Raw genomic sequence first — 288,358 nt, forward strand, 5'->3', positions numbered from 1 at the left:
GAGAAAAAACTGGGAGGTGGCAAGCCGGGATGCGGCAACTCTTGTGCCCCTATATCCCGGGCCGCACTTTACGCTCTCTGGACCAAGAACTAGCAGTAGCCCCTCGTTTCAAACTTAGCCGGGCGGGGGGTCGCTCCTTTAGGGTGCGGGCAGCCTCACTCTGGAACGCTCTCCCCTTGAAAATCCGGACTCTTGGCGACTTGCTCTCCTTTCGCAAGGCCGTCAAAACTTTTCTGTTTTCCCAGTTATGTTAAATTTAATACTCCTCTTAATATTTTCTGTCCCCTGTTATGTTGTGCTCGCCACCTTGTCGGTGCGCCGGGACGCTCCTTCGCTGTAGCAGCCGTGCGCAATACAAATCTCACTAACATAACATAACATAACATGAATATCGCACGGCAATAAGAACATCTAAAAACGCCACTCGCAGTGCTAAGATGCAATTCTTTGAAGAAAGGATAAAAAGTGCCTCTAATTCTTCGAGAGAGACCTTTGCAGTGGTAAAGGAACTCCTCAAAATTCCGGAGCCCCCACCATCTCAGGATAATCCTGCTGAGAAGTGTAGAGAGCTAGCAGAATTTTTTCATCTAAAAATTGAGAACATCATAGCTGCCCTGCCACAGGTCGCACAGGTTGTACAGATAGGCAATCAGATAGCAGGAGAAGGCCCCCGCCTGGATACCTTCGGTCCAATCTCTGTAGCTGAAGTCGCAAAGGAGCTGGGATCCATGAAGAGTGGCTCTCCAGAGGACCCAGCCCCAATGAGATTTTTGAAACAAGCTACATCTGTGGTTGCAGCTCCTATAGCGAACTTGATTAACACTTCACTCACTCAGGGTGTGGTGCCGCCAAGCTGGAAAAGAGCGGTCGTAAAGGCTCTTCTGAAGAAACCCAATCTAGATTCGTCAGATTTGGCCAACTTCAGGCCTATCTCTCTGTTGCCGGGTCTTGGTAAGATCGCTGAAAGACTGGTTAATCGACAACTATCCGTCTTTCTGGAATCCAATGGCTTGCTGAGAGATTCTCAAACTGGCTTCCGGCCAGGGCAGGGCACAGACACCTCCCTCTTGGCAGTCGTTGAGGAAGCAAGGAGCATTTTGGATTCAGGAGGGTCAGTGGCAGTGATCCTCCTGGACCTCAGTGCTGCCTTTGACACTGTAAACCACCAAGTGTTGATCCAACGGCTGTCCAATGTGGGGGTCACAGGAGTTGCGTTGCAAGGGCTCAGGTCGTTTCTGCATGGCCGTACCTATCAGGTCTGGGAAGGCAGCGAGAAGTCTCCATCTATCCCCCTCCAGTGCGGTGTGCCACAGGGCTCTTCGTTGAGCCCTACGTTATTTAACGTCTATATGGCCCCCCCGGAGGATGTGGTGGCCCCTTTTGGGATAAAAATTGTAAGCTATGCTGACGACACCCAGCTGGTGGTCGCTTTATCCCAACTGGAGAAGAAGCCAGACGTGCTGCGCCTATGCCTGACTAATGTACATACTTGGATGAGTGAAACGTCACTTAAACTAAACGGTTCTAAGACGGAGATTATGCTGTTAGGGCACAAGACTCCCTCTCTCCCCTTGTCCCTCTGGCCTAGCTGCCTGGGGGAGCTCCCCAGCCCCAAGCAGGAGATCAAGAGCTTGGGAGTCTGGCTGGAGCAGGCTCTCTCTTTTAAAACTCAGGCCAAGAAAACGGCGGGGGTTTGCTTCGGGCTTCTTCGCTCAGCCCGTAAAATCTTGCCCCTCCTCCCCTTGTCATCGAGGAGGTTACTCATCCAGGGGTTAATTATCTCCAGGCTTGATTACTGCAATGCTATCTTCCTTGGTGCTCCGGAAGCCACACTCAGTAAGCTGCAGCAGGTGCAAAATGCTGCGGCCAGGTTGCTGACTAATACATCAAGGCAACAATCAGCTAAGCCCGCCTTAAAAGCTTTGCATTGGCTCCCGGTGAGAGAGAGGGTCAAGTTTAAGGCTCTCTGTACAGCCCATAAGATTCTTCAAGGGAAAGGACCCCCCTCTTTAAGGAAGCTAGTGGTGCCATATAAACCCAACAGAGCTCTTCGCTCTGATCAAAAACTTTTGTTACAGGTCCCCAGAGTTCATAAGGCTCGCACTGGAGGTAGAAGATTCTCGGTGCATACAGCCACCCTTTGGAATTTGCTCCCTTTGCAGCTGCGTCGTGAGACTTGCTTTCTTCGTTTTCGGAAGCTTCTGAAAACATATCTTTTCCCATCTTAAACACGCTGAATAGCTTTGCATTGGTCTGACGGACTTCTTGACAAGCGCTGGGATGCCCAAGGGTAACCATGCGCTATATAAGACTCAAATAAATAAATAAAGCAAAGTTACACTGCAAGGGATTAAACTGATGGCAAAACAGCAACTGCCTGCTATAGCAATCGATACCTTGAAACTTCTCACAAGGGAGGGGTAAAGGGTAACTGGGAAGAGCTGGTGTTGGACCCGGCCTCGTGGCGTGGTTCGCCTCTGTCCCTCCACACCCTGTGAGCGTAGTCCTGTACCCCGAGTCCCCTGCGCAGCCTCCCTGTTAGCGTAGCCGGCACCCCGAGCCTGGTTGCCCTACTCCAGTTAAGCCTAGATCCCCCTAGCACCTCATCCAGGCCTGCCCTTCCCGTCCCACGACCGGCTCCGAGCGCCTAACCTTGCATGCCCCACAAGGCCCGGACGCCATCTTCCCTTCCCGACATCCCTGGCTCCCCGGGCCTAGCGTGACCCCGGCCCCAGCGAAACCCAGACTCCAAAGGCGCGCCAGTCCCGGCTGGGGGGTAAGCGCTCCCCGAGTGAGATAAGCCAGGGAGTTTCGATGGCACCTCCGGCCTCCCCTGAGAGACTGGTATCTGTCACACCTTTGGCCCTCCTCTATGGACCCGTTTCGATCACACCTCTGGCCTCCCCGAGTGCTGGCTCCAGACCCGCTGGGCGTCTGGGAATTCCCGGACCCCTCTTTTCAAAGGATCAAAGAGCCGACCGCCCGACCTCGCCCACGACCAGCCCCCAGGGCTTGCAACCTCCGTCTGCGAGGGTCCGGACATCAAAGGGCTAATGGACTATATCTGGGCCCGTCTGACAACTAGCGGGCAGTTGTATCTTGGACCTGAAGCCTGCTGATCTGATCGCGGCTGACCCTAAGAAGAACTCATCTTGAACCTCTGAGCCCTGCTGACGCTGTCGCGGCTCCCTCTTCGCAACAAGGAACTGAACCACCTGAGCCCTGCTGACGCTGTCGCGGCTCGAGCTGAACTTGTAACAATCGGAGCCCTGCTGACGCTGTCGCGGCTCGACCTCTAAGACCACCGGAGCCCTGCTGACGCTGTCGCGGCTCAAGCTTGAACCTGCAACCATCCGAGCCCTGCTGACGCTGTTGCGGCTCCCCACGAACTTCTCCGGATCGAGCCCTGCTGACCTCGTCGCGGCTCGAGGAGTACTCTGGTCCGGCTGGACCATCGAGGCCACCATCACGACCGAGCCGACTCGACGGAGGTGAAGCAGCCAGTACGACCATCATCGTCCGTACCCCCCGGCTCGAGGATTGAGAGCTGTGCGTAGGGTACGCCCCATACTGCCCCAGAGACTAAAAGACTGTCCCGCTTCTCCCTTCCTGAACCCGCAACGACTTTGTGATCCTTCGATCACTGTGTACATAAAAGTGCTTCCTTCTTTTATTCCGTATATAAAGAACTTGTTACTAAGAACCCAACGGTGTGGTGTCTGTTCGAAGTGTGGTGTGAGCTCAGTGTGTACGATCCTAGACTCGAAGTCCTCCCCGGTGAGGACCTCACGATAAGACTCGGCAAGATCTGTGGTAGAGGTGGGTCTTGGGGTGACCGGGTGAGCATAACCTGGCCCTCTGAGATTACCCCTTCCAACATTGGTGGCAGCGTCGCGATAAGAACCTACGTCTAGGGATCGTATAGTACTGACACACTACCCGAACAAAGAAGAACAACCATGAGCATCATGGAAGACGAGACTACCTGAAGGACTATACGCACCGACAAATGAAGCAATTCTGCAAAGATCTCCACATCCCGACAACGGGATTAAACACCAAAGAAGACTTTCATCAAGCCCTAACCGCCTGGGTGGAGGCCGGAGCACAACCACCAGCACCGACAGAAGCCGATGGAGGGGGAGCACCCCTGACCGAAACCCACGCCCCAGAGCAAGAAAGAGCAGAGTCCCCGACGCGGACTCACAGCACAGAGAGAGTTCTGTCTCGAGAAGAGATGACCGACCGAGAACGCAACCGAACCCACGAGCTAGAACTAGCCCGTCTGAAGATGGAAGGAGAACTCAAGCTGGCCGAGAAGAAGCTAGCCATCGAGCAGCTGCGGCTGCAGGGAGAACTGGAGGAGAAGAAACTCCAGAGAGAACTGGAGGAGAAAAAACTCCAGAGAGAACACGAAGGGAAAAGACTCCAGCTGGAGCACGAGCTCAGCATGAAGGAGATCGAACTAAAGGCCAGGACCGAAGACCACAGAACATCGGCGACCCGAGAGTCCGTTCCCCACGGTGAAACCCAAGGTCCACATCCCCAAGGATGTGGTCAAAGAATATTATAAAAACAATGATATCCAACAATGGTTCAGGGCCTACGAGGTCGCCATGACCTCCCGCCGAGTTACGTAGAAAGATTGGGGAGCCGGGCTGTGGGGGCGATTCCTGACTGAGGGGAGAGACACCCTACTCGACCTACCGTCGGCCGAACAGACCTCCTACAGCCACATGAAAGAGGCCCTCCTCACAAGGTACGGACTCACCCCTGAAATGTACCGCCAACGCTTCCGAGAATGTAAGAAAATCCCCGGCACCACATGGGTGGAATATGTCAACTTCTACAGCCGGGCCCTGGAAGGGTGGATCAAGGGCAGCAAAGTATCCACCTTCGAGGGGCTCATTGACCTCATTGCCTACGAACATTTGTCTCTGAACTGCTTTGTGGAACTCCGACAGCAGCTCCTGGACAGCAAGTTGGCTGACCCCCGGAAGCTGGCCGTCGAGGCCGATCGCTGGGTGAGCACCAGAGTACCCCGGGGGCCCGGGGGAGACTCTGGCCGAAACAAACAAGGACCATCCCACCCGAGGGGAGGAGGGGGTCAGAATAGACAGAGGGGATCCCAGATAGGGTCCCCGCGCAGTCCCCCCAGAAACCAGCCCGGCACTTCGCCTCCCACAGCGCGCGCAGGGTTCCCCCCAGCCAAGCCAGGGCCCCGAGTCAGCCAAACCTGCTTCCATTGCCAGCAACCAGGGCACTATGCCAATGACCCCCGCTGCCCTTTATTCAAGAAGCCTGCCGCTGCAGGGCCCCCCGTGCGCCACATCACCTCGGTAGCCCTAGAAGAGGAGGGGGAAGAGGAGTTCGAGGGAGCTGACCCCGCAGCCATGATGTTAGTCTCCCTGGGTGATAGGGAGATGGTCCCAGGAGCCCCCCTGCCCGACAACACTGAGAAGTACCGACAGCAGGTGACTGTCAATGGCCACCACATAGAGGCGCTCCGGGACACCGGGGCCAGTATCACCGCAGTCAAATGGCACCTAGTCACTGAACGATTCAGAAAAGGGGGGTGGTGATGAACAGAGTGTCTGAATTAAGCAGACCACTCTTACCCAGTCCAAAGATCAGGGCTTGATCCATCACCGTTATTTAGCTCACTGACCCATCCCAGCTCAGAACCTGGCTATATGCAAATTAGTCTGTCCCTGGCCCAGTGCATCATGGGAACAGGGCAGACCAAACTACCAAGCCAATTCTTCACCAGAAAGGATACAAGCTACCGGGGACCGGTTTCTGGCATTTCAGCCTCGTCGGCCCGGCTTGCTTGAATCCTGATGGAGCTGTGAGCAAGGGACTCATGTCTGAGTATACCCTGCCACACCTATAGTGGCCAAAAACGATTCAGAAAAGGGGGTGGTGATGAACAGAGTGTCTGAATTAAGCAGACCACTCTTACCCAGTCCAAAGATCAGGGCTTGATCCATCACCGTTATTTAGCTCACTGCCCCATCCCAGCTCAGAACCTGGCTATATGCAAATTAGTCTGTCCCTGGCCCAGTGCATCATGGGAACAGGGCAGACCAAACTACCAAGCCAATTCTTCACCAGAAAGGATACAAGCTACCGGGGACCGGTTTCTGGCATTTCAGCCTCGTCGGCCCGGCTTGCTTGAATCCTGATGGAGCAGTGAGCAAGGGACTCATGTCTGAGTATACCCTGCCACACCTATAGTGGCCAAAAACCTAGTCACTGAAGCCCAGATTGTTCCCCACATCTCCTGCAGGGTGATCGCAGCTGATAACTCAGTCCGCACCTGCCGGATAGCTCAAGTCCCGTTCGAATGGGGGGGCGTCTCCGGAGAGTTACGAGTGGTGGTCCGCTCCGACATGCCCGTGGACTGCCTGCTCGGCAACGATCTAGAGAGCTCCCCATGGCAGCGGGTTGACAAAAGGACCCACTTGGAGATGGTGGGCCTGCCCGAATGGGCCTGTGTGAACACCCGGTCGATGGCCGCCCGAGGGGCAACTCCAGAGGCAGCACCGGCTACCCCCGAGGACCCCGAGGTCCCTGCATCCTCTGAGACCCCTGAGCTGTTCCCCGGGGAAAGCTTCCCCCCCGACGCAGGCCCCCTCGGCCCTGGCGTCGAACCGACCCCGAGCTTGGACGACCTTCCTGAGCTGGCCCAGTGGCGCCAGGAAGGAGGACCGTCCCGAGAAGAATTCTGCCTAGAACAGACCCCCTGTCCATCCTAGGTTGGGCCGCGGCAGCAGGCCGCCGCCCAGGCCGCCGTTGACCAGTCCGGCTCCCACTTTGTCTATTGGGAGAACGGCCTCTTGTACAGCGAACAAAAGTCTGCCGAGCTAGGGTCAGCCCGAGTGCTGGTGGTACCCCTACGCTTCCGCGGCTTTCTCCTGAACCTGGCCCACGACGTGCCCCTGGCGGGACACTTGGGGCAAGACAAAACGTATCACCGCCTAGTCACCCACTTCTACTGGCCGGGCATGCGCTCCGATGTGGAGGCCCACTGTAAGTCCTGCCCCACGTGTCAGTCCAGCGGAAAGAGCGGAGGGAAGCGCAAGGCCCCCCTCCAACCCTTACCCGTGGTCAGTACCCCCTTTGAAAGGGTGGGAATCGACATCGTGGGCCCCCTCGACCCCCGGACCTCCCTGGGTCACCGCTTTATCCTTGTCCTGGTGGACCATGCCACCTGCTACCCCAAAGACATTCCCCTCCGAACGGTGACGGCCCCGGTAGTGGGGCGGGCCCTCATGGCCATCTTCTCTCGGGTGGGATTCCCCCGAGAAGTCGTCAGCGACCGAGGGACCAACTTCATCTCGAAATACATGAAGTCCCTCTGGCAACAATGTGGGGTGACGTGCAAATTCACCACCCCATATCACCCCCAGAGTAACGGTCTGGTGGGACGATTCAACTGGACCCTCAAGGGAATGATCATGGGTCTCGAAGAGCCTCTGAGGCGTAAGTAGGACGTCCTCCTTCCCTGTCTCCTCTTCGCGTACCGCGAAGTCCCCCAGAAGTCCCTGGGGTTCAGCCCCTTCGAGCTCCTCTACGGGCACCCCGTCAGGGGACCCCTCAGCCTGGTTAAGGAAGGGTGGGAGACGGCGGCCCTAGAGCCCCCTCCCGATGTGTTTCGATACATTCTGGCCCTCCGGAACCAGACTAGGAAGTTCCGAGAACTGGCCGAGGCCAACCTCGAGGCTAGTCAAGAAGAAATGAAACGGTGGTATGACCAGAATGCCACTCTGGTCGAGTTTCAGCACGGACAGCAGGTCTGGGTGATGGCCCCCGTGGAGCCCTGTGCCCTACAAGACACGTGGACAGGACCCTTTAAGGTGGTGGAACGTAAGAGCCAGGTGACATATCTCATTGATGTGCAGTCCCCCAGGAACCCCTTGAGGGTCCTCCACGTGAACCGCCTCAAGCCCCACTTCGCCCGGCCCGAGTTGAGCTTGCTCCTCGCCACGGACGATGGAGAAGAAGAGGAAACGGAGCCTCTCCCCGACCTCCTGTGCGTGAAGGAAAAAGATGGCTCCGTAGAGGGTGTGAGTCTCTCCTCCTCCCTCTCTCCCGAGCAGCGGGAGGACTGTCGCCAGTTACTGGGACAGTTCCCGGACCTCTTCTCCCTCACCCCCGGCGTCACCAGCTGGTGCGTCCATGACGTGGACACCGGGGATAGCCCACCAGTACGGCACAGAGCCTACCGCGTCCCTGACCGAGTCCGGGCCTGCATCAAGGCCGAGGTAACAAATATGCTAGCTCTTGGGGTGGTCGAAGCCTCTGACAGCCCATGGGCTAGCCCCGTGGTCCTGGTTCCGAAGGCAGCCGCCCCTGGGGCTGTTCCCGAGCTGAGGTTCTGCGTTGACTACCGCGGGCTCAACGTAGTCACCAGAACCGATGCGCATCCCATCCCCCGAGCAAACGAGCTTATTGATCGCCTCGGGGCTGCTCGCTTCCTTAGCACGTTCGACCTGACCTGCGGATACTGGCAGATCGCCCTCACCGAGGGAGCTAGGGAAAGATCCGCGTTTTCCACCCCGGATGGTCACTACCATTTCCGGGTGATGCCCTTCGGGATGAAAAATGCCCCCGCCACCTTCCAAAGGCTGGTAAACCAGGTACTGGCTGGGTTGGAAGAGTTCAGCGCTGCGTATCTGGACGATATCGCAGTTTACAGTTCCCACTGGCCCGAGCACCTCCAGCACCTCTGGGCGGTGCCGACGGCCCTGAGAAGGGCCGGTCTCACCATTAAGCAAGCAAGTGCCAGATCGGACAAGGGTCCGTAGTCTACCTCGGGCACCAGGTCGGAAGCGGCCTCGTAGCCCCCCTCCAGCCCAAGATCGATGCAATCGTGGCCTGGGAGGCCCCCACGACGAAGTGCGGGCGTTCCTAGGGCTCACGGGGTACTACCGAAGGTTCATCAAAGGGTACGGCAGCATCGTAGCCCCCCTCGCGGAGTTAACCTCCAAGAACCAGCCGAAGAAAGTCAGCTGGACACCCACCTGCCAAGAGGCGTTCGAAACTTTGAAAGACGCCATGTGCACTGCCCCCGTCCTACAGGCCCCCGACTACTCCAGAGAATTTGTAGTTCAGACGGACGCGTCCGAGCATGGCATCGGAGCAGTTCTGTCCCAGGTGAACGAGAGCGGCCTAGACCAACCAGTAGCATTCCTTAGCCGGAGGCTCCTCCCTCGAGAACAAAGGTGGAGCACCATCGAGCGGGAGGCCTTCGCGGTGGTTTGGGCCCTGAAGAAGCTGAGGCCCTACCTGTTCGGTTCCGGGTCCAGACCGACCACCGACCCCTCCGGTGGCTAATGCAGATGAGAGGGGAGAACCCCAAATTGCTGCGCTGGTCCATCTCCCTCCAGGGGATGGACTTCACGGTGAGCACCGGCCTGGTGCTGACCACGCCAACGCAGACGGCCTGTCCCGATTCTTCCGCCTCAGCGAAGAGAACCCCCAAGAGGATGGGTAGTTCTCCCCGCCTTCAGCTGGGGGGGACGCGTGTTGGACCCGGCCTCGTGGCGTGGTTCGCCTCTGTCCCTCCACACCCTGTGAGCGTAGTCCTGTACCCCGAGTCCCCTGCGCAGCCTCCCTGTTAGCGTAGCCTGCACCCTGAGCCTGGTCGCCCTACTCCAGTTAAGCGTAGATCCCCCTAGCACCTCGACCAGGCCTGCCCTTCCCGTCCCACGACCGGCTCCGAGCGCCTAACCTTGCATGCCCCACAAGGCCCGGACGCCATCTTCCCTTCCCGACATCCCTGGCTCCCCGGGCCTAGCGTAACCCCGGCCCCAGCGAAACCCAGACTCCAAAGGCGCGCCAGTCCCGGCTGGGGGGTAAGCGCTCCCCGAGTGAGATAAGCCAGGGAGTTTCGATGGCACCTCCGGCCTCCCGGTATCTGTCACACCTTTGGCCCTCCTCTATGGACCCGTTTCAATCACACCTCTGGCCTCCCCGAGTGCTGGCTCCTGACCCGCTGGGCATCTGGGAATTCCCGGACCCCTCTTTTCAAAGGATCAAAGAGCCGACCGCCGGACCTCGCCCACGAATAGCCCCCAGGGCTTACAACCTCCGCCTGCGAGGGTCCGGACATCAAAGGGCTAATGGACTATATCTGGGCCCGCCTGACAACTAGCGGGCAGTTGTATCTTGGACCTGAAGCCTGCTGATCTGATCGCGGCTGACCCTAAGAAGACCTCATCTTGAACCTCTGAGCCCTGCTGACGCTGCCGCGGCTCCCTCTTCGCAACAAGGAACTGAACCCCCTGAGCCCTGCTGACGCTGTCGCGGATCGAGCTGAACTTGTAACCATCGGAGCCCTGCTGACGCTGTCGCGGCTCGACCTCTAAGACCACCGGAGCCCTGCTGACGCTGTCGCGGCTCAAGCTTCAACCTGCAACCATCCGAGCCCTGCTGACGCTGTCGCGGCTCCCCACGAACTTCTCCGGATCGAGCCCTGCTGACCTCGTCGCGGCTCGAGGAGTACTCTGGTCCGGCTGGACCATCGAGGCCACCATCACGACCGAGCCGACTCGACGGAGGTGAAGCAGCCAGTACGACCATCATCGTCCGTACCCCCCGGCTCGAGGATTGAGAGCTGTGCGTAGGGTACACCCCGTACTGCCCCAGAGACTAAAAGACTGTCCCGCTTCCCCCTTCCTGAACCCGCAACGACTTTGTGATCCTTCGATCACTGTGTACATAAAAGTGCTTCCTTCTTTTATTCCGTATATAAAGAACTTGTTACTAAGAACCCAACGGTGTGGTGTCTGTTCGTAAGTGTGATGTGAGCTCAGTGTGTACGATCCTAGACTCGAAGTCCTCCCCGGTGAGGACCTCACGATAAGACTCGGCAAGATCTGTGGGAGAGGTGGGTCTTGGGGTGACCGGGTGAGCATAACCTGGCCCTCTGAGATTGCCCCTTCCAACAGCTGGTTACACATTCATATGCCAGAGGACGCCGCTCCAACCCGTCCTGCCCAGGATTTCCAAACAAAGGCTACAATTAGGAAAGCTTTGGGGGCTTCTTAAATATTTGGACATAAGCTGGCAATTCCACTTTAAAAATGAGAGGTAGTAGGTGAAACTCAAGTTGCAGTGCTACTCTCACAGTCTATGTCCCCACAAGGGACAGTGTGTTGGTGTCATTTGTTGCTCGCTCTCGATGACTTTGTGTTGCGGTGTAGAGGGTTAAAGCGTGCTCTGACACCGAAGTCTGGCCGGAGCATACAATACTAAAAGATAAGGTGGCCATAAAGCGTGCAACGTAAGCAAACAGTAACATCAGCTGGGTCCATGGAACCAATGAAAACAGGAACAAGCACCAGAAAATGTCTACTGTCTGAGGCGGCATTGGCTTAGTCGGAAGTTAATTGCTCCTTGAATAATTCACATCAGATGCTTCCGAAGTTAAGAATAGGAAGCTAACGAGGAGGGAGGAGGAGAAGGGAGGGGGGAGGGAGGTGGAGATGGGAGGGGGTAGTGAGAGCAGACAGCAAGGGGGTGGAGGAGGGTTAATGAGCCATGACAGAGGCAGATGGCAGCTGCGCGCGTGCGCGCTCATGTGCACGCAAGCTTTAGGCCACCAAAAGCCTCTGGTGAAACTTTTAAAAGCCACTTACTAAATGTCTCAAAGAGACAGCATGCGCTGTCTCAGGCGAGACCTAAAGAGGACTTTGGGGAAGTTGTCGTCTTGCTTTGATTAGTAAAAAAGCTCCGCCTAGCAGATTTGATATTCTGATGATATCGAGACAGCACTTGTTTGTACTGATCCTTGTCTTGAGACTCTTTCCTAATACGCCAGAATCTCTCTATGATCTTGCATTTAGTTTTTTCTAGTTTTAGTTCTGGCGTGAACCACAGGTCTGATGGTCAGTGATGTGTGAGACCGTGATTTTTAAAGGGAACTGTTTCGTCCAGTGCCTCTGTAAGGGCAGAGTTGAAGGAATTCAGCTCTTCAGAGACCTCAGGGTTGTGATTTGGTGACTTGAGGTGAAAAGCATCACTAATGGTTTCAGGACTAAGATTGTGCCAAGGTCTATGAGCATTGCATCGCGGCCTGCTGTTTGTAGGGGAGTGAGGGGGCTGAACCTCAAACGTAATTAGAAAATGTACAGTCCGTGTAAGGGGAGAGGTGTCTTGCAGTCCAGCTGTTCTATGTTGGAAAAAATTAGATCTAGTGTGTGACCAGCAGTATGCGTCGGGCCATTGACTCTTTGGGAGAGTCCTTATGTTTCTAGGTCTATTAGAAGTTTCCTAACTTCCGGGTTGGTATGTTCTTCCCCATGGAAATGAAAGTCACCTAGTAGGAAAAATGTGTTTGAAGCTAGAACATGCATGGCTATCTGTTCTATCAATAGGTGACTGAAATTGGTTTCTGGACCGGGGCCCCGGGGTGGTAAATCAGTGCTCCATTCCACATTTCCATTGTGGACACTCTTATCTCAAAAATACCTAACTCAATCGAGTCAGTGCAGGTGATTGGGACCCATGTCACATTAACTGTGTTTGTAAAAACTATGACAATGCCTCCGCTTGTTTTTTTCCCCTCTATCGAAAAGGATTAGTTTATAGTTATTAGGGATAGCTAGTGCGATGGTTGGATGGTTGGAGGGGTTTAGCCATGTCTCTGCAAATATCTGATGACTGGGAGGAAATCAAATCCCATATCTCGGTTGAGTGCTTGGCCAGTGACCTAACATTACAAAGAAGACTATTTAGGCCATATTTGGTTGGAGAGGGTCTGGGTAATTTCCCTGGTGGTATCCCAGTTTCTTGGTCACTTTGGAACTGACAATTATAACAGGCCACCGGACCTTCTAGTGTGTGTGGATACCGGTTGATGCAGAAAAGCTGTAGTGGTGTGCTAGCCTTGTTCTGTGCTCTCAGCAGGCGATTGCCTGATCTGATTGTTTACCTCAATAGGTCCAGTGTTCCTGGCTGCTGGCAACGACCAGGCGCGGACGGGCGTAGACGGGCTTGCCTTTTGCATGCCAGCGGTGCGTTCGCTGTGCGTCTGTCCCGGCATGAGCTTTTATGGCGTGTATGCCGCAACCACTGGAGTGCTAACCGCACTTCCGCCGGAAGTGATGTCAGAGGCTTTCTCCGCTCAACTAGCACAAGCTGTAGCGGACCAGAAAGCAAAAGGCTACAGGATCCCAGTGCAGTGGAGACAAGGTGCACAAAGGCGTTTGATCGTGATTTTAAGTAAGCAACATTAAAAACAGTGTGCTAAAAAATATGCCAACCTACCCTTTTCTAAAGCATATGCTGCACGTTATGCGCGTTATGCACAGGGGAATCAGTGTTTAAAAATACAGAAATATAAAGCTGTTTCCAAAGCAAACAAATCCTGCCTGGATCTGACTATGAATGCCACCAAGTCCCAACCACAGCAGGGAAACAGCACTCATGCACCCACCTATGCTATACACATGATCATAGACAGAAGCCAAGAGCAGGGCCTTAATCCTATTGGACCTCTCGGTGGTGTTTCACATGGTATCACACCTCCTCCTCATGGACACCTTCACGAGATGGGACTCAAGGACCTTCATATGATAGATCTGCTCCTTCCTGACAAAAAGAAGAACTCAAACAGTCAACCTGATGTCATAGTCCTTGGAAACCGGAAATCTCATCTGTGGAGCACCTCAAGTTTCATCTCTCAGCCGGACCCTCTTCAAAACTTACATTACCCCACTGGCCAACGTCATCCATACCAACTACATCACCATCCTCTTCTACACCGACGACATGCAACTAATACTGTCCCTCTCTGAATAAAACCCACAACACAAGAAACACGTTTACCGTCTGCAGGACACAGATGAAATCCAACTGTCCCAAACTCAACTGACAAGACAGATGTGTTGATCTTTGGAAACAACACCTGCCCACAGGACTCCACCTGATGGCCAGCCACCGTAAGACCTACTACCACCCCAGGCTTGCACACCAGTGACCTAGGGATCATTATCAACAAACGCCTGGACATGTCTGCCCAGGCCAACGTCGTCACTGCTTTCACACACTGAAAACGATACCAAAGGAGATGATGGACGGAGCGTTTGAGCAAATCAAACACTCACCCCCAGTCAACTGATCTGGGTTTAATTCATCACCATTCTTTAGCTCACTCAACCACCCCAGTTCAGACAAGGCCATATGCAAATCGGTCTGACCCTGTGCCTCATGGGAATAGACCAGCCCGAACTGCCAAGCCATATCTTCCCTGGACCGGATACAAACATCCTGGGACCGGTTTCGGATTCATAATCCTCATCAGCCAAGCTATCTTGAATCCAGTGGTAGAGTGAGCAAGGGACCCACATCTGGGCATACCCTGCCAACTTAGGGGGAACAAAGCGATAACATAGGGGATGATGTACGGAGCGTTTGAGCAAATCAAACACTCACCCCCAGTCAACTGACCTGGGTTTAATCCACCACCATTCTTTAGCTCACTCCACCACCCCAGTTCAGACAAGGCCATATGCAAATCAGTCTGACCCTGTGCCTCATGGGAATAGTCCAGCCGGAACTGCCAAGCCATGTCTTCCCTGGACCGGAAACAAGCATCCTGGGACCGGTTTCGGATTCATAATCCTCATCAGCCAGGCTATGTTGAATCCAGTGGTAGAGTGAGCAAGGGACCCACATCTGGGCATACCCTGCCAACTTAGGGCGAACCAAGCGATACCAAAGGTGGTGATGGACGGAGCGTTTGAGCAAATCAAACACTCACCCTCAATCAACTGATCTGGGTTTAATCCATCACGATTCTTTAGCTCACTCCACCACCCCAGTTCAGACATGGCCATATGCAAATCAGTCTGACCATGTGCCTCATGGGAACAGTTCAGCCTTAACTGCCAAGCCATGTCTTCCCTGGACTGGAAAGAAGCATCCTGGGACCGGTTTCGGATTCATAATCCTCATCAGCCAGGTTATCTTGAATCCAGTGGTAGAGTGAGCAAGGGACCCACGTCTGGGCATTCCCTGCCAACTTAGGGTGAACAAAGCGACCCATGAGGCACAGGGTCAGACTGATTTGCATATGGCTATGTCTGAACTGGGGTGGTGGAGTGAGTTAAAGAATGGTGATGGATTAAACCCTGATCAGTTGACTGAGGGTGAGTGTTTGATTTGCTCAAATGCTCCGTCCATCATCCCCTTTGGTATCGCTTTGTTCACACACTGAAAAGGCTGAAAAAAATCTTCAAATGACTCCCATGCAACACAAGAAGCCCGTCATCCAAGCACTCATCAACAGTAGTCTGGACAACGGGAACTCTCTCTATGCAGAAATCATCAAACAGCTCACCACAAAGCTGCAAACCACCCAGAATGCATCTGCCAGAGACATCCTCAACCGCTCACTCAGAATGTCCATAATTATGAATGTCACTAATTTTGTTCACAGTTGTGTCACTGTGTTGGCGGAATTCCCTCCACATAGCCTTTTACTGATGGGCATGAGGGACCTATACCCATGTTAACACCTAATTAAGGTAAGGGTAATATTATATTAGACTGGGACAGGAAGACGTCCTGAAGAAGACCTAGGTGACCCAGTATTTAAGGGCAAAAAGAGGTCGAAACATGTTGACTACAGCAATAAAGGAGGGGCGCTAGGGGGTCCTAATACCCTACCCTAGCACTACCATCCATTTATTTTTAATCCTGACCTTGGAACCTACTAATAACGTTTAAATGTGGTATCCAGGAGCCAGTTTTAACCATTCCCTACTGCAATTTTTTGTCTATCACTGTACTCAGTCTTGAGTTGTTGGTCTTTGTTTGTGAACACTGTTGTCACTTACAGTTTTGTGTTACACGTTGTCCTTGTATATTTTTTGTTCCCCCTCCCTATGCTCCGCCCGGGGTGTGGCTACGCCCGGACGTTGTAGCAGACCCGATGATGAAGATTGTCACACACATTGTGTGTGAGTGAGGGCAGTTTTTCATCACTCATGAGTGTGCCATTGCTTGTATACTCTTGATTAATGTATGTGTTTTGTTTTCTCCACCCCTCTTATGTGTATATCATGTTGCCAAGAATACCATATCTAGTAACTGTGTCATCCAGGGTCACTTGCAGTATGCAAGTATTGTTTCCTAAAACCAAGACAGCCGGGAGTCGCCACTTTGGCCTTGACTGAACATCTCTTCTATACGAATTGATACTTTAAGCAGAATAAAAGCCATTCTTTTGCAAAAAACTGTGCCACTGACATCGGACAAAGAAACCTATGATCTCCAAGTCGCAAGGACTTCTGCAGAGTTACATGCCCTCTTAACTACAAATTGCCCTATACATTTCTCAGAAATGTTAAGTCGTATCTTAAACATGTCTGATACGAGTGGTATTGTACATGTATTTAAGATCGTATTTTCTGGACTGTAGCACCTTTTGAAGCAGTCCTAGTATTATTTCCAAACTTTGTGCACTCAGTGTTTGGCGGATTGCCTCTCATTTTGGGACTCGCTGCAGGAATACTATTTTTGCTCCTATTGCTGCGATATGGCAAGTCATTTCACAAACGACACCTAGTTCTCCATGGAGACAACTCTACTGGCGATGAAGTGTCGTGAGCGCAACGTCCAAATTTTGGGACTACCTCGTCTAAGAGAATTAAATACCACATGGTTTCTGTCATTCAGACCAATTTGGCAAGATTGCATCCTACCTGTTCTACGCTGCCTGCTATGCTGAGAAGAATGCGTGTTAGACACATGTCTCACACTCCCATCAGTCATGCCAATGGATGTTGATACTTTGCTTGAACCAGTAACGGCCCATGCACTGTGTTGTCCCCAGCGGCTACCAATTCTGATGACAGCATTCATTGAGATCTCACAGACGCAAAATGCTACTGCTGTAATTCATGAATTTTTATCTTGTGTTCTGATTAACTTGGACATATTATATTTGTCAATCTGTAACTTGGAAGATGTTTTTCTTTTAGAAAACCGAATAAAGTTTCTTGATAATATTCACTAGGGGATTCATTTACAGGGTAGCATGGTATCCCTCACAATAACTCCAGGAGTCACAGTCCACACTCCCATCAGTCATGCCAACGGATGTTGATACTTTGCTTGAACCAGTAATGGCCCATGCATGGGTTGTCCCCAGCGGCTACCGATTCTGATGACGGCATTCATTGAGATCTCACAGACGCAAAATGCTACTGCTGTAATTCATGAATTTTTATCTTGTGTTCTGATTAACTTGGACATATTATATTTGTCAATCTGTAACTTGGAAGATGTTTTTTTTTTATAAAACCGAATAAAGTTTGTTGATATTAATCACTAGGGGATTCATTTACAGGGTAGCATGGTATCCCTCACACTAACTCCAGGAGTCACAGTCCACACAATGGACATGCTTTGTTCCCCCTACTTCCAACCTTACATGTACCCCTAATCACCTGCCCAAACCTCTCCCTGCTGATGCCAATGTGGTCCTCCGTCATCCCGCAGACCATATTTTTGGCCCCTTTGAAAGTGCCCATACATTAAGAATACTGCAGTTGTAAATACATATCAACTACCATTTGTTGTGTTTGAAACATTTTATTGAATAATAAAACCTAATAAACATAAGCTGTTTATTAAAACAAAAAAAAACATCAGTTGCCATACACATAAGAGACAAAAGTAGTACATAAAAATGAACATACTGTAACACAACAAAGTTACGTATAGCACAATTCCTAATTTCGGGCAATCTTTAAAGTTCAACAATAGAAACGTTCATAAAGAACAGGAAAGGAAACAAAGAAGGTAGGATACAGTGATTTCATTAATGTAATGCTTCCTACATATAGAAAAACAAATACAAATTATTTTGCTTAAGCAATAAAGTCCTCACATTAAAATACTAAGAGAAATATATTGAACAATGAACATTTCATATGTAATTAGAATTCAATTTGAATATTTTAACCTCCTCAGCATTATTTGACTCATGATTACAACCTGAATGCTTCCTGGAAAGGAACCACCTCATGGGGTTCAAAATCACATCTTTTCCAACAATAGGATTCAAATGATAAACTTGAATTTCAATTCAATTTATTGATTTAGGCCATTTTGGAGATCAACAATTTGAAATATATACAAAATCCATACACTTTTGTAAAATTGTCTCCTAAACTTGAATTCCATCCACTTTTTGATTAAACACTTCCCATTCCAGCAAGCATCACAAGACCACTTGTTGTTATCCTCCCAATTAGTGATAATGTTTTGGCTGGCAACAACAATAAATATGTTTAGAATTTTAGCTCCAAAAGCAAAAACATGCCATTTCTGAATCATGGTGCACAATAAAATGTAGGAACAGAAGGGCATCTTTTGGTGTAGCATTCATTAAGGTTTGACAAGGCTTGAAACTAGAATTCCTGATTTTTTGGACATTTAAATGTCATATTTTTGAAAGAGTTCTAATAGACCCAGCACGAGGTCCGCAAAAAATAGAAGATGACTGAATTGTACTTAGAGATTGATGTATAATACAGTGGTCAGGCAATGCTTGTGGATCTAATCTATTCAGATTTTAACTCCATAGTTTGTTCAATAAATTGACTGAGCATAATACTTGAAGGTCCATCTCTCAGATCAGTTCTATTACAGTTTTAGTTGCGATAACACTAATAGAGATCATTGATAAATAGATTTTAAAAGCCATGGGTGGAATTGATCCTTGGTCTAAATCTAGATTATTGTCTGCAATAGAAACCAGTACAAACAGATCAAATCTCAAATCATTGAATATGTTTATTTTAGTGGTTTAGAGTAAACCCAGAAGACACACATTGTTCCGGAAACTCAGAAAATGTATCTAAAGATTATGATTACGTCCTATTTTATGTCCAGAGACTGCTTTAGCTGCTTTCCTGTATAAGTGACAACATTTGCAAATATATTTAACAAAACATTAACGCTGGATGTCAGAAATTCTGTCTTTAAGTATTGTGTAAGAGTTATGTGTGATGGTTTTTATTTGATCTGAAGCAACACTTACACTAAATAGGTACATGCACCGGTTATTATTCAACTAACATTATTAGCAAACTTAATTTGGAGGGAATTGAGAAAAATGGCCTCATGTTTATTGTTAAAAAAATCTAAGGGTTCAGTACTTCACAGAGTTTGCAAATGCTAAACCCCTTTTTGAAATGTACTAAGCCCATTTAACAATTCAGAATTTGGAAGGGGAATGTTAATAGTTTCCCTTCTGAATATTTAATACATTGTTAAGGTATGTATTGAGCTTTGAAACCATATGTCGGCTGAAAAACCATAACAGGAGGTAGTAACCCAAGGGCACATTTGTGAATCTGAAAGTAAAATGTGGTGCATTAAAAATGCCTTTATTTAAAAGCTATCACAGACAAAGTAGTGTGCTGACTCTACAAGCAACCACTCTTTACCAAATGGATTATTAGAACATGAACCTCAGTATTTCCTATATTGCTGAAATTTAATCTCTAATATTTTTGTAATGTCGTGTAAATATTTGTTCCTGTTAGTTCCCCTTTCAATATTGTCAAAAAATGTACCTATTCTTTTAGTCAAACATATTGAAATATCTTTATCACAATTTTGAGGCATTCTCAAAAGTGTTTTCACTCTCTAACTTGAAGCTTCCTAAGAAACATACTGAAGCCAGTGCTTTCTCACTAAAACAAGCACAATATTGATTTGAGAGCGGTGGTTATTGTAGTCATACGCACTGGGGTTAGTTTAGAAAAGACCAATTCCTTAATCTTTAGAAATAATACTTGGAAAAGTTTATGTTCAATAATTTCAGATAATTTACTGATAAAGATATCAGATAAAGATCCCCTAATTTCTTATATCTTGTGGTACCAAAAATATGCTAGAAAAAACAGACTTCTCTTCTAGATAGATCTAGGTATGAGAAGTTATTAAATGCGATTATCAACTGTCTGTTATTTTAACACATTTTGTCAGTGCACTGAGTATTTTCCCTACATAGATCACAACATTTCATGCAATGGTCTGTGCTTGAACGTACAAAGAAGGGGTAAAAATGCATTTCTACCACAATCAAGAAACCCGTGGGTCTCTGAGGATTACTGTTGCAAATGAAGACCTAGCTAAGATGAAATATCCCTTTAAAAGGACGATTTCCCTCACCCACCATAGTTGGCATGCTTCCTTATTGGGAATCTCCTTGTACTATGAAACAACCCCCTTACTGAGAGGGAGGAGTTCAGGCATGTTTTGTTATAGAGAAAGGTATACTAAATACCACAATAATGAGCTCAGGGTAGTGGGGGCAGCAGAGTGAAAGTTGAAACATGCTAAAGGGTATGTGGTTTCCATTATTTGTACGCCCTTGTGCCAGGATTAAAAACAAGACACTGTGGGACAAATATATATGCACTGTTAGAGTCAATAAGAGGTCAACATGTTTCAGCCTATTAACCCTCCAAAGAGGTGTTTGCGGCATTCTTCAGGACTTAATCAAAAGTTCTGCCGCTCAATGTACTCAATCAATAACAAGCATTGTCATAGCCAATAGTTCTCGCCTTTGGGACCTCATAAGTGTTTAGCCATGCATATTCAGTAAAAATTTGAAATAATTTCTATTATAAAAAAGAAGACTATAAACTAACTAAGCTAGACGTGACTTTATAACTGGTTAATCAAACATTTCTGGAGGTTTAGTATATATAAACAACTCGTTTTTTCTATGGTGTGTCATATACAATTGATGCTCTAAATTTTGGTAAGAGTACACAAAGCCAAAAAATTCAATACTGCTTTTATATCAATTTACCTTTGAAAGCTTGAAGTGAAAGACAATTCTAAGTGGCATTTGGTTATGAAGAGGCTCTAGTGACTATTTTCGGATGACAATGTAATTAGCATTTTTTATATAAGATGTGTTAAAAGTATGGGTAGGGAAAATGGCTATTTTGGCCAAAGGCTCCCCTTTCTTTATTCATGCTAGTTTTAATTTGTAAACAGAATCACAATTTGTTATGTGGTACACTGTAATGTTAGATGAATTTGTTTTACCCTTCTGATAAGCAAGGGATGACGATGAATCGTTTTTTCATCCCTGGTTTTAAATGGATTCAGGTTGGAACAGACAAGGTTTTGGTTGACTTTACCTCAGAAAATGGTTGTTTCCCGCATGCTGCTTTCATGCAACTTAAATCCCTTCAGTTGAAGAGGCGGCTGCATGCCTGCATATATGGCCACATCAGTACTTGGCTGTTTCGGTTCTCCAGTGGCGCTAGAATAAAAGCTGTTAAGGGCAGGGGCTCAGCTTTCCATTGGTGCAGCAGGTGCAGTGGCACCAGGTCCCAGAAGCCTTAAAGGCCCACTGAAACCTGATAACTGCTGTTTGTCACAGTTCAAACAGAGGCCTAAAGGGCCCACAGAACAATGATTATTGCTGTTTTCCACAGTCCAAATAAACGGCAGAGGTCACATTTCCTTTCTTGCCTTGGGGCCCAGGGCATACTGGCTAGGCCACTGGTTAAGGATGCATTGAGGAAGAGGTGGCGAGACAGGTGGATTATCTAAACAGCTCGACGATGACTTCATGCCTGGGTATTAAAGTACTCATTACAATTAAAGACTTAAGCAGGAATAGATATCATAATATAGGAAGGCCTATGTACAAATGCAGCTCGATTAGCGGCTGCCTTTAACTTCTCACTTATCACTTCTCCTAATTTACAGTTTTATATTAGATGCAGACATAAATCGTGACCTATGAATATGTTTATCTACCTTTAGGTTCAAATGACCCATCTTTTCCATATGCAAGTATCAGACAGGTCGGGAACGCCTAATGGCGTTGAGCTTGATAAAGCCACATTAATCACTGGTCTTGAAATACAAATGGCAGCATTAGGCATGCAGAGGTGTAATCTACATAATCTCATTATGTTCAGGGTACGGGGGAGTATTTAGGGCATAAAGCACTTTGACAAAAACATTTCTGCCACCATAGAAATTCAATCTTCCTTGTCCTACCCTAGTATACAAGTAGTACCACATTCTTTGTATACCTGAACTAAATAGGCACACAAAATAGTACCGTATTTAAAGGCCCAGTTCAGAATTACATGGAAGGTGCACTGTCCCAGACTACACAACGGTGCAGTTTTCAGTGGGTGCTATCATCCCACACAGGGGGGAGCACACCAGATTATGCTGGAAAAAACATGTGGTGCCCCAACGTAGGCGCAGTTGTAAACCACCAGTCTGCTTACATAGTAAAGCGTCTAGCCGCTATTAAGTTAGGTGGCACGTTTCCCCTGCAGGTGGTTGGGGTCTGTCACCATCCTGTCAGGTGGGGGGGTATACAATCAGTGTACCTCCTGACTGCTTGTTTGCCTTTTCGCCCGTGTCAATAATACAGTGCAGTCCTTGGAGGAGTAGTCAATTTGTATTCATGAAAGACACTTGTGTTTCTCGGATGTGTAATCCCCAGATGATGCCTGAACTGTTCCCCAATGGGCTATTTGTACATCGTATTGAATTGGATGGTCTTATGAGCACTATTAATAATAAAAAAGAAAGATTTAGTGAGTGTTTATTGCCCTCTATGTCACTCTACTTCTAAGCACCTAATACAGCGTGTACAGTGCTTACTGTCATCTGCTCACTTACATTATGCTTATTATGCTTAATATAAATAGTGCACAATTTAGGCGTTTGTGTCTGCCTACAACGTGGACCTGATACAAATAGCAGTACCTACAAGGTGGATGTTACAATTCAACAAGAGTTTAGGATACGCCAGCACAGATGACTTTGCATCAACATTACGGGGCATCAGTCTTGATGGCAAGCCAACTTAAAACGTATCAGTATTGTATACATTATTATCAGAGACTATACTTGCCTCTTGGATACAACTTTATAACAGAATTTTATTAATTTGTGTACAGTTGTGTGTATACAATAAAACAACCTCCCCACCATAATTGATCTGTCTATTCATCTTTTTGGGATCTGGAGTAGCATGCTACTCGCCGAAAAGCACTTCAACACTTCATCAGGGGTAGCAAGCGTTATATAAATGCAAAACCTTCCCTCTTCTATCTCCCCACAATCTTTTTTAACCCAACTAACAGACCAACATGTCCAGCGCTCATATACATTTTATATTTCCCTATACTAATTCACCACAAATCATTTTTGGATCCTAGAGTAGTGTGCTACTTGCCGAAAAAGCGCTTCAAAGTTCGTATGGGGTAGTAAGTGTTATGTAAATCTAAATACATTACAATTACTGTTTACATCGGGATGCACTAACACGAGGATAGAAGGAGAGTGGGGATTAGAGTTTATCTGCCCAGAACAAAGCATACTACAGAAAGTGTGTGAACAGTCTATATGTTGTGCACCTGGCAGAGAAAAACACAGCAGAGGTGGGAAGAAGGTAGGTAATCTGATGGTCAGACCTATGTGGAAAGAGGCTATCACTTTGGGCAGAAAAGAGGGCTTACACGGAGGACTACTTTGTTTGGATGGACAGCAAGAAAGGGAGGTCTGGAAGATAAGCCTGAAGCTCACTCATCCTGCAAGCAGAGGTGATGGCAAGCAAAAAAGCAGTCTTCAAAGGAGGCGAAGAGGACAATTATGTAGGCGCTCAAAGGGAGCACACATAAGATAAGTGAGGTCAACTCCCACTAGGGCATTACGAAAGGAGAAGGAGGAAAGAGATGAGTAATGCACTTCAGAAATCTGTTAACAATAGGATCGATGGCCATGCTCAAGAACTCGGGGTACCAGACTTGGGACTGATCGTGTTTGATCTTCTTCAGCAATCTTGGCAGAAGTGGTACAGGAGGCCGCAACTCCACTCGCAATGAAAAGGGTCGCCGAGCGAGAGCCGCTTTGGAAACTCTAACACGCAGAACTGCTGACATTGAGCATTCTCTTCGGTGGCGAATAGATCTAACCAAGGCTCTCCCCACTACTGAAAGAGACCTAGCACGACCTTCGAGTGAAGATGCCATTTGTGATCCATCATGCACTGGCGGCTGAGTTTGTCCGTCCTGGCGTTCAGTGAACCTGTTAAGTGTTGAACCACCAGAGATATGCCCTGATGTTCCAGCCATGTCCAAAGGGGAAGAGCCTCTTGACATATGGTCCACGACCCCACCCTGCCCTGTTTGTTGCAGTACCACATGGCGGTGGTGTTGTCCGTGAACACCTGCACCACTCTTCCTTTGACAGAAAGAAGGAATGCCTTCAGTGCAAGATGAATCGCCCGGAGCTCCAGAAGGTTGATGTGGTGCCTGGACTTCGCCGGAGACCAGAGGTCTTTGATCTCCACCATTCCCATATGGCCGCCCCAACCAAGGAGTGACGCATCCATCACTACTGTGAACTCAGGTTGGGGGAGGATAGAGCCAAAACTGTGCTGTGTCCAGAACCGCTCCGATGAAAAGGAGCTTATCGGATGGAATCAGGTGCGACTTCAGCACGTTAACTGAGAACCTCAGCAAATGCAGGAAGTCCGTCGTAGTCTGGAGGTGGGAGCCTTCAACAGCCAGTCGTCAAGATAGGGGAAGACTGGAACCCCTGATCTGCGCAGATGAGCTGCGACCACCGCCATCACTTTCGTGAACACCCGGGGGGGGGCTGGTAAGGTCAAAGGGGAGCGTGATAAACTGAAAATGCGTGTGGCCTACCGTGAACCGTAGGTAATGCCGGTGGGCAGGCAAGACGGGGATGTGAAAGTAAGTGTCCTGCAAGTCCAACGCTACCATCAAATCTCCAGGGTCGAAGGCAGACAAGACCTGAGCCAAGGTTAACATCTTGAACTTCTTCTTTAGGAGGAAGCGGTTGATGTCCCTGAGGACTAAGCTAGGATGCAGGCCTTTGTCCTTCTTGGGTACCAAGAAGTAGTGGGAGTAGCAACCCCGACCTACTTCTGGCACAGGGACGCGTTTGACAAAGAGATCCACAACTTCCTGGAAGAGAAGGGCCAAATGATCCTCCGACATGGGATGAAATCACCACAAACTGCATGACCCTTACGCACTCCGCTGCTTGCGGAACTCCGCGTAGACCGCCAGAGTTTTTTTGTCACTTTGCGGAGTTTCTCACTGAGGAACTCCGCATAGGCTTAATCTTATCATGAAAAAATAGATATCAGTCATATGTTAAGAAACAAGGGTGAGTAGAAACCTTTTGGGTGGAGTAAAATTTAAGACATTATTATTGTGATTTTTTGGGCAATTAGTTGATTTTTGCAAGCACTAACACTTCTCTGTGTAAAGTAAAGACCTTGAGAGTTTTGTAACTTTCAGACATTCAAATTGTGGATTCTGTTGCCATTAAAAATATTTCCAGGCCTGAAATTTCTTTGGAGGTTGCATGCGGGCAGCCTAAGTTATCCTGCAAGAGTTTCTTGACGAATTCTATTGCAACTACAATATGTGCTCTCTCATGTAAAGTCAGGTTGTTAGAAGCTTTTCTGCAACTCAAGCTACGCCTTACTTTTCACCTGGTGTGGATGCATTTCTCATGTTTAGTGATATCTCCTTTCTGAGTATAACGTTTCTGGCTTTCCCCTCCTGTATATGGCTTTAGTCCAGTGTGAATTCTCTCATGTGAAATGACATTGTATTCGAGACTAAACCTTATCTGACATTCAGAACACACATAAGGCTTTTTCCCCCGTGCGAGTTCGCTCATGTCAAGTGAGAAGTAATTTGTAACCAAAACTTTGCTTGCATTTCGAGCACTCCTAAGGTTTTTTCCCAGAGTGGGATCTCTCATGAAGCATAACACTGTCTTTCAGATTCAACCTTTTATGGCATAAGGATTTTCTCTAGTGTGGAGTTTCTCATCGTGAAATAGCGTTTTTCTCTGCAGCTTTTCTGGCATTCAGAGCACTCATAAGGTTTTTCATCAGTATGGAGTCGCTTATGGTTAGTGAGGCTGTGCCTATCAAATAGGAATTTCTAGCATTCACAGCATTGGTAGTGTTTTTCCCCTGTATGCGTCTGCTCATGTAGAGTGAGATTGAGTTTAAAATGTATGCTTTTCTGGCATTCGGAGAACTGATTATTCTGATGGTGTGTTTTCTTATGGCGCTAGTAACCATCTCTACCTCTGAATCTTTTCTGACATTTAGAGCACTGATAATTTTTTTTCTCCAGTGTGGATTCTCACATGTTCAGTGAGATGAGATTGTTGTCTGAAACATTTTTGGCATTCGGAGCACTGATAAGGTTTTTCCCCAGTGTGGATTCTTATATGCTTAGTGAGACGGCTTTTTACACTGAAACATACCTGGCATTCGGAGCACTGATAAGGTTTTTCCCCAGTGTGGATTCTTATATGCTCAGTGAGACTGCTTTTTTGACTGAAACATATCTGGCATTCAGGGCACTGATAAGGTTTTACCCCAGTGTGGGTTCTTATATGCTGAGTGAGATGGCTTTTTTGACTGAAACATATCTGGCATTCAGGGCACTGATAAGGTTTTTCCCCAGTGTGGGTTCTTATATGCTGAGTGAGATGTCTTTTTTCATTGAAACATTTGTCGCATTCAGTGCACCGATAACGTTTTACCCAAGCGTGTGTCCGTGTATGTTTAGTGAGTCTCATTTTGTCACTGAAACATCTCTGGCATTCAGAGCACTGATAAGGTTTTTCCCCAGTGTGGAATCTCACATGTGCAGTTAGAAGTGATTTAAGTTTGAAATGTTTTGGGCATTCAGAGCACTGGTAAGGTTTTTCCCCAGAGTGGATTCTCATATGTTCAGTGAGATGAGATTTTTGGTTGAAACTTTTTGGGCATTCAGCGCACTGGTAATGTTTTTCCCCAGAGTGGGTTAATTCATGTCGATATAGACTCAGTTTGATACTAAACCTTTTCTGACATTCAGAGCACTGAAAAGGTTTTTCCCCAGTGTGGATTCTCATATGCTCAGTGAGATAAGATTTACGCCTGAAACTTTTTTGGCATACTTTGCACCGAGAGTGGTTTTCCCCTGTGTGCATTCTGTCAAATTCGGTGGGATAAGATTTATGGCTGTATCTTGGTAACTTTTTTCCCTAACTTCGGTTATTTTGCCTCGATTTTAGAGTCGGGCTTGTTTAGATAATGTTCAGCACTTATCTCTAAAAGAAATTGTGTGTAATCTTCTCAACACTTGAATTGAGCAACAAATGTCGGGAAGCAGTCCTGTAACACCTGTTGAAATTGTTCTAGCAGATGATAGTCTTTAAGTAATAGCCTCTCCGGCAGCAACTTAATTTGTGACTGAAGTTTTTCTCAAATCTATTTGTATAGGTTCTTAGCAATGCAGTAATAAGGTGTTAGTCTGATATTTAATGATTAAACTGATAAGTACCTTTTTGCACTGGTATAATTGCAGTAACTGAGGGCGTTAGAGCGTGCAGAGTACTATTGTGGATGATTAGTCGCAGAACATCAGTTCCTTCTACCCTTTCTATGTTTGGGGTAAGGTTAAGGTTTGTAGTTCTGAGGATGAGTATTTATTTACATTAGATATAGCGCAACGGTGCTCCTTTAATCCATTTTTATATTTAACAGTTTTACATATCATTCCTGCACAACAGATAATGTTGAGGCGATTTACATAGAATTACAGAACAGTACACAATAAAAAGGAAACAATCTGGGATGGTCATTAACACAATAAAGTGGTGAATTCTTAAGGTTTTCGCCAGAGTGAGCAGAGTGGGTCGAGGTCCCGAGGCAGATAGTCTCAAACTTGCGTAACTGGTTAAAAACGGTTGTTGAACAAAGGTGTTTTTCCAATCTTTTGGTTGTTAACGTGTCAGCTTCGGAGTCTTCTTTCAGCGTCTTTTATTTGATGGTATCCAGAAGAAACCTTTAGTTGTAACTTTCTTTTATGTAGTGTGTGCTTCCTCTCTAGAATTACATGATGCTTTAGATAACCGTTATTCTGTCATGCTGAGGCAATTTGTCTTTCTGATAATATTTCAGATGAGGATGCTGAAGCGGTCTTTCTACATTATTTCTGATGCTGTGTTCACAGATATGACTTTGCTCTGGGTTAATGAAATGCTAAATTAGAGACTTCACTTACAGGTATAGTACTTTCCTCGCCACACTTACATTTTTGGAAATTGTTTAAACGTAGAATGCTGGATGTCCTTCAGTTTTTCAAAATAATCCTTCTTATGGCACTGACATTCAGTTGCTTAGTGCTAAATCTTGCTTTCTTCGTCCGTAATTTCAATCACCTATAGTATTAAAATTAAATAGTTAATACATGTACATTTCCAAAAATATAATTTACAAGCCAAATCAATGCAGAATTTTGAAAGTGTAGAGCTGTTTTTCAGACAGAGCAGAGTGTAGAATGGTAGCATGAGAGTACTTGGATGTTGGAGTGAGGTTTTGTAGAATTTTCAACATTTTATTAAGCTCACAAAGGATACATGTACCCTATGGAGTTGCAACATCGAATCCCAAAGGCAGATATGAAAGTCATATGGACTGGCACCAAACAGATATTAAAAACATATACACTAATAATTAATTTGTAATGCAGATTTCTGGGAAGGGAATGACTCCTCCACGGGCAACAGGCGTTTTCCCCTGCCTTGAGTTACCACCTACTTGTATCTGGTTTCCTGACTTTTGAGTTTTGGCCTCTGCCTCAAGCAAATCTATTGGGCGTTGTGAGGATTATGCCTAGACCTATCCCTCAACTATGGCCCAGAGTGTGAATCAAGGGCAATGAAATTAAGGCGTACTTTCATGTGTTCATTTTAATCCACCTGATCATTAGTTGTTAGGTTTTTCTGCACCTGGATTTACTGGGTGCAGAAAACCAGGACACAATCTTTTTCCAGACAGAAACCTTAGACTGAAAAGACGCATAAGACTCTGGGTGCAGCAGAAGCAGCCAAGACATATGCTGGTTTTTTTCACTAACTGGGGGAAACACACAATTCTTCCCTCTGTTGGTGTTCACAGTTGTTGTCGGCCTGTGATTCGGTGTTGAGTGCAGAGCGTATCGATTAGAGCCGAGGAGGATTTGAAGAGCAAGCGGATCGGAGTCTGGGACGACTGCCAGGGTTTGTTTTGTGACCGGTTCCCGCTTCACCCGTGTCTTGTTATACGGGCGCTTTAAGTTCTACGGATCTGCGATGGAGGCAGGAACGGCCGCTGCCGGCACCGTGGTGCTAAGGCGCTGCTAGTGCTGCTCGTGCGGCGGCTGCTGCAGAGCACAGAGGAGCCTTGGCCTGCCACCTGATATATGTCAAAAATGTGTTGATTATTTTTTTTTTTCCACAGTCCACAGGCAAAAATTACATCATCACTTGGTCCCATGCAGGGGATCAGAAAGCCTCAACAGAATTATAACAGGTGGACAAAGTGCATTGATCAATGTAAATCAGCTCCTCCTCTTATTAGATAAGCCAAATGAAAGATACAGCTTCTAAGTGCCCCAGAGCTTAGAGAGAGAGAGATAAAAAAGAAAAAAAAGAAGATGATGCAACTTTGCTAAGCCAGCAGATAGGTCTAAAGAAAACTCAACGGCCTTCTGTAACGGTAATTTCTCCAGGTTGCTCCACCAAGGTGTTGTATGCGGAATAGCCAAAAAGCGTGGACAAACTCATCCTAATTTGGGATAAGTAATTATGAATCTAACAAGGAACAAAGAAAAAAAACTAATAAAAAACCACTTCCCGGCGTGGCTACCGGCCGAGAAAGATAGCCGCGTTCTAGCATAGCTCTGTGACTGCAGGGCACCTTCCCCGACAATCCGCACAATAATCCTGACTTCAGCAGGCGCTGCTACGGCTGTATAAAAACGGGAGATCTTCTGGTTACCGGTGAAGCAATCCGCTACTCCAGACTCCTAAAACTCAAGCGGCTACGAGACAGTGCAACCAGGGCCTAACAGCACTACGGAAGCCGGGGACTAAAGTTTCACGGCGGCCCGGCATACAGATGACCCGACAAGAACTGCTCCTGGACACAGAATAAAGGCGGCGAAAACCAAAACGGACGCGGCTGCGCGCACAGGACATCCTCGGACTACAAGGTACTGGTGACTGCTGGAGGAGGCAGAGAGGGGGCTCTGAGTGAAAACCCGACGTTACCGGGCAGGGACTGTGGACTGGGGACGCCGCAGTACGGCAGCACATCAATAAATGGGGGAAATGTCTGACCACATTTGCCTGTCGTATTGGCCTAGAATAGCAAGAGAATTAGCCGCCCGGAAAGTAGTTGCCGCCATGGTGGAAAACTTCTTTCCAATGGAATCAAGGTGTCTGCCATCTTGATCAGGAGGAGCCGATAATGGAGACGAGGGATTCCTGGCACGACGTTGTGCTGCCTGGGAGATAACCAAATCTGGCTTTGGTTGATCAATAAGACAGACTGGGAATCATCCGGGGCCTTGTACTTCATATCCAGGCGTAGCAGGACTGCAGGAATGGAAGCAGGGTTTTCATGACCTTCAAACCGTCCTGCCAGATTAAGTCAATGATCGGGATAGCCCAAACCTGTTTCCGTGGCTGGTCTTTGGAATCATACAAGAAACAGTCGTATTCCTTGGTGACTCTAGGAAGTTGGAATCTCTTGGACTCCCTGTCCATTAACATGAAACCCACCTATGTCAGCTGACGGAGAGTCAACAGGAATTGGAGTGGTAGGTGACTGAGTCTGAATTTGATAATTGTCCCACTCAGTAAGGAGGGATCTATCATCCAACTCCCCATTTTATCTGTCATCACCGGAGGTGGCGGCTCGATGATCAATGAAGGCAGAGGAAGATGCGTCTGTAGGACAGATCAGGCCGACTCCGAGGGAGGAAATCAGCGGTAGTAGTCATCAAGCATATGTTGCAAATTAGAGATGAGAGACATGGGCATCTGCACTGTTGGATTCTCAAGTGGTGGTTGAGTATTAGGCTTAGGGTAATAATCATATCCTTGGTCATCATCAATATCTTGGCATTTGATAAGAAGCTCCAAAGGAGTACGAGCAGCACGGAACCTGTCATCCTCTTCCGAATCCTCCTTATCAGCCCCATAGTCAAAAAGCTCCACAGGAAGATTTGGAGATGGTTGAATTGGCAATAGATCCAAAGAAGAATTCCTACGTTGAAGTAGGGAAACATCCGTCGTTCCTGTAGGCGGCAAAAGTGTTGCTGAAGAGTTCAAGGGGATTAGAGACATCAAAGCTGAAGGTGGAACCAAGGATGCCGCTGACAACTCAGCGGTCGACGACGAAGTAACGTAAGGGAAGGCTTCTATGCTGTCATTGAGGCAACCGTCGACGAGGCATCTGTTGACGAAGCAGGTAGAGCCTTGAGAGCCATCGACCGTCTCGTCGGCGAGGAGGCATCCGTCGGCGACTTACTGGAGACATACCTCTTTTTCGTCGACAACGAAGTGAGGGAGGTGGCAGACGGGCGAGGCTTCACCGACACCATGACAAACATCAACTGAGAGGACGCCGACAGCATAATCATTGTAGGTTGAGGAGAAGAGAAGGTAGAAGTCGTTGTCGTAGCAGTGGCAACGGAAGTCTTCATCGACGACGAGAGACCCATTTTTTTTAGGCAAATGTGTCTCAGGAAGAGACTTAGATGCCTGAGTTCTCTTCCAGGGGTTATCTTCTAGGGGTATCCTGATCAAAGTCATAAGCAATGAATATTCCCGCCCACGTGCGGGGACCCTGGAAATAATATAAAAATATATATGTAAATCCCATATAACTAGCTCCTCATATATGTATGCACATATATCATTTTTTCTCACACCAATGCAGCCCCAAAACTGAGGCTAAACAATGTAATTACTCATACATGTACTGAATTAGCAAGGAAATAAAAAACACATTAGGTCAAATGGCCCTTGAACTCTGTGGTTTAATGAGCAAAATACTCATACATCATGAAAATTGCTAATAAATAGACATTGTTAGCCCATAGGCTGCATTGTAAAGCAAAAGCATAGAAAATTAAACCATTTTCAACAAATAAAACTGGCACCGTCCCTTTAAGGCAGCCATGACCCCTGGCTTCCTATCATGCCTCAGGGGTGACAGTGAGGTCAGTTGTTCTTTGCATAACCCTGAAGACAGGGCTCAACAATGAATTAGAAACACATAGTCATATCTCATTTGCCTGGGGAGGCGGCTGGGTTGCTTATGACTTTGATGAGGATACCCCTGGAAGAGAACTAGGATTACAGGGAAGTAACTTATCCTTCTCTTCCAGGGGATCCTCATCAATAGTCATAAGCACTGACTAGAATAGCAAGCCCAACCAACCACCAGCAGGCAAATGAGAAGAAACATGACCCAACCAAAACAATTGTAACAGCCAAGCTAGCTGTTAAACAGATTCCGCAAGGCCTACTTGGGTACCTGCTCTAGCGTCTGAATCTAGACAATAATGCCTGGTAAATGTATGGACGGACCTTCAGGTGGAGAAGTGTGGCTCAATGGTTAGAGCAGGCAGACCTCGATGCAGAGCTTTGGCCAGGTACCAGGGTTCGATTCCTGCCTCGGCGGGTCTCGGGCTCATTAATTCCCCTGACCGGATATTCTCGCCTCAGTGCCTATTCTGATCATGGGTCCCAGGCTGCAACTCTGGGCAATAGCTTGCTTAGTCTCCACAACGGCCCCACAACGCAAGGGATGCCTGGTCTGCAACATGGGGGTGCCCAGGAGTGGACACTTCACAGGGAAAGCCAGGCAGGGTTCCCTTGCGGTATTCGTACAAGCGCCGGGAAACCCACAGCGGGTAGCTGTGCACTATACAAGCACAAAAACATTTACATTTACATATACATTTCAGGTCGCTGCCTTACAAATCTCAGACATAGGCAAATTATTAAGAAAAGCCGCAGTAGCCGCTTTCCCTCTGGTAGAATGCGCCTTGGGAGAAAAACACCCAGGGTCTTCTCCGCCAACTGATAAGCCAGCTTAATACAAGAAACTATCCACCTTGAGATAGAACGTTTCGAGGCTGCATAACCTGGTCTGATCGATCCATAGTTGACAAATAACTAATCAGACTTACGTATAGTTTTGGACTTATCAAGGTCAAATTTCAGAACTCTTTTCAGGTCCAAAGAATGAAATGCCCTCTCAGCTGGTGTGGAGGGATTGGGAAAAAAGGTGGGTAGAGAGATGGTCTGGTTTACCTGAACATTTTACACCACCTTAGGTAGAAAAGAAGGATGTGTTCTCAACACTAGCCTATTCAGACGGAACACTGTGTAAGGCTCTTTGGCACAGAGAGCTTGAATTTCGCTCACCCTGCGAGCCGACGTGATTGCTACCAAAAAAGCAGCCTTCCACGAAATATGCTGCAAAGTTGCTTTATAAATGGGTTCAAAAGGTGGACCCAACAATTTTGATAGCACCAGGTTCACCTCCCTGGGGGGTGACGGAGGTTGCACTGGGGGATAAACCTTTTCGAACTCCTGCAGAAAATCCTTCACAGCTTGCAACTGGAAGAAAAGAAGGTTGGGAAGGTGATCGCCTATAAGCTGTTATCGCAGCCAAATGCACTTTAATAGAATTAAACTTCAACCCAGCTTTAGCCAGATACAATAAGTCGTTCTGCATACACCACATATAGAAGCGCTTCCACTTGCATGCATAAGAATGTCTTGTGGAAGGACGCCGTGCCTCTTTTAATATGGACATGCAGGTTTGCGGAAGTCCTAGGTGGCCGTATTGTATGACCTCAAGAGCCATGCTGCCAAGCTCAGTGACGGAAGGTTGGGATGATGAATCCTCCCATTCATCTTGGATAGCAGGTCCGGCCTGCATGGCAGCTTCCTTTGCGGGCTCACTGACAGATGGAGAAAGTCCGTGTACCACCATTGTCTCGGCCAATCGGGGGCGATGAGGCTCATCGCTGTGTACGAGTTCGTCAGCTTGCTCCCCACCTTCGGGATCAGCGGAAGGAGTGGAAAGACGTACACAAATTCACCTGAACAGTTTATCAAAAGGGCATTCCCTTTCGACCCTGGGCGGTAGAATCTTGAGGTGAAGTCTCGGCATTTGGTGTTTTCGTCGTCCGCGAAGCGATCTATGGTGGGACGACCCCAAGACTGGAAGATGTCTTCGACAACCTTGTCGTTAAGAACCCAGTCTTCTCTGTCTTCGAAATGCCGGCTTAGAGCGTTTGCAGTCACATTCTGTTCTCCTGGGAGGTGGACTGCTGTGATTGATAGATTGCGAGCCAGGAGCCAATGCCAAATGTTTTGGGCCTCCAGCTAAAGAGCCCGTGAGCGTGTACCTCCCTGCTTGTTCAGGTAGTACATTGTGATGGTGGGGTCCGTCTGTACTAACACGGACGAGTCCTGAATCGAGGGAAGGAACGCTTTGAGGGCGAAGTGGACTGCCCTTAACTCCAGCATGTTGATGTGGTAAGTACGCTCTTTGAGGGACCACAGACCTTGCATTTGGAGATGACCCATGTGTGCTCCCCATCCTTGCAAAGATGCATCTGTGATTAACGTCTGGGCAGGAGGAGTTTGATGGAACAGAATTCCGACCTGCATATTTTTCTTCTTTGCCCACCAAGGAATGGATGCCCGCGCTGCGTCTGACAGTGTGATTTTGTCATCCCAGCATGCTGACTGTTGGTCCCACTTGTCCTCCAGATCCTGCTGAAGAGGACGTATTCGTAGTCTGGCATTCGGGACCAGGAAAATGCAGGATGCCATCGACCCTAGCAGGGAGGCGATCCTTCGCACCTTTAGGTCCTTGCTGCGAAGCACCAGTTGACACTTCTGAACTATGGAACACTGTCTCTTCTCCGAAGGAAACACTTTTCCTACCTCGGAGTCTAGCAGAGCTCCTAGGAATTGTATCTTCTGAGTAGGCTGTGAGATTGGCTTGTTGAAGTTCACATGCAGAGCCAACCGGTGGCAGAGGTCGATGCAGCTCAGAAATTGATTTCTTACACTGTCTGGGGAAGGACCTTTCAACGGCCAGTCATCCAGGTATGGGTACACGAAGACACCCCTGCGGCGTAGAGCGGCCTCTACCACTGCGACACACTTCGTGAACACTCGAGGTGCTGACTTCAACCCGAACGGGATGACTTTGAACTGGAAGTGAGAGGTCCCCAACCGGAACCGAAGCAATCTTCTGTGATTGTGAGCGATCGGCACATGAAAATATGCATCTTGTAGGTCCAGTGAACACATCCAATCTCCTCTCGTGAGATGCGAAATATATTTGATGAAGCGCCAACATGCAAAACCTCTCTTTCTTGACATACAGATTGAGTGTTCTCAAGTCCAGAATGGGTCTGTATTCTGCTTTCTGGCCCTTTTTCCTGACTAGAAAATATCAAGAATACACTCCTTTCCCCCTTTGAGAGATTGGCACCCTCTCGATGGCCGACTTTTCGAGAAGGATAGCCACTTCTTTTTTCAGAAGTTTCAGCTGATGACTTGATGTTGGCATTGGAGGAACGGGTGTAGGCAGTTGTTGGAAATTAAGACAGTATCCATTCTGAAGTGTAGCTAACACCCAGCGATCTTTTGCAATGGTATGCCACTATTCCATATGATGCGCGATGCTTCCCCTCACTGGAGTGGTTAACGGCGCTGGGGGAAGGAAGGACTAATGGCTTGGATTGGGCTTTGTTGGAATTGTTGCCCTGGCGCTGATTTCCACCACCTCTGGAATTACGCCTGCCTCTATATTGAGACTTCTGCTGCCCCTGTTGGTCCTGACCCTTCTGCCACTGAGGGGTTTGAACCCTCTGCTTGGAAGAGATTTTACTGTAGGGGCGAAACCTCCTCTGAAACTCTTTTTTCTTTTCAAGCCCCACGGCTTTAAGAGTGTCTAATTCTGCTTTCATACGCTGCATCTCTTCATTGGTACTTGCCCCAAACAACGATGTTCCTGAAAAATACAAGGTCAAGATCTGGGATTGAGCTTCTGGTTTCAATGCAGTAAAACATAGCCAGGAAGACCTTCTTGCACACACTCCGTGAGCATAGCCATGCGCTGAGAGGGTCGCACCGTCCGCTGCAGCGCTGATGATTTGGTTGGAAACTTGGCTGCCCTCCAAGAGAAGCTCCTCAAAGTCCTTTCGATCCTCTTGCGGAAGTTTCTCGATGAACCGCTGCAGAGAATCTCATAGGGACCTATCATAGCGGCCCAAAAGTGCTTCCACATTGGATACTTTCAGGAGTGAGGCTGAGGTGTTGCAGACTCTTCTTCCCCATGAATCCTGCGACTTGCTCTCCTTATCATGAGGTACAGTGGAGTGGAGTTCTGGACTTTTTGGTTCTGTCCAGAGGTGTCAGGGATAACACCCGAAGACCCCGCCTGTCTCGGTGCACAAACAAACAGAAACACGGGCTTCTCGATGGTGGCGTCAAAGACCAAAGGTTTATTACTGCAGGGACACAGAAGTCACAGAAACTGCACAGGGGCAGTGTCTAGGAGCCTGTTCAATTTGTACAAAGAGGGTTACTCCTTAAATACTAAATATTCTGCTCGGGGCAAATTCTTTACATGTTACCACAGTTCTAAACATTCGTGTCTTGAACAATAAATATTTGGCGTTGCACAGGAATCGTCAACAGTATCTGATGTCAAAACATTACGAATGAGGGGTTCCCACTATTCCATCATAATCCCCTGTCAATTTCTCATTCAAGACCCGGACCGCCTCATCGTAAATTTCGTTACCTCCCCCTAATAAAGGCCCAGAAGGAAAGGAGCAGAGCCAGGTGCAGAAGATAGAAAGACAGGATAAGAGATGTTTGTGGGTCGTAAATGGGCACGGTTACCAGCTTCGGCCGCCTAATCATGATCAGGCCAACGAACACAAGAACCAGTATAGCAGGACTGGCCTCAGGCTGGGGAGGCAGCTCTTGCCGAGTCATGCTGCCACAGCGTTGCTGGCCTAAGGTGCACGTGTCCCTCGCAAGGTGAACCGCCGGCTAAAGCCTACGTGTCCTTAAATGAAAAGAGGTCATTGCGCGTCCATTGACTATGTGAGGGCAAGGAATACAAAATGGCTTCCGTGTTCTAAGATGGATGCCATGGGTAGAACAGAAATGTGTTTGTAACTGGAGTGCTCTTGCTCGTAGCATAGCGAAAACACCAGGATATACTAAATGGATCATTTGCGGTTCACTGATACCAAAATTATGCATTTGCGACAATGTTACAAACACGAGTAAAATCGTCACGGAACCTCAGCCCTCCTTTTGCCCTTACATAGGCAATTACTCAGTCTATGTCAGAGTCAGAGTCTAATTCTATGCTCATTAGGTCAGTGACATGTTGTTGCACCATCATCTTGTCTCGTACCTTTTCTCCAAATGCAGGTGGTTTTCTGAAACAGGTTGCAGCACAGAGACTACACAAAGCGGGACCACATTGGATAATAAGGCAGCACGAGAACAGAAATACTAGGATGGCACCAATGACCATCAGAACCTTCCATCCCCACGCTGATACCAGAGTCCAAAACCACTCCATGAAGGACCAGTTTCCCTTATCTACGTGTATAGAGTCGGAAATCTTGTGTAGCTTAGAGATCGCTTCATAGACTGTTGGAGCATTATTTGGAATAAAGACACAGCAGCTCGATTGGATCATTCTGCATACCCCACCTCGATCTGCAAGTATTACGTCTAGAACCATTCGGTTCTGCAACGTCATGAGACGATCCGCCTGAAGCTCAGCTGTTAAGTTACTAAGGGCACCAACAGTTTCTGTAATAGTAGATTCAACTACCCGTGTTAGTTGACGTAGATTTCTACTATTGGCCATAGGCCCCCAAAACGGAAGGAAACCTTTGAAGAAGTCTCCAGCTTCCTGACCAGCGGTATCTTCCTTGCTGAAGACACCTCTTGCTACTCTGGTCTTGTGATAATCTGAAGAAGCAGTGTATGTCGGAGGTAACAATCGAGCAATATAACATGAACCTGAGAAGTCAGCAGGCAGCCATGTATACGCTCTGTCTTGACAGATGAAGTAAGTACCCCTAGCAGTAAGGAAGGCAGGGGAGGAGTTAGACGGAAATACGTAAGTCTCAACGCACTCACTCCTCCCTAGCTGAGCTCTCAGATTTCTCCCATTTCCTTGCAAACAGACCTGACCTCGGTGAGGCACGACCCAAACTGAAGTGGAGCTTTTACGCTTGCTTTCTCCCAAACTAAGGCGATACTCTGTAGAGTTCCAACTCAAATACACCCGTAATTCATCTCTAGGGTAAGATGGAGTATTGTTGACGTCTTTAATCATGTCAATAATTCCCTGGACTAAAGCTTTGTTGGCTGAGTTGTATTTAGTGGACCGTGGTGGACGCGGAGGATAGGTCTCAAGGGCATATGAAAAAATGGTCTGAAAGGCCTGAAATGATCCATTGTAGCTAAAAGGCAAGACTAGATAGGGAATGGCTTTATCCATAGTGTGAGGTATCAAGCCGCACACCCAGCAGTCTGTAGTATTAACTACCAGTTGGTGTTGATGCAAGAGCTGTACAAATGTATTGTTAATAAATTCTGAGCGTCGAGCTTGTTCGTGTTCAGGAAATGAGTGAAAAGAATGCATAGAAGAAACCGTAGAAGTAGTAGGATCAAGGGGAGGTACTGTAGTTACCGGCATGAAAATCAAATGCACACCAAAGATGATTCCACCCACCAACGTTATCAAAACGATTAAAAACGTAACTGCACATTGCATTAGAAAGCATTTGCTGTGAAGTATTCGGTACAGTCTATTTCTGCGAACATAAATTACATTCTTTCTTTGCAGCTCAGGAAGCTCCATCTTCTACGACCGTTCGCGACCACTGATGATGTGTACGTAGATGAAAATGCCTCTATCAGCCCTGGGAGTTCCCAGAACTAACAGAAAGATCGACCTTGTGTCTGACCCCCGCAGATTCAACTAGGTACACAGCCACGACCCTACGGCTACCCAGACGGCAAGGCAAAATTTTGAAACAACAAAAATAATAGTAAACTTCCTGGCTGGAGGCAATGTATCAGAAAATTCAAATGTGAAAATTGGCAGTTGCCTGCTTTATTTGTCCATATTGCGAGGTCGCAAGTTGTATCTCAGTTTTGCAGGAACTGTCTGATCTGGAAACAATGTATTTTCAGCTGACGTTACAATGTTCACGTTCGCAGATGGCAAATGTTCAGGGTTCAAAAGAGCAGTTTCAGGAGGAGAGTCAGAGTTTGATGTATCTGTGATCAGTTCTGCATCACTGAAAGGTATGAACCTGGGGACTTGTTCTGTTTCAGAGGCACCGATTCCTTTCTTTACCCAGTTGTCGTAAGGAAGTGGCAGAGGCACACGTTTGACGTGTGTCGTATGGATCCAGTTCTTCCTTCCGGCCACACGAATAGCAGTTCTCGTTGCTAGTAAGACTTGAAAAGGGCCAATGAATCTGGGCTGAAGATTTTTCGTTCTTGCAAAATTTCTAATGACCACCTGGTCACCCGGTTTCAGCTGATGGCCTGGACTCTCCGGTGGCTTTGGCAATGCATCGAAAACCTGTTGGTGAATAAGACTCAATTTAGCAGTCAAGTCGAAAAGGTAATCAATTAACATTGGGTATTCCAGCTGCTTGAATTCTTTTGGTCTAGGTACCCCCCAAACATTTGCAGGACGACCAAAAACTATTTCATATGGACTAAGCCCTACTCTAGAATGTACAGTTGCTCTTGTTGATAGCAAAGCCAAAGGCAATGCGTCTGGCCAGGACAAACCCGTGGATGCTTGTATCTTAGCAAGTTTCAGTTTAAGGGTGCCATTGTAACCTTCGACTAAACCCGCGGACTGGGGATGATTCGCACTATGAAACTTCTGTCTAATCCCTAGGCCGGCACACACACTCTGCATAACTTTCCCTACGAACTCACTTCCGTTATCTGACCATACAATCCGTGGCATTCCGTATCTGGGGAAGTATTCTTTAAGAAGAATTTTGGCAGTGGATAAGGCAGTATTGTCTTTTAGCGGGTATGCTTCGATCCATCTGGAGAAAGCACAAACTACCACTAGGACGTATTTCAGATTATTACAACGATCCATGTGAATGAAGTCTAGCTGGATCACTTCGAAGGGGCAGGAGGGAGGAGCGAAATGACCTGCAGGTGTGGGGATTCCCTTGCCAGGATTATGCATCAAGCATACCATACAATTCCTCACCACTCTCTCTGCGCACTTACTAATCCCATCATTCTTCCAAACTGGAGCCAACATCTTACAAATCCCTTTAGAACTGATGTGCGCTGCTCCATGTGCCATCGTCACTACTGCAAGCACATACGCATCAGGCAACATCCAACGCTGTTGTTCCGACAAGTCAATCCAACACCCACTCGAGTCCAATTTACCCGTGCTCTCTTTCCATGCAAGCTTTTCCTCCTCAGTCGCCTCTTTCTGAATTTCTTTCACGCTTTCCACTGTGTCTTCACACATTCCAGACTCAGAAATCCATCTTGCAGACGTTGCAACATACATTCTACTCATCATATTTCTAGCTGTCTGTTTTGCAGTCTCATCGGCAAAAGCATTCCCACGACCAACATCATCCGTGATTGCTTTATGAGCACTGCATTTCACAATCGCAACTTCAGTCGGCAAGGTTAGAGATTCCAACAAGTCATTAACTAGCTGGCCATGTTGAATCTTAGTCCCATGGGACGTAATGAAACCTCTCTCTTTCCACAAGCGGCCAAAACTATGGGCCACGCCGAACGCGTATTGACTATCTGTGAACACATTTACTCTCTTTCCCTTAGCTAAAACGCACGCTCTTGTTAGCGCGATCAATTCTGCAGCCTGGGCAGAATTCTGACTCACTCTTGCAGTCTCCACAATCGTACTCAAAGTCGTTACTGCATAAGCAGCAGTCACATCACCATTCTCTAATTTGAAGCAAGACCCATCAACATACAACGTTCCATCTGGATCTGATAACGGAGTGTCTTTTAGATCAATTCGTCCTTTTGTTTCTTCCTCAGTTTTGAAACAACAGTCGTGTGGTTCGGAATCACTCGACTCTTGGCTAGTCGGCAACAATGTTGCTGGATTCAATACATTGCATCTTTTGATCTGAATATGGCTCGCTAACAGTGTCAGTTCATAACCTGATAATCTAGCACTGGTAAGGTGCTGCGTCTTGGTTCGGTTCATGAGTGTATCTACAGCATGAGGAACCATAACTACTAGCATGTTGTTCATTACTAAACCAGCAGATTGTCGAATGGAGGCTGCAGCTGCGGCTGTAGCTCTCAAGCAACTAGGCAACGCTCTAGCTACTGGATCTAATGTTGATGAAAAATACGCACAAGGGCGTTGTTTATCACCAAATTTCTGTGTCAACACACTCAACGCGCAACCTTCTCTCTCATGGACATAGAGCGTGAAAGGCTTACTGTAATCGGGTGTACCCAATACAGGAGCTGAACACAGTGCATTTCGTAACTCAGAAAAACTCTGCTGACATTCAGCAGACCATGGTACCGGACTCGGAACACCTTTCCCAGTCAAGGCTACCAATGGTTTTGCCAAAAGAGAAAAATTTGGGATCCATTGCCTACAATATGAGGTAATACCTAAAAAGGCACGTACTTCTCTCTGCGTGCTAGGAACATTCATCTGTGTAATTGCCTTTATTCTCTCTGGGGTCAACTTCCTTCCCTCCTTTGACAAGAGATGACCTAGGTAGGTCACTTCTTGGCAGCAGTATTGCATTTTTGAAGGTGACACCTTGTGATTCAAATTTGACAAATGATGCAATAAAGAAATCGTAGCTGTTTTGCAAGTTTCCTTGTCATCAGCAGCCACTAGAAGATCATCAACATATTGTATTAAAGCAGAACCAGGAGGAAGTACGAAGGAATCTAACTGGCTTTTTAATGCTTGACTGTAAATGGATGGGCTTTCACAATAGCCTTGTGGAGCGCGTTTAAACCTGAAGCTTCGTCCTCCTAGAGAGAAACCGAAGATATCTCTGCTTTCTTCGGCTATCGGAATGCTGAAAAAGGCATTTTTCAAGTCGACAACCGAAAACCATGCTGCTGTAGCAGGAATCAACGTTAACAATGCAGTAATGTCTGGAACCACAGGAAACTGTGGAATCACAATTTTATTAACCTCTCTAAGATCAATTACAAACCTATATACTGGAGGTTTTGTTGGGTCAGTTCGTTTCAAAATAGGCAGTACAGGACTATTACAGACATTACCTCTAGTTTCTTCTATAACGTCTTTCTCAATCAGATCATGCACTATCAGTAGGAGCGCACGCTCACCTTCACTAGAGATTCTGTATTGTGGAATTCGTGGAAGTTTGACATTTGCTTTCAAAGTTACTATATAGGGTGGAATTTCCAATAGACCTACATCATTAGGACCAGTCGCCCAAAGAGTATCAGGGAGTGAACGCAGCTCTGGTGGGAGCGCATCCATCGACAAGTACATCGGAGAGATTATTCTTTTACCCAACGTAAGCTGTACTCCTTCTGGAGAACAGTATAATGTCGCATATAGGCGTTTTAACAAGTCAAAACCAAGCAGATTTTCGTTACAACCTGTCGTCAAAATCAGGGGTGCTTTTAATTGACAGGGTCCAACAGAAATAGACAAAGGACCAGAAACAGGGTTATGAACAGGGGCGCCCGAAAAACCTACTGAAACGTTTGTTGAGCCAGACAAAGGTGCGCCAGGGAGTTTCGCATGTATGATAGAACTTTTTGCTGCACCAGTATCCAACAGAAACGGTTCGACTATACCTGATGTTGCTACTGCGACATAAGGCCCACTCTGATCTACTGGAACTGATACTACTCCCTCTCTTTGTCCATGGCTGTCCTAGTACTCACTTTGCTGACCTTCCTCACTAGCTTCATAATAGTCTTCAACATGATACTGTGGAGACCTATTCTGTTGGGCAGATTGTCCATTTCGCTGGTCGAAATAATTAGAAGGGCGATCACTCGTCTGCGGAGGCATAGCACCTCTTCCTCGACCTCTAGAATTTTGCATATAACCACCACGACCTCTCTGAGCAGCCGCAGTATTATTTTGCGTTCGAACAGGACACTCATTTTTGTAATGACCTTCCATTTTGCAATAAGCACATTGATTCCATTGGTATTGTGGCCTTTGAAAATTATAATCCGTTCTTTGATATGGCCCTTGCTGTATATTAGTCTGATTCGTGCGAGGCGGATAAGCTTGTTGTAAAAGTACTTTAGTTTTTAAATCTTTCGTCTTTTTATCTGTTTTTTCCTTCTCTTCTTTATCCCTATTTTCATAGTACTGGGCAGTCGCAAGTATTTGCGCAGTCGTAGAGACAGCCCACGCACTTTCAGAATTCTTTAATTTACCACTAAGTTCTGGCAACAGATTGTGCACAAATTTATCAACAAATAATCTCTGGCCTCCTTCTGTGCTCATATCCTGACCACTATGATCCACGAAAGTCTCCTCGAATCTTGTGAAAAAGTCGGAGACGCTTTCGTCTTTCTTCTGTTTGCACGCGGACAATTTGTCCCAGTTAACGCGCAGTGCTGGCATCAAGGTTTTCATTAAATCGATTATTCTACCGGGCAAATTAGCAATTAAGGGTTCAGGTTTAGAACCACCGACTTGTTGACCATCCGCTGCAATTATAGCTGCCCAATCACCACCTAGGGCAACTGGATGATTCTCTTTACGAATTTTAGCCCAAATTGGTTGTGGTACTACATTACCAAATAACAGATCTATGTCAGCAAGATTCAATACACAAGCGTCAACTGTTTGAGCCAACTCTTTGTAGTACCCTGCAGGATTTTTACGCGGATCTGGCAAGGCCTGTTTCACTGCTAATACTTCAGCTCGCTTCCATGGAATATGTATCCATACTCTCTGGAATTGGGCCGGAGCGGCTGCGATACCAAGCGGTGCATTAGCTTGCACAGCTTCACGCCAAATTGGTGGAACCTCTCTCATTGGGTATTGACGATTTTGTTTCGTACTACGTTTCCCTAACTCTCTTGGTGAACGAAGGGATGAGTCGGTCCTATAACTTAGAACCAGTTCCATCGCTTCTTTTATATTTTGACCGACTATCATACCTGCAGCAAACTCTTTCTGAACATTAATTAATTCCCCTAGATTTGATTCAGGGTCATCCTCTTCCAATTCCTCACGTAGAAGGAAACACATTTCATCGAACACATATCGTTGTGTCGGTTCATTCCATTGCATAAATGTATCTAATACATCTTGTACATTATATCTTCCAACTTTTGAAACCCATCTAAGAGCAGTGGAATCTAATATTCCTCTTTCTTCAGTACTGGGAAGCTGGCTACGCCTCTGCACAGAGTCAGAGGTAGGAGTCTTAATCAGAGTTTTATAGAAGGGAGATAGAATATTAGAGACAGAATCAGTGATTCTCCGACGAACAGAAAGTGGAGTCATAATGTTAGCAGAGGCAGTAAATAGAGTAGCAGTTGGAACAGATAGATTAGGAACAGTAGGAGTAGCAGGCAAAATAGCTTGTGAACTAGCAGGTGTGAGCGATACAGGCATAGGTAAAGAAGTCGGCAACCCTGAAAGAGGGGGTGCCAAAGGAACATGAATATTGACCACAGGAGGTACAGGAACTTGATTCAGAGGAGCGGGAACACCAGGTTGTCCAGCAACCGGTAATTGAACATTCGGTATAAGTGGAGCCGTAGCACCCTGTGCATACGGTGGGGGTGATCGTAACAAGTAAGACAACAGGGGATCCTTTTCAGGGTCCTCTACTGTCTTAGCTGTACTCGATGGCAAAGCAGGATAGCACTTGTCTATCGCTAAATTACGCTCTCTATTGGCCACCTCCATCGCTTTTTCAGACTCGTTGAGTTGCAGCTGCTTAGCAGACTGTTCTAAAGTCAACTCTTGCTCTTTCTGTTCTTTCTTCAACTTTTTAATTTCTCTCTGTTTAGATTCTTTTCGCCAATAACGGAAAGAATCAAACATTGCCGGCCGGGCTTTCTTCTTAAACAACCTTCTTTCTAGATTATCGAGAACTTCAGGTTCAAAACTACCATGTAGTGGCCAACTAAGGACACCATCTTTCTCTGTATAGTGGATCCATACCTCGTTATAAGAGATAGGGCCCACACCAAATTTGCAATATAGATCATAAAGAGGAGTTCCAATCGGAGGAACCAAACACGAGTCCTCTAACTGGGAATCACTGTTGCAACTAAAACAAGACAACATACAATTTTTCCGACTTACCATTTTATAATCCGGAACACAGAACAGACAAAATACAAACAAAAGGGTGCGCACTTGAACCAAGAACTTAGGCCTACCAGAACTGATAAATGTATCGATACCTGAACTGAACCGAATGATTATCGTAACCAGAATAACCAGTGATAATCTTACAGAACTGAACTGAACTGAGAACTAAAAGGATTATCCAAACAGGAGCAACCCTCACAAAATACTTAACTGAGGCACTGAAGACGTCACCAAGGAGAAACCCGTCACGTCTCGCCGTACTGAGGACTGCACCTCGGGTCCAAGACAGGGCGACGGTCAAGGCAACGGACCACTGCAGCCGTCTGAACGGGAACCCTCGTGGAAGAGAACGTCGGGCCACTTTTGCGATATGCCGGGATCGATGAAGTGGGGCGCCTCCCTCTGAAATCTTCACACGAAGCTCCTCGAACTCTTCAGGCTTTTGGACCGGTACCGAATGACGTCGCCCCACGTTGGGCGCCAATTGGAGTTCTGGACTTTTTGGTTCTGTCCAGAGGTGTCAGGGATAACACCCGAAGACCCCGGAGTTCTACCTGTCTCGGTGCACAAACAAACAGAAACACGGGCTTCTCAATGGTGGCGTCAAAGACCAAAGGTTTATTACTGCAGGGACACAGAAGTCACAGAAACTGCACAGGGGCAGTGTCTAGGAGCCTGTTCAATTTGTACAAAGAGGGTTACTCCTTAAATACTAAATATTCTGCTCGGGGCAAATTCTTTACATGTTACCACAGTTCTAAACATTCGTGTCTTGAACAATAAATATTTGGCGTTGCACAGGAATCGTCAACAGTATCTGATGTCAAAACATTACGAATGAGGGGTTCCCACTATTCCATCATAATCCCCTGTCAATTTCTCATTCAAGACCCGGACCGCCTCATCGTAAATTTCGTTACCTCCCCCTAATAAAGGCCCAGAAGGAAAGGAGCAGAGCCAGGTGCAGAAGATAGAAAGACAGGATAAGAGATGTTTGTGGGTCGTAAATGGGCACGGTTACCAGCTTCGGCCGCCTAATCATGATCAGGCCAACGAACACAAGAACCAGTATAGCAGGACTGGCCTCAGGCTGGGGAGGCAGCTCTTGCCGAGTCATGCTGCCACAGCGTTGCTGGCCTAAGGTGCACGTGTCCCTCGCAAGGTGAACCGCCGGCTAAAGCCTACGTGTCCTTAAATGAAAAGAGGTCATTGCGCGTCCATTGACTATGTGAGGGCAAGGAATACAAAATGGCTTCCGTGTTCTAAGATGGATGCCATGGGTAGAACAGAAATGTGTTTGTAACTGGAGTGCTCTTGCTCGTAGCATAGCGAAAACACCAGGATATACTAAATGGATCATTTGCGGTTCACTGATACCAAAATTATGCATTTGCGACAATGTTACAAACACGAGTAAAATCGTCACGGAACCTCAGGAGGAGGAAGCTACAGCATGGGATTTTCTCGCCGCTGCGATGATGACCGAGTCTGGTGGCGGATCGGCTCTGAGGAAGAGTGGATCCTCCTCTGGTGAGTGATATTTCTTGAGAATCCTCGCTGGAGTGGCCTTTATTGTCGCTGGGGTGAGGAACACCTCCATAACCAGTTCTATAATCCCCGGAACCAAGGGTAGCAGAGGTTTGGGCGCAGACCTGTGATGCAAAGTCTCGAAAATAACTGAGGTTTTGGTCTGGTTCGTTGTCATGGGAACTCCCAGCTTAAGAGCCCCTCACCGAAGGTGTCTTGAAAGGTAAAGATGTCATCCATGGGAGATATTCTGGATGGAGGACTATCCGTCAAGGTCAGAGAATAATCCCCATGAGATCGAGTAGGGGAAGAGGATAAAGTGGGAGATATGCTTTCCCTTCTTCTGCTCCTAGACCTGGACCTCCGTCTGCTGGAGCACACCGGGGTGCGCGATCGTTCTCTGGGCCTAGACACTGGTTTGTCTCGATCTGCTGCTAGCCTGGCCACTGTTTCCTTGTCTGGCGCCCAGTGATGAAGAGGCCTGGACCCCTCTTCCTTTTAGCAAGAAGACTCCTGCTCCCAGGTGTAGAGAAGTCGACATACGACTCGACGTCGAGAGTCGATGCTTTGACGCCGACGGAGGATGCTTCGACATCAAGCACCGGTGGAGTGGCGTCGACGGAGACTGCTTCGACGTCGAGTGCCGGTGATGATGCGTCGACGGAGTGTGTCTCGACGTTGAGCACTTGTGGCGAGGCGACGACGGAGTGTGTCTCGACGTGGAGCGCCGGTGGTGAGGCGACGACTGAGTGTGTCTCGACATCAAGCGCTGGTGGTGGGACGTCGGCGTGTGCCTCGACGTCGAACGCTTATGACTAGGCGTCGACGGAGGAAGCTTCGCCGTCGAAGGCCTGTGATGAATGTTGGATTTATAGAGCACGTGGTTACCCTGGAGCGTCCCAGCGCTGTACCACTGGGGAACCCGTCCCGGCTTTCCCTGTGTTATGGTCCCTTTACTGGGCATCCCCAAGGTGCAGCCAGGCATCCCCGGCGGTGATGGGGCCGGAGTAGAGATTAAGAAAGCTATTGCCCAGAGTTGCAGCGTGGGACCCCATGGTTAGAGTGGCACTGAGGTGAGATTTATCGGGCCCGCTGACATTGGTCCTGCACCCGGCCGCGTCGGGAATTGAACCCTGGTCCCGGGCCGACCTCTGCCTCCGGGTCTGCCGACCCTAACCGTTGAGCCACACTTCTCCACTGATGCTGCGTCAACGACAGCTTTCTCTACATTGAGCTCCTATGAGTCAACGGAGACCTCTCCCTCGATGCCGAACATCGCCCGGTTGCTGTCAGCGGAGGTACCTTGGATCTCGACGCTGAAGTCTTCATCGTCGAAGGAAGCTGACTCGTCTTCGACGTCATCTTCGTCGCCGCTGGAAGCGTCGACGCCGATCCCGACGCCGAACGTGAACACGTCGGGGCTTCTCTCGACATCGATCGCATCCTTCGTTTTTTCTGTCTCTTAGGAGACCTACCTCTTTCAGAGAGGCCATAGATCCTTATCCTCTCTCTATCCTTGAGGGTTCTCCTAGAAAGATTCTTGCAGTGTTCACAAGTGTCTGCAGAGTGTGTCTCAGGGAGACAGAGGATACACACAGGGTGTGTATCAGTCCTGGCCTTCTTCTTCCCACAGGAAGGGCAGGTGTCAAAATGAGAAGGCATTTTGACAAAAATATTCCTTTTTTGAAAGTCAAAAAAGGCAGCACTAACACTCTAAGCGTAAAAGATGTCGAGTGAAAGTAAAAATTGAGGAAAATCACAAGTATTTTTTGACAGAAAGTCAAAAAAGGGAGGAGCTGTTAAACCAGGGTCCTGACTGAAGGAGCCGGAAAGAACAACTGTCCTAACTGTCACCCTTGAGGCATGATGGGAAGCCAGGGGTCATGCCTGCCTAAAAAGCACGGTGCCAGTTTTATTTGTTGAAAATGGTTTCATTTTCTATGCTTTTGCTTTACAATGCAGCCTATGGGCTAACAATGACTATTTATTAGCAATTTTCATGATTTACGAGTATTCTGCTCATTAAAACACAGAGTTGAAGGTCCATTTGACTTAATGTGTTTTTTATTTCCTTGCTAATTCAGTACATGACTGAGTAATTACATTGTTTAGCCTCAGTTTTGGGGCTGCATTGGTGTGAGAAAAAATGATATATGTGCATACATACATGTGGAGCTAGTTATATGTGATTTACATATATATTTCTATATTATTTACGGGGTCCCCGCACGTGGGCGGGAATATTCAGTGATTATGACTATTGATGACGATCCCCTGGAAGAGAACTTGGGTTGTAAGGGTTGAACCTGGCCTCTACTCACAAGGTGACCCAAGTATGCAAACTTTTCCTGCCCTATCTGGCACTTTCATGTCTTGATAATGAGGCCTGCACTTCTCAGAGCCTCCAGTACTTTCCTAAGGTGGATCAGGTGATCCTGCCAGGTGGAGCTAAAGACAGCAATATTGTGTAGATATGCTGCACTCAACGATTCCAATCCAGCAAGGGTTAGTTCACCAACCTTTGAAAAGTGACAGGTGCATTTTTCAAACCAAAGGGCATTACAGTGAACTGATAATACCCATCTGGGGTTGAAAATGCAGATATTTCTTTTGCTCCTGGAGTCAGACCTATATGCCAGTACTCTGATGTGAGATCAAACATAATTCAAATACTTGGCTGCTCCCAACTTGTCAATAAGTTCATCTGCCCATGGAATTTGGTAAGCATCGCTTTTGGTCACAGCATTCACGCCCCAATAGTCCACACAAAACCTCATTTCTTTCTTACCATCCTGGCTATGAGGCTTGGGGATTAAGACAACTGGGCAGGTCCAGGGGCTCTCAGAAGGCTTTAGAACTCCTAATTAAAGCATCATGCTTGCTTCAGCTTTGATGTTCTCTTTCACATGTTCAGTCTGCCTGTATATTTTATTCTCGACAGGTAGGCTTTCATCAGCATCTACATCATGGATACACCAGCTAGTCTGGCGGGAGGTCAAAAAGAAGAGCTCAGCAAACTGATTTAGGACTTGTCTGCAATCAGCCTCCTGATGTGCAGGTAGGGTGTCTGACAAGACCACACCTTCCCCTGACCCACCTTTTGGATTGTTGGACAGGCCAGGGACAGGTCAGGGACAGGTTCACTCTTTGCTTCCTGATCCTCATCTGTAACAATGAGCATGGTCAGATCTGCCATGTCATAGTAGGGTGTGAGGCAGTTGACATGGATGACCCTCTTATGACTCCTGTCAGAGCCAGGGTCTACCAGGTAGGTGACCGCCCCTTTTCTTTCTAGGATAGGGTAGGGTCCACTTTACTTACCTTGCAGAGCCCTAGGAGCCAAAGGCCCAAAAACCCACACCATCTGCCCAGGTTGGAACTCAACCATTGCAGCCTTTTGGCCTTACCAGAGCTTCTGCAGCTAGGCTGTCCTCAATGTTTTTGCTTGCTTTTTCCACGTACTCATACATACTGGAGCAAACGCCAAGCACATAGTCCACTATATCTGCTAAGGTTCAACAAGAGGTTTCTCCCATCCCTCCTTCACAAGGCACAGTGGTCCCGACAGGAAACCCAAACAGAAGCTAAAATAAGGAGGACCCCACTCCTATTTGTTGCCCTTCCCAATAGGCAAAAAGCAGGCATGGATGTAAGACATCCCATCTTCTTTTGAGTTTTTCAGGAAGTCCACCAATCATGCCCTTCATGGTCTTGTTAAATCTTTCAACAAGGCCATTACACATAGTAGAGTGGCTTTGGCCACACTGACCAGGACGTATGCAGCGGGGGGTTGGAGGTCCCACATTTCGACCCCTAATATTATGCCGTTCGATTGCAACATGCAGCTCGATCGCTCAACACAGTCCCTAGTTGGGAAATGCGGCTCTCGGCAGGAATGGTGGAAGCTGGTTGTCTTCCAGAGCTGTTAATGGAGGAATCAGGTACACCGAGAGATACTCCATATATTGTGCGACAAACGGCCAGAGTATGGCATTGGTTTGTAGTGAGAGTACTTAAACGCGCACCATTCCATAGGGAGCTCCCAATCTGGATATTAAAACCAATCAGCCAGATGGCACTCAGTATGTCCTTCCAGGCATGGAGGAAGGGGGCTGCGAGCAATAGGGTGAATTGTACCCAGATGAGACTTATCGCCTTAAACATGCCCGCAAAGAGTTTGGTCTAAGCCATTTTTACAACATGCGAGCTTGCCTGACGAAACTAAGCACACCTGGCCATGCTATTCGACAGCTCCGCCGCATACTCAAACACTTGTGATACTGCTAACCTATGGAGCGTGTAGACACCTAATTATGCATCTTTACAAAACAATGCGATAATAATAATAATAATAATAATAAAGGAATCTTATTGTGCGCAAACTTAGATCAGATACAGTAGGCACTACACACGGGCCCGAGAGTCCTGGAATTTAGACTTTGACATTCCAATGGAAGATCAAGACTGGCAGCGGGCCTGTGAACTAACATGCATAATTTCTAGTAATGCCCATTTTCGACTGATACATCATAATTTTCTGCGAAGAACCTACTTAACGCCACAAGAACTTAATCGAATGGTCGGGTCTTGCCCAGATATATGCCTGTGCTGCAACACTGTGGGGGCCGATTTCTTACATTAACCATGGTCCTGCGATGCAATACACTCCTTCTGGCAACTAGCTGTCGAAGAAATGGTGCATGCCACACAACTAAGTATTGAGCTGACACCCAAATGCTGCTTATTAGGCCTGTTTAGATGTCAGAAGGGCGCAAGATAACCTACACATTTGGTCAGTTTCTATGGTACTGGCATGGCGTAGAATTGCAATCACATGGCTGCCCCAGCATGCACCACCGATTGCGCTCTGGCATAGAGCTGGGACTCTTCTACGGCGGCCGCTTCTAACTCGTCTTGGTCAGATTCTTCCCCAAAGATATCCAGAGTTTGTTGAATGCTTTGACGCTGCCTCTCTCGTCATCGAGCCTGATGATCGGGTAGAGTCCTCTTGGACCGGAACGACTTACAAGCGTCGCAGTCTTCCTCCTTGTGCCCCGGTGAGAGGCACAAATTACAAACTTGATGTAGGTCGGCGCAAGGGTACTTGGCGTGGCACCCAGGACAGAAACAGAATGGAGTCCGTTCCATTTGCAGATGGCTGGCCCTACGCAGCAAGGCCGTACTGTTGCCCACGAGGTTTTCTATCGAAAATGGAAAGTTTATCGATCGATTGGAAAAGAGGAAAACAGGGAAACGCGTACTGAAACAATACTGTTGAGGGTAGAGTGGACTGCGCACTGAGGGGAACCCGAAGAGCGGTTTCAGAGTGCAGATATACATATCCGAACCCGTTTGGGGTAAAACAACAATCTGAGAATGGAGTTGATGCCCATGCGCACTATCACCGAAAGGAGGAGTCACCTTACCTCGTGGCTGGAAAGACTTCTTCAAAGAAAAACAACTTGCAAACATCCAGACCCAACACAAAATGGCAGGAGTATGCAAAGCAGGTGCATCTACAGGGTACATGCCTCGAACAGAGGCTTAATGGCCCCCAAATCCCTGCTGTGGTATCTTGTCATGTTGTGGCTGAGTGTGCCTTGTGATGTGGCAGGATATAGTGCTTGGTGTGATTTGGTCATTTTTGATAAGGTAGAGTGCTGAATGGTTAGGCAATTTTTGATTTTCTTTGTTTTTGGGATCGTGTGATATGGTGCGGTACCTACCGTATGATGTAAGCAAATAAATTACATTGCTATTATACGGTAAGGATGTGGGGGTGAGTGTATTTAGGGCAGAAGCCTTGCCGATTATATGCAGAATAACAGGTCCGGGAAGTCGCTGCTGACTAGGGCAGGTTAGCCGCTGCACAGGCCTAGGGCATTGATCCTTTTGAGGATAATATGTGAAGGGCCACTGGTGACTGGAGCTGGCTAGCAACAACGCTGGCCTCTGGTATTCAATACAGGCAGGGTAACAATGCATGTCAATATTGACTGGAACTGGTTGGCAGTAGAGTTAACCTCTGGTTTTGAATATTTGCAGGATTTAAGGTACAGGGGTCACCACTGACTGGAGTTACTTAGCAGGATAATTGATCTCAGGGGGCCAATACTGACTGAAGCTGGTTAGTATGATCACTAGTCCCAAGGTGCTACTAATGACTCAAGTTGGCTAGAATGATAACAGGTCCCAGGGGCCAGTACTAACAGGAGCTGGCTAGTATGCTTATATACAGGCCCAAGGGGCCACTACTGACTGGAGCTGGCTAAAAGAATAACAGGTGCAAGGGTGGTGGGGTGCGAGTGGCACCAGTGACCAGAGTTGGCTAGAAGCATTGACGACCTTTGGTATTGATTAAGTGCAGGATTATAGGTAACAGGTGGCACTGCTGAATACAGCTGGATAGCAGCAGTGGTGGCCTCTAGGAAGAAGGAATTCAGAAAGCATAACTGGATATACTGGTTTCTTTAATACCGATAAGTGTTTACACATGAATGCCACAATGTGTAATAATATACTACATTACCAAATTACAATATACTTATTTTAATTTGATGTGTTTGTTAGCCTTAATATGCCTGCAAAGTAACATGATTCTATTAGGGCCCAGAACCATTTAATTTAGTGATGTGCATCTGCACACTTTCCTACATCTTGTAGTAAATTGAATATTGAAACAAGCATTTACAATGCAATAGGTCTCGCAGCATTAAAGTTTGAGTTATTGGCGTTGTGTATGACAATGCGTTGCATAACATTTTTAGCAAACTTTGAATTGGTGAGCAGTGAGAGTGTGTGCAAGAGTATGCTGTTGCTCACAGCTGTTATTATTCACACAGCTCTGATGATGCACCTCACGCACGGGGCTGACGCAGTAATTATTCACACAGCTCTGATGATGCACCTCAGGCACGGGCTCACAGCTGTTATTATTCACACAGCTCTGATGATGCACCTCACGCACGGGGCTGACGCAGTAATTATTCACACAGCTCTGATGATGCACCTCAGGCACGGGCTCACAGCTGTTATTATTCACACAGCTCTGATGATGCACCTCAGCACGGGGCTGACGCAGTAATTATTCACACAGCTCTGATGATGCACCTCAGGCCGGGCTCACAGCTGTTATTATTCACACAGCTCTGATAATGCACCTCACGCACGGGGCTGACGCAGTTATTATTCACACAGCTCTGATGATGCACCTCAGGCACGGGCTCACAGCTGTTATTATTCACACAGCTCTGATGATGCACCTCAGCACGGGGTTGACGCAGTTATTATTCACACAGCTCAGATGATGCACCTCAGCACGGGGCTGACGCAGTTATTATTCACACAGCTCTGATGATGCACCTCAGCACGGGGCTGCCGGCAGTTATTATTCACACAGCTCTGATGATGCACCTCAGGCACGGGACTCACAGCTGTTATTATTCACACAGCTCTGATGATGCACCTCAGCACGGGGCTGCCGGCCGTTATTATTCACACAGCTCTGATGATGCACCTCACGCACGGGGCTGACGCCTCATGAAAGTGCCTGTATTTCTGAGCCTCCCTTGAAACTTGAAAGAGAGGCAAATAAGTTCCCTAAATATTATAGGAGAGGATAAATTACTATTCTACCATTATTCCTTGTTTGCTTCAACAAAGTGTTTGTGGGAGAGGCGCTAGGGGGCGCACAGCGGAATGGATGGCTACCTTCGCAGCTCCACCTGACAGCCATTAGCGCTACGGGATTTCACCAACTAAATGTCCATCAACTGATCTTTGGAACATGAAATATCAAATGGGAATGTGTTGAGGGCTCGGCGCGCTGCCTTTCCTCTGCCGAGCCTACCGACATCGCGAGTTTGCAGCGGACTGCCCCTGCCGGAGGCCGCCAGTCTCCTAAGATGATTCAGAAAAGGGGGTGGTGATGAACAGAGTGCCTGAATTAAGCAGACCACTCTTACCCAGTCCAAAGATCAGGGCTTGATCCATCACCGTTTTTTAACTCACTGCACCATCCCAGCTCAGAACTTGGCTATATGCAAATTAGTCTGTTCCTGTCCCAGTGCATGATGGGAACAGGGCAAACCAAACTACCAAGCCAATTCTTGTACTGGGAAGGAAACAAGCTTCCGGGGACCGGTTTCTGCCATTTCAGGCGTCGTCGGCCCGGCTTGCTTGAATCCTGATGGTGCAATGAGCAAGGGACTCACATCTGAGTATACCCTTCCACGCTTATGGTGGACAAAATGATTCAGAAAAGGGGGTGGTGATGAACAGAGTGCCTGAATTAAGCAGACCACTCTTACCCAGTCCAAAGATCAGGGCTTGATCCATCACCGTTTTTTAGCTCACTGCACCATCCCAGCTCAGAACTTGGCTATATGCAAATTAGTCTGTTCCTGTCCCAGTGCATGATGGGAACAGGGCAAACCAAACTACCAAGCCAATTCTTGTACTGGGAAGGAAACAAGCTTCCGGGGACCGGTTTCTGCCATTTCAGGCGTCGTCGGCCCGGCTTGCTTGAATCCTGATGGTGCAATGAGCAAGGGACTCACATCTGAGTATACCCTTCCACGCTTATGGTGGACAAAATGATTCAGAAAAGGGGGTGTTGATGAACAGAGTGCCTGAATTAAGCAGACCACTCTTACCCAGTCCAAAGATCAGGGCTTGATCCATCACCGTTTTTTAGCTCACTGCACCATCCCAGCTCAGAACTTGGCTATATGCAAATTAGTCTGTTCCTGTCCCAGTGCATGATGGGAACAGGGCAAACCAAACTACCAAGCCAATTCTTGTACTGGGAAGGAAACAAGCTTCCGGGGACCGGTTTCTGCCATTTAAGGCGTCGTCGGCCCGGCTTGCTTGAATCCTGATGGTGCAATGAGCAAGGGACTCACATCTGAGTATACCCTTCCACGCTTATGGTGGACAAAATGATTCAGAAAAGGGGGTGGTGATGAACAGAGTGCCTGAATTAAGCAGACCACTCTTACCCAGTCCAAAGATCAGGGCTTGATCCATCACCGTTTTTTAGGCTTGGTAGTTTGGTCTGCCCTGTTCCCATGATGCACTGGGCCAGGGACAGACTAATTTGCATATAGCCAGGTTCTGAGCTGGGATGGGGCAGTGAGATAAATAACGGTGATGGATCAAGCCCTGATCTTTGGACTGGGTAAGAGTGGTCTGCTTAATTCAGACACTCTGTTCATCACCACCCCCCTTTTCACCCCCTTTTCTGTATTGTGGTATATAAATAAATAATACCGGATCTATTTTTGAATGAATGAATGAATAACAGATAGCTCAATAAAATAAGAGTCAAGATTCGAGGTAGTGGGAGTTTTGCAGGTTTATTACAGCATAAAGGACAGGGACAGGACAACCTGCATAGGAACAGAATGGCAAGGACTAGCATGGCCCGGCAGCTGCCGGGGACAGGATCTGGAATGGCTAGCTCTAACATTTAATAACATTACATGAGCATATATACATAACGCAAACACATAGCATTACATTGCAATGGGCGTAGCAGTGGGTGGAGCAGTAGGTGTGACGCGTAGCAGTCGCGAAAGATAAGGGATAAAGAAGGCGTAACTCAGACATGTGATGCGAACGTAACAGAATATGTCTTGAATGGGCGGAAAACATAGAAGGGGGCTACCTAAGGAGCCGGGACCTCTAACCTGGTGGTGCGCGCAAACTGGCAATGACGTGTTACGAGGAGAAGCTGGGGGCTATGAACTCTGTGCTAGGAGCAGAGACTAAAGTCTGGAGGGTCGGAGCGACATGTACCTAACCCCTATCTGGTATCTAATGTTTAGGGAACATGTTGATACAAACTAGAAGTCATGAGGGGAAAAGCTAACTGACTCTAAGACTGGAGCATGAATTTATTCTACATGTAGTGCGTGATGAAGAATATTAAATGACCATTAAATACAGTATTTCTCTTAACATGGAGCCGCATAGGCTAGACAATGACGGAAACTATTGATGCAGTTCAGTAGCTTAGGAATGCAGAGAAGGAGGACTGAACTGATAGCTGGAATCACAACATAGTCTTGGCAGACTCAGAGGCAGAGCCAAGCTGCACCGGGCACTGCGAGGCAGGAAGTAAGTGAAAGGTTGAGGATACAGGTGGGGGCTGTATCGCTCCTCAGCGAGGCTTCAGGAGACAGGAGCTGAATCTGATGTCCGGGCCCTTTTGAGGCCTGGAAACGGGGACTTTATAATGAAATAACGTGCACACTGAGAAACGTGGCAACATTACTTTACATAGGCCTGATACTCATATTACTCATGGGGACTGGGAAATGACATACCAGAGGTGGACACAACTATAATTGCGTCTTGAATCGGACATAGGGAATAACATATGCATATTGATCATGCACACATAACATATGATGGATGACACGTAGGGACACAGAACATGGCAAAATTTACTTTTCCACATTCCCTCCTTGTCACTACGTTTCCATCAGGAAACATCAATATTCATGATACCATCTATCATTTCATACAGTACCATTTGTTCATCTCGAATTGTCTTGGAACGAGATTTAGAACGGGGCTTGGGACTAGGAATACAAGAGGTAGCACACATGCCGCAAATCGCAGGGCCACATTGTATACAGAGGCAGCAGCTGAATATGATCGCTACTGCGATACCTAGGAAGGACAAGATTTTCCATCCCCATGCGGAAATTATATTCCAGAACCAACCGGACCATGTCCAGGTGCCTGGATCTTGGTGTAACAGATGGGCAATTTTATGGAGTCTGGTTATAGCTGAATAAACAGACGGCGCGTTATTTGGAATGAAAATGCAACAACTGGATCCGATGACTCTACAGGCCCCGCCCCTATCGGCCAGTATGACGTCAAGGACGAGACGATTCTGGAGCACAACAATTCTCATAAAGGATTGCTCTTCGGTTAAGTTACCTAGAGCGGAGGCAGTCTCATCTACTACAGCTTCAAGGGTTCTTGTTAACCTACGGATTAGCTTACTGTTTACAACTGTGCCTAAATAAGGGAAAACACCTTTATCAATATCAATGAATTGCTCTGCAGCAGTTTCAGTATAATCGACAATCGGTAGGTTTCTTTTGTGTCTAGTATGTCTCCTAAGATGGCGGTGACCTAACGGTTGCACGGACCACTGCTGTGTCGGGGAGCGTACGGTGAGAGCGCCTGCATGATCGGACTATGACGCCCTGATCGCACTGAACCCACGGCTATCAGCTCGGCACTACGCCTTTAATAAATGCAGAGGTCCGATCATAAACGCAACATAACGGCGAGCCTAGACGCTCTCCGAGATAGTCTTACAAGATGGCGGCGCCCTGACTGCCGATAACGCGGACGTGTAAACAAACACCGATGTTGATCCCGCAGTCTGAGACTAACACATGCAACATTGCTCTTTCTTGCTCCTGCACATGTGTCTGATGCTGCGCTTTTACTGATGACCTGCGCGACTTCCAGTGCCGCCGAGCCCACACTACAACGCAAGGTTCTGCAGAGTGGCGCAGCCTTAGCATGCAGTGTTCTCTGATGAAGGCTGGACGAGAGACGGTCTGCTGACCTGCCGCTGCTCTCCGACACACGGCGCCAAAGTTCACTACCATCGATTAGCCTCAATACTCCAAACCAGAGTTAGTGTGTCGCTGACAGGTTGGGAGTGGCGCATCACCGCACAACAACACGGGGACCACGCCACACCTGACCTACTACCACATGCAGTTCCCCTGCAGGCGCTACCACTGGGGTGAGTAGTGGCGGCACTTCAGCGTAGCAGATTGCCAGAGCTGCACAGAGTGGACACTTAGATCCATCATTCACTGTAACTGCACCAGCCGCGCCATCTTTCAGGACTTTGCCAGGTTGCGGTGAAGTACCATCCTTTGGCAAAATACTTACGGTAAAAAGTCACCAAATATCTGCAATACCAGTGCCAATACCGCACTTGCCAGATCTGTGTCAGACATCTTGGCAACAATGGTACGCCCGGACAGGCAACAGCAGAAACTAACTTTTGAAAACAAAAAAGCGCCCAAAAACGCAGACGAAATGGCGGCTGCTTCCACCGTCACTGAGCAACCACCGGGCAACAATATGGAAAAGATACTACTAGCGATCCAATCGAATTTGCAAGACATTAATGGAAAGTTGGACCACCTGACGTGTCGCATGGATAACATGGCGGCTAAGCTCGAGAAACATGGCGAACGATTGGAAGAAGCCGAGACGCGCATTTCCGCAGTCGAGGACGAGTCCCACACTACCACAAGCAGATGTGCGGGCATGGAACGAGTACTGGATGTCATAAAGGCCAAGGCGGAGGAGTTAGAAGCGCGCTCCAGGCGCAATAACGTACGCATCGCGGGATTACCGGAAACAACAAATACTGGCCGCATGGAATTGTACGTAGAGCAATTGTGCAAAGAAATATTTGGAGCAGAGGCACTGTCGCCTATATTCGTCGTAGAACGAGCTCATCGCTCACTTGCACGTCCGCCAATAGGCGCCCCGCCACGACCCATAATCGCCAGGCTATTGAATTATCGTGACCGTGATACTCTACTGCACCTGGCACGTGAAAAAGGCACGATCAATCATCAAGAAAACAACCTTGAGTTCTACCCGGACCACACTGTAGCCGTCCAGCAAGCGCGAAGGGAATTTTCGACGGTGAAGGGGAAACTTCGCGACCTACACATAACTTACTCCATGCTATACCCAGCCAGGCTCCGGGTGATGTGGGAGGGGAAGGCGGTCATACTGCCGAACCCAAAAGCAGCGCAAGAGTTCGTTAAAAAAGTGGGGAAGCAAAATAAAGAAACGGCGCGCAGAGAAGAACAACAAGACTCTGAATAAACATGAGAAGTTGATCTAGCGATGTTATCGTCTTAACAGCGGTAAGGCCTTCCCTTCTTTTATATCTGTATCCTGCTCGGATTAGTTGCTGAAGCGTAACACTATCCCAGTTTGAGGACGCTCTGACTATCCGCACCATGACACACAGGTTGATGAACGTTTTTCTTTAACGGCAGAGTGTATAATTTTGTCACGTCGTCGCTTGTCAGCACCGGACAGAAGTGCGATATACCGAAGCAGAGACTCATTCCCGAACTTGATGTATGTCATTGGCATGCTTGTGCTGTATAGCCATAAACTATGTTATGGGAGCCGGTGAACACAATATGTCCCCACCATGTTCTACACAATTATACCTGTTCCTATATTGCTGGTATAAAACGAGTTCGTTCTGTAGCGAGCATGCAGCACATAATGCCACCGTTAGTTACGATACATCAGTCGTTACCTTAAAAAGTTACTAGTTGATCTCATAATCTGCTCGACCCTATGTGCCGCCTTTAAGTATATCTTCATTGACGCTTGATAATGCTAATTGCAGTCTGGGTAGCATGTTTCAGAGACAGTTCAACACGAGTATTGAGATAGTATGTGAATGTTGGTTATCCCTGCGAAACACGATCAGAGCTGTCCACATCCATTCAGTTGGATGGTGAGATGTGCCCCAGGCGGTCCTCCACAGGGTGATCCCCAAACTCGTTATGTTTTTGAAAGTTGTTCTGATGGGTAATAGGCTTCGGCAAGATTGGGTTGCTGAAGTGGGTGGGAATGGGAGGGGGCAAGGGAATGTTCAAATTCAAAGGCCAAGTTCATTTAATTATGTGATCCAACTGCCAAATGTAACTGAAACTGTACTGATATCACATGTGACAGAATGCTGTGACAAGTCCTGTAGTTTTGTTCCTGACTGCTACACACTAGTGTTTTTATACATCTATCCTTTCCACAACACAAATGACATGCAAAACCGATAGATCTCATATAAACCTCCTCACATGGAATGTTAGAGGCTTCACGCAACCTAACAAGATTAGACAGGTGTTTGCCTACCTGAATAGGTGGGACCTAGACATAGTATTTCTACAAGAAATGCACATTGCTCCTGGCACACATCAAATGGTAGGCAGGCGCTGGGCGGAATCTACATACGCCGCCAACTACTCCTCTTATTCAAGAGGAGTGATGACGCTGATCCGTAAGGGCACGAATTTCACATCGCATCAGGTAACAGTGAACCCCACTGGGAGATACGTTATAGTGACTGGCATACTACGCGGCCGGAAAATAACGCTGTACAAAAGGGGGTGGTGATGGACGGAGCATCTGAACCAATCAAACACTCACACCCAGTCAAAAGATCTGGGTTTAAAAATAACGCTGGCTAAAGTTTACGGTCCCAATATGGACGCCCCAGAATTTTTTCAGGAAATATGGGAACACATGCACACATTGGTAGGCACACAGATCATATGGGGAGGTGACTGGAACGTAACACTAGAAGATAAGAAAGACCGCTCCTCAAATTCCGCTGAACCGCACAGAAAAGCTAGGTCTAAACTCACGCACATATTGACTGCTGTATCCCTGACAGATCTGTGGTGACATAAACATCCCGATGTACCGGGTGCGAAACATATTAACGTCACGCACAACAGTTGATCACGTATTGATTACTGGTTAGGCACAAACAACATTGCACTATGGCTATCTGACATGAGTGTTCTTCCCAGGACACTCTCGGACCACAACCCGGTCCTGTTGAAGCTCAGGATTCCGAATTACACACCACCCCCTTTTCACTGGAGATTCAACTCGGGTGCACTAACAGAAGCAACCTATGCGGACACTATTCTTAAAGCGATCAGGGAATACTTTCAGATCAATGCATCAGGGACGGATGACCCATGCATTCTGTGGGAAGCATTCAAAGCCACGATCTGGGGAGTGTGCATGAGCACCACAATAGGTGTCTTGAGGGACATTAGACAGCAAATAAAGAAACGCGAAAAACGCATGCAGGATCTAGAGGCAGCCTTTGCACTCACTCAGGATGTTTCAATACTGGGCGACTTAAGACAAATACATACAGAATATCAAACCTTTGTAGAGGATGAGATAAAATACCGTAACAAACCTCACGTGGCCAGATCTTTTGGGGAGGGTGGCAGGCCAAAATATGCGAGGGTAAAAGCCAGACAGCCATCCTACGAGTTAAATCGGGAAATGGCACACTACATACACTGACGCATACAGCGCCTTATATAGATCGCAAGAGATGGCTACGACGGAAGAGACTTTTTCCTACCTAGATGATGTGGCGATCGCATGGTTGTCGGATGGACAGAGGGAAAACCTAGCCTCCCCTATTACGGTAGAGGAAGTCACCGATGTGATAAAAAACCCTACCCAACGGTAAAGCACCCGGCCCAGAAAGATACACCAACAAATTTTATAAACAATATGTAGACGTTCTAGCCCCTTATCTAGTCGCAATGTATGGCGCAGCGTTTGAACAGGAAGAGCTACCCCCGACGCTTAGGGAAGTAGTGATAATAGCCCTCTTAAAACCCTCCAAGGACCCAGAAGCGTGCGACTCATATAGACCACTATCACTTATCAATGTAGATTCCAAAATCCTAGCAAAAATACTAGCGATAAGACTGAACCCATTAATGACAAATCTAGTGCTCCCCGATCAGGCAGGCTTTATCCCAACACGATACACATCACACAACACTAGGACCCTATTTGCCCTATCCCATTATCTCACACCCACAACGAAGGCTGTGGCGGTGATGTTGGACGCCTCTAAGGCGTTCAATTCTATAGAATGGCGATACTTAATTACTATACTGCATAGGATGGGCATTCCCAAGCGCTTTGTACAGCGGGTCTCCTTGATCTAAACTAATAAACGTGCCAGAGTCAGAATCAATGGGTACGTCTCGCACGCTTTCAGCATTGAACGGGGTACCAGACAAGGATGCCCACTGTCGCCCCTGTTATTCGCTTTTGCCTTGGAACCACTAGCATGTTGGATCCAACAGAAGTACAAATCATCCGCACTACAGTTCCCATCACGACCTCTTCACATCTCCTCATATGCAGATGATATGTTATTGTATGTTAGGGACCCTGCTGAACACCTGAAACCATTGCTGAGAGAATATATTAAATTTGGAGGGCACTCTGGCCTCACCATAAACTGGTCTAAATCATCCATCCTTCCTCTTACCGACTCGACTACCCCACATGACACTGACTATCCCTTAGAGTGGCAAACGGATCCTGTACGCTATCTGGGAGTCTGGTATCACAGGGACCCGGAAGTAGTGCTCCGGTCAAATTATGGATGCACGATCTCTAAATTAGAGGACAAAGTGAAGCGCTGGACGACGCAACTGCCATTGTCACTTGCGGATCGCATAGCGATAGTCAAAATGAACATCTTACCTAAATTTCTTTATCTCTTTAACAACATACCTATTCATCCTCCTGGGCCGTCTTCAATCGCATCAAATCATTGGTGCTACAGCTCATATGGGCAGGTAAACGGGCACGCATAGACCTCAGAACACTAACTCTCCCATATGACAGAGGGGGCTACGCAGTGCCAGACTTCCTATTATATTATCTATGCGCCCAGGCACAATACGCAGCCTATTGGTACCATAAGATACCGTACCTAACCCACGCTGCTGTAGAAGAAGGGGATGCGAGCCCTATCCCACTGTGGGCCATTTTAACATATGTAAGACAACCACTACATGCGCAGGACATAAACACGATAGACACCAAAGCGAAAGCAAGGCGCAAGTAAGGACAATTGGCAAATAAACTGCCGCTATACGCACCAGAAATGCCGCAGCACCATCATCAAGCGTTATCGGTCACAAGCGAAAATGTAGGAATGTCGCTACTGCGCAGTATAGGCATGGCAAGAATGGGGGACCTATTTCACGACGGGAAATTCAGGGACGTCCAGGATTTAGAATATATACAGAACAAGACACAACTATTTCACTTTACTTATTATAGGCTGAAGCGGGCCTTGAAGGAACTCTTTCCCACATTCCCCAACTAACCAGACTGTCTAAATACGCTACAACTCATAATCAAAACCCAAGATTTATCTCATTTAGTGTCAAGGATGTATGCTACGGCGCAAGCAGATATACCATTCACCACAGACAAGGCTAAGACACGATGGGACACGGCACTAACACATGTGCTTATAAGTGCATTAGAATGTATGATCTAGAAATGAAAACCGCTCTCAAAACGCCACACAGCTGGTGGGCTGCTTCACTAGACATCATACTCAGTTTAACGACCTTGCAGCTGAGACCTATTGAATACTGTCCTATTAGACTCTGCTGTGATAATAAAAGGCTTTGTTTCCACCAAAATAAGTATATGGTTTGACAAAGCATTTATTGTGGTTGTTGTTTGAAAGTTGAGTTCTGAGATCTTGCCCCCGACCCCAACATCATCATCCAGACAAAACAGTTGACCACTGAAAGCTGCTACCCCAAGAGTCAATTGCAGAAAGGGTGTTTATGGACCAGTTTGGAGCCATAGCAGAACAAACCCCAGGACACAAGTTGAAAATGACCTCAACCACCAGAGTTGGGGCCCAGTAGCCTGTCTGCCCTGCAGCCCCCAAATGTACCCTACACTCTGAACAACAGCTCCTAGTCCTTGACTCATCATCACCGTTAGGTACAAAGTAAAACCAGTATGAGAAGTCTGGCAACAAATATTGAAGCTGAAATTACCACGAACATGGTCTTGGCTTTACACTAATAACGAAATAGGTTTTCCAACATCTGTTGGAGACGTGCTGCTGGGCATTCTCTTAAGAACTGTTTGGACACAGTTACACAAATCGGAAAAGGAAATTTGAGGGGGAAAAGATAATCCTCAGTTAACATTACAATAAGTAAAAATGCTAGTAAGAAAAGCAGAGCATTGGGCGAATCTTAAATGTAGACCTCCAAGGATGTCATAGCAAAAACAAATTATTCTTACAAGTCCAAAACAAAGTTAAAACAACACAAGCATTCAACTTGTGCGCACATTTAGCTGTAGCAAAAAAAACAAGCAAACTCACCGCCGCAGCCCGGCTTCAACAGGAAGCCAGGCAACCTTTGTTGGGACGGGGGAGGGGCCGGACAAATACAGAAAGCAGACGGGAGTCTACCCCGCGCTCCTCTGCCCGCTGGAAGATTTGCGTCTCAGCTAGCGGGGCTCCCGTGCTCGTGGAGAGCCCCGCGCCTGTTGCCCAGAATGACCCGCTGGCTGCCGAGGGACACGCAAGAAGAACCTGGTGAGTGGGGTGTGAGGGGGATGTGTGCGCGCGTGTGTATGTGTGCGATGGCGGGGGTGGGAGGGGTTCTCTGTATGTATGTATGTGACCGTCGCTCCCCACGCAGCTCCCAGCACTGTAGTGGTATCGTAGAGCTTTACATTGCCAGACTGCCCTAGCCGCATTGACATTGTTAACTGCTTGCCATTAATTATTGCAGCACAGCGCTTTATTTGTCAAACGCGCATTTGTGCCTGCCTGCTGCTCTCTGTCTAAATATTAATCGTAGCGCTATATTTCTAAAGCGCGCTTCCATCAACATTGTTTTGTGACTGTCTGCCTCAAGCTGAATAATTTTCTTTAAGAATAACGTTAACAGTAGGTTGAATTGTGATTTGTGCATAGCGTTTATTTTAGCTGCTGCCCCAATCCAGTTTCGCTTTTGGTCTGCAGCCATTTTGTTGTTGTTGTTGTGCTTCCCTGCCCGGACCTCCACCCCGCTACCGCCTCCCAGCTGCTCCTCCCTCGCCCCTCCCCCTCCCACAATCCACATATGACAGATGCCTTTCCGCGCAGCGTTCACGCACAGCGGTCGCACCCCATGCGTGCCGAAGGTGCACCAAAGTTAAGCCCGTCTACGCCCGTCCGTGCCTGGACCGCGCCCAGCGCCAGACCCCCTGTTCCTCTCAACACCCTCATAGCCATCCCGGATGCTTACAAGATCATCCGAAAAGACCGCACCAACCAAACAGGAGGAGGCATCGCCATCGTCCATAAGAACACCATCCGAATCACGACCAGCTCCGACGATAACCTCGCTACCGCGGAACACCTTCACTTCCAGATCCTCACCGACCACAGGACCACACTTAGAGGCACCCTCATCTACAGACCACCAGGAACCCACACACAATTCAACGAAGACATCACTGACTTCATCAGCCCACATGCCCTCACCTCCGAGAACTACATTCAACTGGGAGACCTCAACTTCCACCTGGAAAAGAAAAACGACAGCAACACCACCACCCTTCTGGACAACCTGGCCAATCTCGGACTAAAACAACTTGTTGACACCCCCACCCACCTTGCCGGACACACGCTCGAACCTATCTTCACCTCCAGCAAACACATCTCCTTCGATCACACCACAGCACTCCATTGGACGGACCACAGCTGCGTTCACTTCAGCTACAAAAAGACCTCGAGTCACAACCCCCCACAAAACAAAATCACTACTGACCAACTCTTCACATCGCTTAACCAAAACCCTCCTGCCATATCATCGGACCCAAACCAAGCCGCCACCAAACTCACACAATGGATCACCCACAGCGCTAACGAATTAGCACCCTTGAAAAACCACCAGATCAAACAAGGCAGCAAAAAGGCCCCCTGGTTCAATGATGACCTTAAGAAATCCAAGAAGTTCTGTCGTACTCTCGAGAAAACCTGGAGAAAAAACCCAACCACTGACAACCTGACCACCTTCAAGGACGCCACCCGCAAACACCACCAAGTGATCCGATCCACCAAGAAATCAGCGTTCAAGGATCGACTCGACAACAACGCCCACAACAGCAAGGAACTATTCAACATCTTCAAAGAATTTACCAACCCCACCGCCGGCACAAACGACATCACTCCCTCCCAAAACCTCTGCGACTCTTTATCCTCTTTCTTCCACAACAAAATCGCCAACATACATAACAGCTTTGAAAACCAGTCCGAAGAACAGTCCACTCCACCCACCTCCGAACCAAAACAGCACTCTCACAATCTTTGCGCCTGGAACCCAATCACTACTGAAGACACTATCCGCCTGATGAACTCCATCCACTCAGGATCGCCAACCGACCCATGTCCCCACCACATTTTCAACAAAGCAGACTCCATCATCGCACCCCACCTCCGCGATGTCATCAACTGTTCCTTCAACTCCGCTACCTTCCCAGAAAGCTGGAAACATGCCGAACGCAGCGCCCTTCTGAAGAAACCCACAGCAGATCCCTCTGAACTTAAGAACTACCGCCCCATCTCACTCCTCCCATTCCCTGCCAAAGTCATTGAGAAAGCCGTTAATAGTCAGCTCGCCGCCTTCCTTGAATCCAACAATTCCCTCGACCCCTCACAGTCCGGCTTCCGAGCCAAACACAGCACCGAAACCGCAGCTACAGACAACATCCGAACGCTACTGGACAATGTAGAAACAGCTGCCCTCATCCTACTTGACCTCTCCGCCGCCTTCGACACAGTCTGTCATAGCACCCTCATACAACGCCTCAGCAACGTCGGAATACAAGGAAAAGCTTTGGACTGGATCATCTCGTTCCTCACCGGGAGAACCCAGAGAGTCCGCCTCCCCCATTTAAATCAGAGGCCACGGAAGTCATTTGCGGCATACCACAAGGATCATCACTCAGTCCCACCCTCTTCAACGTTTACATGAGTTCCCTCGCATCCATCGCGCGACAACACAACCTCAACATCATCTCCTACGCAGACGACACCCAGCTGATCCTCTCCCTCACCAAAGACCCAAACACCGCCAAAACCAATCTACACGAAGGAATGAAAGAAGTAGCCGAATGGATGAAAAACAGCTGTTTAAAACTAAACTCGGACAAAACGGAAGTCCTCATCTTAGGATCATCCCCCTCTGCCTGGGACGACTCATGGTGGTCACCGGCCCTAGGTACAGCACCCATACCTACAGATCACGCACGTAACCTGGGCTTCATCCTAGACTCCTCCCTCTCGATGACCAGACAAGTCAACGCCGTCTCATCTTTATGCTTCAACGTCCTTCGCATGCTCAAAAAAATCTTCCGTTGGATCCCCACCGAAACAAGAAAGACAGTCACCCACGTACTGGTCACTAGCCGACTGGATTATGGAAATGCCCTCTATGCCGGAACCACAGCCAAACTACAGAAAAAACTCCAAAGCATCCAAAACGCCTCAGCCAGACTCATATTGGACATCCCCCGTCAAGCTCATATCTCCGGTCACCTGAAAGACCTCCACTGGCTCCCCGTCAACAAGAGAATAACGTTCCGTCTCCTCACCCACGCACACAAGGCCCTCTACGACCTAGGCCCCGAATGCCTCAACACACGATTGTCCTTCTACACACCCAGCCGCCAACTACGATCATCCAATCAAGCCCTCGCCGCAATTCCGCGCATCTATAGATCCACCATGGGAGGAAGATCCTTCTCCTACTTAGCAGCCAAAACCTGGAATTCTCTCCCCTCTCACCTCCGCCTTACACAGAACCACCTCTCCTTCAGAAAGCAGCTAAAAACCTGGCTATTCGATAAGTAATGCACACACCCTCCCTCAAGCGCCTTGAGACCCTCTGGGTGAGTAGTGCGCTATACAAATTCCTGAACTTGAACTATGTATGCGTGCGTGCATGGGCGCTCGTGTGTGTGTCTCTGTGTATGCGCATGCGTGTGTGGTGTGTGGTGTTGGAGCTTCCCAGGAGACAGCAGCTGGCCACAGCGTTTGCGTGCATGTGGCTCGCTCCGATCGCCTTCTCGGAGAGGAATTGCGCGCGGCCAGGTGCTGTCTCCTGGAAAGCAGAGTCGCTCACAATAGGTCTCTGGCGAGACAGCGCTTCGCGCTGTAATCACCACGAGACCTAAAACGGAAGTGTTATTTCCAGAAACAGTGAATTCTGAAGCTTGTGTATCTTTTATCTGCACCTCACGGACTCCTCACATTCCTCTCGAGAGAAGATTCTGCCTCCTACTCATGAGTGTCGTTTCCGTAACTGTTTCTGTCACGTGTTCATATTTCTTGTATTAGGAGAAAAGTGTATAAAAATACTTTGTGTAGCATTAGCATTATATACTCCAACTTTCTTTAAGGTTGATGCTCTCGTCCATTGCAAAGACAATTGTCACTTGTTAGTTTACTTGGCCTTTTGCTATTTTTGCATTAAATGTATGATAGATGTGTTGGCCTCCCGGTGTGTTGTGTTTTATTTTACATATCACAAGAGATGACAAGGAAAATGACAGTCCAGTATACACATTCTTCATATAAATCAACTAACAGTATACTGTTCTGGAGGTTCAGTCCCACAGACATTATCTCTACCTGAACGCAGACACCCTAGGAAGCATGTGCTTTTTAAACCAGTTGCCCTCTGATGGGCGTCCTCGCTATTGGATAAGTCAGTATCTCCTGAATTTTAGGAGGGTTACCGTATCTAGTGCACTCTGTTAGGGAGCGCTCACTTGTGGTAGTAATATGGTAATAGGCACCTTATCACCTATGCACGGTGCAGGGCTTTAAGTTACAGAGCTCCTCACGCTGTGGAGAAGATTAGGTCACATTTACACATTTTCCCATATTTGGTACTGATGAAATGCCAACAGATTGCTCCATGACTACACAAGGCATGAAAAAAGTTGACCTGAAGTATAGACCCCAGCTTACCAGCAGATCCATAGGTCATCGACACTTTCACGGAGTGATAGGGGCCATTACTTCCTCAATTTCTCTGCCGCTGTTTTTAATCTCAACATGGACCAGGAAGATCACATGAACTATATTGCGGCAACTGGTCGATAGTTGATCTTATATTCAGACTTCACCAATCTCACATCTTATGACACAACATCTTCTGTCCTACTATGCTCATCCGGCGTACTTATTAAAAGATCTCCAACAAAGTGCCCTCTTGTGGTACCCACCAGCCATTGTAGCGCCGGCCTGGTGAGAAGTATAGCCCAATGGTGAAGCATGTCACCTTCAGGTGAGTGAATGCAACTTGTCTTAAAAGCACATGCTTCCTAGGGTGTCTGCGTTCAGTTACAGATAATGTCGCTGGGACTGAACCCCCGGAACAGTATACTGTGATTTGATGGTTTTGTTTTAACAAATGTACATAGCAGATATTGGCCCTTCCTTGTTTCACAAAAATGATCGGATACCTGCCTCAGAGCGCACTTCTTACAGACGAGTATGGGGTTATCATGTTGCTGCTACAAGCTCCTTACCTGTGCGAGTGATCGGGAACAATGCAGGGGCAGACCCAAACCAGCCACACGTGGAGATCAATGACAAATACTGAAGATTAACAGAGCTTCCAAGCTAGTGACCATTACTTAATTGACCTTGAAAATAAAAGACACGTTTTTAGTATTCTGGCGACTCATGACCATAAAAAACAAAGGTTCTAAATTCAATATTGTGTCAAATACTTAAAATATGGAACTGGATGTGCTGAATTGGATGTTGTCCCAGGTCATGTGTGACACCTTCCACCACTATTGCTTATGGGACTTGTAGTTTTGTTTTTCTCATTAAAAGGATGGGCTCTAAAGTCCCAGTGTTCTAAGCGATCTTGGTTAAAATCAGAGGCCTGACGGAGGGTGAAGCATGACACTGCTCTGCTTAGCAGTGAGATGAATGACAGTTCCTCAGCCCTTCCATTCTTTGACCTACAGAGGCTCGTTGGCCATTCATATTTTTTTGCAATGATAAAGAAACTTTTATTGTAGCTTCTGTCAACTGAAGAGATAAAACACCTGGGTGTGTTTCATTAACTACTGGCAAACATGAACAATCAAGAACATGAGTTTCTGGAAAACTATCAAGCACCCAATCAGAATCAGCCGCCATTCACATCCAGGAATTCCTGAGGCTTTGGAGAGGATGAATTGCACGTTGTATAAGAGGAACACTACATTGACTCAAAGCTCACTTCTCAGGGATGTACTGAAATGCCAGCCTCATAACACACTTAGCGAGCTCTTCACCTCCTCCTCCTCAAACTGTTGACCAGCTATCAGGGCAAATGAGCCTGCAGCAAAGCCTCGCTGGCTTGGTTCCACACCGGACCAGGCAAGGTGGTCAACTCCATACTCCTCCAAGTCAGCAAGCACTCTGATCGAGCCAGTCCTAACCCCACATGAATGTTCCCCATCACAACTATTTTAATGGTACTAAGTTATGTTTCTGCCAAATGATTGAGTCAAAAATTGAAAGGTTTTACTATGAAGTGCTGAAAGAGAAATCATGAAGTTTTTCAATATTTCAGAGTCTGCCACAGTACACAGGAGCATTATTTCTTTACAGCAGCAAATCATGTATGTGCCCTGTAGAAAGCATGTTTGAATGAAACATGGAATGCATTGCAGCCAACAATCTATGCAACATCGTAGCAGAGTGAAAGATAACTTGTGTTATTTTTCCAGCAGAACGAAATGCCATTCCTAATGTGTATGTCATTTTAAAGACAAACCCAGAAAAATGTGTGGTCAGTGTTGTTCTTCTGCCTGTTAAACGACAATCTCCATTAATGTGTCAGGAAATAAAATATGATGAGAAATCCTACTCTATGGCAGGGGGCTGCCTGCCACTATATTGCAGGTTGCTTCCAACATAATCTGATTTATACATACATACTCCAGGGTGCTGCCAGCTATCGGGTCTGCACACAGCAGACTGGAGCAACTCTGAAAGGAGGTAAGCTCTACATTTCATCTTAAGCCCTTAGGTTACATTCACAGCCTGATAGGTCTGAAGAACTTTATCCCCGCTCTAATTGCGCTGAGCAGATGGACTTAGCCCAACATAGGCTGTGTTGTAGGCTGGGTGATGCCTGGCATCTTATTATCTTTGTCGGGAGGATGAAGCTCTGATAGGAGCTGCTACAAGAAGAGCAGAGAAACAGGACCACAGATCGCCACAGAGCGACAACTGTCCAGAAGCTGAAGAAAGAACTCTTGAACAGCAAACCTCCTACACCCTGGAGATTCTCCAGGGTAAGCTAATGATCGTAATGAAATGCAAACTGCAGCATTAAGGTCACACACTACAACATCTTTCCCTTTAAACCGAAGATAACAGCATACAATAAAAAACTAACTAAAAAGCAACAAAACTAGAAAATGCATTTCCAAATGCTGCAAAAGAGAATCAGTTAATACAAATTAACGATATTAAACTTTTTTGGTACCTTAGTAATGTGCTTACTTCTTGGCTTCACTCCAACTGCAGCAATAACGCTCTGAAAGGAGAAATTACTGCTGTGAGTCTCAGAGTCTTCAGTGTTACAGGTCTCAGTCACGAAGACTGCGGTGTCAGAAGATAACTTTCTCCTATTTGGCTTTATTGTTCCACCAGTCACGCCATCGCTTTTAGCAGACACGCTACTGTCGGCAGCATCATAACTTCAGGCAGATCAGCAAAGCGGATATCACCACTCACATTGGGTGAACTGACTCGTCTCTGCTACATACATCCACTCTGTTCTCAAATTTGCTTGGAGCTGCCAAAATGCAAAGAGCTGCAATATATTCGCCACACTTTCCTGACTACCTTGTTTTTAAAAGTTGTGACATTCAAGCGTGATTCTTGGTTCATTTGCAAGCTTAATTTTTTTAGAGGTTCTATTGCCACACAATTCTCGTCCCATATTCCAATTTGTCCACAGGGTGCTTCAACCCTGGTAGGTTATCAACTGCCTGTTTTGCAGATAATTTCAGATCGTTTCTGTAAGAAACTGAATTATTATTTGCGGTAGATGAGGAACAATCACAACCGTTGTCAGAGTGAACTTTCAAAGCCATTCAATGAACCTAGTATCAACCCCCTGGTACCTAAGCACCGAACAGGCAGGCTTAACTTAAGGTAATATGTAAAATATTTATGCAGAAACCAAACAAGTAAAAGTCAAAATGCAAAACAATACAAAAACCAAACCAAAGTAGAAAAATAATAAAGTAAAATGTATTAAACAAAATGACACTAAAATGACAAAATCCAATAAGGGGAATGAGATATGAACTGTAACACTGTAAGAATCACAAAGTGCCAATGGATGAGGGACCCGGGCTTGGAGTAGTCTCTCTGGAGCTGACTGACAAGTCAGAGGAAACCGGAGGCCATGGCCTGCAAGCACATAGTGCAGGAATTAGCCGCAGTGGTCCAAGAAGACATCTAGTGCTCCAGGCTCAGATAGGGCTGCTGGCCTACAGGGGGATTCATGGCAGGTTCGGGCGCAAAGTGCTTAGAGTATTGAGACCAAGCAGCAGATGCCCAGCAGGGCAATAGCAGACGGTCGAAGGCAGCAAGGCCCGGACGAGACTGAAAGGGAGCGACACCTTTGGCCCTGTCCATCATGCAATAGCGTAGTGGAGCTCAGCAGGAGGACAACCCAGTGACAGCCACCCACTGGGGCTGGGACCCCACGACAAGGCAGGCCGGTCTGGTGATGTGGTAAGAGATATAGCAGCCATGTCCTCAGCGACAAGCAAGAAGGATCAGAATCTAAAAAAGATGCTGACCAAGCTCCCGATGACCGGCAGCGGAGAAGGGGAGCTCTCCCCAACGACACAAATCAGCCAAGATGCGGACACCTCTGAAGCCCCATTTACCCACGCCTATTGAGAGTCGTTATTCGGTGCATTACGAGGCGACTTGCTGACGCTGAAAAGGGAAATAGCGGGGGAGATGAAGGAGATAACCGATGGAGGCCACACGTTCCCAAACTGCATCAACGTCCCGCCTTATGATAAGGCGGGTCGTTGATGCCGTTGGGGACCATGTTGCCTCCGTCGAGGATCAGCAGCAAGCCCGGGAAGATTCCAGACTTTCAACTAAAAGAGTGTATACTATGTGCTGCCAGGGACAAGCAACCACTATAGCCTTATAGCCCGCCGTAGAGGGCTATACCGGCTATTAAAGTCCCTCTCCAGCGTTAAAGGCCCCGAGCCGAAGGCGAGTGCCTTTAACAAGGAAGAGGGACTTTAATAGCCAGTATAGCCCATCTACAAAGGGCTATAAGGCTATTAGAACATTCTGTCACTAGATGACAGAATGTTCTAACAAAAAAAACAAAGACTTTTGGGAGCGTGAGGGGATTGGAATCCCCTCAGGCTCCCTGAAGCCTTTGTTCACAGCCAGAGCTGTGAACAAAGAAGCATTGGAATGTTGGAGCTCCAGGCTGATACCAGCCATTATAAGCCCAGTGCAATCCATTGTTTTCAATGGAGCTCCCAACATTCCAATGTTCTAATAAGATATCAGGTTGTCACTCTCACTCTGCTGTCACTCATGCTGTCACTCTCACTCTGCAGTCATTCTGACTCTGCAGTCATTCACACTCTGCAGTCACTCATGCTGTCACTCTCACTCTGCAGTCACTCTCACTCTGCAGTCACTCTCACTCTGCAGTCACTCTCACTCTGCAGTCACTCTCACTCTGCAGTCACTCTCACTCTGCAGTCACTCTCACTCTGCAGTCACTCTCACTCTGCAGTCACTCATGCTGTCACTCTCAGTCTGCAGTCACTCATGCTGTCACTCTCAGTCTGTTGCCACTCATGCTGTCACTCTCACTCTGCTGTCACTCATGCTGTCACGCTCACTCTGCAGTCATGCTCACTCTGCAGTCACGCTCACTCTGCAGTCACGCTCACTCTGCAGTCACGCTCACTCTGCAGTCACGCTCACTCTGCAGTCACGCTCACTCTGCAGTCACGCTCACTCTGCAGTCACGCTCACGCTGCCGTCACTCTCACGCTGCTGTCACTCTCACGCTGCTGTCACTCATGCGGTCACTCTCACTCTGCAGTCCCTCTCACTCTTCTGTCACTCATGCTGTCACTCTCACTCTGCTGCCACTCTCACTCTGCTGTCACTCTCACTCTGTTGTCCCTCATGCTGTCACTCTCACTCTGATATCACTCATGCTGTCACTCTCACTCTGCTGTCACTCTCACTCAGCTGTCACTCTCACTCTGCTGTCCCTCATGCTGTCACTCTCACTTTGCTGTCACTCTCACTCTGCTGTCACTCATGCTGTCACTCAGGCTGTCACTCTCACTGTCACTCTGCTGTCCCTCTCACTCTGCTGTCACTCTCACTCTGCTGTCCCTCAGGTTGTCACTCTCACTCTGCTGTCACTCATGCTGTCACTCTCACTCTGCTGTCACTCTCACTCTGCTGTCACTCATGCTGTCACTCTCACTCTGCTGTCATTCTCACTCTGCTGTCACACTCACTCATGCTGTCATTCTCACTCATGCTGTCTCTCACTCTGCAGTCATTCTCACTCTGCCGTCTCTCACTCTGCAGTCACTCTCCATCTACTGTCACTCTCAATCTGCTGTTACTCTCACTCTGCTGTCACTCATGCAGTCACGCTCACTCTGCCGTCACTCTCACGCTGCTGTCACTCTCACGCTGCTGTCACTCATGCGGTCACTCTCACTCTGCAGTCCCTCTCACTCTGCTGTCACTCATGCTGTCACTCTCACTCTGCTGCCACTCTCACTCTGCTGTCACTCTCACTCTGTTGTCCCTCATGCTGTCACTCTCACTCTGATATCACTCATGCTGTCACTCTCACTCTGCTGTCACTCTCACTCAGCTGTCACTCTCACTCTGCTGTCCCTCATGCTGTCACTCTCACTTTGCTGTCACTCTCACTCTGCTGTCACTCATGCTGTCACTCAGGCTGTCACTCTCACTGTCACTCTGCTGTCCCTCTCACTCTGCTGTCACTCTCACTCTGCTGTCCCTCAGGTTGTCACTCTCACTCTGCTGTCACTCATGCTGTCACTCTCACTCTGCTGTCACTCTCACTCTGCTGTCACTCATGCTGTCACTCTCACTCTGCTGTCATTCTCACTCTGCTGTCACACTCACTCATGCTGTCATTCTCACTCATGCTGTCTCTCACTCTGCAGTCATTCTCACTCTGCCGTCTCTCACTCTGCAGTCACTCTCCATCTACTGTCACTCTCAATCTGCTGTTACTCTCACTCTGCTGTCACTCATGCAGTCACGCTCACTCTGCCGTCACTCTCACGCTGCTGTCACTCTCACGCTGCTGTCACTCATGCGGTCACTCTCACTCTGCAGTCCCTCTCACTCTGCTGTCACTCATGCTGTCACTCTCACTCTGCTGCCACTCTCACTCTGCTGTCACTCTCACTCTGTTGTCCCTCATGCTGTCACTCTCACTCTGATATCACTCATGCTGTCACTCTCACTCTGCTGTCACTCTCACTCAGCTGTCACTCTCACTCTGCTGTCCCTCATGCTGTCACTCTCACTTTGCTGTCACTCTCACTCTGCTGTCACTCATGCTGTCACTCAGGCTGTCACTCTCACTGTCACTCTGCTGTCCCTCTCACTCTGCTGTCACTCTCACTCTGCTGTCCCTCAGGTTGTCACTCTCACTCTGCTGTCACTCATGCTGTCACTCTCACTCTGCTGTCACTCTCACTCTGCTGTCACTCATGCTGTCACTCTCACTCTGCTGTCATTCTCACTCTGCTGTCACACTCACTCATGCTGTCATTCTCACTCATGCTGTCATTCTCACTCTGCAGTCATTCTCACTCTGCCGTCTCTCAGTCTGCAGTCACTCTCCATCTACTGTCACTCTCAATCTGCTGTTACTCTCACTCTGCTGTCACTCATGCTGTCACTCTCACTCTGCTGTCACTCATGCTGTCACTCTCACTCTGCAGTCATTCTCACTCTGCAGTCACTCTCACTCTGCAGTCACTCTCACTCTGCAGTCACTCTCACTCTGCAGTCACTCATGCAGTCACTCTCACTCTGCAGTCACTCTCACTCTGCAGTCACTCTCACTCTGCAGTCACTCTCACTCTGCAGTCACTCTCACTCTGCAGTCACTCATGCTGTCACTCTCACTCTGCAGTCACTCTCACTCTGCTGTCACTCTCACTCTGCTGTCATTGAGCGGGCTAATAACAACTCCAAAGAAATCTTCGCAATTGTGCAGAGCTTCCTGTCCCCCAGCGCCCAGGTGGCGGCTGCTCCTGCCACGGAGGCCTGGTGTAACACGCTAGCGTCATTCTTCAGGGATAAAATAATTAGCATCCAGGAGACTTTTCTGTCCTCTCCCAGAAACAGCGACCTTGTGTTGCCGCTGCATCTGCCTAGTGCTGATCCGGTCTCCCCTTTCTCAGAATTCTGTCCTATTGACCTCGCCTGTTCTCTCCGAATTCTTAAAGCCCTTAAGTCCGGCTCGCCCAATGACCCCTGTGTGGCCCGTGTACTATCGGATGTGGCTGAAACCATTAATTCGGAGGTGAATTTTATGGTCAACAAATCATTGCGGGAAGCTTGTGTGCCGACAGCCTGGAAACATGCCCTGATCCTTCCTTTATTCAAAAAACCGTCACTCGATCCACTGGTCCCAGAAAACTATCATCCTATCTCACTTTGAGAGAAAGTTTCACATTCCAACTTACCAACTTTGTTGAGAGGGCTGGCTTGCTTCATCCGGTGCAGTCTGGCTTCCGTGCCTCTTATAGCACGAAATCCGCTCTGCTAGAGGTCACTGAATCGATTCGGGAGTGTCTTGATGCCGGCGGGAGAGCAGCATTGGTTATGCTTGATCTCTCTGCGGCGTTCGACACGGTGCCTCATGCCATGCTCCTAGATCGCCTATCTGAAATAGGAATCTCTGGGTCGGCTTTACAATGGATCAATTCTTTTTTGGAGGGAAGATCGCAGCAGGTTTGGCTCCCTCCGTGTGCCTCTGTGCCCATGAGGGTTTCCACTGGGGTTCCGCAGGGGTCATCACTTAGCCCGCTGTTATTTAACATCTACGTGACCCCGCTGATTTCCTTGGCGGAGTCACTGGGGGCTAAGGTGATGGCCTACGCTGATGATACTCAGCTGCTGTTTACCTGGAGCAAGGAGGAGGACTCGTTGAAGAGACCCCATCAGTGCTTGTCATCGGTCTTTCAATGGCTGGCCAATGCGCAGCTTAAATGTAATGAGGGAAAGTCTGAAGTTCTGCTGTTCGGTTCTTTTGCTCCGGATTTCAGAGGGAGATTCTGGCCTCCTGGTTTTCCCTGCCCGCCTGAGACTAAGGGTGCCACCAAAAACCTTGGCGTTTGGTTCGATGAGAATCTGAATTTTGTGACGCAATGTAAAAAAATGCCTGGCACCTGCTTTGGTGTGTTGAAAAGTTTGAGAAAGTTTCTGTCCTTCTTGCCGAGCTCGACCAGAGAGACGGTTGTTCGGGCACTGATTCTTTCTCGCTTGGATTATGCCAACGCCCGCCCATGTTTCCTTGTGAAGAAACTACAAGTGGTTCAAAACTCGGCTGCCAGACTCCTGGGGGGGTGGGGGGGGGGTGGGTTCCAGGCACAGTGCCCCGGCTCTTCTACGGTCATTACACTGGCTTCCTGTCAAAATTCGCCTGAAATTTAAAATGCTCTCAATTGTGCAATGGGCCCTTTACGGTCTTTTTACACACCAGTGAGACTGCTGCGTTCGTCTTCACAGCTGCTGATGCAGACTCCGAAGTTTAAGCGCCAGCGACTGGGGAGTAACTCCTTTGTCCGCAAAGCTTGTCTGGCCTGGAATGCGCTGCCCTTGGCCTTGAGAGCCATTCAGGATCCTCTTCTGTTTAGGAAAGCCTTAAAAACCCTTCTGTGTTAATTGGTAATTGTGCATCTTCTGCCTTTTTGCTGTTAGCGCCGGGACACTTCCGAGTAGCTGCGCGCTGTATAAATTAAAATAACATAACATAATATGCTGTCACTCTCACTCTGCTGTCACTCATGCTGTCACTCTGACTCATGCTGTCACTCATGCTGTCACTCATTCTGTCGCTCTCACTCTGCTGTCACTCATGCGGTCAGTCTCACTCATGCTGTCACTCTCACTCTGCAGTCACTCTCACTCTCACTCTGCAGTCACTCTCACTCTCACTCTGCTGTGCAGTCACTCTCACTCTGCTGTGCAGTCACTCTCACTCTGCTGTGCAGTCACTTTCACTCTGCTGTCACTCTCACTCTGTCACTCTCACTCTGCTGTCACTCATGCGGTCACTCTCACTCTGCTGTCACTCATGCAGTCACTCTCACTCATGCAGTCACTCTCACTCATGCAGTCACTTTCACTCTGCAGGAGGGTGGTTTCCAGAGGTGCAGCACCATATTGGGAGCTGCAGAGGGGATTGTGCTGTGGTAGAAGGGCGCCCCTCCCCGCTCTCCTGAGCTCATAATGTCCACGGACTCGATAATTCTCGCCTCGGTGCCTACTAGAATCGTGGGTTCAACTCTGGGCAATAGCTTGCTTAATCTCCACTACGGCCCCACCGCGATGGGATGCCTGGTCTTCACCTTGGGGATGCCCAGTAGGGGTAATCTCGCAGGGAAAGACCAGGACGGGTTCCCAAAGCAAGCGCCTTGAGACCTCACGGTGATAAGGCGCTATACAAGAACGTATGATTACGATTACCCTGTCCCAGTGTTACAGTATGTGCTTGGGGCACTGTCCCCAGTAAAATGGTGCACCACTTGTTAGGAAATGTGGTCCAGAATCTCCAGTCTTGGTGTGATTTGCAGTGGAGGTGCCACTGCCCCACCCCCTCACACCGCAGAGTGGATTGGATCTTGGGGAACCTTCAGGTAGCACATGCAGAGCCCCCCCCCCCCACCGCTCCACTGGGCACACGCATGGACCCCTATTCTCAAGAGTGCAAGCTTATGTCCTCAAAACGGAAATGGGGTTTCTACTCCAGCCGCAATGTCCCAGATGGAGCTCTCACATCAATTACTCTCTCACTGTCCCCAGTAGAGCTCTCCCATGTACCGCTCTGACATCTAGTTCTCACTGTCCCAAAAAAGAACTCACTCTCCTCTTCGCTCTCAGCCACGTTAGACCCCTGACATCTTATCTTCACTCACTGCCCGCACTGCTTTCCTCCTCCTCACTCCTCGTCACAGATAGAGCCCTGGCATCTGCTCCTCACTCCAAGCTCCCAAAGAGAACTCACTCTCCTAGTCAGTCGCTGTGGAGCAGCTCTGCCTACACCTCACTCACTATCCAAGAAGAAAACGTGGGCTACTACTCCTCAGTCACCGCCCCAGCAATGAACACAAGCTCGTATATCTATCCCACTGCCCCGAAAGAGAACTCTGGCTCCTGACCTCACTCACTCACTGCTTCAGAGCTCTGTTAAGGCGCCTACCTTTTTACCTACTAATGTAGAGCCGAGTTCAGCACCTACCTTCACTTACTGTCCAGTGGCAGAACTCGGCTCTTATTCCTTACTTACTTCCCAAGAGCTGGGCTGAGGCTCCTACACCCTGCTCACAGCTCTGTAGTAGAGCCTAGGCACCTACGTCTCATTCACTGCCCTGGAGCAGAGTTCAAGCACCTCCTCGCTCACCCCCTTTGCGCAGCGCAGAATTCATGCCTCTGTTGCTCACTCACAGTCCCAGAAGATCACTACAGCTCCTATGCTTTAATCACTGCCACTGCTATAATTAGGGCAGTGGCTGCTCACTCCCTGTGTGTGCTGGAAGACAAGTCCCACTACTATTCCTCAATCACTGCCCAGATTAGAAACCTGGCTCCTGATCTTTACTCTGTGCCCCTGAGCAGAGTTCAGACTCCGTTCCTCGCTCGTTATTTCAGTCAGACCGCGGGCTGCTACTTCTTACTTGCTGTAGGCTTGTCTTAAGGGTCCAGGTAAAAAAGAATCTGTGGGGCCCACTTCATACGTTTATGTCTGGTGGCACGAGCACCTGACTCCAAGTATGAAGAAACGAGAAATGAAAGCAATCAAAAGTGATCGCAAACTACAAAAAAAATAAAAGCCAGAGAGTGGTGCATGCGCGCGCGCCACTGCGAGCATATGTTTTGTTGAATTATCGTGGCTGTCAAGCCGCGATAATTCAAAACATATGGCCTCTGGTGCGCGTAACAGACACCAATAGGCCATAGGCGGAGCTACGCACCCGCCTATGGCCTATTGCGTGTTCTGTTGAAAAGCAGCATGCACCGAAGGCCAATGAAAATGGACCTTGGAACTGCACACGCACGAGCTATGTGGAATTTCAAGATCCACTTTCAAAACGCCCGGAATAGGACTCTCGCTGAGCGACACTGCATGTGCAGTGTTAGCAGAGCCCGAGCCGTAAAAAGGAACTGGACCTGCACTACACCCCCCAACATGTTCCAAGAGTGGAATGTGGCTCCATCAGGTGATTATCAGAAGTTTGATAACAAGAAGAATAGTGCACAGAGTGAGTCAAAAGGGAAGAGACAAAAAAAAGAGAAAGAAAGAAACAGGGGAAAAGGAAACAGAGTTATAGGAATCCTTACCTGACAATTATTTTATTTTTTCCCCCAAGAGTGGCAGCCATGCTGCACTGCCTGTCATCCCAGAATACCTTGAAAGGTATTAAAGAAATAATTTTGCATCAGACGACAAACACACTTCATCACATTTTACAAATAACCGTCCTGGATTTACAAAACAACCGAGCACAGGGAGAACCAGGGGCTGACTTCAGCCTCCTTTAACAGCTATTGCTGTGAATGTTCCACAATTAACCACCGTGGTCCCGCATGCGGTTGTTAACTGTTCAAGTTTCCCAGCAACAGCTTTGAAACAAAGGTTTCAGAGTACCGGAGGTGTTTCAACCCCCTCTGTCTCTGGGACACCGTTATAATAATTTAACACATTCTGCCCTCATGGGGCGAACAGTGTAATAACCTTATAGTCAGCCATAGCAGGCAGTACAGCCCCTTAAAGGACCGCTCCCTTGGTAAAGGCCCTTGCCTTTGGAGCTACAACAAGCTACAAAGCTATATTAAAGGTTTCAAATCATTACTGAAGACATAAACATGGTTACTCAGTCCGAGAAATAATTATCATGATATTTGCAGGAGGATCACATAAAGTGAACCTCTAAAGTATATGAAAAGCCAGAATCAGAAACAACTCTAGCTGTAGAGTCAATAGACAGACCACCACAACAAATGTGTGCTAAGAAATAAGAAAATATTTTTCTATAATATCAAATAGCAAACTGACATAGAATCTGCTTAGTTAAAAATCAAGGAAAAGTTCTTAAGTACAAAATTAGTAAGAGGACTGACATGTAGTCTGCCTTTGGGAAAAGTGTAAAATAAAACAATTCCAGCAAATATCCCAAAACAGTAAACGTTTTCAGACTTCATGATGAGGTAAAAATGACAGCAATCAATGAATGTTCATGACAACATGGCACCACAAAATGTAATTTAACAAACCACACCTACAAAATGAATAATGAATTGTGACTCTTCACCTAAAAGCCACAAGTCATTTTTACAAGGTTATTCCCTAACATAATAACTGGATCTTAATCACAGTTTAAGTTTGTGGCCCTTCATATGTGGCCATCCAATTTGTACCGGAACATTTGCTGGCAGCTTATTAGTTGGGATGGGTTGGGAGCTGCCGTCAGTCTGACTGTGGAACGGGTATCACATTTATTGATTAAAAGTGATGCTGGATATCCATTTACTTCTTCTACAAAAGGGCTACTCTGGGTGACCTCTAGGACTGCACCAAGCATGCAACCTTTCTACCGTCTCAGGCACCGACATTGTGTCTCATTCACTCCAGTAGAAACTCCTAGTGTAGATGCAGGTTGTGGGAAATTCTTGTTAATAATTGAAGGATTTTGTTGAAATCCTGAATTTGTTGAAAATTTGACATTCTATTCTGTATTGGGCTGTGGCACCATCGGTACCGAAGGCATGTTCCAATTTGACTGCCTTTGATTCTGCATTCTCGGCACAGATGCCAGTTGGGCTGGGACCATTGGCTGTGACATCCCATTCTGTGCCATCTGATTCATGTTCCCGTTTACCAGTTTGCCGCAAGCATGGCAAGGAGCGTGCCTTATGCTGTACCATCTGGACCTGCCTCCCCTCCTCTGTACCCCTGGACAGGCCTCACCTCCTTTGCACCCCTTGGACAGGCCTCACCTCTTCTGCACCCCACTGGACAGGCCTCACCTCCTCTGTACCCCTGGACAGGCCTCACCTCCTTTGCACCCCTTGGACAGGCCTCACCTCTTCTGCACCCCACTGGACAGGCCTCACCTCCAATGCACTCCTGGACAGGCCTCTCCTCCTCTGCCCCTCCCCTGGACAGGCCTCTTGGTGAAGGATTCTCATTAAGGACAGAGGGGCCCAGAGTTCATTCCACCCCATACAGAGCCTCTGACTCCGCCCTGAGCCTCGGGCGCTATGCACAGGCCCCGAAGAGAGACACTGCTCACCTGGACCTGCCCAGAGGCACCCACCGGGGGCAGGACTGTGGCTCGGACCGAGGCGCTTTAATACCACACACCAGACACGAGGCGCTACACACGAGGCACGTGTTCATCCCTCAGAATAAGGGGAATGAGGGAAATGTCCTGATCCATTTCCATCTTTCAGCCCCGGGACCTGGTTCCGGTGATGCTGCTGCCCCCCATCCCCCTCAATGATCCATCTCCAAAAAGTGCCCTTTAACCCACAAGTGTCCTCTCTGGAGGGGGAAGATCTCCTGGGGTATTTCTGACTTGTGGTGATGATCGTGTCTTGTGCAGCTGACACTGCACCCCGCTGTACCCCACTACTGATGTCTGTCCCTCTGGGGGTGTTATACTGTGTGTATCTCTTCTTGTGCACAACTTGTGATAATAAATGTTTAATCCGAGGCGCCTTGATTCCCCCCGGCCTCGTTCACGCTTTAAAAACATCCTAAAATAAATACAGAATAAACCCCTTCCAGGGGGACTGCTGCTGCCTCCCCATGGGGACCCCTGTAGTAGGTTAGGAGGGGCCCCTCTGCTTCTGGGAGGGCCCCTCTGCTGCCCCTTGTGGGAGGGGCCCATCTCTTTCTCCATGTGTGAGGGCCCCCCTGCTTCTCCCTTTGGTGGTAGAGGCTAGATGTATGGATGCAGGGCACGAGTCCTAAAAAAAGAAGTGGGGGGACGCTGTCAGCGGAAGTGACGTCACGACAGGAAGTGACGTCACGAAAGGTGGCTTGAACCATCAGGCTCATTGTCTGGGGGAGAAGTGTGAGTGCATGATAACATCAGGAACGATCTCCTCAATGATCAAAGCCTATACTCCAGCCCCCTCAGCAAAACACCCATTGAATCAAAAAACAATGCTACTTGGTCGTCCTTTGACACCTACATAGAAGAAACGATAGGCAAGATGCTCAATACCCTGAAACCCTCTAATCACCTCACGGACCCCCTACCTGCAAACGCTGTAAAGGACTTCACCCCACTGCTTCTCCCGCTTTGGATCAAAATTATTAACAGCTCACTTCAACAAGGACTCATCCCCGACTCCCTCAAAGTGGGACAAGTTTCGCTCATACTTAAGAAACCCACAGCAGAACCTACCGACCTAAAGAACTACCGTCCTATTTCCAATATTCCTACCTTGGCCAAATTGCTGGAAAAATGTGTACACCTCCAACTGACAAAACACATCGATCACTCCTCTGGTTTCTTTTAACCGCCTCGGCCGGTAAACATCCTTTACAGCGCAACTTTTACCACGCAGTGCTGTTACAACGCAGGTTTTACTACGCATACCTTTACAACGCATTACACTGGGGGCGCTCTAGGATAGGGAATACATTTAATTTACTATCCAACACCTTCCCTAGTGTCCACGGGGACTGGAGTTGGAATAGTAAATTAAACTTCACTATCGAGCACCCCAAAGTGTAATGCGTTGTAAAGGTATGCGTAGTAAAACCTGCGTTGTAACAGCATGCGTGGTAAAAGCATGCGTTGTAACGTCATACATCCCCTCGGCCTGGCCCGCTGAACTGCTGGTTTATTTAAAGTGTGGTTAGTCCCAAGAAACAAGCTTTGTGTTCTTATGCGTTGGCCTGTTTTATCGCACACGTAACACAAAGATATAAAGAGTGCACGTGTGGCTGTCTTTCTCACACTCTTGGCGACACTAAGGGCACCCTGTCCCAACCCCTCAATATGTCTCATAGAGGGTCCTGGGTGCTACGAGGGGTGCCAGCGGCTCTTTACAACCAACCTGACGATACAGATATGGGGGGGGGAGGGTAGGTGGGAGGGGCAGCCTTCTGCCTGGCTCCTGCCCTCGGCCTTACGTTTTAGTTATCGATCCAACATTAATCGATAACTACAAAGAAAAGAAGCATACTCATCTGGGATGCTGTGCCAGCATGGCTAAAGCATCAGCAACGCGAATAAGTCCCTAAGGCGATACCTATTGGCTTTGCCAATGCTTGTTACTTCCTAGGTCCAGGCCTGATTGACTTTGCATGCAGAAACGCGTCGGCCTGTTTCTGTAAATTTTACTACACAGGATTTCCTCGTTATCACAATGTCTCCTGCTGGCGCATTAACCCCCCCGCCCACCCTTTAAGTCGCAGTGAGCCCTCGCTGTGTCAACAACACAGCATTGAGTAACAAGGAAGCCCCCCCCCCAACTCCCCTTCTCTATGGGCTGCTCGCCTGTGCTTGTTGGTGCCTCCCCCAGCGATGAGGGGGGCTTCTGTGACTGCAGGGGAATGAAACAGACGCGCGCTTATGTCAAATGCGAAGATGTAAGATAGACGCCCTTTCATCTGCAGAAGTAATGGACTTCAAACTCGCGCTGAAGGGAGATTTCTTTTACACGGAAAGCTTGTTTTAAACTATTTAAATATTTATATTCGGTTGTGCTCCATGTAATGAGGTTGCCTCTGTTTCTCTATCCTGTGTGCGTGTTTTTTAGTGTTTTAAAAATGCCAAGTGCTTGGGTCTTTTATCCAAGGGTTGTGTCTGTCTCTCTGACACGATGTGTTGTGCCAGCATCTCTTGTGACAGTGTGTGTGTCGGTGTCATCTGTCCCAGTGCCCCCTTTCCTAATGTGCATGTTAGTGTCTCCCTATCTCAGGGACCATCGACGTCTCTCTTTTCCGAGTTTGGGTGTTGGTGTCTCTGCCACTAGTGCAAGGGCCAGTGTCTCACTGTCGCAGTGATCTCCACTCCTAGTGTGTTTCAGCGTCTCCATCGATCAGCGTACTATTGTGTGTGTCAGTGTCTGAAAAAAATACTTCTTCATTAGAGCTTTGAAGTGCCTGCCGTGCTTGACGCACAAGCCCGACTTAAAAAACAAACACAAATAAAGCATGAACAGTATAGATGTAATTTGTTTTACTTTTTGGTAAATCGCTTCTGTTTTCTACGTGCTATGGGATAATTGAACTTAAAGTGGGTCACTGTAAGGCTATTATGTGTAACAAATGGGGGCATCTAATAGCTGTGTTTAGAAACTGCAGTTTCGCCCAGGAAAGAAAATGTACTGGAAGCATTTCTAAAAGGATAACCATGTTTGACTAAAGGTTTTGAATGTTGCGTGTGTTTTATAGCTAGAGTCATGGCACACAAATGCTTCCACAGTCCCTCCAAAATCATCTTGTTAAGCATTCTTCTGTCGGAGCAGCTGGGACTTGCCAGAGGTGGTGTGGGAATGGATGCCCCGGGGAGATGAGGTGATTTATGGCAACCATAAAGCGCAGAGCTGCCGCTCTAGTTACAGAGGCTAATCCCACAAAGGAGAGTCTCCAGTTAGCAGACGCAGGGGGTTATCTCCAAAATAAATAAACAAACTCGCCACACTGCAGGCGATTCAAACAAGTGCCAGCAAAGTGGAGGAGAACTGTAGTTAGGTGCCGCTGCTTCGGGACTACACGGAAGTTAGCATAGGGTCAACAGCCAACAGAAAGCAAGATAACAAAAGCAATGCCACAGGTAAACCAATCGCAAGAGAAAAAACAAATTACATGGAGGTTAAGCCAACATACAAATTACTTTAGTCTTCCGGAGACAGCGCATGCGCTGCCTTACACGAGACCTAAATATTTTACAAACACAGAAAGACACACATACATCAAGAGTAAGAAATACGATATGGCACTGTAAATTTCAACGTGACTTAGTATCGTCGTGCGGAATAATGCGGTACGTGTCGGCATGTGATACTGAATTGCCGTATTGGAATTATGGGGTACCGTGCTATCACTTCGGAAATGGTAATGTGGTCAATTGGTGACTTTAGTACTAATGAAACATGGAAAACAAAAAGACTTAGGGCCAGATGTATCAAGATACCCTTTTGCGATTCTCAAATAGCGATTTTTTGAGAATCGCTATTTGAGAATTGCAAAATGGTATGTATGTAGAAATTCGCTATTTTTTTTGCGATTTCTTAAAATTCTACGGGGAAGTGAAGTAGTCTATACCTTGTTCCTCTCTCTCCCTTTGATATTAATTAAAATTAAATTTTGAACATTGGGAAAAAAACAGCAGTGAGGAAATACAGGCGGGAGAGAAGAAGAAGAACGCGTGTATGACACCGGTAAGCAGCAGGGGGAGGGGTAAGAGAAGCGAACTCGCCCGAGAGCCCACGCATAGCTCTTATCTCAGATGACTGTGCCAACAACCACTGTGAAAACAGAAGAGGGCAAAAACACCTCCCAGCACAAGACTTAACTAAGGTGCGAGACCAAGGAATTAGTAACTGTTTAAGGAGTAGACATTTTGTAACTGAAAACAGTGACAACACAGAGTTTAGGTCAGAAAAAAAGAACCCGGTCTTAACCCCCATAACCACTACAGTCAGTAAAATGGGAGATAAGCAGGGGATAAACAAAACCAGAGGGGGGGGACCACCACCTCATTATCTTCTAAAGCTGTGCAAAACAGACAAGGAGTGAAAATTAAGGTTACTCCCTCCCTTCGCTCCCTTTTTAAGATCCAGGACAAACAAATGTCACCACTATGACAGCTAGGGGATCTAAGGAGGAGTGCGGGAACAGAGTCTGCCGTGTCAAAGGTATGCAAGGTGTAGCACAATTATCCGGGAGCAGTGGGATAGACACGTACAACAGATTTCAAGTTTTAACTATGGAAGGGCCAAAGGAAGTGATTGTGACTCCCTCAACACCCCCTCAGGGAAGACCGGAGAAAGGTGTAGAAACAAATAACACAATACTCTAGAACATCACGACTAAAAATGAGATCGGTGAGGACACACCAGGTGGTATGTCAGGCGGTATGCCAGAACAATGCACACAAGCAGGGATGGGGAACCTATTGGGATCTCTAATTCAAGAGATGAGAGCAAACTTTGCCAAATCAGAAAGGAATCAAGAACAGATTCAGGCAACATGCGAGGCGCTTAAAACAAAAGTAAACTCATTAATGGACTGAGTACTTGTGGTAGAAGCAACAGTAGGGAAACTTTGAAAAGAGGTCACAGATGTCAGGGAGAAGTTTACACCTCAAAAACAAATGAGAAGGAGCTAAGAGATAAGATTGAGTCGCTGGAAATAACGAGAGAAGAAATAACGTCTGAATATTAAATATACCACAGGGATTTTGTGGAAGTAGATTATAACAATCTACTGGTGCAGGGTCACCTTTCGTCCACGGGTTCTTAACAAGAAAGGAGGAATCGACACTGGAGCGAAGTACAAACCATAAGTCATTTATTTAGCATTCATGAATTGGGCCTCATCCGACAAGCACCATAGAGATACTCAAGGAGAAAGCACATTGAACTATGGTTACATGGGTTTTTATAGCAAAAGATCACAAACAAGGGACGCCCAGAGGTAAATAGAGCTTTGGGAAAAACACACAAAGGAGGTAACAGTAAGAATTGCCAACCTTGAAGCCTTGTGCAATTGTTGTGTCCGGAAGTAAACAAGCTATGCTATCTGGGTTAACTTTACTTAAGGCTTTACCACTGTCTGAAAACCCTTGAGCAGGCGCCAGCTGTTCTTTTGCGCTGACTCTGCATGTTTACACAGCCTACAATGCCCCAATCTAGATTCTTTACTCATGTTTATACAGATGCAGTGTCAAGGATAGAACCGAGCTGGAAGCAGGGAAGAGGTGAAAAAAGGATGAGGCATAGCTTCATTAACAAGCATTTGAAATGCAATAGGTCTCGCATTAGGAAAGTGTGAGCTATTGGTATTGTAAATGACACCTTTTTTTAATATGTGTTGGCTTTGAAAATATATAAATTAATAGCATAGTTATTCACAAAGCCAATAGTTTACACGTTCCTAATGCAAGTCCTATTGGCTATGGCAATGCTTGTTGGTAGCAAGCCAGGACAGTGCTGTTGTGGTGCTGAGTGATGATGTGGTTGAGCTGAGTGATGTGGTGGTGTCCCCGAGTGATGTGGTGGTGTCCCCGTGTGATGTGGTGGTGTCCCCTAGCGATGTGGTGGTATCCCTGAGTGATGTGGTGGTGTCCCTGAGTGATGTGGTGGTGTTCCCAGAGTGTTGTGGTGGTGTCCCTAAGTGATGTGGTGGGTTCCCCGAGTGATGTGGTGGTGTTTCCGAGTACTGTGGTGGTGTTCCTGAGTGATGTGGCGGTGTCCCCGAGTGATGTGGTGGTGTCCGAGGATGCTGTGGTGGTGCCCCTGAGTGGTGCTCCTGAGTTATGTGGTGGTGTCCCTGAGTGATGTGGTGGTGCCCCTGAGTGATGCCCCTGAGTGATGTGGTGGTGCCCCTGAGTGATGTGGTGGTGTTCCCGAGTGAAGTGGTGGCCCGAGTGATGTGGTGGTGTTCCCGAGTGATGTGGTGGTGTTCCCGAGTGATGACGTGATGTCCCCGAGTGATGTGGTGGTGTCCCCGAGTGATGTGGTGGTGTCCCCGAATGATGTGGTGGTGTCCCCGAATGATGTGGTGGTGTCTCCGAGTGATAAGATGGTGTCCCCGAGTGATGTGGTGGTGTCCCCGAGTAATGTGGTGGTGTCCCCGAATGATGCGGTGGTGTTCCCGAGTGATGTGGTGGTGTCCCCGAATGATGTGGTGGTGTCCCCGAGTGATAAGGTGGTGTCCCCGAGTGATGTGGTGGTGTCACCGAGTAATGTGGTGGTGTCCCCGAGTGATGTGGTGGTGTTCCCGAGTGATGTGGTGGTGCCCCTGAGTAATGTGGTGGTGCCCCTGAGTAATGTGGTGGTGCCCCTGAGTAATGTGGTGGTGCCCCTGAGTAATGTGGTGGTGCACCTGAGTGATGTGGTGGTGTCAATGAGTGATGTGGTGGTGTTCCTGAGTGATGGAGGGTGGACTTGGAGGGTGAACTTGGAGAGTGAACTTGGAGAGTGACTTGGAGAGTGAACTTGGAGGGTGGAGTTGGAGGGTGGAGTTGGAGGGTGGAGTTGGAAGGTGAGGTTGGAGTTGGAGGGTGGAGTTGGAGGGTGGAGTTGGAGGGTGGAGTTGGAGGGTGGAGTTGTAGTTGGAGGGTGGAGTTGTAGTTGGAGGGTGGAGTTGAAGGGTGGAGTTGGAGGGTGGAGTTTGGAGTTGGAGGGTGCCGTTGAGTGATGTGGTGGTATCCCTGAGGGATGTGGTGGTGTTCCCGAGTGATGTGGTGGTGACCCAAGTGAAGTGGTGGTGTCCCCGAATGACAAGGTGGTGTCCCGAGTGACGTGGTGGTGTCCCGAGTGATATGGTGGTGCCCCTGAGTGATGTGGTGGTGTGCCGGAGTGATGGAGGGTGACGCTGGAGGTTGGAGTTGGAGAGTGGAGTTGGAGGGTGGAGTTGGAGGGTGGAGGTGCAGTTGGAGGGTGGAGTTGGAGGGTGGAGTTGGAGGGTGATGGTGGAGGTGGAGTTGGAGGGTGGAGTTGGAGGTTGGAGTTGCGGTGGAATTGGAGTTGAAGGGTGGAGTGGGTGGAGTTGGAGGGTGGAGTTGAAGGGTGGAGTTGGAGGGTGGAGTTGGAGGGTGGAGTTGGAGGGTGGAGTTGAAGGGTGGGGGTGGAGGGTGGAGTTGGAGGGTGGAGTTGGAGGTTGGAGGGTGGAGTTGGAGGGTGAGGTTGGAGGGTGGAGTTGGAGGGTGGAGTTGTAGTTGGAGGGTGGAGTTGTAGGGTGGAGTTGGAGGGTGGAGTTTGGAGTTGGAGGGTGCCGTTGAGTGATGTGGTGGTATCCCTGAGTGATGTGGTGGTGTTCCCGAGTGATGTGGTGGTGACCCAAGTGAAGTGGTGGTGTCCCCGAATGACACGGTGGTGTCCCGAGTGACGTGGTGGTGTCCCCGAGTGATATGGTGGTGCCCCTGAGTGATGTGGTGGTGCCCCTGAGTGATGTGGTGGTGTGCCGGAGTGATGGAGGGTGGAGTTGGAGAGTGGAGTTGGAGGGTGGAGTTGGAGGGTGGAGTTGGAGGGTGGAGTTGGAAGGTGGAGTTGGAAGGTGGAGTTGGAGGGTGGAGTTGGAGGGTGGAGTTGGAGGGTGATGGTGGAGTTGGAGGGTGGAGTTGGAGGTTGGAGTTGGAGTTGCGGTGGAATTGGAGTTGAAGGGTGGAGTGGGTGGAGTTGGAGGGTGGAGTTGGAGGGTGGAGTTGGAGGGTGGAGTTGGAGGGTGGAGTTGGAGGGTGGAGTTGGAGGGTGGAGTTGGAGGGTGGAGGGTGGAGTTGTAGCCATCATGATCACTCTAAAATACCCGGAAGTCGAAATCACAGAAGCGCCTAGTGCTGCGGAGGTGATCCCAAAGATTGGAAAAATCATGCCGACTCACGGTCTCATCCAGGAACTAAGGACTGACAATGGGCCCCCCTTTCAAGGGCAAGAGCTAGCTACCTACCTTAGCGGCCTCGGCATTCACCACCGGAGGATCACCCCACGATGGCTGCAAGCAAATGGAGAGGTGGAAAGGTTTATGCGGACTTTAAATAAGGTAATACAAATCGCTCATAACAAGGGTCAGTCTGTAGAGTTTGCCATTTTCACATTTCTACAAAGCTACCGCCAGACCCCCACACCACCACGGGGGAAGCCCCAGCCCATCTCCTCATAGGAAGAGTGGTTACGGACTCCATTCCATTCCACACCATCCCCAGTGGCGCCCTGTTGCACCAGATGACAGTTGAGTGGATGTGAAACGTCAGAGGGCTCATGCCTAAGTCAGTCACAGGCGGCGGGCGAAGTCCCCGCAGATTGAAAAAGGTGACCTGGTGCTAATTAGAAACCGCTTAACCAGTGGCAAGTTTTGGTTGCCGTACGAGAAGGACCCATGGACTGTGGTCAAGGTCAAAGGAACTTGAATCATTGCAACCAGAGGGAGAGAGAGACTGACTCGAAATGTATCGCATTTCAAAAAGTACCAGCCTGCGGTGTCGAAGCCCGAGCCAGCCCGGGTCGAGGCATGCCCTAGCGTGATGGCATCGGCTGATGCCAGCCAGGACGGATGGCGGAAACGCCACCTGCGGAGAGCAGCGGTGATCAGGTAACTAGGTCCTGACTTGTGGAGAAGGAGCAGTGAGTGGAATGCTGGAGGAAGATTGTGGTCACTCTGGGACCGATCGAGGTGAGGCAACACCTGAGGCCGGAGGCCGTGAGGTCCCGGGGCGGGGCCCGTCCCAGCATCGTCTACGGGAGAATCCAGAACCCTCTCGCCGCCTGCGGGACTACTTCACGTAAGACTTGTTTATTATGCGCCTGAAGCTGATGTGACCGGCCATTTATGGCTAGGCGCTGTTCAGCTATTAATATTGGTCTGATGTTTGTTGGGGAGGAATGTTGTGTCGTACCTGTGACGAAACAGGCACGTAACGTGAGGGTCATGTGGCCCAATTAAACACCCATTAATACCTCCTGTGGTTATTGCAAGCCCTAGGCCCCAGCTTAGCCCCCCAACAGTGTCGGCGCCGACACAACTGTAACCACACACATCTCCCTTCCGACACGCGATGAGTGGATTACATAAACACGACAATAATGAATGAAAAATACACGGCATGCATAGACGAGGTTTGCTATGTAACCTCTGGACTCCTGGAAACCTAAACAGACACCAGGGACATCACCTGGGATCACAAACTCACCCACGGGGAACCCACGGGGAACGGGGTTACATAATAATAATCCACATTTGTAAAGCGCACAATCACCCGTAAGGGTCTCTAGGCGCTGGGGGCCGTCGGGAAGATTAAGCGAGCTATTTCCCAGAGTCACATGGTGCTGGGCTGACCTGCCGCCGGAGCCGGGGATCGAACCGTGAGCCCCAGATTCCAGCGTCAGTCGCCCTGGCCGCGGCGCCACACCTCTCCCTGGACTTGGACCTGTTTGACCAGATACAATAGCCGCCCTGCGAGGCCATGACGTCCATTGCCTCTCTTTTGTTCTTTCATTAATAACAATTAAAAAAGTAACATAAAATCCAATACAAATATAATTATTTTTTTAAACCACACACACAGGGTTGGGCGCTTTGAGGACACCTCACCTCTGCTTGAGCTCCGGTCCGTGGGGGCTGCAGGGCCCGGGAGAGGGGGCACCGGGGGCCCGGCTGCCCGTGAGGAGTGAGGTCCGGTGTGTTATTCCTCCCCCCACCTAACGCGCGCGCGCAGCGAAGACACTGCTTCCTGGCGCAGCGTTAGGGAGGGCCTCGCGCCGAGTATGGACTGTGAGCGGCCTTGAGCGCAACCTGGAAAGAGGCCAATCCGGCGAGGACACTCAGTCTCACTGCGCCTGCGCAGAGGAGAGATACGTCCCCCATCGAGGGCCAATCCAGCGAGGACACTCAGTCTCACTGCGCCTGCGCAGAGGAGAGGTACTTCTCCCCATCGAGGGCCAATCCAGCGAGGACACTCAGTTTCACTGCGCCTGCGCAGAGGAGAGATACTTCTCCCCATCGAGGGCCAATCCAGCGAGGACCCGCAGTTTCACTGCGCCTGCGCAGAGGAGAGGTACTTCCCCCCATCGAGGGCCAATCCAGCGAGGACACTCGGTCTCAGCGCATGCGCAGTTAATAATTCGAGGCCTTCCTTAACCAGCAGTGGGCAGCTGTGTCTGTCCTCAGCGCATGCGCAGTTGTAATCCACAGGCCCTCTATTCCGTGGTAGGCTGTGTCTGTCCTCAGCGCATGCGCAGTTGTAATCCACCCAGGCCCTCTTTATTCCGTGGTAGGCTGTGCCTGTGGCGTGTCTGTCCCCAGCGCATGCGCGGTTTTTCATTTAAGACCCGCTTTATTCCACGCTCCGCCGGAAAACAATGTCTGTCCTCAGCGCATGCGCAGTTCTCATACACAGGCCCCTTTTAATCCGCGGTAGGCCGTGTCTGTCCTCAGCGCATGCGCAGTTGTTCATTTATGGCACGTTTAGTTCAGTCCTGGTGTTTACACAAAGGCCTCGGATCGCCCAGCAGGGCCAGCGAGGGTGCCAGACCCACAGCAGGGAGCACAGCACTCGTATTAAACCCCAGGTGAGGCAATGAGATAGAAAGATTGAACACCTAATTATTGTATAGCCATAGCTGCCAAGGTTTCCCATTGCTATGTGTGGCATTTTCATAATTTCAGTGTAATTATGAGTGACACTTGCTCACGAGCAAAATTAAGTGCATGGGAAGAGCTAAATATTCGAAATTACAGCCTTTTTTCAATGGGAAGCACTACAATATCTGGGAACTGCTAAAAAACCTACAATAAAAGGCAAAGGTGCTGATACCAATTAGACAACTGTTCAGGGCACCAGTATCACATTGTAGCAATCAGAAATGTAATAGCAATTGTGCTTGTCTGAAGTATACAACTGTGGAGACAGCCAAGGGTAAGCATGATGAGAGTAGGGTGTTCATTATCCACATATGAACACTTCCTGGAGTTGAATAGGAGGCCAAAAGCAGCAGAAACCCTCAGTGAGCGAGGTGGCTGCTTATAACCTAGCATGGGTATAGCAGCAAGGCACGTGAGCTCCATGGACAACGAACAAGTGTTTTATCCAGTGAATATGCAGTGCTCTACAGTCAGTTACAACACTTAAATTAAAATCATCAAAACATGTAAGCCGAGCAGGATGAAAGAGTCAGTCGCTCACGAGATAACATCCATGTAGGAGGTGTTCTTTTGTGCCACTGAAAGAGTGGAACGTTATCTGCAAAAACTCTCACAAGATTCCCTTCAACAAGAAACACAGGCAGAAGTTATTCGTGGCTGCACATACAAGTTCTCAAAATGTTTCATATGCTCCATTGCAAAAACCAAATTAAATGTTTGAATGGACCCATAGCCACATAAGGAGGAAATCAGTAAAATCAGGCATTATCTTTTAAGCTGTTTTAGATAGAATGCAATTTGCAATGGATACAGTATTAAAATGTGCAAAAATCATAAAGGTAAAGAAATTATCATTGAGCACGTCTTATACACTCATGCCATTTCACTTGTTTTAACCTACTACGATTAAGTACATGTTGCCGATATCAAATTAACACACTAGGGGGCATATTACCAAGCAATAGCGATAATTATCGCTATTGATTGGTTAGAGACAAAAATTTACCGCTGAGCTGCGGCGATTTTTATCGCAGATAAACCTTGGTATTACCAAGGTTTATCGCAAATGCGATAAAAAACGGCCGCAATGCATGAATATCGCTGAAAAGTCAGCGATATTCATGCATTACCGAGCTAATGCTCTTAGCCATGTTATCCACCTCCCATTGGATAACATGGCTAAGAACAGCTCAGGGCAGGTGTTAGCTTTTGGAGATATTCGCGCTTAGCGCGAATATCTCCAAAAGTTGGTAATAGGAGATAGCGATGAGTCGCTAACATCTTGGCACGCCCACTTTGCATGTCATTAGTGATAAATATCACTGACATGCAAAGTGGGGCCCAAGATGGTCGGTATCTCCTACTAGCTGTCGCTAACTGGTGTTAGCGACAGCTAGGTAATAGGGAGATCATTTTATCTCTGCTTTCTTGGCCTTTAAAGCCAAAAAAGCGGAGATAAACCCCCTTGATAATATGCCCCTGGGTTCAATGTCTAAGTCTAATATAGGTGACTTACAGCCACAAATCGTTAGTTGCCTTCTAAACAAGTGGCATCGGCTGTGGAAGATGAGCACGGTGTTAATGCACTTGGCTTGAATTGGGCCACAGTTAAAGGGAGTGGATACAAGTCAGATAGAGGGCATTAATACCGAGGCGTTAATAACTCCAAACAGGCCTCTAAGACTCTTGATACTCCTTAGCACACGTTTAGTATTCCATGTTACTGATATATACATGTGTTTCCACAATACAGTTCGCACACAAAAATAAATTCTTAATCCTTTTGTTCAGGGTTGTTTTAGTCCTCGCTCCTTTCCTAGCATTTCAGATCTGCTACTTCACTGCCTCTTCCTAATGTTTTAGTGCATTTCACAGTTTCTTCAAATATGTCTAATTTGCTATTTTTCAGAGCTGGACTGGGGCTGAAAATAGGCCCGTACTCCAAACTAAAAGTGACCAAGTAGCAAATCAAATAGTAAAAAATAGTGGCCGACATTTGCAAATCGGGGCAGTTATGGACTTGTAAAGAAAGACACACGGTCTTGGTGATTTTGCAATGTATGGGAGGGTACACACTTTTACGCTTGCTGCAAGGGATGTTTATCGTAATATCTGAGAAATCAACAGCACCTAACCAGTCAACTAGACCATGTGAGAGAGGGGCTATGGAGAAATGAGTGGCCCACAAAAAAATATATAAAACTGTCTCACAATGTTCAGGAAATGATAAAAATGTCAAATTAACACAGGGCACAGCTGGTGACTAACCTTCCTGCTGCCATTCCACACGTGCCTGGGGGCCTCAAAGCGGCCGAAGCGCTCCGATCAGATCTTGAGCTGCCACGTTTCTTGAGCCTTTGAGATGGAGGGTCACAGGCAGGTCAGTCTCCTCTCCTAAGGAGTGTCCCGCTCTGGTTGGCAGCAGTTGCGATAGTTAGGAACCCGCACACATTTCGTATTTAGCGAAATTAAAACGTTCTACCTGGAAGACTCATTTCATCCGCACCGACTTTTCCAGTTGGATACACAGCTGCACACGGTCCGTGCTGTGACTGCTTATACCGGCTCCAGCATCCGTCGTAGTCCGTGTGTTGGCTCCCATTTGCACGAGGCAATCATGCCAGTTTAACATTTCGGCGCTGCGGTGCAAGCAGACATGCCATTTGCTGCAGTTCCACTCGTCTGCCTATGCAGCCACGACGCCACGACCCCCGCTTGCGCCATAGGTGGCAGCAGCACGTAGAATATGTGCTGCCTGCCCGTCCCTGACGTCAGGCTGTGACTGTGACGCCGCGCCGGGCGGGAATGCACTAGACTAGGGTTTTTAGATACATTGTAGCTGCCTTACTGCGGTGACAGTGCTACTGGAAATGCTCGCCCGGCCGGCAAGTGACATCTGCGGGAGCAGGCGCGCACGCAAGCTAGCAGCTCTAGTGTCCAGTAGTACTTTTAGCGCTTTGTGTGACTGCAGAGAGAGTGGCATCAAATGTGTGACAATGCATTTCAGTGCGGTGATGCGGAGCACCACACTGAAATGCGTTAGTGTCACACTTGATGCGTGATACTTGACAGGACTGTATAGCTAAACATGAACAACAAGCATTGGCATTGCCAGTAGGTCTCGCCTCTGGGACCTTACATGTTTAGTTATCCAGCACAATAGCCTTGATGCAACTGTTGCATGGCTAAACACGTATAAGGTCCCAAGGCGCGACCTATTGGCTAAGCCAATGCTTGTTTTCATTGGTTCCTGTTTGTGCCTTTTAGAGATGCATGCTTCTGTTTCGTCCTCGAGTCTTAACTACTCCCGCCTTTTGATGATCTAGGTCACAGGTACTCATAAACATTTTCCCGGGGGCCGCAAAGTTTGATCTGTGGTGTGACCGAGGGCCGCACTGATGCAGGCGGGGTGTTAACTCTGGGATGGGGAAACAAAGCATGTATATCTAGTGACTGCCTTTAAGAATGAAGGTGTTCCTAAAGTTAAAGGCCTGGTTACCTCCTTTTCCTAACTGCAATTAACCTTTAAATAAGTGTTTGCTGTATATGTACGTTTCTTTTTCAAGTTAGTGCTGAGTCGAGTAAACGGGAGCCCAGTGCTGCTGCTGCCCGGGATCCGCATGTAAAGACCTGAAGGGCCTTATGCGGCCCCCGGGCCGTACTTTGAGTATCACTGATCTAGATCCTCCCGGCGACCACCCCAGCTACATGTGTATTTTGATGTTCTTCGAAAAGGGGACGGGTTGATCCGGGGCCGCTGTATCTCTTTTGCTCTCGGTGGTCCCATGAGAGTAAAAGCTGCTCATTCTGCTAATCCTTCCATAACTTTCCAGAAGTCTCAGAGCAGACAGGCTCGCTGAGTCATTCTTATTTACTGAGCGAGTCTGTTAAATTTTTGCAACATTTCTTCAGCGAGTCTGTTTATTCATAATGTATGGTGACAAGAGGATCAGATCAGATTCTTCCTGTTTCTCTTGCTAAGCCATAGCGCGTTCATTGGGGGAGTGGGCGGGGTAGAGCTGAGGCTGCCCTTCAAGATGCTCACACCCTGCACAGCTCAAGAAGCTGCCATGGCTTAACAAGAGAAACAGGAAGAATCAGAGAAACAGACACAGGTACCAGAGAGTACTAACTGAGAACTTGCTTCTTCGCACAGTCTTTTTTAGCCAGAGTATTTTGATTGATTCAATGTATCGCTTTTAAAATTACTCTGAAAGCTTCTAAGACAATCGCATTTTAAATTTTAAGCTTTTTGAAACAAATGTTTTTTTTAAACTGAAATTGAATTGAATGCTTCTCACTGTGGGGAAGCCTGACTTACGTCAAACAGTAGAACGGGAGCTGGGCGGGGCAGGACCAGTGAGCACAGCTGAGGGGACTCGCCCTCGTGGGGAGCGAGGAACAGGTCAGCGCTCTAGTAGTTAAGCCAGTGGTTCCCAAACTTTTTTGACCCGTAGCTCCCTTGACCTAATTGGCAGTTGGCTGTGGCTCCCCACCGTTTTTTACCCGCGCACCGGGGTGCCGTGGCACCCCTTTGGGAACCACCGGTCTACATGAAGAATCAAGCCTAGGCGTGATGAAGGATTCAGAGAGTAGCCATCACTACAGGGCATAAGGTGCCCACTCAACACTCTCCACCAGGCCTCTGACCCTGCACCCACCCAACGCTCTCCACCAGCCCTCTGACCCTGTACCCACCCAGCGCTCTCCACCAGGCCCCTGACCCTGCACCCACCCAACGCTCTGCACCAGGCCCCTGACCCTCCACCCACCCACCCAACGCTCTCCACCAGGCCCCTGATCCCGCACCCACCCAACGCTCTCCACCAGGCCTCTGACCCTGTACCCACCCAGCGCTCTCCACCAGACCCCTGACCCTGCACCCACCCAACTCTCTCCACCAGGCCTCTGACCCTGCACCCACCCAGCGCTCTCCTCCAGACCCCTGACCCCGCACCCACCCGCCCAACGCCCTCCACCAGGCCTCTGACCCTGTACCCACCCAGCGCTCTCCACCAGACCCCTGACCCTGCACCCACCCAACACTCTCCACCTGGCCCCTGATCCTCCACCCACACACCCAACGCTCTCCACCAGGACCCTGACCCGGCCCCCTCCTTCGCAACGCTCTCCACCAGGCCTCCGACCCTGTACCCACCCAACGCTCTCCACCATGGTTCCTGACCCTCAGGCTCCAAACTCAGAAAGGGACGTGGTTTAGTGGCTGAAAAGACAATTAGGCAAAAATCAGCACTAGTAATATGGAGAGTTAATACTAACTAATCAACAATGGTCTCCAGTAACAAGGAGCACTTACTTATGCAGTCGTTCATATGAAACATCCTCCACACGGGCCAGTGCCAATGAACATAGTGCCAAAACTCAGGCCACTTGAAAGCATTTCACCTATCCCTGCACAGGAGCAGTGCTCACATACAAGGTTCCAAAGTCCAGGTCACGCCTTGGCACTCCAACCATTCATTCACAAGTGCTAGTGCCCCTGTAGTGTACAATATGCCAAAACCCAGGCCATTAGTAGGCTCCCCACCCACACGTGCAGTGTCCGGTACCATGTGCCACAACACGTGCCACTTGTAGCGCTCCACCCATTCATCAGTGTGACAGTGTCTCGGTATAATATGCCAAAACTCATGTCAACGTTTCAAAGTTCAAAGTTTGTTTTTATTGCACGATTATTTAAAATCATTGCAATATGCAAAAATACGAAAGACAGTAATAGAAACATTCGAGACTGTTAAAAACTAAAACTAAAACAATAAGTGGGTGGGAAGGAAAAGTAAAAGGACAAGGAAAGTCAAAGATCGATTACTTGCAAAGAATTAAATTCAGGCATTACACAAAGGGAAAAGTCATGGAATTAATTTCGGTCATGAATTTAACAAAGCGGGTCGCCATTTGAGGCGAATCCCCCCTCATACATTCCTCAAGTGCTTCTTGACATGTCCTGATACCAAGAAGGCGCCAAATTGGTCTCAGCCAGAATATTCTTTGTGGCCGCAATTAGTGGCAAATGCACAAAATGTGAATTAAGTTTTCCTCTCCCCATTTGCAAAACCGGCATTGGGAAGAGGCTCCTATCTTATATCCTTGCCCAAACTTGTATGCTTTCAGCGGAATTAGGCCAAATCGGAATCTCATTAGCTGGTGCGTAATATACAGTTTCATTGCTGATGCAAGATAAGATGGAAGAATTTTTGGAGCATATAATTTGGCGGCCCAAGTGCCATGGGAGAGCTTAAGCACCAGTTGTGTGTCCGATTGGTTTGAAAGGATTTTTGCTTGCTTAATTAAGAGATTTCCTTTCGTTTCATTGGGCAGAGAAGAAGACCATATATCCCCCGCTTCGAGCGATTTGAGGCAGAACGTTAGATATTTATTCCATGATGAAGCGGGGTTTTTGAGGACCAGCCATATACAGCTCTTTAACGTATGGGAATTTGCTTGTTTCGCTTTTAGGCAATATATAGCGAATCTTGCAGCCATAATTCAACGCATGGAGGATAGAGAAAATTCTTTCCGTATTTGGGCATGGGAAGTCGAGTTTGGCAATCGAAAGACCCGGCGGTAACATGATGACTGCGCTCTATCAAGCCAATTATTCAGTTTGTCCTTAAAGATGATTGCTCCAAAAGTAATTGTGGGCAGAAATTTTGCGTTAATCAGTTTTATTAATGGGACAAAATCCTGAGAATGTAGGGCGTTCTTTGTTCTCAAAAAGACTCCCTCTAGACGGCGAGCCACTGTCAGCATCTCAGTTATATGCACCGAGCATCTACTTTTGTGGTCAATCCAGACACCTAAGTATTTGTATGTAGGGACAGTTTCCAATTGCTTCCCCTCTATGAACCACAGGAGCTTTTTTGTGTTCGTAGGTGATACTGCCATCGCCTTGGTTTTACCTACGTTTATCTCGAGCATATTGTTTTTACAATACTGGGCGAGAGAATTGAACAGCCTTTGGAGGCCCACCTGAGTTTGGTCTAGCAGAATCGTGTCGTCCGCATACTGCAGAATTTGAATTTTGCTTTGGCCAATTCCTGGCGGGAAGGCTCTTGATCCAGTTAACCATTCCGGAAGGTCAGCGAGGTACAGATTAAAAAGTAGTGGAGCAAGGGTGCACCCTTGTTTAAGGACTCTATTTGTAAAAATTTTGTTAGAGGTGGTCCATTTTGATGTTACTCTGACCTTGACCCATGTGTCCGTGTGAAGGGCTATTAGCGCATTTAATAGTTCCCGCGGAATTCCCCATTTTGACAGTTTTCCCCATAATTTGGGACGGCTAACGCTGTCGAATGCTTTGCGGAAATCAATAAATCCCATGTACAGGGATTTGCCTTTTGCAGCTATGGTAGTCTCCATCAAATGGACTATCGAAATCAGGTTGTCTTTGATGTGGCAGCCTTTTCGGAAGCCAGTTTGACTAAAGGGGATTAGATTATTCGATTCCACCCAATTTGTAAGTTCTTTCAACAATATGCTTGAATAGGCTTTCCCGTCCACATCGAGTAGAGCTACCATCCGATAGTTATCGGGATCAGAGCGGGAACCTTTTTTATGGAAAGGTACTAAAAGTGATCCATGCCACTTACGCGGGATGGTACGTCCCAGTATAGCATCTTCGAATAGCGGAGTCAACAGCAGAGCCCATTTTTGTGCAGCAGCTTTAAAAACCTGTGTTGGAATTCCATTGGGGCCTGGAGCGCCCCCAGAGCGCATTTTCCTTATTACCGCAGCTATTTCTTCGGTTGCTATCTTGATAGGACTTGGCGTGTCTTCCTCCTCGACTTGCTGGTCTAGAGTTAGTTGAACGCCCCTACTGCCAGTTGGTACGCCCGATGTTGTATACAGCTCTTTGACATACTTCTCCCAATCAGCGGGGGAGATATTAGTAACAGTCGGATGTTTGGCAGCTTTGGATGCCTCGTTCACCCAATTCCAAAACTTCCTCTGATCCTTGGTTTTAATTATCTCGAAGGCTGCCGCCCAATGACGCTCTTCTTCCTGTCTTTGTAAGGCGAATCGGGCCTTCCTATAGACTTTTCTAGCCGCTGATATGTCGTTCTTCAGAGATTTATGTTGGCTTTCGCTGTACTATGGGCTCGTTGCAACTTATTTAGTTTACTCTTTGAGAGAGTTACAGCTTGTTTTTGCTCCAGCAAGATAGTCGAAACCGGGAGCACCTGTGGAGGGCTACTTGTTATTTTTAATGCCAACTGTTCTCTGAATTTACTCAGTCTTGTTTCCCAGGAGGGACCTGCCAAATACTCAGCCCCATCTTGGCAATGTTCGGAAATAAGATTATCAATCTCTGTTTCAAGTACTTCACAGTTCTCCTTGGACCATCTCAGTTTTTTTACCTTCTGAAGGTTTAATTCCCGTCCAATCAGGGGAATTATTGGGCGATGTTGAGGCCGAAGGGCGATGTTACATACTAAGATGGCATGATCGCTGTCTGCAGATGGCGTTACCGAGAACTGGTGCACCAGATAAAAGGCGAAAAGAGATATCCAGATGTAATCTAAAGTAGCCATGCGGAAGGGGGATATATGGGTATAGGCTGCAGGATTATCGGTGGGAAATCTTCCATTAAGAGCACGCAGACCAGATTGATTTAGTTTTGTTGCAAGTCTCATTCCGCCAACTTCCTTCCGTTGGTGTTGAGACTTCATCTCCGGAATTGCCCACTCTTCATTTCCTAGTGCTATTTGGAAGGATTGACTTGGGTCCGGGTCCATTAGGTTACAGTTGAAATCTCCCATTAGCAACCACAAATCATTTGGGAATAGAGCTTCCAGATCCTCTATTATGGGAATCAAAGTGTTTAAAGTTGCCTCCCGGCGAGTTTTTACAGGGTGGAGATAGATGCAACCGAGGATGATTTTTTCCTTATTTTCCCCTTATCGTGGCTCTTGAATTCGATACTGAGAAAAATATAATCGCCCTTCCCATTATAGAGTGTCACTAATTTTGCGTCCAGTGAGTTCTTTACGGCAATCAACACGCCCCCGGATGCATGGCCGCCTACTGCAGAGGGAATAGCAAAGGATTCGCATGTAGTGAAATCTTCCCAGATGGTATTCTCCAAGGCCCAAGTCTCTTGGATCGCAAGGATGTCGTTTAGCTCCTGGAGGTCCTTAATTGTGCGACACATTTTCTCTTTGGTTAGGCCCCTAATGTTCCACGAGCAAATGTTTAAGCATCGAGCTTTGTCATATTTTGATTTACCTTCTGACTGACTTGCCGGTGTACTACCCTAAGGCCTTAGAAAGCCAGGACCAATCATGAGATTTATTTAATTTAAATATGCACTTGCGTGGACCGCCTTCAGCTGTGGTGATTACTTGAAGTGGAGTGTCCATCCAGGGTGCTGCTTTTAATTCCTGTCTTGGGCCCCGTAGCATCGGCTGTTGTTGCTGTCTTCTCCTTTCCACATTTAAGTCAGAGCCCGTATTGTTGGGCAGCGGGGTTTCAGTTTTTTTTTTTAAGAAGGACGGATAGTTGAGGGACGTATAGGAACTTACTCGAATACCCCATTCACTCAGTTGTTTTGAGTTTTTAGCTAATATTGCCGCTGGCTCCGGATTGGTAAAAATTACCAGAGTGGACTCATTTTTTTGGCCCCAGGCTGGGTCAATAAAAGCCACTGTTTCAATGTCTGCTGTGTTGATGTTTTCTAAGCCTGGCAAATTCTGGCAGAGTTTTAGAACGTTTCCCCTATTGAGGATGTCCCATTACCCTGGGATTCATATTCTGGATAGAGTAGTACTTTTTTGCTCTGTCGCTGTAGAAGGCTAGGTTCCTGTATATTAGTATTAGCTTTATGCATATGTGGCCGATTGGGGGCACCAATAGGCGGATCTGTTTGGGGCTTTTCCCTGACATGATGTTCTAGGTGTTCTAAGACAGTTTGCTTTAAAGTCAAGGGGTGGGTACTTATTAACTGAGCGCTTATAGCAAATTCTTGAGGGGAAAATATTTTATTGTTAGGTCTGGCCTCCTCTTGTGCGGCCCCTTTGTTGGTTTGGCTTTCGTTTTCTCTTAATGTTGGTGTTTCTGTGTTAGAGATTCTTTTTATTTGCCCCATGCCTTCAGCAGTGGGCATGTTTATTCTGTTTGTAGTGGTTGAAGAGTTTTTAGTGGCAGGTTTAATGGACTTTTCACTTTGAGACGGATGGTTGCTACAAGGCATTTTCATATTGCTGTTATGTTTAGGTGCTTTTTCCTCCTTTGAGTCTATTGTTTTCTGTGTAGGGTATTGAGTTGATTTTGATTTTTCAACAATGCCTTTGTGGGGGACCATTGATTCGTCTAGCTCCTCCACCTTGTTTGACGAAATATTCCTCCCATTTGTTCAGAGCCATTGTATTAGTGCAGTATTCTTTTTATTAGCTTTATTTAGTTTCTTCAGTTTTTTCTTATTTTTTCTCGACAGCGTTGTACCTTCCTTCAGGACTTGCTTGGGCTCGCTTAAAGGCATAGGAAAGTTTGTTGCGACAAAGGCTTGATCAGGAGGAAGGCTTGTTGCGATATTTAATTGTTGCTGGACCTGTTTTGAACTGTTAATAATATTACTGGGGCTAGCTAAGATGTTGAAAGTTGTTCTAGATTTCACTGCTGTTACATGGATTTGGGGATTGGAGACAAAACTAGTTTTCTGCTGAATTGAAGTACATACTTTCTGCGATTGTATTTGTGGCCTTGTCTTTAGATCTTCAATTAGCTCGGACATTATTTCAGGCAGAGTCTCGAGTTTTTTTTATCAGAGTCTCACAGATGCAATTGGTATGCGTATTGTTTGAATGTGGGGTGATGTTTGCTAGCAGTTCCTGGTTTAGGTGTGCTGTGGACGCATGATTTTCACCCACGTTGTTTTGGACCCTTCGAATCAGTGAATTTAATTGTTCAAGTTTTTTGTCAATGCTCATTGTGGTTTCTTTCTCGGGGTCATTTGCAATGGCGAGGCTATTAGCATGCGATGTAACAAAGACAACAGACGATGGCGTAGGTGATAGCGCAGATGATAGCGCAAGTGGTAATTTAGTTGTACTTGACTGCATCCAATGTTCGTCTGGGATAAGGGGGGGAATGGGTAATAACCGGGGAGAGAGAGGAAAGCTGTCCTGTACATTCCCTAGTTTGGTGCCGGGAACCAAGGCAGTGGCTTGACGATGAACAGTTATTTCTGGGTACAGAGACGGTAGGTTAGAGGGGTCAGACGAATTTATAAGTTGCTGCTGTATTTTCAAGGTCTTAATGCATGCTAATTGAGGTGTTACGCTATTTCCTTGGCCAATCTTGTAAAAATGCTCTCGAATGTCAGTTATTCCGCTAATTTTCCCTTTTGATATGTGCGGAAGGCGGGCCGTTAACGCCGTTTGCACAAAGCCTCTGCTGAGACTGTTTTTGACCTTTTTATCCTCAGGGATTCCCATTGGGGTGCTAGGAAAAAATTCTGAAGCCTCTTTCATTTGTTCCGCTTGCTTTGGGCAAAATTGAGAGGGGGATTGGCGACTGCAACCTGTCGCCTGAGGATATAGCAGTTTTGATTTCTGGCGCCTGGCAGACTTGTGAGGGCGGTGTGTTGGTTGCAGTAGAAGGCAGCTCCTAGTGCGCATTTTAGTCGGTGCATGGTTGGATTATGTATAGGCGTCAGTCAGTCCAACTGGGTGGTTTCAAATGCGAGAGCTGGTGACAGCCTAGAACTTGACAGCTGAAGCTGATGGGGAGTGAGCGGATCACACAGGGGGAGGCCACCGGCGACATCAGACCTAGTCGGAACCGCCTGGCCTTCATACCCCGGGGCTCTTACTTTACAGCTGTCTCTAACGGCAGCTGAGCTCACTATCTCTCACCAGCGGCCCCAGGAAGACTTTTTTACTGGAGTGAAGCTGTCAATGTGGCTGTCAATGTGGCTGGCTGCCGCTGTAGCAAGTCGCAAGTCACGAATGCAATTCGCCAGTACAAGTTTAAGTTTAAGTTTTTAGGTGAGCAAAGAGGTGCGGGACGCCAATCTATCGGGGTTCTTCGGCTCTTGGCTTGCGTGCTCTATCACCCCACCCTTGCATTGCTTTCGCTGGCAGCGCGACTAACCTCTGATATTGGGCTCGGCGCTTCCAGCGTTGTCTCCAGCGGTAGTGGTGGAATGAAGGGGGAGCGCAATGGCATCGGCGCTAGTGCAGCCTGCAGTGGCTGTCTCCTCGGTTATGACTCCCCTTAATTATGGCTCCTCATACACGCTGCGACCGTAGTAGTCCATGATTGCCCGTACTATATTGGTTCCTGCAGCCTCGAACAGTGAAGGACAGCGAATGGAGCAGGCAGTAGTAGGGGCAGCAGTTAGTGCCCACTTTTTGCCGCTTTTTTGCCCTCTCTTTAATCAGTTTGATGCTCTTCTCCCACCCTTCCCCCGCTCTGCTTTCTCTCTCGCCGGGGGGGGGGGGACACAGCAGCAGAAGAAGCAGAAGAGGCAGCAGCAGCGGCAGCGGCCGCACCCAATGGCGGGTCGGTTTTCTCCCCTCTTATCTATCGCCGGGGGGGCGGGAGGGCAGGAGGAGCAGCGGGAGCGGCAGCAAAGGCAACAGCGAAAAAGCAAAAAACGAACAGCAGCAGCAAGAGCAGCAACGGCCGCGTCCGATGGCGGCGGCGTTTACTGGCATCCTCGCGGAGACTCACAACTCACAGGTGCCCTCTACCGTCCACAGCGTCAACAGCATTCAGAATGCAAAGCAATAACTCTCTGAAACACGCTTCTGGCGCGCCTAAGGCAAGCCCGCCTGCGTCCGGACACGGTCATGGGCAAGGAACCATGCCGGATTCAACCCAGAAAACGGTAAGCTCATCACATATGATAGAGCATTATTACTCTCATTGAGATACTCCGGTAGAGTCCAATGTGAGATTACTCTAGCGCCTACAAGCTTGATAGGGAAGAAGATGTCATGCCCTCTCTGCCGGACTAAGTTTAACTCAGGCAAGATTGAAGGGCAACTACAACTAGATAGGCCCACAAGGAATGAGCAATGGGAAATGGGACTTATTAACAGTAGATCCTTGCCAGCACACACCACCGAAATCATAATGCTAATAGAGAATGAAGAACTTGACATTCTCTTCGTTACTGAAACGTGGTTGAATGACTGGTCCGCCCCGGCATAATCCAAGGACTAACCCCCGATTTCCTTATCCAAAGGCAAGGCAGGATGGGAAAAAGGGGAGGCGGGGTAGCAATCATTTACAAAAACGACTAAGAATGCATGATATCGTCCGTTGCCACCACCAACAGTGAAACTGTACAATTCAGCCTAAAACATCGGCTAATAACTCGTTTTCAGGCACACTGCTCTATAGACCCCCAGGACCCCCCGCTCCGTTCCTGAATGATGTGTAAATGTTTGAAATTTTTTTGTAAATTTGTAATTTTAAAAAAATTTGTAAATGTAAATGATGACAGTTGAGTGGATGTGAAACGTCAGAGGGCTCATGCCTAAGTCAGTCACAGGCGGTGGGCGAAGTCCCCGCAGATTGAAAAAGGTGACCTGGTGCTAATTAGAAACCGCGTAACCAGTGGCAAGTTTTGGTTGCCGTACGAGAAGGACCCATGGACTGTGGTCAAGGTCAAAGGAACTTGAATCATTGCAACCCGAGGGAGAGAGAGACTGACTCGAAATGTATCGCATTTCAAAAAGTACCAGCCTGCGGTGTCGAAGCCCGAGCCAGCCCGGGTCGAGGCATGCCCTAGCGTGATGGCATCGGCTGATGCCAGCCAGGACGGATGGCGGAAACGCCACCTGCGGAGAGCAGCGGTGATCAGGTAACTAGGTCCTGACTTGTGGAGAAGGAGCAGTGAGTGGAATGCTGGAGGAAGATTGTGGTCACTCTGGGACCGATCGAGGTGAGGCAACACCTGAGGCCGGAGGCCGTGAGGTCCCGGGGCGGGGCCCGTCCCAGCATCGTCTACGGGAGAATCCAGAACCCTCTCGCCGCCTGCGGGACTACTTCACGTAAGACTTGTTTATTATGCGCCTGAAGCTGATGTGACCGGCCATTTATGGCTAGGCGCTGTTCAGCTATTAATATTGGTCTGATGTTTGTTGGGGAGGAATGTTGTGTCGTACCTGTGACGAAACAGGCACGTAACGTGAGGGTCATGTGGCCCAATTAAACACCCATTAATACCTCCTGTGGTTATTGCAAGCCCTAGGCCCCAGCTTAGCCCCCCAACAGTGTCGGCGCCGACACAACTGTAACCACACACATCTCCCTTCCGACACGCGATGAGTGGATTACATAAACACGACAATAATGAATGAAAAATACACGGCATGCATAGACAAGGTTTGCTATGTAACCTCTGGACTCCTGGAAACCTAAACAGACACCAGTGACATCACCTGGGATCACAAACTCACCCACGGGGAACGGGGTTACATAATAATAATCCACATTTGTAAAGCGCACAATCACCCGTAAGGGTCTCTAGGCGCTGGGGGCCGTCGGGAAGATTAAGCGAGCTATTTCCCAGAGTCACATGGTGCTGGGCTGACCTGCCGCCGGAGCCGGGGATCGAACCGTGGTCCCCAGATTCCAGCGTCAGTCGCCCTGGCCGCGGCGCCACACCTCTCCCTGGACTTGGACCTGTTTGACCAGATACAATAGCCGCCCTGCGAGGCCATGACGTCCATTGCCTCTCTTTTGTTTTTTCATTAATAACAATTAAAAAAGTAACATAAAATCCAATACAAATATAATTATTTTTTTAAACCACACACACAGGGTTGGGCGCTTTGAGGACACCTCACCTCTGCTTGAGCTCCGGACCGTGGGGGCTGCAGGGCCCGGGAGAGGGGGCACCGGGGGCCCGGCTGCCCGTGAGGAGTGAGGTCCGGTGTGTTATTCCTCCCCCCACCTAACGCGCGCGCGCAGCGAAGACACTGCTTCCTGGCGCAGCGTTAGGGAGGGCCTCGCGCCGAGTATGGACTGTGAGCGGCCTTGAGCGCGGGGCGCAACCTGGAAAGAGGCCAATCCAGCGAGGACACTCAGTCTCACTGCGCCTGCGCAGAGGACAGATACCTCCCCCCATCGAGGGCCAATCCAGCGAGGACACTCGGTCTCACTGCGCCTGCGCAGAGGACAGATACCTCCCCCCATCGAGGGCCAATCCAGCGAGGACACTCGGTCTCACTGCGCCTGCGCAGAGGACAGATACCTCCCCCCATCGAGGGCCAATCCAGCGAGGACACTCGGTCTCACTGCGCCTGCGCAGAGGACAGATACCTCACCCCATTGAGGGCCAATCCAGCGAGGACACTCGGTCTCACTGCGCCTGCGCAGAGGAGAGATACCTCCACCCATCGAGGAGCTGTGGCGTGAGGCGCCTCGTGCTCCGTGTATCTTATTCATTGTCACTGTAATTGTTGTGCGTCTTTGTGTCCCTGCGAGGACACCGTCCCACCTGTGCTGGCTCTGAGCTATCAGCTGACGAGTCACAGGTGTCGCCGTTTACTGAGCTCCGTCCTGACGGAGCCTGTGTTGGTGAGCTAAACATCTTTCTGTCAACGACTTCTGGAGTTGGATTGTCTTAAAAGGACCCTCTGTCCTCAGCGCATGCGCAGTTATTAATTCAAGGCCTTCCTTAACCAGCGGCACCAAGACCTTTCTGACTTGCGTCTACATAAATGCCACATTTAAGACCTGGTGTAAAGGATGAAAGAGCTGGAGAATTTATAATAACTTTCTTAATGTTATTGAAAGCCAAATCTGCCTCATCATTCCACAAAAATGAGATATCCTTTTTAATTAAAATCCTAAGGGGTTGAACCAATTGAGAATAATTCATGACAAATCTTGAATAATATTCGGTGAGACCAAGAAATGATCTCAAAGCATCCTTGTTGCTTGGAATAGGTACATTTTGAATGGCCTGAGTGAGGGAAAGTTTGGGTTTGATACCCATGGTGGAAATGGAATGACCCAAGTAGTCTAATTCTTCCACAAAAAACTTGCACTTTTTTTTACCAAGTGTGATCCCAACTTCACTGAAGCGAGATAGTACAATGCGTAAATCCTTAATATGTTCATCAACATTCTTTGAATGAATTAAAACATCATCTTGATATGCTTGCACACCCTTAATATTACATAAAACGCTGTCCATAAATTTTTGAAAAACACTTGCGGCACTTGCTAAACCAAAAGGAAGTCTCAGATATTTAAAGGCCCCAAACGGAGTAATAAATGTGGTGAGTTCAGATGAACATTTGGTCAGGGGAATTTGGTGGTATGCACTCCTTAAATCTAAGAGCGTAAACAATTTGGAATCAGCAATTCCGGTGAGAAGCTCTTGAATTCTAGGTAAGGGATAACAGTCGATTAAAATATTCTGATTTAATGATCGAAGGTCGGCACACAAACGAATGCTAGAATCTTTTTTTTTTAACGACCACGATCGGACTGACCCATAAAGATGAATCAACAGCTTCAATTATCTTCTCATCTACCATTTTCAATAGTACCTTTTTTAAATCATCTCTCACATTGAGAGGAACATTCCTCAATTTGTGAATTACTGGAATTGCATTTGGTTTGAGACGAATGCGATGCTCATAGTTCTTGATCATACCGACAGAATCATTAAAGACTTCAGGGAAATCCGAAATGATTTTGTTAACTATTCCTACATCAATGAAATTAACAAAGGACACATCACATTGTTCATTTATCTGAACAGGACAATCAGATCCAGGGACAAGTTTGAGACCCATTTTGGCAAGATCTTGCCATCCAATAATGCATTTTCCATCAGTCGCAACATAGACCTTTGTATAGATACATCTGCCCAAACAAGTTACACTAGTAATAAAGAAACCCCACATTTCAATGCTTTTCCCAGCATATGCTTTTGGTATGATATCCAACGGTTCAAGAGTAATTCTGGAAGACCAGTGAGTATTGAACAGCAGTTCAGATATAATGGTAACGGGGGCACCCGAATCTGCCATCATGTTAATTGTTAAATGATCAACAATTACCTGGCAAGTTGGATCTTTTGCGTGTCCCGAACCATTGGAATTAACCATACAAATAGAAACTGAATGAATAGAAAGAATTTCTTTTTCAATCAAATTTCTATTAGGAGTAACAATTTCAACAGTATTAATAGTAGTATTTTTCATTTCAGAGTCAATAAATTGAACATCATCAGAGTTTTCACCTGTAAAGCAAGAAATGTTATTAATCTGAGAACTTTTTCGGTTACGACAAACAGATTGAAAATGCCCAATTTTTTGACAAAAAGTGCACTTTTTCCCTTGGGCTGGACAAATTGGGCTGTTACTTAAGTGCGTTTTAGAACCACAACGAAAACAAAAGGTATTTGTTCTCCTTTGAAATGGTTTCTGAAAAGGCTTATTTTTAGTATAAACAGCATTAATATTTAAATCAGGTTGAGGAAATGAATTAGCTTCAGTAATACATTTGGAAGATACAATCGATCTTTCGATACCCTTAGCTATTTCTAAAACTTCAGATAAAGAAGGGTCTCTGCAACTTAATATTCTCTCTTGAATCTTCTTGTGACAGCAATTATATACAAACTGGTCTCTTAAAGCAGTTTCTAGGTAAGTTCCAAAACTGCACTCAGCAGCAAGGTTTCTCAAAGCAGAAATAAATTCTTCAATAGACTCATCCTGTTCTTGACGTCTTTTCATAAAATTAAAACGTTCAAGTATAACACTAGGCTGCTCGAGGAATTTCCTTTTCAATTTTAAAACTGCAGCTGAATATTCATTAATATCACCTCCACCACTAGAAGATGGAAGAGGATTGGGTAAATTGTTAAAAATCTGTCTGCCTTCTTTACCCAAATTGCTATAAAGGATTGCCAATTTCCTCTTAGGAGAGTATTCATCCGCTCCTATGGCAATTAAATAACTTTCAAAGTTTTGAAACCAATGTCTCCAAGGTTCTTTAGGCTTTCCAGGTACTGGTAAAAAATAATTCAAAGTAACTATTTGTTGGTTCGTGGCCATGTTGTTTATAACGAAGAACTGATGAAGAACTGTAAAGTCAGATTTGTAAAATTTAAATCCACTGAAAAATTGTTTGACTATTCCTTTAAAAACTCTTTACAAGAGATAAAATTCAATGTAAACCTTTGAAAACCGCTCACCGTAAATCCTTTAAACGAGTAAATGAGGTTGTTTCCTCTCCGACTCTTACGATCGGTAAATCGTTGTCATGGTAACATGGAAACAATCCAATATGGCCTCCAAGCGTAGCTACGCTCCTGCACGCATGCGCAATGACGTATGCTCGAGACGAGATGATGATCTCGCTCACGTCATGAGTGACGCGCAACAGGGTCCGTCAGGAATTGAAGAAAGGCATAAAATTATGCAAAATCCTGATGAGACGGGCAATCAGCGGCGGATTTTTAGGTAGCAGAGCTTGAAGAGGTCTTGAAGACGGCGGTGAGGTTAGGCGGGATCGTGCAAGGTAGGTGATGTGCTCTTTTTGACCAAAATGAGGGTCCTCGTCGCCAAATGTAAAGTAGAAAGGTTTCTTGCTGGTAATGAATGTCATTTGACGTTGTTGAAGTCGTTAGGTAAAGTTTATTACCATAATCAAAGAGCACACCACAGGAGCACATCCGCACTCAGCAAACTCTAACTGTAGAAGTCACAGACTCACAGTTGAAGTCTACAGGTAAGGAGTGTCACGAGGGATGCGTCTCTTGAAAGAAAACACTCTTCAAGAGACGCGCGTGAAAGAATACACAACATTAGAACATAGTGCACGTGAACACTAAAAGAATACTTACGAAACTCTATGAACTCCACACGCAGTTGTTCATTTATGGCACGTTTAGTTCAGTCCTGGTGTTTACACAAAGGCCTCGGATAGCTCAGCAGGGCCAGCGAGGGTGCCAGACCCACAGCAGGGAGCACAGCACTCGTATTAAACCCCAGGTGAGGCAATGAGATAGAAAGATTGAACACCTAATTATTGTATAGCCATAGCTGCCAAGGTTTCCCATTGCTATGTGTGGCATTTTCATAATTTCAGTGTAATTATGAGTGACACTTGCTCACGAGCAAAATTAAGTGCATGGGAAGAGCTAAATATTCGAAATTACAGCCTTTTTTCAATGGGAAGCACTACAATACCTGGGAACTGCTAAAAAACCCTACAATAAAAGGCAAAGGTGCTGATACCAATTAGACAACTGTTCAGGGCACCAGTATCACATTGTAGCAATCAGAAATGTAATAGCAATTGTGCTTGTCTGAAGTATACAACTGTGGAGACAGCCAAGGGTAAGCATGATGAGAGTAGGGTGTTCATTATCCACATATGAACACTTCCTGGAGTTGAATAGGAGGCCAAAAGCAGCAGAAACCCTCAGTGAGCGAGGTGGCTGCTTATAACCTAGCATGGGTATAGCAGCAAGGCACGTGACCTCCATGGACAACGAACACGTGTTTTATCCAGTGAATATGCAGTGCTCTACAGTCAGTTACAACACTTAAATTAAAATCATCAAAACATGTAAGCCGAGCAGGATGAAAGAGTCAGTCGCTCACGAGATAACATCCATGTAGGAGGAGGTGTTCTTTTGTGCCACTGAAAGAGTGGAACGTTATCTGCAAAAACTCTCACAAGATTCCCTCCAACAAGAAACACAGGCAGAAGTTATTCGTGGCTGCACATACAAGTTCTCAAAATGTTTCATATGCTCCATTGCAAAAACCAAATTAAATGTTTGAATGGACCCATAGCCACATAAGGAGGAAATCAGTAAAATCAGGCATTATCTTTTAAGCTGTTTTAGATAGAATGCAATTTGCAATGGATACAGTATTAAAATGTGCAAAAATCATAAAGGTAAAGAAATTATCATTGAGCACGTCTTATACACTCATGCCATTTCACTTGTTTTAACCTACTACGATTAAGTACATGTTGCCGATATCAAATTAACACACTAGGGGGCATATTACCAAGCAATAGCGATAATTATCGCTATTGATTGGTTAGAGACAAAAATTTACCGCTGAGCTGCGGCGATTTTTATCGCAGATAAACCTTGGTATTACCAACGTTTATCGCAAATGCGATAAAAAACGGCCGCAATGCATGAATATCGCTGAAAAGTCAGCGATATTCATGCATTACCGAGCTAATGCTCTTAGCCATGTTATCCACCTCCCATTGGATAACATGGCTAAGAACAGCTCAGGGCAGGTGTTAGCTTTTGGAGATATTCGCGCTTAGCGCGAATATCTCCAAAAGTTGGTAATAGGAGATAGCGATGAGTCGCTAACATCTTGGCACGCCCACTTTGCATGTCATTAGTGATAAATATCACTGACATGCAAAGTGGGGCCCAAGATGGTCGCTATCTCCTACTAGCTGTCGCTAACTGGTGTTAGCGACAGCTAGGTAATAGGGAGATCATTTCATCTCTGCTTTCTTGGCCTTTAAAGCCAAAAAAGCGGAGATAAACCCCCTTGATAATATGCCCCTGGGTTCAATGGCTAAGTCTAATATAGGTGACTTACAGCCACAAATCGTTAGTTGCCTTCTAAACAAGTGGCATCGGCTGTGGAAGATGAGCACGGTGTTAATGCACTTGGCTTGAATTGGGCCACAGTTAAAGGGAGTGGATACAAGTCAGATAGAGGGCATTAATACCGAGGCGTTAATAACTCCAAACAGGCCTCTAAGACTTCCTCGCTCCTTTCCTAGCATTTCAGATCTGCTACTTCACTGCCTCTTCCTAATGTTTTAGTGCATTTCACAGTTTCTTCAAATATGTCTAATTTGCTATTTTTCAGAGCTGGACTGGGGCTGAAAATAGGCCCGTACTCCAAACTAAAAGTGACCAAGTAGCAAATCAAATAGTAAAAAATAGTGGCCGACATTTGCAAATCGGGGCAGTTATGGACTTGTAAAGAAAGACACACGGTCTTGGTGATTTTGCAATGTATGGGAGGGTACACACTTTTACGCTTGCTGCAAGGGATGTTTATCGTAATATCTGAGAAATCAACAGCACCTAACCAGTCAACTAGACCATGTGAGAGAGGGGCTATGGAGAAATGAGCCCACAAAAAAATATATAAAACTGTCCCACAATGTTCAGGAAATGATAAAAATGTCAAATTAACACAGGGCACAGCTGGTGACTAACCTTCCTGCTGCCATTCCACACGTGCCTGGGGGCCTCAAAGCGGCCGAAGCGCTCCGATCAGATCTTGAGCTGCCACGTTTCTTGAGCCTTTGAGATGGAGGGTCACAGGCAGGTCAGTCTCCTCTCCTAAGGAGTGTCCCGCTCTGGTTGGCAGCAGTTGCGATAGTTAGGAACCCGCACACATTTCGTATTTAGCAAAATTAAAACGTTCTACCTGGAAGACTCATTTCATCCGCACCGACTTTTTCAGTTGGATACACAGCTGCACACGGTCCGTGCTGTGACTGCTTATACCGGCTCCAGCATCCGTCGTAGTCCGTGTGTTGGCTCCCATTTGCACGAGGCAATCATGCCAGTTTAACATTTCGGCGCTGCGGTGCAAGCAGACATGCCATTTGCTGCAGTTCCACTCGTCTGCCTATGCAGCCACGACCCCCGCTTGCGCCATAGGTGGCAGCAGCACGTAGAATATGTGCTGCCTGCCCGTCCCTGACGTCAGGCTGTGACTGTGACGCCGCGCCGGGCGGGAATGCACTAGACTAGGGTTTTTAGATACATTGTAGCTGCCTTACTGCGGTGACAGTGCTACTGGAAATGCGCGCCCGGCCGGCAAGTGACATCTGCGGGAGCAGGCGCGCACGCAAGCTAGCAGCTCTACTGTCCAGTAGTACTTTTAGCGCTTTGTGTGACTGCAGAGAGAGTGGCATCAAATGTGTGACAATGCATTTCAGTGCGGTGATGCGGAGCACCACACTGAAATGCGTTAGTGTCACACTTGATGCGTGATACTTGACAGGACTGTATAGCTAAACATGAACAACAAGCATTGGCATTGCCAGTAGGTCTCGCCTCTGGGACCTTACATGTTTAGTTATCCAGCACAATAGCCTTGATGCAACTGATGCATGGCTAAACACGTATAAGGTCCCAAGGCGCGACCTATTGGCTAAGCCAATGCTTGTTTTCATTGGTTCCTGTTTGTGCCTTTTAGAGATGCATGCTTCTGTTTCGTCCTCGAGTCTTAACTACTCCCGCATTTTGATGATCTAGGTCACAGGTACTCATAAACATTTTCCCGGGGGCCGCAAAGTTTGATCTGTGGTGTGACCGAGGGCCGCACTGATGCAGGCGGGGTGTTAACTCTGGGATGGGGAAACAAAGCATGTATATCTAGTGACTGCCTTTAAGAATGAAGGTGTTCCTAAAGTTAAAGGCCTGGTTACCTCCTTTTCCTAACTGCAATTAACCTTTAAATAAGTGTTTGCTGTATATGTACGTTTCTTTTTCAAGTTAGTGCTGGGACGAGTAAACGGGAGCCCAGTGCTGCTGCTGCCCGGGGTCCGCATGTAAAGACCAGGAGGGCCTTTTGCGGCCCCCGGGCCGTACTTTGAGTATCACTGATCTAGATCCTCCCGGCGACCACCCCAGCTACATGTGTATTTTAATGTTCTTCGAAAGGGGGTCGGGTTGATCCGGGGCCGCTGTATCTCTTTTGCTCTCGGTGGTCCCAGGAGAGTAAAAGCTGCTCATTCTGCTAATCCTTCCATAACTTTCCAGAAGTCTCAGAGCAGACAGGCTCGCTGAGTCACTCTTATTTACTGAGCGAGTCTGTTAAATTTTTGCAACATTTCTTCAGCGAGTCTGTTTATTCTTAATGTATGGTGACAAGAGGATCAGATCAGATTCTTCCTGTTTCTCTTGCTAAGCCATAGCGCGTTCATTGGGGGAGTGGGCGGGGTAGAGCTGGGGCTGCCCTTCAAGGTGCTCACACCCTGCACAGCTCAAGAAGCTGCCATGGCTTAACAAGAGAAACAGGAAGAATCAGAGAAACAGACACAGGTACCAGAGAGTACTAACTGAGAACTTGCTTCTTCGCACAGTCTTTTTTAGCCAGAGTATTTTGATTGATTCAATGTATCGCTTTTAAAATTACTCTGAAAGCTTCTAAGACAATCGCATTTTAAATTTTAAGCTTTTTGAAACAAATGTTTTTTTTAAACTGAAATTGAATTGAATGCTTCTCACTGTGGGGAAGCCTGACTTACGTCGAACAGTAGAACGGGAGCTGGGCGGGGCAGGACCAGTGAGCACAGCTGAGGGGACTCGCCCTCGTGGGGAGCGAGGAACAGGTCAGCGCTCTAGTAGTTAAGCCAGTGGTTCCCAAACTTTTTTGACCCGTAGCTCCCTTGACCTAATTGGCAGTTGGCTGTGGCTCCCCACCGTTTTTTTACCCGCACACCGGGGTGCCGTGGCACCCCTTTGGGAACCACCGGTCTACATGAAGAATCAAGCCTAGGCGTGATGAAGGATTCAGAGAGTAGCCATCACTACAGGGCATAAGGTGCCCACTCAACACTCTCCACCAGGCCTCTGACCCTGCACCCACCCAACGCTCTCCACCAGGCCTCTGACCCTGTACCCACCCAACGCTCTCCACCAGGCCCCTGACCCTGCACCCACCCAACGCTCTGCACCAGGCCCCTGACCCTCCACCCACCCACCCAACGCTCTCCACCAGGCCCCTGACCCCGCACCCACCCAACGCTCTCCACCAGGCCTCTGACCCTGTACCCACCCAGCGCTCTCCACCAGACCCCTGACCCTGCACCCACCCAACTCTCTCCACCAGGCCTCTGACCCTGCACCCACCCAGCGCTCTCCTCCAGACCCCTGACCCCGCACCCACCCGCCCAACGCCCTCCACCAGGCCTCTGACCCTGTACCCACCCAGCGCTCTCCACCAGACCCCTGACCCCGTACCCACCCACCCAACGCTCTCCACCTGGCCCCTGATCCTCCACCCACACACCCAATGCTCTCCACCAGGACCCTGACCCGGCCCCCTCCTTCGCAACGCTCTCCACCAGGCCTCTGACCCTGTACCCACCCAACGCTCTCCACCATGGTTCCTGACCCTCAGGCTCCAAACTCAGAAAGGGACGTGGTTTAGTGGCTGAAAAGACAATTAGGCAAAAATCAGCACTAGTAATATGGAGAGTTAATACGAACTAATCAACAATGGTCTCCAGTAACAAGGAGCACTTACTTATGCAGTCGTTCATATGAAACATCCTCCACACGGGCCAGTGCCAATGAACATAGTGCCAAAACTCAGGCCACTTGAAAGCATTTCACCTATCCCTGCACAGGAGCAGTGCTCCCATACAAGGTGCCAAAGTCCAGGTCACGCCTTGGCACTCCAACCATTCATTCACAAGTGCTAGTGCCCCTGTAGTGTACAATATGCCAAAACCAAGGCCATTAGTAGGCTCCCCACCCACACGTGCAGTGTCCGGTACCATGTGCCACAACACATGCCACTTGTAGCGCTCCACCCATTCATCAGTGTGACAGTGTCTCGGTACAATATGCCAAAACTCATGTCAAAGTTTCAAAGTTCAAAGTTTGTTTTTATTGCACAATTATTTCAAATCATTGCAATATGCAAAAATACGAAAGACAGTAATAGAAACATTCGAGACTGTTAAAAACTAAAACTAAAACAATAAGTGGGTGGGAAGGAAAAGTAAAAGGACAAGGAAAGTCAAAGATCGATTACTTGCAAAGAATTAAATTCAGGCATTACACAAAGGGAAAAGTCATGGAATTAATTTCGGTAATGAATTTAACAAAGCGGGTCGCCATTTGAGGCGAATCCCCCCTCATACATTCCTCAAGTGCTTCTTGACATGTCCTGATACCAAGAAGGCGCCAAATTGGTCTCAGCCAGAATATTCTTTGTGGCCGCAATTGGTGGCAAATGCACAAAATGTGAATTAAGTTTTCCTCTCCCCATTTGCAAAACCGGCATTGGGAAGAGGCTCCTATCTTATATCCTTGCCCAAACTTGTATGCTTTCAGCGGAATTAGTATAAAGAAAACAATGGTCCTTGAGTTTCAATCAAATAAACCTTATATGGATATCATTTCTGATTCAGTAATGCGATTAAATCTGCATTTTTTTGACTCAAGCAAAGTGGGAGAGATATATTCGATTTGGCACTAATTGTGTACACATTGAATGCAAAGAAAAGAGCAGTACCCAAAAATGATAAGTGTAGCCTAAAAACAGAACGAAAAAGATTGTAACCACACTCCAAGTATTTGTATTACCAAAGTGTTACATATTTATTTACAATTTCATAAAACAATTCTGATCTTAAACGGGGCAGAGAGTGAAAGGGAAAGGGTGCTCAGGTGATTAGAAGAAGGAAGGAAAGCAATTGTAATGTACAATTCTGATATTTACAAAAAACCAAAGCGGCAAATCTTCCGCTATTATATAGGCCTGTCCACAAAATTCAAGGGGGGGAGGGGAATTGGGACAAAATAGGTACAGGCACACAAGTTGAAAAGCGTCGACGTTTCGACCCTAGTGCTCTTGGGGAATTTAGGGCCTCGGCTGCGGGTCTTCTTCAGGACAAGGGGCAAGGGATGGAAGGGGAACTTGGCCGTTATCCAACACGTGGTCTGGATCGAACACCTGAAGTACAAGGATGAGGTAGGTGTTAGATGTTATATAAGAATTAGTATTCACAAAATTGTGGTTCAATGTCGGCTACTGGGTACATTACCAATGAAGCTGGTCAGGTTGGAACTCCGTCCGAGCTTCCAGGGGGTGGGTCACCTATTGGGCAAGAAAAAGGAACTGGGTCAGTGCCCCTCTCCCAAGGGCAACTAACTCCAATTGACCAGTCTGCTCATAATCAACCACAGGTCTAGACTCACCTAATATCTTGATGGTGATCTGGTGTCAAGTCAGTTGGATGTTCAGCCTGATGTTTTGGAAAAGGCCTGTGGGGGGTGAACAAATGAATCAACCCCATCTAAATGTATCGACTTACAGACCTATTGGTAAGTGTAATTAGGAACTTAAGGACCTATTGGTAAGTGCAATTAAGAACTTACCACTGTTTGTGGATGGATTGGGGGGTCCTACCGGCGCCCCCGCGGGCACTCCGGTGGTGGTGGAATTATATGATACCAACGTTGCCTCTATAATTTTATTCGGAGGTTTGGCAGAGAGAATAGGTTTCCTCTTCGATTTCCTTAACAATGTCAGGTACCCACGTTACCTAATATTGAATAAACAACAGAGAAGTGTGTTAGAATACGTCATCTGTCCGTATGGGTGGGGGTTGTTAGAACGCTCAAAATCAAAATTAACGAACGTTCACCCACAAGGGATTAAGAATTCCCTACTCTCACCTTGGCAGGAATAGTTGATGTGCTGGATACCGCGGGCAATTGCTACCGTCATGTAATCCGAACGGTGAACAGCGTCCGAATTCGGCTGCTACTTCCGTGTTGGAGCTAGAATCACATGTTCTCCTATTAGCCAATAGGAGTAGATTGGATCCGAAAATCGACATTAGGAAAGGACTTTTGGTTTTAGTCCGTCATAGGGATCGACAAGGGACTCACCATTATGGAGACCAAAAAGGGACTCACCATTACGGCAAACAGTCAATTAAATTACACGCATCATGCGTGATGAAGGATTACGATATATTGAAAACGAATCAGTTAACATGGTATGTGACGCATCTCAGTGAATCCCTTGGTTCATTTTAGAAGAAACATCATTTTTTTAAAAATAATAAACAGTAAATGTTCGCAAATACAGTTATACAAAATCGTGTAGCAGTTGTACAAAGTCGTGTAACAGTTACATGTAATACAGTACACAATACATTAACGCAAGATCATACAATAATAACATATCAATACAATGCATAATATAGCGATTACATATACTAGACAATGTGGTATACAGCATTACTGCAAGAGAAATTGTATTCTATAGAATGGAATACCTGGTTTACACTTCGCAGATACCTTAAGGGAGACAGAATGGGTAATCTGTGAGTATTGTGGGCAGAGTAAATACATTTTTGTTGGAATTTCAGCCATTCCGAATTGATACCATTTGTCTCAGGACCTCTTCACGATCGTTCAGGCCGCGATTGACAGTATCAAATAGATGCATCCAGCGACATTCACGGGTGCTTAAAAGTTTGGCATAATTGCCACCTCGGGTTTTTTTTGTAACCTTCTCTATTATCCACCATGTGAAACTTTCAGGTTGGTGGTTGAATTTCAGAAAAGTGATCCACTAGTGGGGCCCCTTGTACCTTGCAGCGTATTTTGCTGCAATGTTGTAGAATACGGGTCTTGGTTTTCTGGGTGGTTTGGCCAATGTACATGAAGCCACATGGGCACATTATAGCATAGATAGCACCCATCGTATTGCAATTGGTATGTTGTTGCATTGTGTGGGTATAGTTGTTGTAGGTACATGTTTTCAGTTCTGATACCATTGTACAGGCCTTACAACTGCCACATTTAAAATGGCCCAGTACAGGGTGAATGTTCCATAATGATGTTTGACTTTCAATCTTCTTTTGGTTAAACATGGAGTGTACTACAAAATCTTTCACACTCCTACCTTTACGGAAGGCGTGCATCGGGGGTTCAGTTATACCTATCTCTTCCGCTACAAGATGCCAGTGTGCATTAATGGATTGTTTAATCTCAGTGCTACGTGTATTAAAAGTGGTGACACATATAAGTCTGTTTTCCGCGGAGTCTGATTTTTGTTTGGGTTCTAGTAAGGACTCTCTATTGCTGAACCATGCTCTTTGGCGAGCTTTCCTAACCAAACTTCTAGGGTATCCTCGTTCGGTGAGACTTTTAATTAGAACATCGGATTCCTTGAAGTAATCAATTTTCTTGGTACAGTTGCGTCTCAACCTCAGGAATTGACCATAAGGTAGGTTATCCCTGAGGTTGCGAGGGTGATGGCTGGAATATCTGAGAAGTGTGTTCTTTTCAGTTGGTTTTCTGAAGAGTGTGGTATATAAAACACCATTTTCTTCTTTAATAGTCAGGTCAAGAAAGTTTATGGAGTTGTTACTACTTTCAATTGAGAATTGTATGTTATCATCCCTTTCATTTAACCAAGTATGGAAGATCATTAATTCCTCCAGCGTGCCCCTCCAAATGAGGAGCACGTCATCGATGTATCGACGCCATTCTACAATTTTTGTACTGTAGGGATTGGTATCATGTAGGATCCATTTATGCTCAAAGGCGTCCATAAAGATAATGGCAAGGTTTGGAGCAAAGCTTGCCCCCATAGCCACTCCACTAGTTTGCTCGTAGAAATGTCCATCAAAGATGAAATAGTTTCTTCTCATTGCTATTTCTAGGAGTGATAGGATGAAATTGGTCGGGACCCTGTGTGGACGTGTTCTATTGTCTAGGGTCTTTTCAATTGCAATCATCGCAGCTTGTTGAGGAATGCTGGTGTATAAGGACGAAATGTCCATGGTTACCAGCAATTCCTGTGTTGAATCGAAAATGCTGCCATCCATGAGTTGGATTACCTGCATGGTGTCTCGTAAATAGCAAGTTGTAGATTCCGCAATGGGCTTTAAAAAGATGTCTATAAACTTGTATAGCGGTTCCAAAATCGAACCACAGCCTGAAATAATCGGCCTCCCAGGTGGCGAGGCCAGGCCCTTATGTATCTTGGGTACAGTGTATATCGTTGGGACTCTGGGGTGGGCATTATTTAAATATTCACATTCTGATTTGGTGATGATACCTTCCTGGTGTGCTGTATCAGTTAGTCCTCTGATTTGTGTAGCTATGTCATTTGTGGGGTCTTTTGGTAATTTCCTATAGTTGCCCTCTTTGGATAGCTGTGAAAGAATTTCTGCCTTATATGCCTCTCTACCCTGAATGACTATTGCCCCCCCCTTGTCTGCAGGCTTTATCACTATGTCATGATTCGTGTTTAGATTATGTAGTGCCTGTCGTTCAGTTTTAGAGATGTTGTATTTGACATATTTTCTGTCTGTGAGCAGTTTGGTGATGTCTCCCATCACCGTTTGTTCATAGGCTAAAATCCTAGGTGGCATCATGTGTGTTGGAGGGGTAAAGGTGGAGGGTGGTCTCAGGCCAGTATTACTGTTCACATTGGTGTGAGGTATCTTATTAAAATGATATTTTAAGCGAACCTTACGGAAAAATTGAAAAAGTTCCAATTTCAAATTGAAACTGTTAGGTAAGCTAGTTGGAACAAAGGATAAACCTTTTTCCAAAACACGTTGTTCCTCACATGTCAAATTGTAGTTGGATAAGTTGACTAAGGGGCTGCTTTGTTTGGGTATTGTGGTTGTGTCTACCATCTGTAGTGTTGCGAGCGTGTCCGTATGTCGCCATGGGATTCCTGTCTGAAGTGTACCTGTTTCCCTGGTTTGTCTCTCCCTTGGTTCCAGGTCTGTAGTCCCCTGTTCTGTTTCCAAGATGCTTGGCCACGTCCCCTGGGTCGTCCCCAGGGGCGTCCCCGCACACGTTGGTCCACCCATGGATCCTGTTCTAAAAAAGTCTGGTCCCCCTCTTGTCTCGCGGTACTAGTGGATGGTTGGTCTGTCTCCGAGCCACTGCTGACTGAGGAGTTGGAGAAAGTATTGTATCTACGGTACCCACCCCTGCCTCTGGTTGTGTATGTACCTCTTGATTCCTGATTATAGTATCCTTCGGCTAGGTAGGGGTATACCTTCTTTTTGTCAAAGAATTTTATATCATTGGCTAATTTGTCCAATTTAGAAGTTTGTGTGAATAAATCAAATTCTTTTAAGGTTTTCTCTAGTTTCTCTAGGGCTTCCTTAGCGTTCTGTCCGTGTGACCGAAGCCCGCACTGATGCCAGCGGGGTGTAAAGTCGGGGTAGGAAAACAAAGCATGTATATCTAATCGCTGCCTTTAAGAATGAAGGTGTTCCTAAAGTTAAAGGCCTAGTTACCTCCTTTTCCTAACTGCAATTAACCTTTAAATAAGTGTTTGCTGTATACGTACGTTTTTTTTCATGTTAGTGCTGAGTCGAGTAAACGGCAGCCCTGTGCTTCTGCTGCCCAGGGGTCCGGGTCCGCATGTAAAGACCTGGAGGGCTTTATGCGGCCCCCAAGCCGTACTTTGAGTATCAATGATCTAGATCCTCCCGGCGACCGCCCCAGCTACATGTGTATTTCAATATTCTTCAAAAAGGGGTCGGGGTTGAGCCGGGTCCGCTGTATCTCCTTTGCTCTCGGTGGTCCCATGGGAGTAAAACCTGCTCATTCTGCTAATCCTTCCCTAACTTTCCAGAAGTGTCGGAGCAGACAGGCTCGCTGAGTCATTCTTGGTTACTGAGTGAGTCTGTTACATTTTTGCAACATTTCTTCAGCGAGTCTGTTTATTCCCAATGTATGGTGACAAGAGACCCAGATCAGACTCTTCCTGTTTCTCTTGCTAAGCCATAGCGCGTCCATTGGGGGGAGTGGGAGGGGTAGAGCTGGGGCTGCCCTTCAAGATGCTCACACCCTGCACAGCTCAAGAAGCTGCCATGGCTTAACAAGAGAAACAGGAAGAATCAGAGAAACAGACACAGGTACCAGAGAGTACTAACTGAGAACTTGCTTGTTTGCACAGTCTTTTCAAGCCAGAGTATTTTGAATGATTGAATGTATCGCTTTTAAAATTACTCTGCTTCTAAGAACATCGCATTTTAAATTTAAAGCTTTTTGAAACAAATGTTTTTTTTAAACTGAAATTGAATTGAATGCTAACTCACTGTGGGGAAGCCTGACTTATGTCGAACAGTGGAACGGGAGCTGGGCGGGGCAGGACCAGTGAGCACAGCTGAGAGGACTCGCCCTCGTGGGGAGCGAGGAACAGGTCAGCGCTCTAGTAGTTAAGCCAGTGGTTCCCAAACTTTTTTGACCCGTAGCTCCCTTGACCTAATTGGCAGTTGGCTGTGGCTCCCCACCATTTTTTTACCCGCGCACCGGGGTGCCGTGGCACCCCTTTGGGAACCACCGGTCTACATGAAGAATCAAGCCTAGGCGTGATGAAGGATTCAGAGAGTAGCCATCACTACAGGGCATAAGGTGCCCACTCAACACTCTCCACCAGGCCTCTGACCCTGCACCCACCCAACGCTCTCCACCAGGCCTCTCACCCTGTACCCACCCAACGCTCTCCACCAGGCCCCTGACACTGCACCCACCCAACGCTCTCCACCAGGCCCCTGACCCTCCACCCACCCACCCAACGCTCTCCACCAGGCCCCTGACCCCGCACCCACCCAACGCTCTCCACCAGGCCTCTGACCCTGTACCCACCCAGCGCTCTCCACCAGACCCCTCACCCTGCACCCACCCAACTCTCTCCACCAGGCCTCTGACCCTGTACCCACCCAGCGCTCTCCACCAGACCCCTGACCCTGCACCCACCCAACACTCTCCACCTGGCCCCTGATCCTCCACCCACACACCCAACGCTCTCCACCAGGACCCTGACCCGGCCCCCTCCTTCGCAACGCTCTCCACCAGGCCTCTGACCCTGTACCCACCCAACGCTCTCCACCATGGTTCCTGACCCTCAGGCTCCAAACTCAGAAAGGGACGTGGTTTAGTGGCTGAAAAGACAATTAGGCAAAAATCAGCACTAGTAATATGGAGAGTTAATACTAACTAATCAACAATGGTCTCCAGTAACAAGGAGCACTTACTTATGCAGTCGTTCATATGAAACATCCTCCACACGGGCCAGTGCCAATGAACATAGTGCCAAAACTCAGGCCACTTGAAAGCATTTCACCTATCCCTGCACAGGAGCAGTGCTCACATACAAGGTGCCAAAGTCCAGGTCACGCCTTGGCACTCCAACCATTCATTCACAAGTGCTAGTGCCCCTGTAGTGTACAATATGCCAAAACCCAGGCCATTAGTAGGCTCCCCACCCACACGTGCAGTGTCCGGTACCATGTGCCACAACACGTGCCACTTGTAGCGCCCCACCCATTCATCAGTGTGACAGTGTCTCAGTACAATATGCCAAAACTCATGTCAACGTTTCAAAGTTCAAAGTTTGTTTTTATTGCACGATTATTTAAAATCATTGCAATATGCAAAAATACGAAAGACAGTAATAGAAACATTCGAGACTGTTAAAAACTAAAACTAAAACAATAAGTGGGTGGGAAGGAAAAGTAAAAGGACAATGAAAGTCAAAGATCGATTACTTGCAAAGAATTAAATTCAGGCATTACACAAAGGGAAAAGTAATGGAATTAATTTCGGTCATGAATTTAACAAAGCGGGTCGCCATTTGAGGCGAATCCCCCCTCATACATTCCTCAAGTGCTTCTTGACATGTCCTAATACCAAGAAGGCGCCAAATTGGTCTCAGCCAGAATATTCTTTGTGGCCGCAATTGGTGGCAAATGCACAAAATGTGAATTAAGTTTTCCTCTCCCCATTTGCAAAACCGGCATTGGGAAGAGGCTCCTATCTTATATCCTTGCCCAAACTTGTATGCTTTCAGCGGAATTAGGCCAAATCGGAATCTCATTAGCTGGTGCGTAATATACGGTTTCATTGCTGATGCAAGATAAGATGGAAGAATTTTTGGAGCATATAATTGGGCGGCCCAAGTGCCATGGGAGAGCTTAAGCACCAGTTGTGTGTCCGATTGGTTTGAAAGGATTTTTGCTTGCTTAATTAAGAGATTTCCTTTCGTTTCATTGGGCAGAGAAGAAGACCATATATCCCCCGCTTCGAGCGATTTGAGGCAGAACGTTAGATATTTATTCCATGATGAAGCGGGGTTTTTGAGGACCAGCCATATACAGCTCTTTAACGTATGGGAATTTGCTTGTTTAGCTTTTAGGCAATATATAGCGAATCTTGCAGCCATAATTCAACGCATGGAGGATAGAGAAAATTCTTTCCGTATTTGGGCATGGGAAGTCGAGTTTGGCAATCGAAAGACCCGGCGGTAACATGATGACTGCGCTCTATCAAGCCAATTATTCAGTTTGTCCTTAAAGATGATTGCTCCAAAAGTAATTGTGGGCAGAAATTTTGCGTTAATCAGTTTTATTAATGGGACAAAATCCTGAGAATGTAGGGCGTTCTTTGTTCTCAAAAAGACTCCCTCTAGACGGCGAGCCACTGTCAGCATCTCAGTTATATGCACCAAGCATCTACCTTTGTGGTCAATCCAGACACCTAAGTATTTGTATGTAGGGACAGTTTCCAATTGCTTCCCCTCTATGAACCACAGGAGCTTTTTTGTGTTCGTAGGTGATACTGCCATCGCCTTGGTTTTACCTACGTTTATCTCGAGCATATTGTTTTTACAATACTGGGCGAGAGAATTGAACAGCCTTTGGAGGCCCACCTGAGTTTGGTCTAGCAGAATCGTATCGTCCGCATACTGCAGAATTTGAATTTTGCTTTGGCCAATTCCTGGGGGGAAGGCTCTTGATCCAGTTAACCATTCCGGAAGGTCAGCGTGGTACAGATTAAAAAGTAGTGGAGCAAGGGTGCACCCTTGTTTAAGGCCTCTATTTGTAAAAATGTTGTTAGAGGTGGTCCATTTTGATGTTACTCTGACCTTGACCCATGTGTCCGTGTGAAGGGCTATTAGCGCATTTAATAGTTCCCGCGGAATTCCCCATTTTGACAGTTTTCCCCATAATTTGGGACGGCTAACGCTGTCGAATGCTTTGCGGAAATCAATAAATCCCATGTACAGGGATTTGCCTTTTGCAGCTATGGTAGTCTCCATCAAATGGACTATCGAAATCAGGTTGTCTTCGATGTGGCAGCCATTTCGGAAGCCAGTTTGACTAAAGGGGATTAGATTATTCGATTCCACCCAATTTGTAAGTTCTTTCAACAATATGCTTGCATAGGCTTTCCCGTCCACATCGAGTAGAGCTATCATCCGATAGTTATCGGGATCAGAGCGGGAACCTTTTTTATGGAAAGGTACTAAAAGTGATCCATGCCACTTACGCGGGATGGTACGTCCCAGTATAGCATCTTCGAATAGCGGAGTCAACAGCAGAGCCCATTTTTGTGCAGCAGCTTTAAAAACCTGTGTTGGAATTCCATTGGGGCCTGGAGCGCCCCCAGAGCGCATTTTCCTTATTACCGCAGCTATTTCTTCGGTTGCTATCTTGATAGGACTTGGCGTGTCTTCCTCCTCGACTTGCTGGTCTAGAGTTAGTTGAACGCCCCTATTGCCAGTTGGTACGCCCGATGTTGTATACAGCTCTTTGACATACTTCTCCCAATCAGCGGGGGAGATATTAGTAACTTTCAGAGGTTTGGCAGCTTTGGATGCCTCGTTCACCCAATTCCAAAACTTCCTTTGATCCTTGGTTTTAATTATCTCGAAGGCTGCCGCCCAATGACGCTCTTCTTCCTGTCTTTGTAAGGCGAATCGGGCCTTCCTATAGACTTTTCTAGCCGCTGATATGTCGTTGTTCAGAGATTTATGTTGGCTTTCGCTGTACTATGGGCTCGTTGCAACTTATTTAGTTTACTCTTTGAGAGAGTTACAGCTTGTTTTTGCTCCAGCAAGATAGTCGAAACCGGGAGCACCTGTGGAGGGCTACTTGTTATTTTTAATGCCAACTGGTCTCTGAATTTACTCAGTCTTGTTTCCCAGGAGGGACCTGCCAAATACTCAGCCCCATCTTGGCAATGTTCGGAAAGAAGATTATCAATCTCGGTTTCAAGTACTTCACAGTTCTCCTTGGACCATCTCAGTTTTTTTACCTTCTGAAGGTTTAATTCCCGTCCAATCAGGGGAATTATTGGGCGATGTTGAGGCCGAAGGGCGATGTAACATACTAAGATGGCATGATCGCTGTCTGCAGATGGCGTTACCGAGAACTGGTGCACCCGATGAAAGGCGAAAAGAGATATCCAGATGTAATCTAAAGTAGCCATGCGGAAAGGGGATATATGGGTATAGGCTGCAGGATTATCGGTGGGAAATCTTCCATTAAGAGCACGCAGACCAGATTGATTTAGTTTTGTTGCAAGTCTCATTCCGCCAACTTCCTTCCGTTGGTGTTGAGACTTCATCTCCGGAATTGCCCACTCTTCATTTCCTAGTGCTATTTGGAAGGATTGACTTGGGTCCGGGTCCATTAGGTTACAGTTGAAATCTCCCATTAGCAACCACAAATCATTTGGGAATAGAGCTTCCAGATCCTCTATTATGGGAATCAAAGTGTTTAAAGTTGCCTCCCGGCGAGTTTTTACAGGGTGGAGATAGATGCAACCGAGGATGATTTTTTTCCTTATTTTCCCCTTATCGTGGCTCTTGAATTCGATACTGAGAAAAATATAATCGCCCTTCCCATTATAGAGTGTCACTAATTTTGCGTCCAGTGAGTTCTTTACGGCAATCAACACTAAGCATGGGCGTAAAATCCGCTCCGCTCGCGGATTTTTCGGATTTTCGGCAAATCCGCAATCCGCGAACGCTCGCGAATTTGTCGAAAATCCGTGAATCCGCTCGCGGCGGATTTTTTGCTTGGTTGCGGCGCGCGGCGTGGTGCACGGCGTTCACTTTCCGTCATTTAGCGTTTGCCGAGTTGTTTTTCTTTGCGAGTGACGCGCCATTTTAGATCTTGCTGCGTGTTCCCGCGGGAGTTTGGCGCCCGCGAATACGTACTCGCGGCTTGCCACCTTGCACAGCACACCTCGCGAGAGTTCGCAATTGCGAACACGTAGTTGCGGCGGAAAGGAACAATCTCGCACTTGCGAAATAGAGATTTTGCAATTTCGCACAAGAAAATCACCAGCAAACAGGATAAACCTTCAGAAAATTATGATTTTTATCAGAATCACTCCTCAGGTTGACATTTGCATGGCCTTTTTTTTGCAAGGAGTCCATTTTGGGGGGGGGGGGAGGAAGGAAGTGCCCCACAGTCTCCAACTTCCTGTTCCTGTCCAGCAGGCTCCTCCCAGTGCTTTGTCCATCTCCTGGTCACTTTCATTTGGATCTGGAGCTGGAAGGATTACTTTTTGTGGGTGCTGCTGGATATTTGGATTTGAGGCCTTTTTGACTGTCTTTGGATCACTTTTGGATTAGAAATCAACTTTCACAAGTAAGTTTGTTTGGGGCATTACAGTTGCTGCAAGTAAAATGTTGGAACTTTTTCAGAACATTAAATAAATTATATTGTGGGTAGCCACAGTATCCAGTAGGACCAGGGTTGGTTAGGGGTGCATGATACAACTGTTTTGTTGAATTTAAACACCATTTAGGCCATGGATGGGCTGGGATTGTGCTGATTTTTGTCCTTTTTTTGGGCCTGCTGGTGGGGCCCTTTGCCCAGGGGCGGTGAGTGTTGCATGGGCCTAGTCTTTCTGTGGGGTGTCTTCTTAAATTTAAACATAATTGAGGCCATGGATGGGCTGGGATTGTGCTTATTTTATTGTTTTTTGTCGTTTTTGGGGGGCTGCTGGTGTGGCCTTTTGCCCAGGGGTGGTGGTGCATGGACTGAGTGTGCCTGTGGTGTGGTCTCACTCTCTTTAATGTAAACATCATGGATGGCATTGGATTGTGGTGATTTCTGGCTGTTTTTCTGTTTTTTGGGGGTGTACTGTTGATGTGGACTGGCCATGTGGGTGGTGGTGGTGGCCATCTTGAGTGCTGGCTGGTACAGGCAACATGTGCCTGGGGTGTAAGGGGCCATTTTGAGGAGAGGCAGTGTCTGAGGCCTGCACTTATTTTGCCTACTTTTCATCCATTATGCCCAGGGGTAGTGAGTGTTGCATGGGCCTAGTGTTTCTGAGGGGTGTCTTCTTGAATTTAAACACCATTGAGGCCATGGATGGGCTGGGATTGTGCTGATTTTATTGTTTTTGTCGTTTTTTTGGGCCTGCTGGTGGGGCCCTTTGCCCAGGGGTGGTGAGTGTTGCATGGGCCTAGTCTTTCTGTGGGGTGTCTTCTTGAATTTAAACATAATAGAGGCCATGGATGGGCTGGGATTGTGCTTATTTTATTGTTTTTTGTCGTTTTTGGGGGGCTGCTTGTGTGGCCTTTTGCCCAGGGGTGGTGGTGCATGGACTGAGTGTGCCTGTGGTGTGGTCTCACTCTCTTTAATGTAAACATCACGGATGGCATTGGATTGTGGTGATTTCTGGCTGTTTTTCTGTTTTTTGGGGGTGTACTGTTGATGTGGACTGGTCATGTGGGTGGTGGTGGTGGCCATCTTGAGTGCTGGCTGCTACAGGCAACATGTGCTTGGGGTGTAAGGGGCCATTTTGAGGAGAGGCAGTGTCTGAGGCCTGCACTTATTTTGCCTACTTTTCATCCATTATGCCCAGGGGTAGTGAGTGTTGCATGGGCCTAGTGTGTTTCTGAGGGGTGTCTTCTTGAATTTAAACACCATTGAGGCCATGGATGGGCTGGGATTGTGCTGATTTTATTGTTTTTTGTCGTTTTTTTGGGCCTGCTGGTGGGGCCCTTTGCCCAGGGGTGGTGAGTGTTGCATGGGCCTAGTCTTTCTGTGGGGTGTCTTCTTGAATTTAAACATAATAGAGGCCATGGATGGGCTGGGATTGTGCTTATTTTATTGTTTTTTGTCGTTTTTGGGGGGCTGCTGGTGTGGCCTTTTGCCCAGGGGTGGTGGTGCATGGACTGAGTGTGCCTGTGGTGTGGTCTCACTCTCTTTAATGTAAACATCATGGATGGCATTGGATTGTGGTGATTTCTGGCTGTTTTTCTGTTTTTTGGGGGTGTACTGTTGATGTGGACTGGTCATGTGGGTGGTGGTGGTGGCCATCTTGAGTGCTGGCTGCTACAGGCAACATGTGCTTGGGGTGTAAGAAGGGGCCATTTTGAGGAGAGGCAGTGTCTGAGGCCTGCACTTATTTTGCCTACTTTTCATCCATTATGCCCAGGGGTAGTGAGTGTTGCATGGGCCTAGTGTTTCTGAGGGGTGTCTTCTTGAATTTAAACACCATTGAGGCCATGGATGGGCTGGGATTGTGCTGATTTTATTGTTTTTTGTCGTTTTTTTGGGCCTGCTGGTGGGGCCCTTTGCCCAGGGGTGGTGAGTGTTGCATGGGCCTAGTCTTTCTGTGGGGTGTCTTCTTGAATTTAAACATAATTGAGGCCATGGATGGGCTGGGATTGGGCTTATTTTATTGTTTTTTGTCGTTTTTGGGGGGCTGCTGGTGTGGCCTTTTGCCCAGGGGTGGTGGGTGGTGCATGGACTGAGTGTGCCTGTGGTGTGGTCTCACTCTCTTTAATGTAAACATCATGGATGGCGTTGGATTGTGGTGATTTCTGGCTGTTTTTCTGTTTTTTGGGGGTGTACTGTTGATGTGGACTGGCCATGTGGGTGGTGGTGGTGGCCATCTTGAGTGCTGGCTGGTACAGGCAACATGTGCCTGGGGTGTAAGGGGCCATTTTGAGGAGAGGCAGTGTCTGAGGCCTGCACTTATTTTGCCTACTTTTCATCCATTATGCCCAGGGGTAGTGAGTGTTGCATACTTGCGTGTCCGTAGTCTTTCTGTGGGGTGTCTTCAATGTAAACATCAAGGATGGCATGGGATTGTGCTCATTTTTCTGTGTTTTGTCGAATTTTTGGGGTGTATAACTGAACTGATGTTCCTCTGTCTTCCATTGCTTTTAGGTGCACAAGAAGACTCAAGAGAACCACCAGTGCCAGGAAGAAGTCCTGCAGCGGTGTGTGCAGCATAACGTCACGCGACGTCACGTCTGGACACAGAACCCTCTGCAACTCGTGCAACTGCTGCCTGCTGACCTGCTCTGAAGAGGATGGCCCCAAAAAAAGTAACCCGTAGCTCCTCTAGCAAGAAAGGTGCCAGTAAGGAGCAGAAGAAGCAAGTTACCAAGGAGACTGGTGTGCCGCCCGCCCCTTTTTTTGGGAGTAAAAAAAAAAGTATGCCTGCAGCAGCAGCAGCGGGATCTGCTGGGGACCAAGCTGGCAGCACCCCCCCCGCTCCATTGGGCTCAGTGCCACCACCACCACCACGCCAACTTAAGTCCAAGCCCTTGAGTGCTGCAGAGGCAGCCAGTATAGTTCTTCAATCACCATCGACCAGTGATGTTGGCTCATCGCAAGAAAGCAGCAGCAATGTCCCTCAATCAACACAGGTTGTTGTAGCTCATCTGACGAGTGTTGAACAACCACAGCCGCAACAACAATCACATGTGCAAGTACAAGCCCAAGTACATGTGGAAGGAGAGGCAGCGCAAGGAGATGCGCAAGCAGAGGTGCATGGAGGGTCACAAGTGCCCACAATAGTTGTTCCTCCCGAAGTAGGGGCACATCAGGAAATCGACAATCAAGGCGAGGTATCATTTGAGGAAGCCACTCCTCCTGATGATCCTTCATTGTCTTCCACAACCCTAGCAAGGAAGAGATCAAGGGTGGTGTCTACATCCTCTTCAAGCACACCTCCTTCTGATGATACGGATCAAACTTGGGAACCAGCACCACAGCCGTCTGAGAGTGAGGCACACCATGATCCAACAAAGGTACTTAAGCGTAAAAGGAAGCTCGTCCAAAGTCTCAGAGTTAAGGAGTGTGATGAGGCTCAACAAGAAGTGGCGGATACTGCTGCTGAGGAAGACTCTGCCAACGACGACCCAGTCATCATAAAGGTCACTGCAGCCCCAGCGGGCATGCAGCAAACAGACATTTTGACCCTAGCCCGAAGAGCTGCTGCGCGTGATGATGATGATGATGTTGTCGATGAGGAGGCAGTGGAAACACCACAATCATTGGAGTTAAGTAGTACACCAACTCGTCCCGCTTCCATATTTCTTTCTGGCAAGAAGAGACCTCCGTCAACCTCGACCTTAATTAGTGGCGGTGAAAGTGCAAAACGTACAAAAGTTGGGCAATCCAGATCCTCCACTTCATCTGGCATTAGCTTCATGACCACCACCACCAGTATCGCCGCCTCCTCCAGGTCCCACAGACACTTCAAGTCCCCAGTTTGGGACTTCTTTACTGTTTGTCCCAAAAATCCAAAGTTTGACATTTGTACCCTTTGTAAGCTTGCAGTTAGTCGTGGTAAGTCAGGTACCAACTATGGTACCGGCGGCCAGAGAGGTCATCTTGAGAGAAAGCACACTGTCAAATGGTTTGCGCACCTAGATGCGATCAAGAAAGGCCAAATTCAAGGAAACGTTGATGTTTCATCTGATGATGACGAGCAGGAAGAAGACGTGTCAAACACTTCCCTTACACCCAGTACCCCTGTCAGCAGCACACCCAATGTGAGGCACACTAAGAGTGTTGGAGCGAGTGAGACACCAACGCACAAAAGTTCACCAGCGAGCAAAATTGGGTCAACGAAGTCATTATCAGCCCGTAAATGCTTGGTCCAGGGCAACATTAGAACAATGCTTACTTCAGACGTGCCATATGAACGCAACCACCCACTGACGCGTCTGTATAACACTAAGCTGGCTAAAATGCTAGCTGTGGACCTGCTACCTTTTTCTTTTGTAGAAGCGGTAGGTTTTCTTGAATTAGTGGCAACGCTCTGCCCTAAATGGAAGGTTCCGAGCCGGTTCTATTTTGCCAGAGTTGCGGTTCCAGCACTACATGAAGATGTGCTGGAGGCGATTGGGGCAGCTTTGCAGAAGAGTGCTGTTCACACAATACATCTGACAACAGACATGTGGACCAGTGGCGCAGGCGCTGATTACATGTGCATCACTGCACACTGGGTCTCTTTTTCAGGTGTTAAAGCAAAGCTAAACGCAGGTGTTGACCCGGACAAAGTTTTCAAAGCTGCTCGGAAACATGCAACACTAGCCATGTTTGGCTTGGAGAAAAGTCACACAGCAGAAAACCTTTTGGAAGAGTTTAACAAAAAGGTCTTGAAAATGCTATCCCCCCTAAAACGCAAGATTGGTTATGTTTCCACGGATAATGGCGCCAATGTAGTTAAGGCCATGTTGAAGGGTGACCATGTTAGAGTGCCGTGTTTGGCGCACTGTATCAACCTGGTAGTTCAAAAATTCTTGAGTGATAAACAGAGTCCAGCGTTCGAGGTAATGGCCACCTGCCGCAAAATGTGCAACCATTTCAGCCATTCTTTTAAGGCCCGGAAGCATCTGCGGAGACTGCTACTTCAACGTGGAATGCCAGTGAAAGCACTCATCCAGGAGGTGGCAACACGTTGGAACTCAACCTTCTACATGCTTGAGCGTCTGTATGAGCAGTATACGGTACTCGATCACTATTTCTTCACAGAGGCTACATCTCAGAAGGAGGACATGCGGATGGGTGTGGCGCAATGGGACATAGTTAAATGCCTGACAGACATGCTTCGTCCTTTTGAGTTCTTCACGCGTGCAGTCAGCCAGGAGGACTGTAATTTGGGAAAAGCTATCCCATTGTTGTGCATGCTGGAGCACCAACTGATGGCGGTGTCTTCTGAGTTTGAAAAAGATGTACAAAAAAAAGACCATTTTATTTTGTCTGAGAAATTATTAGAGCGCCTACGTGGTGATGAACGTCTTCAAAAGATCAAGTCAGATCAGCATTACATTTGTGCTACTATTCTGGATCCACGCTACAAAAAGGCGCTGGCAGGTGAAGCATTCTTTCCTTTTGCTGATGCAGATGTTCAAAAGTACAAACATTGGTTAGCCTGGTCAGCCAAGAGGTTTGAAAAAGAACGGCAGGTTATTGAAGGAGAAGACAGTACATCAGCATCAGCAGGCCATCCCCAGTCACAAGAATCCACTTCTGCACCTGTGGCTGGGGCACAAGTGACCTCTCAGCCGTTAAAGACACCGGCAACTGGATCATCTGCACCACACACAACACTAACAGTGGCTGCTGAGGAGGATTGGCTAAGTTTGCTTGGGTATGGTTCTCGAAAAAATGTCAAAGGCACAGCAAAAAGTAAGCAAAGTGGAGGAACCGTTGATGACCTTGAGTCGATGGTGCAGGACTATATGAATGACTCAACAGAGGTCTTTCTTAATGATGAGCCATTGCAGTATTGGCATGGCAAAAAACAATTGTGGCCACAGCTCTTCAACCTGGCTATAAACTATTTGTCTTGCCCACTCGCAAGTGTGTCTTCTGAACGTGTTTTCAGTGCTGCTGGTGGCATTGTAACTCCCAAACGGAGCCGCCTCTCGCCCAAAAATGTGGAGCGGCTGACAATGATCAAGATGAATCAGCACCTCATACCACCAGATTACAAAGTACGAGAAAGCACGCCGCATGAAGACGAGGAGGACGGCAACGTAGATGAGGGGATTTGTTCTCTGTTCGGTGGCACTGACCTCATCCAGCCTGAATTTGCAGAGTATGATGACGAAATCTTGTTCTTATTCCCTGACACCGAGCCCTGAAAATGAGACAATCAATCAAGAACTTTCTTTTTCGTCCTTATTCACTTTTATTCCTGTGTGCTTTGTGTCTCTCTTTCTTTGTTTTGCACAGTTAATTTAATTCAAACCTTAATCACCTAATCCCAAAAACAAGACCATCATCAGAACTGTCTTCACTTGTTTGCTTATTGATTTGAAGGTGCCGCAGTCTACATTCCTCAGGTTCACAAGTTCTGAAGAACATGCTCCTCTATCCTCCTCCTCCAGACTGCGATTTCCCTCAAAGCAGAGTGCTGGATTACGCCCAATGAAGAAAGACTCAGCACTTGTGGGGGTGTTGTACTTCTTTGCGGGTGAGTTGACGGATTTGGGCCCATTGCTGTGAAGCTCTAATAATGGACAAAAGTGTTTTGGACCAAATATGAGGTGGAAATTTCTTGCCGTTTTTGCTGACTTGCTTGCCTTTGAGGTGCTCTTTGGCGGGGTTCCGGGTGTTTGTGGGTAATTTTTGGTGTCTGGGAGCACTGCTGCGACAGTCTAATCTTGATTGCATTTGCTTTTCAGGAAATCCGTGGTGGAAAACAGGAGTTATGATGATTGATGATGATGATGACCTAGCTGCACAGCGCCGCGTTTGGACCGAAGGCCAAGAGATATTGTAAGTATGAGATTTAGCTTTTTCGCTGTTTGGGGGTGTTGTCGGGTGTTTTTTTCCGGGTGGGTTGGCGGGTCTTGCCTGGGGCATTCCTGGGAAGGTCTAATACCGGATAGAAGTGTTTTGGACAAAATCCTGAAGGAACAGCCTTTTTTTTGCTATTTCTTCTGTCATCTTGCTCAATGTAGCGTTTTGGGGGGCTTCCTGCTGTTCGTGGGTGGGTTGCGGCCGGGGTCTCTGTCGAAGCACTGCTGCGACAATCTAATCTTGATTGCATTTGCTTTTCAGGAAATCCGTGGTGGAAAACAGGAGTTATGATGATTGATGATGATGATGACCTAGCTGCACAGCGCCGCGTTTGGACCGAAGGCCGAGAGATATCTCTGATCTCAAATCTCTGAACCGGCTGCCAGCCCAATAAGTTGTTTGACCGAAATTGCTTCCTTTGGCCCCTTCTCGGAAGAGGAGGTTACAAAGGTCCTGTTGGAGATGAAGAGTGGATCGCCGAGTGATCCAGTGCCTATGAAACATCTTAAACTTGTGGCTAACACTCTGGCAACTCCACTGACCGACCTTATCAATCTTTCTCTCTCTCATGGCATAGTGCCACAGAGATGGAAAAGGGCAGTGGTAAAAGCCTTATTGAAAAAACCAGGTTTGGACCCCTCCAATTTAACCAACTTTAGGCCAATCTCGCTTTTGCCGGGGTTCTCTAAAATCGCCGAGAAGCTGGTCAACCGTCAGCTCTCCTACCATCTAGAGTCCAACCGCCTGTTGGGAGACTCCCAGACTGGTTTCCATCCCGGCCAGGGAACGGACACAGCCCTGCTGGCGGTAGTGGAGGAAGCAAGGAGCACTCTCGATACAGGAGGATCAGTGGCAGTGATCCTCCTGGACTTGAGTGCTGCCTTTGACACCGTGAGTCATCAGGTGCTCCTCCAACGCCTGTCAGAGGCAGGTATCTCAGGGACGGCCCTGAAATGGTTGGGCTCTTTTCTCTCAAACCGTTTCTACCAAGTCTGGGAAGGAGCAGAGCAGTCTTCCCTATTCCCTCTTCAATGTGGAGTCCCGCAGGGCTCATCGCTGAGCCCTACCTTATTCAATACATATATGACTCCACTTGAAAGAGTGGTAGCCCCTTCGGGGTTGAAGATCATCAGCTATGCTGATGATACTCAGCTGGTGGTGGGCCTCACCCAGCTGGCGGAACAACCCAATGTGCTACACGACTGCCTGGCCAATGTTTACCGTTGGATGTCCAACTCGGCTTTAAAGCTTAATGGAGAAAAAACCGAGCTGATGCTCCTGGGTAACTCCAGTCCCTCCATTATTGCTAGCTGCTGGCCCCGGTCTCTTGGTGATCCACCATCCCCCAAGAAGGAGATCAAGTCCTTGGGAGTATGGTTGGAGGAAGATCTGTCCTTTAGGACCCACGCAAGGAAGACAGCGGGGGTCTGCTTCGGTCTATTGAAGTCAGCCCGAAAGGTGTTACCACTGCTTCCGGATCCAGCTAAGAAGCTTTTGATAGGTGGCTTAATCCTATCGAGGCTCGACTATGGGAATGCCCTGTTTCTCGGCGCCCCCGAAGCGACCTTTAAAACCCTTCAACAGGTGCAAAACGCAGCTGCCAGAGTCTTGATGGATATCCCTAGAAGGCAGTCTGCCACCCCGGCCCTCAAAGCGCTTCACTGGCTCCCTGTGAAGGAGCGGGTGAAATTTAAGGCGCTGTGTACGGCCCATAAAATTCTACATGGCAAAGGCCCCCCTATCCTTTTTAATATGGCCCGTCCTTATAAACCCTTACGCCTTTTGCGCTCGGACCAAAAACACCTGCTGCAATCAGCGAGAGTTAGGAGAGCTCGTACTGGGGGCAGGCGTTTCTCGGTGCAGGTGGCAACTCTGTGGAACTCTCTGCCCCTTACGATTCGCTCAGAGCCCAAGATCCTACTATTTAGGAAACTTCTTAAAACCTACTTGTTTCCACAGTAGTGATCATTTGAGTCTCCACTTCCTTGGTCTGTCGCGCCGGGATGCCCCCGGGTAAGCTGAGCGCGTTATAAGTTTCATATAATAATAATAATAATAGATATTGTAAGTATGAGATTTAGCTTTTTCGCTGTTTGGGGGTGTTGTCGGGTGGTTTTTTCCGGGTGGGTTGGCGGGTCTTGCCTGGGGCATTCCTGGGAAGGTCTAATACCGGATAGAAGTGTTTTGGACAAAATCCTGAAGGAACAGCCTTTTTTTTGCTATTTCTTCTGTCATCTTGCTCAATGTAGCGTTTGGGGGGCTTCCTGCTGTTCGTGGGTGGGTTGCGGCCGGGGTCTCTGTCGAAGCACTGCTGCGACAATCTAATCTTGATTGCATTTGCTTTTCAGGAAATCTGTGGTGGAAAACAGGAGTTATGATGATTGATGATGATGATGACCTAGCTGCACAGCGCCGCGTTTGGACCGAAGGCCGAGAGATATTGTAAGTATGAGATTTAGCTTTTTCGCTGTTTGGGGGTGTTGTCGGGTGGTTTTTTCCTGGTGGGTTGGCGGGTCTTGCCTGGGGCATTCCTGGGAAGGTCTAATACCGGATAGAAGTGTTTTGGACAAAATCCTGAAGGAAACACCAGTTTTGGCACTTTTTGTAAGTTAAGGTTCGTTAGGGTTAGCCCTACCAGCAGGATTGCATGTGTTTCGGGGGGTTCTATTGCAACGCAATTCTGGTGTTGTAGAGCACTGTTGGAGCGATGCTGGCTATGGATACTTTTGCTTGCTTGCAAGTGGTTTGAATACAATCCACGGTCTGTATTTGGGCCTACTGTTACTTTCAAAGTACGTTTTGTAACCATTTTTCTGCTAGGCATCGTTTTTGGAGATCTGATTGGGGTTCTTCTACATTTTTGCGACTGGCTTTAGTAAGGGTCTTGGTGGGAGCATTGCTGGGAAGGTCAAATTTTGTTCTAAAACACAGTTTACAGTACACCTACCTTGAGGGGAAAGATCCGCTATAATATTTTGGCCATACTTAGTTATCCTTAAAAAGGTGACTCAGACAGAGCACGCAATTTCAAAAATATTGTACTGTCTATTAGGGAAATCAAAGTGTCACATTTTGAACCACACAGCGTACATACCTTTTATTTATTTATCAGTGGTATTGTAATAGCACTTCCTGTTTTCCGTTCAATAATTACAGGCCGGGTTTCAGTCAACATCCGCCAGGCAGGCAGTGGACACTAGGGTGTCTTCTGTCAGTGGTCACCAACATTGATGTACGAAGCGTCAGCTGGAATGGAGGAGTGCCGCCAATAAGAGGAATTGTTTGCTGCATGCAACTTACTTACCAAATTCAAGGACAACTCCAACAACATACGCAATACAGATACAGTATCGATTGTATTATTCTATGAGTGTGACTGCATGTGCTTAGTTTTGTTTGTAACCAAAGATTGTCTTTATCTTCAATTATTGTTTGTCCATGCTCTGCTTTTTTTTTCTTCTCTCAACAAAACCTACCCAAAAAGAAACCCCCATTCCCATCCATTTTACAAACCCTAACCCTCTTCCCCCGGGCTGTGTTGTTTTGCTTGATGTCTGACTAAAATGACATCAATAATTCCACACACTTGCTGGGGAGGATAAGGTCATAGCAACAGGCTGGTGAAGGAATACGAGGATATCTTCTAGACTTACTCAGCTTCAGTACTATATCTTCTAGTAGTAGTAGCCAATGTCAAATAAATTCAACGCAAGTACTAGTTATACTTGCAAGCAAATACTTTACCATTTGTTAGGCTACATTATGGCACTGTTCTGTCTGTCACCTGCTATATTCTCGATCGTACCGTAACCGTTGTAATGCTACAGTAAGGACAAACAAGGTTTCGTTTTCTTTTTTTCCATAGGCATGCAACTGCCACTGTGTCCCACCACTAGTACCACCGCAATGAGGAAATGTCACCCGCCCAGGATTGACAACGTTAATCCCCATTTCACGTGGAGCCAACCCTGGGCCTAGCCCTAATTTCTAACACAAATTACAGGTAAGATAAGCGTTTGGTGGGAGGTAGTATAATGGAGTATTATTTCGGAGTAGACAAGAGATTGACGGTTGTACTACTAAAGTCCTACGACTGTTCAGGAAAACAAAGTTACTGTTACACCCCCGCCCCCCACCCACCAGACTGAAAAGCAGTAAAAAACAGGTATGGTCAGATAAAGTTAAAAAATATATTTATGTAGCCCTAACAAAATAATCTCCCTCACCCACCCTAACCCCAACGATTGTCTTTGAAACGTCCCAAAACGATCCCAACTCCCAAATCCCACCCCCCAAAAGTCTATAAAAAAAGGGCAAGGGACACTCCACTACTGGAGGGTGCTGGTGCATTTTGCGGCATGGGCATCATACTCCTTGCGGAGGGTGGCAAGCTCGGAGCGGAGGCCCTTAACCAAGTTCTTATACTTCAGGACCTCCTGCTCCAGGTTGGACATTCGGACTCGTAGGCGGCGTTGGCGTTCCTTGCAGCTCCTGTGGGGGGCAGCTGGTATTTCTGTTGCTTGGCGGTGGCGGTTGTCTTTGTTAGCCCGGCTCGGTCCCGCTGGCTTAGTCACGGAGGAGGATGCAGTGGTCACAGTCGAGGATGTTGTTGTTGCCCCGCTCGACTGCGTGTCCTCCTCCTCCTCCAGGGCCACCAGCCGCCGATATTCGGCGACAGTGGCCTCCAGCCTCCGTTGCCGGGCCATTCTAGCCTGCTCCCTCCGTGTTGTTGATTTGGAAGGAGCAACTATATGAAGAAAGAAAGACATAGTCTGTAACCAATGCTCCTTAGCATTAATAACACAAAGTGATTGAGCCGAAAGTTGGGTCACAGTACAAGTAGCAAATTGAAAGCACAGTACATAACTATTGAGGACAGTATCTATGTAACCTCCCACTTCTGCATCCTTGCTCTAACATTAGTGGTAGTTTAATGAACAAATTCTACGACCACTATGGACTTCCATTACAGTCGACTATGACAGTACACCAGTCTTATTCTTCTTCTTCTCTCTTGTTTAGGGAAATTGGTACGTTATCTTATGCAAGCCGGCAGAATGACATGGACAGCACAGTGAACTTGCACCCGAGAAAAAAAGTTGCACACCATGATGAGTGAGACAGACTTGCGTTACTGTACCGGTCCAGTACATGCAGGTGATGAAGCTATTACTTTTCTATTACGGGTGGCACTGAGAATACTCTGTTACAAGGGCTACTGCTTAATTAATTTACCTTTCACCCTACAGTGCAAATGAGTACTAGAAAAGGAAAATGAAGAAGCTAACTAATTTGATTATCTATCACTTCACATGGGACGTATTTGATGACATATGGGATGACTTTAGGTGCTTTGCTTAATATTGAGTGAACAGTGATACACCCACACATGAATGACGTACTACAAGTAAACTAAAGTTATTAAGAGAGGTACGGAGTGTCCACCGTAATAACCAGATATATGCTGTGATTGCAGACGCAATACAAAGTACTGCTACTATTCATGGTAGTATTGGACACATTTACAATTTCTTTTCCTTGCCTTCCCTGCACTGGAACGGACGTGCGGGTGCGGTGGTACATGCTCTTCAAGGTAACACTTACTTCATCTGGCGACCATCTACTCTCTCTAGATACACATGTGCTATCTAAGAGTCAGAGAATACCATGCTCCAGGCATCCATTCAGTCAAAGTATACGCACACATACAGTTTCTGTTTCACCCACCCAGGCTGCTGTCCTTCCACCCATCCTTGCTTCATCATTGACCCAGCCATGCACCATACCATATTCTTTCCTTCCCAGCCACCTCGGGGGCCAAGCAAACACATATCGTTCTTCTTTGCCAGCCATCATAAAAGTTCGCGTCCCACTTACTTACACCCTTCTTTCGCTTTTCGTTCATCCCATCCATCACGTTCGTCTAAGAACTTATTGGGATTCTTCTCACCAAAAACTTCACAGCTAAGTCGAAGTACATTTCGAGGAGGCTACTACCTGGTTGATTTGTAATACACCCGTGCAGAAAGCACACTATGCAGTCTTCAATCTCAATAAGTAAGGAATATATAGCTTACCTGTTTCCGCCACCACCGTTTGAACCCCCACAGGACCGTCCGCCGGCTCTTGCACCGCCTCCTCCCCAGAGTCCGCCGAGTCCTCGCCCAACACAGCCACCTCCGCGCTGGCCCCGTCACCAGATGTTACACCTACAAAGTACATTTAAGAATGTTAGAATACACCACTCACTACTATATAATATTTGGTCTAGGAGAAATGTTAAAAAAAGTGAATACAATGTAATAATTTGTGACTGTCTACTCCAAAGTAAAAATGTCCCATTTTCCAGGGAAGGCTGTTGTCTTGCTGCACTTTTATGCACAACTGATGAATGCTTGCTTTTGATTTTTAACACGCACCACTTTTTCTCCTAACAGACAGAAGCTTGACTCCTAAGAACACGACCAGGATCAAGTTCAAACCAGGTGAGAGCTCGGCTCGACCACAAGAAATATGTCCAATTAATCGTCAGCACTAACCACTTTTCCGTTTTCAGTTAAATAGTTTTATGACAAAGTAGATTTTAATAAATGTGTTTACTTTTAATAAAGCTTTTAAACTTAAATAGACTCTGTGGTTTTTGTTCCTCCAGACTAGAGTGGATGAGCTAAAGGTTTTGGAATTTTTGCAAGCATGAGTGCCTCTGACACTTCTTGACTGTGCTGTGACTCCGTACTCTCTTGTCCTGCGTACGATAATCTAGAGATCATTGGGGATCAATAATCGGTGACTTCGGGAGCTGAATGACTCTGCCACACTATCTAGTCAGTAAGGAGACAGTGCATAGAGCTATTGCTGAATAGAATGGGAGTCCAATGGAATTGCCAAATGTCCAATCTTAGTTAGCTACACAGACAGACTAATAAGAATAGTCTAGTAATACCACAGGGAGTCATATTCGAGGCAGGATAAGAATTTATATCCAGTCTACAAGAAGATCAAAGACGATTTAGAAAAAATCGAATGAGGAACGCTAGGAAAAAATAGGTACTCTTTATTAAAATGTAAACTTACTGGGGCCAGCAAAGGAGCCCTCGCCTGCCCGATCCTGGCCTGCATCCTCAGCACCCTCCTCCTGTGTCCTCTTGCCCTTGGGGGGAGCTGATGTACAACATGAAAGAAAGAAAAACCAGAAAACATGGATGAGATTTTTCTACCAAATCAAACATTTCAAAAGAACAATAACAAAATATTTTGGAGAAATAGCAAATAGATAGACAACTATTCCACTGGATCTATCTCATGTGGTATACTACGTTATTCGTATTGCCTGATTTGCGGAACGTTGACTTAGAAAGTTCCTATGTAACTCAATAAACAGACTACTAAAGAGGTTTGCCTAGGCCTGGCACTGCAGGCAGCAGTCCGCAGCACGCGAAGTGACAGACAAAGTCCATCCTGCTTGCAGATCAGTGAATACTCAAACTATCAATCCACCCACCACCGCCACTATTTCTTCTTATAGCCATGTGTCTAAAGGAAGGACTGGACTTCAGTCTGTTGGGGCTGATTTAGAAGTCCCTTGCGGCTCATTTTCCTCCATTGTTGCGTGCCTTTTGTGATGCAGCGGCAGAACAAAAGACTCGCCATGGTGTTGGTGCGGCGTATATATAAAAAAAAACCACATATGGGCATATGGGCGATGCATCACGTTGTAAAGCCCTGCGCCATCAGGGGGCGTTCCGGCGCCAGGGAGGGCGTACCTGCGCAGGAACGAATCCTAAAAGTGGCTGAGGGAAATCTACAAGATGTCAATCAGTCACTTTTAGGACAATGATGCATGACTCAAACCCTGCGCGCTTGAAGCCGACGTACGGCTTGATGCAGCATTGGGGAGATAGGGTACCCCAGAGCATTGCTGGAGCTGCGCCATCGTTGGCACGCAACTCCAGCAATGCGCTGCCTTTACGGCACAGATGCGTAAGGCTTCTGTGACTTTTGGCCAATGGGTGGTGGTGGCATGGCACACAATTACTGCCGCATCCCTGCTACTTTGCAGGGATGCGCCGGTAATTGAAAATATGACCCTTAGTGTCTAGCATTACGCAGTTCTTATCTTTACACTACACTCATACATAATTTCTCAGGCCAATGAAATGCTTCTGAACACAACATACAAAACAAAGAAGCATAGTAGCAAGCAAGGCTACTGAGAAGGAGAGCAGTGCACCTGAAATGCATAGAAGATTTTGAAATATAATTTACCTCAATGTAATCGGCAGCATTATTGCTCTTGGTAAAGAACAAAGATTTGCAAATAACAGAGCCGGATAAAACAGAGTAGTAAATGAATAGCTACTACTACTCACCAAGCCCGGGGACCTCTACGCCGAGCGCGTCCAGCAAGTCCCGTTCCCGGTCCATGACATCGGTCCAGAGGTGGGTGGCCTGGTTATATGTGCGCCGGACCCCAGAGAGCTTATACATGGCCCGGCACACCTTCTCCCACCGCTTGCGGCGCTCCCGGATGCCATAGCCAGTCGCGATCTTGCCGCCTCCCAGGATCGTCTTGGGGAGGCGGCGCTGGACGTGGAAGATGAGTGCCGCCACTTCCTCCGCGCTGAAGATCTCCCGCGGGACCACTTGCTCCCCCCTCAAACGCCTGCACGGGAGCCGGGCACGGGGTGCGGGACCCTTCCCCTTCTCAGGGTGCTTCCCGGCTCCCTTTACCATGGTCTGGGCAGAAATACAGTTAAATGATAAACAAGAAATAGAATAGCGAAGAAGAAAAGAAAAGAGTTTAAAAAAGTAGTTTAAAAGTAACTAAAAGCAGCAGAAAACACAAAAATATAGAGCTAGAAAAATAGAGGGATAGATAATAAGTAAAATTAGATCAAATAAACTTCAAACAAGCAAAGGATGGCAGAGATTGAGAGAGGATAGAGAAAGCATGCCCAGAACCATAGCAATGAATGAGAAACAAGATGGCCGCGCCCGTTCACGACCGCGTGGGTAAGTTCGCGCGAGATTTTCCTTGCGAGCACGCGCAAAATTGTACTAGCGAGCAGCACACTTTGCGAGATTACACATAGCGGCCGGAAACGGAATTACGTCACGCAAACAAGATGGCCGCGCCCGTGTACGACCGATAGGGTAACTTGGCAAACGTATAGCTAGAAGCGCCTCGCGAACACGCGCAAGATCACGCGAACATACACGTCGCACAAAAAACAATTTTGTATTTGCACGTATTCGCGGCTTCCGAAATCGATCTCGCACGGATTCGAGCCCCAAAAAACGCGCGAAATTGCAGAAAAAACGATTTTAGCTAAACTGAAAGCAATGAGCAGGTGCAAAAGTTCAAACTTAACATTAGTAACATTCAAGGTAGTGCTTCCTGAGGGGGCCCTCCAGAGTTTGCAACTATTCTATGACCCTGCTATGACCCAAACAGCAGGCTCATAGAATAGCTACAAGTAGACCATAAAGGTCCTGTGAAAAAAAATTTCACTGCAACAAAAAGCAAATTACAGATAAGGAAGGAAGCAGGTGCCAGCCAGACTGGAAGTTTCAAAATTACTGACACATTAATGACCCACAAATTAATTGATGGCAGTTGAAGAAGGGCAGGTGTGCTTGCTTTTTTCAACCACCATAATCTACAGTGATAAATAAACCTAATGGGTGGCAGTGAGGATGTACCAGAGGGTGGCATGGGTGTCCCAGAGGGTGGCAGTGGTGAAACAGAGGGTGCTGTGAACCTGTGATGATAAACCAGACGTAGAAACAACATAGTCGCGGCCGTTGCGGGCCGAAAAGTAAGTTCGCAATTGCGAACTTGTCCCAAAATCGGCGCGAACGCGCGGCAACACAAAAAACGGGAAAATCCGCAAATCCGCTAGAGTTCGCGTATCTTCGCGGATTGCGAATCCGTAAATCCGCAATTTCGCGTACGCGAGATCCGCTAGATCCGCCCATGCTTAATGAGTACAGAAGGTGGTCAACGGTTGTTCGTCGATAAATTCGTGCACAATTTGTTACCCGAGTTATGTAAGAAGTTGAAGGATTCAGAAAGTTCTTGGGCCGTTTCCTCTTCAGCACAGATATTGGCTACTGCACAGTACTACGAAAATAGAGATAAAGATGAGAAAGATAGAGCAGAGAAGAAAACTAAAGAGTTAAAAACGAAGGTTCTGTTACAGCAAGCGTATCCGCCACGTGGTGGTCAAAATAGTGGTGGTCAGAGTAACTATCAGAATAACTATCAGCAGCCTCAACAGTTTCAGAGGAACTCGCAAAGAGTCGAGTATACTCAACCACGTGTCCCTGTAGGTCCTAATCAGTGTTCATATTGTAAGGAAGAGGGTCATTTTAAGTATAGTTGCCCTATTTTGTTACAGCGTATGAATGGTGTTACTGGCTCAAGAGGTCGAGGTGTTCAGCAAGCTCCTAGAGGTAGAGGGCGTGGAAATTTCCCCCCGAACGCGCGTTCCCTTCCGCCTCAAAATTCAATGAATAGTTTTGATCAGCAGAATAACGCGTCTGGTAGGACGGCTCAGTACTATGCTGATGATTACTATACAGAAGATGAGCATATGGAAGGTAATGATTGCTAGGACAGCCATAGACAAAGAGAGGGAGTTGTTTCAGTTCCAGTAGATCAGAGTGGACCTTACGTTGAGGTGATTACATCAGGTGTGTCAGAACCTTTTCTGTTGGATACTGGTGCTACAAAGAGTTCTATTATGCACTCTTAACTCCCTGGCGCACCTTTGTCTGGCGAAATGAATGTATCAGTAGGTTTTTCTGGCGCCCCGGTTAGGAACCCGATTTCTAGTCCTATGTCTCTTTCTGTTGGTCCTTGTGAATTCGAAGCACCCCTTATTTTAACGACAGGTTGTGGTGAAAACTTGTTGGAATTGGATCTTCTGAAAAGATTGTATGCAACTTTGTATTGTTCTCCTTCGGGAGTACAACTTACACTGGGTAAGAAAGTGGTTTCTTCAATGTATTTGTCGAAGGACAAACTCCCGACAGAATTGTCGTTTCTCCCCGATACTCTTTGGGCTACTGGTCCTAATGATGTGGGTCTTTTGGAAATACCGCCATATGTTGTGACATTGAAAGCCAATGTTAAAATGCCACGCATTCCCCAATACAACATTTCTAGTGAAGGTGAAAAAGCGTTGCTAGCAATCATTTACGATTTAATTGATAAAGATGTGATTGAAGAGACAAGAGGCAACGTTTGCAATAGTCCTGTTCTGCCTGTTTTGAAACGTACTGACCCTTCCCAGCCACCTGTTTACAGGTTTGTGATTGATCTTAGAGAGGTCAATAAAATAGTTGTGCCACAATTTCCAGTTGTTCCTGACATCACTGCCCTATTGACTATGATTCCAGCTTCCCGACCTGGTTTTCGGTGATTGACTTGAAGAATGCTTTCTTCAGCATCCCGATAGCCGAGGAGAGTAGGGATATTTTCGGCTTCAGTTTAGGAGGTCAAAGCTTCCGCTTCAAACGCGCTCCCCAGGGCTACTGTGAAAGTCCATCGATATATAGTCAAGCTTTAAAAACACAGCTTGATATGATTGTTTTACCTGATGGTGCTACCCTTGTCCAGTACGTCGACGATTTACTTGTCGCTGCAGATACTGAGGAAATCTGTAAAGAAGCCAAGTTGTCTTTGTTGCGTCATTTATGTGATTTGCACCACAAAGTGTCCCTTTCAAAATTGCAATATTGTCGACAAGAAGTGACCTACTTAGGACATCTCTTATCGAAGGAGGGAAGGAAACTGACCCCAGAAAGAATTCAGGCAATAGCGAAATTGAGTGTGCCAAGAACACAGAGAGAAGTGCGTGCTTTCTTGGGTATTACATCGTACTGTAGATAATGGTGGCCAAACCCTTGGTGGCATTAACCTGTAAAGATACACCGAATCCCGTTCCATGGTCTGAAGAGTGTCAGAAAAGTTTTTCCAAATTGCGCAATGCATTATGTTCGGCTCCTGTGTTGGGTACTCCCGACTACAGTAAGCCCTTTACATTGTATGTCCATGAGAAAGAAGGTTGTGCATTGTCGGTGTTGACACAGTTGTTCGGAGACAAGCAGCGTCCATGTGCGTATTTTTCATCGACTTTGGATCCGGTAGCTAAAGCATTGCTGAGTTGCTTGAGAGCAACAGCGGCAGCAGCTGTTTCTATTCGACAGTCTGCTGGGTTAGTGATGAATAATACATTGATCGTGATGGTTCCACATGCAGTGGACACGTTGTTAAACAGGACCAAGACACAGCACTTAACTAGTGCTCGATTGTCAGGTTACGATTTAACATTGTTAGCGAGTCATGTGCACATAAAAAGATGCAACACGCTTAATCCAGCTACGTTGTTGCCGAGTGTAGCAGAGTTAGATGCTTCTGAACAGCATGATTGTTTTCTCAGAACAGAAGAAGAAACGAAAGGTAGAATAGACCTCAAAGACACTCCTCTTGTAGAGTTTGATGGTACCTTATGGGTGGATGGTTCATGCTTCAAGCTTCCGAATGGTGATACGACTGCAGCATATGCTGTCACGACCTTGCATACGATTGTTGAAGCTGCACGTATCCCACATAATTCAGCTCAAGCAGCAGAGTTGATTGCACTTACACGAGCATGTGTGTTGTCAAAAGGAATGAAAGTGACTATCTATACCGACAGCCAGTATCCATTTGGTGTGGCTCACAGTTTTGGACGATTGTGGAAAGAACGTGGGTTCCTGACTTCGCATGGAGCTTAGATTCAGCATGGTCAGTTGGTGAATGAGCTTCTTGAGTCACTGACCTTACCGGTACAAGTTATGATTGTGCAGTGTAGTGCACACAAGAAGGTGACTGATGATGTTGGTCGTGGAAATGCATTTGCTGATGAAATCGCAAAAGAAACAGCAAGGAATGTGATGAGTCGAATGTATGTTTCAGGCCCTGCAAGATGGATTGGTGACGTTGGAATGTGTGAAGACACGATAGAGAGTGTGAAATCGATTGAAGCTGAAGCTACAGAGAAAGAATTGAGTGTGTGGAGAGAAAGTACGGGTAAAATGGATGCCAATGGTTGTTGGATTGAATTGTCAGAGCATCAGAGATGGTTGCTACCCGATGCATATGTACTTGCAGTGGTTACAATGGCCCATGGAATGGCTCACATCAGTGTGAAAGGGATTTGTAAGTTGTTGGCTCCAGTATGGCAAAATGCTGGAATTCCCAAGTGTGCAGAGAATGTGGTCAAGAATTGCATGGTGTGTCTGAAATACAATCCTGGTAGGGGAACCCCAACTCCAGCTGGTCATTTTGCGCCTCCTACGTATCCGTTCGAGGTTTTGCAGCAAGATTTCATCCACATGGAAAGGTGCAACAATTTAAAATACGTACTCGTTGTTGTTTGTGCCTTTTCAAGATGGATAGAAGCCTATACCACTAAAAGACAACACTGCCTTATCAACAGCTAAAGCCCTTGTGAAAGAATTTTTCCCTAGATTTGGAATGCCGAGAATGGTCTGGAGTGACAATGGGAGTGAATTTGTGGGTCGAGTGATGAAGAAAGTATGCGAAGGGCTAGGTATCCATCAGAAATTTCGCGCTGCAAATCACCCCCAATCAGCTGGACTAGTAGAATGCTACAATGGCACGCTAAAGTTAAAACTGGCCAAAATTCAAGTGAGCTCTGGTCTTAAATGGCCTGACGCTCTGCCCTTAGCACTCCTATCAACCAGAATGACTGTGCATTCGCGAGTGGGACTTAGTCCATACAAGATAGTATTTGGCCGCCCGGCCAACATATGGGGAGTGCCAAGGCCCACAAAATTCAGTGAAATCGAACACCCTGTTTTGCTTGACTATTTGTACGAATTGACGGCTAAATTGCGTGTTTTACACCAACAGGTTCACGATACTCTGCCTCAGGCCTCTGAAGCTCCAGATCATCACATCGACCCTGGATCCTGGGTGCTGGTGAAAAATTTTCAGCGAACAAAGAACGACCAGCCCAGGTGGACCGGCCATCACCTCGTCCTTCTGTCAACGAGATCAGCTGTTCAAGTAGAAGGAAAGAAGCACTGGATCCACGGTGTACACTGCAAGAGGGTGCCTTTGCCTCTGCCGTACGACCGGTGGGTCCAGGAGGGTGTCGCCGACTCAGAGACTGAAACTGTGCCTCATTTTTCACCTTTCAGTGATTCACGTGTAAAAGGACCAATTTCTGAGAAAGAAAGTGACAATCTCTTGCAAGCAGCTGTGCCGCCGTCAATTCGATTGGACACTACAGAACCTGAACTCCTTTTCCGGGACCAGACAATCCCGGGAAAACAATGATATAATTTGAGGCCGAGAACTATAGACAAATAAAAAAAAAATTCTCTTCTATTGCTATTTTTGAAAGTGCAGCTCTCCCATCTGAGAAACTTTTTTATTTTTGTTTTTCGAACCACCATCCGGGTTCCGCTGTAGGGTCGCGGTTGCCCAAAGTCTTTGGGGTGCAGCTGAAGACGTTAGGTCGACAGTTCTGGTTGGTCTAAGGGAGTTGCCCTGGACTGACAGAAGCATTCCTTAGCATAGAACACCCAACCATGGCGAGCAGCATATTAGAGAGGATGGAGTTTTTCGAGATTGGAGAGATCTGCCAAAGAAATGAACTTTAAGAGCAGAATATGTAAAGTTATGACCAAGAAAAGCTTTTTGATACTATGCATTTTTATGTTGTTCAGTGTAATGATGTTTTTAATAGGATATGTTTTATTCTCTTTTCGAGCGACATTTGCACCCACTACATCGCCCATACCTCCTCCTTCTACTGTTTCCTCACATTCTTTTCAACCCCTTCCTGAACACGAATCCGCTAGGAGATTAGAGTTTATTAATAACTCCTTTGTTCAGCTTTTGCACCAACACCAACTAGTAATGAACACGACTAACTGTTGGGTGTGTGGTCTTATAAAGGTATCCCTTATCTGGTCTTGCCATTCAGCCACAATGGTTCTGTGTGGGCATACAGAACAATGTTCATCTACGCCCATGAAGTCTACCCCCTACGTTCTGTAACAGACAATCCTAAGAATAGTGCTCTGGTTAAGGGTATAGTAGACATGATTAAGGAAGATATTTCCTATGAAACTATCCCGAGAGATGAGACACTAGTATATATAGGATGGAACGTAACCGGATATGGAGCTACTCTGAGTGAGAAACAGCAAGCTAAGAGATCTTCCCCGATTTGGATTGTACCCCATCAGGGTCACCTGTGTCTACAAGGTACTGGCAAGAATCCCAGAGCTCAGTTAGGGAAGAGTATCTGTACTGAAACGTATGTTTTTGCGTCCCAGACTTCCCCTTCGTTCTTAGCAGCTAAGGGTACCTATTTCATCTGCCATGATAGAGCCTATACATGGTTGCCCCTTGACTTTTCGGGCACATGTTTTGTTTCGTTCCTGTTGTCTCCCACCTACACAGCTGTGGCAGATTACCATAAGACAAGGCTAGTTAGAGGTGTCTTCAGAAAAGAAGACACAGCAGGACAAGAATTTGGGGACTTCGTAAAGGATTTTCTGCCGTTCTGGGGACCAATGGTTAACAGCAGGAACATAAGGCAATTGACAAGGGTGGTTGAATCCACCGTAGTTGAAACTGCCGGTGCCCTTAGTAACTTGACTGCTGAGCTCCAGTCGGATCGTCTCATGACCCTTCAGAACAGGGTCGCATTAGATGTCATACTTGCAGACAGAGGTGGGGTATGTAAATTAATCCAATCGAGTTGCTGTGTTTTCATTCCAGATAACGCTCCAACAGTGTACCAGGCCATCTCCAAACTGCATAAGATCTCCGAATCTATTCATGTGGATAAAGGAGATTGGTCGTTGATGGGATGGTTCTGGGAACTGATATACGCCTGGGGATGGAAAATTCTGATGGTCATTGGGATGATCTTAGCCATTCTTTTCCTGTTCTGTCTGTGCGTACAGTGTGCTCCTGCACTATGTGGCCTCTGTGCTACATCGTGTGTAAGGAAACCTGTATCAAGGGACGAGCTAAGTAATAGGATGATGCTACAGCAACATCTCAATGACTTTATGAATATAGACCTGGACGCAGATTAGCGTGAGTATAGGTTATTGCCTATGTAAGGGCAAAAGGAGGGTTTGTAGTACTTAAAATTCTGGACTCGTGTTATAAACATCGTCGTATCAAAACGATTTTGATATCAGAAGACCGAGAATGGCTAGTACACTATGCACCAGCATTTTCGTCATATTCGAGTGACGATTTCACCTCGAAATCGTAGTTTTCGTCCTGAACCCTCTGCTTCCATTTTGTGTACGGCAGCCATTTTGTGAGTTGCCCTCACATAGGCCAATGATTAAAGCCAAACATGATTCCAAATGACACGTACACCTTAGTTGACTTCTCTGCGACCTGGGCAAGCTGGAACCATTGCCCCATGCCGAACCTGCCCGGCCAGTTCCTTTCCCAGTGGCCGAGCGAGATAGCATCATGGCACAGCCTACCGTAAACCTTTTCATTGCACACACACCCTGCCTAATCTCGCTCACACCTGTCCCTGTTTCTTTCTCTACGACTTGCTTTACGAGGAGGAGGTGCCCGTTTTTATTGGGGGTCCGTCGATATCTGATGAAAATACTGGGCCTTGCCGGATAATTTATTGTGGGCTGAACAACCTGAAATATGGGCTTGTCATCATGACTCTGCTTTTTCTTTGTAGTGAAAACATGTGAATGGTCAATCGAAATGCGAAGAATGTTTGCCTAAAGCGTAATATTTTGTATAAAAAGAGAAGGCTGGCTTTGTAAGATTGAGCAGTCTCCTGAGAATATACACCGTGTTATACTTCTAGGACGCCTGTTACTTGGTTGCAGCCAATAAATTCGATCTTTGACTTCACCTAGAAGACTCTGAGTTTCTGTGTCTGAATCAGGAAAGTACCCGAAGTCTTAGGGTGTACCCTGACACCGCTGGGTTCCGAAAAACCCAGTACTTCAACCCCCCTTGGCTCGGAGAGAACCACCAACTGGCTAAACTGTCTGTACCAAATCAACACATACCCGGTCAAATAACAAGTGACGCGAAATAATTTAACACTAATCAGGCAAAAACATCAGTAACACGAGGAGTTGAGTCTATATCATTAAGCCAAATTTACAAAGGGACCAGGATTACAGACGAACAAAGGAACGCAACAAGTGCCACATGGTTCAATCCGGATTACATCTCGAAAGGAAGACATGATACACTTAACCACTTGACTGCTAAGGCAATTCCCCCCCCTGTGCTGATTTTACTTTTTCTCCATTGTTCATGAAAAGGTCAGCTCGTCATAAGCACACGACCAGTGTACTGCATGACGAGCTGAGCTCGTCATGAGCATCGAAGGGGTTAATAGAGGCAACATCCTACGGTTGTTATCTCATATCCCCTCTCTGGAAGAAGTGAAAACTTCTGATCTGGTCTCAATTAAATTCATAGACGATGATGGTACGGGCAGAGAAAAAACAAAAGCAACTTGGGGAACTACTGTAATCTCACAGAAAATACAAGTGGAGGCCGAGATATTTTAAAATTGGGGGATAACAATAATAAGCCCATCCATAAAGCCAAGATACCCGGAAATACTAATTCCAGTGGTAACGGCGGAGGATCAGGACACTGCAAAAAGTCCCAGAATTTCGGTTCTCAGAGGAGCGGTAGGGATATGCGGAACAAGTAGTGACCAACATTCCAGTATTACTCGACCAATTGGAGATGACAAGTCATCATCAACTGGACTATCAGATCTAAGATGGTTTGCTAGAACAATAAACAGCAACAAATGACAAACCAGCCCAAACTTAATAGAGAGCAAGCACAATCTAGTACGCATATGTTCGTGGAATATCAATGGTCTAGCCACTAAAATATCGGACTCAGATTTTGTAGACTATCAATGGTCTAGCCACTAAAATATCGGACTCAGATTTTGTAGACTATGTAAGATCTTTTGATATTGTGGCACTACAAGCAGACCCCCCACATCTGCAGGGATATTTGCGTTTCTTCACTGGTGCAAAAAGGACAGCCAAATATGGGCACCTCCAAGGCGGCCTAGTGACTTATGTTTCAGCCACAAGTGCCTTCACGGTCAAAGAAATTGGACCATCTTCTTTAGCGTCATTGGCAGTAAGCTTTCCTTTGTCGCAATTAAAACAAGGAAATGTTGAAACTGACTTTACCTTGATCAATACCTATGTCCGTCCTAAAAAGAAAATAAAGGCAGCCAAAGAATTATGTAACTTCCTGGAAGAGTGCATAAGGGAAAGACCAACAACAAACCTCGTGCTCACCGGGACTTTAACCTCAACCTCATGGGAATCACGTCGGATGATGAGATCCTAACTCAAAATTCAACTTGGGATATTCCATCACAAGGGAAGCCACAAGTATCCAAACAAACAAAACTAGGAAAGCAGATATTAGAAGATCTGGAACATTTCAACATCAGAGCACTAAATGGAAGGTTTGCCGGAGACAGCTCCCCGGCCACAACATTTCACTCGACAAGAACCAGTACTATACTGGATTACACTTTTATCTCATTACCTTTTTTTCAATACGCAACCTCATTCCAGATAGGCGAAAAAACAGACAGTGACCACTGTCCCCAAGAAATCACCCTGAAAATTGTGAAGCCTAAATTTGAGCTACCCGCAACACCAAAAGAGTCAGTCTATACACTATCAACCTAAAAAAAATCAAATACTCAGCAGCAACGGATGAAACCATAATAGAAAGGGCAAAACAGCACTTCTGGGCCCGTACTGGATCTAGTGAAACTGCGAAATGGGAATAATTCACAAAAACTATGTCCACCTACGCTACAAGACCTAAGACATATGTCAAAATGGGCCACAGCAGCATGGAACAGTTTACGCGAGAGTATAAAGAGAAAATTAGGGGCACAAAAAAATCAATTTATCACATGATGAGAGAACTTCAGCAGAACCCCATGGATATAGGGAAGCAGGATCACTTGCGGAAACTGAAAGCAACGTTGAAAATATTAAAATGGGAAGCCAATAGATCTGTGGACGATAACATGTGAGCAAGACTACAATCTGACACCAAACGGAGCGATGGGGCAAAATTTTGGAAAACCATAAACTCCTTCTTAAGAATGATGCATGATAGAGTTTCATCCAACATCAGAGAAGAAGCATGGGCAAGCTATCTTGGAAATCACTTTGATCAGGTTACGAATAACAACCTGGGGTTAAAACCCGATCGTGTGATGGATAATTTCATAGAATATAAAACACAGCCACCCCAAAAGTGCACCAGCATCCAAGATGGTCAGAATCCAGTTTTAATTGACAAACTGACAAGTTTACAAAGCATCATCAAGCGCCAAATCAAGAAAGGAAGAAGAGAGGGAGCCCCAGGACCGAATGGAATCCCGCCCATTCTTTACAAACAAGATGCGAACGGTTGGGCGGCAGCACTCGCACCCCTTTTCTTGGAAATCAGATATTCCTGGAAGGGCTCTATCATCTCTCCAATTTTTAAGGCAGGGGACATGGCTCTCCCTCAAAATTATCGATTGGTGGCACGAATTGACAACGAGGCATTTTTCAGGTATACTCTTGGATGAATTACAGGCATGGCTGCAGAGAAATCCTTAATTCCGGTCAACCAGACAGGCTTCGCCAAATCAGTTGGGACAACGACCAATATCCTAACTATGGGTATGTTAATAGACACGGCTGAATCAAACAAAATGCCCATCTACTTCTGTTTTATAGACTACAAGGCTGCCTTTGACCATATAAATCGGAACACTTTATGGTCCAAACATGAATGGTTGGGGGATACCGAGGCCTCTGCTAGACCTGCCGATTTACCTTCATACAGAGACCTTGGTTCAGATAAAGGTGAGGGATGGATCACTCCTGTCAAGGCGCATACTAACCAATAAAGGCCTCAAACAGGGCAGCGTCTTGGCTCCCACACTATTAAATCTGTTTTTAGGAGATCTTGTACCAATCTTTAACAGCTGCAACTCTCATGCCCCCAAGCTGGGAGGGTTCCAATTACTGTGTCTTCTATACGCAGACGATATAGTCCTAATAAGCCACACAAAGGTAGGGCTACAACACCCTGTGAATACAACACATGGCTATTCTGAAGCAAACGAACTGACTATAAACCTCGAGAAAACACATCAATGACCATTAGTAAGAACAAGAAAAAATCGACCTCGTGGTACTGGAACAACACACGAATTGATGATGACTCAGTGTACAAATACCTAGGAGTAAAGATTGACAACAGCGGACAGTTTATTGCACAGAAAACGAGCATCAGAGGTAAAAGGCTTGCTCTGTCAATCTCTTTAAAAACACTAAACAGCAAACTCTCTGGGCCCTCCCTTCTACCTCTAGTACAAGTAATTTGTGCTAAACTCCTGTCAACAATCACCTATGGGAGTGAGGTACTGAGAGGAAGAGACGCAAAGACCCTCGACAACACAATTATAGCTGCATACAGAATTATTTTTAGTTTGCCCAAACGAACTTCCCCAGCACAAATTAGACTGGAGTTCGGTGTTCAACAACAGCTCCTGGCAAGACAGGGGGCCTACATTACTGTCTGGGACAAAGTAAGGAAACTCAAACAAGGAACTCTAAATGAGTATCCATGGACGGAGCTAGAGCAACACCCTTCCTCACCAGCTGCCAAGTATCTTAAAAGCAGCCTGGCAAATATGGGCTTAAAGCAGCTTTGGGATACCTCAACAAATCATACAACGTTAAAAAATCTGGTCAAGAAAACAATTAAACATCTATCGTGGGTTGAATATAAGGCAGCCCTCTCAAAAAGATCACATGGCTGGATGACCCTGAACTCTTACTCAGCACAAGCAGCACAGTTCAATTCAATTTGACTTTATTCGGTTAAAAAGTGAATAACCATAAATGTACATAAAACAATTCATAATACTATATCCTCGTTATTATTAAAAAAAAACAATTAAAACCACATGGGTATTGGCAATAAAAATAAAGGTACAATATGCAGTAAATTTAAATACAACATACATTGAATTCAGGTATAAATTAATTTACGTAATCTAAAAACATTACTAAAATATTCTGAAATTGAAGCTACGTTAAAAATAACATCTAATTTCTGGAGTTCTAAAAAGGCAGTGCGACATCGTCTAACATTCATTTCCTTTAAGATCGGTACAATCAATCTTTTCCGTGGTAAAGTATAGTATTTACAGAAAAAAAGGATGTGGATGTCAGACTGCTCTGATGTGTCATCACAAGGGCATTCAATTAAGTTGCGAGACCAACTGTTCATTACGGGGAAACTTAAAACCCTAAAAAGAATACTTAACCTAAAACGGGTCAAAATGAATCGCGAGTGTTCAGACATAGAGAGGGTTAAATATGGTTGAATTTTACCCTGCAGTAATATGAGTTGATGAGCTACAACAGACTTTTTTCTATTTTCCGCTGTCGTTCTAATATCTTCCAGGCGTTTCATACATTTTATTTTTAGTGACTTCCTCGTGATATTACACATAGACAAAGGATTGTCATAGTAATTCATACAACCAATGTCTCCAAGGAAGTCCCTAATGTAAGTAAACCACCTTATCCTGCTCACATAGTCCAAACTTAATCCATCCCTTAAAATAGCTCGATTCAAAACGCACCCATCATTGGTCCAAGCCCTGTGCCACTGCAGTACTGGTTGAACTCTGATTGTATCTTCGATGTGGGGTTGGCCAAGTTCCATATGACAAATGTAACTTGAGACACTCTCAGGTACTGCTAAGATGAATCTCAAGAATGTATTTTCTACAACCTGAATAGATTGTACATTGTCATACCCCCAGATCCCAGCACAATAGACAGCAATAGAGACACAAGTTTCATTAAAAATTCGCAGAAGTTCTACAGTAGGTTTTTTCCCCATCTTTTTGGAAATAATTTTAAGGGCTGTGATAGATTTACAGAACAGGGCTTTCCTTACTTTTATGGCATCTGTCCAGGTCCCTGCTTCATGAAATAAAATGCCAAGATATGGAAAGGTAGGGGTAGTGTCTAGAGGACTAGCGTTAATGAACATCGGCCTCCTTTTCCTAATGGAACCAGGGCCACAGTTCATGGTGAATGTCTTAGAGCAATTGACTTGCAAATCCAGATTTATCATAAATGTATTAAAGGATGCTACAAGGCGTTGTAAGGCCACTGGCGTGCGAGCCATTAGGACCGCATCATCTGCGTATAATAACGCAGGGATGGGTCTTTTGGCTATCACAAGTTGTTTTCACCAGGACATCCTCCAATCCATTAATATAAACCAAAAATAAAAATGGCGCCAGGACGCAACCCTGGCGTACCCCACGTCCCACATCATATGATCTAGTACAGTCACCATTTTTTCCATATCGCACTGTTGCGATAGCGCCTGAGTATAATTCCTTGAGAAAGGAGATTATACTTCCCTCTACACCAAAAAATTCCATAATGGCCCATAGCTTGCTGTGTGAAACACAGTCGAACGCTGACGTCAAGTCAACGAAAGTAAAATAAATAGGTTCCTGCCGTGCCTTAATATATTTCTGTTGAAGGATAAAGACATTCAGGCCCTGATCAACTGTTCCTACCCCCTTTTGAAACCCATATTGGAGGTCACTAATAATACAGTTATCTTCCGCCCATTTTTGCAGCCTACCTAATATAACTCTTCCTAGAATTTTTACAGTGCTATCTAGTAAGGAGATAGGTCGGTAGCACGTGGGATTGTGCCCGTCTCCTTTTTAAAAAATAGGCACTATAACTGACATACACCATGATGGAGGTAGGCTTGCCTTTAAAGATGCGTTAAAGAGTTGCACTAAAAATGGGCCCCATAAATCGATGTTATTTTTAAACAAATCGGGAGGTATGCCATCCGGACCTGGGGCTTTACCCTCCCGTGTTGCTTTGAGACTCTCAGTTACTTCTTCTAAGGTAACATTAATTTCTAAATCCTTGGATTTAATTTCCCCCAGCTGCTGCGTTAGTGTCCGCAACGGAGGATTCTGCCCATCAGATAAAGTACTATACAAACTAGAATAGTGAGCTATCCAAGAGTCCTCGGTAATGGCATTTTCAGCACGTGCTTTATCTGAACCGAAAAAAGGAGCATTCACTGCTTTCCAGAAAGCACAGACATCCTTACCCTGTGAGGCCTCGCAAAGTGTCTCCCAGGCCTCCGTTTTAATTGCCAGCTTCCTCCTTTTTAGTGCGCACTGATAAGATCTCCGCGCCTCCCTAACCAATATAGAATCACGGGGAACAACATGTAATGCTTTCTTATGCTCAGAATGAGCCTTTGTACATGTGGTATCAAACCATTTCCCCGGCTTTATTTTACGTGATTTAGAGGCCACCCATAGGTTGTCCTTAATTTGACAAGCAATAACCATAAACTGTTTAAGGATCTCCTGGCTGCCAGCACTCTCATCTAGAACAGTCAGAAAGCTGGGCAAGCAATTAGTTAGCAAGGTACACAAAAAGTCGTTTGGAACCACCCTATCCCATTTAAGAACATAACCATTTTGCCTTACCATGCTAATATCAGAAATATTCTGCATGAATGTCTTTTCTGCACCCCTTCCCCGGAACGGGTTTATGATCTCCATCATTTTTGGATAATGATCACTTAATGCAGTATGGAGGGTCCAGCATCTTTTAACCATATGCCTATGCCTAACAGAAGTTATTATGAAATCTAATGTTGATAACACGTTGTTATATTCTTGCCTATCACTTTAAATACATCTTTAAGTCACATGCCAGTGCATGAGACATGGCATGAGACATGCTTTCATTCAAGTGTGACCGACATTCCAGAATTGTTATGAAAGATAGTTATAATGTATTAGCTCAGAGAAGAGGAGACTGAGAACTGAGAAGGATGTCATTCGTGATGTTAATAAACTACTTATATTTTTGTAAACTTTGACTGGAGCATTACTACACACGCCCCTGCCAATAAACGTAGGTGTAAAGGGGAGCTCTAATTGGCCAATTTCATTTGTGTACCCTAGATCTTCAGAGTAAGCAATATCATTTAGCAAATCTCCACAGGTGGAGTGCTCAAAGTGTGTTAGATCGACATCTTGGTCCAGCATGATACTACATACACCTTTCCGGCTTTTCTTACATATAGTGCAGTTGAAGTCTCCCCCCCAAACAACCCATACATCTTTAGCATTTTTGTCTGTTTCTTTGCTCACCTCATTGCCCAGTTTTTTAAGTATTAAATCCAAATCTGCAGGAGGAATATTGTTATAAAAGTTTATAATTAAAAGACACAAGTCCTTATTTGCGTCTATACGTACTAACTGGTAGTAGGGATTACAAGCAGCACAGAGTTACTTTGGTTTGGGTTGCGCTAAAACCGCCAAAATGTGTTTTCTAAGGTATAGGTTGGGCCTGCTACCCTGCATCCGACACTTCCCACACTGGCTAAAAGACAAAGCAGGCTCCCTCTGCCGGTTATGTGGCTTAGTACCAGAGGATATGCTGCACTTGTTATGCTCCTGTGAAAAATTGTTGGATGAACAAAAACATCTGCTGAAACAACACTTTAATCAACGAGGGATACGCTCACGAAGGAATGCAGTTCTGGCCTGCTTTTTATCTCAGGACCCACAGTTGAACTGCAGTTTTGTGAAATTTATGAAGGCAGTGGAAAAGAAAATGCCAAAAATTGAACTCTAAATGTTTTTAGACAGCACTATAAAACAAAACTGCATCTATCGCCAAGGCCAATTTAACAGGAAGCATGAAGACACTGGAAATGAAAATGACATAACTTGAATCCTAAATGTTTTTAGACCACATTATAATACAAAACTGTACCTATTTTAAAGGCAAATTTAATAGGACGCATCTTTGTGATTTTAAAATGAATTGAGAAATTGTGATCACGATACGCTGGTTTTATCAAGTATGCAGATTTAATTTTATATTTTGATTTTGTACTGCAATGGTTTTAATTAACTATGCAAATAAATAATAATAGTGCCGCTGAGGGTGCAACAACAGTGCATCACTGACCCTGGTGGACCCCTGAGTCTAACCCCAGAACCTAAACTCCCACAGTTGATTACTTACCTGAGAATCGTTAACCTGTTTTGCCTCCATAGGATAACATGGACACCTTTTCTTCAAAATGTTTTTAAGTGTGGGGTTTTGAAACTTAAAAATATTTTTTTAAATTGCACAAATAGCCAAAACGTGTTTACTTACCTGTTTCTAGGGAATGTCCCAGTGCTGAACCTAGGTATCCAGCACGGAGTTAGAAAAGTAGCGCGAAAAGTAACTTACCTGCAATTTATTGTAGAAGCCCATTCATTTCAATGTACTGGTCCAAAAAGTTTCCCACTGTGGAGTTTTGAAAACTGAAAATATACTTTAAAAATCATGCGAATAACCAAAACGTAATTACTTACCTGTTTCTAGGAAATGTACCAGTGCTGAATCTAGGTATCCAGCACTGAGTTAGAAAAGTAACGTAAAAAGTAACTTACCTGCAATTAACTGAAAAAGCCTATTAATTTCAATGTACTGTATTTGCTAAGTGTTGCATACTACTGCTCCCCTGTAAATCAAACAAAGTACAATTTATACTGCCTACTTGAACTGTGTTCATACAAGTAAATTATTACTGCAAAGTATTTTTATGCTTACCAGTGCCAGGTTTGCTTAGTTCTAGAAATAAAACAACAGTATTTTTTTTATACAAAAACAATTGGCCTAGAGTTCAGTTCTTGAGTGTGTGAATTCATTTGCTGAATGAGTGTGAACATCAAATGCTTAACACTGTCCTCTGATACTGCCTTACTGCTCGACCAAGCTACCACTTTAGAGAGTACGTTTCTATCTAACTTTAACCTCTGCCGACCTCTGGAGACCCTTGGACTCTATACACACTGTACCTCACTTTGGTGCAGTATACAGAGCCAGTTTCTTACACTACCTCACTATGGGCCAGATGTAGGTAATCTTGATTTACCTACTCTTAAATACCGAATCATACCGATTCGGTATTTAAGAATAGGTAAATGGGATGTAGGTAATTTTTATTTTAAAGTAAGTGTCGGTAATTACCGAATCGGTATTTACAGATTCGTAATTGCCATTCATTCCTATGGGCCTTGAGGCCCATAGGAATGAATGCTAATTACCGAATCGGTAAATACTGATTCGGTAAAAGGAGGAAACATTGAAGGGTGGCAGGGTGTCACTTTGACACCCTGTTGCACCCCTCAATTGTGTAGGTGTGCACATGTTGCAGACATATATGCCCTAAGTGTATGTATGTCTGCAACATGGCACTGTTGGAAAAGCAAAAAAAATGCTTTTTCAAAGGTTTTCATTATTTACCACCAACTTGTAGTTGGTGGTAAATAACGAATCTCAAATAGGGGAAAGCACTCATTTGAGTGCTCCCTACATTGCTAATTCGGTAATTTACCGATTCGGTATCTTAAGGAATCGGTAATTTACAGATTCCTTAAAATACCGAATCGGTAAATTACCGAATTAGCAATTTGGGCCACCTACATCTCAGTAGCCTAATTCCGGTCGGTAACGACCGAAATTCGGTAATTTCGGAAATTACTGACCGGAATTAGGCTACCTACATCTGGCCCTATAGGTCTCTCCCAATTTACATGTGATGTTGTTGTCCAGTGGAAAGAGCAAGCTACTTCTGGTAAACTTTTACAACGCGGGAGTTACACACCCGATGAGGGCAATATAACTCTGCTGGGGTCTGTACTTCAGGATAGCATCTTGAAGGGTCAGAGTTATCACAAAAAAACTTTAACAGGGGATTTTTACACTCATATGTGTGGGGACATCAGGCAAGGAGGAGTGGAAGCTATGGGCTGTGCACGACAAGCAGGCTTACACATGGAACATACTCCCCAGGGTATTGAGCTTAACTCCATCTTGCTTGAATTTGATCTAACATCTGTAATGAATAAGCTGCCTCCGGGGAAAAAAGACATTACTCCCACCTTTATTGGGAGAGGGTGTGAGACCTTTATTGATTTCACCTTTGTATCTATCCCCTTTTACTCTCTGGTTACCGATTTTTCTGTGCAGGCGAGTGAATTTAGTGACCAAAACCCCATTTGTGTCTTAACAGGCTAGAGCCGAACACTCGGACATACCAAGGTGGGCGGGGGGGCTGGTGTCCCCCTTAAAGCGGTGGAAGCAGGAAGGAGCGTAAAGTGGGGGTGTAGTGTCCCAGAGCTACTCCACGAGTCCCTTTTAACTCAGTGTTGCAGCGAGTTTGCCACCTGTCTCGATGATGAGACAAGTTCTCCGGACATCATGGGTGTATTTGGATCCATGTCTACCGTCATAAGGAAGTTACTACGGACTCCGGGTGGGGGCCGTTAACAACCAGGTCCACGATGGTTTGACTCGGCGTGCTCCCAGGAACCTGAGACAAACCTTGGGTGTTAAGACCCGAGACCGGGTGGCGGTCAAAGGCCTACGAAGAGCATATAAGGCTGCTCTAGCAACTCGCAAGTCTGTCCTGAGGGAGGAGGCCTGGATCGATTTAGTGGAGGCTAGTACAATGCGTAATAGATCAAAGTTCTGAGGCATTATTAACAGCCCATTTCTATCTGGAAATGATGCGAATTTACTGGATGCCCATATCACAGAGGACGATTCATTTCCAGGGCATCTTCCAGTCGGATACCCCGCCAACTGAGGGTCAGAAAAGGGTAGAAGGCAAGTCGGAACTTATTTTCACCATACATCGTGTTTAAGAGTAGGTAAATCGAGATTACCTACATCTGGCCCATAGTGAGGTAGTGTAAGAAACTGGCACTGTATACTTGGACATATTATATTTGTCAATCTGTAACTTGGAAGATGTTTTATCATTTCATGTATGACTTTTATGGTTTTCTTTTATAAAACCGAATAAAGTTTGTTGATAATAATCACTTTGGAGTTCATTTACAGGGTAGCATGGTATCCCTCACAATAACTCCAGGAGTCACAGTCCACACAATATACATGCTTTGTTCCCCCTACTCCAACCTTACATATACCCCCAATCACCTGCCCAAACCTCTCCCTGCTGATGCCAATGTGGTCCTCCGTCAACCCGCAGACCATATTTTTGGCCCCTTTGAAACTGCCCATACAATACAAATGCTGCAGTTGTAAATACATATCAACTACCATTTGTTGTGTTTGAAACATTTTATTGAATAATAAAACCTAATAAACATAAGTTGATTATTAAAGCAAAACAAAACATCAATTGCCATACACATAAGACACAAAAGTTGTACATAAAAATCAACATACTGTAACACAGCAAAGTTATGTAGAGCACAATTCCTAATTTCGGGCAGTCTTTAAAGTTCAACAATAGAAACGTTCATAAAGAACAGTAAAGGAAAGAAAGAAGGTGGGATACAGTGATTTCATTAATGTAATGCTTCCTACATATAGAAAAAAAACTAATTATTTTCCTTAAGCAATAAAGTCTGCAAACTAAAATACTAAGAGAACTATATTGAACAATGAACATTTCATGTGTAATTTGAATTTAATTTGAATGTTTAAACCTCCTCAGCATTATTTGACTCATGATTACAACCTGAATGCTTTCTGGAAAGGAACCGCCTCATGGGGTTCAAAATCTTTTCCAACAATAGGATTAAATTTCAATTCAATTGATTGATTTAGGCCATTTTGGAGATCAACAATTTTAAATATATACAAAATCCATACACTTTTGTAAAATTGTCACCTAAACTTGAATTCAATCCACCTTTTGATTGAACACTTCCCATTCCAGCAAGCATCACAGAACCACTTGTTGTTATCTTCCCAATTAGTGATAATGTTTCAGATGGCAACAACAATAAATATGTTTAGAATTTTACCTCCGAAAGCAAAAACATGCCATTTCTGAATCATGGTGAACAATAAAATGTAGGAACAAAAGGGCATCTTTAGGTATAGCATTCATTAAGGTTTGACCATGTTTGAAACTAGAATTCCTGAACTTTTGAACATTTAAATGTAATATTTTAAAGGAGTTCAAACAGACCCAGCAGGAGCTGCGCGAAAAATAGAAGATGACTGAATTGTACTTAGAGAAAATGTGCTGATAATTAATCTATTGATGTAAAATACAGTGGTCAGGCAATGCTTGTGAATCGAATCTATTCAGATTTTAACTCCATAGTTTGCTCAATAAATTGACAGAGCATAATACTTGAAGGTCCATCTCTCAGATCAGTTCTATTACAGTTTTATTTGCGATAACACTAAAAGATCAATGATATATAGATTTTAAAAGCCATGGGTGGAATTGATCCTTGGTCTAAATCTAGATTATTGTCTGCAATAGAAACCAGTTCAAACAGATCAAATTTAAAAGGCTTGAATACGTTTATTATAGTGGTTTAGAGTAAACCCAGAAGACACACATTGGTCCCAAAACTCAGAAAGTTATCTAAAGATTATGATTACATCCTATTTTATGTCCAGACACTGCTTTCCTGTTTAAGTGACAACATTTGCAAATATATTTAACATTTGGTCTGGCGAGTGGTGACCGGATTCCCATGGTACCTGTCCCACTGCTGCCTCTCATGGGAAAAATCTCGGAGTCATTATCAATGACTCACTCTCTATGACTCTGCAGGTCTCAAGGACTGTGCCCACCTCTTTCGGGCTCATAAGTATTATTAGAAAAATAGCCCGGTGTCTGTCTCATGAAGCCCGAAAAAAGGTGATGGTGGCCCTAATCCTAGCCAAACTAGACTATTGTAATGCCCTCTATTTGGGCATAAACAAAGGTCAGCTTCACCGCTTGCAGCTGGTCCAAAATGCAGCTGCAAGGTTGGTTCTGACTCTCCCGAAGTATCACTCGGCTTCATCTTCCCTTAGTTTGCTGCACTGGCTCCCGGTGGACCGCAGAGTTCTATTCAAGACCCTCTGCCTCACCCATATCGCTTTTCATGGCCGGGGTCCAGCTGGCCTAAATAGCATCATTAAAAGATATCTGCTTTCAAGGAACCTCAGGTCAGCGAATCGCAATCTTCTTGTGGTCCCGAGGTTTAAAAGACGGAGGTGGGGGGGAGAGCTATCTCGCTGACTGCTGCCTGGGCGTGGAAATCTCTCCCGGTCTCCCTTTCGGGGCAACAAGAACACTCTGTCTTTCGTAAGTCCCTGAAGACTTGGTTGTTTTCTTAAGAGCAGGGCCTAAGCATGACTTCCGAAGTTGTCTGTGGGTGATCTGTACACAAGCGCCTTGACGCCCTTGGGCTTAGTTTGCGCTATACAAATTGCTTATTCATTCATTCAGAGGCCTATTGGAGAGGCGGCGATCTACCGTCCTAATGAGACCACGGTAATTAACTGGAATGGTCGAAACATTGACTATACAGGGACTATTTCATATAAATTATATCTTCTAAGAATTGCCTTTGCTTAACTTGTATTGTACGAAAGTATTTACAACCCTGTTTTTGTGCACAAAATGTGGATCGGACTGTTTTATCATCATATCACTTTCACCTGAGCACTGCGCAGCCATCACTCAACGATTTATATATACACTTGCAGCTGAGAACACAATTAACATTTTTGGAAATGAAAAGGCCTCATCTGAATTCTAATTATTATAAAAACGGTGAATTAATATCTGCCCAGGGCCTGCATATGTGATACAGACCTGTGAGATAATTAACTCATAGACCTATGTAGTTGTTCACAGTGCGCATGGGAAGTGCTTCTATGCGTCTACGCTTGTCACTTCTGGAGCAGGATGATGTCAACACTGAGCTGCATGATGTCTCCTCCTGCGTGCAGCAGGACTGCTTTAAAGTTTGAGGATCCAGTCTGGCGTGTGGGGAATATTCACAAGGTAAGGAATCTGCAGGTAAAGGAGTAGCCACCAGAAAGAACTTTATAGAAGGCAAGTAACTGGTTTGTTATGTTTTCCTGCTGTTGTATATTATCTCATTCTGGGTGGTGAACTTTGCTCATGAAGTTTTCTGTACTCCGCGGAGTTCGCATAGTTCCTAAAAAGCACGTTTTTTTCTACGCTCGCGCTCTTCAACGTCATGTGCTGGAGCGGGGAAAATCCACCTCCTGATGAGATTTTTCCTTGCTCGCGCTCGCCAAGGTCTAGTTGGTGAGCAAAATCAACCTCCTGGCGCGATTTCTCTAAGCGGGTCGTCGGATTTCTCAATTCGAGTGGTCGCGGCAGGTCACAACCACCTCGCGTTGAGAAACCTTCCTTCGCATTGACAAAGCTGCGCTCGACTAGAAGCAGCTGCACTCTCTTGTACGGCACAAGGTGCTATTTACGATTATTTTTACAGGGTGGGACAAACACCAGGAGATCAAAATCACCACGAAAGGATGACCCTTACGCATTCCGCTGCTTGCGGAACTCCGCGTAGACCGCCAGAGTTTTCTTCTCACTTCGCGGAGTTCTTCACTGAGGAACTCCGCCAAGGCTTAATCTTATCATGAAAATATAGATATCAGTCATATGTTAAGAAACAAGGGTGAGTAGAAACCTTTTGGGTGGAGTAAAATTTAAGACATTATTATTGTGATTTTTTGGCAATTAGTTGATTTTTGCAAGTACTAAAACTTCTCCGTGTAAAGTACAGACCTTGAGAGTTTTTAACTTTCAGATACTCAAATTGTGGATTCTGTTGCAATTAAAAAAAATTCCAGGCCTGAAATTTCTTTGGAGGTAGCATGCGGGCAGCCTAAGTTATCCTGCAAGAGTTTCTTGATGAATCCTATTGCAACTATAATATGTGCTCTCTCATGGAAAGTCAGGTTGTTAGAAGATTTCTGCAACTCAAGATACACCTTACTTTTCACCTGGTTGGATGTATTTCTCATATTTAGTGAGATCTCCTTTCTGAGTATAACGTTTCTGGCTTTCCCACTCCTGTATAAGGCTTTAGTCCAGTGTGAATTCTCTCATGTGAAGTGACATTGTATTCATAATTAAACCTTATCTGACATTCAGAAAACACATAAGGTTTTTTTCCCTGTGTGAGTTCGCTCATGTCAAGTGAGAAGTAATTTGTAACCAAAACTTTGCTTGCATTTCGAGCACGCATAAGGTTTTTCCCCAGAGTGGGATCTCTCATGAAGCATAACTCTGTCTTTCAGATACAAGCTTTTATGGCATAAGGATTTTCTCCAGTGTGGAGCTTCTCATGGTGAGATAGTGTTTTTCTCTGCAGCTTTTCTGGCATTCAGAGCACTCATAAGGTTTTTCATGAGTATGGAGTCGCTTATGGTTAGTGAGGCTGTGCCTATCAAATAGGAATTTCTGGCATTCACAGAAATTGGTAATGTTTTCCCCCTGTGTGCGTCTGCTCATGTAGAGTGAGATTGAGTTTAAAATGTATGCTTTTCTGGCATTCGGAGAACAGATTATTTTGATGGTGTGTTTTCTTATGGCGCTTGTAACCATCTCTACCTCTGAATCTTTTCTGACATTTAGAGCACTGATAATTTTATTCACCAGTGTGGATTCTCACATGTTCAGTGAGATGAGATTTTTGTCTGAAACATTTTTGGCATTCGAAGCACTGATAAGGTTTTTCCCCAGTGTGGGTTCTTATATGCTGAGTGAGACGGCTTTTTACACTGAAACATATCTGGCATTCGGAGCACTGATAAGGTTTTTCCCCAGTGTGGGTTCTTATATGCTGAGTGAGACTGCTCTTTTGAATGAAACATATCTGGCATTCAGAGCACTGATAAGGTTTTTCCCCAGTGTGGGTTCTTATATGCTGAGTGAGACTGCTTTTTACACTGAAACATATGTGGCATTCAGAGCACTGATAAGGTTTTTCCCCAGTGTGGGTTCTTATATGCTCAGTGAGATGGCTTTTTTTTACTGAAACATATCTGGCATTCAGAGCACTGATAAGGTTTTTCCTCAGTGTGGATTCTTATATGCTCAGTGAGATGGCCTCTTTTACTGAAACATATCTGGCATTCGGAGCACTGATAAGGTTTTTCCCCAGTGTGGATTCTTATATGCTCAGTGAGATTGCATTTTTGACTGAAACATTTGTGGCATTCAGAGCACTGATAAGGTTTTTCCCCAGTGTGGGTTCTTATATGCTGAGTAAGACTGCTTTTTTCACTGAAACATTTGTCACATTCAGTGCACCGATAACGTTTTACCCAAGAGTGGGTCCTTGTATGTTTAGTGAGTCTCATTTTGTCACTGAAACATCTCTGGCATTCAGAGCACTGATAAGGTTTTTCCCCAGTGTGGAATCTCACATGTGCAGTTAGAAGTGATTTAAGTTTGAAATCTTTTGGGCATTCAGAGCACTGGTAAGGTTTTTCCCCAGAGTGGATTCTCATATGTTCAGTGAGATGAGATTTTTGGTTGAAACTTTTTGGGCATTCAGCGCACTGAAAAGGTTTTTCCCCAGTGTGGATTCTCATATGCTCAGTGAGATAAGATTTACGCCTGAAACTTTTTTGGCATACTTTACACGGAGAGTGTTTTCCCCCAGTGTGGATTCTCATATGCTCAGTGAGATAAGATTTACGCCTGAAAATTTTTGGCATACTTTGCACTGAAAGTGGTTTCCCCCTGTGTGCATTCTGTCAAATTCTGTGAGATAAGATTTATGGCTGTATCTTTTTGGGCACAGGTAACTTTTTTCCCCAACTTCGGTTATTTTGCCTCAATTTTAGTGTCGTGCTTGTTTAGATAATGTTCAGCACTTATCTCTAAAAGAAATTGTGTGCAATCTTCTCAACACTTGAATTGAGCAAAAAATGTTGGGAAGCAGTCCTGTAACACCTGTTGAAATTGTTCTAGCAGATAATAGTCTTTAGGTTATAGCCTCTCCGGCAGCAACTTAATTTGTGACTGAAGTTTTTCTCAAATCTATTTGTATAGGTTCTTAGCAATGCAGTAATAAGGTGTTAGTCTGATATTTAATGATTAAACTAATAAGTACCTTTTTGCACTGACGTAATGGCAGTAACTGAAGGCGTTAGAACGTGCAGAGTACTATTGTGGATCATTAGTCGCAGAACATCAGTTCCTTCTACCCTTTCTATGTTTGGTGTAAGGTTAAGGTTTGTAGTTCTGAAGATGAGGATTTATTTACATTAGCTATAGCGCAACGGTGCTCCTTTAATCCATTTTTATATTTAACAGTTTTACATATCACTCATGCACAACAGATAATGTTGAGGCGATTTACATAGAATTACAGAACAGTACACAATAAAAAGGAAACAATCTGAGATGGTCATTAACACAATAAAGTGGTGAATTTTTAAGGTTTTCGCAAGAGTGAGCAGAGTGGGTCAAGGTGTTATATCCCGAGGCAGATAGTCTCAAACTTGCGTAACTGGTTAAAAACAGTTGTTGAACAAAGGTGATTTTCCAATGTTTTGATTGTTAGCGTGTCAGCTTCGGAGTCTTCTTTCAGCGTCTTTTCTTTGATGGTTTGCAGGAGAAACCTTTTGTTATATCTTTCTTTTATGCAGTGTGTGCTTCCTCTCTGGAATTACATGATGTTTTAGATGAACGTTATTCTGTGCAGTTGTAACATAGAATCCCAAAGACAAATATTAAAGTCGTATGGACTGGCACCAAACAGATATAAAAAAAAAACATATACTATTAATTAATTTGTAATGCAGATTTCTGGGAAGTGAATGACTCCTCCACGGACAACAGGCGTTTTCCCCTGCCCTGAGTTACCACCTACTTGTATCTGGTATCCTGACTTTTGAGTTTTGGCCTCTGCCTCACGCAAATCTATTGTGTGCTGCGAGGACTATGCTTAGACCTATCCCTCAACTATGGTCCAGAGTGTGAAACAAGGGCAATGAAATTAAGGCGTACTTTCATGTGTTCATTTATTCCACCTGATTATCAGTTGTTAGGTTTATCTGCACCTGGATTTACTGGGTGCAGAAAACCAGGACACAATCTTTTTCCAGGCAGAAAAATTTGACAAAAAAGACGCATAAGACTCTGGGTGCAGCAGAAGCAGCCAAGACTTATGCTGTTTTTGTTTACTAACGGGGGAAAAACACAATTCTTCCCTCTGTTGGTGTTCACAGTTGTTGTCAGCCTGTGATTCGGCATTGAGTGCAGAGCGTATCGATTAGAGCCGAGGGGCCGACCGGAGGAGGAGTTGACGAGCAAGCGGAGCGGAGCCTGGGACGACTGCCAGGGTTTGTTTTGTGACCAGTTCCCGCTTCACCCGTGTCCTGTTATACGGGCGCTTTAAGTTCTGCGGATCTGCGATGGGGGCAGGAACGCCCGCTGCCGGCACCGCGGTGCTAAGGCGCCGCTGGTGCTGCTCGTGCGGCGGCTGCTGCAAGGCACAGAGGAGCACAGAGGAGCCTTGGCCTGCCACCTGATTTATGTCAAAAATGTGTTTATAATTTTTTTTTCCACAGTCCACAGGCAAAAATGACATCATCACTTTGTCCCACGCAGGGGATCAGAAAGCCTCAACAGAATTATAACAGGAGGACAAAGTGCATTGATCAATATAAACAGCTCCTCCTCTTATTAGATAAGCCAAATGAAAGATACAGCTTCTAAGTGCCCCGGAGCTTAGAGAGAGAGATAAAAAAGAAAAAAAAGAAGATCATGCAACTTTGCTAAGCCAGCAGATAGTTCTAAAGAAAATTCAACGGCCTTCTGTAACGGAAATTTCTCCAGGTTGCCCCACCGAGGTGTTGTATGCGGAATAGCCAAAAAGCGTGGACAAACTCATCCTAACATGGGATAAGTAATTATGAATCTAACAAGGAACAACGAAAAAAAAACGAATAAAAAAACCACTTCCCACCCCACCCATGCTGGCGGCGTGTTCATACTAACGAGAGGTTGGTCGACACTGGGATTGTGATCTAAACTGGAAGAGATGGCGGGCTCTGATGGTGGAGGGACACACCGCAGACGGACGGCCCTGGGAGAGGAAGGAGACAAGGGGGCCCCATTTAAATTCGAAATTCTTATCATTATCCCTGAAAATATCAGCCATACGTTCAAGGCTAAGCAGTCTCCAAAGACGAGAGTGCCATAGGAAAATAGCTGGAGCCTCCCTTCTCTTCCAGGCGGCTGCTAGGGTGACCTTAGCTGCCCCACACGCACCACTCTTAAAGTATGGGACTCAATTTCAGGCGACGACAGGTGGTCTCCTTTTCCATCCCCATTCACTCCAATCCATTTCAATCCAGCTTTCCCCACGGCCCAACATGAGGGACCCTTTGATGCCTGGAGAAGGGGAGGCTGCTTAGCTCTAATACATTTGTTCCACAATTTTGATCCCCTTACTTTTGATCAATGTCAAAGGGACTTTGAATTGAAGCACACTGAAAGATATCAGTATATCTAATTGATGCACTGGGCCCTCACACCTCAGATACGGGAGGCTGCTACTCGACCTCTTACAAAATTTGAGGCCTTCCTTACCAAGACTGCTAACATGAAAAGGGTGATCTCATTTATCTATAGCTTCCTCCTTAAAACAGTGCTTTCCCCACGCCCCCCGTATATGTCTATGTGGAAAGAATTAATTCACCGCCCAATTTCCGATGAGGAATGGACGCATCTATGTCCGACATCGCACGCTTCAATCATTCCTCAGAACTCAGGGAACTGCAGCCTGATTTTACGTATACACCAATCATTGAGCAGAGCAGAGCTGAGTAGAGGAGTGGAGGGAAGTGCCTACATCTGCCGTCTGTAGAGGGACTGGCTGTGGATTCCGCTCTTGCTCCTGCACGATTGCCAGCATTCTCCCTTGTACTCGTGACAGCGATGAATAGCAACGAACAAGCAATGAACAGTGAGTGGTGAGTGACAAGTGGCAAGAGGTGTGTGGCGTGTGGCAAGTAGCTAAGATTGATCGGTCCCTAAGTCGCTGAGCCATTGGAATCTGTAATAAGTCTGTAATACAAAATCTGAGAAATTATAGAAAGAGGAAAGTGACAATAGACTTTGACCCTCTTGAAGCACCCCTCGGCCCCTGAATTACTCTGCATGCCTAGACTACAGCCCTACCCGGTGCCCGGATGTTAATCAATCGGTTAATTAATTAATTAAATAAGTAACCGGCAGCACCGGCGGATTCTGTACGGAGGTGTGCTTTGTGGGTGTTTTCCCTTGGAGGTGTTTGGTGGTGTTTTTGTCCTATCAAAGCACCCTTTGGTCTTGTCACTGGCCCGTTTGATTCTCTGAAAGAAGCAAGACTTCTTCACCTTAGAGGGTGTATTATGAGGTCAGTAAAGGAGCGGCCACCTTTCCCTTCTGTCAAAAGGAAAAGAAAAATACAGCAAACACCAATATTAGATACGTTTAAAAAAAAACAAGCAGATGACATGTAGTCCTTTAAATCATCTAAGGTCCATACATTGGGAAACTGGGAAAGTCGCTGTCAAAGTTTGATTTGATGAAAGATCCAACTGATGCTAAGCAAACATTGCTAACTAACCCATGTGATCTTCAAACTCCAATTAACCACTGAGTAGAACAAATATTATAGCCCCTAAGCAAGGAGTAAGTGAACCAGGCCACCCTGAGTCTGAAGCTGAAGTCGAACGAATGTCAAATTCAACTAAGGACCAAGTCAACCATTGGGGTCAAATAACAGACCTAGAGATGTTAACTATTCCACTTACTGGTCGTTCACAACAAGAGGACGCAAAATGCACAAATCTAACAATGGGAGATACTCAGCAATTACTACCAACTAGGCAGCCAGAGCCAATAGAACTGCAAGTAAAAATCAGAAAAGCTAACGGTATAGGGGAACCATCTAATTTGGGCAAAATAAATCAACCAGAGCAAGAATCTCCAAATGAACTAAATGGTGGGGTGAAAATCATAAGGGAAGCCAATACCCCCACTGAAATCGGATCTTACTCGGATCTTACTCTGTCTAAAATAAATTCAGTTAAAAAACAAGACCAGCCGAAATGTAATCAAAATAACGGATCTCAAATTAATAAGGACGAATACAACAGCAACCCAGAAACTCTGCTGCGTTGGAGTACTCCGTATCAAAAAGATGTTTTGAATAGTAGTCCACAATTCATTAATTCTTGTGACGAGGGACATGATTTTCAAGGACCACAAAAAGAGGAGTATAAGGACCTATCATTCATAAATGGGCAACACCATAACCCAGGTACTCGGGTACCAGGAAGTGGGAACGCGGGAGCAATTTGGGATTTATTCTTCAAAACCACGCAATTAACTCTGGAAGCTTTAACATATCAGTCCAACAAAAAAGAGGTCCAAATAGATCTCTTGAGTGCTATGGCATCCTCTGTTGCCGGAACTGAGCAGAAGATAACAACACAAAATAATCTAATAGTATGGGCACAATCTCAGCCAATATCTACATATGCAGAGTGTAGTTGTGCCCCACTAATTAACAAACTGGCTACCATTCCGGATATTTTAAAAACAATAATTGACGATGTAAAAGGGAATGTTCCTAATGTGGGAATTCAACCCATCAAGACCGACTGCCCCTCTAAAGATACAATAAAATGTAAAGACAATACTGTTGTTGTTAAAGATAAAATAGATGATAAAAAAAGATCAAGAAGTGATAAACCTATGCTCGACACAATCAACAATGACAGACACAGCTCCGGAAGTTTAACTATTAAAAAGTCAGAGGAAAAAACAATGGAAAGCAAGAAATAAAGCTTCTAAAAGTAAAAAAAAAATACAAATGCATCAGATATAGTGAGATTGACCACTGGAAACAACCATGACCAAATATCATATTGTGAAGGTGAGGGTAAACAAATGTCTCCAACAAAACCCTTTTACCCTCTATTTAATAAAGATCTATCGGAGGTACAAGCAGTTATGAAAAATAAATGCCTAAACAAGCAAGCTGATAGTATAAAAATGAGTATGGGAAAATTCAGTCCTTAGAAATGCTGCAAGTGGAGGAAAGTAATAAATAGGTGGAAAATGAGCCATCACAATTGGAAACAAGTAGAGGAAAGTGTGGTTCTGAAATTCTGGACCCTGCTGTTGTCCGGTATCGAGATCCAATACCTGTGCCACAAAACATCAACATACCATGACGAATTTGGTGTCCACAGACCGGTAATGATTAGGACATCATCCCTATGCATTTGCGTCATGATTGAGGGATGCCAACACCCCTAAATCGTAGTTTCCGTTCCGACCCCTTAGACTCCATTTTGTAAACGGCATCCATCTTGTGTCTTGCCCTCATGATAAGTCAATTGAGTAAGGTCGAGTTTGATCTAAAAGGACACGTCCACCTTCCCTGACTCCCCCCTGACCTGTCCCAACTGACTCCATTGCCTCCAGCCGAACCTGTTTGGGCAGCTCCTCGCCCAGTGGCCGAATACGATAGCATCAATGCATAAACATGCCACAATCCATTCACTACATCCAGATCATGTTTTCTACACACACGCACCTGTTCACGTTCCTTGTTTATGGCCAGTTTTATGACTAGGAGGTGCCCTTCTTTATTGGGGTTTCATCGATATCTGATGGGAGTTCCGGGCCTGGCCGGGTAATCTATCACGAACTGGACGTCTAAAATATGGGCTTGCCTACATGACTTCGCTCTTTTGTATTATTGTAGAAATATGTGTATAGCCATATCATAAACTCAAGAATTCTTGTTTGCAGCTATTATTTCTGTATATAAGGAGAAGGCTGGTTCTGTAAAAACGAACAGTCTCCTGAGAACACACGACCCGTGTTGTCGTGCTTCTAGGACACATGTTACTTGGTAGCTGCCAATAAAACTTGATCTCTGACTGCGACTAGAAGACTCCGTGTTTCTGTGGTCCGGAACAAGGGAGAACTCAGAGGTCTTCGGGTGTTATCCCCTGGCACCAACGGGTTCCTAAAAACCCGTTACTTCAGTTGGCGCCCAACTCGGGGCGGTATCAAGCGGCGACGGTCCAAGCCAGATGTTCGTGAGGAGCTTCGTGTGAAAATTCCAGAGGACGGCCAGCCACTTCAGCGACCCCTGTATGTTGACGTGGTTCCGAAGGTCTTTGCTGCGAGGTTCCCCGCGTCCCGACGGCTACGAAGGACTGCTGCCCTGACTATCGCCTTGTTTTGGACCCAGTGATCCTTGGTAGAGCGAAACGATAGATGAGTCTTCTAGCGACGTCATCGATCGTCAAATACTTCAGTTAAGTATAAGTGGAGCGTCTCCCAGTCCTTAGTTTGATCCTTAGTTTTTGGTATCCTTGAGATACGCCTTGATTTGGTACTTGCAAGCCCCAAAGCCGAAGGACTCGTGTATTCACGAGAAATATCGTAACAGATTATCCTTTGAAGTTTGAAGCTAGACTAGTGAGCGAAGATGCCTGGTTTTAGCAGACTTGGAAACTTGTTTTGTCTTGGTTGTAGTAAGGACTCCCGATTAGAGGATTCTTGTCCGGTTCCTCCGATTGGAACTCCAACATATGAGCTCTATGTGAAGCATGGCGTAGGTCCTATCACATATAATGAAGTGTGGATAAAATACACCCGCAAGGATGGTGTTTTAAAGTGGCCCCAATATGGTAGTTTTGACTCAGAAATTCTAGACAACCTAGAGGTCAAATTGTTCAAGAAAAAAGCCCGGCCGGCGATGTTTGATTCTTTTCACTTATGGCGCAAAGAAGCCAAACAGAAAGAAATAAAATTAGCAAAAAGGAATAAAAGAGGTATGTCGATGGTGCAAGCTGCCGTTGCATACAGAGATAAGGAGGAAGAACAAGAAAGCGAACAAATGCTTAGGAGCAAGAAACTAGCAGTAGATAAATGCTACCCGATGTTACCAAATAAGGGACAAGGTCAAGAGGAAAGATCCGAGAAAGATCCATTAATGTCCCACTTATTAAGCTCACCTCCACCGTATGCGTTAGATGCTACCGCACCCCCAAAGCATTTTATTATACCGCGCCCCGGCGCACGTAACACAGCTCTTGCACGAACGCCAGCTCCTCTTCAGCTGGTTTCTACTTCTCCGGCGCAGCCTTCTCAAGGGCCGCCGTCTTTGCTACACACTCCATCTACTTCTACCACTTTGCCTACAGCTCCAACTGTTCCCTATGATACTACGTCTGCCACTGTTTCAACTTCCTCTGCTATGGCCTCGATTTCTTCTTCGCCTCAGCCTGTCTTTTCTGATGCATTTGCCCCTCCGCAAGCTTCTCCTTCTATTAGACAAAGAGTGACAGGTACCGTCACTGGTCTGTTTTCACCTTTCTTTGGGTCGCCTAAAACGACCCCTAAAACAGAACATAGACAGTTGCGTAGTCAACTGCCTGATTACAAGGAAAGAAAAGTGCTGAATGAGCTAGCACGCCAATGGATTGCGGATACTGTTAGATATGATGTTCAGTCTGTTATGGAAGTTTTCCGTCAATGGAATGTACCTACTCAGAGATACGTATTCAAAGAGATGTGTGTATATCTGTGCGAAGATTTGGAGACAAATGATCCCAAATAAACCTGTGGGCCGCTGTTTCTCCGTTGTCCATCAGGGTTCGGATGTCATCGGTGGCAGCGATGAGGGCGGTCTCGGTGCTGTGGTTGGCTCGGAAGCCAGACTGTGAGGGGTCGAGGGATCCATTCGTCTCGAGGAAGGCGGCCAGCTGTTTGTTGACGGTCTTTTCGATGACTTTGGCCGGGAACGGGAGGAGCGAGATGGGACGGTAATTCTTGAGTTCGGTGGGGTCCGCTGTAGGTTTCTTGAGAAGAGCGCTGAGTTCTGCGTGCTTCCAGCTCTCCGGGAAGGTGGCGGTGTCGAAGGAGGTGTTGATAATGTCCCGCAGGTGGGGTGCGATGACAGTGTCGGCCTTGTTGAAGATGTGGTGAGGGCAGGGGTCAGTCGGAGATCCGGAGTGGACGGAGTTGATTGTGCGGGTGGTGTCTTCGGTGCTGATCGGAGTCCAGGCGCGGAGGGTGGTGGTGGGTGGCGTTGCTGCGGTTGTGGCGTGCGTTGGTTGGATGCTGAAGCTGTTGTGTATGTCCGCGATCTTGTTGTGGAAGTAGGACGCGAGGGAGTTGCAGAGGTCTTGCGACGGGGTGATGTCGTTGTTTCCGGCGTTGGGGTTGGAGAGCTCTTTCACGATGTTGAAGAGTTCCTTGCAGTTGTGTGCGTTGTTGTCCAGCCGGTCCTTGTATGTATTTTTCTTGGTGGCGCGGATCAGTTGGTGGTGCTTCTGGGTGACGAGCTTGAGGGTGGTCATGTTGTCAGTTGTTGGTTCCCTTCTCCATACTTTCTCGAGGGCTCGGCAGTTCTTCTTGGAGCTCTTGAGTTTGTCGGTGAACCATGGGGTTTTTCTGCTGCCGGGTCTGCTGGGCGGGGTCCTCAGAGGGGCGAGTTCGTCCGCGCAGTTGCTGATCCACTTCGTGAGGTTGTCGGCGGCCTGGCTGGGGTTCGCTGAGCCGGCAGGAGGGTGCTGGCTCAGGGAGGCGGTGAGCTGGTCGGCTGTGATCTTGTTCCAGCTTCTTCGGGCAACCTGTTGCTGGTGGTGGTGGATTGTCGTTCTTTTGAAGGCGAAGTGGACGCAGCTGTGGTCCGTCCAGTGGAGTCCTGTTGCGTGGCTGAAGGCGATGTCTTTGCTGGATGAGAAGACGGCGTCGAGTGTGTGTCCGGCGAGGTGGGTGGGGGTGGACACCAGCTGCTCGAGTCCGAGGTTGGCGAGGTTGTCGAGCAGGGTGATGGTGTTGCGGTCGCTGTTGTTCTCCAGGTGGAAGTTGAGGTCCCCCAGGAGGATGTAGTCGGCGGAGGGGAGGGCATGCGGGCTGATGAAGTCGGCGATGTCCTCGCTGAATCGTGTGCGTGGTCCCGGGGGTCGGTAGATCAGGGTGCCTCTGAGGGTGGTCTTCGGGTCGGTGTGGATCTGGAAGTGCAGGTGTTCGGCGGTGGTTAGGGTGTCGTCGGTGTTGGTCGTGATGCGGATGGTGTCTCTGTGGATGATGGCGATGCCTCCTCCCATCTGGTTGGCGGTGCGGTCCCTCCGGGTGATCTTGTAGCCCTCTGGGATGGCGATGGCGATGTCGGGCGCTGAAGAGGCGTTCATCCAGGTCTCCGTGAGGAAGGCGATGTCAGGGGCTGTGGTGTCGAGGAGGTTCCAGAGTTCGATGGCGTGTCTGTGGACGGAGCGGGTGTTGAGCAGGATGCACTTGAGGTGGTTGCTGCTGGTGTTCAGCTTGGCTGGTGCAGGGTAGGTCCGGATGCAGGTGAACTTGCAGGCGTGGCAGCTGAAGGGTCCGTAGGTGTGCTTCGGGGTGGCTTGGTGACATCCCGGGATGGCGCCGGTGTTGAGTGCGATGAGTTCGGCTGCGTTGTAGGTTCGTCGGGTCGGCTTCCGTCGGTGGGGGCCAGGGGTCCTGGCACTGGGCGCGGTCCAGGCGCGGACGGGCGCAGACGGGCTTACCTTTGGCGCGCCTTCGGCGCACAATCGGCGCGTTCGCACGGTCGCCATATATGGCGAAGTGCGCGGGGGGGCGGAGCAGCTGGGAGGCGGGAGCGGGGAGGGTACAGAAGGAAGAAAGGGGCGGGGTTTAGCGGCGGTGGCGGGAAGCGGGGAGCGGGGAGGGATGACGAAGGGGGCTAGAATACAGGAAATACAGAAGAAATAAACAAACAACAGAACCAGGCAATACAGAGACTTGAACACACTTCTAAACCTACAAATACAACAGGGGCAGGTCGGGCGGGGAGGGGGGGACGAGGGGGTTAACGCTGCTGGGAAAACAGAAGGCAAAACACGGCAAGTACAGTGAGACAGGCAGCAAGTACAATATACAGAAATACAGTGAGGAAAACAGCAATAAAGACGGGGGCTGGTCGCGGACCACGCCGCTAGAAGGCAGGGGGCGTGGTCACGCGGCGGAGCTCGGCAGCGAGGCAGAAGGCAGGGAAACACGCACGCAGCAGCTGGTGGCCGTGCGGCGCGGGGGTGTCCTAGAGCTAGGTCATCGAAGAAACAACAGGAAACGTTTGTAACAGTCCAGTTTTACCCGTCTTAAAGCGTACTGATCCTTCACAGCCCCCTGTGTACAGGTTTGTGATTGACCTCAGAGAAGTGAACAAGGTAGTTATCCCACAGTTTCCAGTTGTCCCCGACATTACTGCTTTATTGACAATGGTTCCAGCTTCAGCAACTTGGTTTTCGGTGATTGACCTGAAGAACGCTTTCTTCAGCATCCCGATTGCTGAGGAGAGTAGAGATATTTTTTGCTTCAATTTAGGCGGACGAAGCTTCAGCTTCAAGTGCGCTCCTCAAGGCTACTGCGAAAGCCCATCAATATTCAGTCAGGCCCTGAAAACACAACTGGTTACAATTGTTCTACCAGATGGGTCAACTCTGATTCAGTATGTAGACGATCTGCTGATCGCTGCAGACACTGAAGAAATTTGCAAACAAGCCACGTTGTCATTATTGCGTCACTTATGTGACATGAAGCACAAAGTCTCTCTTTCCAAACTACAATTTTGCCGACAAGAAGTAACCTACCTAGGTCACATCTTGTCGAAGGAGGGAAGGAGACTGACACCAGAAAGAATACAGGCAATTGCAGAACTAAGTGCCCCAAGGACACAGAGAGAGGTTCGAGCCTTCTTGGGTATTACATCGTACTGTAGACAATGGATACCGAATTTCTCACTACTAGCTAAACCCTTGCTGGCACTACTCTGCAAAGGCACGCCAAATCCTATGCCCTGGTCTGAAGATTGTCAAACGAGTTTCCACGAGTTGCGTGATGCATTGTGTTCGGCCCCTGTGTTGGGAAACCCCAACTACAGTAAGCCTTTTACATTATATGTCCATGAGAAGGAAGGTTGTGCATTATCAGTCCTAACACAACACTTTGGGGACAAACAGCGCCCATGCGCGTATTTTTCGGCAACTCTAGATCCTGTGGCTAAGGCCCTACCAAGTTGTCTGAGGGCCACCGTCGCAGCAGCTGTCTGCATTCGACAGTCCGCTGGATTAGTCATGAATAATACTCTGATCGTTATGGTTCCGCATGCAGTAGACATCTTGCTAAACAGGACAAAGACACAACATCTTACTAGCGCTCGACTATCTAGTTACGAACTTACACTGTTAGCGAGTCACATCCACATAAAGAGGTGTGATACACTCAACCCCGCTACGTTACTACCCATCCCGACAGAAACAGACAAGATTGATAAACATGACTGCTGCTTTAGGACAGAAGAAGAGACAAAAGGGAGAGTAGACTTACAGGACACTCCCCTTCCTGAATGCAATGATACTTTATGGGTTGATGGTTCATGTTTCAAGTTGCCGAATGGTGATACGACTGCAGCATATGCCGTAACGACATTACACACCATTATAGAGACCGCGCGTATTTCCCACAATTCTGCACAAGCCGCAGAACTAATTGCACTTACAAGAGCATGTGTGTTGGCGAAAGGAAAGCGAGTGAATGTGTACACTGACAGCCAATACGCCTTTGGTGTGGCTCACAGTTTTGGGAGATTGTGGCGTAAACGTGGGTTCCTGACGTCACATGGTGCAAAGATACAGCATGGTCAGCTAGTTAATGAGCTCCTCGAGTCACTGACCTTGCCACTACAAGTTGCCATTGTAAAATGCAGTGCACACAAAAAGATTCAAGACGATGTTGGCCGCGGGAATGCATTTGCAGACGAGGTTGCGAAAGAGACTGCAAGGAACACAATAAGTCGGATGTATGTTGTGGGTCCCGCTAGATGGATTACTGATGTGGGAATGTGTGAGGACACCATTGAAAGCGTGAAATCTATACAAGCCGAGGCAACTGAGAAAGAGGTGAATGAATGGAGAGAAAGTAAGGGTAGGTTAGATGCGAATGGTTGTTGGGTCGAATTGTCAGAACACCAGCGATGGCTATTACCTAACGCATATGTACTTGCAGTAGTAACGATGGCTCACGGAATTGCGCACATCAGTTCGAAAGGAATATGTAAACTATTGGCCCCAGTATGGCAGAATAGTAATATCCCAAAATATGCAGAGCATGTGGTCAGAAACTGTATGGTATGTTTGAAACACAATCCCGGTAGGGGAACCCCAACTCCAGCTGGTCATTTTGCGCCTCCAACGTATCCGTTCGAGGTTTTGCAGCTCGATTTCATCCACATGGAGACAATCTGAAGTATGTGCTCGTTGTTGTTTGCGCTTTTTCCAGGTGGGTGGAAGCGTACCCCCTTAAGGACAACACTGCTTTGTCAACTGCCAAAGCCCTTGTCAAAGAATTCTTCCCTAGATTTGGTATGCCTAGAATCGTCTGGAGTGATAATGGAAGTGAATTCGTAGGACGTGTGATGAGGAGAGTGTGTGAGTGTCTAGGCATACGCCAAAAGTTCCACGCTGCAAATCACCCCCAATCAGCTGGATTAGTGGAGTGCTACAATGGCACGTTGAAACTCAAGCTAGCCAAGATCCAAGCCAGTACAGGTCTTAAATGGCCTGACGCCTTGCCTCTAGCACTCCTGTCGACCAGAATGACCGTCCATTCCAGATTAGGACTTAGCCCCCATGAAATAGTGTTTGGCCGCCCAGCCAACGTCTGGGGCGTGCCAAGGCCAAAGAAACTCAGCGAAATAGAACACCCCCGTACTGCTTGACTATTTGTGCGAATTAACAACTAAATTGCGTGTTTTACACCAACAGGTTCACAGTTCCTCTCCGCCAGCCTCTGACGATCCAGGTCACTCCATCGAACCCGGCACGTGGGTGTTGGTGTGGAATTTCCAGCGCACGAACAACGGACAGCCGAGGTGGACCGGACCGTACCTTGTACTTCTTTCCACGAGATCAGCCATTCGGGTGGAAGGCAAGAAGAACTGGGTACATGGGACCCACTGTAAAAGGGTCCCTCTGCCCCTCCCATACGACCGGTGGGTCAATGAAGGAATTGCCGACTCCGAGACAGAGTCCATACCTCGCTTCATCCCTTTCAGCGATGCACTTTTAAAAGAAACTGGTACCGAAAAGGAGAGTGATCATATTTTACAAGGACTTGTGCCACCGTCAATGCAGTTGGACACTACAGAACCTGAGACATTGTTTAAAGACCACACCGTACCTGGGAAACAACGCTATAATCTAAGGTCGAGACAAAGAGACTAATAAAAAGCAAATTAATGTGATTTCCCTTCCCCCAAGAACTATTTTTGATTTTTCAGCTCTCTCTCTCTCAGGGAACTTGCTCATTTTCGATTTTCGAACCGCCATCCGGTTCTGCTGCTAGGGTCGCGGTTGAAGTCTGGGGAGTGCAGCTGGGGGCGTTTAGGTCAACGGTTCTGGTTGGTCCAAGGGAGTTACCCCGGACTGAACAGAGCGCACTGCCTGGCAGAATCAACCTACCACCGCGGGCAGCAACTAGAGGATGGAGTTTCCTAGGGTAAAGAGACCTGCCAGATTCACGAACCTTGAGAGACAATTATGCACAATACTGGCCAGAAGAAGGTTTTTGATAACATGTATTTTAATGTTGTGTAGCATAACGATGTTCCTGACTGGTTATACTCTATTCGTATTTCAAGTTACTTTTTCAAATGACACCCAGCCACCACCTCCTCCTACTATCTCTCCGCACTCCTTTCACCCGAACACGAGTCCGCCAGAAGACTCGAATTCGTAAATAACTCATTTATTCAACTCCTACACCAACACCCGTCCATAATGAACACATCGAACTGTTGGATATGTGGACTCATGCCACACACGACTGATAAGGGTATCCCGTACTTCATCCTGCCATTCAGTTATTATGGTTCTCTATGGGCTTTCCAGACCATGTTCCTGTTTGCCCTAGAACCATACCCGACCCGTTCCATTGAGAGCGATTCCAGCAACAAGGCATTAGTGGCAGGGATCAGAAATATGAGTAGGGAATTTGACACATATCAAACGATCCCCAAAGATGAACTCGCTCCATACAGTCGTTGGAACGTAACTAAATATGGGGTTTACTTGAGTAAGGGCCAGACCGCAAAGAAAGCCCGCCCAGTTTGGATAGTGCCCCACCGAGGTCACTTATGTTTGCAAGGCATCGGCAGGGATCCCAAAGCACAATTGGAAAAGAGCATATGCACGGAAACATATGTATTCGCTTCCCGAACTTCCCCTCTATTCTTAGCAGCCAAAGGTACCTATTTCGTCTGCCATGACCAAGCCTATACATGGTTGCCCCCTGACTTCTCGGGCACGTGTTTTATCTCATTTCTGCTGCCTCCCACCTACACGGCCAGAGCAGATTACCATCGGACAAGGACAGCTAGAGGTGTCGTGAGTAAAGACGACACCGCGGGTCAGGAATTTGCAGACTTCGCAAAGGGTTTTCTGCCATTTTGGGGGCCTATGGTGAACAGCAGGAATATTCGCCAGTTATCGAGGATAGTTGAATCCGCCGTGATTACAACGGCCGGAGCCCTTGGCAACTTGACAACCGAGCTTCAGTCGGATCGACTTATGACCCTTCAGAACCGAATTGCCCTTGATATCATACTCGCCGATCGTGGTGGTGTATGCAGAGTGATCCAATCTAGTTGCTGCATTTTCATCCCTGATAATGCACCGACAGTGTACCAGGCCATCTCCAAACTACACGAAATATCTGGTTCCCTTCACGTAGATAAAGGAGATTGGTCCCTGCTAGGATGGTTCTGGGAACTGATCACTGCCTGGGGATGGAAAACACTGATCTTCATTGGGATGATCTTGGCTCTTCTGTTTATGTTCTGCCTGTGTGTACAGTGCGCTCCTGCACTATGTGGCCTCTGTGCTACTCCATGTGTAAGGAAGCCTGTGTCAAGGGACGAACTGAGCAACAGAATGATGCTACAGCAGCATCTCCACGAATTTATTCATACAGATTTGGACTCAGATTGACATGAGTTATTGCCTTACATAAGGGCAAAAGGAGGGTCTGTGGTTCTGAAATTCTGGACCCTACTGTTGTCACGATATCGAGATCCAATACCCGTGCCACACAATATCAATATCCCATGACGAATTTGGTATCAACAGACCGGTAATTATTAGGACATCATTCCTATACATTTGCGTCATGATCGAGGGATGCCAACACCATTAAACAGTAGTTTCCGTCCCGAACCCTTAGACTCCATTTTGTAAACGGCATCCATCTTTTGTCTTGCCCTCATGATAAGTCAATTGAGTAAGGTCGAGCTTGATCTAAAAGGACACGTCCACCTCTCCCTGACCTGTCTCAACTGACTCCATTGCCTCCAGCTAAACCTGTTTGGGCAGCTCCTCGCCCAGTGGCCGAATACGATAGCATCTATGCATAACATGCCACAAACCATTCACTACGTACAAATCATGTTTTCTACAACACACACGCACCTATCCACGTTCCTTGTTTATGGCCAGTTTTATGACTAGGAGGTGCCCTTCTTTATTGGGGTTTCATCGATATCTGAGGGGAGTTCTGGGCCTGGCCGGGTAATCTATCACGAACTGGACATCTAAAATGTGGGCTTGCTTACATGACTTCGCTCTTTGTATTATTGTAGAAATATGTGTACAGCCATATCATAAACTCAAGAATTCTTGCGTGCAGCTATTATTTCTGTATATAAGGAGAAGGCTGGTTCTGTAAAAACGAACAGTCTCCTGAGAACACACGACCCGTGTTGTCGTACTTCTAGGACACATGTTACTTGGTAGCTGCCAATAAAACTTGATCTCTGACTGCGACTAGAAGACTCAGTGTTTCTGTGGTCCGGAACAAGGGAGAACTCAGAGGTCTTCGGGTGTTATCCCCTGGCACCAACGGGTTCCTAAAAACCCGTTACCTCATGGCCGTTCTGAGCGGGGCTCCCCCAGTTAAGCAGGGTACCAGGGAGTCTACGATATACCTGCTACATGAAGTGACCCACTGGCTGGACAATTCGTTAATAAATGGTTTCCATTGATCACCTCATGTCATCATGGTCAGAAGAGTGGGATAGGTCGGATCCTCCACAAAGAAAGATATTGAGGGCGACTGCATTGTGGTTAACTTTATGTACCCGATACATATACAAACCATGATTCACAGGGTACGCAGACGAGATTTTAAAACTGGAATTAAGATGTTCTTGCTTTACTTTTATTTTATGTTATCCTTCATGGGTACCACGTCACAGAACCCAGAGCACAAACATCGGTTTCCAACCAGTAAGGTCAATACATTGCTCAATCATGAACTCAGTTGAGTGTACTTTTAATGTGGTGCTGGCAATGATGAAACTTTATAGGTACCAATGTATCAAAACGGTCAATTATGTGTGTCTTTAATGCAATGTCTGAGATATTATGAGCCTGTTTAATAAAACGATGTTTAAAAAAAACATGAACTCCGCTATCCCCCTTGCAAATAGATTTGCTCCACTGAGGGATTTAGATAGTATTGATTGACAACTGGCCTCGACTGGGGTTGGGGAGGTTACAGGGTGACCAATAAACACTCCTTTAACATCTGTCCCCACCCAACCACACCCATTGAATCTTAGAATTATTTCCTGGAATATTGCGGGACTAAGGGCTAAAAAACATGTGGAGGCACGGCTTGTAATAATAAGGTGCAGTCATATTGTTACCCTACAAGAAACATGGGATACATCGGACTCTTTTGTCCTGAATGGTTTTGCCCCTTTTTATAAAATGGCTTCCCCTTCCACCATAGGACGTGAAAAGGAAGGCTGGCTTATTTTTTGATTTTTGATTTATTACCTTATAAAGTGCCCGAATCACCCCCAGTGGGGTATCTCCGCGCTATGGAGGTGCTGCAGTAGGGCAAGGAAAGGATTTGAGCAAAGCTTGGTTTTACAGAGCTTTTGGAATAGTAGATAGTCTGGGCATTTCTGGAATTGGCTGGGGAGTTGGTTCCAGCAGGAGGGGGCTAAGTCTTGAAATGCTTTCCCACCGATGCAGGATTTCTTAACACGTGGCTCCAGGAGCAGCGACTTAGAGCCTGAGCGGAGTGTTCTAGAAGGCTGATGATGGGTGAGTCTATCTGCTAAATAGCCAGGGCTCTTGCCATTTTCCAATATTATAAATAACCTTGAATTTGTAAAGCGCACAGCTACCTCCCAAGTGGTTTCCCGGCGCTGGGGGCCCTCGGGAAGATTAAGCAAGCTATTGCCCAGAGTCACATGGTGCTGGGCTGACCTGCTGCTGGCATCGGGGATCGAACCGTGAACCCCGTGGTCCGGAGTCAGGCACCCTGGCCGCTGTGCCACACCTCTTCCAAGCGACCTACATTGTTGGTTATTCATTTGTATAACTCTTTTTGTAGGGTAAATGATAGCAAGCACTTGAGGGCTTCTTGGAGCATTATGGAGAGACGAGTCGCTCCCACTCTGAGGTTATTTTAATGGGGGATTTTAATGTACACCTGTGTCCTTCTAATTGTACTCTAGGTAGGGGCATAGCTTGGTAACATATGTTCATTTTCAACACTCTGCCCTAGGCTGCCGGCTAGAAAATGTACTTGCGACAAGTAATTTACACTGCCTTGAGCACACTGGTGAGACAGAGTTAGTACCATCTTTTATTGGCGGGGCTGTTCTTTGAATATAGACTTTATTATGGTGTCTGCTCCCCTGCTCCTTGACATATTAAAAGTAAACCCTATGTGGAGCTGCTACAGTGATCACAATCCGCTGATTTTACAAATGATGGGAGGGCTGGACTTCCATGGAGCGGAGAGAAAGAATTTATCAAATCGGGACTTTCAACCAACAAATCAGGTCCGCAAAATGAGGTTGGGAAACATAGTGCCGGAGGCCGTTTTAGATAAGTTATATATACAGGGTGCTGAAATATTAAATTGTGTCTTGATTCCCAGGCTGAGGCTGGTGTGTTAATAGGGGCTTTTGGAAATCTTGTAAAGCGGATTGCAGAAATTTTAACGGGGAGAGGAAGGATAGGGACATTAAAGGGGGAAAAATGGTTCAACGCAGACTGTTCTAAATCCCACAAAGCTCTAATGAGTGCTTTAAAATATAAACCCAAGGATGAAGAACAGATAAAGGCATGTAGAAAAGCCTGTAAACTGGCCATAATTCAAAGGAAAGGCAAGATATGGGAACAATCATGGCACAATCTGAATCAGGTTAGTGTTTTGTCGAATAGTTCAAAATTTTGAAAAATACTAAACAGTCCTTTTTTTAATAGAACAGCACACTTTATGAGAACAGACCGTGTCATCCCTGCTGATGTATGGGTTAGTTATTTTGAGCAGATTTATAGAGGAATGGATTTGGAAAGAAACATCACCCCCGGGTACCTTGCATAGAGACATGTCCGCTATGCTTTGGGGTAGCTGAGGTCCAGAAAGCAATCATGGACACATCCGGACGAAAAGCCCCTGGGCCTGATGGGGTCCCTGCAGATCTGTATAAAGCTGACCCTGGGATGTGGGTGTAGATCCTAGCTAGGGTCTTTAATGCAGCAACGGTAGGCGGTTCACCCCACTCTTGGTCTACAGCGGTTATTGTACCCATTTTTTAAAAGTGCGCTCGGATGACCCTGCTTGTTATCGCCCGATCTCAATATTAGTCTGTGCTGCAAAAATTATGGGGAAAATGATTTTACAACGCTTAACAATATGGTTAGATGCAAGTAATATATTATCTGACCAGCAATACGGTTTCAGAAGGTGCGTTGGGGACAATGGATCAATGCATAAAGGTACTCATGATTATCGGCAAATACTCACTCACTATTTGGGACGGGGAACATCCTTTATGACGCGGATGTTACCCCGCAGTACCGTTACAGCGCGTATTTTAGAACACAAGTCGTAACCACGACTTGCGCTGGAGGGCGCTAATGGACAAGGAATAGTAGATTTACTATTCCAATACCTTCCCTACTGTACGTAGGCTGGTGTTGGAATAGTAAATTAAACTATTCCTAAGTCTGCAACCCTACAGCACAAGTCGTGGTAACGACTTGCATTGTAAAATACATGTTGTAACAGTAGGCGTGGTAATACCACACGTCGTAACAAAGTACATCCTATAGGGACATATGCACATGGCTTTCATTGACTTAATGTCCGCTTTCGACCGAGTGAATAGGTCAAAATGATGTCCTTTATTATTAGAGATTGGAGTGGATGCCAATCTACTGGCTTTTCTGCATTGGTCCCACACACATTAAACAGCCTCTGTCAAATACAATGAAAATGGTTCCCTTACAGAATCCTGGCACGTTAAGCGAGGGGTGAGACAGGGATGTATTTTGGCCCCTGTCTTGTTTACCTTATATATTAACAATCTGGGTGCAGCCCTATCATCGCCTAGCAAAGACACTCTTAGAGCAGGTGCTAAACTTATCCCTGCTCTTTTATACACAGATGATGCAGTTCTACTTGCAAGGACACCAAAGGTGCTGCAAAGACTCGTAAATACGTCTATAGATTTTATGGTCTCACTCAACCTCTCTATCAATTTCTCGAAGTCCCACATAATGTCATCTGGTAAAATAAAGCGCGACAAGCGTACGCGTTTATGCACAGGTGGAGAACTGACAAATGTTGCTACATTTTCCTATTTGGGTATTCTGGGGCAGATTTGCAAGCCCCCTGCGTCATTTTTGCGCCGCTGTTGCGTCACTTTTTGAGACGCAGCAGTGTAAAAATGCAGCCATTTACAATGTGACGCATCTAGGGAGAATCGTCACGTTGTAAAGCCCTGCATCACATTATACCTGCGTCAGGTATAATGTATGCAGCATGGGCGTTCCAACACAAAAAAGCCTCGTAGAAGTGACGCAGTGAAATCTACAAGATTTCACTGTGCCACTTCTAGGACGCCACTGCATCAAAATCCTTACACCCGCTTGAAGCAGGCATAATAAGTGACGCAGCACAAGGAGAATATGCCTCGCCCTGCATTGCTGGAGTTGCGTCATGCTTGCGACACGACTCCAGCAATGCGTGACTTTTGCGTCAACAGATGCGTCAGAATTTCTGATGCATCTGTCAATCCTTGCACCATGGTGCACCATGTTGGAAAAACGATGCATCGATATTGGCAATAGGGTTTCTCAGGGTGGCGCAGGGAAAGTGACGCATCTTTACATATGCGTCACTTTCTTGTAAATCTGCCGTCCTGTTTGACAAAAAAGGGTCTTGGGTAGCTCAGCGAACACTAAAAAACAAGCACCCTGTCTAGATCAGCCGGAGCGACAATTGAGTTTTATAGGAGACTGGAGAGCAAACCACGACGAGCATTACTGAAGGTCTGTAATGAGAAATGTATACCAATGGCCACATATGGCAGCGAGGTATGGGGCTATAAGGAGGTTGGTGATCAGCAGGTGGCTGGAGATAAATTCCTGCGGAAACTATTATCTGTACCCCCAGCACCCATCTTTTATGATGCAGGAAGAATTAGGACTGGGTTATATCTCTGACCGCATACCAGTGGCCCCTTAAATAAATATGGTCTAGCCCCCCACCTACGCTGAACCAAACTGTTTTAGAAGCTTGTATGAGCCTCGACGAGGTGGCTGACATTCCTTGGCTGGGTCACATCTCACAGCGGCTGGCGTATGTAGGGCGCTCCGAGCTTTTTATACATCCTAGACAAATGCACCCTGGTGAGTTGAAGGTAGTTAAAAGACAATTTTTAGCTAAGCGGATGGTGGCAAGGGAAAATAATGAACTTACAAATCCTACAATAGGACGGTACATAATCTTGAGTCCTGGGACTTTAGAACAACCCTTCTAGCCTTATATTAATAATTCTACACCACCGTTTTCTTTTAATCAGGTTTAGGTTCAATTGTATCCACTGGTCCCTCACAGTCCCTAAGGGCTTTTCGAATCATGACGCTGTAAAGCCATGCCCTCGGGATGATTTCTTGGACCAAGATCTCATAAATGTTATGTTCTTCTGTGGATTTTATAATGATCTTCAGTCAAGATACATTTTACCACTTTTGAAACACTGTAATTTTGCACAAGTGAGGCCAGCACTGATATATCTGCAAATGTTGTCCTCACCTTTGATACGCTTCGGGGTTTGGAGTTTCTTAACTGGAGCCCTACGCAGAAAGAAAAAATGTGATCTTGCTTTGAATTGTCCCTAGAATTGTTATATTTTAATGGGCATTGTTTTAAATCATTTGTTAGTTCTGTACAGAATGCTCTTTATCCAGGTCAAAGAAGGGGTTTTGACATGTAGTAGTTTTTATATTTGATTAAAATTAATATAATCTAGGGCTTTATCACTCGTACATGGAAATTTGTACATGACTTATCAGTTTCACCCTTTTATTAAGTATTGTACAAGTTTTGAAAATTTTACTCTAGAGCTGCGCTATTGAGGAGACATCGATTACAGCGCAGTCTTAACACCTCGATATGTTTACAACGTGGCCATTACAACGCATGTCATTACAACGACTTGCGCTGGATCACGCTATACAATAATGAATAGTATGATTTACTATTCCAACACCTTCCCTACTGTTACGTAGGCTAAAGTTGGAATAGTAAATCGTACTATTCCTAAGTCCAGCGCCATCCAGCGCAAGACATTGTAACGACTTGCGTTGTAATGACTGCGTTGTAAACGTATCGCGGTTTGAAGACCGCGATGTAACGTCATACATTCGTGCAATTGTGCTTTTATGTTCATTATTGGCCGAATACATTTTTATTTGACTTGCATTAGATTTTGTGAGTGGTCTTTTTGAAAAAAGAGTAGGAGAGTGAATTGGAACCCCAAGTGAAGTAACCATAGCGAGACGTCTGGACATAGGTGAAAATGAAGTGACTTGTAGCTAAAACAGGGTTATTGGTACATACAAGGATGTCTGAATGTTCATTTCACAATGCAAAAAAGATCAACCAGATTGTTGAGCACAACCCCATGAACAGTCGGGCTGCTGACACAACTCCAGCACTGCGCAACGTTTTGCGCTGACAGATCTGTCATATAGCTGACGTATCTGCGACAAACAGACAAACAGACTTCTTGGACAATAGTTTACCCCCAGCAGCGTCAGCGAGCTCTGTGTAAAAGGTAATCCATTAGTTTCCGCAAATCTAAATAGTTAGTGGACACCACAGGTTTGGCCGGGGCAGTGAGCTGCTGGTTTAGTGTCTCGCATTTATGAGAGTTTAAGCTATTGCATTGCCAATAGCTTAAACAACGTTAATGCGAGACCTATTGCATTACAAAGGCTTGTTATTTAGGTATGCGTCCCACCCCCTCTCCCCCTTGCGCAAGCTCGCATTCAACAAAATTTCACATAAGGACTATAAGGCGTATTATTATGTGTGGCCTCGCAAAAGTACGTTAGCAACTGAGTAAAAAGCAACCCGAATGCAGAGTAGTGAACATAGCTGAACTCAACACAGTAGTGAGTGACTGGACTACTACTAAAAGTCATGCCATCACCTCACTCTCCCTTACCAACTCCCCTGAGACCCGCAGCTTCAGAGGCAGGCCCTGGCCGGTGCCAGAGGCAGAAGACCGCAGCTGGCTATTCCATTTTGCTTTCGTCCAACTGTCCGACACGAACCCATGGACCCTTTCAAGTGTAGTTTACACTAACTGCGCATGACAATTCAGTCACACCAGCGCAGCTCTGCCCCACCCTAGACCCCACCTTGAAGCTGAAGACAGCACTGGAGGGCGCGCGCAGAGTGCACCATATAAATAATGAGTGAACAGCGACGAGCATAACTTTAAAACTGGGTCCCAGAGATGGACCCTTACAGTAAGTGTACTCTGCACTGCGGGGGCCCCTGTAGCGACCTTTGTTACGCCCATGCTGCACCGCACAAGACCTCTCGCTGAACACAATCTTAAACTATCTCAAGGGCGCTTCCACTACTTCTCTGACTCCCACTTAGGCTGTGGATCTAGAACATCCGATCAGGACTGAAGATGTTATCTCTAGTATCTCCTGCCTAAAGCCTTCCACATCCCCAGGGCCAGACGGTTTTCCAGCCTCCTTTTATAAAACTTTCGGTCAAAGCCTTGCCCCAGTCCTCATGAGGCTCTTTAATGTGATCAGGGACACAACACCACCCCCCTGTGGATCCTCCGAGCAGATATGGTACTAATCCCCTAACTCGGAAAAGACAGGACTCTAGAGATACACTCTTATTCTGAGGGAGCAAAGTTGTCATGTTTTATGGTTGTCAGAAGCTAATCCCTTCTTGTCTATCCAGGGAAGCTAAACTCCTCCTTGTTTATTCGAGAAAGTTTCTAGTGACCTCTGAGGTAGCTGGCAAAACTAATTAAGTCTAATATAGTCAGTAGAGACCTAGTCGACCTCAGTCCTACGTCTACACTGCTGTTTATATTATTCCAATGCGCAGAGCCTATTGGGAATATAGGAACTACACTACAGGTTGGCAAGTGCAAGGCACTGAGGCTTTGCACCGTGCATGCCTCATCCCGAACCATATGTTGTTTTTGAATTCTACTTTTTCACAGACAACTTGCTTTAGATTGGCTACTACTAAAAGATTGAATGCTCCTTCTTTTCCCGAATTGGAAGAATATTCCGGTTGGAATGATTCCACTATACTTTGACCAGAGAGTTACAAACTCTGTTGCTAAATTCTTCTTTTAACATATCGAGTTTGGATCCCAAGGACTGGTTGCTCTTGCAAAAAAGTGCTGACTCATGCCAGCATCGGTTTCTGGGTTTGGCTCAAAGCTTTACACAAGTCAGGGTGGATCCCCGTTTTGAAAGTGACCATTTTGTGACAACCTATTCTGTAGGCAAGTTATGTCAGAATTGGCTCAAACACTCTATTTTGGCATCAGTTAAACTACATTTGTCTAAACTGACTGACGATGTTGATCTGAATGATTTTATCAAGGGCCCGCTACAGGCAGATCTAAAAGATGGATATATGCTGTTTACAATGAATTCTGGAAAACATCCCAGATTGAAGCGGCTACCCGCATTAGAGCTATAGATCAAGCACATTTAGAAAAGGTGCTAGCTGTTGTTCATAATAGCATTAACACGCTCTCTTCCCGCATTTACACGTTAGACAATATTGTGTCATCTGTTGTTGATATTGTGCAAGATGAAGTGTCTGTTTTGTACCATGGTCAAAATCAATTGCGTTCCATTATGCAGTTTGCCTGGACTTTGCAAACCTTAAAAGCTGGCAAAGTGCCATGGCATTACATGAATACGTCATCATTGTTTGCCCCGTTTAATTTGACTGACAAGCAACGTTTACTGTCAATGAAAGATGCTACCTTTTCTATGTTACACATTGATAGACTAGAACCTTTACCATTTTCGGTGGCTGAAGCCAATTCAGCAACGTGGCTTATCCGCAGATTGATTACACGTTTCCTTTATTCAAATTTGAAAATTGTATGAAGTGCTTTGCAATAGGTAGATATGAGCCTCTTGGGAGTTCTTATTTGCATGAAGCCTGGTCGCTTCCCTTTACCTATAGATGCTTGAGGGAGGGTAAAGAAGTTTACTTAAATGGTGAAGATTGCACTGCTGCGCCCGGCCATTCATTGATTTGTAGACATATCCAATTACATGGCTCTTGCAATTAAAATGAGCCTAATTTGGCCTGTATTTTAAAAGGTACGCCTGTGCCTGCTATTGTGCCCACTTTCCCTTTACTGGCAAACTGAAGTTATTTACTGTTAAATAATGAAGATTGTTGTGGGTTGGTAGCCGGAATTGCTTATGTAGTTACAGTCAGTGAACGTGTCGTTTTCTGTAAGAATGTAATGTATCCTCCTCCACATGGGAAACTTGATGTTTCCATCTGGCCGAAAATTCCGACCTTGAAAGAAGAGTTCAACAAGATGAGTCGCATAAGAGCTCTATTGTCCCAGAAGGAAGTTGCCCTCACATCTGCTCGTGAAACAATTTTCCTTCACGTGGCCAACACCCGCACAGAAGTGCACACTTTATTAAATACTGATTTGCCATTGCATTTTGGTGAGTTAATTCAAACAATCTTCAAAGCTTCCTCCACGACTGGTTTGGCTCACTTTTTTAAAGTAGTAAGCAGTGGCCTTGTGAGCTTGTTTCAAGCTATATTCGGGGTCTTTCGGCCTTTTTTCCTTCTATTTTTTCCAGCCTGTTTGGTGGATTTCCCTTAATACTTGCGCTGGCTGCAGGCGTGCTGTTGATATTTTGTTTATTTCAAAATGGATGCACAACCTGTGTTGCAAGGAGAGCTGTCACGTCTGGAGCTCCTCCGCAACCGAATGCTTGAATACTATGGAGCGCTGCCTCTAGCTACTTTGAGTGCAGCGTATGGATTATCGTTTCGATTTTCCTATTTTACATGTGTCCAGCCTGTCTTTCATTGCCTGAGTTGCGATTTTGACTGGGCCCTGGATTTGTGTCTCTGCAAAACGGTGTCTCCTGAGGCAGATATATGATCAGCTTATGAGTCCCTTAGTTGCTCATGAACTGCTTTGTTCTGACGGAAGGATTATGGCCTTTGCAGCGATGCATGGAGTTCTGGGTCATTGGAATGTTTTCGCAGCGGCGCAAGATTTCTTGGCACCCAGCTTCATTGAGAACCCACCGAGTTGTCCTCTGATGGTGCTAGAGGCTCCGGTCATTGAGGAACATGTATGTTCTTTCCCGCTCTTAAATTGGATGGCTGAAATTTTTTCGGATGAGAACAGTGACTTCCTGTTGGAGGCTGTTGCTGCATACTTCGCATATTCATTTTTAGGATGAAATGTGTCTTCACAGCACTTCACTATAACGACCCATTGTATTTTCTTTTTACGACATTTTTGTTGAATTTTTTTCCAGCCCAGACCTATTGACTTAGCTATGTCCCCTAGCTGTATTTTTGAGCTTTTTTCTCGAAAATATACAGTTGGTTGTTTAAAAGAAATTTTTGAGAGCTCCCTTTTGTGCAAATTTGACATTACTGAGGACTGATGTTGTTGAACTCTGCGTTCCAAAATTTGCCCCGTATCTAATCTTATCTTATCTTATCCGTGCTCGGATCAAGGGAGGGTGTCATGGAGATTAGCTTTGTCTTAGCACTGTGTTGTTAGCCTGAGCTTACTAGACGTTTAAACGCCATTTTCCTTTCTGCAGCTTTGCGCACGGAACACATTATTGTGAATGTTTAGAGAAAAGCAGGATAGTATGCTTCACATGAGAATATTGTGTTTTGTCATTATATCTGCTTTCCGTGGTAAACTATGTCTGTACAGTGTCTGAACAGTGAGTGCCGAGGCCTTCAAGGTTATTATAACACAGTGGCGGTTAGCAGGTATGATTAGCGCAAGTCTTAGACATAACATATATGCAATGTGACCGTCCTGTGAGCTTCAGAAGCGGTCGCTCCCCTCCCAGCTGCCTGCACCAGAGCGGTATCGTTTAATTTGCATTGCCGGTCCGCACTAGAACTACCTGGGACGTCGCATTACAGCGTAGTGCTCATTTGTTAAATCGCGCATTTGTGCCTGCCTGCTGCTCGTTATACTTAGTTTTGATTGCATAGTTCATTACTTATAGCGCGCTCCCTTTGGCATTGGGTTGATATACTTGTTATGCGCTGAATTTATTGTCCTCTGAGTACTGCATGTAGCATTTTAAATATCAGGATCTGTTGTTGTTTTCATTGTGACTCGAGTGCACGTTCACTTCTGCCCCATTCCAATAGTGATTCTGGCCTGAAGCCAGCCATTTTGTTGTTGTTTTCCCTCCCTGCCCGGACCTCCCCCCACGCTACCGCCTCCCTGCTGCTCCTCCCTCCCACTGATACTCCTGGCTCCCCCGGCACCTCTGACGCTGTGACCGTCTTGTGAGCCTCAGAAGCGGTCGCTCCCCTCCCAGCTGCCTGCACCAGAGCGGTATCGTTTAATTTGCATTGCCGGTCCGCACTAGACCTACCTGGGACGTCGCATTACAGCGTAGTGCTCATTTGTTAAATCGCGCATTTGTGCCTGCCTGCTGCTCATTATACTTAGTTTTGATTGCATAGTTCATTACTTATAGCGCGCTCCCTTTGGCATTGGGTTGATATACTTGTGATTCTAGTGATTTGTGATTCTTGTGATTGTGATAATAGTGATTCTGGCCTGAAGCCAGCCATTTTGTTGTTTTCCCTCCCTGCCCGGACCTCCCCCCACGCTACCGCCTCCCTGCTGCTCCTCCCTCCCGCAGATACTCCTGGCTCCCCCGGCACCTCTGACGCTGTGACCGTCTTGTGAGCTTCAGAAGCGGTCGCTCCCCTCCCAGCTGCCTGCACCAGAGCGGTATCGTTTAATTTGCATTGCCGGTCCGCACTAGACCTACCTGGGACGTCGCATTACAGCGTAGTGCTCATTTGTTAAATCGCGCATTTGTGCCTGCCTGCTGCTCGTTATACTTAGTTTTGATTGCATAGTTCATTACTTATATATAGCGCGCTCCCTTTGGCATTGGGTTGATATACTTGTTATGCGCTGAATTTATTGTCCTCTGAGTACTGCATGTAGCATTTTAAATATCAGGATCTGTTGTTGTTTTCATTGTGACTCGAGTGCACGTTCACTTCTGCCCCATTCCAATAGTGATTCTGGCCTGAAGCCAGCCATTTTGTTGTTGTTTTCCCTCCCTGCCCGGACCTCCCCCCACGCTACCGCCTCCCTGCTGCTCCTCCCTCACCCCTCCCCTCCACTATCCGCATATGACAGATGCATTCTCGTGCAGCGGTCACGCGCAGCGGTCGCGCCGAAGGTGCGCCAAAGGTAAGCCCGTCTACGCCCGTCCGCGCCTGGACCGCGCCCAGCACCCGTCCCCCTGGTCCCCGCCGCATCCAACCCTATAGAGTCACATATGATGCCGCAACTCTCCTCGCCCTCAACCCCGGACGGGCACCACAATGCTGCCAAGCAACCCCAGGACGCACCCACGGACCATTCGCCTGCATCTCCTGCAAGTTCAACTGCTTCAAAACCCTCACCAAATCCACTGCCTCCAAACATAGCTCCGACTCTAACCACCTGAAGTGCATCCTGCTGAACACCCGCTCGGTCCACAGACACACAACGGAACTCTGGGACCTACTCGACTCTACGTCACCGGACATCGCCTTCCTTACAGAAACATGGATGAACACATCATCAGCACCCGACATCGCCATAGCCATACCGGATGCTTACAAGATCACCCGTAAAGACCGCTCCAATCATACAGGTGGAGGCATCGCCATCATCCATAAGAACACCATCAAAATCACGACCAGCTCCAATGGCAATCTTGCTACCGCCGAACATCTCCACTTTCAGATCCACACCGACCCTAGGACCACACTTAGAGGCACCCTCATCTACAGGCCCCCAGGCACCCGCAGTCAATTCAGCGATGACATCACCGACTTCGTCAGCCCACATGCCCTCGCCTCCGAGAACTACATTCTCTTAGGAGACTTCAACTACCACCTTGAAAACAAACACGACAAGAACACCACCACCCTTCTGAACAACCTGGCCAATCTCGGACTCAAACAACTTGTGGACACCCCCACCCATATAGCCGGACACACGCTCGACCCTATCTTCACTTCCAGCAAGCACATCTCCTTCGATCGCACAACAGCTCTCCACTGGACAGACCACAGTTGTGTTCACTTCAACTACAAAACCACCCTGACCCACAACAGCCCTCAACCTATTCCTCGAAGAAACTGGAACAAAATAACCTCCGACCAACTCCTCACATCACTCAACCAAAACCCTCCCACCATCTCATTGGACCCAAACCAAGCAGCCACCAATCTCAAGCAATGGATCACCCATAGTGCGGACGAATTAGCTCCCCTGAAAAAACACCAGAACAAATCAGCCAGCAAAAAGGCTCCCTGGTTCAATGATGACCTTAAAAAATCCAAGAAGCTTTGCCGCACCCTGGAGAAAACATGGAGAAAAAACCCAACCACCGACAACATGACCACCCTCAAGGCAGCCACCCGCAAACACCACCAACTTATTCGATCTGCCAAGAAATCAGCATTCAAGGATCGTCTCGACAACAACACTCACAACAGCAAGGAACTTTTTAACATCGTCAAAGAATTCACCAACCCCACCGCTGCATCCAACGACATCACTCCCTCCCAAGACCTCTGCGATGCGTTATCTTCATTCTTCTACAACAAAATTGCCGACATCCACAACAGCTTCAAGAACACTCCCAACGTTCAACCCTCCCCACCCCTCTCAGATCCTACCCCGCCAACTAACTACCGTACCGCCTGGAACCCAATCACCACTGAAGACACCATCCGCCTAATGAACTCCATCCACTCGGGCTCGCCAACTGCCCCCTGCCCCCACCACATCTTCAACAAAGCCGACTCCATCATCGCACCCCATCTCCGTGATGTCATCAACTGCTTGTTCAACTCTGCCACCTTTCCAGAGAGCTGGAAACACGCCGAACTCAGCGCCCTTCTGAAGAAGCCCACAGCAGACCCCTCTGAACTTAAAAACTACCAACCCATTTCCCTCCTCCCATTCCCGGCCAAAGTCATCGATAAAGCCGTCAACAAACAACTCGCCGCCTTCCTTGAATCCAACAAAGTCCTCGATCCATCTCAATGCGGATTTCGAGCCAAACACAGCACCGAAACCGCCCTCATTGCAGCGACTGACGACATCCGAACATTACTGGACAACGGTGAAACAGTGGCCCTCATTCTACTGGACCTCTCCGCCGCTTTCGACACAGTCTGCCACAGCACCCTTATACAACGCCTCAGCAACATCGGAATACAAGGAAAAGCCTTGGACTGGATCACCTCATTCCTCACTGGGAGAACCCAAAGAGTCCGACTCCCCCCGTTCAACTCTGAAGCCACTGAAGTCATTTGCGGAGTACCACAAGGATCTTCACTCAGTCCCACCCTCTTCAACGTTTACATGAGCCCACTCGCCTCCATCGCGCGTCAACACAACCTCAACATCATCTCGTACGCAGACGACACCCAGCTAATACTTTCCCTCACCAAAGACCCTAACACCGCCAAAACCAATCTCCACGAAGGCATGAAAGAAGTAGCCGAATGGATGAAACACAGCCGCCTGAAACTCAACTCAGACAAAACGGAGGTGCTCATCCTAGGATCTTCCCCCTCTGCCTGGGACGACTCCTGGTGGCCCTCCGCTCTGGGTACAGCACCCACGCCCACAGACCACGCACGTAACCTTGGCTTCATCCTAGACTCCTCTCTCTCGATGTCCAGACAAGTCAACGCAGTCTCATCCTCCTGCTTCAACGTACTTCGCATTCTCAAAAAGATCTTCCGTTGGATCCCCCTCGAGACAAGAAAGACTGTCACCCACGCACTGGTCACAAGTCGACTGGATTATGGTAACACACTATACGCCGGAACCTCAGCGAAATTACTGAAAAAACTCCAACGCATCCAAAACGCATCAGCGAGACTCATATTAGACATCCCCCGCCAAGATCACATCACAGAACACCTAAAAGACCTCCACTGGCTTCCAGTCAACAAAAGAATTACATTCCGCCTTCTCACCCACGCACACAAGGCCCTCTACAATCTAGGACCCGAATGCCTCAACTCCCGACTGTCCTTCTACAAGCCCACCCGCCAACTAAGATCGTCCAACCAAGCCCTCGCCACGGTCCCGCGCATCCGAAAATCCACCATGGGTGGCAGATCCTTCTCCTTCCTTGCTGCAAAGACCTGGAACTCACTCCCCACTCATCTCCGCCTTACTCAAAACCACATCTCCTTCAGAAAAGAACTTAAAACCTGGCTATTTGACAAATAATGAACCCCTCTCCCAAGCGCCTTGAGACCCCCTGGGTGAGCAGTGCGCTATACAAATACCTGAACTTGAATTTGAACTTGAATGCTGGCCAACTCGGGTTTTGGCGCGATTTAATAATACACTGCACACAGAATGACACACACATTTTGAAGAATCTTCGTATGCAGAGCACCGGTGTAGAAACTGATGTGATCCATTTCTACTAGACCAAGAGGTATGGGGTCGCCCTTCTAAACCCAAAGAGACCTTCTGTAGATCTAATATAGTATACTAGCAAGGTAGGGTAAGAATTAGGTACATTTTAGCCTTCTTCCCGTTAGCATTTTAACATGCTTTCTCCCTTTGTATTTTATGGAATAATAACTATGCTGATTGCTTTGTTGCTTATGATAGGTATGCTTGTATTTACAACGATACTGCGCTTGCGAACACGCTGTTAGAAATAAACCTTTCCAATTTGCACGTGTCTGCATTTACTCCTTGTTTTGTACTGAGATTGTAGAATAACGAAAGATTGTTCATGTGTTCCACATTACCTGAGGTGTTCTAAGTCCATGTTCTGGGTTGTCTAACATTGGGTGAATGGAAGACCCAATGAGACACTGATTGCTAGTCTGGTAGGGGATTTTGGGTACTAAGGTGAGTTTTGGTTCATCCTAATAACCGAGGTTCCAAGTCTCTAAGCACAGTTCTGTGTAGGAGCAGAAATCCCTGCGACAATTCCTTCGTGGAGGTTGGTTTTGGCAGTGGCGGGGGCCTTGGTGAGGGAGAGGATCAGCTGGGTGTTGTCGGCATATGAGATGACATTGAGGTCATGCGATCCGGCTATGTGGGTGAGAGGTGCCATGTGGACGTTGAAGAGTGTTGGGCTGAGGGATGATCTTTGGGGTACGCCGCAGATGATCTTGGTGGCTTTAGATCGGAACGGAGGGAGGCGGACACTCTGTGTTCTGCCAGTGATGGAGGAGATGGTCCAGTCTAGGGCTTTGTCGCGGATCTCTGCGTTGTGGAGGCGTGTGCGTAGGGTGTGGTGGCAGACGCTGTTGAAGTCGGCCAAAAGGTCCAGGAGGATGAGGGCCACGGTTTCTCCGTTGTCTAGCAGGTTCCTGATGTCATCGGTGGTGGCGATGAAGGCAGTTTCGATGCTGTGGTTGCTGCGGAATCCGGTCGGGATGGGTCCAGGATGTTGTTCTCCTTGAGGAAGATGGTCAGTTGCCTGTTGACAATCTTCACAGTGACTTTTGCTGGGAACGGGAGTAGGGAGATGGGCCGGAAGTATTTGAGGTCCCTAGGGATCACCTTGGATTTCTTGAGTAGGGCGTTGATCTCTGCGTGCTTCCAGCTCTCCGGTAAGGTGGCAGTCTGGAAGGAGTTGTTGATGATCTGGCGGCGATGGGGTGCGATGGTGGAGCTTGCTTTGTTGAAGATGTGGTGCGGGCAGGGGTCTGATGGTAAGCTGGAGTGGATGGTGTTCATGATTTTGATGGTGTTATCGTCGTTGACATGGGTACACGAGAGCAGTTGGTTGGTGTGGCTGGGGGGTGGTGAGTCTGAGGTGTCGGTGGATGTTGGGGGGGCCTGGTTGTCGAAGCTGTCGTGGATGTCTGCGATCTTACAGTGGAAGAAGGTGGCTAGGGAGTCGCATATGTCTTGCGATGGCACGATGTTGTCAGGGTGTTGTTGGAGTTGGAGCTGGGGTTGGAGAGTTCCTTCATGATGTTGAAGAGCTCTTTGCTGTTGTGTGCGTTGTTGTAAAGCCTTCCTTGAAAGAAGTCCTTTTGGCAGGGCCACCGAGGTAACTGGCCTCCGCAATAAATCTTCATTTATCCCACCAGGTTCCAAAATCCCGAAGGAGGTGGTTGCGTTTGAAAAAACATTACTATCAGGTATATCAGCCCTGGAAACGAAAAAACATTATGTCTCGTATAACATAACTAAAAAAGAGAAGGACGCCATCTTTTCATTAAAAAATTATCATTCATTGGTGATTAAGGAGGCGGACAAGGGCGGCGCAATAGTCCTCTGGGACATAAACAAGTACAAGGACGAGGTGAAACGTCAATTGAGTGATCCTAGGTGTTACCGGTTGATCAATAAAAATCCAGTGGAGGACTTACAAAGGGAACTCTTTGCACTTCTCCAGGAAGGATTTGACAGTGGCATTCTGGGACCAAAGGAGTTCTCATTCCTACAAAATAAATTCCCCAGGACACCAGTATTTTATGTTTTTTCCAAAGCTTCATAAGGACCCTACTAATCCACCGGGGCGCCCAATAATATCAGGGTGCGCAATCTTAATAGAGCCAGTCTCTAAATATATCGATTTCTTCCTAAAGCCCTTGGTGACTTTTGGTCACCATGGATGTGACCTCATTATATACCCAAATACCCCAGGACCAGGCACTGGAAACTCTTACACACTTCCTTGACCAAAGGGAACGACCGACACAAGTACCAACTTCATTCATTGTACAACTCGCCAAATTTGCCCTACAGAGAAATTATTTTTTGTTTGAGAAAGATTATTTTTTCCAGACAAAGGGAGTGGCCATGGACTGCCCCTTCGCGCCGGAACTGGCGATATTGTTTATGGGGCTATACGAGAGGAAGTTTATCCATAATGACAATCCATATTCGAAACACATCACAAAATACCTTCGGTATATTGATGATGTTTTTATCATTTGGTCAGGGACACAGGAAAAGTTGGAGGAATTCATGGTGTGGATTAACAACAGGACAGAGGATATAAAATTCAGCCACTGCTCTTCCAATAAAACCATTACATTTTTGGATATAAGAGTGTATGCGTCAGAAGGCACATTGGGAACAACCTTATTTTAAAAACCCACAGATCGAAACAAGGCCTTGCATTATACCAGTCATCACCCCAGAAACTTGAGGGATAACCTCCCCTTTGGGCAATTCCTCCGGATTAGGAGGAATTGTTCCAATAAAGAGGAATACTTCAAACATGCAAATGAACTGGTATTGAAGTTGTCCATCAGAGGGTATCCAAAGAAACTGTTGAAACACACGCTCAAACGCGTGTGGTGGATACCTCGCGAAACCTTGTTACAAAAGAAGACACATGGTGAACAAAAAAGAATAGTTTGTGTATCCACTTTCAGTCCACATGCCAATGTGTTGCGGAGAATGGTAACTCAAAATTGGCATTTAGTCCAAGACCTTAACAGCGAACTGAATGAGGTCCCACTCTTCGCTTTTAAGCAAGAAAAAAACATTGCACAGCACATCGTGAGGGCATCATTGCCCCAGGCAGAAAAAACTTCATTGAGAGGTATGTTAGGACTACCCCCCATTCAGGGACATCATAAATGTGGGAATTGCCTTTGCTGCTCAAAAACCAAGGAAGGATCTGTATTCTCGTTTAATGGAATACATTGGAAGCACAATACGTTCACAAATTGTCTCACCAAAAATGTGGTGTATGGAGTCATGTGTCCATGCCCGAAGCTGTATATAGGAAAGACAACGCAAGAGATCAGGCAGCGGATAACGCAACACAAATCCAGACTTAGACGAGAAACACCAAATGCACCATTAGTGCATCATTGGAATACGCATCAACATACAGAGGAGGACCTACAGTGGACCGTAATTTCTAAAATCGAGAATGACACCCGGGGTGGAAACCTAGAGGAAAGACTGAACCAACGGGAGGCGATGCTCATACTGAAATTCAATACTTCCGTCACAGGTCTCAATGACATTTCTGAGATCGTGAGGGGAGATGGATAATCTATTTCTAGACCCATGGTGACACAGTTGGGGCATTCACATCCGGAGGCTTCTTGCAGTAAATTGCATTAACCCACTAAGCACAGAGCTACGGAGTCGTACGTGGAGAGGAAACATTAGAAAACAATATACAATTATGAAAAGAATCTCGCTTGCAATACTGGTGCGGTCCCCCAGGGGTCAAACTAACATCGTGACGAGTTTATCCTCTGATTCTATCATCATGTCCAAAAGCCGACATGTCCAGCATGTCAAGCAGGAAGAGATCCGTTCAAGCGCCTGGTTGTCACCCTCAATAAAGTTTTAATTCAGGATTCCCGCAATTGTCAGTTCCGCTTTAATTCCCTAAAAAAACATTAAACGGAGTCAGCGATCACGTGACCGCACGGATAACCAATAACATTGGCGGGCAGGTAAACCGCCACTTGCATACCAGAAAACGCGACTTGCGAGGCGGATTCCGAAAAAACCCACGGTAAGAACAAACCGGGAGCACTGAGTTTTATGGCAAAACAGTTGTGGAATATAACCAGTAACCTCGGTACGTTACGTTTGTGTCCCCGCAGGGTGCTTGTGTTTGAGTCACACGTGTACCGAAAAATTGAAAAGGATTCCTGAACGTTAAACAAACGGTGAGGATAATAGGTTTTGACTCGTATTTTGGGACAAAAGGCTTTTTCAAATCATGAAGTCTTACATGCATTCCATTTCTTCCCCAGATATTGCTTCAATCTTTTTTGTTCAAAGGTAAGCCCTTCTATCTCACCAGTGCGTTCTCTCCATGGTAGGGTTCATGCCAGATACGGGTGTTACAATGTATGTTATGTCTCTGTATTTACAGCTGTCCATCGTGTTAAGCACACAACATTTGGGGAGTATTTGATTCACCGAACTAAGGTATGAGTGGAGCAATGTTTGGGAGGCTCATAGATGATTTGACTAATAGTATCTGAAGGACATAGATGCTAAAACCGATTTGTTTGTTTTTGTAGATTGTTGGTCCTGAGGAGAACTCCGCACTGAGGAGTTCGAAACGCGTCGACCGGTTGTGTGGTCATTGTGTCAAAATTTGAAAAAAATTTCTGCTTTAATTAGGTCCAAATAAGATAGGGTTGAACGTTATTGTATATAAAAAAAGAAAAAATATTCAAAAATGTGAAAACTGTATATATTTATATTGACACTGTTATATATACCTTTGTTCTTTTTTGACCTTTGACCTTTGGGATTTTTACTGTTTGTGTTGGTTGAATGCAGATGGATGAATGTTTTTGGCCAGCGTGCAAGTTTGAATGTGTCTAAAATTGATGGGAATTGTCTCTTGTATATTTTGAATTATTTGTATATATGTTAACGTATTTGTCTCTTTTGTATACACACCAAAAATCAGTTACTTAATAAGTCATAGAAAAATAATTCCTTTCCACTAGTATTTAAATCAAAAAGAAACTAGTGACGTAAAATAAAAACTGACCTTCTTTGTTTTCTTCGGATAGGTCTATGTTAAGGTGATTGAATAAATACCTAGTATTGGCACTTGTTTTGTTTTTTAATAGTTTGGACTCAGCCTTACCGGTCTAGAGTCACGACCCTGTGTCGTTGTTACCAGAATCAAACACTGCACTGGGCACAGTGCGGGAGGCGGCCAGCCTTGAGTCACTGGACTCATCCTCAGAGGCAGCGCCATCACCATCGTGGGGATCGCCACATGTGCAAGCTAAGTGCGGCCTGCCGGTCGGGGGCCGAGTCAGTCAGCAGCTGGGAGAACTTAAGAATGCATCATGCAGTGAGCTGTGCTGTGTGCACACAGTGGTCTCTGTGCAGTCCATTCATAAAGTAAGTCACAGTGTACTTTGGCCAACGCTACGGGCCAGGCAGAGCTGTGATACGGGTGCAGTGCAGTTTGTGTTGTTGTCACACACAGCATCTGCCAGGACGGAACTTACTCTCTGTGCAAAATTCAGCACAGAAGAGCACCGGCCCGATGACACCCTAGCTTCCATCCTGGCAGAGTTACTGAGGCGGCACTGCAGATGAGGTGTGCTGTTTTCTGGATAAGCACCGGTGGTGAATGATAGGCCACTACGACCACCCCCTATCGCTGGATAAGGACCGGTGGGGAATGATAGGCCAGTACGACCACCCCCTATCCCTGGATAAGGACCGGTGGTGAATGATAGGCCAGTACGACCACCCCCTTTTCCTGGAGAAGGACCGGTGTGAATGATAGGTAAGCATGGGTGAATTTTGCGGATTCGCAATCTGCGAAATTGCGTATTTACGGATTTGCAATCCGCAAAATCCGCGAATTCTCGCGAATTTAGCGGATTTCTTTTGGGGGGGTTTCGCAAGTGTTTCTGCCATTTCGCGAGGGTTTTTTACCAGTTCGCAAACGCAAACTTACTTGTCGGGTAGCAACTGTCGCGACCATGTTGTTTCTACGTCTGGTTCATCACAGCACCCTCTTTTTCACCACTGCCACCCTCTGTTTCACCACTGCCACCCTCTGGCTCACCCATGCCACCCTTTGTATCATCACTGTAGATTATGGGGGGAAAAGCTCACCTGCCCTGCCTCAACTGACATGACTGAATTAGGGGCTGATTGATTAATGTGTCACTGAATTTGAACTTCCAGTCTGGCACCTGCTTCCTTATCTGTAATTGCTTTCTGTTGCAGTCTAATTTTTTTTAGTAGGACCTTTGGCATACTTGTAGCTATTCTCCGAGTCTGCTGTGAGGGTCAGAGTAGGGTCATAGAATAGTTGCAAGTAGGCAACTGAACTCTGGAGGGGCCCCTCAGGAAGCACTAGAGGGAATAGTTATGATTTAACTTTTGCACCTGCTGAGTGCTTTCAGTTTTGCAAAAATCGTTTTTCTGCAATTTCGCGCGATTCGCGGGGCGCGAATTCGTGCGAGATTGATTTCGGAAGCCACGAATTTGTGCGAATACACGATTTGTTTTTTTTGCCGCGTGATTTTTTGCGTGTTCGCAAGCCGCTTGTAGCGCAACGTTTGCAAAGTTACCCTAGCAGTCGTACATGGGCGCGGCCATCTTGTTTGCGTGACGTAATTCTGTTTCCGGGCGCTATGTGTAATCTCGCAAAGTGTGCGGCTCGCTAGTACATGTTTGCGTGTGATCGCGGGGAAAATCTCGCGCGAACTTACCCTCGCGGTCGTCGACGGGCGCGGCCATCTTGTTTTTCATTCATTGCTATGGTTCTGGGCATGCTTTCTGTATCCTCTGTCAATCTCTGCCATCCTTTGCTTGTTTGAAGTTTTTTTGGTTCTATTTTACTTATTATCTATCCCTCTATTTTTCTAGCTCTATATATTTGTCTTTTCTGCTACTTTGGGTTAATTTTAAACTACTTTCTTTAACTCTTTTCTTTTCTTCTTCCCTATTCTATTTCTTCTTTATTATTTACCTTCCTTTCTGCCCAGACCATGGTAAAGGGAGCCGGGAAGCAGCCCGCGAAGGGGAAGGGTCCCGCACCCCGTGCCCGGCTCCCGTGCGGGCGTTTGAGGGGGGAGACAGTTATAGCTCGGGAGATTTTTAGTGCGGAGGAGGTGGCCGCACTAGTCTTTCATGTCCAGCACCGCCTTCCCAAGACCATCATGGGAGGCGGCAAGATCGCTACCGGCTACGGGATCCGGGAGCGCCGGAAGCGGTGGGAGAAGGTGTGCCGGGTCATGTTTGAACACTCTGGGGTCCGGCGCACCTACAACCAGGCCACCCACCGCTGGACGGATCTCATGGACAAGGAACGCGACTTGCTGGACGTGCTCGGCGTCGAGATCCCCGGGCTTGGTGAGTAGTAGTAGCTATTTCTAGCTATTTCATCACTACTCTGTTTTCTCCCGCTCTGTGTGTTATTATATTGCAGATTTTTGTTTTTTACCAAGAGCAATAATGCTGCCGATTACATTGTAGGTAAATTATATTTCAAAATCTTCTGTGCATTTCAGGTGCACTGCTCTCCTTCTCAGTAGCCTTGCTACTATGCTTATTTGTTTTCTATTTTGTGTTCATTTCATTGGCCTGAGAAATTATGTATGAGTGGAGTGTAAAGAATTGCGTAATGCTAGACACTAAGGGTCAGATTTTCAATTACCGGTGCATCCCTGCAAAGTAGCAGGGATGCGCCAGTAATTGTGCGCCACGCCACCATCACCCATGGTGCGCCGTATTTACAATGCGCCGCACCATGGGCCCAAAACGTCACAGAAGCCTTACGCATCTGTGCCGTAAAGGTGGCGCATTGCTGGAGTTGCGTGACAACGATGGCGCAGCTCCAGCAATGCTCTGGGGTGCCCTATCTCCCCAATGCTGCGTCAAGCCGTACGTCTGCTTCAAGCAGGCGCAGGGTTTGAGTCACGCATCATTGTCCTAAAAGTGACTGATTGACATCTTGTAGATTTCCCTCAGCCACTTTTAGGATGCGTTCCTGCGCAGGAACGCCCTTCCTTGCGCCGGAACGCCCCCTGATGACGCAGGGCTTTACAACGTGATGCATCTCCCATATGCGTCACGTTGTTAATATACGCTGCACCATGGCGCCTCTTTTGTTATGCCCCTGCGTCACAAAAGTCACGCAACAATGGAGCAAAAGAGCCGCAAGGGGCTTGTAAATCTGCCCCTCCAGACTACAGTCCAGTCCTTCCTTTGTACACCTGGCAATAAGAAGAAATAGTGGTCGTGGATTGATAGTTTGAGTATTTTAATGACTGGTTAATGTAGTAGGAAACTTTTTAGTGTTGTCTCTGATCTGCAATCCCGATGGAGTTTGTCTGTCACTTCGCGTGCTGCGGACTGCTGCCTGCCAGTCCTAGGCAAACCTTTTTAGTAGTTTGTTTAGTGAGTTGCATAACTTTCCAAGTCGACGGTCCGCAAATCAAGCAATACTAATATCGTAGTAGACCACATGAGATAGGTAAATATATCCCGTTCAATAGTTGTCTATTTGCTATTTCGCCAAAAGATTTTGTTATTGTTCTTTTGAAATGTTTGATTTTGTTGACAACAATCATCCATGTTTTTGGGTCTTTCTTTCTTTCATGTTGTACATCAGCTCCCCCCAGGGGCAAGAGGACATTGGAGGAGGCTGCTGAACCAGGCCAGGATCGGTCAGGCGAGGGCTCCTTTGCTGGCCCCGGTAAGTTTTAATTTTAATATAGAGTAACTATTTTTTCCTAGCGTTCCTCATTCGATTTTTTCTAAATCGTCTTTGATCTTCTTGTAGACTGTATCTAAATTCTTATCCTGCCTCTACTATGACTCCCTGTGGTATTACTAGATTATTCTTATTTGTCTGTCTGTGTAGCTAACTAAGATTGAACATTTGGCAAAAGGTGTAAAACGAAACTCTCATTCTAGTCAGCAATAGCTCTATGCACTGAGTGCAGTCCTCTGGGATTGTCCATAATGTCTTTTCAAGTCTTCTAAATGTTTATGCTTTGACAATTACCAACAATAAAAAGGTGAATGACCACCAAGAAAGAATAAGACACTACTTTACTTTTGGTTTGGATAGGAGGACAATCCATACTACTACTGTTGCAGGGACAAATCTGTACAAACAGAACTATGGACACTAAAGTGCATTGTTTATCAATTATAATAGGCACAGGTCGACTTTCCACATACCTCAGTGATATCAGACTTTGAAGAACCCCCAATCTACTTACTGACTAGATAGTGTGGCAGAGTCATTTAGCTCCCGAATTCATCGATGATTGATCCCCAATGATGATTATCCAACGCAGGACAAGAGTACGGAGTCAGAGTCCAGAAGTGTCAGAGGCACGGGCTCATGCATTGCAAATTGCAAAACCTTTTGCTCATTCACTCATGACCACAAACCACTGAGTCTATTTAAGTTTTAAAGCTTTATTAAAAGTAAAAATATTTATTAAAATCAAGCTTGTCATAAAACATAAACGGTTGATTAAAAATGAAAAAGTGCTTATAGTGATATATTTCACACATTTATTGTGGGCGAGCCAAGCCCTCACCTGGTTTGAACTTTAATTTTTCTTTTTGGTGCTGAATCGTTGGTCCCTCCATCCTAGTGATGATGATTTGTTCTTAGAAGTGAAGATTCTGTCTGTTATGAGACAAATGGTGCGTGTTAAAAAGCAAGCATTCATCAGTTGTGTCAAAAAGTGCAGCAAGACAACACCCTTCCCTGGAAAAAGGGACATTTTTACTTTAAAGTAGACAGTCACAAATTATTAGCTTGTTTTCGGTATTCACATTTCTTCATTCCTAGACAAAATACTAGTGATTGGTGTATGTCTATGACATCTAACATTCTTAAATGTACTTTGTAGGTGGAACATCTGGTGCTGGGCCCAGCGCGGAGGTGGAGGAGGAAAGTTCAGGGGAGGAGGCAGTGCCAAACTGCTGTGCAGGTTGCCACGGTAGTGGCGGGCAGTGGTAAGCTCTTATATTCCTTACTTATTGAGATTGTAGACTGCATAGTGTGCTCCGCGTGAGAAAACGTAAGGTTTGTCCAGATGAGAGACATGAAGAAGAATGATTGACATAAAGTTTGAATGGATGGATGCCTGGATCATGGTACTATCTGACTCTGAGATAGCATATGTGTATCTCGAGAGAGTAGACGGTCACTGGATGAACTAAGTGTTACTTTGAAGAGCATGTAACACCGCACCTGCACGTCCGTCCCAGTGTAGGAAAGGAAAGGAAAAGAAGTTGTAATTTTGTCCGAATACTACCATGAATAGTAGCAGTAGTTTGTATTGCAAGCACAGCATATATCCGGCTATTACGATGGCCACTCACTACCTCTGTTAATAAGTTTAGTAGAACTCGGTCATTCTTGTGTGGATGTATCACTGTTCACTCAATAAAAAGCAAAGCACCTAAAGTCATCCCATATGTAAGCAAATACATACCATGTGCAGTGATAGATAATCAGATTATTTATCTTCTCCGTTTTCCTTTTCTAGTATCTATTCATTGGCACAGTAGGGCGAAAGTTAAATTAATTAAGCAGTAGCCCTTGTAACAGAGTATTCTCAGTGCCACCCGTAATAGAAAAGTAAGAGCATCACCACCTGCATGTACTGGACTGGTACAGTAACGCAAGTCTGTCTCACTCATCATGGCGGGCGTCTGTTTTTCTCGGGTGCAAGTTGACTGCGCTGGCATTATGCTGGCTTGCAGAAGTTAACGTACCAATTTTGCTAAACAAGAGAGAAGAAGAAGAATAAGACTTCTGGGGGGTGGCAATTGGGAGTTGGGTTTTCTACTTTTTTGGACTTCGTTTTCAGGGACATTCGTTGGGGTTCGGGGGGGGTGGGCTGGGTCTTGCGGGAGATTTATATTACTAGATATATAAATATACTTTAAACTTTATCTTATCATATGTGTTTTTTACTGCTTTTGAGGCTGGTGGGTGGGGGTTTAACAGTCCTGAAACTTAAGTGGCATCTTGATTCAAGTTGTGTAAGTACTAATGGCCCAAATGCTTTCAAAACTAAGTGCCTCTCACAGAGTAAGTGAATTCAATAGTCCTAGGACTAGTGTCAGTCTCTCATCTCTCCTAATACTTCATTATACTACCTCCCCCTAAACGCTTATCTTACCTGTAATTTGTGTTTGGAAATAGGGCTAGGCACAGGGCTGGCTGCACGTGAAATGGCGATTAAGGTTGGCAATCCTGGGCGGAAGAAATGTCATCATTGCGGTGGTACTTGTGGTGTTACACAGTGGCAGTTGCAGCATCTGAAAAAAAAGAAAATGAAACCTTGTTTGTCCTTACCGTAGCATTAGAATGGTACGATAGAGAATATAGCAGGTGACAGTACACTAGAACAGTGCCACAATATAGCCTAACAAATGGTAAAGTATTTAAAGTATAACTACTACTTGCATTGAATTTCTTTGACATCGACTACTATTACAAGAAATAGTACTGAAGGTGAAGGACACAGCAGCGTAATAATTTCATTTGCCACGTCTAGGAGGAGGATGTTCCTGATGACCAATCAAGTTGATGGCGCACATGAAAATCTGCTTTCATTTGCCAATAGTGACTCGGTGTCAAGCTGAGTAAGAATATATCCTCGGATTCCTTCACCATCCTGTTGCTATGACCTTATCCTCCCCAGCAAGTGTGTGGAAATATTGCTGTCATTTAGTCACACATCAATCAAAACCACACAGCCCGGGGGAAGAGGGTTAGGGTTTGGAAAATGGATGGGAATGGGGTTTTTTGGGAAAGTTTTGCTGAGAGAAGAAAAAAAAAGCACAGCATGGACAAACAATAATTGAAGATGAACAAATCTTTGGGTACTGCACTCAGAGAAACACTTCGTACATTAAATTAGGTTTGAAAAATAGCAGAAGTAAAACCTATCCAATGGCTGTAGGGATGAATTTAGAAGCAGAGATCAAAGAAATGCAGAGTCACACTCATAGAAGTTCACAGCAATAACATTACTTAAAAGATAATTAGAAAAGAACGGATACTGTATCTGTATGTTGTTGTAGTTGTCCTGTTGAATTTGGGAAGTTGTAAGATGCATCCAACCATTCCTCTTATTAGCGGGACTCCTCCATTCCATCTGATGCTCCGTCCATCAATGTTGGTGACCAGAAGACACCCTGTCCACTGCCTGCCTGGCGGATGCTGAATTGCGGCTCGCTAATGTGAAGCCTGACTTCATCCTTTTTTTCCCATTGCACAGGCTGAAACCCGGCCTGTAATTATTGATGGAAAAACCGGAAGCGATATTAGAACACCACTGACAAATAAATATAAGGTATGTACGCTGTGTAGTGCAAAAAGTCACACTTTGAGATTCCTAATAGACAGTACAATATTTTTGAAAGTGCCTACTCTGTCTGAGTCTCCTTTTGAAGGATAAATAAGTATGGGCGAATTAATTTAGCGGATCCTTCCCCTCAAGCTAGGTGTACTGTAAACTGTGTTTTAGAACAAAATTAGACCTTCCCAGCAGTGCTCCCAGACCCTTACTAAACCCAGTCGTAAAAATGTAGAAGACCCTAAGAAGACCCCCAATCAGATCTCAAAAAACGAGGCCTAATAGAAAATGGTGACAACACGTACTTTGAAAGTAAAGTAGGCCCAAATCCCCCCTTACCCACCGTGGATTGTATTCAAACCACTTGCAAGCAAGCAAAAGTATCCATACCCAGCATCCCTCCAAGACTCGCAAACCCCCCCCACAAACAGCCCCCCGCCCAAACACATGCAATACAATACTGCTAACCCTAACGAGCCCTAAGTTAAGAATAGTGGCAAACGCTTTCTTTAACTAGGCCAAATCCCCCCTTCCCCACCATGGATTTTCTTCAAACCACTTGCAACCAAAATTACATATTCCCACGAGTGCTCTAAGACCCCAGAACTCAGTTGCAAAAATCTAGAACACCCGAAACACATGCAACCCTGCTGCTAGTGCTAACCCTAACGAGCCCTAAGTTAATGTGCAAAAACGCTTTTTCTCATGGATTTTCTCCAAAACACTTTTATCCGGTTCTAGAGCTTCCCAGCAAATGCCCCCGAGCCGTCAACACAGGCGGAAACAAGTAGAAGACCCCCAAACAGCCAAAAAGCAAAACTACAAAAGTGGGGACTTAGTCGTTTTCCTGGCAAATTCCCAACATCACTCCACGCGCGCTCTGCAGCTAGGCCCTAACTCCCCTTTGCCACCATGGATTTTCTTCAAACCACTTGCAGTGAAAAGTATCCATACCCAGCGTTGCTCAAAGACCCCAAAACCCACCCACAAACACCAGGAAGCCCCCCAAACAGGCCCCCAAAAATGCTGTAGTGAGCGAAATGTCAGAAAATGCAAAAACGTTTTCCTCATGGATTTTCTCCAGAACACTTTTATCCGGTATTAGACCTTCCCAGCAATGCCCCAAGACCCGCCAACCCACCCGCAAAAAAGCACAACACCCCCAAACAGGCAAAATGCAAGCCCCAAAAATCGAAAAACACACAAAACTCAGCACAATCCCATGCCATCCATGCCCTCAATGATGTTTAAATTCAACAAAACAGTTGTATCATGCACCCATAACTAACGCTGGTCCTACAGGATACTGTGGCTACCCACAATATATTTTATTTAATGTTCTGAAAAAGTTCCAAAATTGTAGTTGCAGCAACTGTAATGCCCCAAACAAACTTACTTGTGAAAGTTGATTTCTAATCCAAAAGTGATCCAAAGAAAGTCAAAAAGGCCTCAAATCCAAATATACAGCAACATCCACAAAAAGTAATCCTTCCAGGTCAAGATCCAAATGAAAGTGACCAGCACATGAAGAAAGCACTGGGAGGAGCATGCTGGACAGGAACAGGAAGTTGGAGACTGTGGGGCACTTCCTTCCTCCCCCCCCAAAAAATGGACTCCTTGCAAAAAAGTGCAGGCAAATGTCAACCTTAGGAGTTATTCTGATAAAAATCATCATTTTTTGAAGGTTTATGCTGCTTGCTGGTGGATTTTTGTGGAAAATTGCAAATTTTGAATTTTCGCGAGTGCGAGATTGTTGCTGCTCGCGGCATTTACGTGTTCGCAATTGCGAACTCTCGCGATGCGTGCTGTGCAAGGTGGCAAGCCGCGATGACGTAATCGCAGTCACCAAACTCCCGCGGGATCCCGCAGCAAGATCCAAAATGGCGCAGCACACGCAAAATATGGAGAAAAACAAGTCTGCAAACGCTGAATAAGTGAACGCTGCGCGCCACAAAATTGTATCACCAAGCAAAAAAATCCGCTGCGTGCAAATTTGCGGATTCTCGGCAAATTCGCGAGAGTTCGCGGATTGCGAATTTGCCGAAAATCCACAAAATCCGCGAGGGGAACGGATTTTACGCCCATGCTTAATGATAGGCCACTACAACCACCCCCTTTCCCTGGATAAGGACCGGTGGTGAATGATAGGCCAGCACGACCACCCCCTTTCCCTGGATAAGGACCGGTGGTGAATGATAGGCCAGGACTACCACCCCCTTTCACCCTGATTAATAAATCACTTTCTCCATTTTTGAAGATTCTTCAAAACCCAAGACTTGATAAACAAGATCTTATACAAATAGTCCGTATTACTTTTGAATGCTGCTTTTCTGCCTTTTACTACTTTATCTGTCACGGAGAATCAAAGCAGCTCTCCCAACTCCTGGCCTCTGTTATTGCATTGTTTGCATAAGATTCTCCTAGTGCCTCGCTCGTGTTATTGCATTGTGTCCAATAGATTCTCCTAGTGCCTGGCCTGTGTTATTGTATTTTGAGCGTCATATTCTCCTTTTGCCTAGCCTGTGTTATTGCATTGTTTACATCCGATTCTCCTTGTGCCTGGCCTGTGTTATTGCACTCTTTAAATCATATTCTCCTAGTGTCTGGCCCGTGTTATTGCATTGTTTACATCAGATTCTCCTCATGCCCGGTTTGTGTTATTGCATTGTTTGCTTCAGATTCTCCTCATGCCTGGCCTGTGTTATTGCACTGCTTACATCAGATTCTCCTTTTGTCTGGCCCGTGTTATTGCATTGTTTACATCAGAGTCTCCTCGTGCCCGGCTTGTGTTATTGCATTGTTTACATCAGATTCTCCTCGTGCCTCGCCTTTGTTATTGCAGTGTTTGCGTCGGATTCACCTAGTGCCTGGCCTGTGTTATTGCATTATTTGCATCAGATTCACCTAGTGCCTTGCCTGTGTTATTGCATTGTTTGTGTCAGATTCTCCTAGTGCCTTGCCTGTGTTATTGTATTCTTTGTGCCAGATTCTCCTAGTGCCTGGCCTGTGTTATTGCATTGTTTTCGTCAGATTCTCCCAACGCCTGACCTGTGTTATTACATTGTTTACATCAGATTCTCCCAATGCCTGGCCTGTGTTATTGCATTGTTTGCATCAGATTCTCCTCGTACCTGGCCTGTGTTATTGCATTGTTTGCATCAGAATCTCCTCGTGCCTGGCCTGTGTTATTGCACTGTTTACATCAGATTCTCCTCGTGCCCGGCCTGTGTTATTGCATTGTTTGCTTCAGATTCTCCTCGTGCCTGGCCTGTGTTACTGCATTGTTTACATCAGATTCTCCTCGTGCCTGGCCTGTGTTATTGCAGTGTTTGCGTCAAATTCTCCTCGTGCCTGGCCTGTGTTAATGCATTATTTGCATCAGATTCTCCTAGCGCCTGGCCTGTGTTAATGCATTATTTGCATCAGATTCTCCTAGTGCCTGTCCTGTGTTATTGCATTGTTAACATCAGATTCTCCTCGTGCCGGCTTGTGTTATTGTATTGTTTGCTTCAGATTCTCCTCATGCCTGGCCTGTGTTATTGCATTATTTACATCAGATTCTCCTCGTGCCTCGCCTTTGTTATTGCAGTGTTTGCATCGGATTTACCTAGTGCCTGGCCTGTGTTATTGCATTGTTTGTGTCAGATTCTCCTAGTGCCTTGCCTGTGTTATTGCATTATTTGCATCAGATTCTCCTAGTGCCTTGCCTGTGTTATTGTATTCTTTGTGCCAGATTCTCCTAGTGCCTGGCCTGTGTTATTGCATTGTTTTCGTCAGATTCTCCCAACGCCTGACCTGTGTTATTACATTGTTTACATCAGATTCTCCCAATGCCTGGCCTGTGTTATTGCATTGTTTGCATCAGATTCTCCTCGTACCTGGCCTGTGTTATTGCATTGTTTGCATCAGAATCTCCTCGTGCCTGGCCTGTGTTATTGCACTGTTTACATCAGATTCTCCTCGTGCCCGGCCTGTGTTATTGCATTGTTTGCTTCAGATTCTCCTCGTGCCTGGACTGTGTTACTGCATTGTTTACATCAGATTCTCCTCGTGCCTGGCCTGTGTTATTGCAGTGTTTGCGTCAAATTCTCCTCGTGCCTGGCCTGTGTTAATGCATTATTTGCATCAGATTCTCCTAGTGCCTGGCCTGTGTTAATGCATTATTTGCATCAGATTCTCCTAGTGCCTGTCCTGTGTTATTGCATTGTTTACATCAGATTCTCCTCGTGCCGGCTTGTGTTATTGTATTGTTTGCTTCAGATTCTCCTCATGCCTGGCCTGTGTTATTGCATTATTTACATCAGATTCTCCTCGTGCCTCGCCTTTGTTATTGCAGTGTTTGCGTCGGATTTACCTAGTGCCTGGCCTGTGTTATTGCATTGTTTGTGTCAGATTCTCCTAGTGCCTTGCCTGTGTTATTGCATTCTTTGTGTCAGATCTCCTAGTGCCTAGTTATTAGAATTGTTTTCATCAGATTCTCCCAACGCTTGGCCTGTGTTATTGCATTGTTTACATCAGATTCTCCTCGTGCCTGGCCTGTGCCTGTTTGCATCAGATTCACCTAGTGCCTGACCTGTGTTATTGCATTGTTTGCATCAGATTCTCCTTGTGCCTGGCCTGTGTTATTGCATTGTTTGCATCTGAATCTCCTAGTGCCTGGCCTGTGTTATTGCATTGTTTACATCAGATTCTCCTCGTGCCTGGCCTGTGTTATGGCATTGTTTACATCAGATTCTCCTCGTGCTTGGCCTGTGTTATTGCACTGTTTACATCAGATTCTCCTAGTGTCTGGCCCGTGTTATTGCATTGTTTACATCAGATTCTCCTCGTGCCTGGCCTGTGTTATTAGCATTGTTTGCCTCAGATTCTCCTCATGCCTGGTCTGTGGTATTGCATTGTTTACATCAGATTCTCCTCGTGCCTGGCCTGGGTTATTACAGTGTTTGCGTCGGATTCACCTAGTGCCTTGCCTGTGTTATTGCATTGTTTGTGTCAGATTCTCCTAGTGCCGTGCCTGTATTATTAGCATTGTTTGCGTCAGATTCTCCCAACGCCTGGCCTGTGTTATTGCATTGTTCGCGTCAGATTCTCCTCGTGCCTGGCCTGTGTTATTGCATTGTTCACATCAGATTCTCCTCGTGCCTGGCCTCTGTTATTGCAGTGTTTGTGTCAGATTCACCTAGTGCCTGGCCTTTGTTATTGCATTGTTTGCATCAGATTCACATAGTGCCTGACCTGTGTTTTGCATTGTTTGCATCAGATTCTCCTCATGCATGGCCTGTGTTATTGCATTGTTTGCATCAGAATATCCTCGTGCCTGGCCTGTGTTATTGCACTGTTTACATCAGATTCTCCCAATGTCTGGCCTGTGTTATTGCATTGTTTACATCAGATTCAACTCGTGCCTGGCCTGTGTTATGGCATTGTTTACATCAGATTCTCCTCGTGCTCGGCCTGTGTTATTGCACTGTTTACATCAGATTCTCCTAGTGTCTGGCCCGTGTTATTGCATTGTTTACATCAGATTCTCTTTGTGCCTGGCCTGTGTTATTAGCATTGTTTGCCTCAGATTCTCCTCATGCCTGGTCTGTGGTATTGCATTGTCTACATCAGATTCTCCTCGTGCCTGGCCTGTGTTATTACAGTGTTTGCGTCGGATTCACCTAGTGCCTTGCCTGTGTTATTGCATTGTTTGTGTCAGATTCTCCTAGTGCCGTGCCTGTATTATTAGCATTGTTTGCGTCAGATTCTCCCAACGCCTGGCCTCTGTTATTGCAGTGTTTGTGTCAGATTCACCTAGTGCCTGGCCTTTGTTATTGCATTGTTTGCATCAGATTCACATAGTGCCTGACCTGTGTTTTGCATTGTTTGCATCAGATTCTCCTCATGCCTGGCCTGTGTTATTGCATTGTTTGCATCAGAATATCCTCGTGCCTGGCCTGTGTTATTGCAGTGTTTACATCAGATTCTCCCAATGTCTGGCCTGTATTATTGCATTGTTTGTGTCAGATTCTCCCAACGCCTGGCCTGTGTTATTGCATCGTTTACATCAGATTCTCCTCGTCACCGGCCTGTGTTATTGAATTGTTTGCTTCAGATTCTCCTCATGCCTGGCCTGTGTTATTGCATTGTTTACATCAGATTCTCCTCATGCCTGGCCTGTGTTATTGCAGTGTTTGCGTCAGCTTCACCTAGGGCCTGGCCTGTGTTATTGCATTGTTCATATCAGATTCTCCTAGTGTCTGGCCTGTGTTATTGCATTGTTTTCGTCAGATTCTCCCAACGCCTGGCCTGTGTTATTGCATTGTTTACATCAGAGTCTCCTCGTGCCTGGCCTGTGTTAATGCATTGTTTGCATCAGGTTCTCCTAGTGCCTGGCCTGTGTTAATGCATTGTTTGCATCAGATTCTCCTAGTGCCTGGCCTGTGTTATTGAATTGTTTACATCAGATTCTCCTTGTGCCCGGCTTGTGTTATTGCATTGTTTACATCAGATTCTCCTCGTGCCTGGCCTGTGTTATTGCAGTGTTTGCGTCGGATTCACCTATTACCTGGCCTGTGTTATTGCATTGTTTGCATCAGATTCACCTATTGCCTTGCCTGTGTTATTGCATTGTTTGTGTCCGATTCTCCTAGTGCCTTGCCTGTGTTATTGCATTTTTTTCGTCAGATTCTTCTCGTGCCTTGCCTGTGTTATTAGCATTGTTTGCGTCAGATTCTCCCAACGCCTGGCCTGTGTTATTGCATTGTTTATATCAGTTTCTCCCAATGCCTGGCCTGTGTTATTGCATTGTTCGTGTCAGATTCTCCTAGTGCCTGGCCTGTGTTATTGCATTGTTTACATCAGATTTTCCTCATGCCTGGCCTGTGTTATTGCATTGTTTACATCAGATTCTCCTCGTGCCTGGCCTGTGTTATTGCAGTGTTTGCCTCAGATTCACCTATTGCCTGGCCTGTGTTATTGCATTGTTTGCATCAGATTCCCCTCATGCCTAGCCTGTGTTATTGCATTGTTTGCATCAGAATCTCCTTGTGCCTGGTCTGTGTTTTTTGCACTGTTTACATCAGATTCTCCTAGTGTCTGGCCTGTGTTATTGCATTGTTTGCGTCAGATTCTCCCAACGCCTGGCCTGTGTTATTGCATTGTTTACGTCAGATTCTCCTCGTGCCCGACCTGTGTTATTCCATTGTTTGCTTCAGATTCTCCTCGTGCCTGGCCTGTGTTATTGCATTGTTTACGTCAGATTCTCCTCGTGCCCGACCTGTGTTATTCCATTGTTTGCTTCAGATTCTCCTAGTGCCTGGCCTGTGTTATTGCATTGTTTAAATCAGATTCTCCTTGTGCCTGGCATGTGTTATTGCATTGTTAGCATCAGATTCTCCTCGTGCCTGGCCTGTGTTATTGCATTGTTTGCGTCACGTTTTCCTACTTCCTTGCCTGTGTTATTGCATTGTAAGTATCACATTTTTCTAGTACCTGATCTGCGTTATTGCATTATATGCGCTGCTTTTGGTATGTATTTATTCAAATAGTTGCTGCTTTTCTAACAAACATGGTACCTTTTATCCCAATCAAGTGCATCTGACTGCAAGGACACTGCGCTCTCCCTGCAGTAGCAATCTACTTCCTATTTATGTAGCAACAGACAGCACAGCATGTCTCCCAGAGATGTCGTAGGGTCAGAAACAGTACATTGGTAAGTAGGTATGATGCAAAACAAACTGAGTAAGATTTTAAATGAAGAAGCTGCTGTGATAGACGGCAAAACATCCATGTCGAAACATCAGCAGTAGGACAATGGTACATGGACGATAATAGTAGATTTACACTTCCGTGCAGTGCGTGTCACTTAATGTTCTTTTCTTCCACTCTCATGAGGTGGTTTTTGCAAGCCAACTCTGAGCTCAGAGTGTGGAGCTTCCACAAATTTCAGCCTGTTCCAAAGACGGTAACAGAGAAGGTTGAAAGATCTGAGGCTTGATCCTGGCAGATGGACGGGTGATCCCTGAGGGGGTGTAGTTGGTCTTTGTGTTGCCACGGCTGTCCAGGGGGTGTAAACAAATGTCAGCAATTTGTGGAAGGCCTTCTTTTGGGTGAGAACCATCAAGCTTCGTACAATACGGAGTTGAGGGTTTGTGTCTGCGCAGGATGAGTTACATTCTGATAGCAAAATGGAGAACCTTGTCCAAAGGGGATTGATGTTACCAAGGTTTAACATCTTCAGTTACGGCAGATAGAGAAAGTCCATGTACCTCGAGGTGCTTGAAAAGCTTTCTGCGCTCTGCTGGTGCAGGCAGGATGTTTATTCTCTAGTTGGCATTTGCCAGGGGATGTTCAGATGCAGTGTTTGAATTAAACCTTGGAGCAGCACTTGTAGCGTTGACTCTCGGAGTCTTGTAGTGTGTGCTGGATGCGGTAGGACTGTCCCAATGCTCTACGGAGCTAAGAAAATCCAGACTCTCCTTCATCTCAGAGCTCGAGCTCTGTGGCTTGACCAGTAGAACTGCAATAAAGTAGATGACCTAGACCAGTTCTACCTCTCCCGACCTTTGAACTGATCATTGAGGAATGCAGATCTACACAATGAGCAGCTGAAAGAAGACCAGCCTAGAAAGGAAGATCTGCACAAGGCACAGCTGACAGAAGCCCCCGCCTGGAATGAAGATCTGCACAGGGCGCAGCTGACAGAAGTCCTGCCTGGCGGTGACCTCAGAGCAGTGAGAGACCAACAAACCACAAGATCCTTCAAGCCCAGCTAGCCACACTGAACACAATGTACACCAAAGGCCTGATTTAGATTTCAGCAGATGGTTTATTCCATTACAAATGTGACAGGTATCCTGCCCGCCCCATTAAAAATACATTGCATCCTGTAGCAATTATAATAAGGCAGACAGGATATCTGTCACATTTTGATAATGCCTTGGTGTAGTTTGCAGAGTTTTACTCCACGGAACTCCACAAAGCGCCAGGGAAACTCCTTCACACTCTGCAGACTTCCGCTAGTGGCAGAGTTTGTTAAGTTGCGCTGTGCTCACTGATTTTTAGTGCCAGGAGTTTAACCCCCACTGTAAAATCAGCACGATCAGCACTACGCGTCGTGCCAGAGGGCGATGCTGCTTTCTGCCGCTCTAATTGATATTCAAATCGAATGGCAGCTTCATCAACGAGAATGGCAGATTTTAACACTCGAGTGGTCGCGACCTGCCGTGACCTCCCGCAATGAGAAATCTCGCCAGGAGGTCTAGCGCATTATATTTTCTCACAAGCACTCGCCACCTTACCGCTGGAGAACTGCATGAGAAAAAAAAATAATAATTCAGTTCTGCATTACTTCACGGAGTTTTTTGGAACTCTGCACTATGGGCAAAAATTTGCAAGCTCCGCCGGCAGAGCTGAACCCCTAGTTTTGAGAAACTCTAAACTAGGCCACAATAAGTGTTGTAGAAGAAGTGAGATCCATGGCCTTGTGAGTATGAGGCTGTTATCTGACTTCTGATGAACCCCACAGAGTGAGTTAGCAGCCAGAGGTCAGTAGAGGGACCGAAGGACAGGAAAAGAGATAAACTTGAAGATGAGAAATATGGAAAGGTATAAATGCTGCATCACCTGTGGATAACTGACACCTCGCCCCGCTCTACCAAATGCCCATCCAGTCACAAAGTGGCATCCTGGGTCCCAAACTGACAACGTCATGCCAGATGCCATGTATTTGTGGAAAAGGGGGGGAAAAAGAGTAATATGCAAACAACAGCTGCAGGGATATGTCAGGTAAATTATTGGTTGTGATGGATTCTCTATAAGTACTAAATGACTGATCTCGTTGAATATTAAATTATATGAATCAACGTTTGTTTGCCTTATCTGCGCTTATAATGTTTAGGATGGGCCTTACAGTGAACACCTCTCTCTGATTTACACAAAAGCCCCGGAAGGAGCTGCATCTTACAGAACTTTATCTACTTTAGGAAGAACTAAAGACTTGCTTATTAAAGTTGTCTTTCAGGGCCAGAACCGGGTGCTGTAAGCTGCTCTAGTTTCAGGGAGATGGACAGATGTTATGGCGATAGGAAACCCCCCTCAACCCACAATAATGTTCCAATCTTCCAGGCTAGAGGAAACCAGAAATGCTTGAACCAAGGAGCTGTTGAAAGTGTCAAAGGTGACTTATGAACAGCGAGGTAAAGAAAGGAGTTGGCATTTGAGGTGATCTTAAGTGAATAGGAAAGGAGAAGAAGTGTGTGAATGGAGTTACTTTTGTTGCATGCTTCGTGAAGAGTTACTGGACATTTTGCAGCCCAGCCTGATCCATCTCTTTTTCTAAACTCTACTGTTGTTTAAATGAAATCTTGACCATATGCGTCTATCTTAAGCTATACCTCAGGCACTTGGGTGCTCCGTGAGCGCCCTTACTTTGCTAAGTTACTCTGTGAACACTGGTAAATCACCTCCTTGTCAGACATTATTAAGATGTCATCTGATCAACAAAACTTTTAGTTAAATATCTGTGTATGATGAAATAGTCCTTGCTAAGTTTCAAAGGCGGTAAAGAAGAAGGGGGAGATTTACTAACATTTTGTGCTGTGTTTTGTCACAAAAGTGGCGCAAAGCAGTGCAAAATCCCTTTTTCCTAATTTACTTTCAAGCAAATAACGTAAAATGTATGTGAATCAGCGCATAGCACTGTGTCGCATTACTTTGCACCATGGGGGCCTGTTAAGGGTGGTGCATGGGTGTTCCCGTGCAACCACCCAAGGTTTCTCACGCTAAACCCAATTTACCAAATACAGTAGATTGGGTTTAGCGTGAGAAAACTGCATCCTGCAAGGAAGGAGAAATGCTTTAATTTCTCCTTCCTTTTCTAACTTTGCATGCGTGCTGCACTGTGCAACACGTATACAAAATGGGAAACGATTTCCCTTGTGTCTAGGCATAGTATTTTGTACAGGAAGGGTGTCTTTCCTGTACAAAACCTATGCTGGACTCTGACACACACACACACCCTAGCGCTCTGGTGCTAAGGTGTGTGCATGGTGCAGGGCCGCTGTAATCAGTGCTGGCGCAATGGAAAGGGAAGGTGAGAGCCATATCTTTGAAAATATGGTGCTCTCCTGCTCCCTCCCTGTCGCGCAGCGCAGCCTCGCACGGTGGGGCTGCACTGCATTGTGTGGAGATTTGGTAAATCTCCCCCGAAATGTATTTTACAACCAGTTAAACATTGTGAATTCTCATTCCATTATGTTTCAATTTAGTAATGTTAAATATCTTTACATCCAACAGAAAACAAGCCTTGACTGTATGAAATGACATCAATAATGAAGCGAATGCTGTAAATCTTCAATAATAGTAGAAATATTGAGCTACAGTATTCAGCAAAACATCAGCGCAGTCGGCGACAGAGGAACCTGCACCCAAACTGACAGATCCCAGATGAAGCATCAAGGGCAGTTCAGTGATTGTAAGAGACTGAGCTGTGCACCTCCACGCTACAAGATGAAGAAATGACCTTAGGAAAATTAAGGCAACAACAATAAGATACCGCCTCCTGTATAAACAAGTGTCAAATACCAACTTTGATCATGGGATCTGTTTGGAGATTATCGCAGTGCTCTGTTTTCTAATATGATGACAAGCCATCATTCCGTGCTCTAGGTAAATTGTAAACTCTTTCTGGCCAAACCACAGTAACCAGAGAAGAGCACAACAGAGCGGAGTCAGACAACTGTCGGGTAAAGGAAAGAGGAGTTCTTATATCTACAATACAACAGACTGGCCCAATTTGTACCGGCCGGAAGGAAGATACAACTTTACCCGCAAGCGTGCATAGCCATAATCCAATCTAAAGGCACAATCGGCTACAAAGACACCTTCTACGTATTAGGAGTGTAGCAAATATTTGGTGGCTATTGCATTTTATTATTAAAACATAAATCAAACGTGTAAAATAACGCACACATATAAAGTGTGTAAAAAAACACAAGTGCGTTATCAGCCATGTTGGCCCATCAGGAAATGCAGTCATGGGATGTAGACAAATATATACCCGACCCACAGACATTAACAAAGAAAGAAGAATCATACACATGCAGTGAGAGCTTTAGTTTGTCATCACTACTCAAGCTTAATAGGCACACGAACACAGGACAAAAACCTTTCAAGTGCAGTGAATGTGTCAAGAGTTTTAGTAGGTTATCAGAACTACAAAGACACCAGCGAACACACACAGGGGAAAAGCCATTCAAGTGCAATGAATGTGTGAAATGCTTTAGTCAGTTATCAAACCTCCAAAATCATCAGCGAACACACACAGGGGAAAAACAATTCAAGTGCAGTGAATGTGTAAAGAGCTTTAGTCAGTTATCAAGCCTTCAAAGACATCAGCGAACACACACAGGGGAAAAGCCATTCAAGTGCAGTGAATGTTTGAAGAGCTTTAGTCGGTTATCACAACTTCAGAGTCATCAGCGAACACACACAGGGGAAAAGCCATTCAAGTGCAGTGAATGTATAAAGAACTTTAGTCACTTATCAAACCTCCAAAATCATCAGCGAACACACACAGGGGAAAAACCATTCAAGTGCAGTGACTGTGTAAAGAGCTTTAGTCAGTTATCAAACCTTCAAATACATCAGCGAACACACACGGGGGAAAAGCCATTCAAGTGCAGTGAATGTGTAAAGAGCTTTAGTCGGTTATCACAACTTCAGAGTCATCAGCGAACACACACAGGGGAAAAGCCATTCAAGTGCAGTGAATGTGTAAAGAACTTTAGTCACTTATCAAACCTCCAAAATCATCAGCGAACACACACAGGGGAAAAACCATTCAAGTGCAGTGAATGTGCAAAGTACTTTAGTGAGTTATCAAGTCTTCGAAGACATCAGCGAACACACACAGGGGAAAAGCCATTCAAGTGCAGTGAATGTTTGAAGAGCTTTAGTCGATTATCAGAGCTACAAAGTCATCAGCGAACACACAGGGAGAAAACATATAAGGGTGCTGAAAGTGTGAAGTGCGTTTGATAGAAGACCCGACTAGCAGTAAAGAAGAAAAATAGATAACAGTATTTTCAGAGTTATAAAAGTGTTTGTTTCCAGAGATTGTTCACTCCCGTACACAAAGAAAAGCAGCATGATGCACCAGGATACACTGTGGGAGGCGAGCACAATGTGGATTAAAAAAAAGAAACATTCTTGATTTTTAGTTGATGAAGAAGAGATACAAAGAATAGAATTCAATCGCACCTGATCACACTTCCTGTAAAAGCAACACTGAACAAATACTGGGACTAAACGGTATTTTCAGCTAACTGGTAGGATTAGTGAAAAAACCTATAAACCCAACACACCCAAAGTAGGCATGTTGTCGGGGCTCTGGAGATGGAGGCTTCATTGGTGAAATGTATGTATTGCTATTAACAAATGCCACTGCAGTATATGTAATGAACTAAAGCGAAGCACAGGTGTTCAAGAAATAACCTATTTTTAGATATAAAAGAGCACATACCTTGTTTTTAAGTAAGGTTTGCTGCATCTTTGACACACTGTTATCGGTTGTTGGATCAGCTCGTGCCTCGGGCCTTATAACTAAGTGTGACCCGTGGCTCCTCTCCGACTCGGCTCTCCCTATTCATTTTCTGCCGTGCCAAACTCTACTTTTTACCTGAACTGAGCCACTGTTAGCAGCAGACTCAGTTTGAAGAATGTGGTGAAATAGCGAAATTCCACATCAAAAGCATATATGTGCCAGGACAATCCATTGCACTCCGAGCAACACGTCTTCCACACGTCCCTTGGTCTCAAATGTTCTGAAGGAATTGTCGTATGAATGGCAGAAGTGGCAGTGAGATCCATGAAGCTAAAGCTAACAGGAGTGTGTGGGAGATAGAGAGGGGGAGAGATAAAGAGAGCGAGAGAGACAAAGAAAGGGTAAGAAAAAGAAAAAGAAATGGAAGGAGGGGGAATGGCAGGTGATATGTATTCACCTAAAAATAGAAGAAGCAGCCGAATACATGTCAATTTGTGACATCACCAGAGAAACAGGGTGAATACCTGTGAATTTATAGATTTATTTTTAATACCTATAGACCCATGTCATGCAAATAAACAGGGAACAAGTAAGGAAAATAGTGATGGAGCCCATTATCATATGCAAATCACAATTACATCACATGTAGTGATGTCACAAGAAGTGATGTCAGGCCCTCATAATAATTTTCACGTGAAAGGTTGACGGCATGTTTTAAAAACAAAAAACAAGAAACATAAAATAATGTAAAAATACGTTTTTGGTTTCAGTTTTTATAAAGCATGTGTTTTTCCCACTATCAGTTTGTAACTAAACTCGGAATTGACTGAAAGTGTAAATATTTTTAAACAGATATGTGGAACTTGGAAATAACATTTTTAAACAGTTTTCAGTGAATAAATAAAATGTACTTTTAATTTGCGTTTGTTTCCTGACATTATTCTTTATCCAGCCCCTAAGCCCCAAACTGTTTCACATTTACAATGTATTAAGCAATAGAAGGGCTAATTTTGTCAAGTTCTCTGTTCCACTCACACAAACAAACACTCAGAGGCCTGTGTCTGCAGTACTGGGGCACAAAGTAACAATTACCAGTTGCAGGCTAAGGGTCTAGGTGGAACTGAGTCCCGTTTCTAGATAATAGTAGGGGGGGCCCTTCAAACTGTTGCTACCCCAGACTTGTGCCATGCTGATAAAGCAATAGTGACTTTGAGTAATTTATAATGAATTGAAATGAGAGAAAGAGAAGAAGAGAGCGAGGTGCAGGATATATTAAAGAAAATGAAAAAAAGACACACAAGACTTTAACCTGTTCTGTGTGCAAGCACTTTATGTAAACAAACTGTGCTGTGCAATGTGAACAGGCTGTCACCCCTCTTTGTATGTAAATGAGCTTCTGTGACCAGACACCCCAGGTTCCCATCTCTTCTAGCGCGGATGATAATGTGAGCACTGTAAGGTAATCGCAAAGAGGAGCTTTATTGAGAAACAATCGGCTTCCAGGTCACACAGCTGTGGTTATGTAGTTCTTTATTTGTTTTTTAAAAATTGTTTTAATTTACAGCAATTCTCCAGGTTACTTTTTCTCAGTATTACACTTCAGTTCGCTCATAGCTCTCCATCAGTTAAACGTGAGGTTTGATGTAGGATTTGCTGTTAGTGTCCCTAGACCATGTCCCAATCCATTTTTCCTTGATTTGTCGGCATGGGTTTTGTCCACACACTGGTCTACGACGGGCCTTCTCAAGTTAGAAGGCGCTGTAACAGGAATAATAAATCAGACATATATGAAATTATATGTAAACAAATATGTGCCTTTCAGTTATCAGGCATCACCAGACTCACATCTACACCTGTAAGTGAGCACCAGAATAAAGTGACTCCTCTCTATATAAATATGTGCCATCAGTAATCGGGCTGATGGTTCCACTGATACGCATAGCAAATAAAGTTTCTGAGATTGCGCTCATTGGCCTAAATTTTAATTGCTGAAGTTTCACGCATTTCCGCTGATGTGCACAGCTTATAAGGCTTGTGGATATTGCGCACTGTAAGCAGATCACTGAAGTTCACCCTTAAGTAGTAACTAGGTCAAAACATAGTACGTACATCATACAAAATGTCACTGCTCCTCCCTTCTTGTTGACATCTCCAGGAGTTCCTCCTCTCTTGTGGCTGAAGTGAAAGAAGGTTGTCAAACATTATACTCGTGCCTATGGCACTTCCTTAAGCGCAGAGAGGAAAGCCTCATTGTTAATGCATTGTTTGGGCTCCGAGGGACAAGAATTATTTGAACACCTTCCAGAACTCTCTGATAATGACTCTGCAACTCTTGATGAATATGAGATCTGCTTCAAAAAGTTGGACTTGCACTACCTCCCCAAAGTGAGTACTGTCCTTGAACGATATTATTTTGGGAAAAGGATGCAAAGCCAGGTTGAGCCGGTCGAACAGTACATGACTACCTTGCGCAAATTGGCTTCCACATTCAATTGTGGTGCAGCTTTAGAGGAGCGGTTAAAAAATCAGTTCATGTTGGGATGCGCCCTCGACAAAACAAGAGACGCCCTGTGGCAAAAATACACGCCATCACTTCAAGAAGTGCTGACCATAACCAAAAGTCACGAGCATTCAAAAGTGTGTGTTGATATTATGCACAAAGACAGTTCAGGTGATAAAAAGGAGAGCATTAATGTCAAGGTGCTGGTGGATAGATTAGTTGAACCCAAATTTAGCACCACTTCAAAGCTCTTTAACACAAAGAATTTTCAGAGGAAGTGCTTCAGGTGTGACAGTTCTAGCCTTATGGCCAACTTTAACCTGTTACGTGCATCAGACGGCCCCCGGCCATCCGACGTCACAGTGGGAATGTGCGGAGGAAGGCCGGGGGCCATCCAAACCACGCCCACTCATTATTATGGCTGCACCGCGGCGAAATTCGCTCTGCAGTCAACAGGTTAAAGACTGCCCAGGCTGGAAGGCCGTGTGCAAAACTTGTGAGAGAAAAGTTCACGTCTCAAAGAGCTGCAGAACGAGCAACAAGCATAAAAAATTAGGAAAGTTGATCTTTATTAAGAAGATTTGGAAGGAATCAATACTTTCCCAGTCACAGGAAATGCTAGTGATGGCCCTCAGGAGCTAGTTTTGATCAATGATGCTCTTCAAATCTTGGGCCAAGATAACTCTAGTCCCAAAAACATGTTATGAGCGTAATCTGCTGGGCAAAGTCACCCTGTTGAAGCCAGACATTAGACCAATAAGTTAAGGCGGGGTGACTATTGAGCTGCTGGGTTATTTCTGGGGCACGTTTGACTACAAAGGGAGAGTCATCCCTGGTAAAATCTATGTCTTGATGAAAGGGGACCAGCTCATAAGTTGGTTCCATCAACGTGATCTACATATCTGCCTTGATCCCAATGAGATCTGTCTGCCTACAAGAATTACCACCAGTTAGGGTTGTTAGTAATGCTAATCGAGCCTGGATCAAGGATTTCCCAGAGGTCTTTGCTGGTGAACTGGTTTATCTCAAAAACTATGTACATTGGATAAAGGTCAAATCTAAAGCTGTTCCAAAAACAGTTAAAGTCAAGAATACACCTATGTAAGTAAGGGAGAGCATCATTCAAGAAGTTGAAGCAACATAGTGGGTCTCTCCTGTTGTTATGTCCTGCAAAGCCAATGGGGAGGCCAGGCTCTCTGTCAGCTCGAGGAAGCTCATCAAAGCAAGGCATTTTCCTTCCTTGAACCTGACCTCCGCCTATCACCAGGCCAGCCTTCATTCCTCTTCAGAAAATTCAGAATATTCACTCCTCTTCCCAGGACCTCACCTCCTGTGTAACACCCTTTGGTACCTTTAGATTTCTAAGAATGCCTTTTAGACTGACTTCTGCAGCCTCAGTTTTTTCAGAGGGCAAGGAAGGGCATTCTTGGAGGCCTTCAGGATGTCAAGGTGTACCCTGATGATGTGCTCATCTTTGATGTGGATTTTGAGGAGCATAATGGGAGGCTGAGGTCAGTATTAAAGAAGTTATGTAAAGCTGACCCCACCATTTGGGCTGACAAGTGCAAAGTTGGTGTCAAAGAAATAGAGTACTTAGGGTATTTTGTGTCCGCAGCAGGCATCAAACCCAAAGACTCATTGCTAAACAACCTTTGTAATTTGTGCACCTCTTTGAACAAAGAAAAGTTTGTAAAGTTTCTGAGCATTGCTGAATTTTATCACAAGTTCGTCTGAACTTTGCAGGGAAGAGCTCTTGTTTGAGGTCTCTCCTCTAGAAGGGAAGTACATTTGTCTCGCTCCTCCCTTTTCCTGCTAAAGTCATCGAGAAGATCGTCAACAGACAGCTGACCGCCTTCCTCGAGACGAACGGATCCCTCGACCGCTCGCAGTACGGCTTCGGAGCCAACCACAGCACCGAGACCGCCCTCATCTCAGCCATCGACGACATCCGGACCCTGCTCGACAAGGGGGAAACAGTGGCCCTCATCCTCCTGGACCTCTCCGCTGCGTTCGACACGGTCTGCCACCGCACCCTAGTCCACCGCCTCAGCAACATCGGTATCCAAGAGAAGGCACTGGAGTGGATCATCTCGTTCCTCGCCGGAAGAACACAAAGAGTCCGCCTCCCCCCGTTTCGCTCCGAGGCCACCGAAGTCATCTGTGGCGTCCCGCAAGGATCTTCACTCAGCCCCATCCTCTTCAACATGTACATTAAACCTCTCGCAGCCATCGCACGCCAGCACAACCTCAACATCATCTCTTACGCCGACGACACCCAGCTGATCCTCTCCCTCACCAGAGACCCCGACACCACCAGAACCTGCCTACACGAAGGGATGAAAGACGTCGCCGAGTGGATGAAGGACAGCCGCCTGAAACTGAACTCGGACAAGACGGAAGTCCTCATCCTGGGATCTTCGCCCTCCGCCTGGGACGACTCCTGGTGGCCCCCAGCCCTGGGCACCGCACCCAAGCCAACCGACCACGCACGCAACCTGGGCTTCATCCTGGACCCCTCCCTCTCGAGGACCAGACAAGTCAACGCCGTCTCCTCATCTTGCTTCAACATCCTGCGTATGCTTCGCAAGATCTTCCGTTGGATCCCGACCGAGACCAGGAAGACTGTCACCCAGGCACTCGTCACCAGCCGACTGGACTACGGAAACGCCCTCTATGCCAGAACCACAGCCAAGCTACAGAAAAGACTCCAGCGCATCCAGAACGCCTCCGCCCGACTCATCCTGGATGTGCCCCAACGCAGCCACATCTCCAGCCACCTGAGGAACCTGCACTGGCTCCCCGTGGACTAGAGGATCACGTTCCGGCTCCTCACCCACGCACACAAGTCTCTCCACGACCTGGGCCCCAAGTACCTCAACGACCGCCTGACCTTCTACACGCCCACCCGCCAGCTACGGTCCACCAGCCTCGCCCTCGCAGCCGTACCACGCATCCGAAGAGCCACCGCCGGAGGAAGATCCTTCTCTTACCTGGCTGCCAAGACTTGGAACTCCCTCCCCATCCACCTTCGGCTGACCCAGGACCATCTCGCCTTCAGGAAACAACTCAAGACCTGGCTGTTCGAGCAGTAGCATACCCCTCCGCCCAAGCGCCTTGCGACCCTCCCGGGTGAGTAGTGCGCTATACAAATGGCATGATTGATTGATTGATTTGTTTGGTCCAAGTGCTGTGAGGAAGAGTTTGAGTGTATTAACAAACATCTGAATGAAGCACCTTGTCTATGAAGTTTTGACTCCAAAGGTATCTTATCTCATGACTGATGCTAGCTTGAAGAGGTTAGGAGCAGTTCTTTTGCAGAAGGTTGATGTGGAGGTTAAACGATTCTTTTCTTCTCTAGGCCCTTGAGGGGTGCTGAATGCAACTGTTCTGTTGTAGATAAAGACGCTCTGGGTGTTTTCTGGGTGGTGCACAAGCTGAGAAAGGTTTTGTGGGGGAAAAGGTTCAGAATTCTTACTGACCACAAACCTCTTAAGGAGGTTTTCTCCAAGAAAGGCATTGACTTTGTCTCCCATGGGATACAAAAGTGGGTTGTGGCTCTACTGTTCTGGCAGACTTTCTGTAAAGACTCGGGGTGAGGAGTGTGAAACGAAAGATGATGTTGAGTGATTTAAAGGTGAAGAACTGAAAGAAGAAATTAATGTGTGTGATTAGTGAAGGGTTGATTTCCGAGAGAGAGTGGAGGGAACATCACATGATCGATTTAGACTTGTAGAAAGTCCTAACCATGGTCATAGGTGGTTGGTGTGAGAAGGACTGTGAAGAGGTCCTCGAAGGCTTTTGGCGAGTTAGGGAAGATCTGACGGTGGGGGGTGGTCCCCTGATGCGTGATAGAAGGTTGGTTGTACCCCTTGAATTAAGGGATAAGCTAGTAAATGGGCATTGCTATTACAAAGGAAAGGATCAAGTAAGCATATTGGTGGTCTGCCATAGATGTACATGTAGAGAGGTTGGTGCGTGAATGTGCTGAATGTGCGTGTTGTGACACAATATTGAAGTACAGGACGCAACCCATGGTTATTAGGGAACAGGCTACTGGTCCGTGGTGGACATTTCTATGGATATTTTGGGACCTGTGAAGTTAAAGACTCTGGAACGTTATTTGAAAGTGTGTATTGATATGTTTTCCCATTGGCCTGATATCAAGGTGGTTCATTCCGTTGAGTCAGGTGTAGTGATAGAGTTTCTAGAAGAGTTATTTGAACGTGACGGTTTCTAGTTAACACTCTGGTTAGACAATAGTGTTCAGTTCACAACCTTAGTCATGGAAGCGTTTCGGAGTTCCAGGGGGATCAAGCATAAGAACACGTCCCTGTACCATCCACAAAGCAATGGTGTGGTGGAAAGGTTTGTCAAGGTTGTTAAAGAGACTCTGCAGCAAGCTGTTGCCTGTGGTGAAAGTTGGAAGTTAGCCATGAGGAAGAAGGTTCACGAGTATAGGTTCACTTCTTATTCGTACACTGGTGAAACTCCCTTTTGTTTATTTAAAGAAAGGGTCCCCACCATGGAAGTCACTCTGTTGTGGGTAATGACAAAAAGATTTATAAATCAATGTGGAAAGGATCACTGGTCCTGCATAACCAAGGTCTGCAGGTGGATCGGTAGGTGTCTCCCAAATAAAAGACCCTCATACACGTGTTTTTTCAGAGTCGTGTAGCGGTATATGATGTGTCCCCGCTTCTTGTAACACGTGTCCGTGCGTAATCCTTGGGTCAGTTTTTGTTTGCACCCTCCGCCAGGAGGTTGTACCATTGGTTAAAACAGTAGTGATGGTGAATAAGTGAAATAGTGCTATAAAGGTGTTCTAAAATACCCGGACAGCCAGAGGTTCAACTTTAATATTTCTGGATGCGGGTAGAAGGTTAAGGCGTGTCGCTATGGAATTATTTAGGAATTCTAGCGCACTAATCTTGTGAGGTTAAAAGTGGTCGACATGTTTCAGCCTTATCTGCCTGTTGGTCAGTCGGCTTTCCTCAGGACCATAAAGTGATTAAGTGAAAACAAAGGAAAAGGTAAATTTGTAACCTGATTCGTTTTGTGGTAGTAGGTCACATTGTACCTCTACATTATGTAAGACTTGTCTCCTCGGGAACCACGGCAGTTAGGGCGAGGCTTCACTCTAGCCTTCAAACACCCGTCTAGCAGCTTGTGCTGTCTCTGCCCTTGGTGACCCGGAATCATTGACAGCTAGAATTCCTAAATAATTCCATAGCGCCATGCATTGATTCCGGCCTGGATCAGCCATATAGAGTGAGCACGTAAGGACCTGTTATGGAGGGTGGACGATGTGGAAAACAGGGCCCGCCGTAATAACCTCAGCTTTGTAGACTTTAGAGAGGGAATTGAGGGGTTAAATATGCTGGACTTCCTATATACATGGCTGCAGCCCACCTTCCCAGCGGATACGTTTTCCTTGGGCTTTCTCATAGAAAGAGCCTTTTGGACTTGGCCCTTCAGGCAGGTTCACCCCTGAACTTTTTGCATTGAACTCTGAGATAATTATAGTGATTTCTGGTCTTTGCGCACTTTAGCACTGTGGCGCAGTGTAAAGTGCATGCGCTCTCTGAGTGCGTGTGTGAGGTTGGCCTGCCCTCCCATAGGAATGCATGGGGGATATGTGTGTCCATGGTAGTTCCTGATGTGTGGGGAGTGCAGGCTCGAGTTTGGTATGTGCGAACTCGTGAGATTAAATGCTGCATGATGATGTGTGTGGATTTAATGTGTCTGGTGTGGAACTGCCACTTCTAGAAGTTGGCATGTCTGTGTAATAAATGTGAATTGGCTGTCTGGCTTGTGATTGGCTGGAGCTGGCTGGTGTGCCTGGCTCCAGGAGTTAGGATGGGTCTGCCCGGTGGTGAATGGGGAGATCTGCATGTTGATGGCAGGGAGGAGCTGCACCTGGGACCTGAATAGGGCTAGGCTTTCCCTCCACAATGCTGGCTCCGCCCCCTGTGGTGCGACTGATGTCCCAGCTACATCTGGTTTTCCCCCACCCTGCACCCTAGAGACAAAGGAATCGTGTGTATAAAAATAGGCTGTGACCTCATGTAAACTGTTCTTGTGCTCTACCAGGGGCGTGCTGCTGCTGGGGCCCAGGGGAAGGCTTGCCTCCCTGGGCCCTGCCCAGCCCCTGGATGCCCTAGATGCTGGAGGATTTCTTTGGGACCCTTCTATTTTTTGATTCCTGACAGAGTGGGCCTTGCTGATGGTGGGGCCCAGGAGGGACCGCCATGGGGGCTGTTTCCTTTCTGGAGTGCCCTGTGTGCTGGTCCCGGGGCCCTGCATTGCCCCTCCTGATGCCCAGGACCTCTGGGACCCCTTTTGTTCTATAGGGGGATCCTTCTTTTGGGGGCTTTGGTAGTTGTTGTGGCCCAGCGCCTGGTAGGCGCTTTATTTTGTGTTTATGGGCAGAGCGCTGTCGTGTTCCCTGGGGGGAAAGCGCTCCTGCCCTTTATGTGGCCCCTGAGGGTGCCCACCCCGCTTATATAATTATTTAAGGGTGCCACCCCTCTTTAAATGCGCCTTAACGGGTGCCCAACTCGTTTCTACTTTTATTTAGGATTTCGAGGGTGTCCACCCCTCGTTATTGCTCCTGAGAAGTCACTGCCGCGGCCCTCGCGCCGCAAACAGGAAGTCAGCGATACAAAAGGGGATGATGGACGGAGCGTTTGAACAAATCAAACACTCACCCCTAGTCAACTGATCTGGGTTTAATCCATCACCATTCTTTAGTTCACTCAGCCACCCCAGTTCAGACAGGGCTATATGCAAATCAGTCTGACCCTGTGCCTTGTGGGAACAGTCCAGCCCGAACTGCAAAGCCATGTCTTCCCTGGACCGGAAACAAGCATCCTGGGACCGGTTTCGGATTCATAATCCTCATCAGCCACGCTATCTTGAATCCAGTGGCCAAGTGAACAAGGGACTCACGTCTGAGCATACCCTGCCACACTTAGGGCGAACAAAGCCATACAAAAGGGGATGATGGACGGAGCGTTTGAACAAATCAAACACTCACCCCCAGTCAACTGATCTGGGTTTAATCCATCACCATTCTTTAGTTCACTCAGCCACCCCAGTTCAGACATGGCTGTATGCAAATCAGTCTGACCCTGTGCCTTGTGGGAACAGTCCAGCCCGAACTGCACAACCATGTCTTCCCTGGACCGGAAACAAGCATCCTGGGACCGGTTTCGGATTCATAATCCTCATCAGCCAGGCTATCTTGAATCCAGTGGCCAAGTGAACAAGGGACTCACGTCTGAGCATACTGAGGTTCCGTGACGATTTTACTCGTGTTTGTAACATTGTCGTAAATACATAATTTTGGTATCAGTGAACCGCAAATGATCCATTTAGTATATCCTGGTGTTTTCGCTATGCTACGAACAAGAGCACTCCTGTTACCAACACATTTCTGTTCTACCCGTGGCATCCATCTTAGAACACGGAAGCCATTTTGTATTCCTTGCCCTCACATAGTCAATGGACACGCAATGACCTCTTTTTCATTAAAGGACACGTAGGCTTTAACCGGCGATTCACCTTGCTAATGACACGTGCACCTTAGGCCAGCAACGCTGTAGCAGCATGACTCGGCAAGAACTGCCTCCCCAGCCTGAGGCCAGTCCTGCTATACTGGTTCTTGTGTTCGTTGGCCTGATCATGATTAGGCGGCCGAAGCTGGTAACCGTGCCCATTTACGACCCACAAACATTTCTTATCCTGTCTTTCTATCTTCTGCACCTGGCTCTGCTCCTTTCCTTCTGGGCCTTTATTGGGGGGAGGTAACGAAATTTACGATGAGGCGGTCCGGGTCTTGAATGAAGAATTGACATGGGATTATGATGGACTAGTGGGAACCCCTCATTTGTAATGTTTTGACATCAGATACTGTTGACGATCCCTGTGCAACGCCAAATATTTATTGTTTAAAGACACGAATGTTTAGAACTGTGGTAACATGTAAAGAATTTGCCTGAAGCCCAATATTTAGTATATAAGGAGCAACCCTCTTTGTACAAATCGAACAGGCTCCTAGACACTGCCCATGTGTAGTTTCTGTGACTTCTGTGTCCCTGCAGTAATAAACCTTTGGTCTTTGACGCCACCATCGAGAAGCCCGTGTTTCTGTTTGTTTGTGCACCGAGACAGGTGGAACTCCGGGGTCTTCGGGTGTTATCCCTGACACCTCTGGACGGAACCAAAAAGTCCAGAACTCCAATTGGCGCCCAACGTGGGGCGACGTCATTCGGTACCGGTCCAAAAGCCTGAAGAGTTCGAGGAGCTTCGTGTGAAGATTTCAGAGGGAGGCGCCCCACTTCATCGATCCCGGCATATCGCAAAAGTGGCCCCGACGTTCTCTTCCACGAGGGTTCCCGTTCAGACGGCTGCAGTGGTCCGTTGCCTTGACCGTCGCCCTGTCTTGGACCCGAGGTGCAGTCCTCAGTACGGCGAAACGTGACGGGTTTCTCCTTGGTGACGTCTTCAGTGCCTCAGTTAAGTATTTAGTGGTTGCTAGTTGGTTATTTTGTAAGGGTTGCTCCTATTTGGATAATCCTTTTAGTTCTCAGTTCAGTTCAGTTCTGTAAGGTTATCACTGGTTATTCTGGTTACGATAATCATTCTGTTCAGTTCAGGTATCGATACATTTGTCAGTTCTGGTAGGCCTAAGTTCTTGGTTCGAGTGCGCATCTTTTCTGTTTGTGTCTCGTTTGTTTTGTGTTCCGGATTATAAAATGGTAAGTCGGAAAAATTGTATGTTGTCTTGTTTTAGTTGCAACAGTGATTCCCAGTTGGAGGACTCGTGTTTGGTTCCTCCGATTGGAACTCCCCTTTATGATCTATATTGCAAATTTGGTGTGGGCCCTATCTCTTATAACGAGGTATGGATCCGCTACACAGAAAAAGATGGTGTCCTTAGTTGGCCACTACATGGTAGTTTTGAACCTGAAGTTCTCGATAATCTAGAAAGAAGGTTGTTTAAGAAGAAAGCCCGGCCGGCAATGTTTGATTCTTTCCGTTATTGGCGAAAAGAATCTAAACAGAGAGAAATTAAAAAGTTGAAGAAAGAACAGAAAGAGCAAGAGTTGACTTTAGAACAGTCTGCTAGACAGCTGCAACTCAACGAGTCTGAGAAAGCGATGGAGGTGGCCGATAGAGAGCGTAATTTAGCGATAGACAAGTGCTATCCTGCTTTGCCATCGAGTACGGCTAAGATAGTAGAGGACCCTGAAAAGGATCCCCTGTTGTCTTACTTGTTACGATCACCCCCACCGTATGCACAGGGTGCTACGGCTCCACCTATACCGAATGTTCAATTACCGGTTGCTGGACAACCTGGTGTCCCTGTTCCCGCTCCCCTGAATCAAGTTCCTGTACCTCCTGTGGTCAATATTAATGTTCCTTCGACAACCCCTCTTCTAGGGTTGCCGGCTTCTTTACCTATGCCTGTGTCGCTCACACCTGCTACTTCACAAGCTATTTTTCCTGCTACCCCTACTGTTCCTGATCTATCTGTTCCAACTGCTACTCTATTCACTGCCTCTGTTAATATTATGACTCCGCTTTCTGTTCGTCGAAGAATCACTGATTCTGTCTCCAATATTCTATCTCCCTTCTATAAAACTCTGATTAAGACTCCTACCTCTGACTCTGTGCAGAGACGTAGTCAGCTTCCCAGTACTGAAGAAAAAGGAATATTAGATTCCACTGCTCTTAGATGGGTTTCGAAAGTTGGAAGATATAATGTACAAAATGTATTAGATACATTTATGCAATGGAACGAACCGACACAACGATATGTGTTCGATGAAATGTGTTTCCTTCTACGTGAGGAATTGGAAGAGGATGACCCTGAATCAAATCTAGGAGAATTAATTAATGTTCAGAAAGAGTTTGCTGCAGGTATGATAGTTGGACAAAATATAAAAGAAGCGATGGAACTGATTCTAAGTTATAGGAATGACTCATCCCTTCGTTCACCGAGAGAATTAGAGAAACGTAGTACGAAACGAAATCGTCAATATCCAATGAGAGAGGTCCCACCAATTTGGCGTGAAGCTGTGCAAGCTAATGCAAACCTTGGTATTGTAGCCGCTCCGGCCCAATTCCAGAGAGTCTGGATACATATTCCATGGAAGCGAGCTGAAGTATTAGCAGTGAAACAGGCCTTGCCAGATCCGCGTAAAAATCCTGCAGGGTACTACAAAGAGTTGGCTCAAACAGTTGACGCTTGTGTATTGAATCTTGCTGACATAGATCTGCTATTTGGTAATGTAGTACCGCAACCAATTTGGGCTAAAATTCGTAAAGAGAATCATCCAGTTGCCCTAGGTGGTGACTGGGCAGCTATAATTGCAGCGGATGGTCAACAAATAGGTGGTTCCAAACCTGAACCTTTAATTGCTAATTTGCCTGGTAGAATAATCGATTTAATGAAAACCTTGATGCCAGCATTACGCGTTAACTGGGACAAATTGTCCGCGTGCAAACAAAAGAAAGACGAAAGCGTCTCCGACTTTTTCACAAGATTCGAGGAGACTTTCGTGGATCATAGTGGTCAGGATATGAGCACAGAAGGAGGCCAGAGATTATTTGTTGATAAATTTGTGCACAATCTGTTGCCAGAACTTAGTGGTAAATTAAAGAATTCTGAAAGTGCGTGGGCTGTCTCTACGACTGCGCAAATACTTGCGACTGCTCAGTACTATGAAAATAGGGATAAAGAAGAGAAGGAAAAATCAGATAAAAAGACGAAAGATTTAAAAACTAAAGTACTTTTACAGCAAGCTTATCCGCCTCGCATGAATCAGACGAATATGCAGCAAGGGTCATATCAAAGAACGGATTATAATTTTCAAAGGCCACAATACCAATGGAATCAATGTGCTTATTGCAAAAGGGAAGGTCATTACAAAAGTGAATGTCCAGTTCGAACGCAAAATAATGCTGCGGCAGCTCAGAGAGGTCATGGTAGTTCTATGCAAAACTCTAGAGGTCGAGGACGAGGTGCTATGCCTCCGCAGACGAGTGATCGCCCCTCTAATTATTTCGATCAGCGAAATGGACAATCTGCCCAACAGAATAGGTCTCCACAGTATCATGTCGAAGACTATTATGAAGCTAGTGAGGAAGTTCAGCAAAGTGAGTACTAGGACAGCCATGGACAAAGAGAGGGAGTAGTATCAGTTCCAGTAGATCAGAGTGGGCCTTATGTCGCAGTAGCAACATCAGGTATAGTCGAACCGTTTCTGTTGGATACTGGTGCAGCAAAAAGTTCTATCATTCATGCGAAACTCCCTGGCGCACCTTTGTCTGGCTCAACAAACGTTTCAGTAGGTTTTTCGGGCGCCCCTGTTCATAATCCTGTTTCTGGTCCTTTGTTGATTTCTGTTGGACCCCGTCAATTGAAAGCACCCCTGATTTTGACGACAGGTTGTAACGAAAATCTGCTTGGTTTAGACTTATTAAAATGCCTGTACGCGACATTGTACTGTTCTCCAGCAGGAGTACAGCTTACGTTGGGTAAAAGAATAATCTCCCCGATGTACTTGTCGATGGATGCGCTCCCACCAGAGCTGCGTTCACTCCCTGATACTCTTTGGGCGACTGGTCCTAATGATGTAGGTCTATTGGAAATTCCACCCTATGTAGTAACTTTGAAAGCAAATGTCAAACTTCCACGAATTCCACAATACAGAATCTCTAGTGAAGGTGAGCATGCGCTCCTACTGATAGTACAAGACCTGATCAAGAAAGACGTTATAGAAGAGACTAGAGGTAATGTCTGTAATAGTCCTGTACTGCCTATTTTGAAACGAACTGACCCTACAAAGCCTCCAGTATATAGGTTCGTAATTGATCTCAGAGAGGTTAATAAAATTGTGATCCCACAGTTTCCTGTGGTTCCAGACATTACTGCATTGTTAACGTTGATTCCTGCTACAGCAGTATGGTTTTCGGTTGTCGACTTGAAAAATGCCTTTTTCAGCATTCCGATAGCCGAGGAAAGCAGAGATATCTTCGGTTTCTCTCTAGGAGGACGAAGTTTTAGATTTAAACGCGCTCCACAAGGTTATTGTGAAAGTCCATCCATTTACAGTCAAGCATTAAAAAGCCAGTTAGATTCCTTCGTACTTCCTAGTGGTTCTGCTTTAGTACAGTATGTCGATGATCTTCTAGTGGCTGCCGATGACAAGGAAACTTGCAAAACAGCTACGATTTCTTTATTGCATCACTTGTCAGATTTGAATCACAAGGTGTCACCTTCAAAAATGCAATACTGCTGCCAAGAAGTGACCTACCTAGGTCATCTCTTGTCAAAGGAGGGAAGGAAGTTGACCCCAGAGAGAATAAAAGCAATTACACAGATGAACGTTCCTAGCACGCAGAGAGAAGTACGTGCTTTTTTGGGTATTACCTCATATTGTAGGCAATGGATCCCAAATTTTTCTCTTCTAGCAAAACCATTGGTAGCCTTGACTGGGAAAGGTGTTCCGAGTCCGGTACCATGGTCTGCTGAATGTCAGCAGAGTTTTTCTGAGTTACGAAATGCACTGTGTTCAGCACCTGTATTGGGTACACCCGACTACAGTAAGCCATTCACGCTCTACGTCCACGAGAGAGAAGGTTGTGCATTGAGTGTTTTGACGCAGAAATTTGGTGATAAACAACGCCCTTGTGCGTATTTTTCATCAACATTAAATCCAGTAGCTAGAGCATTGCCTAGTTGCTTGAGAGCTACAGCCGCAGCTGCAGCTTCCATTCGACAATCTGCTGGTTTAGTAATGAACAACATGCTAGTAGTCATGGTTCCTCATGCTGTGGATACACTCATGAACCGAACCAAGACGCAACACCTTACCAGTGCTAGATTATCAGGTTATGAACTGACACTGTTAGCTAGTCATATTCAGATCAAAAGATGCAATGTATTGAATCCAGCAACATTGTTGCCGACTAGCGAAGAGTCGAGTGATTCCGAACCACACGACTGTTGTTTCAAAACTGAGGAAGAAACAAAAGGACGAATCGATCTAAAAGACACTCCGTTGTCAGAACCAGATGGCACGTTGTATGTTGACGGGTCTTGCTTCAAATTGGAGAATGGTGATGTGACTACTGCTTATGCAGTAACAACTTTGAGTACGATTGTGGAGACTGCAAGAGTGAGTCAGAATTCTGCCCAGGCTGCAGAATTGATCGCGCTAACAAGAGCGTGCGTTTTAGCTAAGGGAAAGAGAGTGAATGTGTTCACAGATAGTCAGTACGCGTTCGGCGTGGCTCATAGTTTTGGCCGTTTGTGGAAAGAAAGAGGTTTCATTACGTCCCATGGGACTAAGATTCAACATGGTCAGCTAGTTAATGACTTGTTGGAATCTCTAACCTTGCCGACTGAAGTTGCGATTGTGAAATGCAGTGCTCATAAAGCAATCACGGATGATGTTGGTCGTGGGAATGCTTTTGCTGATGAGATCGCAAAACAGACAGCTAGAAATATGATGAGTAGAATGTATGTTGCAACGTCTGCAAGATGGATTTCTGAGTCTGGAATGTGTGAGAACACAGTGGAAAGCGTGAAGGAAATTCAGAAAGAGGCGACTGAGGAGGAAAAACTTGCATGGAGAGAGAGCACGGGTAAATTGGACTCGAGTGGGTGTTGGATTGACTTGTCGGAACAACAGCGTTGGATGTTGCCTGATGCGTATGTGCTTGCAGTAGTAACGATGGCACATGGAACAGCGCACATCAGTTCAAAAGGGATTTGTAAGATGTTGGCTCCGGTCTGGAAGAATGACGGGATTAGTAAGTGTGCAGAGAGAGTGGTGAGAAATTGTATGGTATGCTTGATGCATAATCCTGGCAAGGGAATCCCCACACCTGCAGGTCACTTCGCTCCTCCTTCCTGCCCCTTTGAGGTGATCCAGCTAGACTTCATTCACATGGATCGTTGCAATAATCTGAAATACGTCCTAGTGGTAGTTTGTGCTTTCTCCAGATGGATCGAAGCATACCCACTGAAGGACAATACTGCCTTATCCACTGCCAAAATTCTTCTTAAAGAATACTTCCCCAGATACGGAATGCCACGGATTGTATGGTCAGACAACGGAAGTGAGTTCGTAGGGAAAGTTATGCAGAGTGTGTGTGCCGGCCTAGGGATTAGACAGAAATTTCATAGTGCGAATCATCCCCAGTCCGCGGGTTTAGTCGAGGGTTACAATGGCACCCTTAAACTGAAACTCGCTAAGATACAAGCATCCACGGGTTTGTCCTGGCCAGACGCATTGCCTCTGGCTTTGCTATCAACAAGAGCAACTGTACATTCTAGAGTAGGGCTTAGTCCTTACGAAATAGTTTTTGGCCGTCCTGCAAATGTTTGGGGGGTACCTAGACCGAAAGAATTTAAGCAGCTGGAATACCCAATGTTAATTGATTACCTTTTCGACTTGACTGCTAAATTGAGTCTTATTCACCAACAGGTTTTCGATGCATTGCCAAAGCCACCGGAGAGTCCAGGCCATCAGCTGAAACCGGGTGATCAGGTGGTCATCAGAAATTTTGCAAGAACAAAAAATCTTCAGCCCAGATTCATTGGCCCATTCCAAGTCCTGCTAGCAACGAGAACTGCTATTCGTGTGGCCGGAAGGAAAAATTGGATCCATACGACACATGCTAAACGTGTGCCTCTGCCACTTCCTTACGACAACTGGGTAAAGAAAGGAATCGGTGCCTCTGAAACGGAACAAGTCCCCAGGTTCATACCTTTCAGCGATGCAGAACTGATCACGGATTCCCCAAATTCTGACTCTCCTCCTGAAACTGCTCTTTTGAACCCTGAACATTTGCCATCCACACCCAATGAACATTTGCCCTCTGCACCAAAAGAACATTTGCCATCTGCGAACGTGAACATTGCAACGTTAGCTGAAAATACATTGTTTCCAGATCAGACAGCTCCTGCAAAACTGAGATACAACTTACGTTCTCGCAATATGGACAAATAAAGCAGGAAACTGCCTATTTTCAGATTTGAATTTGCTATACATTGCCTCCAGCCAGGAAGTTTGCTAATACTTTGTATTGTTTCTTTTTGTTTTAAAATTGCCTTGCCGTCTGGGTAGCCGTAGGGTCGTGGCTGTGTGCCTAGTTGAATCTGCGGGGGTCCGACACAAGGTCGATCTTTCTGTTAGTTCTGGGAACTCCCAGGGCTGATAGAGGCATTTTCATCTACGTACACATCATCAGTGGTCGCGAACGGTCGTAGAAGATGGAGCTTCCTGAGCTACAACGAGAAAATGTAATTTATGTTCGCAGAAATAGACTGTACAGAATACTACACAGCAAATGCTTTCTAATGCAATGTGCAGTTACATTTTTAATTGTTTTAATAACGTTGGTGGGTGGAATCGTCTTTGGTGTACATTTGATTTTTATGCCAGTAACTACAGTACCTTCCCTTGATCCTACTACTTCTACGGTTTCTTCTATGCATTCTTTTCACTCATTTCCTGAACACGAACAAGCTCGACGCTCAGAATTTATTAACAATACATTTGTACAGCTCTTGCATCAACACCAACTGATAGTTAATACTACAGACTGCTGGGTGTGTGGCTTGATACCTCACACTATGGATAAAGGCATTCCCTATCTAGTCTTGCCTTTCAGCTATAATGGATCATTTCAGGCTTTTCAGACCATTTTTTCATATGCCCTTGAGACCTATCCTCCGCGTCCACCACGGTCCACTAAATACAACTCAGCCAACAAAGCTTTAGTCCAGGGAATTATTGATATGATTAAAGACGTCAATAATACTCCATCTTATCCTAGAGATGAATTACTGGTGTATTTGAGTTGGAACTCTACAGAGTATCGCCTTAGTTTGGGAGAAAGCAAGCGTAAAAGCTCCACTTCAGTTTGGGTCGTGCCTCACCGAGGTCAGGTCTGTTTGCAAGGAAATGGGAGAAATCCGAGAGCTCAGCTAGGGAGGAGTGAGTGCGTTGAGACTTACGTATTTCCGTCTAACTCCTCCCCTGCCTTTCTGACTGCTAGGGGTACCTACTTCATTTGTCAGGACAGAGCATATACATGGCTGCCTGCTGACTTTTCAGGTTCATGTTATATTGCTCGATTGTTACCCCCGACATACACTGCTTCTTCAGATTATCACAAAACCAGAGTAGCAAGAGGTGTCTTCAGCAAGGAAGATACCGCTGGTCAAGAAGCTGGAGACTTTTTCAAAGGTTTCCTTCCGTTTTGGGGGCCTATGGCCAATAGTAGAAATCTTCGTCAACTAACACGGGTAGTTGAATCTACTATTACAGAAACTGCTGGTGCCCTTAGTAACTTAACAGCGGAGCTTCAGGCGGATCGTCTCATGACGTTGCAGAACCGTATGGTTCTAGACGTAATACTTGCAGATCGAGGTGGGGTATGCAGAATGATCCAATCGAGCTGCTGTGTCTTTATTCCAAATAATGCTCCAACAGTCTATGAAGCAATCTCTAAGCTACATAAGATTTCCGACTCTATACACGTAGATAAGGGAAACTGGTCCTTCATGGAGTGGTTTTGGACTCTGGTATCAGCGTGGGGATGGAAGGTTCTGATGGTCATTGGTGTCATCCTAGTATTTCTGTTCTCGTGCTGTCTTATTATCCAATGTGGTCCCGCTCTGTGTAGCCTCTGTGCTGCAACCTGTTTCAGAAAACCACCTGCATTAGGAGAAAAGGCACGAGACAGGATGATGATACAACAACATGTCATTAACCTAATGAGCATAGAATTAGACTCTGACTCTGATATAGACTGAGTAATTGCCTATGTAAGGGCAAAAGGAGGGTCTGAGGTTCCGTGACGATTTTACTCGTGTTTGTAACATTGTCGTAAATACATAATTTTGGTATCAGTGAACCGCAAATGATCCATTTAGTATATCCTGGTGTTTTCGCTATGCTACGAACAAGAGCACTCCTGTTACCAACACATTTCTGTTCTACCCGTGGCATCCATCTTAGAACACGGAAGCCATTTTGTATTCCTTGCCCTCACATAGTCAATGGACACGCAATGACCTCTTTTTCATTAAAGGACACGTAGGCTTTAACCGGCGATTCACCTTGCTAGTGACACGTGCACCTTAGGCCAGCAACGCTGTAGCAGCATGACTCGGCAAGAACTGCCTCCCCAGCCTGAGGCCAGTCCTGCTATACTGGTTCTTGTGTTCGTTGGCCTGATCATGATTAGGCGGCCGAAGCTGGTAACCGTGCCCATTTACGACCCACAAACATTTCTTATCCTGTCTTTCTATCTTCTGCACCTGGCTCTGCTCCTTTCCTTCTGGGCCTTTATTGGGGGGAGGTAACGAAATTTACGATGAGGCGGTCCGGGTCTTGAATGAAGAATTGACATGGGATTATGATGGACTAGTGGGAACCCCTCATTTGTAATGTTTTGACATCAGATACTGTTGACGATCCCTGTGCAACGCCAAATATTTATTGTTTAAAGACACGAATGTTTAGAACTGTGGTAACATGTAAAGAATTTGCCTGAAGCCCAATATTTAGTATATAAGGAGCAACCCTCTTTGTACAAATCGAACAGGCTCCTAGACACTGCCCATGTGTAGTTTCTGTGACTTCTGTGTCCCTGCAGTAATAAACCTTTGGTCTTTGACGCCACCATCGAGAAGCCCGTGTTTCTGTTTGTTTGTGCACCGAGACAGGTGGAACTCCGGGGTCTTCGGGTGTTATCCCTGACACCTCTGGACGGAACCAAAAAGTCCAGAACTCCAATACCCTGCCACACTTAGGGCGAACAAAGCGATACAAAAGAGGATGATGGATGGAGCGTTTGAACAAATCAAACACTCACCCCCAGTCAACTGATCTGGGTTTAATCCATCACCATTCTTTAGTTCACTCAGCCACCCCAGTTCAGACATGGCTATATGCAAATCAGTCTGACCCTGTGCCTTGTGGGAACAGTCCAGCCCGAACTGCAAAGCCATGTCTTCCCTGGACCGGAAACAAGCATCCTGGGACCGGTTTCGGATTCATAATCCTCATCAGCCAGGCTATCTTGAATCCAGTGGCCAAGTGAACAAGGGACTCACGTCTGAGCATACCCTGCCACACTTAGGGCGAACAAAGCGATACAAAAGGGGATGATGGACGGAGCGTTTGAACAAATCAAACACTCACCCCCAGTCAACTGATCTGGGTTTAATCCATCACCATTCTTTAGTTCACTCAGCCACCCCAGTTCAGACATGGCTATATGCAAATCAGTCTGACCCTGTGCCTTGTGGGAACAGTCCAGCCCGAACTGCAAAGCCATGTCTTCCCTGGACCGGAAACAAGCATCCTGGGACCGGTTTCGGATTCATAATCCTCATCAGCCAGGCTATCTTGAATCCAGTGGCCAAGTGAACAAGGGACTCACGTCTGAGCATACCCTGCCACACTTAGGGCGAACAGGAAGTCAGGCACCGTAGTGCCTGACGATGGGCGGGACTTCCGGTTTTTAAAGGAAGTCCCGCCCGCCGCGGCGCTGGGATTGGCCGGTGCCCGGCCGGAAGAGGGGACTGCTGCCCCGGAGCCACGAAGGCTCCACATTAAGTCCCGGTCCCGAGATGGGGGACCAGGCAAAGACCGGGCGAAGCGGGTGCATTGAGAAGGCGGGGCTCCCGCCCAAGGAAGAGGAACCTCCCCCAGCAGCCTAGTGAGTCAGGGCTGGGCCGGGTGACATGGGGGCATTTCTGTTCCCGCTCCCCGGGGGCGCAGATGGACTTTGGAGGTGCCGGTGCGAGTCACTGCGTCAGAGCGGCCCCGTGTGTCAGTACGCCGCTCCAACGATTAGAGGGGCCCATGTTCCACTTATTTTGAGAGCCTAGAAAAGCTCCTCGAGAGGCAAAGTCATTCCTAGAGCCTAGAGGGCTCCAACCTTTTGGGGGCACAGTTGTTTAAGAGCCTAGAGGGTTCCCATGGGCACAATCTGTATTTCTAGAGCCTAGAAGGCTCCCACTTGGCACAATTTTGCTCCTAAAGGCCAGTGAGGGCCCATGCCACCGTTTACAGATCCCAGCTGCTCAGCAAGTAGTGGGCAGCTGCACCGTTTAGGTTTTCTTTCCTAGGGACATATCTCTGGACTCAGGAGTGGGTCGCACTCCTTCGCCCCTACCTTGGCCTCCACAGCTGCGCAGCACTTAGTGCCCGCTGCAGCGTTTAGGGCCCTGTGCTTGTCCTCAGCTGCCCAGCAAGTAGTTGGCGACAAAGCGGTACAAAAGGGGGTGGTGATGGACGGAGCATCTGAACTAATCAAACACTCACACCCAGTCAAGAGATCTGGGTTTAATCAATCACCATTCTTTAGCCCACTCTGCCACCCCAGTTCAGACATGACCATATGCAAATCAGTCTGACCCTGTGCCTCATGGGAACAGTCCAGCCCGAACTGCCAAGCCATGCCTTCCCTGGACTGGAATCAAGCTTCCTAGGACCAGTTTCTGGCATTCCAGCCATCTTCAGCCAGGCTTGCTTGAATCCAGTGGCAAAGTGAGCAAGGGACTCACGTCTGAGCATACCCTGCCAACTTATGGCGACAAAGCGGTACAAAAGGGGGTGGTGATGGACGGAGCATCTGAATTAATCAAACACTCACACCCAGTCAAGAGATCTGGGTTTAATCCATCACCGTTTTTAGCCCACTCTGCCTCCCCAGTTCAGACATGGTCATATGCAAATCAGTCTGACCCTGTGCCTCATGGAAACAGTCCAGCCCGAACTGCCAAGCCATGCCTTCCCTGGACCGGAATCAAGCTACCTAGGACCGGTTTCTGGCATTCCAGCCGTCATCAGCCAGGCTTGCTTGAATCCAGTGGCAAAGTGAGCAAGGGACTCACGTCTGAGCATACCATGCCAACTTATGGCGACAAAGCGGTACAAAAGGGGATGGTGATGGACGGAGCATCTGAATCAATCAAACACTCACACCCAGTCAAGAGATCTGGGTTTAATCCATCACCGTTCTTTAGCCCACTCTGCCACCCCAGTTCAGTCATGGCTATATGCAAATCAGTCTGACCCTGTGCCTCATGGGAACAGTCCAGCCCGAACTGCCAAGCCATGCCTTCCCTGGACCGGAATCAAGCTTCCTAGGACCGGTTTCTGGCATTCCAGCCGTCTTCAGCCAGGCTTGCTTGAATCCAGTGGCAAATGAGCAAGGCACTCACGTCTGAGCATACCCTGCTAACTTATGGCAACAAAGCGGTACAAAAGGGGGTGGTGATGGACGGAGCATCTGAACCAATCAAACACTCACACCCAGTCAAGGGATCTGGGTTTAATCCATCAACATTCTTTAGCCCACTCTGCCACCCCAGTTCAGACATGGCCATATGCAAATCAGTCTGACCCTGTGCCTCATGGGAACAGTCCAGCCCGAACTGCCAAGCCATGCCTTCCCTGGACCGGAATCAAGCTTCCTAGGACTGGTTTCTGGCATTCCAGCCGTCTTCATCCAGGCTTGCCTCCGAGATAGGCCATGACTGCTCGTGCCAAGCTACCAAGAGGGTGAGCAGGGGTTGTCTTGGCAGGTGACTTCCTTGCCCTGACTAGAGTGGTGGTTTCTGCCTGGCTTTGGCTCAAGTCTTAGCCAACCAGAAACCCCATTTCTAACATTGGTATCAGCGGTGGGAAATGGACTTGTGTTTGCGCAGTACCTCATCGACAACTGGCTCCACTACAAAACTCTGCATTTTAGATAGTCACATGGAAGGGGATTATTGTTTTTAAGTTGGTTCTAAATGTAATTTTTCGGAAATGTGTTTCTTGTGCACTGTGAGTTAGGTGTCACTAGCTCGGGAGGGTAGATCATCCCCTAAGTGCAGTGTGACTATTCTGGATTCCCCAGGAAGGGTGGGATCCAGTGGTGTCAGCATAAGTGTGTCCAGTGCATGTGTTCCACGTCCCGTTCCCAGAGTATGGTACCTGGTGCTCAGTAAGAGGGGTGCAGTTTGAGATTCAGGAACAGTAGATACTGTCTCACCGGTCTGGGGGGGGTGTGTGGATGAATGGTGTGTTGCACTGGATAAATGAATGTGAGTTCTCTGGGATAGGGAGCTTGCTGAATGATTGGGTGTGAGTTCTCTGAGATAGGGAGCTTGCTGAATACTTTGTGAATTGTGTACTCCTGTGTGGGAAACATCCTTTACAACAAAACTTTCACAACGCAGTGCTATTACAATGCAGGTTTTACAACGAAAACCATTACAACGCATTGCACTGGGGGGCGCTCTAGGATAGGGAATAGATTTAATTTACTATCCAACACCTTCCCTACTATCCACGGGGACTGGAGTTGGAATAGTAAATTAAACTATTCACTATCCAGCACCCCAAAGCGCTAAGCGTTGTAACAGCATGCGTTGTAAATACTGCGTTGTAATAGCATGCGTGGTAAAAGCCTGCGTTGTAATGTCATACATCCCTCCTGTGTTAGCTCAGACACCTAGGTTCCTTGTGTTAAACTTTTCTCGAGAACGTCCACCAAAGTGGAGCCTGCTTTTGATATCTGTGGTCTGTTAAGATACAGTATGTTAGAGTTGGTAAGGTTCTGTGAAGAGGGAGACATAGAGGTCAGAGTGATTCCTAAAGGAGTGGCTGAGGTGTCTTCCAGCCCAGCGTGGTGGAAGAGGTTCAGAGTAGCCCAACTAGGACCGGGTGTAGGGGCTCACGACCTGTCTCAGAGGAGAAGGAGTGGGTGGGACTGCGTGTCTCCAGGTGCCTGAAACCCAGTCTCTGGGCCTGGATTGTTTCTTAACCCCTACCGAGCTACCGCGTTTTCCCGCTGTGCGCTGAAATTTTAAAAATGGCTTGTTTATGACAAAGCCAGCTCGTCATCCGCGTAGCGCAGGTAACGCCCATGGCGAGCTGGCTTTGTCATCAGCACTGAAGGGGTTAAGGGAACATCAGGTCGGGGGCCTAGGCTGTACTAATAGGCCATTTGAGGAGGATCTCTCAGTGTCTGGAGAACGTGGAACATCTGTAAGCAGGGTTCCAGATGTTCTGGTGTCTGGCAGTACCACTCCAGTTGGGAAGGTGCAGAAGTCCAGATGGAGGGGTGCGAGGGGGATAGGCTGCCCAGTGGAAGAACCAGTGGATCAGGGGCCACCAGAAGGGTTGTGTCGCCGGGGAGTGACCTTGGTGATGCCACTTCTGTCCTGGATAACAGGCAGACTTGTTACACGACACATTAGTTATGTGTCACCCTCAAGGAAGTCCTGGTGCACCAGGCATCTGACCAAAGGGTACGTCCCTCGGTTGGGGAGCCAGTAGCCGGTGGTTCCGGATCTGGACATAAGGGCAACTGTAAGTAGTGTCCTGCAATTACAAGAAGAAACTTCTGCCTGAAGAGAAGGAACTGGGTAAGCTGTATGGAGGAGTACTGTCCCTGACCTGGGGGATTGGCCTGCAGTGGTTGCCTTGATGCTGAAGGAGAAGAGAAAGTCTTAGACTTTATTTTCAACTTGTAGAAGTCCTGGTCTGCCAGGCATCTAACCAAAGTGTAGCATCTCTAGGTTGGGGAGCCAGGTTCAGGTGTTTGCCTGTCTTGGACAGCAGGGCGACTGTAGCCAGTGTCCTGGCTGGTTTGTCTTCTAGGGGTACCACTCAGTTGGGAGGGTGCAGACCTCTGGAAGGGGGTCAGAGGGAGTCTGACCCCTGTGCATCCAGTGAATTTGGATCCCAGGTGGTAGACCAGTGGAGGGAGAGAGGTCCTAAACTGGTGGGAGAGTTGTGTTATGGAGGGTGCTTCTCCTGGGAGAGTACGCAACCCCAGAAGTAGAGGTAGGGTGGAGCATTCTTGCCTGTGACCTCTGGTCAGCCTGAGGGTGCGGTCCCTAGGTTGAAGGATCAGTGGTAGTTTGGAACTACACTGAGAAAGGGAGTGGAGAATGGCTATTGTATGCTAGGGGTTACCACCCCCCACTCTGGATTGGCAAGGACCAGTGGTATCTGGGTGGCCTAGGGCCGGGTCCTAGCTGTGGACAACTAAGGAGTAGCAGTGGGGTAACCTAGTTGGGCCTGAATATATATTTTTTTTTTATGTGTGCTTGTCTTGTGGAACAACGGGGAGTAGAACCGGAGGGTGTCCCTGCAGTGTGGGCCCACGTCCGTGTTCTATCGCCCAAAGCAGGGAAGTCCATCACAGTGGTGATTGGTCTGCCCTGTGTTTTGGCTGGAAGGGGGTTGTGTTGGATTTGGCCCTTCTGGCACGTTCACCCCTGAACTTTTTGCATTGAACTCTTGTAATAACAGAGGTATTGGTACTGATTGGCTCGGTTATGACCGTTGCCCACCACCATCTCAGTATATGCTGCTGTCACACGAACACCTATGATGCTCGTTCTGTTTCCGACTTTTACCTCACCTATTAGCAGGGCTTGCCTATTTGCTTTGGCATGATCTTATGCCTTTTTGTATACTGATTTTGCTCTTTTCGGGCCTAAAATGCCTATGCTCGAGCGATGCCATGTTCTTTTCTGACACCCTTTTGCTGAGCCTCTTCAGGTGAAAGGTAATGTTTTAGTTTTCCTGTGTTGTTCGCTAGCAGTGAATCAGAGAGGACCGGTTCTTATCGGTGAAATATGCTCTCTTCGCGCAGAGCCATAACAAACGTTTGGCCAGCTGCTGTTGTGTGCTTGGTACGAGCTGGTACAGGAATCCTATGACAACTGTAGGCGGGTTCTTCCAGAAGCTTCGAGAAAGAGACACATTCTATATTAGTGAAAGTGGGTCCAAGTGAGGGTGAGATGATGCTGGTCTGGCTGTTTGGCGGTCTGGTGAAACATCACGGTGCAGACGTGCAGTCGTGTTTGTGAAACAGAGAGTCCTGACCCAACCAGAGAGGGAAAGAGAGACGGACCCTTATAAAGATGCCTATGAATATGGTGAGGTGTTCCATGCATGTCTAATTTTATCTAACTATACCATTTATTTTCAGGTTTTATGTACATGTGCTAATGACTGATTGTGATATTTAGCTATTTCTCCATCTTTCTTGTCACTCTATTATCATGTAATAAAGACCCTTGAAGCGTTTATTCGTGTTTTTATTCCTTGTGGAGGAAGGCCGGGACCCTTTTTTACCAAATGCTTATGGAGGGATGGGCTATTTCCCCTCTAATGGGTAATTGTGGATATGGGAGGGAAATCGGCTCTGAAACAGGAATATCCAAATTGCGGGTAAACCAGCCCAACATAGCGTAAGAGGTATATACTGATTCTGTTCACTGGAAGGTGTTGCTCGCGTAAGTTCGTGTTGTTCGTCGGGAGACGTTGCTGATTCTGATTCTGTTCACCGGAAGGTGTTGCTCGCATAGGTTTGCGTTGTTCGTCGGGACACGTTGCTGATTCTGATTTTGTTCGTTGGAAGACGTTGCTTTGTTCATCGGGAGACGTTGCTGATTCTGATTTTGTTCGTCGAGAGACGTTGCTGATACTGATTCGTCGGAAGACGTTGCAATGCATACCCTCGGAGCTATGATTTATTGTATCTTTAGCTGTTAGTGTTACTTCTTTCTCAGACAGGTATTCTAAAAGTGTGGTGTTTGTAGGTATCCTGAGAAGGGACTGTGATAAGTAATGACCCTATAGCTCTGACTAAGACACCCGTATTTGAGAAAACATCAGTCATTACATCTTGGCATCACGAACAGGATCTTCGGGTGGAAATGACCGGTTGTAGTCATAAATAACCAACTGAATCAGATTGGCCAGTGAATGAGAAACCGTGGTATACGTTGAGGGATGCGACACACAGATTAAAGGAAGAGGTGATGAAAACCTCTATTTTCCTCGGTGCTGCACACAGACTAATGGAAGGATTGCTTAATACTTCTGTGAGAAATAAGATCATTCGTACCGCTCCTCCTGCTTACAAGCAGGCGATGATGACACTGTTAATAAATCAGACAGGGAACACCCTAGCCAAAGTGATTGAAGCAGTATGAGAGTTAGGTGAGTTAGGGGAATGGATGAAAGTAGACAGACCATCTAGACCTGAAGTCCGTACAGACAATAACCGACTAAGTAGATGAGATATGTTCCTTGCCTTACTTAAGGATGGGGTGAGTGTAGCAGAAATCAATGGGGAACCTGCTGCTAAATTGTGGTACATGTTTCGAAAACAAGGCTTAGACAGAAAGGAAGGGAGCAGAAAAGTTAACGAACAGGACCAGATGGGACTGGTGATGAAGGTTACCAGAGAGAGAGAAGAGATGAGTTTGTGAGTTACCGAAATCGACGGGAGAGAGATGAATCTCCCAGACATAGGTCATTGCAAGGGAGAGAGAGAGAGAGAAGATTACAGTGACCGCAGAACAGGAACGAAAGGGGAAGGTCTCCGGAATGGAGAACGAGAGATGAACGAGAGAAATCTCCTGATCGGAGATCACAATCTTGCAGGAGTGGAAGGAATCCATTTTACAAGGAAAAAGTGAACGAGCAAGATGTGCTGCTGCCTAAACGATATGAGAGTCTTTATCCTAATTTATCGTGGGCATCTGACAAAGGCAAAGCGGATTAGGAAATAGGTCAAGCTCCAGTACAAAATTGGGCTCGTAGAGATTATAGGCCATATGTAGATATAGAAATCTTTTGGAGACACCGTAATGTACAACGGGCCCGAGCATTGGTAGATACGGGAGCGGAGGCCACTTTGATATATGGAAATCTCAAGAAATTCAAAGGACAATATTTTACTATCACCGGATTGGGTGGTAAAGAGACCCCAGCAGTGCAAACTAATCTTCAGTTGAGAATCAGTAAAATACCAAAAAGAGAATATAGTGTATTAGTGGTGCCCCTTTCTGAGTATATAATTGGAATTGATATTTTAAAGAGAATGACTTTACATCTGAGTGATGGTTATTACCAATTTGGCTTGAAGAGCTATGTTTCGTCTAAACCTGTGAGAGTAGGACGTTTAAAAATTCCTCCTGTAAAATTACCTCAAGCGACTAAGATTATTTCAATGAAACAGTATCGAATCCCAGGTGTGCCTGATGAAATCAGTGCTACTATTCAAGACTTGATGGACGCCGGGGTTTTAATTCCAGTCACTTCTGCCTGGAACAATCCCATGTGGCCCGTGCGCAAGAGTGATAACTCTTGGCGTATGACAGTTGATTACCGTGAATTGAATAAACATACACTTACTTTGACTGTTGCTGTGCCAGACACTGTTACTTTAATAGAGAGAATCCAAAAACACACAGGGATATGGTACGCAGCTATTGACATTGCTAATGCTTTCTTTTCCATTCCTATTGCTCCTGAATGTCAGGAACAATTCAGTTTTACATGGAATGGCCGACAATGACGTTTCAAACTTTGCCCCAGGGCTATTTACATAGTCCGACAATCTGTCAACGGCTGGTGGCAGAGCACTTAGACGAGGTACCGTTAAGTTCAGGAGTGCAAGTTTGTCATTATATTGATGACATCATGATTCAAGGCGAGACGCAGGAACAGATTCAATCTCAGTTCGATCAAATTGTAACCCATTTGCAGAACAGAGGATGGGCGATTAATCCTGACAAATTGCAAGGTCCAGCACAAAGTGTGAAATTCTTAGGCATTCAATGGCATGAGGGAAACCGAGAAGTGATTCCACAGGTGAAGCCGAAAATTAAGGAGTGCGCAGTACCGCGAAATAGAAAAGAAGCTCAGAGATTCATTGGTGTGTTAACCTCCCAAAGGTTTTCCAATGCTGCGGGCTTTATTTATAATTTTGCCTCACGCATTGGAAATAAACCTGTGGCTCTTCTTTTGGAAGTTTTTAGGAGCAAGTGTTTACCGATCCTTACTCACGGGCTGGTATTTGGGGCTTTTCAAAAAGCCTTGCTCTGCAGACAGAATCGGGTTTTGAGACGTTTCTTAGGTGTACTCCTGCTTGCACTACATATATTGTTCATCAGGAGTTGGGGGTTCAGTATGGTGAAGAACATGTTAAACTGACCCCCTTGGTATTACGTTTATTTATTTATTAATTTGAAATTTTTTATAGAGCGCGGACAAGACCCTTGTGGGTATCAGAGCGCTTTACAGTAAAAGAGTTTAGTTATGTCATATATAAAAGATATAAAAGACCAAGATACATAAACATAAGAGTGAAAACAAAAAGCAAGTCAGACAGGATGCAGAGCAGGAGAGGCCTGATGAGTCAAGATAGTACAATAAGCATAAGTAAGTCAAATATATAAAACATCAACTGAGCAGACAAAAAGCAAAGCAATGAGGTATGTATAAGACATCACCTGTGCAGAAAAAAAGCAAAGCAATGAGGTACATAGCAAGGGCGGACTGTTGAAGCATGGTAATATCCATTTTCTTGGTTAGATTGACAAGTTTGCTGAAGGGTATGGAAGTTCTCGCGGAAACATGGTACTTTGTTTAAGTGAATTTTGCCATAAGGATGCTTTTTACTTCCAATTTGAAGGGTGAGGTGGAGGGGTTCAGTCTTGGTTCCGGGGGAAGGGCATTCCAAATCCTGGGTGCCATTCCTGAAAAGGATCGTTTATAAGTTTTTCTCTTGTTGAATTTTTGTGGCTTCAGGAGGAGGTTTTCTGCACTTCTTGTGGACCTTATCCCACTGGATATTGTGAGTTTTTGTGTGAGATAGCTGGGTGCATTGTGATGTGAGGCCTTATGCGTCATGCATGCTATTTTCAGGTGAATTCTGGCTTCAAAGGGCAGTCAGTTTAGAGATTTTAGGTCAGGGGAGATGTGGGTCCTTCTTTTCGAGCCAGTGATGAGTCTCGCTGCCGCATTGGTAGAGGCTCTTAGGGGAGATGTAGTGGCTTTGGGGAGACCACATAGCGAGACACTACCATAGTCCAGCCGAGGTAGGACTAGAGCTTGAACCGCATCTTGAAGTCATTGGCAGGCAGGAATGGTTTCAGCTTCCTTATTGTATCAATCTGAAAGTTTGCTCCCTTCGTTGCATTACTAATGTGTTTCTGCATATTGAGGGTGCAATCCAGAGTTATACCCAATGATTTCGCTGAATCCACAATGGTTGGTTGGACGATGAGTGCTGTAAGGTGTTTGATCCAATTGTGCATTATGGGGACTTTGGCGGGTGGGGCAACTAGGAGGAATTCAGTTTTTAAAGCATTCAATTTGAGGTGATTCTCTGCTAACCATGTTTGGGTGGTCTTAAGAGTGCTGGTAAGCAAGTTGATCTCGTCAAGGGTGTTGATGTTAAGGTACAGTTGGGTATCGTCAGCGTACATGTGAAATTGCATGTTGGACGCTTGTAGCAGATCGGTGAGTGGCTCCAAGAATAAGTTAAAAAGTGTTGGGGATAGCGAGGATCCTTGTGGGACTCCTAGCGTAACTGGAACGGGTTTGGACAGGGTGTTGTTGATCTTGAATTTTTGAGTACGGTTTTGCAGAAAAGAGGTAAACCAGTTAAGCACTGATCCTGAAAGACCCGTTCTTGAGTGTGTGAATTCATTTGCTGACTGAGTGTGTACATCAAATGCTTAACACTGTCCTCCGATACTGCCTCACTGCTCAACCAAGCTACCACTTCAGGGAGTAAGGTTCTATCTAACTTTAACCTCTGCCTACCTCTGGAGACCCTTGGACTCTATACACACACTGTACCTCACTTTGGTGCAGTATATATAGAGCCAGTTTCTTACACTACCTCACTATATGTCTCCCCCAATTTACATGTGATGTTGTTGTCCAGTGGAAAGAGCAACCTACTTCTGGGTAAACTTTTACAACACGGGAGTTACACACCCGGATGAGGGCAATATAACTCTGCTGGGGTCTGTACTTCAGGATAGCATCTTGAAAAGTCAGAGTTATCACTAAAACTTTTTAACATGGGATTTTAATACTCATATGTGTGGGGACATCAGGCAAGGAGGAGTGGAAGCTATGGGCTGTGCACGACAAGCAGGCTTACACATGGAACATACTCCCCAGGGTATTGAGCTTAACTCCTTTTTGCTTGAATTTGATCTGACATCTGTAATGAATAAGCTGCCTCCGGGGAAAACAGACATTACTCCCACCTTTATTGGGAGAGGGTGTGAGACCTTTATTGATTTCACCTTTGTATCTACCACTTTTTACTCTCTGGTTACCGATTTTTCTGTGCAGTCGAGTGAATGTAGTGTTCACAACCCCATTTGTGTCTCAGCAGGCTGGTTCCGAACACTCAGACACACCAAGGTGGGCGGGGGGCTGGTGTCCCCCTTAAAGCAGTGGAAGCGGGAAGGAGCGTAACGTGGGAGTGTATTGTCCCAGAGCTACTCCACGAGTCCCCTTTAACTCGCAGCGAGTTTGCCACCTGTTTCGGCGATGAGGCAAGTGCTCCGGATATCATGGGTGCATTTGGATCCATGTCTACTGTCATAAGGAAGTTACTACAGGCCTACAGGCCCCGGGTGGGGGCCGTAAGCAACCAGGTCCACGATGGTTTGACTTGCGTGCTCCCAGGCTTCCAGGAACCTTTAACAGGCCTTGGGCGTTAGGCCCCAGGACCGGGTGGCGGTCAAAGGCCCACAAAGAGCATATAAGGCTGCTCCAGCAACTCGCAAGTCTGCCCTGAAGGAGGAGGCCTGGATCGATTTAGTGTAGACTAGTACACTGCATAATAGCTCAAAGTTCTGGGGCATTATTAACAGCCCATTTCTATCTGGAAATAATGCTAATTTACTAGATGCCCATATCACAGAGGACGATTGGGTACATAATTTCGAGGGTATCTTCCAGACGGATACCCCTCCAATTAAGGGGCAGGAAAGAGTGGAAGGCAAGTCGGAACTTATTTTCACCATGAAAGAGGTGAGAGCCTGTATTCTGGGTCTATCTAAAAACAAGGCCCCCGCGCCAGATGGGATCCCGCCAGATCTCTACACCACCGACGTAGAAACCTGGGTGCCTGTCCTCACAGCTGTTATCAATGTTGCAGTCCAGGTTGGCTGCCCAGATTCTTGGGCTTAATACAGTCCCGGTATTTAAAAAGGGATAACGGGACAGTACCTATTGTTATAGGCCCATTTCTCTTCTGGACTCTGTGGTAAAGGTGGTGGGCCGCATGGTACTTGACACACTTGTATTATGGGTTGATGAAAACAACTTTTTATCCGATATCCAAAACGGCTTTCGACCAGGTCGTTCCACTGTGGAACAGTGTTTAAACCTGTAATTGGTCCTGAAAAAATACACTGTGGCTCGTTCCAGCCCCATATACCTAGCCTTCATGGACCTGTCCTCAGCATTCCACTGGGTCAATAGGTCCAAGCTGTGGCAGTTCATGTCCTCCATTGGCATTGACAGTAACATAATTTTATTTCTGAGGGATCTTCACCGTGATTCATCCACGGTTGTCCGCTATTCAAAGGACCCGAAAGTGTCCAGTCAGCTTGACATCAAGAGAGGGGTGTGTCAGGGGTGCATTTTAGCACCCTTTCTTATTAACCTATATATTAATTTCTTAGAGAAGGCCCATTTAGCCACAAATGCGGATTGTCTCCAGGTAGGCAAGCGTAGCCTGCCAGTCTTCCTATACGTGGATGACGCAGTCCTCTTGGCGAGGACAACTAGGGGCCTACAACTTCTTCTGAATTCTTTTTCCTTTTTTATGGAAGACTTGGACCTTTAGTTCAATCATGCCAAGTCGTTCATTATGCAGGTGAGACATCGTAAAGCCAAGCAGTTCACTCTTAAACTCGGACTTTCGTCAATACCTAAGATCAATGTTTTCTCCTATTTGGGAGTTGTGTTTGACAATTCCTTCAGTTGATGCCCTTTGCTTACTTGGAAGAAAGGGGATCTAGGGAAAGCTTTTGCAGCTGTTTTTAACTTTGCCAACAGAGTGGGAGGGAAGCCAGTAGGGGCTCTTTTGAAGATATATGAAGCCAAATATATCTCAAAGGTTAGTTATGGGCGTGAGATATTGAGACTCATTGTGGTAGGGGCAGTGCAAAGTGCTGAAAAATCTTTCCTGCGATGGGCCTTTCAGTCCCACAAAGCACCCCGTTTTATGTTGTGCACGAAGAATTGGGGATGCCTTTCCTCTCAGATGTACTGACATTTCATCCCCTGGCTTTGAGGCTTAATATTTGGGCTAAGCAAGAAAATACACTCAGCAAAGACATCCTACAGGAATGCCTTTCACTTGACCGTGTCTCACGCATCCGATGGCTCCAGTATATAAAAGTTGGCCTCTCCAGGGTAGGTAGGAACTATTCGATAACCCTGAGAGCATATGTAAGCGGGACCTTTCTCTGGTCAAAGAGTGTTTTTTAAGAATGAGCCACTGTGATAGAGAGGAAAATAAGATGTGTAAGCCTAGTGTGCGTAAGTACATTGTGCTAAAAACTTTACCAACCACCGAACCTTGTCTTCTAGGGTTTAAAAGCATCCATGATCGTTTTCTATTGACCCGGTTTTGGCTCAACCTCTTCCCTTACCTCATGGCACACCCTTGCGGCTTCCACAGAGGCCAGTGCCTCATGCCCTGTGGCTGCATCAGTGAGTCTCCTCAGGACATGATGCACTTTATAATGTTTTGTAGTTTTTGTGCTGTCCCTAGAAAGTTATTTATTATTCCCATTCTCAAAAAAGCAGGTTTTAGGAGGGTGAGACGGATTAGTTACTTACCTGTAATCCTAGTTCTCTTCCAGGGGTATCCTCATCAAAGTCATAAGCATTAGAATATTCCCGCCCATGTGCGGGACCCCGGAAACACTATATTATATGTGCCCCACATATATATACTCATATATATATAAATACACATATATATATATATAAACATGCAATAGCAGCCAAATAAAATCAGAGCTGAAATATGCTGTGTAGAATTTCCACCATACATGAGTAATAAGCATTAGAAACATGAGAAACAACAACAAAGTTTGTTTAGAAACTGTTTTAATGCTCAGAAAGCAGTAGAAATTCTCATACCTCACTGGAAGCATAGAAAGCTCCCAGGCTGCATTGCAAACACACTGTCTAAAAAGACTGACCTGTAGCTGCATAGCAATAAACTGACACCATGCCTTTAAGGCACCCAAGACCCCCAGTATCCCATCATGCCTCAGGGGTGACAGTTAGGTCAGTTGTTCTTTTCGGAGACTGAAAACAAACCCAGTAACAAATAGGTTAACAATATCTCCTTTTTAAAGAATGTCCTTTGCCCGGGGAGGCGGGAGGGTTGCTTATGACTTTGATGAGGATACCCCTGGAAAAAAACTAGGATTACAGGTAAGTAACTAATCCTTCTCTTCCTGGGGATCCTCATCAATAGTCATAAGCATTAGAATAGAATAGCGAGCCTCACCTCATCTCCCTGCGGGCAAAGGAGTAACAATACAGTAATACCCATACTAAGCCTAGTAACAACTAAGCTCGTACAGGCCGCAGGCTACCCAAATAGATTCCTCAAAGAGGCTTGTCCTACTTCAGTATCGGCCCTGGAATCAGATTCTAGGCAGTAATGCCTCGTAAAGGTATGAACTGATTTCCATGTCGCAGCCTTGCATATTTCTGACATTGGAATGTCGTGCAAGAAAGCTACTGTGGCCGCTTTCCCTCTAGTAGAATGCGCTTTGGGTGACACCAACAAAGGCTTGCCTGCAAGCTGGTAGGCCAATTTAATGCAAGAGACAATCCATCTAGAGATGGACCTCTTGTCTGCCGGAAAGCCTGTTCTCATCGAACCATAGTTCACGAACAGCTGATCCGACTTCCTGATTCCCTTGGTTTTTTCCAAATAGAACTTGAGCACTCTCTTTAAATCTAATGAGTGCAACTGTAGGAAGGTGGATATCTGACTATGGTTACCCCCAAACTTTTTGCCTGGTGTTTAGCTGGTTTTTGACATAGTTGGCCTGGGATCCTGCTATTCAGGGCCCCAGGCTGATTGCTCTCTCCTTAAAATGGACTCCATGTACCTTAGGTACATACACAATTGGAACTGGTTCACCTTATTGGCCCCTGTAACAGTGTACCCAGGTACCCAGGGCATAGGTGCTTCCAAGGCCTACCAGGGGCTGCAGCATGTATTGTGCCACCCCTGGCCTGGCCTCCATATTTGACACAACTGGCTGATCACTCAGCTGGGGTAAGTCGGTGTAACCACCCCTTACTTAGGTGTAGTATGCCTATACCTAACCTAAAATGGACACATATGTTCCTATCAGCCACTCCTATGGAAGGCCTAATCAATCCTGGAGGCAGAGTGCTTGGAAATATGTGAGATGGTGCTCTGGCATGAGCTGAGCCTGTCTGCAGCTTTCGGAACCATGTCCTTTAGCTGTTTCATGATACTGCCATACCATATACTCTTAAGTGCATTATAATCCTCGCGGTTAAATGCTATCTTAGGTTTGGCTTTATCAAAACATGTCGAGTAAGGTGTCATACGAATTGGAATACTACCCCCTCACCAGTTCTGGCGACGGGGGTAGCATTCCACCCTTCTAGAGGGACACAACATGTACCTAGCCTGAACCCCGGTTAAAGTTAAACAGAGCCTCAACATCACAAGATGGATGCTGCCACCGCAGACACAAGTCTGACCTCCTGCTGCTGGGGGTCCTTCCAGCGAGGGCAGCTTGGACAAAGGGTTTCCTGCCTTGGGAGGTGCTAGCACCACCCCAGACAGGATTTTGTGTATTGGGTAGGACAGGGCTGAATAGAATCAGACATGCCTGGGGCACACAAGGTGTCCCCGTGCATAGGCCAGTTCAAACCGGTGCTGGGGCCTTCCTGCCCCAGTCCTGGCGCGAAACTGGACAAAGGAAAGGGGGTGTAACCACTCCCCTTCCTGGTTCCACCCAGAGGAGGGACCTAGTAGGTGATCCGGCCCCCCAGATTCGAATATGAGTGGGAGCTGTGTCCTGAGACTTCAGATCATCCTGAATCAACTTGAAATACAGAAGAAGACTGGACTTCGACATTCTGCTGCACAGAAGACAGAAGAGAATCTCCCTTGTGGCCAAGGAGTGACCACCCTGTGAACACAGGCACCACCCAGCACCTCGACATCTGCTTTGCCGCCGCCTCCCGCCGGAGCCCGAGCCCAGAGCCTGACAAGACCCAGACTCCCAGACTTCTCACCGCCCAATCCACAGTCCCTGCAAAGAAGGGACCCGTGGAGGCACCGAGAGACGTGGGACCGGACATCTTGGAAGACCCCCGAAACGCTGACTGCGCAGCATCAGAGGCACCCTCGACGCTGTGCTTTGGGGTTTGAGAAGCCCTAACCTCGAGCAGCCCTTGCACCAAAGATCAGCCCCCCAGCATCTCCAAGATCTGCGTGGGGCCCTTTTGCACCGTGCCACTCGACGCGCCATCCCGGCCACTTGCCACGTGGCTAGCGGCCATCTTGGCGACGAAACCTTCAACTTTCACTGCAGGTCTGGTTGCTCCAGACTTGCCCTTGCTCCTGTAAAAAGGAGCACCCTCTCTGACCTCGCTGGTCCGATAACAAGCCTTTTTTGATTCCTGTGTGGCTTGCCTTAGCCAAGGCCTGTTTGCTTCCATCCGGTTGCCGACACCGCCAACAGCGAGAAGCCTGCGTGGGACAGCTCGTGACCGACTCCTGGACGTCTTCGACCCCTTGTGTCCACGTGGCTGCAGAGAGAAGCTATACCTCGACGCCTGTTTGCACCCGACATCGCCTGGTTCCACTCTGGTTCCACGGTAGTCACAGGCTAGTGACTTTGAACATTGTCCCCTCTGCTTTCAGGTCTTCACCTCTTCAGATCCACCCTTGGATCCACCGGAACTCTTCACATCGAGCCGCCTGCAGCATCTTCTGCTCCAAGCACCATCGACCTGCGTGACGAAACCCGACACTACTTCGACCCTGTGCACCCGCTTCCTGTGGGTGAGGTAACTCAGCTCCGCCGGTGTTCCCACACTGGTACACACCTCTAGGGCCTGTGTCTAAAGTTTCAGCTTTCTAGGTCACTCGGAAGGTTCCTTAATAACTAACTTCGTAACTTTTACGCACCATTGACATTGCATTGGTATTGCGTGCACTTTCCGCACTGCACCCGAGTCCCGCGGGCCTTTCCCGACTTCTTCACTGCTAGTCCCAATCAGCTCCAGCGATTCCCCAGGCCCTAGGCCTCTTCACTTTCCCCATAGTGGTTCTTATACCACTATTTTAGTATATGGTTTAGGTGGCCCCTAGGGCTCATCCATATTGTGCAACTTTTGTGTATTTTAACTGTGTTTTGTTTTAACGCATTTGCTTCTGTGCTCATAAAGAGTATCAGGGTTATTTGTAGAAATAAATCTATATATATTTTCAATATATATCTGTGTGGTGTCCTTTCATTTGGTATTCAAGGGATTGTGTATGGTAAAACAGCTTGCTTCACATGCCTTTACAGAGTTTAGCCTAAGACTGCTTAGTCCATGCTACCCCTAGGATAGCTTGTCTATAAGGTTGACTTTACAACCTGCACCATAAGGGTTGCTTGGCATGATACAAGGTGATCACTAAAACTAGTGAGCATCATATATCAGGCCAACTTCTCACATTGGTGAGGAGCGGATTGGGATTTGAGCTTGCTGTTGTTTTACCATTACAATCTTGGAAAATTATCATTTGAAAGATCATACAGGTACCTGATAGGTACACTAAAACAAGACTAGATATACTTAAGTTCTACTGAACTTAGTTGTTGTAGAGGATAGGGAGTAGCACACCCTGACTACAACTACTAGATAGGTTTTGTAGGAAAACACCAGTGTAGGTAGATTGCAACACATCCACCACACTAGAGCAATGTCTAGAGCAGAGGGATCCAATGGAACCACCTCTGTTGAGAGTGACCCTCCAAGGGCACCATCCAAATTTGCTACCTTTCCATTTAAGGAACTGAGGCAACTGTGTTCCATGAGAGGAATCAAAACAGGTCCTTCTCCTACAGCAGGACACCTCAGAGAGCTTTTAGACCAGTCTGAAGCTCTAAGGGACTCCAAACCAGGCCCCTCAGGGACTGGAGATGGAGGATCCCCCACTGAAGATGATAACTCTGATGCCCCTGCCCCTGTCGTCCAGATAGATGAGGAAAACCAGACCACTGGGAATACTCAGCCTGAGGAAGAAGAAGAGGAGGAGGTGGAAGAAAGTGATTCTGATGATGGAGATAGCCATGTGTTAGTCAGCAGGCTTAACCAGGCTAACTTAAGCTTATTTGGGACTGAAGGTGGGTCCAACCCATTCAGACCCCCAAATGGACTTAACCAGGAGCATAGGAGGAGGAGAATTCACTCAGGTGAGTCCAATACTTCCCATGTTTCTAAAGGTTCTCATGGTAACTCCAGAAGGGAGTTCACTAGCCCTCAGAGAAGGGAACATGAGGCCAAAATGAGAGAGGCTGAACTTAGGATCCAGAGACAAGAATTAGAAGTTGCCCTGGCCAAAGAGAAACTTGCTAGAGCAAGGCAGCCTAGAGAGAGTGGATTAGCATCCACTGGTGGCAGCACTATCCCTAAGGATAAAGACAGGTCCTATGACAATAGAAACCTGAGTAAGATTGTGCCCCCCTACAAAGTTGGGGATGATATCCACAAATGGATGACTGCACTTGAAAGAGCTTGCAAAGTACAGCAGGTCCCGCAGGAGCAGTGGGCAGCAATCTTGTGGCTCTCCTTTGAAGGTAGAGGCAGAGACAGACTCCTCACAGTTAGTGATGGGGATTCTAGAAACTACCTGGTCCTGAAGAGTGCTCTGATTGATGGGTTAGGCTTAACCACTGAACAGTACAGGTTAATGTTCAGAGATACCCAGAAGACACAGACTCAGGACTGGTCTGAATTTGTTGAATGTGCCACTAAGGCTCTGGAGGGCTGGTTGCTGGGAAGTAAGGTTACTGACTATACAGGATTGTATAATTTAATTATGAGAGAGCAAATCTTAAGTAATTGTCAAAATCAGCTTCTACATCAGCACCTGGTTGACTCTGATCTGACCTCCCCACAAGAATTGGGCAGGAGGGCAGACAAATGGGTCAGAACCAGGATCAGGCCTAAGAACCAGGGTGGTGACCAAAAGAAAGAGACTACCAAGCCTCAAGAGAAGGGTGGGGATAAAAGTAAGGAAAAGACTTCCCCAGGGCCCCAAAACTCCAAGGATGGGGGTGGGTCCCAAGACACTTCTTCAACCCAGAAAAAGCCTTATTGTTATGCCTGTAAACAGGTTGGGCATTACAAAACAGACAGCTGTTGTCCCAAGAATGGCAATAAAGAGAATATACCTCCAAAGCCAGCTCCAACACCTCCTGTTACTGTCAGCAGTAATCCCCCAGGAAGTGGGAGCACACCCAGGAATCTGGGTGGGTTTACTTTTGGAGGACAGGTGGATTCTGGCCTAACCAGGTCCCCTACCTCAGATACTCTTGTCTATGAGACTGGCATGGGGTTTGCCAATTTCACTGCTTGCCCAAACACTTTGAGCAAGTATAGACAGGAGCCCCTCATCAATGGCTTGAAAGTTGAGGCCTTTAGAGACACAGGGGCTAGCATCACCATGTTGGCTGAATGTCTAGTCCCCTCAAGGCAACTTTTACCTGATGCCACATATCAGGTGACAAACATTGATGGAATAGAAACCAATCACCCCATGGCAGTAGTAAATCTTAGCTGGGGAGGTGTCACTGGCCCAAAGAGAGTGGCAGTGTCATCAAACTTGCCTGTAGATTGTCTACTGGGGAATGATTTAGAAATCTCAGCCTGGGCTGAGGTTGAACAGGAAACTAAGCATGGGCGAATTTTGCAAATTCGCGATCCGCGAATTTGCGGATTTGCAAATTCGCGATCCGCAAAATTTGCGAATTTGTGCGAATTTGCGGATTTTTGTGTTTTTGCGTGTTCGCGGGGTTTTTTGCATGTTCGTGGGGTTTTTTGCGTGTTCGCGGGGCTTTTTGCATCTTCGCGAGCCGCTTGCATAGCGAAGTTACCCATGCAGTCGTTTATGGGAGAGGGAGAGAGAGATAGATAGATAGATAGATAGATAGATAGATAGATAGATAGATAGATAGATAGATAGATAGATAGATAGAAAGAGAGAGAAAGAGAGGGAAAGAGAGAGGGAGAGAGAGAACGAGAGAAAGAAAGAGAGGCCGGATCTCTGAAAGGCCAGATTCCTGAGTTGCCCCTACAGAACATACAGCTTTTTATTTTTAGCAAAATGCATATGAAAATTGTGCTGTAAAGGTCCTTTCTAGTTCCATGCTAGACTCTAGATCCGAATCTATCAAGGGATTAGATGCTGATAAGTTGACCTCATTCGGTATGCTGTGAATTTCGGCGTGGACATCAATTATAGGACCAGTATTGATGTTTCTAGCCTGAACTGGAGTTCTATCTGATGCAATAAGTCCAAGGGATGAGCGTTTTGCTAGGGCTAGGTCTTGTGAAACCCTGCGCTCCAAGAGTGTAATTTCCTGGTTTATAGCATCATTGGCCCTAGTTATGAAGTTATCTATTGGGCCTATCAGTGGAGCCCCACGTGCTGCCGTTTTACTTCTACTACCTCTGGTAGTCATAATATTAGATAAGAAGTATATATTTTGTCACAGCCTAGCTTGTGCACAAAATCTACGGGGTGAGGATGCAGGGAAGCAGCAAATAAGGTGCTAAGGGGTGGGATTGGATCGATCAACACCCGACACACTTCTACTATACAGTTCAATTCCCAGCAGAGGTGTTATAATAGTCTTAATCCCTCCCCCTGCTGAATAGAGGTAGTAACAGTTAAACAGATAAATGCCTCGTAATACAACTGCGGTTAACAAATGCAAAAAATAAAAGAACAACCCGGTGCAAAATCAGGCTCTACAAGTGCAATACAGTAAGTATAGCTCACGCATTAGTAGCATTCAGTTTTATATGAGGAGATGCAAAGAGCCATGCAGTAAAGTTCACTTGGGAGGGAGCGATGTTCATAGGTCCTCATAAGGCCCAAAAATTCCCTCAAATGATGAATTAGAGGGTATAACTGCCCAACAAAGAACCCAAATACACTGCTCAGTCAGTTTGTAGCTATGATGACGTTCCTTATGACAGTTAACAAAGTCAATGTTAGGGGGGTCTCCTTGACCGGACTCCTTGACCTCTGAGGGCCTCAGAGGGCCCGCCCTTTGCCCGGGCTTAGCCCCGGGCGCTCCCCCGCGCGTCCCGCTCCGCGGTAGAAACGAGTGAGTTATAAGAGCATGTGATGGAGGCGGGGCTAGCAGGGGGCGCAGGCCGGGTCACTCAGGCCACGCAGGGACTCCTGGGTCAGTGAGTCCCTGCAGCGCTCAACCCCTGCAGCAGCTGTTCTTCTCCATGCCACAACCGGGGGTCCTTACGGGAATCCAAACGCCGCGAAGCGGAACCCACGAAGCGGGTGTAGCAAGGCACTGAGGAAGAGGGAAACTCCAACACCCTCCAACAAAATCACGGCGTTCACAGGTAGGCAACCCTTTTCGGCCCTTGCAATGTGCTGTACATTATGGACGAAATACCATATTTAATATACATATCCCTATTAGGCGTCCCCTCCGGGAGGGCAGGTTGTGCTTCATCAATTCTCAAATTGGTACCACTACAAAAGCATCACATCTTACGAAGTGTGCTGGAAACAGGCATGCTGAAAATAGTGCAAAATATGCAGTATTATAAAAAAGTAGCACTTAAAGTACTCTTCGTACGTTGCGCCGTTCAAATATTCTTAGGAGCAGAGAAAAATCTCCTCATTACCTGCCTATATGTGTTGCAACACATATATAATTTTCATAATCATAGGACTAACTCAATATTTGGCCAATACATATCAAAAATGCCACAGTAAGTGTTTTCTAAAACTACCTTACCAATCCAAGGCATCAATCTTAGAACAAGTGCCGCAAAACTGCTCTTACCAATCAAATGGTGTCCAGGTTCATACTGCCAAGTTCACAAATTGACTAAACGGTCACTGCACGGCGAATCAACAGAAGAGATCTCAGTCGAGGACCGACGCCACCTGGATGGTTAGATCAGAAAGAAAGGGAAAACGCAGTGAATGCCAAGACTCAGGTCTCCTCCGGCAGTGATCACGTCCAAAGCGAGATTCCAACCCTTCGTATCGACCAGTCTTTCAGGCATCCGAGTCGCCGATGAGCCCCACGTTGGACGCGCCAATTTGTAGTAGCAAGCCCCAGCCAGGCCTACTAGTGCAAGGGATTCGCCCTTTTCTGCTCAGAGTCCTTAGACCAATAGTAAGAAGTTGGCACAGAAACTGGAATAGAAAAGACAGAGTTTATTAAACCTCATGAGGTGGAACTACATTCACACAACACCCTTCAGTATAGTATGAGGTAGCAGACTGACTGGAAGGAGCTGGGTCCTTTTATACCCACACAGGGTCTCAAAAGCAGGCGGTACAAGTGCAAGCTGCTGTTCTTAGGCACATACAAGGTCATACAGAAAATGCACGGTTGCACAGCTAACAGTTAGCTAGTTGAAATAAAAACACATTCTGACAGTTACATGCTAGGGACAGCTGCATGCTCAACTGAGCATGCGTGGAGTGGCAGAAGCTAAATATAATCTGTCTCCACTGGTGCAACGCCTCAAGTCTAGGTAGCCTGACCTTTGACCAATCCAAGAAAAAAAAAGGTGTTTTTTTCCCTGGGCCCCTCCCCCAAACGAAAACACATTGACCTGAAGCCTAAGTGTATTCTGAGTCATAAAAAGTTTATTAGATGAAAAAATATTGTACGGGCACTTTTTTGCACAAAAAGTCACTTTTTGGCACTTTTTTGAGAGAAATAAAATAGTTCGCAGATTTTTTTTAAATCGACCGAATTAAAAAAAAAATGCTCTTGTTGGATGGCTTTGGACATAAGGCCGCATAAACAAAAGGAATTTTTCAAATATCTGTTTTTCTCACTTTTTTATTGCTGTTTGAAATTTCTGACTTGACTTTTTGCATCATTGGTGATGCATGTGTTTAACATTGAGCTTGGGAAAATTGAAAAAAAAATAGACTTTGGGGATTGTTTACTAGGGCAAGTGATACATCAAATTAAGACTCATATTAAACTGAACCTCAAGCTGAAAAAAAACCAAAATAGCATTTACGATCACTTTTTATAAGCGACTTTAACAATTGTTTTTTTAGCTATATTAAAAAACAAGGTAACGCCGTAAATTTTAGAAAAGAGATTTTTTCAAAGTAAAACATAGGTGTGACCTGCCTTCACATTAGGCTTCATAAACAAAAGAAAAAACATCTCTATGTGTTATATTCACTTTTTAATAACACATTTTCGTTTTAGGCACAAGCAAAAAGCAGCATTGGTGATGCATGTGTTTTTCAATGGGGTTTTTTAAAGTCTACCAAAATACGGTTTACCAATACATTTTCATTATTTTCTCTTTGGTATCTCATTATGCACATGTTAATAAACAGGTTCATGCATTATTAGCTAAATAGCATAAAAACACACTGAATTATTAACAATAATCTTTGAGATTTGGGTGACCAGATGGCCGGAAATCGAAAATCGCCTCGTATGGATTCAACTTCCATTTCGTGCACTTTCTATGTGAGCCACATGCATATAAAATGGCACACTGTAGTAGGCTATGTTATAGAATGTGTTGCAGTTGGAAATCAAGCTCTATCTAATATGGATCTTGACTGATGACATAACATACGTGACACATTTTGCAAAAGCTGGAGGAATTCCAATTATGGATCCAGATTGTATGGTTTTAGAAGTATGGGACAAAATGTAAGGCATACTTTTTCGTACATGCGACGGTATTGAAAAACGTCATACATTCAACCTCAAATTTTGACAACTTTACAATCCGCCACACACATAATAATTCACATGGGTAAGATGCACATCACTAGGAACAAAGTGCTGTTTAAATTATGTCTCTATAATGTACAGACTATGAATTAGAGCCAAAATTATAAAGTGTTCTACAACACACATGAAAGTGAAAAATAAAAACTTACCTGAAGGTTACACTTGATTTGTACCTTGTCCCTATAAGCCACAACCATGAGAGTTACCACTATGAATTGTAAATGTCTTAGCTACATACTGCAATTGAAATTAAGTCAGTACATCATATGCTTCAAGAAATAGAGTGCACTACATCCTCTGTAGTATATCCTATCCATTTCAAAGGGTGACCAGATGGCCGCAAATTAAAAATTGCCTCGTATGGATTCAAATTGCTTTGTATGACTGTTTTCAGGTCCCTGTAGCCACCAGGACCCCATAATATATCTCAGATGATATAACAAGAGTGGCTAGGGCTCATTTCCAGCCTCCAGGTACATGTCTGACTCTTATTTGTGACATTTCGAGGTGTTTGGGATCAAACTCATTTTTCCCAATATAGGCCATAGAGCTCAGAGTCACATCACATTGAGCTCAGAGTCACATCAAATTTCTAGTTCTGGACCTAAGGACCCCTTAGTATACCTCAGATGACATACCAGGAGTGTCTAAGACCAATTTCTGGCCTCCAGGGATGACTTTTTGAAGTTTTGGGGTTTAAGGGGGCATAGTCACTTCTTCCATCCAGGCTACGTTGCTCAAAATCGGGTACGATGTCAGGTTCTTCCCTTGGCTGGAAGCTGAAAAAAAAACTTCAGATAATAGCAAAGGTAGATAGATCAAATGAAAGCATCAGATCTGAGCTTTCTAACAAGTATATTTAGGTCATGGGTACTCACAAAGTGACTGTGATATCCATTCTGAGCTATTTGGAAAATTAGCAAATCTTGTCAAAAAAACTTTTTTTGACGATTTTTGCTAATTTTCGGTATCAACCCTCATGACTGTTTTCGGGTCCCTGTAGCCACCAGGACCCCATAATATATCTCAGATGATATAACAAGAGTGGCTAGGGCTCATTTCCAGCCTCCAGGTACATGTCTGACTCCTATTTGTGACATTTCGAGGTGTTTGGGGTCAAACTCATTTTTTCCATTATAGGCCATATAGCTCAGAGTCACATCACATTGAGCTCAGAGTCACATCAAATTTCTAGTTCTGGACCTAAGGACCTCTTAGTATACCTCAGATGACATACCAGGAGTGTCTAAGACCCATTTCTGGCCTCCAGGGATGACTTTTTGAAGTTTTGGGGTTTAAGGGGGCAAAGTCACTTCTTCCATCCAGCCGCAGGTGCTCAAAATCGGGTACAATGTCAGGTTTTTCCCATGGCTGGAAGCTGAAAAAAAAACTTCAGATAATAGCAAAGGTAGATAGATCAAATGAAAGCATCAGATCTGAGCTTTCTAACAAGTATATTTAGGTCCTGGGTACTCACAAAGTGACTGTGATTTCCATTCTGAGCTATTTGGAAAATTAGCAAATCTTGTCAAAAAAACTTTTTTTGACGATTTTTGCTAATTTTCAGTATCAACCCTCATGACTGTTTTCAAGTCCCTGTAGCGACCAGGACCCCATAATATATCTCATATTATATAACAAGAGTGGCTAGGGCTCATTTCCAGCCTCCAGGTACATGTCTGACTCCTGTTTGTGACATTTTGAGGTGTTTGGTGTCAAATTCATTTTTTTCCATTATAGCTCCTAGATATCAGAGTCACATCAGATTTCTAGTTCTGGACCCAAGAAGACCATAGTATACCTCAGATGACATACCAAGAGTGTCTAAGACCCATTTCTGGCCTCCAGGGGTGACTTTTTGAAGTTTTTGGGTTTAAGGGGGCAAAGTGACTTTTTCCACCCAGCCCAATGTTCTCAAAATTGGGTACGATATCAGTTGTTTCCCTTGGCTGGTAGCGGAAGAAAAACTTTATATAATATCAAAGTTATATATATCACATGAAAGCATCAGAGCTGACCTTTCTAACAAGTGTATTCATATCTTGCGCACTCAAACAGTGTCTCTGATATCCATTCTGAGCTATTTGGAAAATTAGCAAATCTTGTCAAAAAAAATTTTTGGACGATTTTTGCTAATTTTCAGTATCAACCCACCTGACTGTTTTTGGGTCCCTGTGGCCACCAGGACCCTATATTATTTCTCAGGTGATATAGCAAGAGTGTCTAGGGCTCATTTCCAGCCTCCAGGTACATGTCTGAGTACTATTTCAGACATTTTGAGGTGTTTGGTGTCAAATTCATTTTTTCCATTATAGGCCCTAGATATCAGAGTCACATCACATTTCTAGTTCTGGACCCAAGAACACCATAGTATACCTCAGATGACATACCAAGAGTGTCTAAGACCCATTTCTGGCCTCCAGGGGTGACTTTTTGAAGTTTTTGGGTTTAAGGGGGCAAAGTCACTTTTTCCACGCGAGGTCGTGGAACTCGGAATGGGGTAAAAGTTTGGCTTGAGTGCCCTCCCCATGGAGGTCAAAAATGTTATTGCATCAAAATCATTTAAAAACTATATAGGTGTAATTGTAGTGCCCTGAATGCTATATGGCTGCATTTGCACCGTTCTAGGTATTTACAAAATGAATTTCTAACACTTTTGAAGTCTCCATGAAGTGAAAAATGACTAAGTCCAAAAACTTCACTGGTGCATCAAAGTGGTCAAAAAAGGTCAACATTGGGTTAAAATTAACAAAACATAGTGCTGCAGTGGTCCAATAGCAGGCTAAAGACATAATGAATGACACAGAATGAACAGTTTTACTAAACACTTTGAAAATTCGATTTTCAATTTCAGGGGGGCAAGGTCATGGAAGTCATGGAACTCCGAGCTGGGTAAAAGTTCAGCTTAAGGGCCCTCCCCATTGAGGTCAAAAATTGTATTACATCAAAATCTTTAAAAAACTATATAGGTGTAATTGCAGTGTCCTGAATGCTATGTAACTGCATTTGCACTGTTCTGTGTGCCTCCAAAATGAATTTCTAACACTTTTGAAGTCTCCATGAAGTGAAAAATGACGAAGTACAAAGACATCATTGGTGCATGAAAGTGTTTAAAAACGGTCACAAATGCATAAAAATTAAAAAAACTAAGTGCTACACTGGCCCAATAGCAAGCTAAACACACAATGAATGACCCAGAATGAATATATTTACAAATTACTTGGAAAATGCTATTTTAAATTTCAGGGGGACGAGGTCACAGAAGTCATGGAACTCCGAGCGGGGTAAAAGTTCAAACTTTCCACCCCTCATCGAGGTCAAAATTTTTAATTCATCAAAATCATTTAAAAACTATATAGGTGTGATTGGAGTGTCCTGGTTGCTATATAGGTGCATTTGCACTGTCCTGTGTGCCTCCAAAGTGACTTTCTAACACTTTTGAAGTCTCCATGAAGCAAAAAGTGACTAAGTCCAAAGACCATTTGGAGCATCAAAGTGTTCAAAAACGGTCAAAAATGCATAAAAACGAAAAAAACAAGTGCTACAGTGGCTCAATAGCATGCTAAACACACAATGAATGACACAGAATGAATAGTTGTACACATTACTTTGAAAATGCAATTTTAAATTTCAGGGGGACAAGGTCACGAAAGTCATGGAACTCCGAGCGGGGTAAAAGTTCAACCTTTCCCCCCTTATGGAGGTCAAAATTTTAATACATCAAAATCATTTAAAAACTATATAGGTGTGATGGCAGTGTCTTGGATACATCCCACATGAATTTTAAACACATTAGGAGCATCTCTGATCAAAATAACCATAAAAATCCCAAAGCTGCATCAGTGCTTCAAAGTGCTCCAAAACGGTCAAAAATGGACGAAAATGAAAAATATTCTCCATATCTGAGTTTTTATAACATTCCTTAGATAATGTATATCTTGAATTAGTTTTAAATCCTTTTATTAAAAAGTTTCTTTTCTATGCTGCACTGGTGCAACGCCTCAAGTCTGAGAAGCTGCACCAGTGCAGCCGAAGCAGCACTGGTGCAGCCGAAGCAGCACTGGTGCAACAAGAGTCAAGCCTCCCTGACCTGACCTTTGACCAATCCGAGAAAAAAAAAGGTGTTTTTTTCCCTGGGCCCCTCCCCCAAACGAAAACACATTGACCTGAAGCCTAAGTGTATTCTGAGTCATAAAAAGTTTATTAGATGAAAAAATATTGTACGGGCACTTTTTTGCACAAAAAGTCACTTTTTGGCACTTTTTTGAGAGAAATAAAATAGTTCGCAGATTTTTTTTAAATCGACCGAATAAAGAAAAAAATGCTCTTGTTGGATGGCTTTGGACATAAGGCCGCATAAACAAAAGGAATTTTTCAAATATCTGTTTTTCTCACTTTTTTATTGCTGTTTGAAATTTCTGACTTGACTTTTTGCATCATTGGTGATGCATGTGTTTAACATTGAGCTTGGGAAAATTGAAAAAAAATAGACTTTGGGGATTGTTTACTAGGGCAAGTGATACATCAAATTAAGACTCATATTAAACTGAACCTCAAGCTGAAAAAAAACCAAAATAGCATTTACGATCACTTTTTATAAGCGACTGTAACAATTGTTTTTTTAGCTATATTAAAAAACAAGGTAACGCCGTAAATTTTAGAAAAGAGATTTTTTCAAAGTAAAACATAGGTGTGACCTGCCTTCACATTAGGCTTCATAAACAAAAGAAAAAACATCTCTATGTGTTATATTCACTTTTTAATAACACATTTTCGTTTTAGGCACAAGCAAAAAGCAGCATTGGTGATGCATGTGTTTTTCAATGGGGTTTTTTAAAGTCTACCAAAATACGGTTTACCAATACATTTTCATTATTTTCTCTTTGGTATCTCATTATGCACATGTTAATAAACAGGTTCATGCATTATTAGCTAAATAGCATAAAAACACACTGAATTATTAACAATAATCTTTGAGATTTGGGTGACCAGATGGCCGGAAATCGAAAATCGCCTCGTATGGATTCAACTTCCATTTCGTGCACTTTCTATGTGGGCCACATGCATAAGAATTGGTACAATAATGCATACGAATCTTAGCTAGAATCTGCAATTGGAATTAAGTCTTTAACTTATATGCTTCAAGAATTATAGGGCACATTCTGCTATGTATAATATCCTATCCATTTCAATGGGACGACCAGATGGCCGGAAATCGAAAATCGCCTCGTATGGATTCAACTTCCATTTCGTGCACTTTCTATGTGAGCCACATGCATATAAAATGGCACACTGTAGTAGGCTATGTTATAGAATGTGTTGCAGTTGGAAATCAAGCTCTATCTAATATGGATCTTGACTGATGACATAACATACGTGACACATTTTGCAAAAGCTGGAGGAATTCCAATTATGGATCCAGATTGTATGGTTTTAGAAGTATGGGACAAAATGTAAGGCATACTTTTTCGTACATGCGACGGTATTGAAAAACGTCATACATTCAACCTCAAATTTTGACAACTTTACAATCCGCCACACACATAATAATTCACATGGGTAAGATGCACATCACTAGGAACAAAGTGCTGTTTAAATTATGTCTCTATAATGTACAGACTATGAATTAGAGCCAAAATTATAAAGTGTTCTACAACACACATGAAAGTGAAAAATAAAAACTTACCTGAAGGTTACACTTGATTTGTACCTTGTCCCTATAAGCCACAACCATGAGAGTTACCACTATGAATTGTAAATGTCTTAGCTACATACTGCAATTGAAATTAAGTCAGTACATCATATGCTTCAAGAAATAGAGTGCACTACATCCTCTGTAGTATATCCTATCCATTTCAAAGGGTGACCAGATGGCCGCAAATTAAAAATTGCCTCGTATGGATTCAAATTGCTTTGTATGACTGTTTTCAGGTCCCTGTAGCCACCAGGACCCCATAATATATCTCAGATGATATAACAAGAGTGGCTAGGGCTCATTTCCAGCCTCCAGGTACATGTCTGACTCTTATTTGTGACATTTCGAGGTGTTTGGGATCAAACTCATTTTTCCCAATATAGGCCATAGAGCTCAGAGTCACATCACATTGAGCTCAGAGTCACATCAAATTTCTAGTTCTGGACCTAAGGACCCCTTAGTATACCTCAGATGACATACCAGGAGTGTCTAAGACCAATTTCTGGCCTCCAGGGATGACTTTTTGAAGTTTTGGGGTTTAAGGGGGCATAGTCACTTCTTCCATCCAGGCTACGTTGCTCAAAATCGGGTACGATGTCAGGTTCTTCCCTTGGCTGGAAGCTGAAAAAAAAACTTCAGATAATAGCAAAGGTAGATAGATCAAATGAAAGCATCAGATCTGAGCTTTCTAACAAGTATATTTAGGTCATGGGTACTCACAAAGTGACTGTGATATCCATTCTGAGCTATTTGGAAAATTAGCAAATCTTGTCAAAAAAACTTTTTTTGACGATTTTTGCTAATTTTCGGTATCAACCCTCATGACTGTTTTCGGGTCCCTGTAGCCACCAGGACCCCATAATATATCTCAGATGATATAACAAGAGTGGCTAGGGCTCATTTCCAGCCTCCAGGTACATGTCTGACTCCTATTTGTGACATTTCGAGGTGTTTGGGGTCAAACTCATTTTTTCCATTATAGGCCATATAGCTCAGAGTCACATCACATTGAGCTCAGAGTCACATCAAATTTCTAGTTCTGGACCTAAGGACCTCTTAGTATACCTCAGATGACATACCAGGAGTGTCTAAGACCCATTTCTGGCCTCCAGGGATGACTTTTTGAAGTTTTGGGGTTTAAGGGGGCAAAGTCACTTCTTCCATCCAGCCGCAGGTGCTCAAAATCGGGTACAATGTCAGGTTTTTCCCATGGCTGGAAGCTGAAAAAAAAACTTCAGATAATAGCAAAGGTAGATAGATCAAATGAAAGCATCAGATCTGAGCTTTCTAACAAGTATATTTAGGTCCTGGGTACTCACAAAGTGACTGTGATTTCCATTCTGAGCTATTTGGAAAATTAGCAAATCTTGTCAAAAAAACTTTTTTTGACGATTTTTGCTAATTTTCAGTATCAACCCTCATGACTGTTTTCAAGTCCCTGTAGCGACCAGGACCCCATAATATATCTCATATTATATAACAAGAGTGGCTAGGGCTCATTTCCAGCCTCCAGGTACATGTCTGACTCCTGTTTGTGACATTTTGAGGTGTTTGGTGTCAAATTCATTTTTTTCCATTATAGCTCCTAGATATCAGAGTCACATCAGATTTCTAGTTCTGGACCCAAGAAGACCATAGTATACCTCAGATGACATACCAAGAGTGTCTAAGACCCATTTCTGGCCTCCAGGGGTGACTTTTTGAAGTTTTTGGGTTTAAGGGGGCAAAGTGACTTTTTCCACCCAGCCCAATGTTCTCAAAATTGGGTACGATATCAGTTGTTTCCCTTGGCTGGTAGCGGAAGAAAAACTTTATATAATATCAAAGTTATATATATCACATGAAAGCATCAGAGCTGACCTTTCTAACAAGTGTATTCATATCTTGCGCACTCAAACAGTGTCTCTGATATCCATTCTGAGCTATTTGGAAAATTAGCAAATCTTGTCAAAAAAAATTTTTGGACGATTTTTGCTAATTTTCAGTATCAACCCACCTGACTGTTTTTGGGTCCCTGTGGCCACCAGGACCCTATATTATTTCTCAGGTGATATAGCAAGAGTGTCTAGGGCTCATTTCCAGCCTCCAGGTACATGTCTGAGTACTATTTCAGACATTTTGAGGTGTTTGGTGTCAAATTCATTTTTTCCATTATAGGCCCTAGATATCAGAGTCACATCACATTTCTAGTTCTGGACCCAAGAACACCATAGTATACCTCAGATGACATACCAAGAGTGTCTAAGACCCATTTCTGGCCTCCAGGGGTGACTTTTTGAAGTTTTTGGGTTTAAGGGGGCAAAGTCACTTTTTCCACCCGAGGTCGTGGAACTCGGAATGGGGTAAAAGTTTGGCTTGAGTGCCCTCCCCATGGAGGTCAAAAATGTTATTGCATCAAAATCATTTAAAAACTATATAGGTGTAATTGTAGTGCCCTGAATGCTATATGGCTGCATTTGCACCGTTCTAGGTATTTACAAAATGAATTTCTAACACTTTTGAAGTCTCCATGAAGTGAAAAATGACGAAGTACAAAGACATCATTGGTGCATGAAAGTGTTTAAAAACGGTCACAAATGCATAAAAATTAAAAAAACTAAGTGCTACACTGGCCCAATAGCAAGCTAAACACACAATGAATGACCCAGAATGAATATATTTACAAATTACTTGGAAAATGCTATTTTAAATTTCAGGGGGACGAGGTCACAGAAGTCATGGAACTCCGAGCGGGGTAAAAGTTCAAACTTTCCACCCCTCATCGAGGTCAAAATTTTTAATTCATCAAAATCATTTAAAAACTATATAGGTGTGATTGGAGTGTCCTGGTTGCTATATAGGTGCATTTGCACTGTCCTGTGTGCCTCCAAAGTGACTTTCTAACACTTTTGAAGTCTCCATGAAGCAAAAAGTGACTAAGTCCAAAGACCATTTGGAGCATCAAAGTGTTCAAAAACGGTCAAAAATGCATAAAAACGAAAAAAACAAGTGCTACAGTGGCTCAATAGCATGCTAAACACACAATGAATGACACAGAATGAATAGTTGTACACATTACTTTGAAAATGCAATTTTAAATTTCAGGGGGACAAGGTCACGAAAGTCATGGAACTCCGAGCGGGGTAAAAGTTCAACCTTTCCCCCCTTATGGAGGTCAAAATTTTAATACATCAAAATCATTTAAAAACTATATAGGTGTGATGGCAGTGTCTTGGATACATCCCACATGAATTTTAAACACATTAGGAGCATCTCTGATCAAAATAACCATAAAAATCCCAAAGCTGCATCAGTGCTTCAAAGTGCTCCAAAACGGTCAAAAATGGACGAAAATGAAAAATATTCTCCATATCTGAGTTTTTATAACATTCCTTAGATAATGTATATCTTGAATTAGTTTTAAATCCTTTTATTAAAAAGTTTCTTTTCTATGCTGCACTGGTGCAACGCCTCAAGTCTGAGAAGCTGCACCAGTGCAGCCGAAGCAGCACTGAATTTCTAACACTTTTGAAGTCTATATGAAGTGAAAAATGACTAAGTCCAAAAACTTCACTGGTGCATCAAAGTGGTCAAAAAAGGTCAACATTGGGTTAAAATTAACAAAACATAGTGCTGCAGTGGTCCAATAGCAGGCTAAAGACATAATGAATGACACAGAATGAACAGTTTTACTAAACACTTTGAAAATTCGATTTTCAATTTCAGGGGGACAAGGTCATGGAAGTCATGGAACTCCGAGCTGGGTAAAAGTTCAGCTTAAGGGCACTCCCCATGGAGGTCAAAAATTTTATTACATCAAAATCTTTTAAAAACTATATAGGTGTAATTGCAGTGTCCTGAATGCTATGTAACTGCATTTGCACTGTTCTGTGTGCCTCCAAAATGAATTTCTAACACTTTTGAAGTCTCCATGAAGCAAAAAGTGACTAAGTCCAAAGACCATTTGAGCATCAAAGTGTTCAAAAACGGTCAAAAATGCATAAAAACGAAAAAAAACAAGTGCTACAGTGGCCCAATAGCATGCTAAACACACAATGAATGACACAGAATGAATAGTTGTACACATTACTTTGAAAATGCAATTTTAAATTTCAGGGGGACAAGGTCACGAAAGTCATGGAACTTCGAGCGGGGTAAAAGTTCAACCTTTCCCCCCTTATGGAGGTCAAAATTGTAATACATCAAAATCATTTAAAAACTATATAGGTGTGATGGCAGTGTCTTGGATACATCCCACATGAATTTTAAACACATTAGGAGCATCTCTGATCAAAATAACCATAAAAATCCCAAAGCTGCATCAGTGCTTCAAAGTGCTCCAAAACGGTCAAAAATGGACGAAAATGAAAAATATTCTCCATATCTGAGTTTTTATAACATTCCTTAGATAATGTATATCTTGAATTAGTTTTAAATCCTTTTATTAAAAAGTTTCTTTTCTATGCTGCACTGGTGCAACGCCTCAAGTCTGAGAAGCTGCACCAGTGCAGCCGAAGCAGCACTGGTGCAGCCGAAGCAGCACTGGTGCAACAAGAGTCAAGCTGGTAGCCTGACCTTTGACCAATCCGAGAAAAAAAAAGGTGTTTTTTTCCCTGGGCCCCTCCCCCAAACGAAAACACATTGACCTGAAGCCTAAGTGTATTCTGAGTCATAAAAAGTTTATTAGATGAAAAAATATTGTACGGGCACTTTTTTGCACAAAAAGTCACTTTTTGGCACTTTTTTGAGAGAAATAAAATAGTTCGCAGATTTTTTTTAAATCGACCGAATTAAAAAAAAATGCTCTTGTTGGATGGCTTTGGACATAAGGCCGCATAAACAAAAGGAATTTTTCAAATATCTGTTTTTCTCACTTTTTTATTGCTGTTTGAAATTTCTGACTTGACTTTTTGCATCATTGGTGATGCATGTGTTTAACATTGAGCTTGGGAAAATTGAAAAAAAATAGACTTTGGGGATTGTTTACTAGGGCAAGTGATACATCAAATTAAGACTCATATTAAACTGAACCTCAAGCTGAAAAAAAAAACAAAATAGCATTTACGATCACTTTTTTATAAGCGACTTTAACAATTGTTTTTTTAGCTATATTAAAAAACAAGGTAACGCCGTAAATTTTAGAAAAGAGATTTTTTCAAAGTAAAACATAGGTGTGACCTGCCTTCACATTAGGCTTCATAAACAAAAGAAAAAACATCTCTATGTGTTATATTCACTTTTTAATAACACATTTTCGTTTTAGGCTGCTGCACTGGTGCAACGCCTCAAGTCTGAGAAGCTGCACCAGTGCAGCCGAAGCAGCACTGGTGCAGCCGAAGCAGCACTGGTGCAACAAGAGTCAAGCTGGTAGCCTGACCTTTGACCAATCCGAGAAAAAAAAAGGTGTTTTTTTCCCTGGGCCCCTCCCCCAAACGAAAACACATTGACCTGAAGCCTAAGTGTATTCTGAGTCATAAAAAGTTTATTAGATGAAAAAATATTGTACGGGCACTTTTTTGCACAAAAAGTCACTTTTTGGCACTTTTTTGAGAGAAATAAAATAGTTCGCAGATTTTTTTTAAATCGACCGAATAAAAAAAAAAATGCTCTTGTTGGATGGCTTTGGACATAAGGCCGCATAAACAAAAGGAATTTTTCAAATATCTGTTTTTCTCACTTTTTTATTGCTGTTTGAAATTTCTGACTTGACTTTTTGCATCATTGGTGATGCATGTGTTTAACATTGAGCTTGGGAAAATTGAAAAAAAATAGACTTTGGGGATTGTTTACTAGGGCAAGTGATACATCAAATTAAGACTCATATTAAACTGAACCTCAAGCTGAAAAAAAAAACAAAATAGCATTTACGATCACTTTTTTATAAGCGACTTTAACAATTGTTTTTTTAGCTATATTAAAAAACAAGGTAACGCCGTAAATTTTAGAAAAGAGATTTTTTCAAAGTAAAACATAGGTGTGACCTGCCTTCACATTAGGCTTCATAAACAAAAGAAAAAACATCTCTATGTGTTATATTCACTTTTTAATAACACATTTTCGTTTTAGGCTGCTGCACTGGTGCAACGCCTCAAGTCTGAGAAGCTGCACCAGTGCAGCCGAAGCAGCACTGGTGCAGCCGAAGCAGCACTGGTGCAACAAGAGTCAAGCTGGTAGCCTGACCTTTGACCAATCCGAGAAAAAAAAAGGTGTTTTTTTCCCTGGGCCCCTCCCCCAAACGAAAACACATTGACCTGAAGCCTAAGTGTATTCTGAGTCATAAAAAGTTTATTAGATGAAAAAATATTGTACGGGCACTTTTTTGCACAAAAAGTCACTTTTTGGCACTTTTTTGAGAGAAATAAAATAGTTCGCAGATTTTTTTTAAATCGACCGAATAAAAAAAAAAATGCTCTTGTTGGATGGCTTTGGACATAAGGCCGCATAAACAAAAGGAATTTTTCAAATATCTGTTTTTCTCACTTTTTTATTGCTGTTTGAAATTTCTGAGTTGACTTTTTGCATCATTGGTGATGCATGTGTTTAACATTGAGCTTGGGAAAATTGAAAAAAAATAGACTTTGGGGATTGTTTACTAGGGCAAGTGATACATCAAATTAAGACTCATATTAAACTGAACCTCAAGCTGAAAAAAAAAACAAAATAGCATTTACGATCACTTTTTTATAAGCGACTTTAACAATTGTTTTTTAGCTATATTAAAAAACAAGGTAACGCCGTAAATTTTAGAAAAGAGATTTTTTCAAAGTAAAACATAGGTGTGAACTGCCTTCACATTAGGCTTCATAAACAAAAGAAAAAACATCTCTATGTGTTATATTCACTTTTTAATAACACATTTTCGTTTTAGGCTGCTGCACTGGTGCAACGCCTCAAGTCTGAGAAGCTGCACCAGTGCAGCCGAAGCAGCACTGGTGCAGCCGAAGCAGCACTGGTGCAACAAGAGTCAAGCTAGTAGCCTGACCTTTGACCAATCCGAGAAAAAAAAGGTGTTTTTTTCCCTGGGCCCCTCCCCCAAACGAAAACACATTGACCTGAAGCCTAAGTGTATTCTGAGTCATAAAAAGTTTATTAGATGAAAAAATATTGTACGGGCACTTTTTTGCACAAAAAGTCACTTTTTGGCACTTTTTTGAGAGAAATAAAATAGTTCGCAGATTTTTTTTAAATCGACCGAATTAAAAAATAAAATGCTCTTGTTGGATGGCTTTGGACATAAGGCCGCATAAACAAAAGGAATTTTTCAAATATCTGTTTTTCTCACTTTTTTATTGCTGTTTGAAATTTCTGACTTGACTTTTTGCATCATTGGTGATGCATGTGTTTAACATTGAGCTTGGGAAAATTGAAAAAAAATAGACTTTGGGGATTGTTTACTAGGGCAAGTGATACATCAAATTAAGACTCATATTAAACTGAACCTCAAGCTGAAAAAAAAAAAAAAATAGCATTTACGATCACTTTTTTATAAGCGACTTTAACAATTGCTTTTTTAGCTATATTAAAAAACAAGGTAACGCCGTAAATTTTAGAAAAGAGATTTTTTCAAAGTAAAACATAGGTGTGACCTGCCTTCACATTAGGCTTCATAAACAAAAGAAAAAACATCTCTATGTGTTATATTCACTTTTTAATAACACATTTTCGTTTTAGGCACAAGCAAAAAGCAGCATTGGTGATGCATGTGTTTTTCAATGGGGTTTTTTAAAGTCTACCAAAATACGGTTTACCAATACATTTTCATTATTTTCTCTTTGGTATCTCATTATGCACATGTTAATAAACAGGTTCATGCATTATTAGCTAAATAGCATAAAAACACACTGAATTATTAACAATAATCTTTGAGATTTGGGTGACCAGATGGCCGGAAATCGAAAATCACCTCGTATGGATTCAACTTCCATTTCGTGCACTTTCTATGTGGGCCACATGCATAAGAATTGGTACAATAATGCATACGAATCTTAGCTAGAATCTGCAATTGAAATTAAGTCTTTAACTTATATGCTTCAAGAATTATAGGGCACATTCTGCTATGTATAATATCCTATCCATTTCAATGGGACGACCAGATGGCCGCAAATTGAAAATCCCGTCGTATGGATTCATATTGCGTTGTATGTACCTTACGTGTAAGCCACATGCATTTAAAATGACACAATGTAGTAGGGTATGCTATAGAATGTGTTGCAGTTGGAAATCAAGCTCTATCTAGTATGGATCATGACTGATGACACAATATACGTGACTCATTTTGCAAAAAATGGAGGCAAATTTTATAAAACATGCGTTTAATCACTGAATGATTCTCACCACTTCTAAGCATGGCACAGGCATGACAATGACCACAGGGCAGTGGCATGATGGTAACTGTATGCTGCACTCAGAATTATGGATCCAGATTGTATGGTTTTAGAATTATGGGCCACAACGTAAGGCATATTTTTTCACACATGTGACGTTATTGAAAAACATCATACATTCAACTTCACATTTTGTAGCCAAAAGCATAAAGTGTTCTTCAACACACATGAAAGTGAAAAATAAAAACTTTTCCTGAAGATTACACTTGATTTGTACCTTGTCCCTATAAGCCACAAATATGAGAGTTACCACTATAAAGTGTAGATGTCTTAGCTACATACTGTGATTGAAATTAGGTCGGTACCTCATATGGTTCAAGATTTATAGTGCACCACATACTATGTAATATATCCTATCCATTTCAATGGGTGACCAGATGGCCGCAAATTAAAAATCGCCTCGTATGGATTCAAATTGCTTTGTATGCACCTTGTGTGTGAGCCACATGCATATAAAATGGCACACTGTAGTAGGCTATGTTATAGAATGTGTTGCAGTTGGAAATCAAGCTCTATCTAATATGGATCTTGACTGATGACATAACATACGTGACACATTTTGGAAAAGCTGAAGGAATTTTTTTAAAAATATGTGTTTAATCGCTGAAAGATTCACACCACTTTGAAGCTTTCCACATGCATGAAAATGAACACAGGACAGTGGCATCATGTTAGCTTAATGCTGCACTTCCAATTATGGATCCAGATTGTATGGTTTTAGAAGTATGGGACAAAATGTAAGGCATACTTTTTCGTACATGCGACGGTATTGAAAAACGTCATACATTCAACCTCAAATTTTGACAACTTTACAATACGCCACACACATAATAATTCACATGGGTAAGATGCACATCACTAGGAACAAAGTGCTGTTTAAATTATGTCTCTATAATGTACAGACTATGAATTATAGCCAAAAGTATAAAGTGTTCTACAACACACATGAAAGTGAAAAATAAAAGGTTACACTTGATTTGTACCTTGTCCCTATAAGCCACAACCATGAGAGTTACCACTATGAATTGTAAATGTCTTAGCTACATACTGCAATTGAAATTAAGTCAGTACATCATATGCTTCAAGAAATAGAGTGCACTACATCCTCTGTAGTATATCCTATCCATTTCAAAGGGTGACCAGATGGCCACAAATTAAAAATTGCCTCGTATGGATTCAAATTGCTTTGTATGACTGTTTTCAGGTCCCTGTAGCCACCAAAACCCCATAATATATATCAGATGATATAACAAGAGTGGCTAGGGCTCATTTCCAGCCTCCAGGTACATGTCTGACTCCTATTTGTGACATTTCGAGGTGTTTGGGATCAAACTCATTTTTCCCAATATAGGCCATAGAGCTCAGAGTCACATCACATTGAGCTCAGAGTCACATCAAATTTCTAGTTCTGGACCTAAGGACCCCTTAGTATACCTCAGATGACATACCAGGAGTGTCTAAGACCCATTTCTGGCCTCCAGGGATGACTTTTTGAAGTTTTGGGGTTTAAGGGGGCATAGTCACTTCTTCCATCCAGGCTACGTTGCTCAAAATCGGGTACGATGTCAGGTTCTTCCTTTGGCTGGAAGCTGAAAAAAAAACTTCAGATAATAGCAAAGGTAGATA

General features: G+C 46.0%; 1 protein-coding gene and 1 long non-coding RNA gene across 3 annotated transcripts; one reads left to right on the forward strand and one right to left on the reverse strand.

Moving 5' to 3' along the window:
* Window positions 1-28,137: 28,137 nt before the first annotated feature.
* LOC144807648 (uncharacterized) lies at window positions 28,138-93,204 on the reverse strand. Its single transcript, XR_013606370.1, has 4 exons — window positions 93,094-93,204; window positions 72,007-72,057; window positions 70,043-70,159; window positions 28,138-28,284 (listed from the first exon to the last, which is right to left on the reverse strand). It is a non-coding gene; the product is annotated as an uncharacterized LOC144807648 (long non-coding RNA).
* A 785-nt stretch (window positions 93,205-93,989) lies between these two features.
* LOC144807645 (uncharacterized) lies at window positions 93,990-229,172 on the forward strand. Of its 2 annotated transcripts, none has more exons than XM_078673268.1 (2): window positions 93,990-94,070; window positions 226,004-229,172. In XM_078673268.1, exon 2 carries the CDS (start codon window positions 226,718-226,720, stop codon window positions 227,744-227,746), a length of 1,029 nt encoding a protein of 342 aa, XP_078529394.1. In that variant the 5' UTR covers window positions 93,990-94,070; window positions 226,004-226,717; the 3' UTR covers window positions 227,747-229,172. The 2 variants fall into 2 exon arrangements, with proteins under 2 accessions (XP_078529394.1, XP_078529395.1); XM_078673269.1 differs by lacking the exon at window positions 93,990-94,070 and adding an exon at window positions 113,029-113,129.
* The last annotated feature ends 59,186 nt before the right edge of the window (window positions 229,173-288,358 follow it).

Source organism: Lissotriton helveticus, chromosome 1_2, assembly GCF_964261635.1.
Source record: "Lissotriton helveticus chromosome 1_2, aLisHel1.1, whole genome shotgun sequence".
NCBI lineage: Eukaryota > Metazoa > Chordata > Amphibia > Caudata > Salamandridae > Lissotriton > Lissotriton helveticus.

Coding starts and splice junctions, on each gene's coding strand:
- LOC144807645 (XM_078673268.1), top strand. CDS start 226,718: ATGTTGGCCCATCAGGAAATGCAGTCATGGGATGTAGACAAATATATA.